This window comes from Bos taurus, chromosome 8 (genome assembly GCF_002263795.3).
Source record: "Bos taurus isolate L1 Dominette 01449 registration number 42190680 breed Hereford chromosome 8, ARS-UCD2.0, whole genome shotgun sequence".
Classification (NCBI taxonomy): Eukaryota; Metazoa; Chordata; class Mammalia; order Artiodactyla; family Bovidae; genus Bos; species Bos taurus.
Genome location: NC_037335.1, coordinates 75,736,983 through 75,981,342, shown reverse-complemented (window position 1 = coordinate 75,981,342; position 244,360 = coordinate 75,736,983). Strand labels below are relative to the sequence as shown.

The 244,360-nt window shown below is 50.1% G+C and overlaps 7 protein-coding genes and 2 pseudogenes across 22 annotated transcripts; 8 read left to right on the top strand and 1 right to left on the bottom strand.

Annotated features, from left to right (window-relative positions):
* Positions 1-1,202: 1,202 nt before the first annotated feature.
* On the top strand, positions 1,203-3,409 carry RPP25L (ribonuclease P/MRP subunit p25 like). 4 transcript variants are annotated; one of them, XM_005210317.5, is made up of 2 exons: positions 1,203-1,245; positions 2,008-3,409. In XM_005210317.5, exon 2 carries the CDS (start codon positions 2,038-2,040, stop codon positions 2,527-2,529), a length of 492 nt encoding a protein of 163 aa, XP_005210374.1. In that variant the 5' UTR covers positions 1,203-1,245; positions 2,008-2,037; the 3' UTR covers positions 2,530-3,409.
* Positions 3,410-22,781: 19,372 nt separating this feature from the next.
* CNTFR (ciliary neurotrophic factor receptor) lies at positions 22,782-60,731 on the top strand. Of its 6 annotated transcripts, none has more exons than XM_015472624.3 (10): positions 22,782-22,971; positions 30,909-30,982; positions 42,638-42,722; positions 46,914-47,147; positions 53,785-53,902; positions 54,069-54,235; positions 55,276-55,439; positions 59,279-59,459; positions 59,814-59,982; positions 60,078-60,731. In XM_015472624.3, coding segments are annotated over exons 3-10 (1,119 nt in total). In that variant the 5' UTR covers positions 22,782-22,971; positions 30,909-30,982; the 3' UTR covers positions 60,079-60,731. The 6 variants fall into 6 exon arrangements, with proteins under 6 accessions (XP_015328110.1, XP_024851662.1, XP_024851661.1 ...); XM_024995894.2 differs by having other exon boundaries at positions 42,635-42,722; XM_024995893.2 differs by having other exon boundaries at positions 30,869-30,982; positions 42,635-42,722.
* Positions 60,732-84,182: 23,451 nt separating this feature from the next.
* Positions 84,183-86,076, top strand: ENHO (energy homeostasis associated). Its single transcript, NM_001163653.1, has 2 exons — positions 84,183-84,372; positions 85,303-86,076. The coding sequence occupies exon 2, from the start codon at positions 85,433-85,435 to the stop codon at positions 85,661-85,663; it is 231 nt and encodes a 76-aa protein (NP_001157125.1). The 5' UTR covers positions 84,183-84,372; positions 85,303-85,432; the 3' UTR covers positions 85,664-86,076.
* A 57-nt stretch (positions 86,077-86,133) lies between these two features.
* Positions 86,134-154,714, bottom strand: DNAI1 (dynein axonemal intermediate chain 1). Of its 2 annotated transcripts, none has more exons than XM_005210327.5 (20): positions 154,315-154,714; positions 132,026-132,058; positions 130,177-130,275; positions 129,934-130,014; positions 124,106-124,232; positions 123,745-123,854; positions 123,244-123,363; positions 122,064-122,123; positions 119,611-119,745; positions 114,915-114,999; positions 111,533-111,650; positions 111,211-111,254; positions 101,210-101,457; positions 95,526-95,615; positions 95,310-95,397; positions 94,700-94,779; positions 93,019-93,167; positions 92,815-92,937; positions 89,457-89,642; positions 86,134-86,456 (listed from the first exon to the last, which is right to left on the bottom strand). In XM_005210327.5, exons 1-20 carry the CDS (start codon positions 154,369-154,371, stop codon positions 86,390-86,392), a joined length of 2,100 nt encoding a protein of 699 aa, XP_005210384.2. In that variant the 5' UTR covers positions 154,372-154,714; the 3' UTR covers positions 86,134-86,389.
* LOC783070 (60S ribosomal protein L5 pseudogene) lies at positions 119,900-120,874 on the top strand (annotated as a pseudogene).
* Positions 130,945-131,205, top strand: LOC132345981 (small ribosomal subunit protein eS27-like; annotated as a pseudogene).
* Positions 154,715-154,809: 95 nt separating the features above from the next.
* Positions 154,810-216,257, top strand: FAM219A (family with sequence similarity 219 member A). Of its 6 annotated transcripts, none has more exons than XM_059889499.1 (6): positions 154,810-155,130; positions 206,593-206,641; positions 210,021-210,123; positions 210,383-210,463; positions 211,080-211,134; positions 213,336-216,257. In XM_059889499.1, the coding sequence occupies exons 1-6, from the start codon at positions 155,104-155,106 to the stop codon at positions 213,492-213,494; spliced, it is 474 nt and encodes a 157-aa protein (XP_059745482.1). In that variant the 5' UTR covers positions 154,810-155,103; the 3' UTR covers positions 213,495-216,257. The 6 variants fall into 6 exon arrangements, with proteins under 6 accessions (XP_059745482.1, XP_059745481.1, XP_005210413.1 ...); XM_059889498.1 differs by having other exon boundaries at positions 206,593-206,692; XM_005210356.4 differs by having other exon boundaries at positions 154,810-155,163; positions 213,339-216,257.
* A 305-nt stretch (positions 216,258-216,562) lies between these two features.
* On the top strand, positions 216,563-230,968 carry SPMIP6 (sperm microtubule inner protein 6). The gene is made up of 7 exons (NM_001076240.2): positions 216,563-216,858; positions 224,787-224,931; positions 227,075-227,205; positions 228,190-228,265; positions 228,476-228,710; positions 229,880-229,966; positions 230,806-230,968. The coding sequence occupies exons 1-7, from the start codon at positions 216,724-216,726 to the stop codon at positions 230,909-230,911; spliced, it is 915 nt and encodes a 304-aa protein (NP_001069708.1). The 5' UTR covers positions 216,563-216,723; the 3' UTR covers positions 230,912-230,968.
* Positions 230,969-232,186: 1,218 nt separating this feature from the next.
* Positions 232,187-240,961, top strand: MYORG (myogenesis regulating glycosidase). 2 transcript variants are annotated; one of them, NM_001374519.1, is made up of 2 exons: positions 232,187-232,523; positions 236,047-240,961. In NM_001374519.1, exon 2 carries the CDS (start codon positions 236,114-236,116, stop codon positions 238,256-238,258), a length of 2,145 nt encoding a protein of 714 aa, NP_001361448.1. In that variant the 5' UTR covers positions 232,187-232,523; positions 236,047-236,113; the 3' UTR covers positions 238,259-240,961. The 2 variants fall into 2 exon arrangements, with proteins under 2 accessions (NP_001361448.1, NP_001361447.1); NM_001374518.1 differs by having other exon boundaries at positions 235,980-240,961.
* The last annotated feature ends 3,399 nt before the right edge of the window (positions 240,962-244,360 follow it).

The window sequence follows — 244,360 nt, the reverse complement described above, 5'->3', positions numbered from 1 at the left end:
AGGTAGGGTCCACCTGATCCCTGCCCTGTACAGGATAGCTGGGGAAACAGTCATGGAAAAGGGGAGGGAACCATGTGGCACAAGGGTTCTTTGGGGGCACAGAAGAAAAAGGGATGTGGCTGGTAGCCCTGGAGAGTGATATGCGGGGTCTTTGAGAACCAAGGGAGCAGCATGTGCAAAGTAGAGGGGAGCCTCTATGTTGCTCTCCTGGTGCTATGAGAAGAGAAGAGGAGCCTAAAAGAGGATGCAGGGGGCTTTGGGGCGGGGACGGGGCGGGGCGGTGCTGTGGCTGGAAAGGAGGGAGAGTTGGCGTATTAAAGAGCAAAGAAACCGATGGCACCTCACTCCACCAAGTGTTTGCTGTCCCCTTGCGGTCTCCGGGACTGCTGCGGCTCCAGGCCCCTTTACGTCGGCCTGCCCGCCACCGTACCGAGGCGGTCTCATTGGCATTTCAAATCCAACACGTCTGAAACTGAGCCATCCTAGACTCTTGCCTCCTCCATCCAAACAGTCGCCAAACCCACCTCGTAGTATCTTCCAACTTAATTTACTTTTCCCCCTTCCCACTGCTGTTTCTCTGGCTCATTCTTTCAACAAATGCTTTAACAAATATTCGAGCACTTATTATAGGCGGGGCAATTTGCTAAGCACCGCGGACAGGCCCCTGGGACATGCGGCCAGGAGTCACCAGAGGGAGGCCCGAGAGCTGCGCACACGAACAGGTTTGACTTGCGCCTTGATGAAAGCCCCCTGTGGTTCGCCAGTGCCCACAGGGTGAGGTTAAAGTTCAGAACTCGATGATCAAGGCTCTCGCCCCCACAGTAGCCGCACCACCCGGCACCTCTAGCTCCGGTCCAAAGAGAAACCCGCCACTCTGCCTCTACTACTGCGGTGTGCTCAGCAGATAACGCCCGCCGCGCATTGTCTAAGGGCCAACTCCTCCGCATCCTTCCGACGCGGACTTCGGACGCGGGACTCCTCTGCTGGCCGCTCCTCTCCCCCGCAGCGCTCTCTCCGCTTGCAAAGGAATGCTCCTTGCCCGGGGCATAACAGCGAAGACACCCCGCGTGCAGCGGATCCGCGTGTCCGGGGCTAGCTCACTCCCCGGCGTCCGGCACCTCTCAGTTTGCGAACCCGGACTCAGGCCCCGCCCCGTCCGGCGTGCGCGGCCCCGCGGCTTCGGCGCGCTCTCGGCCCGCGCCATCTTGGCTTCAGATCGAGCGTAGGGAGTGCGCGGCCGCGGCGGTGAGAGCCGGAGCCCTGCGGGGCGGGGGCGCCTGGAGGTGCGAGGAGGAGAGGGGAGGCCGGGTGCTGGGCCTCTGCGGTGGCCAGTGGCGGTGGGGACCGCGGAGCCCGGCCTCTCGCGGCCCCGACGCCAGGGGTGGCCCGAGCAGCCGTTGGCGTCAAGCCTCTGCTTCCCAGTGTCTGAGGGACCCTAGGTTGGGGGGGATCGACCCTAGAATCTCTGGATGAGAGAGCGGTGCCCGACCCTGTCTTCGGGGTCCAGGAGTTGGGGAGGGGATCGTTTCTGTCTTTGAGGAGCTTTTGGATGAGGGCTCTTGGCTCCGTTTGGTGGAGTATGGGGTGTGGGGGGCGGGGTGGGGGGTGCTTGGCCCTGATTTCTGGGAGCACGAAGTGAGGCGCCTTTGCCCTGTCGCCCCGTGGGGAGCCCAGGGTGAGGAGCACTCAGCCTTGTGCTTAGGGATTCTTGGGTGAGGGCCTGGATCCAGTCCCCAGGAACCCCAGATGAGGAAGGTTCATTCCCAGTGCCAGGGAGCTAGAGATGGAGGGGCTTGGCCGGTGTTCAGGGTCGGTGGAGGGTTATGGCCCCGTCCAGAGGACTGGGGTACATCCCCCGCTAGGGGGAGGCAGGCATGACCCCTTGTCCTGGGGATCAGGGGTTTAAGGTCCCATTTCTGGGAAATCTGGGCGGAGCAGCGCCCTAGGGAGGCAGGGTGGGGTGGCCTGGGACACAGTGCCCACCATCCTCTGACTTCCCTGCAGCAGGGCAGCGAGGCGGACACGACAGCAGGCTGGATGGAGCACTATCGGAAAGCTGGCTCTGTGGAACTCCCCGCACCTTCCCCGATGCCCCAGCTGCCTCCTGATACCCTGGAGATGCGGGTTCGAGCCGGCAGCAAGATCCGCAACCTCTTGGGCCTGGCGCTGGAGCGGCTGGAGGGCGGCAGCGCTCGCCACGTGGTATTCTCAGGCTCTGGCCGCGCTGCAGGCAAGGCTGTCAGCTGTGCTGAGATTGTTAAACGGCGGGTACCAGGCTTGTACCAGCTTACCAAGCTGCGCTTCCTGCAGACCGAGGACAGCTGGGTGCCTACCTCACCTGACACGGGTCTGGATCCCCTCACGGTCCGCAGCCATGTGCCTGCAGTGTGGGTGCTGCTGAGCCGAGACCCCCTGGACCCCAATGAGTATGGCTACCAGCCCCCTGGGGCACCCCCTGACCTCGGGCCCACACCTGCCTCCAGCTGTGGCCCTCAGCCTAGAAGAAGGGCTCGAGATACCCGGTTCTGAGGACCTGTGGGCAAGCTGTTGTCTAGACTGAGTGTCTAGGATGGCTGTACTTTTGAGAAGCCTCTAACTGCTCAAGGTCTCCAACAAAACTTGAGTTTACGAAAGTGGGCCTCCTTATCCTGCTTCCCCTTCCCTCTGGCTCCTGGAAAGGGACTTTTGTGAAGAGTGACAGGTGTGGAGTCTCTGCCGGGTTCTAGATTGCTTAAGAAGCAACATCCTAAGTCAGTGTGTAGGTCAACTTGCCACAGCATAAATAAAATACAATATTATGTAGAGAAAGAAGAAGGGTTACTTTGCCTTCTACATACAGTGCCTCTCATCTGTCTTCTGACAGAGATCCAAGGAGTGAGTTAGGAAATAAAGGCTCTGTCTGTTTGTCTGATGAACCTCTGCTTGGCCTGCTGTTGGAAGTGGGATTAAGGGAGTGGGAGTTCCTGCCCTTGACCCCCAGGAGCTCCCAGTCTAGAGACAAGAAAAGTAGGTTCAGATGGGTGCTGGGACTGAAGATGCAGCCTCAAACAGTAACCTGACTGTCTAGATCCCTGGGTAGCTGTCTGCTTCCTGTTTGGGGCTGGTTGAAGGACTCTGCATTTTTCTCCACCTGCAGCATAGAGACATACCTCATTTTGTTGCACGCAGATATTACATTTCTTACATAAGAAGTGAAGTTTTGTGGCAAGCCTGCATTGAACAAGTCTGGCAATGCCATTTTTCCAATAGTGTTCATTTCGTGTCTCTGTCACATTTTGGTAATTCTCAAATATCTCAAACTTTAATTATTATTATATTTGTTATAGTGATCTATGATGTTACTACTGTAACTTAGTGAAAGCTCAAATGATGGTTAGCATTTTTTAGCAATAAAATATTTTAAAATTAAGGTATGTATGTAGATTGTTTTTTAGCCACAATTCTGTCACACTCATAATAGACTACAGTATAGGGCTTCCCTGGTGGCTCAGAGGTTAAAGCCTCTGCCTCCAATGCGGGAGACCCGGGTTCGATCCCTGGGTCGGGAAGATCCCCTGGAGAAGGAAATGGTAACCCACTCCAGAATTCTTGCCTGGAGAATCCCATGGACGGAGAAACCTGGTAGGCTACAGTCCACGGGGTCACAAAGAGTCGGACACGACTGAGTGACTTCACTTCACTTCATAGGGTAAACATAACTTTTTTAAGCACTTGGAAACCAGTAAACTTCTGTGGCTCGCACTATAGAGATCTTCCTTTTATTGAGGTGGTCTGGAACTGAACCCAAAATGTCTCTGAGGTATGCGTGTATTACAGTATAGTGGTTGAGATCATGGCCTTGGTCACCAGACTGTCTGGATTTGAATCCTGGTTCTGCCACTTACTAGGAAGTTACTGCTCTGTGCTTTAGTGTTCTCATCCATAGAACAAGATGTCATACTTGCCTGTAGGATTGTTATGAGGATTAAATGTAGAAATATACATATGATTCTTAAATATCACCTGGGCCTGTATACCCTCAGCTCTCCATATCTGTGGATGTAGAACTCGTGGATACAAACGGCTGATTGTACTCCACCTTTTTATTTAAGGGACTTGAGTATTTTGGTAAAAAAAATCCATGGGGGATCCTAGAGCCAGTTCCCTGAGGATACCGAGGGATGACTGTAAATGTTCATTGCCCGCATTATGAATGAGTCAGCTTACAAACATGTTTTTTCCTTAAAAACATAAGCTCAATTCCACATTCCCCCTTCAGTTCTCATCCTTGTACCCCTAGCGGTTCCTCTTCTGTCTCACCTTGGCTGTAGGCTCAGGTTCACCAGGGACAGGTCAGAAGCATAAGGAAAGGTGAAGATTGCAGTGGTAGCCAGGAGGCTGAGGGGACCAGAGCAGGATCGTGGCAGTGGTGGACTCAGTAAGGAGCTGAGCAAATCGGGTGTTCCACTGGAGTTTATGTTCTCCATTGTGTCCACAGCTTGGGTGTCCAATCACTAGGAAAGCACAAAGGGTGGACTCTTCTGGGACCATGTAGCAGGATGGGCACAGCAGTTGGAGGGTGTTGAAGTGATGTCTGGCTGAGTCCAGGCAGGTGGGGTTGAAATATTGGGAGAGATGGAGTTAAGGGACTGGAGGCCTCAATAAGGGCTTAGAGCAGGCATGAGGGGACCACAGGACCAGCAGGCTGTGGTCAAAACTTGGAACACTGCATCTTTTTCTTGCCCAGAGTGGAGGGGTGAGAGATTCAGGGCATACTAGATAAGACAGAAAAACCCTCTGCAGCTTCCCAGCTGGGCCTCTCAACTGCAGAAGGTCATGAAGCATCTAATACCGTCCTAATGGCTGTGGTCCTGACTCAGTGTCTGGCTACCAGCAACTGCCTGATTTACTCTCTATGTCTAATTCACGTTTTTTGCTCCTGCTCAGCTTCTGCATATCACCATTTCTCTGAACATCTCTACTTGCATGTCCTTTACCATCAACAGTCCCCTGTGTATCATTGGTCCCCAGAGATTTGGGACCAGGCTTCTTGCAGACTATTGATCTTTGGCTCAGCATCCCATCTTGATCCAGTGTGTGGCGGCCAGGGTGGAAAGAGAATGTGAACTAAGCGTGGTGACTATGTTGAGGGAGTGATCCAGTTAGGCAGCATCATAGGCTCTGGGACTCGAAGGATGAACTCCCCACCGGGCAGCTCCTCATTAAGGCACTACCTGGGGTCTTGATGATGGCAGGGGGAATGTGGAGAGAAACTGAGCTGCAGTCAAAATCCCTTGAGAAGAACAGGATCTGCCACTACTTGGAGAGTCAGAAGATAGGACACAGGCTTGGGGAGCAACGGCTAGTGAATCTGGGGCCTTTTCCCTCCTTGGCCACTGCGGGGGCCCAAGTGAGTCCTACCAGAGGAATGGCAGGGAGGGAGCCAGAGAGAGGCCTTCAGAATCAAGGAGTCTCATTCTGAGTTAGCCACAATCCTGCATCTCCATGCCTTTCCCTACTGGCTTCCCCCATCAGCCTACAAACTAGTCTCTGCTAATTTATTAAAAATAAACAAATAAAACTCTCTGTATCCCAGAATCATCTCTTTCCTCCCATCACAATAGTTTGATTGTGAAAAGAAAAAGATGCAGCGTTCCAAGTTTTGACCACAGCCTGCTGGTCCTGTGGTCCCCTCATGCCTGCTCTAAGCCCTTATTGAGGCCTCCAGTCCCCTAACTCCATTCTCTGACCAAGCTTAGGAGGGAGGGAGCATAAGTACTACGTACATTTGCCAATTCAATTTCTTCTCACTTTCTCCTTCAGTTCAGTCGCTCAGTGCTCAGTCGTGTCCAACTCTTTGCAACCCCATGAATTGCAGCACGCCAGGCCTCCCTGTCCATCACCAACTCTGAGCGTCTTCCTCCATAATCTCTTAGAAAAGGTAATGCTATGCTATGCTATGCTAAGTCACTTCAGGCGTGTCCGACTCTGTGCAACCCCATAGGCGGCAGCCCACCAGGCTCCCCTGTCCCTGGGGTTCTCCAGGCAAGAACACTGGAGTGGGGTGCCATTTCCTTCTCCAGTGTATGAAAGTGAAAAGTGAAAGTGAAGTCGCTCAGTTGTGTCTGACGCTTAGCGACCCCATGGACTACAGCCTACCAGGCTCCTCCATCCATGGGATTTTCCAGGCAAGAGTACTGGAGTGGGGTGCCATTGCCTTCTCCGAGAAAAGGTAATACCTTGGCACAAAAGGTAGGGAAGTAGAGATAGCTTTTTCAACAAACTATTGTGATGGGAGGAGAGAGATGATTCTGGGATACAGAGAGTTTTACTTGTTTATTTTTAATAAATTAGCAGAGACTAGTTTGTAGGCTGATGGGGGAAGCCAGTAGGGAAAGGCATGGAGATGCAGGATTGTGGCTAACTCAGAATGAGACTCCTGGGGGCGATGAGAGGGAATGGGTCTTAGAGTGGGGAGGCACGGGCCTCGCAAAGGGCAGAGGAGAGATGTCTGCCTGTAGCAGGAGGGACAGAGTTGAGGATGGCTATGCATGCAGGTGGGTATAGAGGTAAAGGTGAGACACGGAGTTCAGAGTTCAGAGGCTTCTAATCTCAAAGCAGAAGTCCAGCTCTGCTGCTGAGAGTGGAGCAAGGAGGCTGGTAGAGAGTTGTTTCAACTGGGGAAGGCAGCTAATGAGGTATAGGAGGATGACCAGGCAGAGCCAGAAGCCCAGATGAGCTTGTACAAGCCCCATGAACTGGTAATATCATCAGTCAGAGTGCACTCCAGCAGCACCCACAGGCCAAGTGAAGACTCAGGGGAAGCAGGAATAGTGAGACTGGCAAGACAGTGTATGTGAAGAAGGTCCAAGGAATCCAACCTAGGTTGGGAAAGAAGTGAAGCTAGCAAGGGGCAGGGGTCAGTGGCCTAGAGGTCCTTATAAAAACGGGGTGGAGTGAGGTAGACTATGTGAGAGAAGTGGGACAGAGTATTGTATGCTTCCCTGGTGGCTCAGAGGGTAAAGCATCTGCCTGCAATGCAGGAGACCCAGGTTTGATACCTGGGTCAGGAAGATCCCCTGGAGAAGGAAATGGCAACCCACGCCAGTATTCTTGCCTGGAGAATCCCATGGACGGAGGAGCCTGGTGGGCTACAGACCACAGGGTTGAAAACAGTTGGACACAACTGAGCGACTTCACTTTCAGTTTCATCATAGTGGTACCAGTTTCTAGGGCACCCATAACAAAGGGCCACCAACTGGGTGGCTTAGAACAACAGAACTGTTCTGTCTCACAGTTTTGGAGACTAGAAGCCCCAAATCAAGGTGTCAGAGTTGTTTCCCTCTGAAACCTGCCTGGGAATCCTTCCTTAATGCTTCCTAGCTTCCAGTGTGCCAGCAGTCTTTGGTCCTGGCTTTTGGCTGCTTTACTCCAGTCATCCGTCTTCACATCCGTCTTCACATTTACTCTAGACACATCCGTCTTCCCTTTGTGTCTGTTTCTGTCTCCAAATTTCTCCTTTTTATAAGGACACCAGTCATATTTGACTAGGGCCCATCCCAATGGCCTCATTTTAACTTACCTCTGTAAAGGTCCTATTTTCAAATAAGGTCACATTGTGAGGTACTAAGGGTTAGGACTCCAACATAATGGAGGGATGCAATTCAACACTTCATAGTAGCCAAAGGATGAAATGAAATCAGTGAGTTTGAGAGTTTTAGGAACTGGCAGGATTTGATAGTAGGCATGAGAGTAGATACCTGGTGGTCTAGAGGGAAAGTCACTGAAGATGAGGTTGAGGAATTGAAGAGGCTGGGGAGGGCGATCATGGGTATGTTGAGGAGGTGGGACCATCCAGGATAGAATGTGCTGAGCATTCTCACTACCTGCCTGAGAGATGGCATGCACAGTGAGTACCCTTGAAGTGGGGACTTCAGAACAATATGACTGGAGGAGCTATCAGTTCAGTTCAGTTCAGTTCAGTCACTCAGTCGCGTCCGACTCTTTGCAACCCCATGAATCACAGCACGCCAGCCTCCCTGTCCATCACCAGCTCCCGGAGTTCACTCAGACTCATGTCCATCGAGTCAGTGATGCCATCCAGCCATCTCATCCTCTGTTGTCCCCTTCTCCTCCTGCCCCCAATCCCTCCCAGCATCAGAGTCTTTTCCAATGAGTCAACTCTTCGCATGAGGTGGCCAAAGTACTGGAGTTTCAGCTTTAGCATCATTCCTTCCAAAGAAATCCCAGGGTTGATCTCCTTCAGAATGGACTGGTTGGATCTCCTTGCAGTCCAAGGGACTCTCAAGAGTCTTCAGGGCTTCTCCAGTGGCTCAGTGGAAAAGAATCTGCCTGCAATGCAAGAGACACAGGAAGCACAGGTTTGATCCCTGGGTCAAGAAGGTCCCCTGGAGGAGGGCATGGCAACCCACTCCAGTAGTCTTGCCTGGAGAATCCCACGGACAGAGGAGCCTGGCGGGCTACAGTCCATGGGGTTGCAAAGAGTTGAACACAACTGAATACAACATGACTTAGCTTGCAGATGTGTTTTAATCCCAAGATCCTAATTTAGCCCTCCATCCAGGAGTCTTGGAAGTAAGATGGACTTTGACTCAGTCCCCTTGGACCCTGGGCTCTGGCCACACTAACTCCCTACTCTTCCCACTTGTCATGAGATTTTTCTGCTTCTGAGCCTTTGGTCTTGATTCTGAGCCTTTGGTGTTGCCATTCTTTCTGCTTAGAGCTCATCAAGATTTTTCAAAGGACACCAGTGTCACTCCCTGTTCAGAGCCTAGCTCCTCACTCCCCACCATTTGCCTGGAGCTCCAGGATCAGCCCCGGTTTGACAGAACATAACCACTCCCAACCAGCCCATTCTAAAGGAGATCAGTCCTGGGTGTTCTTTGGAAGGAATGATGCTAAAGCTGAAACTCCAGTACTTTGGCCACCTCATGTGAAGAGTTGACTCATTGGAAAAGACCCTGATGCTGGGACGGATTGGGGGCAGGAGGAGAAGGGGACGACAGAGGATGAGATGGCTGGATGGCATCACCAACTTGATGGACGTGAGTTTGAGTGAACTCCAGGAGTTGGTGATGGACACGGAGGCCTGGCGTGCTGTGATTCATGGGGTCGCAAAGAGTCGGACACGACTGAGCCACTGAACTGAACTGAACCACTCCCAGGTAATGTCTGGCTGCACTTTTGAGTGTGTCCACAAGATGGCATCATTTGCGAAGGAATAGTGCATTTCTTCCGTTTGCAGAATCTGTGCAGTTAGGACACAGAGAGGGTAGTCAAGGCCTGAAATTTGGCCTTCCATAGGATTAGTGACCTCTCAGGGCTTCCCAGGTGGCACTAGTGGTAAAGAATCCGCTTGCCAATGCAGAAGACATAAGAAACTTGGGTTTGATCCCTGAGTCAGAAAGATCTCCTGGAGGAGGGCATGGCAACTCACTCCAGTATTCTTGCCTGGAGAATCCCCATGGACATCCCCAGAGGAGTCTGGAGGGCTACAGTCCATAGGGACGCAAAGAGTCAGACACGACTGAAGCGACCTAGCACAGGCTTAGTGACTTCTCAGTTATTCAACAAATAGCTAATTATCACTCATAATGTGACAAATATAGTCACTGGGCTTGGAAGCTCCAGCCCCATAAGGGCTATAAGTCATATATATCAGTGATTTCATTATTGGTGTGATGAGTATAGAAATTAGGCAAGTTCATTAGACTTCAGGAGTTCAGAGTCCCTCATCCAGTCTTTAGGAATAGGCAAAGCTTCAAAGAGAAGGAGGTAGTGCATATGTAGGATCTCGAATAAGAGCTATGACTATCCTGAGAGTCCAGTGGTTAAGACTCCATGGTTCCAGTGCATGGGATGCAGGTTTGATCCCTGGTTGGGGAACTAAGATCCTATATGGCATGTAGCATGGCCCCCCAAAAAAGCTGGAAGAAGAGTGGAAAGGACGTTCTGTGTAAAGGGCAGGAATGAGCTAAGGCATAGAAGTGAGAAGAGCATAGAAATGATCACTGGACTGTGAAATTCAAAGCAGGGAGTATGAGGAATGAGGCTAGAGATGGGTGGGAGCCAGACTGGAAAGGCCCAAGTGCCTGGCTGAGGAGCTTGCACGCTTTCTTGAGAGTGATGGAGAGTCTCTGAAGGGTGAAGAGGAGGGAGTGGTGGGGGATACTTGACTGCTGTTTCAGAGAGACTTCTGGCTGCCGCAGGGTGGAAAGTGGACTCAGGGCACAGGGCAGAGTGAGCAGTGAGGAGGCTGCTGCAGGGATCCAGGGGAGATGGTGACACCAAAATTATGGCTGGAGAAGGCCCTGGAGAAGCCCTGCCCAGGTTGCAAGAACTTTCAAGGCTTGGCACTTTGAAAGGGTTCTTGTCCCTAGGCAGCCTCTCCCCCACCATTTGAGCCACCTCAGTCCTTCTGTTCTGGAGACTCCTTCAGGCTCTGTTCTAGCTCCTCGGGTTATTCTTGCCAGAACTGCAGGTCTCTGTCAGTTTCCACGTGGAGGCCACAATGTCCTCGGTCCCTCTTTGTTGGTGTATCTGTGGCCTTCAGCTCTGCTTAGACCTCAGCCTCTTGAAGGTGATCCCTTCATGCACTCTCTTCTCTGACTCCAGATGGGAGTGTGACTGAGGGGTCTCCTCCACCAGGGAACCAGGGTGAGCACTGCTCCCTTGCTGTCATGCCCCCTCCACCAGAGTTCATGTGTGCACACACAAGTGAGTGTGCGAAGTGCCTGTGTGCGTGTGTACTGTCGGCAGGACTGATGCTGAGAAAAGGACATCAGCGTCCCTGGAAAGCAGAGGGGCCTCACCTGAGGAAAGGTCGGGAGGTCGGGAAGTACAGGGGGAGTGTTTGGGGAGCAGGGTGAGAGGGAATGTTGTTAGCAGGGTCTGGCAGGGACAAGTCAGTGCCTGTGAGATTGGGCCCAGAGCCATTCCTGTGTACTGCAAGCCAGGGGGCGTCACAGCCAGGTTTTGAGCAGGGACTGGAAGAGTCACCTTCATTCATGGTCTCATGAATATGCACGGAAACCTGTTGAATTATGCAGATAGAAAGGATGTAGATGTATATGCAAATTCAGCGCTGCCCTCCCTGTTTCTATGGAAACCAGAGAATAGCAAGGGGATGGGGGGTCCAAACCCTGGAGAGACCAGGCTGGAGAGACTGGAGACCGGGAGACTCTCCTCTGTCACCTGCTTTCCACATGCCTGCTGCTGACCTCACTCTCTGCCTCATTCTCTCTTTGTCCCCCTTTGCGTTGCCCTCTCTCCATTGCTCTGCCTCTCTGGATCTTTCTGTCTGTCTCCCCATCATCTTCATTTCTACTTCTCCCTCCTGTTTTTCTTTTCCATCTCCCTAGTCTCTGAGTGTCTGTCTATGTCTGTATATTGTTGACACTGTGTCATGGTTCCTCTGAGACTCGAAGACAGTTTTTTCTGACTCTGTGTCTTGCCTAATCTTGGTCTCTGTGTCTTTAATTCCCTAGCTCTCCCTCCTTCTGCATCTCCCTATCTCTGTGTCTCTGACTCACATCTTATTTCTCCATATCTCTATTTTTGTGTCTGACTCTGATTGTGTCTATTTCTTGGTCTCTCTCCCAAGGTTCTCTCTCTCTTCTCTTGTGCTCTGCCTCTCGGAATCCCTTATCCCAGTGCTTGTCTCCATCTGATGGGAAAGACAGGAAACTGCACATCTGTCCTTGCCTGATGGGATGCTCTAGCCCTGGCCCAGCTGCCAACATGTTCAAGGATTCCTCGGCTCTCTCCCCACATAAATGCCTGTTTTTGGTCTGGCCCCTGTCACAGTGTTGGCACAGGATCCCCGTGACAGACCCAGGCTGGCTGCCAGGACATCAGGGCTCCCAGCCTGTGCCTGCTGTGTGACCCTGCCTGGTGTGTCTCCCTCTCTGGATCTGTAGCTCCAGCTCCCGCTCCACGAAGCTGGTGGGCACCTTGAGACAATGATGCACTGGGAATAGGGAATTGACCTCAACCCTGGCCCTCTTCCCAAGGGTTGACATGAGGGGCCTGGCGGGGACCCAGGTATGGGGGCATCTGGGACTAGTTGAGACCAATCCTGGCCCCCAGAGAAGATTCCTTGCTGAGCCACAGAATCAAACAGCAGCCTTTCCACAGCCTACTCATGGTTCTGCCTGCTGCAGCCTCAGCCATCCAGTTCCCTGTTTGGGGTCCTTTGTATCCCCCTCCTCCATTTGGTTTATGTTTCTAGAACACCTATTTCATGCATGCCTTCTGCCTTCACAGGTCCACAGTGATCAAAAGTGACATCTAGACTTTTTGTCTCCCCCAACCCTCCCAAGAAGGAACTCTTTGGTCCAAGTGAAGAACCTAGACTCTTCAACCCCCACAGTTTCCTATCCTTGGTAGCCTAAGTTTGGGGGTGCAGAAGTCACAGATCAAGGTTGAGACAGAGACATGCCTCTATACAGGATTCGGGATGGGCTATGGGAAGCTAAGAACAAGACTTGGGGGTGAGGGTGGACGAGAGTGTTTTGAGGGCAGGTAGACCAGTCCATGGGGAAGGAAGTGGCAACCCACTCCAGTATTCTTGTCTGGGAAATCTCATGGACAGAGGAGCCTGGCGGGCTACAGTCCATGGGGTTGCAAAGAGTCAGACACGACTTAGAGACTAAACCTGCACAAACCACCTCCACGTTGAAGTGGAGGGCTTCCCCTTTTGGTCCTGGGCTCTGGGGAGGTTGCCTTACCTCCACACAGGCCCTGAATACGGGGGATCTGGCTTGAGCCCAGGTGTGGGGGCGGCTAGCGCAGTCAGGGCAAGTCCCCTCTCCTCCAAGAGGCTGCCAGACTGAGCCCCCAATCCTGCCCCTCCAGAAAGGATACAGACATAATCGCTCTTCCCACCAACTGTGATTCACCCATGTTCAGGCCCAGGCGTGATCCTGCTGCTGGGAATTCCGTGTTTGAATTAAAAACCTCCCGGACACCCCACCTCCGTCGGCCTGGGCTGGTTGTATCAACATGGGTTGGAGCAGAGTCAACCAGGGCTGTCTGGACAGAGCTGGTTGTGGGGAGAGGACAAGAGAGAGAAAGGTGGACAAAGACTGAGAGAAACAGTGATATAGATGGCCAGATGGAGAGAAAGACCAACAGACAGAGGAGGAGACATGGATGGGGAGAAAGCCCAAGCCAGACGGGGCTCTAGTACCCACTAGGTTGGTGCCGGATCACTAGACTGGATTATCTCATTTCACTGAATCTCCACAACAGTCCTAGGTGTTAGGCGCGATTCTGATTCCATTTCACTCCTCGGGTAATTGAGACACCAAGACAGTAAGTCACTTGCCTGAGGCCACAAGGCCAGTAAGTGATGGAGTAGGTATTTGACGGGGCTTTCCTGATGGCTCAGCAGTAAAGAATCTACCGGCCAATGCAAGAGACTCAGGTTCGATCCCTGGGTTGAAAGACACCCGTGGGGAAGGAAATGGCTACCCACTCCAGTGTTCTTGCCTGGAGAATCCCATGGACAGAGGAACCTGGTGGGCATCAGTCCATGGGGTCGCAAAAGAGTTGGACACAACTCAGCGACTAAAACAAAAACAAGGTGTTTGATCCCTTTGGTCTCCCTGAAGAGCCAAGGAGTGAGGCAGACCTAGAGACCGAGGGGGAGACAGATTCCCACGGCAGCACTCCCAGGGAATTTGGGAATCCTGAAATCGCCAGACAGCTGTGTAGGAGGAGGGCCTTCCCATCAGACCAGCAAACATGTGGCTTCCTGACCTTGTTGTCAGAGACATGAGGGCAGGGAGAGGGGGGAAGGGGAACTCCATAGAACCGAGTGGACCTCCCTCCTTCCTGCCACCCTGGGGTGCAGCCTGTCCTGGCCCTGCTTCAGATTCGGCCCAGCCGACACCCGGCTTTGGTGGGGCCCAGGTTGGAAGACTCATTCTTTCTTTCCCACACCCTTGTGGAACACCTCTAGTTGAGAGGCACTTCTGCCCCACGTCTCCTCCTCTCTCCTTCCTTTCCCTATCAAGAAACCCTTCCCATGGTCTTCCTTCAGCACCCTAGGATAGCTTCTGCAATAAGGGACCCAGATTTGAAATGGGGGATGCTTTGATATGGGGATCAGCCTAGTATACACTGAGGTTGTCTGAGCACAGAAAGGAGGTCCCTGCAGGCTGGCTTTGGGGGCCTTCTGGTTAGAGGCCCCTGGTTTGTGGAGGAGGGTCATCAGCCCAGCTGGTGGGGTCCTAGAGAGCCGAGCTGTCAGCAGCAGAGAGGATCTGGCAAGAAGAAAACCAGGAGCCAGCCTGGGGGAGCCGGGGAGTCGGCGTTATGGTTTCTAATGTCTTAGCCCTGGTTTTAATTACCCTCGGGGTCCCCAAGGGTCCCAGACTGTTTCAGGCTCCCAAGCTCAAGGCGGGCTCAGGACCCTCCTGGGAAGTCCAGGGGCACAGGGATGGCAGTCTGGAGGTGGGGGAGCTTTTTCATCCTCTTCTTCCCCTGGCCCTGGCTGAGAGAGGTGCTGCCAGACCAAGCAGGGCTCTGGGGACAACGGGGAGGCTGGGGAAGGGGTCCCACCCTCTGCTCACAGGCCTCTGTATCAGCGAACTCCAGAGCACCAGCTTGGCCCCGCTGGCCTCCCCTGACTCCTGGCTGCTAAAGCCCAGGGCTCTTTCTTGGCTTCACCAGGCTCCTTTTTGGTCCTGTGACAACCCTGCCTCCTGGCTGTCCTTCTCCCTCTGGGGCTACCACCCTTTCTCTGCTCTCTCTGTCTTTTAATCATGCTTCCCAAGGTTTCAGCCTCAATTTTCTCCTCCCCTCCCCCTCATCACTGCCTTTCCCTGCTCCCTGGTCTACCCTGCCTGCTTCCAGCACCTTCATAGTGCCCAGGTCAGTCTGAGATGAATGTCCGTGCAGCCGACACGTGCTGGCATAGAGAGTAGGGGAGCTGTGGACAGGGACTGCACCCGCCAGCAACCCACCCTCTCTCAAGTTCTCTGCTCTCCCCATCCACACCCCTGCTGGCCACCATCCCACAGGCCCTTCCACGGGCCACATCAAGCCCCATCCCCTCTCCAGCCCTGTGGAAAGCACCATCATCTCCCAGCCACATACCAAAAACCTGGGAGTCCTCTGTGCTTCAGTAGACAAATGTTCCTCTGGGCTTAGCACACAATAGGTGCTAATAAATGACTGTTGAGGTGAATTTAATTCAGTTTTCTCTCTTGAACTCCCCTGCTGCCTCTGTCTGTTTCCCTGGGATTTGGTGTCTCTGGCATTCAGTCTCCAAATCTCTAATCCTGTTCTATCTTCTGAATCATCACAGTTGAGTTTCTGGGGGGAAAGTGGGGCCTCTTTTCTCCCCTTTCCCTCTGCCCCAGGGAATCACAGGCTGTCCAGGAATGGAGCTTCGGGAGATGAAGGGAGGGAGCTGGTCTTGGGGCCACATGGCCCTCTGGTTTGGAAATCCCAGCCCTCTTTCTTATCTTGGAGGCACCTCTACAGCAGCAGAGATCAAGGGCAGACTCTGGGCTGGCACTCCAGGGGGACAATCCTTAAAGACGTGTGCCTCCCCTGTGAAGAAGGGGAGGGGAGGGGGATCAGGGCCCATGGGGGTGGGTGTTTCTGAGCAGGGAATTAGTTTCATGCACATTTTTTGCAACACAAGAGGAAATCTGCATCTGTGATTGTGCAAGTCTGTTGCTCTTGCTCCCACCTTCCAACACACAGAGCGGCTAACCCCTAGTTGCCCTGTCCTCTTCTGTCCCTCTCTCCCCACCCGCTCTGGATCCTCTCCCCAATCCCTGACCATCTACTTCTCTTTCCAGATAGCCCAGAGCCTAGGATCACCTGGGCCTCGGGACCTCGGGAGAAGAGACCCTGGACACTAAGTGTCTGGGGATCCTGCTCTCTGTGTATAGGGCAACGGGTGGGGAGGGGGTGCGGTTCCCTCTAGTGGTAATGGGAGCAGCTGAAGAAGATGAATCTGAGTGCCCATGCTCCCTGCCTCCTCCAAAGCCCGGCATTCTCTCTTCTGCCCCATGGCCCTGCCCCTAATCAGGATGGAGGTTTCTCTCCCACTGGTCACTGCTAACACCTCCTCCCTAGCTGCCCCACCTCCAGTCTTAGACCTTCTTGCCATCCTCTTCCTGGCAGGCTCAACTTTCCCACTAGAAGGCAAATCTGGGTCTGTTCCTCACCTACTTTATGCCTTTTCAGGCCTGTGTGGCCTTGGCACCAGAGGTGCTTCAGGATGTGGTCTCTGAGCCACTCAGAAAACCTCATTCTGCCTTCGAGGTCTCTGCTCAACCCCCTACTGAATACCAAACCCTGTTTCCCATCCCTGGAGGTTGTGACCCATCCAGACAGGCTCTCTCTCCTGTGTCCTGGGACTCTACTTCCCCAGTTCCTGCTTGCATCAGTCATTCACTCACTCATTCGACATTTATTTAGCTCTGCTTCCCATGGTAGGAGCATCTGTTCTTCCCATGTAGGAGCTCTAGGTGCCTGGAGATGGCGGCCATAGGGCCACCCTCATGGAGCTCACAGGTGCCATCCAAGTAGATAGGTAGTGGAACATAGCGCTCACTACTCTAGGGGAAAAGAGTGTGGCCTTTTGGGGAAGGGCAGAGGGGCTTATCCAGGCTTCTTTTAGGTGACATGTAGGCTGTCGCTCCTTCCCCGAGGGGCCTATGGAGTCAGACTCAGCACTCTTACATGGACAGACTTAACACTTACCTATTTTATTTAGTATTCATCTTCCCCGACTAGAATGTGAATCTCATGAGGCCAGGAGATTTTTAAACATCTTTTTTATTTTTTAAAGGCAAAAAGTAAACAATAAAGTGCGCACATCTTAAGATCACAACTTAAATTCTGACATACGCATGTATGCTCTTGGAAACCTCCCTGCCCTCCCTAGCCCCCCTCAACTCCCAGCAAAGGTAACTGCAATTCTGGCTTCTCTCACTGTAAATCAGCTTTGCCTTGAGCTTTATAGAAGTGAAATCATTCAATACATACTCCTTCCTGTTTGGTTCTTGTTTCCCCGCCCCCTTGCTCAATGTTTTGGTTGTGAGCTTTATCCATTTTTGTTGTGTGTAGCTATAGTTGGTCCTTTTCCATTGTTGGAACTCTATCACAATCTATTCATTCACTTAGTGGTTTCCAGCTTGAGGCTATAATGAATAAACTGCAGAGAACATTCTTGGTAAATATGCACAATAATTTCCTTTGGCTATACATCTAGGAGTGGAATTGCTGGGTCATGGGATATACATATGTTTAGCTTAGAAGATCCCACCAAACAGTGTTCCAAAGTGGTTGAACCAACTTATATACCCACCAGCAGCGTGTGGAGTTTTAGTTGCTCCACAGCCTTGAGAGGGAAGAAATTTTCATCTGGTTGGTTCACTACTGTCTTCTCACTTAAGTCAATGCCTGGTATATACTAAGTGTTCAATACATATTTATTGACTGCCTTATGGATGGAGGAACCATCAGCACTGCTGGGGTCCTGTTCTGGCTCTGGTACTAACTTGCTGTGTGACTCTGGGCAGATGACTCTCCCTCTCTGAGCGGATTCCCTGTCTGTGCCATCAAGAGAGGGATACTGGGGGCTTTGCCTTCAGTACCAGCTGCATGTTGTGAAAGCTGGACACCTGTTCATTCGTTTACTCCGCTCGTATTGATTGACATCTTATTATCTCCTGGGGTGGCGGAGGTGTGATCTGTGACATGCTGCTGTCGACCTCTTTTAGGGCAGCCAAGACCAGGTCACTGCCCATCCTGTCCTAGAGACTGCTCCTCCTCCCTGTGTCCAGCCCTGACCCCAGGGGGAGGGGGTCTGGACCGAGCTTGCGGATGGAAAATGTGATTAATAATCAAAAAAACATCCAAGAGGAAGAGACCAGGAAAACAACTCAGGGAAGGCTTCTCGCCCAGGGGAGGGGGGCCATGTCCTGGGCCTCGGGACAGCGCCGGCCACTCTCCCGCCGCCCTTTCTGGGAAGCTGCCATAGGAGTGGATGATTTTAGCCAAAAGTGAAAAAAAAAAGTCACCCTAATTATTCATGAAAAAAGATGCCCCCTTCAATGTGAATGACACTTCCTCTGGGGGCTTCCCTCTACTCTGTTACTCCTCTCTTAGTGGTCCCCCTGCTTGGTCAGGCTGGGGGGTCCTGGAGACACTGGGCTGGGGGCAGAGAAGGAATTTCAACATGAAATGTTTTGTTCATTAAGAGAGAACATAGGGGGAAATTCCCTTTCTGCCTGGGCCTGGGCAGCCCAGGCAGATACTCAAAAGCTATTGTGAAAAATTGAGTCTGAGCTGCAGAATGGGTGGTGGTGGGGGCGGGGGGACACGGACAGTCTCTCCTCTCCTCTTAGACTCCTGACTGTCAGCAGTTTCCTAAGCCTTAATCCTTCCTCCTTTCGGGGATTTCATTCCCCAGTCCCAAGGTCTCAGGTTGCCCTCAAACTTCCTTCTTAGCAAAACAGGAGGAACTGGGGTTAGACTGGAGTTAGAACTTCCAACTAAGGAGGAAGGAAGGATACCAAAGGGGATGGGGGAGCCTTGGATCTATTTGAATAATTTAGAATTCTGATAGAATATGTTGGGAACTGTAGGCAGCGAATGTGAGGGGGCCTGGGGCAAGACCAAAAGCATCTCTTTCCCACAGCGGCTTTAGAGAACCCCAGTGAGGACGAAGAGGAGATGGCTCCAGAGAACTGGGGGCAATTCCCGGCTGAATACTTAAGTACTACCATTATGGCTTCAGCCCTAACCCCTTCTCTACCTTTAGGGAATTTGCTCTTTTTCGGTGCCAGAGAGTGAATGGATCAGGGTACACTCAGGTGGTGATCCAGATTCTAGAAGGGGGTGGTCTGCAGGGGGTGTTGTAAGTGGGCCCTAGGTGCTGTCCCAGGGTGTTGGGGAGTCATCTCTGGGGGGCTGAGCTGGACCCTGAGCATGCTGGGGGTGGTGCTCCAGGCCCCCCTCCCTGGCTCGGCCTGGGGCTATGTCGGATCGGGTTTCTCGGCGCCTGGAGCCTCCGCGAGGCCGAGCTGTTCCCGGGCCCCGGCCAAGCCGCCCCGGGCGCTGGCACTGTGTGAGGAAGCAGGAGGGGGGTGAGGGGGAGCAAGGGAGGGCTGCGAGGGCGTTTACGTAACTGCCTCTGGGAGCCCGCCCCGACCTGCCAAACCCCAGTGTGGGACTATGTGTGATTGAGAGCGTGTGTGACTCTGCGTGTGTGCCGCGTGGTGTGACTGAGTACATGGTTGTGTGGGTAACTGTGTCTGTGTGTGGTGCGGTGTGTAAGTGTGTGATTCCAGGAGTTCGGTCCTTAAGACCTCTAACTCCCAGCCCCAGGCAGGGGTCCCGGACTCCCAGTGTGCCATAGTGAGGTTCAATATACACATTTCACTCTTTGAGACTAGGTATGTAACACGATGGGCTTCCCAGGTGGCGCTAGTGGTAAAGAACCCATCAGCCAATGCAGGAGACATCAGAGACCTGGGTTCAATCCCTGGGTCAGGAAGATCTGCTGCAGAAGGGCATGCAACCCACTCCAGTATTCTTGTCTGGAGAATCCAATGGACAGAGGATCCTAATGGGCTACAGTCCTCGAGGTTGCAAAGAGTTGGACACGACTGAGTGACTTAGCACGCATGCACATGTGATTTTAAATAAGGTGTGTCCAGCATTTGGAGGTAAGACAGTCTGGGTGTGTATTTGTGATTTTGGGTATCCAGGAATGTGCCTCAAGGTGGACCTTTCTGATGTTTTAACAGGTTAGAAATAAGCACTATTTCCTGAAGGAGCACTGGAAAAGGTAGATGGGGTGGGGGCTCTCTTTCCCTGAGGACAAAGGAATGGGAAAGGATCCTTGTCACCCAAAGGTTTGGCATGGCACAGCTATCTCCTGGGAAAGGGGGGTGGGTGGGAGGTGGTCCAAGTGTAGGTCAGGATGGAGGAGGGTGGAGCCAAAAGTCTTTCATGGTAGCTATAAAACTCTGAGGAGTTTTACAGAGTCAGGGAGAACCCCCACCTCCAATTTCCCAAGGCCTTCCAGAATGCTCAAATCTGTAATCCCTGTCTCTTGCAGAGCACTAGGGCTTTGAACTGGGGACGTTATTTCCTGCTGACCCATAGGAGAGGCAGATGGTGAAGATGGCGTGGGGTTGGGGGAGGGGGTCAGCAAAGTGGGAGGTGGCTTAAGGATAAGTGGGCATGAAAGAGAAGGGAACTGATGCAGAGCTGGGGCTACCGGGGATAGGGACGCCTATTAAGGCCGGAGAGGAGACAGGGCCAGCTCCTGCAAGGGATTTGAAGAGCCACCGACGAGGCTCGGCTTTGCCGCCAGGGAGATGGGGTAAAGGAGGGCTCAACACGGAGGCTTAGAAAGCTCAGAAGCTCGTTTGCAGACAGGACACTGGAGCCAGCACGAGCAGAAAAGCACGAGTAATCTGTTGCCCCAGCTGAGACGCAAGGAGAATCTCTTCTGGACCAGGCGGCAGGGGCAGGAGGGAGAGAGGGGCCGCACCCTCGTTGCTCGGTTAGGAGGACGCTGCTGCCTCTTTGCGGGAGCTGCGGCTTGAGCGAGAACGCGCCTCCCGCACCGCCCGCCAGGTGTCGCTGCGGCCCTGGGGAAGCGGGCGCGGCCGCTGGGTACTGCGCCGCGAGAAGCTGCAGATAGACCGACGGTGGAATCCGTTCCGACGTGCGCCTCTGGTCCTCGCTAATCCTCGGAAACAGCGATTTACCCGGCTGCCGGACACCGGTTACCCCGCCCGGACCCTGCCCCGGCACCCGCGGGCTTGGGCACGACCTATGGCACCCCCAGTGCCCCTAGGTGGGGAGGGCACGTTGGTCCGGGGCGGATCTCCCCTCTGATCTCAACCTGGCAGACAGCTGCTGAGTCCAGGACACGGGAAGATCTGGAGGTCAAGTCAGCCCACCAAGAACCCCGCAGATCTCGACTCCAGACTGCGCCTCGAGGGGAGGGGCGCCCCCCGCCTCAGCACCCAACCTCTCCCAGGCCTAGTTTCGGAGCAGAAGGAGAGGCAATTCCTGACACCCCCAACCGCCGCCCCCCTCACCCCCAGATTCTGCCGCACCGTCTCCACTCCTTCCCGGTGCCCACCACCCTGTCTCCGCCTGTGGCCTGGGTACTTGTAGGCTCCTGACCCAGAGAGGCCAGATAGAAGACACCTACTGTGGGTGGGCGTGAGCTGATTTCGGCTGGAAGCCACTATTTCTCCGTGTGTCCCTAAGCCCCAGCTGGCCCTCTCTGAGCCCCAGCCCCGGCTGACCCCTGCTGGTTGCACTGATGGGATCCTGCGGCCACGGAAATAAAAGTGAAAGGCCCGGGCAGTGGCGGGAAGGTTTTTTCCTCTGCAATGGGAGTCCCTGAGGCATTTGTTGGGAAAAGGGCCCGGGCGCTCTGGGCAGCCTACTAGGGAAGGGTGTGAGGAAGTAGCGAGATACTTCCTTCCCCCTCTCCCCGCCCGCAAACCTCGCGCAGCTCCCCGGAGGGGCCAGGCAGCTGGGATTATGGGTCAAAGGTCAGGTGAAAAATCCAAGGGGTGGGGATGGGGGTGGGCCACTCGTTCTCCGCCCCCTGGCATTCACCCTTTCTGTTGCGCTCTCCTGTGGCCTCAGAAGTAGTCGGGTTGTCTAACTTGAATTCCTCCCTGTAATAGCCAGACCCCAGGCCCCGGGGCGCGTGAAGTGAGCACACCAGCTCGCGAGAGGCCCAGGCTGCGAAAGGGAAGCTCGAGGGGTGAACCTCCAGCGCCCAACTCTGGCACTCGCGCTCTGGCACTGCCGACCCGGGCAAAAAGGGCGCATTCTCCCTACATCCTGCATCCCAGTGGCGGTCACTCCCCAGGCCGCGTGTCCGGGGATGGGTTAAGTGAGGGTGAAGAAGGAGAGGGGAGAGGGGTAGTTGTGGTGTATCACCGGAGACTTGATGGGAGGCGAGGGCCTGGGTTTTCAGCCTGGTCTGCTTCGGGTCATGCGAGCAAATAGCCCCATTCCTTCGGTGTGAGGGGTGTAAGTGTCTAACACTGGGAGAGGGGGTGTCGTTGCTGGGGGCGGTAGGAGATCTGGGAGGGGCGGAGGCGGCTGGCCTCTCCGGCCCAAAGTAGGGCCTGCTCCAGCTCTTCTCAAAGAGATGCTGGCGGGAGAACCCTGAGAGTTGGCCCCGGCTGTGCCAGGGTGTCCGTCCGAGGCACTAAGGGCTCGAAGGTGCGGGAGTGTGAGCCGCGGAGACCTGGCCAAGGCTGAGTGAGCGAGGGAGTGTGAATGAGCGACCCTGGGGAATTGGATGCGCGCCCAGCGGCCCTGGGGGATCCGGCGGAGTGGGTGTGGGTGTGGGTGCGCGCGCGTTTCTCAGACCCGCGGTCCGGGCTGCGCGTGAAGCACGGGGGCTACAGCCGTCTGGAGGGCATTCCTGAGAGAGGGTGAAGGCGAGGGGGCCACGCGTGCCACTGCGGGCGAGTGTGCCCGCGGGGGGAGGGTGGGAGCCAGCCTGAGTGAGGGGGAGTGGGGGCTCACAGGCCTGCTGAGGATGACTGTGCCCGCGCGTGCCAGGAGAGGGAGCGTGCCACGGCGGGGGCGCGCGGGGGCCGTGGTCGGGAGGGGGTCGCGGCGCGCGGCCGCGGAGGCGCGGGGAGACAAGGAGGGAGGGGGAGGGGAGCGAGGGCGCGCGCGGCCGGGCGGGCGCCCGCGGTCACATGGGCGAGGGAAGGAGGGAGGGAGCGCGCGAGGGAGGGAGGAGGATGGGGGGGGTTAAAGCCGCCGAGCGCCGAGGAGCCGGTGCAGAGCGGGCGGCGGCGGCAGCGGAGGCAGCGGCTCCAGCCGGCGCAGCGCGGGGCTCGGCGGCGGGATCCGGCGGCGGTGCTAGCTCCGCGCTCCCTGCCTCTCTCCCTGCCGGGGGCGGTCGAAGAGCTAGGCGCGGAGCCCCGGCTGTCCGAGGGCGCGGTGAGTACCTCGCGCGGAGCGCGCGCGGCCGAACCCTCAAACATTCGGGTTGACCGACAGATCCGCGGCCCTCGTGCGCGCGGGAAGAGAGAGGGGACGTGCATGGGCCCGAGACTGGGGTGGGGGGGACAGGAAAGTTCACGGGAAACTTTGCCCGTAAACTCGGGGGCGGGGGCGCAGGAGAAACAGCCCCCCACGTCCGGGCGCGCCGGGGGTTGGGCGTGGTGGTGGGGCGGACAGTCGGCCGGCGGGAGGTGGCAGGGATCGATTGCCCTAGCACCGGGTTCTCCCTCACCTCTCAGCGTCGCGCGCAGGGTCTGGGAAAATTCCGGAGCTGGGGGGTCGTAGTGACCCCCGCGCGCCCAGAGGCGGCTTCCTTCTCCAGCAGAAATCTGGACTTGAAAGCGCCCAGGGGTGTGAACGGACGGTTGCGCGTCCGCCTGTATATGGGTGTCCATGTGAATCCGCTTGTGTGTGTGTGTGTGTGTGTGTGTGTGTGTGTGTGTGTGTGTGTGTGTGTGTGTGTCGGCGCGAGCCTGCCTGTGGTTTCCTCGTGAGTCCGCCTGGATGTATCTCCGTTTAGTGGGTCTCCTCCAGAATCTCTTTGTAAGTGCTCCCGTGTTGTGTGTCCTTGTGAGTCCGCCTGCGGTGTATCCCCGCCTCTTTGTGAGTCTGCCGGTGTGTGTCTTCCCCTAGTGTGGCTCTGCTGGAGCCGGCCTGGGTGTCCCTGTGCTGCTCGGAGTAGTGTAGCGCCCGGTGCGTGGGGGCTGGGCCGCGGGGAGGTCACCAGACGGACAGCTCTCCTCCTCGGCTCCGAGCCTCTCCTCTCCCGAGCCTCTCTTCCAGCGCTAGATCTCGCGCTCGTCCGCTCCCTTGGCCCCCTCCCCCCCGTCAGTAGCTTCAGGCGGGCAGGACTATTTCACGCCTTGTTGAAAATTCAGGATTTTCTGTCTCTTTCCGTCTAGTCTCTCTCTTTTGAGAAGCGTCTGTGTGGCTGGCAGTGTTGTGTCTGCAACACTGGGTGTGTGTGTGCATGCCGCTGGAGAAGTGTGTCTGCAACACTATTTGCTTTGCCTGTAGTACTTGATGTAATTGTGTCCGTGTCACTGGGGGTATTCCTGTGGTTGTAATCACGGAGGAGGTGGGTGTATGAAATGCCGGGTGTGTTTGTGCATCTGTAAATGCTGTTTGTCGGGGGGTCTGAAACACTGAGTGCATTTTTGTGTGTCTAACTCTGGGTATGATTGTGTACCAATGCATATGTGGGGATGATGGAGCTTGAACAATTAGATGTTTCTATGGCTGTATAGCTAGCCAGAGCTTGGTGGGTGGAGGGGACTGTGTCTCCATAAATTCTGCATACCTGCTCCACTGCCAAAATCCACATAGATCCTCTGGGCTGGTTCTTAGGGCTCCTGGTCGGGATTGGTGACATGCAGCCCAGGTTCACAGTCCATCACGGTTAATACTCCGACTGGGACCCTGAGCCTTATGTGAAAAGTAGGAGTTTAGAGTTCACATGCAAGACTTCTAGAGGCTCTGGAATTTATAGTCAGCTTCATACTGGGACACTTAAACTCATATGGACTCACACTCAGAATTACCATTTGGACAATGGACTTCCACTCAGATTCACTTATATTCTGGTCATATCCAGTGATACATTTCAGTCCTGGAGTTTACACTCAGACTCACATTGGGACTCTAGGCTCACACTTAGATTCACATTTCTGTCCTGAGGCTCATAGGCTAATACTGAGACCTAGTGCCCATGCTGAGAACTCCCTGAGGTCCTAGGGCTCACAATGGGACTCACACTGACACCCTGGAGCTTTCTCAGATTCACACATTCTGGGGCTCACACCCAGACTTACCTGGGGAACCAGGAGTTCATTTGAGCTCAAGGACTCACATAAGACATTGGGGTTTATACATGCATGCTCACATCTTGGAGTTCACACTCAGATTCACACTAGGACACGCAAGATACTCACTTCCATCCTGGGATCACTTAGGGACCCATACTTATAAAGGGACCCCAGTGCTCATACTCAGACTCACGTGGGGAACCTTAGCTAACACTCAGAAAGCCCCGAAGACCAGGGGCTCACATGAACACTAGGACTCTTGCCTGTACTGACTTGTTTGGGAATCCTGGGGCTCACAGTTAGACTCCCATTTCAGCCCTGGGGCTTATAGTCACATGCACAGTGAGACCAGCATTCACACTCAAACCTAAACTTCCATCTTGGTGTTCACACTCAGACTGACATCCCTGGTAGTTAATTAAACTTGCTTCCATCCTGGGGCTTAGATTCAGAGTCACACTAGGGCCCCAGTGCTCACACTCAGACTGGTGCTTGCACCTTGAGGCTTTCATATTCACATGGAAACCCTGGGATTCACACTTAGAATCACACCAAGTTAGCTTTCCATTCTGGGACACTCAAACCCACATTAGGATTATGTTCACACTCCCAGGGGAACTTAGAACTCACGGTTCAACTCACTCATGCTTTCACTGGTTTATGGTATGTCTCAGGGCAGCTGGGGACGGGAACAGAGACTATTACAAGATCTGTGTTCTCCAGAGGTGGGGAGTGGAAGAGATATGTGTTTGGTCACGTCCATTACTTGGGTTGTGGGCTGGTGGAGAGTGGTGGGAAACACCCAGTTAAACCTTTCTGCCTGTTCTTCCAGAGGAGACTAGGCTCTCAATCACTCTCAGGACAGCCGAGTGGCTTTTTGGTTCAGGGGTGACATGTACCCTTAGGGTTCCCTATGAACCATGTACGTGCACATCTTTGTTCAATAGTTTTGGGTACCCCTCCTTTGATAGAGAGGGTCAGGTATGGGGAAGTAAGACTTATGTCTTCCCAAGACATCTCCCCCATCCCACTTATCCTTCAGATGGGAGCAGCGTGAAGGTTGACTTGAGGGGGATAGACATCTGGCTTCTTTGACCTCTCCTAGATGGCGAATCTCTGATTCTGGAGATGGTAGCCCCAGATCTGTGGTGAGAAGGTGGCTGGAGGAGAAGACTGGAGTAGAACGCACCCTCTTCTCTCTCCTTTTCCCTGGCTGGAACGGGGTTGGGCCACATTTTGTTATATCTCCCAGTGTCTCCTGGAATGCCTGAGTCCTTATCCTGTCTCCAGCATCTGCCTGGGGTTCTCCCCTCTGTCTCCCAAAAGAGCAGTAGCTCTGCGGGGGTGGGATGGGGTGGCAATTGGGTCAGGTTGCAATCAGTCTTAGGACTCCACCTGCCTTGAAGACACTGCTCGGGGCTTTACACTCTTCTTTTTGTGGAGGCCAGTGCACCAGCACCCCACGAAGTAGGGATCTGGCTCTCAGGCTCAGATGGCTAGGCTGTAACTGCTCCTCGTCCCAGAGCGGGACACGTGCTCTCCAGCCCCCCTATGGGGGTGGAGGGCTTGAAGGCAAGGCGCCCTGCTCTGCCCCCCCATGGTGAGTTGAAGTGTAAATGAATCGGAAACAGATGGAGCCTATTTTCTTTGAAATGCAGATGGATTGGGGGGGGGGGACCATGTGTGCCCGGTTGGGAGGGGGGGTCCCAGAGAACTAGGAGGCTGAGAAGAGAGCTGACCCCTCCTCCAGACCCGCCAAGGGATTGGGGGTGTGTGTGGGGAATACCTCAGCTGTGTAAACTCCAGTGGCCCTGGGTGACCACACCCACCCCAGACCCTAGCTTCCTGTGGGGAGGGGCTGGGGAGGCTGTGGTCCCAGTGGGCTGAGGGCACTGAGGTCATCGCCCCTCTTTACCTCTGCAGAGGGCAAAGAGGGCCCCCAAAGCATAGAGCCATGCTGGGTTGGGGGTCACCAGAGCCAAGGAGGTGAGAGGAGGAGCTGGGCAAATGTGGGGAAGAGCTGGACCCTACAGCTGTGGGGAACCAGCTCCTCAAAGCTGGGGCTGGAACACCAGTCTATTAATAGACTAGGGTGGTGACTCCTGGGCGGTCCAAGGGCCCGTCCTGGGGTTCAGGAATGGACTGAAGCATCCTTAGTCCTGAGGGAGGTCAGAATGCCCCACTGTACACTGCCTCTACTTCTTTACAGTGCTCAGCAAGGCTGCAGAGTAACTAACTGCCTGTGAAATCTGGGACTTAGGGGCGGGGGGTCCACGAGTCTCAGCCCCCACCGACCCTGCCTCTGCTATAAACAAGGTACACAGTGGGAGGCCAGTGTTGAGTAAACAATCTTTCTCTCCAACCAGACTGAGTGGTGTTGGTGGGCAGGACCATGTCCCTAATTCCCTGGCCGTCAGGGATTAGATGCTCAAGAAATGTTGACGAATGAACACTGAGTGGGACAGACTGTGGGGAGAGGGGACTCTCCGGGGTTTGTGGCTTGAGACTGAACAGCCTCTGTGGCATAACCCTGTTTTTTGGTTTGAACCACCCCTAAGTGATTTGCAGGCAAGATTAAAGGAAGGACTTCCCTGTATTCAAGGAAGGAGTGCAAAGGATGGGCAGCTTTTTCCTTGAAAAGGTCTGTGGCAGAGGTCAGAGCTCACTTCTGTCCTCTCCCCAGCTTCAAGATTTTTCAGAAGATGGGAAAATCCTTTTCTCCCCCGTGTGGTGGTGAATATGTCCCTTGCTTTCTCTAAGTCTGGGTTTCTTGGACTCTAGCTAAAGCAGTGGACCCCAGGTCTGAGCCTTTGAGGCTGGGCTTCCCTGGTGGCTCAGCTGGTAAAGAATCTGCCTGCAATGCAGGAGAAGTGGGTTTGATCCCTGAGTTGGGACGATCCCCTGGAGAAGGGAACGGCTACCCAACTCCAGTATTCTGGCCTGGAAAATTCCATGGACGTTATAGTCCTTGGGGTCGCAAAGAGTCAGACACGACTGAGCAACTTTTACTTCACTTCTGAGGTTTAGCTGCTGTGGGCACCATAGACTGTCTGTATTGGTTATTAATGTCTGTCTGAGAACACAGAGTTCAGATCCTAAAAATACCCTGTGCAGCCAGAGCCTCAGAGGTGCTGGGGTAGCAGTGGCTGCATCTTGATGGGTTAGGCACAGAGGCAGGAGAGAGAGAGAGAATGCGGAGAAACTGAGGCAGGCAGCATGGGCCGGGAGTTGCACAGGAGACAGAGCCTTCCTTTGTAGGGAACAAAGGTTTCTAAAAGAGTGGTGCCAGTTAGTCACATGATGGCAACATTTAGGGTAATCTGTTATCTTGCACCACCAAGAATTTCCTTCTCAGAGAGCTTGGAGATACAACTGATAACAGACATAAAAATCAAGTAGTCAGTGGTAACCATTTCAAGTCCAGCTTCAGAATGTTCCAAAATGGTGTGTGACCAAGGAAAATGTCTTCCCCAGGTAGCCTTTTCTGAGCCGCTGCCTCTATCCCTTCTCCTAGAGCTCTTCCTTGCAGCCCAAGTGCCAGTGAGTTTCTTCCACACCCTGTGCTATACGTCCCCACCTCACTTCTGACCCCCAGGCCTCTGTGGAGCCCCTCTCCCCCAGGAGAAGGGGACTCACAGTGGTCCCCGAAAGGTAAGATGAGCCCAGCCTCTGAGGACAGATGTCATGTGACCTTGGCCCATGAGCTGACCTTTCTGGGCCCCTCCGTGAAATCGTGGGATGGGGGCTGGGCCCTGGCCCAGGCCCTGAGAGAACGCGGTTTTGGCACCCATCCAGGTCCCTGACGTCAATGACTCTCCAAATAATGGAATCAATATTGGGGGGGTGGGGTGGGCAAGCGTGAACCAGGCCCCAGCGATTAGAAACAGATCAGCACAAACCCGCAGCTGACTCTGATAGAGCTGCCTTGGAGAGCTAGGGTGGGGGGCCTGGGAGGAGGTGGACTTGAGGGGGCTCAGGAATGGAGGCAGGCACTGGGTGTCCAAAGCGTGGGAGTACACAAGTGGGCAGAGACTCTGGCGCTGCTGGGGTGGGAATGATGAGGTTGGGGGGGCTGTCCTGGTCCCTTCCTCCTTTGAGCCTGTGGGGTTCTGAGACTGAGGTAACTTGGTGAATGGAGACTTCTTTCAGCCAGTGAGTGATCAAGAGTTCATCTCTCTGCATCCCAGACCTGGGCCCCTCGGCCATATTAGGGCTCAGAGGTTATACCAGGGGAACAGAGGAGCTGGGGGAGGGTTCTGAGTGAGATCTAAACGGCATGACCTTTTTTTTAGAGGCATGGGGCATTAATCCAACATAGAGAAATGGGTATTCCCCTTCAGATTGGGAGTCTGGCCTCCTTGCCCAGCTCATGTCTCTCAGCCCTCTATAAGGCAGCAGGTGAGGATGGAGGGGGGCCCTGGGGTCTATAGGGGGCTGGCCTGGAGGCAGCTGACAAAAAAAACAGGAAGAAGGGCTGGGGGGAGTGGCTGTAATTATAGGGCATTTATTATTAATCAGATGAAACTGCTAGAAGCAGCTGGTGTAATGTGTGTAGTTATACAGACTCTGCATGCCCCCAACACAGGCACACTCGAATGCATACTCACCTACACATTCACTTATACATGAGTCCTGTTTTGCTTTCAGAGTTTTCTTTTCCTCAAGGTTGGATGACTCTCTATTAGTCTGCCTGTGTATGTCAGTGTGTACCTGTCTGCTTTTTCATGTCAGCCTGTATCCTCCTCTCCCTCTGTTGTCTCCTTTCCCCACCATCTCTGTCATCGCTCAGCCCCGTGTGTCTGTCTTCCTGTCTGTCTCCGTCTCTGTGGGCCTGTCGGTGTGTCTGTATCTCTTACCACCAGTCTGCTTGTCCCTAACACCTTGTTTGAGTTTCCAGCCATCTCTCCCTGGTTGGTGGTACCTCTGCCTCTCCAGGCAGAGTCAGATGACATGGAATTCCTTTCTCATGCGTATGTGTTTAGGCACCTTATCGTGCCTTTGGCAGACGCAGCTGGGACCTGTTGTGGTGGGAAATGGAGCAGTTGGACTCTGAGAATCTTCCAAGGTCTTGTAGAAGTCGAGGGCTCTGTTCAAGTAACTGGAGTCCTAGAAGCAACAATGACTTTCAGAATAGCTTTCTTCAGCACCAGTCATGTGACGTTGGGCAAGGAAAGGTGCTTTTGTTCTCTGAGCCTCAGTTTTCTCATCTGCAAAATGGGACCAGGATTGCCTTCAAAGGTTGTTTCGGTGATATGGTGCAAAACTGTATGTTAGGTCTTTATCATTGTGTTTGGCTTATCAAGGGCCCTGAGCAAGTGTTAGCTGCTCCCGTTATTATTGGGAAAGGCACTGTGCTGGCAGGGGAGAGATCTGCAGAGGCAAGTAGAAGGGCACTAGTAGAAGGGCTCCAGAATGAGATTTGCACTCAAATCTCTGCTTTGAGACTTGAGTTGATCGGCTGTGTGATCTTGGGCAAGTTAACCTCCCGGAATCTGTTTTTTCAGCTGTCAAATGGGAATAATAATAGAACCTACCTCATGGAGAAGTCATGAAGATTAAATGAGATCATGTATATAAAGTGCCTAACACAGTTCCTGGCACATAACAGATGCTCAATAAATCATAGTGGTGATGAGGAGAAGACAGTATGATAGTGTGTGTTTCTGCCTGCTGGGGGCCATGTGTCCCTGTGTGAGTGTGCATGGGAGGATGTGTGTGACATGGAGGTACTTGTGTCTGTGAACCGGTTGTGTGGGGATTTCAGATGGTCTGTGGGTCTGCATCTATGTGTGGTGTCAGGCCGCTGGTTTCTGGCCTCTCCTTGTCCCTGCGGTTCAGAACCTAAAGTCTGCAAAGGGTGCTTCAGGGAGTCTGGACCACTCCCAGCTCTTTCTCCTCTGGACACTGACCTGCTGCCTGCCTCAGTCTCCCCTTCTCACAGTGGGGCTGTGAGCGTGAAATGAGCTCTGAGTTTGACTAAGGTCTGCGGCTCCTCTGTGGCCTCTGATTTGTGCCCTTTGCCCTTCTAGAACCCAGCCTTGTCACATCATCCCGCCCCCTTGGTTTCAGAAGTCTCCGGAAGAGCCTGGTCTGGAGGAAGAGGAGGACATTGATGTGCTCGGTGTGCAGCGGTTGGTGAAGAGGTATGTGCTGGGGGCCTGGGGGAGGCAGGTCAGTTTCAGGGCATCTGGCAGGTGCCATGGGGGCCGTAGGTCTGGGGATGTGAGTGAAGGAGGGTCTGAGATCCCTTCCTGTTCTTCCCCCCTCCTTCCTCCTGAGGCTTTTCATGCCCCCATGACAGGCCTATAAAGGGGAGGAGACTTACCCACCATCACACAGGCAAGGGAAAGCCAGGTCAGAAAACTGAGTTCTGCACTGCTGGGACTGAATCCCGGATATGGGAGCATGTTTCTGTCTCATTGTCAGGCTTCTTCTCTGCCCAAAGCATCTTTCTGGTTTAATTGGTGGGGAGCCGCTGAGCTTGGAGGAGATGGGATGGAGGGTCAGAAAGTCCAAAATCTTCTGAGGCCAGCCTTGGGGGTTGGGCCTGACTCTCCCTGCCTTTCATTCAGGCCAGGCAAGGCCCCTGGATTGGCAGCCCCAGGGTGGGGGTGCTCAAGAAATCGAGGCACTGGAGCGGAACGGAAGGGCCTATTGTCGAAAACCCGCCAGAGGCCCACAAAGGCCTGCAGGGCTTTTCATCTCAGCTCCCAAACAGACTGGCCATTTTCCCGGCCTGGAAGTGGGGTGGGGGTGGGGGGCTGACCCTTCAGAACTAGCAGTGGGGTGTTGTTGAGGGTGGGGTCCAAGCCGAGTGTATCCCAGGCTGACAACATCATGGCCATAAAAGGGACTTAAAATGGAGCTGGGGTTCTGAAGAGTAGAAAAGGGACTTTAGAAGGCTGGAGAGGGTTATGCTTCAGTCTCCCGGTTCCCAGAGGACCTGAAGACTTGGAGTGGGGTGTCTATCAGAAGTTCAGATTGGCACAACAGTGAGGGGAACATCTGGGAGGAGCTTGGTGGCCGGTTGGGAAACTGAGCTGTTGAGCTGTGCTAATCACCCCCGACACACTGGGGACACCTTAGGGAGCCGGAACTGGGGTCGGAGAACAGAAGGCTAGCGGTCAGGCAAGAGAATGGGCTCCATGGAGCAGGAGGGACTGAGGCCAGACAGCAGGAAGGACTTTCTGCCAATGAACAGTAGCTCAGATGCCCTGACCCTGTCCCTGGGGATCCCTGAGGAGCACAGAGAGCAGGGGAGCTGGAGAACACCCCCGGTGGGGAAAGGCTGAGGTGGCTTCTGTGGGGGCAGAGGAGGAGGCTGTGAGGGAGGACTTGGCAGTTCTGTCCACCCTCCCCCAGCAGCACCTTCAGCACCGCTTTAAAAACAGCTTTTTAATTTAACAAAGTGGATGAAAAACTGTTTTTGGAAATAAAAGATATCTGCTGTCTCCCAGGCTAGCACTCAGCCCTTGCAGAGAACCTCTCTCTCGGTTTCTCCTTGCTGTTGGTGGCTCCTTTCCTCTCTCTGCGTCTGTCTCTCTCTCTTTTTTGTTTGTTTCTGCTCTGCAGCCCCCCAGCTTCCCCTTGGCCTCCCATCACCGTCCCCCACCCTCCCATTCAGCCTCTGCGGGAGTGTCATCCTCAGCCTCTTATTTCCGTGTCTGCATCTCCTTCTGTCTCTCTGCTCCCAGTCTCTCTGTTCCGGGCTTGTCTCTCTCTCTTCTGATTCGTCTCTGTCTCCCAGCCTGTCTCAATCTCTGTCTCCCTTCCCCCGCTCCTTTCTCCCCCAACCCCTGCTCTAAATGGGTCTATTTAAAACACCCGACGCTGCCAAGTCAGAAAAGCGTCTCCTGATAAAGCGCATTAGGCGGAGGGAGGGAGGAGGGGGAGGGAGGCGGCGGGCGGATGGATTGATCCGAGCCCGTAACCCCATTAATCAGGCATCGTGGATCCCCCTCCCTCCCCCAGCTTCGGCCCCTTCAGAGCTAAAAGCCCCTTAAATATTTATCACCCCTCCCCCATGGGGGCGATGGGAGAGCTGTGTGGCCGTCGGTGTGAGCATCCCCAGCCTCCTGGTCTCCCCCCACCATCCCGTGGGGGTGTGTGTGTGTGTGTGTGTGTATACACACGTGTGCATGTGCTCCTGTGTGCATGCATGGGTGTGCACACACCTGACAAGCCCAGGGCCCAACTGCCATCTTGTCCTCCCCAAACCACTGGAGTGGGCTGTTCCCTGAGCAGCTTCTGGGGACCTTAGGTGTCTGGCCTGGCTTCTGCCCCTCCTGAAGGGTTGGGCATACAGAGTAGGGGGACCCTGGGGTCCACTGGGGGTCCTCGTGCCCCTCAAAGTGCAGGACTGGAGGACTGGCTGGCATTGAACTGTCATCCTCAGGAGGGAGGGAGGTGAGCTGTGGTTCAATGTCCAGATTCCCCCAAATTTCCAACGCAGGTCACTCGGAGAGTTGGGGACTCCAGCTTCTAAGAGTGCACAAGGTCCCTAGGAAGGCTAGTGGAAGTTCCCTCTTTCTCCTCAGAGGGCAGAAGTAGACCTGGGGTGGAATGGGGGCTTTCCCTGACCTCAGACAGGCAGGAAGGCACACTGGACCGGGAGGGGGCTCCCCGTCCCCCCTAGAGACTAGACTCTCTGGGGGTGATGTGGGACGGAGAGCCCTTCGCAGCAGAGGTCAGCCCTGAGTGAGACCGGCCCGGGTTGGTCCCAGTTGGCCTGAGAAGACTCGGCCCGGGCGGGGGAGGGGAGGCCGCGGCAGCCCCCAGGGGTGAGGAGGGGCGGGGGTGGCGGTGGGCCGGAGCCGGGAGGGTCCCTTCCCCCTCCCCTCCCCCTGCCTCGAGTGCCACATCTCCTCCTGACTCAGACAATTAGATTCAAAGGATGACCTCACTGCCTGCCGTCCCTCACTCGCTCCCTCCGCTCGCTCGGCTCGCTCGCCCGCCGCGCGCTCCTTCCTCCCCGCCTCCCGGCCCGCTAGCCGCCCAGCTCGCTCGCAACGGCTCGGCCCCCCGCCCGCCGGGACGCTCGGGGGTGGGGGGGACACGCCTGCTCCCCGGGCCGCCCGGGCCCCAGCCCCGAACCCCCGGGGGGCCCGATGCCCGCGGGCGGACGGGCGGACCCACGGAGCGCCGGAGGCACCGACGGGGCGCCTGCGCGGGGACCCAGGTCAGTGGCCGCGCGGCCGCGGGGCCGGAGAACTTGTCACCCCCGCCCGCGCCGCCCGCCAGCCCGCCCCGGCTCTTCCCGCTCCTTTCTCGGCCCCCGCCCCCCGCGGCTGCTCGGCGCTCCCCCTGCCAAGCTGTCTCTCTCTCCTCTTCTTTTTCTCTCCCCCCAGCAGCCCCCCTCTGCCTCTGCAGCCGGTGGGAGGGACTGGGACTTCCTGAGGTCCCAGGGATGGGGCCGGGGCCCACTGGCTGCAGCCGGACCAGGCCTCCAGCAAGAGGAGGGGGTCTGGCCGTGTCCATTGGCCTGGGGGAGGGGACCACCACCGGGGTGGGAAGGGGGCTACTGAGAGAGAGGCCCCGGTTGTGGGGGTGACGTCCAGGCAGAGGGATGAGCTCCCAATATCTTTCTTTTCCTGCATCCTGTGGGCCTCTTGCTTGGCTTCGTTGGTCCCCACCTCTGAGCTAAATAACTTCGGTCCCTGCGGCCAGGTCTCCTTTGGCCCCCACAGCCTGTGTTCTTTGGAGCCTTGTCACCTAGTTTCCCTTAACCCGGCTGCCTGAATTCTTTTGTCACTTTCCTTAAGTCCCTGTCACCTGGCTTCCTGGGCTTTGCCTTGCTTGGTTTCCTTAGGCTCTGCCACCCGGTGTTCCCTCCCAGGCCTGGTCCGTGGGGCCCAAGCAGGCTCTCTTTAGGATGGGGCATCAGGGCTCACACTACACCTGGAGCAGCAAGTGGTGAGGACGTCAACAGCACTGACGATTGTTCCCAGGTTGGGGCCTGGCCAGCCCAGCCTGGATTCCTTTCTGCCTGGACAGCGACACAGCCTCTTCTCTTGTGATGGGGGGCGGGGCTGCAGGGTCCAAGGACGCTTTAGGATTCTTGTCCTGGTGGTTTGTTAAGGCAGCGCTGGCTTGGCTAGGGCTGTCCCCATTTCTCTTTGGGTCTGACAGTGATGACAGGGCCTTGGCAGGGGCTGGGGCTTGAGGTCAAGGTCTCATCTCCTTCCCCTTCCCCCACTTCCTGCAGCCAGGCCTGACATTCAGGTGCCCTGTAGACAGCTATAGGCACAGAGAGGTTTCCGGGAGGCCTGGGCTCACACAGCGGGTAGCTAGGCTGGAGAAGAAGTGGTGAGGAGGAGAGGCGGGAGGGTCCTGGGGAGCAGGCTGGCTTCTGGGGCTTGCTGGCTCCTGCTGCTACCAGTGCCACCATCTCTTCGCCTGGGGGCTTCCTCACCACTCTACTCTGGCCAGGATCTCTCCTCATTCCTGAATGCTGGTGAAAGGGTGAGCAGAGAAAGGTGCCAAGTAGGGAATGGTGTTCTGCTTTCTCGATTTTTAGAAACTTTCCCTTTCTGTGTTAGGCCACCCTGAGCTTTATCTTCCCTTCCCCTAAGCACGGGCCTGGCAACCCAAGGTCCCAGCAGGGAGTGACTATTCTGGGTGTGTATGTGTGTGTTTCTCACTGCCCGGTGTAGAGGTGTGAGGGCTGAGGGTGAAGGGGGTGGGGTCTTTGGTCTCGGAGTTTCTGGAGGTGCTAAGGTATCTGTGTGCAAGGGTGACTGTTCTGAGTGTGTGCTGGTATCCATATGTGAGGCCAGAACTGTTTTGATTGAGCATATGTGTGAGAGTCTGTGTGTGTGACTGTGACTGTGATTCTTGTGTGCAACGCACACCACTGTGTGCGAGGATGTGGTAGTGGATGTCCACGTGGGAGGCCGTGATGAGTGGCGGTAATGGGAGAATACGATGCCAGTGTCTGCGAGAGGGGTGCCTGGGTGTGTCTGTGAAGTTCTAGCTGTGTGGTGGAGATGGGGGGCTTTGGGGAGCTCTACGATGGTAGCGAGAGCCTGAGTGTGCATTCTGTCTTGGGGTGAAGCGAGCACCGGGTGTTGTCTGCCCCTGGATCGCGGGTGTGTGTGTGTGTGAGCGTGTGTGTGTGTGAGCATGTGTGCGCGCATACTCATGCCTGTGTTTACCCATCAGGAACAGATTGCTCTGGCTTCCCCACTGTGCGGAGGGGAGGAAGGGGGAGGAAGGATGGCTTGCTTTTGCCCAGCAGACCAGAAGCTTCCTCAGAAGTAGTGTGTGCAGTGTGCGTGTGTGGAGGGGGGTTGAGGAGAACAGCACACGTGGACAGTCGAAGTTTCTGTTCCCCCCACTCAACTCAGACTCTGTCCGAAAGACCATCTTCAGTTCTTTTTGTTACACATTGACGCTTCGCGCGCACTGCCCACCCCGCCTTGTGTGTGTGTGTGTGTGTGTGTGTGTGTGTGTGTGTGTGCGCACGCGCATGCACCCACATACACACAACGTTGCAAGCGTCAACCTCTGTGTATGTATTTGAGGTTGTGTCTGCACCGTAGTGGTGATGGGGCCCTGCGTGGGGGGTAGTGGGAGAGGCTGAGGCAAAGAGGTCTTTGTCCCAGCCCCCAAGCCTGGAGAGCGATTCTGTCCATCCTTCTGTCTCCACAGAGGGCTCTGCAGCCTCCTTCTGCCTCATCTGCTGTGAGTCTGCTGCAAGCCCCCTCCCCTGTCAGCTGAGGGAAGTCTTGGTCAGCCCCGTTGACCTGCCCATCCCCCGCCTTCCATGGAGGCCTTCCAGCTGTCTATAACCTCCTGCAGCGTCTGTTCCTCCATGAGGAGCCGCCTGGCTCCCCCTAGACCTAACCAGACTGGTGTGTGGCCCTCTTCTGCATGGAGAGATCCTCCTGATTCTCCTAGAAGCCAGGAGGGACTCTGGACTGGGGCTAGGGGGTGGGGGGTTAGCGCTTGCATCTTGGATGCTGTGAAGCTGTCCAGAGCCCATGTGCCCACGGGGAGGATATGAACTTCTCTGCCCCTTCCTGCTCCCCATTGGAGAGGCAGAGGGTTGGGTCAGATGACTTTTCAGGGAGCAAGCCTGGACGTTTCTAGAGGACTGCTCTTGTCCAGGCCTGCATACATGAGTGTGGACGAGCCAGCACCCAGGTCACCAGGCAGCACACAGGGCTCGCCTGGGGCTCCACGTGTGGGCCCGGCTGGTGTGATTTGGATGGGTATCTCTCTTGGACACCTCCCAGTGGCCCATCCAGACCCGGTACGGGAAGCGCGCAATACGCCAGCACACATGTGCAGCAGGGCACGCACATGCTGATCTCAGGGTCCCCACGGTGCAAGAGGTTGGGGGGTGGGGGGCGTGAGCACTCAAGAGTCCAAGCCGCTGCCAAAATCCATTGGAATCTTGTCCCCCCCCCCAGGCCCCCGTCTCCGGCTGTGGAGGTCACAATAGCAGGTGCGGATACCGCCCCCCCAATTCATTCATGTTGGGCTGCCTCCTTTTCCACAACCTCAGCCAGAGACTGGAGCTGGGGGACTGCTCCCACCCCCTGCCTCCCTCCTGGCCCCCTCCCACTGGTGCTCAGCTTCATCCTGCCCCCCTTCTATGAGGGAGGAGTGGCGCTACGTTTGGGCAGTGTCCTTCCCCCAGAGCATGGGGGGCTTGCCCCTGGAGTGTGTGGGGATGGGGTGGCATCGGAAGAGGAGATAAGGCTTGAACCCAGGCACAGCTTCTGGGTCCTGTGCCCCTTAAGGTGGGTGGGGGGCCGCTGAGAGGAGGGCCGGGTCTGGATTCAAAGAGAAAGAAAGAGACCAGAGACTCAGAGACAGGGAGAGACGCCATGGGGAGTGGGAGCCTGCCCCATGGCCAGCCAGCCCCAGCCCAGGAGCTGGCCCCTGACCTGGGCCCGCCCCCTCCCCCATGGGGGGCCTGCCGGGCCAGCTGCCAGGGGCCAGGCCTCCCTCCTTGGCCTCCCCCCCACCCCCGGCCTCTGGACTCCTCCGGCCTCTGCCCCCACCCTCACCGCCCACGCTGTCCAGGCTGCCTAGGCCTGGTGGGATCTGGGGGCCTTCTGGCCTCAGCCCCTCCTCCCGCTCCTGGAGCTTCCCGCCCGCCCAGACTGTCTCTCCTGGGCTCCCCCTCGGCCAGCCGGGGCCGAGCCTCCCTGCCCACCATGCCCTTGTCCCTATCTCTGCCCCTGCTCTGTCCCTCGTTTTCTCTCTCCGTCCCCAAGAGTAGGTGCCTCTCTTCCTCCCTTCACCCTAATTTCTCTGCAGGTCTGAGGCCTGTAGAGTTTCCCAGGCCTTTGAATCAGTGGGTTCTTTTGTCCCAGGTTCTTGCCTCATTCCCAGGATGTGTCCCCTAGGGCAACTGCAGGGCGAAGAGAAGGGGATGAGGCCCCAAGAGAGAGTGCCTTTCCCCTTTCCTGGAGGATTCCAGAGCCTGGGGTTGCTGAAGGGGACTGGAAGCCATGGAGATATCCCCATGGCCCCCGCTGTAGGCCAGATGCTCTCCATCAGAGAAACACTCCTGACCTCACCCCAGCCCCAGGCCAGTGACCTTCACTGGGTCTCAGTTTCTCAAAGGCACCACGTAGGCCCTCGCTGTTCATTCATTTTCCAGGCCAGACTGAGCCCACCTGACCCACACTAACCAACACCCTGAAGCCTAAAGCTCTGAACACACTATTACACATCAGCACACAGTCAGAGCTGGGCTCCAGGCATTGGTGCTCAGAACTCCCACCCTCACCCTGTATGTGGCAGGGATTCCTCAGGGTTGGGTTGATTAACTTAACCTGCCCTCTTTCTGCAGGATGAATAGGGGCTTTCTCAAATTCACACTTCCCTTTCTCAGGTTTTGCCTTCGGCTGGGCAGGGGGTGAGGGTCGGGGCTCAGGGTACCTGGGACCTTGCTGGGACCGGTGAGAGGGGTCTTGGGCCCTGGATCCTAAGCCAGAAACTTGGTAGTTGAGATCCCTGATCCGGAGCCTGTCACTCTGTCAGTGTAGTGGCTGGAGACTGTCAGCCTCCATGGTGTCAACATTTCTGCAGGCTGGTGTTAACTCTGCGTGACTGTCCATCTTACTGAGTCTGTCAGCCTCCCTGTATCACTGTGGATGTCACCGTCATTGTCAGCCTGAGTGAGTGGCAGTCTCGTTGCATCTTTGATACCAAGGTTACTGTCACTGTGACTGTGTCAGTGTCAACAGGTGTCGTCCCCCTGTTTGTTGGCGTCACTGGATGTGACTGTCACTCAGTGCATCGTTATCACTGTAGTGACTGTCTGTACCCGTGGGCATTGTCAGCTGTGCACCTGTGTCATTTTAGTGAATGTTGTTATTACTGTGTAGTGGTGTCCTTGTGTCATCGTGGGACATGATGGTAAGTTGGGGGCCAGGATGGTCTCTTGATGAGTCACCTGTGTGTGTGTATGTGGCGACACTGGGCTTCTGTGTTGGGAGAGGTGCTGGGCTTCTGCTCACAAGGGGTTTGGGCTGCTGGGCACTTGGTAGTGGGGTGCCTTCTGCTCTCTCCTCACTACTGGGTCTGGGGCTGGAGGCCAGGCTGGCCCTCTGGAAGGGTCTATGGAGCCTGGGCCAGTTCACATAGCCCTCATCTCGGGCTTTACAGCATTTATGCTCTAGATCTATCCCAGAGCCGTGGGTGTGGACTTGGAAAATTCCTGGGAAAGATGCTCTTTGCCCTGGGATGGGTGACCTGAGGTGAGCTAGGGCAGGGCAGAGGTGTAGCCTGGATGTCTCTGGCCTCAGCTTCCCTACCTGGGAATGGGTCCAGCTGGGACTCGGAGGGAAGAGGGAAGTCAAAGTGGCCTGGGACTTCCTGGGCCTGTAGGTGGGGTGGGGTTTCCAGCCACTCTTATCCCCTAGGGGCTAGGCTCTTGGCTTTATGGGCAGAAGCCCCCCAGCCCCCTGGAAGCCCTGCTTTTGTCTCAGATCCGCCAGTATGGCCGCACTGACAGCATCCTCCCCTTACACTGCCGGAGCTGAGTCGGCTTAGAGAGATGCTGTCAGTGGGCACAGAGACCCTGCTTGTGTCTTGTTTCTGTCGCTGTCTCCAGGTCATGTCTCTCCCGCTGCCCTTGGATCTCTGCTAGTATCGTGTGCTCCCTGTGTTTTGCTGTGTCTCTTCTTCCATTTCTCCCTGTGTTGGTCTTTTCTTGTCCCTCAGGGATTCGGCTCACAGCTTTCCCTCTCTGTTCCCCTCTCCCTGGGTGTCTCCCTTTTCCGGGTGCCCCCAACCGTGCAGCATCTGCTTGGTACCCCATCCCCCTGTCTCTGCAGCTCTCTCAGCAGCACCCGGCTCCCATGGCTGCAGCCTCTTTGGCCCAGGGCCCGGCCCTTACAGTAACTCATCGGGCTGATGGAGGCGACTTTGATGAAGAAGCCACCCCTCCCCCTGTGGGGACCCGCATGTGTGTGTGTGTGTGTTTGCTTGTATGCATTACACTCGTGCCAGGCCTTCTCCTCACCTACCACGCCCCTCCCAGCTGGGACCAGGAAGGAGCTGGAAGAAGAGGACCACCCTGTCTCTCTACTCCCATCCTGTCATCTAACCTCTGTCCCCTGTCTGCCCATCTGCCTCCCAGGCCCTGGGTCCTCTCCCATGTGCTGGGCAGCAGGTTGGCCCTGAGGTAGAGTTTCTTGCTGGCTGTGAGGAGAAAAGTGGATGGTGGAGATGTTAGGGGAGGGTCTGAGGGCTCCCTGCAAGGGTTGAAGGCGGAGGGAAGTTGTGGGGAGCGGGGGGAACCAGGTGGGCTTCCAGCCTCTTATATGATTCTCACACCAGCTCTGAATTTAGAGCTGGCTCATCCTGGGTTCCTTTCTTGGCCCCACCACTTGCTGACTGTGTCCTTGGCCATTGTCTTAACCTCCTAAGCCTGAGGAGTAGCTGGAGAGGGGGGAGTGGCTGAGGGTCAGGAGCCAGGCCAAGTGGTAGCAAAGGCCTCAGGAGTTGCAGATGTGGGAGGGGTTGCCGAGGCCAGTCGGGGCCTAGAGAGGCGAGCCATGCCAGGGAGGGGCAGCCAGGGCTCCAGCAGCCACGGCTAGAGGAGCACCAGGTGCAGCGGGGAAGACTGGCCTGGGCAGGGGCAAGGGCAGCCATGGGCAGGCAGGAGCCCTTCCCCAAAGGAGCCCCCAGAAGTCAGATTCTCTCCACTCCCCCACCCCCACACCGCTCCAGGCTGACACCCGCACTGCTCTAGCCCTCTCTGCAGTGTCTCTGGCTGTTTCTCTGGCAGCGTTTCTGACGGTGTCTCTGGCAGTGTGTCCGACTGTGTGTCTGAGTGTCCCTGGCAGTGTTCTGAGTGCTGTGGATACTTCCTGACTGAGCATCTGGCTGCGTCTCTGGCCCTCTCTCCGGCTGTTTTTCTGGGTGTATGCCTGTTTGCGTCTATCAGTTTCTCTGGTATTTCTCTGCTTGTGTGTCAGGCAGTTTCTCTGGCAGGGTTTCTGACAGTGTCCCTGGCCTGTGTCGCTGATGGCTGCTTCTCTGACTGGGCTTCTTGCTCTTTCTCTGATATATCTGCCTGCATCTGGCTGAGTGTGGTACGGTGTTTCTGGTGGGTCCTTTGATTGTGTGTTGGCTGTTCTCTGGCCATGTCCCTGGCTAGTTATCTGGTTGATCTACCTGTTTCTCTGGCTTGTGCCCCACACAGTCTCTCCAGCCTGTGTGTAGGCTCGCTCTTTGGGGCTCTGTCTCTTGTTGGGGGCAGAGTCTTTGCTGTGTGTCTGACTGTACCTCTGGTAGTGGCCCTGGTTGAGTGTCTGGGAGTGGTCTGTCTCTGGATCTCTGCTTCTGTCTTGTTGACAGAACTTTGTCTCTCTTCAAGACTGGAGTGAGAGAGATTTGGAACCTCTTGGGCAGGAGATGGTTGTTTCCCTCTCCTTAGGTGTAGGTGTGTGCTGGGGTGGAGCAGTGTGAGGGCAGCTGGACCCATCCTAGAAGCAGGACAACACACTGAGGGGCCACTGGATCCATCCTGGCTTCCGGAAACACGTCCTGACTGTGCTGTGTGTACCCATGTGGGAGTGTGCAGACACATGTACATCTGCTGGACTGGGGCTCTCAGGCTCCTGGGCTGGAGGGCGATAGGCTGGGGTCCCTGACTGGGACGTATATCTGAAAATCCTTCATCTTTCTCATGGTCACTGGTGTCCACTAAAGCAGAAACCACATCTGACCGGCTCACAACGTACCACTGCCCTGATACCCTGCTGCTCTGAACTTCCCAGAGCCCTGCCGGGCAAGGCTCACCTGGGGGTGGAGGGGGGGCAGGTAGGGGTAACATGGTAGGGCAGATCCCAGAGTCTCCCCAGGAGCATGGCAGGGGCCTTCCGTTCAAGGCAGCTTGGAGATGTATAGACCTCCAATCAAGTTTAAGCATTACCCTTTCAGTTTGCAGTGTTTATAGCTAATTAGCTAACCTCACCAGTAAAGTTATTTTTTTTCTAGAAAAATGGCCCTAGCATTACCAGTGTTCTATAACTCATCTGCGGTTGACTACATCCTGCAGCCAGCTTCCTTATTGAACAACAAACCACTGTAGGTTGCCTTCTACCATCTCAGCAAACCTTTGCCTACAGATGCCAATAAGGTTATTTTCTGTTACTTGAAGAGGGTCCTGAGCTCCATTAAGAAGGGCGCTTGGGGTCAAGGTGCCCTGGCCCTAGGCCTGGGATTTCCCAGTCTTCCCTGAGAATGGGGTGGCGGTGGGGGGCTCCCCAGGCAGCTGCTGCCTGGGTTGATGCTACCCCTTTCCCCGCCGTCCACTTTTTTCCCAGCAGATGGCTGCTCCTGTCCCGTGGGCCTGCTGTGCCGTGCTCGCTGCTGCTGCTGCCGTGGTCTACGCCCAGAGACACAGTCCGCAGGGTGAGTGCTGGGCGGGTGGGGGGCGAGGGGCGCTCCAGAGCTGAGCAGGACCCTCTCTGGCATAACTGTATGCACCCACTCAAGAGCCACATACTGCCATGTGCTGGCATCATCACACATGAACATGAGTTGTGTGACTCTGATACACGGGGTGACCCACTGACATTGTCCCAAAAGCACAACCCCCCAGTCACTGCTGGGTGGTTTCATGCTGATGGCATCTCTGGCTGAAGATTGTCCGATCCTCTTCCCACTAGGATACAGGGTACAGGTGGCTTAGATGGTAAAGAATCTGCCTCCCATGCAGGAGACCCGGGTTTGATCCCTGGGTCAGGAAGAGCCCCTGGAGAAAGGCATGGAAACCCATTCTGGTATTCTTACTTGGAGAATTCCATGGACGAGAGGAGCCTGGTGGGCTACAGTTCGTAGGGTCGCAAAGAGCTGGACACAACTGAGGAACTACATTGAGGGCAGCCAGGGGCAGGACCCTGTACAGTATCCGGTGAAGTGGGGTCCCTTCAGGTTTATGGGGGGTGCAGTGGGAGGCACTGGGAGAGACAGTGGGTAAGAATGCCCCTCGCTTATCCTAGAAGGAATACAGGGACAGGGATGGAGGCCCCAGAACATGCTGAGGGGATGGGCAGGATAAATGGGAGAAGGCTCGCCCACCAGTGAGCTGGGATGGCTGGAGGGGCGTGGGGTGCCCAAGCGGGGCCATTAGTCGCCTCCTCCCCTTCCTGGACCACTTGTCCAGTGCAAGGTGTGTCCTCCTCACAGGAACACAAACACGCAGAGCAGAGACGGGGGCACCCCTGCTGGGAAGGGTGACCACGTGACCCCTAGCCCGTCTGCATTTGAGGCAGCACTTCAGGTGGCCACATTAGCCCAAGTTCTGACCTCAAAACTCCTCGAATGAGGCTCCAAGTGTAGGGAGCTCCCCCCTTAGTTGTGTCCTGCCCCCTACCTCAGCTGGCCCAGGTAGAAGCAGAGAAGGCGGGGCCCAGGCACATAGCAAGCCCGGATGACTGAGCTCCATGACCCTCAAGGCTGTGGGTTCACAGAGTTCAGTAGGTCAAGGCTCCCGTGGCCTCTTCCTTGTGAACCCAATGCTGAGGCCCAGAGAGATCCTGGCCTACCTCAGGGCTGCTCCCCAGTGGGTAGGGACTGAAGGGACCACCAGGCCAGCCCATCGAGCCCCACCTGCAGTCAGCATGCCAGGGGCTCCTGTATTGACCTGACCAGCCCAGGCCTGCCGGTGGCCTCTCCCAGTGGCCTGGCCCCTGCCCTGTGGGGGACGTAGGCTGCATCTTTGGGTGTGAGACTGTCCTTGTGCACTGGACTGTGTTCTTGTGTGGGTGAGGCTGTGTCCCTGTTTGAGTGCATTTCTCTGTGGTTATATCCTTGTGGGCTGTGCCCTGTGTCCTGTGTCCAACGTGGCCAGTATGTGACTGTGGCCTGTGAGCAGTTGTGTCCTCGTGGCTGAGACTTTCCACCATGCATGACTGTCTCTCTTTGTGTCTGCTTTCTGTGTTTGTGTCTCTGTGTGTGAGACCACGTGTCTGTGTGTAACTGTGCCTCTCGCTGACAGTGCCATTCCTCTACACGTATGTCATCATCACGTCCCTGCATGGGACGGTGTCCCAGTGTGGCCTTGACCTGTGGATGGTTGTCCTGTGTGTGTGTGCTCTTCTCATGGTGACGGTCCTCATCCTATACGTGTGGTGATGTGAAGTTGCTTAGGACACCCTGGGGGGGACCGTTTCCGGCATGTGGTCCCCATGTGAGCCTGTGTGCACAGGTGTGAGGGAGCCGTCGGCTCTGTCCCTGTGCGTTCCCCGTGTCCATGACCTCATCCTGTCTCTGTCTCTTATCCTGGCTTCTAACAACCTTTTCACAGCTGATTCCTTCGGAGCATTTGTCACTGCGTCAGGGCCAAGAACCCCATCCTCCCCCTGCGGCTTGATTTAATTTCTGAAATGGACAGCACATCAGTAGGGGCACCCATGGGGCGGGGGGTGGGGGGAGCTGTCCAGAGACAAAGGGTTGAATCACGGCCATCTTTGGAGCTGTGGCGTGGCCATGTGTATGGCTGCTGTTGTGTCATTGTAGCAGTTGTGACGCCGTGAGGGTCGCCTCACGTTTTCCCCTGCCTCTGCCCTGTGGCCTGTGGTGGTCACCTGTCATTGCGTTGTCGTGTCTTTCCTCCTGCCCTGCCCTTCCATGGTTGGTTTGTCATTGTTGTCGGCTTGTGTGTTTCCATTTCCTTTGTGAGGCAGACAGGGTTGCCGCGTTCTGTGTTACCCCGCTGCCATCACATCTGTTGTGCCGTCGGTGGGTGTCCTTCTCTTGCTGCTGTTCCTGCCTGCCCCAATATTAGTGAGCCATGCTGGGGCCACATGAGTTCTGAGCCTCTGTTGGTCAGTGTTGCTGTAGCGCCCCGGGGACTGTAATGACCACGCCCCTCTCCCCCTGCTCTTCCTGACCCCTCGACGGTCAGTTTTCAGCCTCCTCCTAAGGCAGCTGGATGCAGAATCTCTGCTGGGGTGGGGGGCGGTGTGCAGAGAGAGGGGCTTGGCCTGCTTCCTGGAAGCTCCAGGTTTTTGGAAGGGAGGCTGGAGGGGGGCTTGGGGGCTAGGGCTGGTGGACTGGGGGGGGCTCAATGGCTTGAGCCCTGGACCCTGGGCCTCTGGTCAGAGGGAGGCCCCCAGTCAATCTCTGCTCTAGTCTCACAGCTGCGGCCTCCAAGGTCCCCCCCAGCCGCCGCCCTTCCGCCTGTTCATCCTCTGTTCGGCTGGTCCCAGGCCCCACGGACGAGTGGTCAGGGCTGGCGGGGTTTCCTGCTTCCCTCTCCTTTGACAGGGACAGAGAGGCTCAGAGAGGGGCAGGACGGGGCCCTGCAGACACACAGGGATTGGCCTGGGGAGGGCCACAGAGGCAGCAACTGGGGACAGATGTTCCAGCCCAGAGAAAAGCAGGGCTGGGGAGGGGGTGTGAGGCAGGGGAAGGGGGCCTGGCAGCGTAGGGGGATCCCTACCTCCTGCGGCCCCAGTGGTGTTAACAAGTCTAATTAAGAGGCCACTGGCCCAACTTAATTGGCTCGTTAACAGGAATTGCCTCTGAAAATCCCCCAACTCAGCAGGGTGGCTCTCTAGAGGGGAGACCCAGGGAGTGTTAACGAGGGATCCGGCAGCCCCCTCTCCCTCCACGCCCCCTTGCTCTGCCCCTCCCACCCTTACTGCACAGAACTTCAGGTCTGGAGAAGCATCTATCCTTCCAGGCTGAGGGGCGGGATGAGGAGGGCAGGCCCGTGTCTCACCATGTCTCCCCGTGCCCTGCTGCTCGGTGTCCAGGACTTTCTCTGTCCCACTGCCTCCCCCACCTTGCTCTCCTCTCTATAGTTGCCCCCTCCGCCCTTCCACTCCAGTCTCCTGGGCTCTGTCCATCATGCCTAGGCGGCTGAGGCCAGGGCTGGGCTTTGCTTTGGGCTCTGACAGGCCCCTCCTGGGGGCAGGAGAGTCAGGGTCAGAGCTCCTGCAGTCCCTGCGCTCCCCCACCCCCACCCGCACCCTATGCAGTTCCTGCCTCACCACCACGTTGACAGCTGCCAGGCGCTCCCTAGGGCTCCTGTGCCCACTCTTCCTCCTTCTGCTGCCCTGGACTGCTGGGGCACAGGGCCTTGTCGGGGGTTCAGAGTTGTCGGGGAGAGGGAGAAAGGCAGGACACAAAGACAAGGATGGAGAGGATGAAGAGAAGGGAAGAGAAAGAGGAAGGAGTTCAGGAGGGTGCCCCTTGGCTCAGCTTGCCTGGCTAGCAGATGTCAGTGACTGGGGCTGGGCCTCTTGGTGGCAGGAGGCTGGGGTTATGGGGGTCAGGAAAGCTTTCAAAAGGACCTGGTGACTGGAGGTGACCTAGGTCTTCTGTCCCAGCACTCTACACAAACTCTCTCTCTCATACACGCACACAGGATCACCCAGTCACACACAGAGTCCCCAGACACGCATGCACACGTCCAAGTTTGGAGACACTCACATACTTGTGCCCTTGCACGCCATGAAGGAATTTTGCAGATCCCTTGTCTCCTCAAGACACTCGCGCCCTGAGCCTCAGGGGGCCTGCTCTCGCTATCATCTGGGAGTGCTGGGCCAGGCTGTGACCTCTGACTTCTGCCTGTGCCTTCCCCACCCGCCACAGAGACTCCCCACGTGCAGTACGAGCGCCTGGGCTCAGACGTGACTCTGCCGTGTGGGACTGCCAGCTGGGACGCAGCGGTGACGTGGCGGGTGAATGGCACAGACCTGGCCCCCGACCTGCTCAACGGCTCTCAGCTCGTGCTCCGGAGCCTGGAGCTGGGCCACGGCGGCCTGTACGCCTGCTTCCACCGGGACTCCTGGCACCTGCGCCACCAGGTGCTTCTCCATGTGGGCTGTAAGTGTGACTCCCAGCCCCTCGCGTGACCCCCGCTGCATTCAGTGGGGGAGCCAGTGAGGCCCAGGCCCTCGGCCCCAATCACATCCCCTTCCTGGTGGTGTGGAGGTCCTGACCCCTGTCCGCTGACCTTGTCTAAGCCTACTGTTCTGACCTCTGAGCCCAGTGTCGCCCCCTGAGTCCAGACCCCTGGCATTTTGCACTGGTATCCACCCTCCACTGGAGGTCTTTGAGACTCAGAAATCCTGTCCCCTATGACAAGATGGGCTCAGGAGGGCTGGCAGGGCACGGCCCATGTGCAGCCTGGTGGGAGGAATCCTAGGTCACAGCTCCTAGCTGGGTTGGCCTCGTTCCAGTGCATGCTCTCCCAGGGGCTGGCTGCGAGGGCCTTGGGGGAGAAAATGGGATATCTGGTGATGCTGGCAGAGGTGTGGGCAGTCTAGGAGGCCCCGGGGAAGAAGGAAGGCTTCCTGGAGGCTGAAAGGGCCTGGGAAGGTCACTTGGGTTGGTGTAAATGGCAGAAGGGAGCTGAAGGAGGGGAGGGACATGATCAGGGTCACGTTGTTAAAAGATCTTTCTCATTGTCCTGCAGGGCTGGCAGGTGGGTGGGCAAAGCAAGGGGCAGGAAGGAGGCTGTTGCTGGGATGCAAGAGAGTGGAGGAGGACCTGGGACTGGAACATGGGGTTGGGAAGCTGAGAAGAGTGATTTCGCCTCCAGGAGTCGCTGATGGATCGGAGATAGGGAGAGTGGGAGAGTGGACAGTGGGAAGAGTCAAGACAGCTGGTAGGACCGATTGCTGCAACGGAGACAAGGTGCAGGGGTCAGCTGGAGGAGGAGACAGTGTGTTCTGTTCATGCGGTGTCTCAGTTTGGCTTTCCCTGGAATCAGAACCCAAGATGATAGTTCGCAGGCAAGTAGTTTATTTGGCAGGTGACAGAAACATCATTGGGGCATGGGAGAATGATAGAGAAAAGGAAGTGAAGTTAGCCAATAAAGAGGGAGTTACCTAGCCATTGCTTCTGGGCACCCTGCTGAGGGAGCTCTGGGAGCTGAGGAGGCAGAGCAAGTGCCTTGGAATTCTCCTGCCTGAGGGCTGAGGGAGCCCGGATGCTTACACACTGAGGAGTGGGGGCGGGGGAGGGGAGGCTTTCATTCCCCAGCACTTTTGGCCTGATGCCCCGGCAGGCAATGCAGGTTTTGGTGGCCAAAGAAAGCTCTTAGGCAAATAACTGCAGAGGCGGTCAGCGGGTACGGGTGAGGGATCTGCGGCACCATCTGCTATAGATGTTGGGTTTTGGTCCCTGGGGGACAACCAGGAGTAGATGGCTGGTAGCCAATGGATCTGAGGTTCTGGGACTCAGGGAGAGGCCTGTGCTGGAGATGGGAATTGAGAGGTGGGGGGGTTTGTCAGCATTAATTCTTTGGGAGACGATGAGATGGTCAAGGGTGAGGCTGTGGGATGAGGAGAGAAGAGGACCCAGGACCCGCTGTAAAAGGGGTTGATCGAAGGAAATGAGCCACAAAAAGAGATTGGAGATCAGAAGGAGCCCAGCAGGACGGGAGAAGGGGGAGCAAGTGAGTGCGATTCAGAAGAGGTGTTAGGAAGCTCAGGAGGAGGAGGTTATCAGTGTTGCTGAGGGTCAGCTGGGCAGGTCCTTGGTGGTCAGCCGGAGCCATCAACTGACAGAATAAATACTCTGAACATAGTTTCGTTTCTTCTCTGTTTGAGCCAAGGATTCAGGCTTCTCTGGCCTCATCCCATTTGGGCGATACACCCCACTCTACTTACTCCCTTGGAGCTGCTTTCTGTACTCCCTCTGAGCTGCCGAGGGGAAGAGATGCTTGAGGGGCCTGAGAGTGGGTCCTTGCCCCATTGTCAGGCGATAGGTGTGGACAGCCATGGGAAATGTTAGGCCGAAGGGTTGCTCAGCGTGCTCCACGAAAACACTGACCCATCAGTGGGGCCAGAGGAGGGGGGAAAGTATGTTTTGGTAGGGATGTTCCTTTCCCCACAGAAAAGCCTTTTTACATGTTTAAACTGGAGAGATGGCAGTCGTAACAAAACGTCTTAGTCGCAAGCCCAGGGTGGAGTGACTCCTGCCCACTGGAGTCTTCCTGGCCCACCACAGGGTACCCTAGAAGTGGACCACGCAGCCTAGCCCTGGGCCCTCACATGGGGAAAGAGGCCACATGCTGAGTGGCATGCAGGGAGGATGAGGCCAACTTGGCACCAGCCAGCCACACCCGTGTCTTATCAGCTTGAGCCCCAGAAGTCTTCTGATGGACAAAGCTGGCTGTGATGGCCAGGCCTGGGTGACTCCGGCCCTCGTTCCCAATTTCTTGAGTTTCTTTGAGAGGTCACTGAAGGGAGATTGGGTCTACAAGTAAGGCGGTAGCCACGCCCACAGGCCATGCCCACAGCTGCTGTTTGTGACCAGAGCCCAGACTTTTTCTGTATAGCGCTGACCACTCTTCAGGCCCTGCCTGTCAGAGGGGTGCTGGCCATGAATTGGCTGTAGCATTAGTAACAGGTACTTATCTCGCATTGCCTTGTTTCCTTCTAGGGTTGGTCAGAGGAACAGGGGACATTAATCATGATTGTTTCAGTCACTTTATATTAGTAACAAGAGACTGGGTTTGGCAACCTTCAATATCAAATTATCCTTCTCACCAGCGCTCAGAGAACAGGACAGAGTTACCCCTGATTTGTGGGCCATTCAGACTAAAAATTATTTAATATTTATCTTAAACATGTAAGATTTTCGTGTCTCTATTTCCAAGGGAACCTGATCATAAAAATATTCTGTTGTAAGTCCCCTTAACCAGGCTGATCCCTGAACTGCTTCCTTTTGACCCACCTTTCTGCCCTCAGGCAGATGTTCACACCCCCTTCTAAAGAGGCCCCTACCCAAGGTGATGAAAGGACACCCCCCGACACACACATCAGGAAGCAGGACCACAAGGTTCCTTTTAGTAGCATCCTTTTGTTTGCCTAGACAGTGCTAATTCCATGTCATTCTGATTTTGAGCTGAAATAAATCAGAGATTGACTAATTTTAAATAGACAGTTCCTTGTCCAGTTTTTAAATATTCGTATTTGATTGGTTAGGACAGGAACTCTAGTCCCCCTGGTTCAGCATTGCTTCCTCCTCAGCTCTGTTTGCTGGGAAGGAAAGAGAAGCCTGTGGTTGAGGAAGTTGGGGAGAGAAAAGATGGGTGGAAGGTGGGCATTTAGGAGTCCAGAAGAGATGTCACGAGATAAGGTTAGGACGGCCATGGGCCCTGAATGCCCAGGCAAGAGGAGGAGGAGTAGTGTGGGTGCGGCCTGGGAGGGCTGGAGCTGGAAGGGTCACCCCGCCCTGCCTGGCCTGATCTGGCCTGGCCAGGGGCGTGGGCAGCCTGCCCCTCCTCCTCTCTGAGCCGTTGGGCAGGCCTTATGCGTGCCGGGGGCTCCAGCCCAGGCGGGCTGGCGAGATGAGAGGAAAAACATGCGGTTTGGTGGGCTGGACATGGAAAAACAAGCCAATTAGGAGGAAAACAAACAAACCCTGGGCCAGCGAGGGTACATGCACGCAGGCACACGCACACACGGCCCCGCGTGGGGCGCTAGGATGCCCTGCTGCAGGCTGATGCTGTCATTTGGGCATCTCAGGAGCCCCCACAGGGGCGACTCAGCAAGTCTGGGCACCCCGGAGCGTGCATGTTTGTGATAACGTGACACGCATGTGCACGGGCTTTGGCTCACACACATGCTCTCACACGGCGTTCTGCTCATATGTGTGAACACACTGGGCACCTTCCCACACCCACGGTTTGAAAAACACCTTCAGGCTTAAGGTCTGTCTCACACACAGTATCGCAGGTCCGTGTCTTGCCATCACTGTCTCACACACAATAGCGCATTCACATGCCTCTGTACAGAGGACACCGCGGCCACGCGGCCTCAGACATGTGAACAGTCCCCACATCGTATGGCCTCACCCCGCATCCCACACAAACACAGTCATCTGGCCAATCCCAGTGACACAGCTGCCCGGACTCCCAGTCACACACAGGAAGCCCATCAGAGTTCCACACGCCGCCTCACAACTGCAGTCTCTCACAAACAGCTTCTCCCCTGACGTGCAGCACACTCACAACAGGCCTCCTAATTGCACACTGTCCCGCAACCTCACACTTGGTCTCTCACAGCACCCCCACCTCCACCCACCCAATCCCTCAGCTGGGCTCCAGCTGCAGCGAGTCACTCCTTTTCTTCCTTTTCTTTGTTTTTCTTTCCTCCTTTTCCCTCTGAGAAACCTGGTCCCTGTCAGGAAACCCAAGCCCTTCCCTACTCAGGGCCCAGGGCCAGGCAGGAGTAGCCAGATGACAGACAAAGCCCTGCCCCCCACCGCCCCCCACGACCTGCCCAGTCAGCCAGTCAGAGAGGGGAACTGGTTTGAGGGGAAGGTTTGAGGGGAGGCTCGTCTAAGGGGGGAGGATGGTCAGAGGGGAATGGAGGGAGCTGGTCAATGGGGAGGCGAGTCCGTCCCTCCTCTGCCCTCCAGAGTCCCAGGTGGCAGGGAGCTGACTCTGCAGGCTTCAGTCCTCACCCCCCCAGCGCCCTCTCCTTTGAAGCCTGGGCTAAGGGAGGGTGGGGCGGGGTGCGGGGGGAGTGGAGGCTTCTCAGCCGACCTCGGAATGTCCTTTCCTCCTGGGGTGACTGCCAGCTCTGGCCTGGCCCACAGGCCCCCACAAGGCACTTCCTGTGTCCTTGGCCGCCCCCCCCACCCCCATGCCTCTGTGCCCCTGGGCAGATAGGCAAGGGATATGTGAGGCTCACAGGATGAACACAGGACAGACACAAGATGAACTCAGCGCCAGGAAGGCTTCCCAGGGGAGGCAGACCGTGGCGGGCGGCAGGCAGGTTGCCCGTTGTGCAGGCTCCGCTGGCCCCCAACTCTCCCTGCAGGCCTGGGGCTGGAGACATCTCAGCCCACGCCGTCACCCACTCTGCCTGCTACACACAAGCTGCCCTCGTGCCCCTCTGACCCCCTCATCACTCCTATCTGCTCTCATGCCTATCTGTCCCCCTCATCACTCCTGAGCTGGCCTCGTGCCCCCTGACATCCCTAATTGCTCTTGAACTCCTCTAATGCCCTTCTGACCCCCTCACCACTCCTGAGCTCCCCTCATGCCCCTCTGGCCCCCTCATCACTCCTGAGCTCCCCTCACACCTCTCTGGCCCCCTCATCACTCCTGAGCTCCCCTCACACCTCTCTGGCCCCCTCATCACTCCTGAGCTCCCCTCATGCCCGTCTGACACCCTCATGACTCCTGCTGCAGAGCTGGATCGCTCCCTGGGGGTCTGAGCACATACATACCTCACACATACTGGGCATGAACACGAAATCACACAGAGTCACTCACAATCACGTGCACCCTGGATAAGAGCCCACAGTTCCCCGTGTATCACCACAGCCACTCAGCAGGCGTAGACATGCCCTCCCCTTCACCATCCCTGGCTTATTGAGCTGCCCCCTCCCACTTCCTGTCCACCTGTCAGGCAGGGGGCGGGGCGGGAGGGCACAGAAGGGAGGTGTCAGTATCCCCGGAGCTGTGGACGGACATTCCTTGCCTGGGTCAGATCACAGAAACTGCCTCCTTCCAGGAACCTGAGCCGGCTGTCCTCACGCCTTACCCAACACCCGAGGGTTGGGACAGCTGGGCTGAGTGCTCACAGCAGCAAAAAGTGGTTAGAACGCAGGGAGGACTTCCCAAGTACGTAGGTGTGGTCATGCCGGTGGGTATTCCCATCCTGGTGCTTGGCAGTGGCTCCGGCTTGCTGTGTGACCCCAGGCATGTCCCCAGCCCTCTCTGGCCCTCTGCGTTCCCCAGAGTAAGGCAGCTGCTGACTGTATAAAGGGCTTCTTAAAGGGTCTGATGGGGACTGGGGCTGGGGTGAGTACACGCCAACGGAACAACACACACACACACAGTCACACGCATAGGCATGTGGTGTGAGCTGCATATACGGACCCTCCTACATACATTCCCACATTCCATCGCACGTCATTCACTCACGTCACACACACACACGTAACACATACATGAACGTGAACAGTGCTGTCGTTTGTGTGGAGCCCCCAGGGCTGTCTTGTGTTCCTTGTTCTCTCCTGAGGGGAAGCCTGGAATGTGTCTTCGGCTGGGAGTGCACCCTGATCACCCCAGCAACCAGAGGACCCGGTGGAGCCCCCCACCCTTGACCTCTGTTGCAGTCTCCCTCTGGAGATGGACGCAAGGTGGCAGGAGACGTGGGGCTGGGGCCAGTTCCCCCAGACATCACCTCCGTCCCGTGATTGATGAGCTGAGGCCCGCAGCCCCCTGCTCCCCATGGTTCCCGCCTCCATTGAGCAGGTGGAGGGGGGGCTCCCTCTCCATACAGCCCTTGTTTTTCTTTAATTAAACATCTGGCTCTCTGTGGCCTGGGAAGCCTCAGACCCTCGCTGACAGCACTTCCCACCCCCACCTCTGGCATTGCTGTTGGGTTGAAGAGGGAGAGCTGGGGTTTTGGGGCCCACCTGTCCCCACACTTGCACCAGGGACTGGGGGCTCAGGAACGCCCTGACCGTGCTGTCCTCGACCCCCCCTCCCCAGTGCCGCCGCGGGAGCCCGTGCTCAGCTGCCGCTCCAACACTTATCCCAAGGGCTTCTACTGCAGCTGGCATCTGCCCACTCCCACCTACATCCCCAACACCTTCAATGTGACCGTGCTGTGAGTAGACACACCCAGGACCCGGTCCAACCCTGACCTCTCCCGGGCCCCCTCCGTGCCCTCCATCCATACCCTGTAGCCCAGCCTTGGGCTTGACCTTCTCCCAGCCTCCACCCTGCCCGATCCTTGAGGTTGGTGATGGTGCCTGGGCTTCACCCCTCCCCAGGCATGGCTCCAAAATGATGGTCTGTGAGAAGGACCCGGCCGTCAAGAACCGCTGCCACATCCGCTACATGCACCTGTTCTCCACCGTCAAGTACAAGGTCTCGATAAGTGTCAGCAACGCCCTGGGCCACAATGCCACAGCCATCACCTTTGATGAGTTCACCATCGGTGCGTGGGGATTGCGGGGAGGGAGGGGGGTCCCTGCTGCATCCTGCAGTGGGAGTGTGTAAGTGGATGTTTGCCAGAGGTGTGTATGAGCACGCGTGGGGATGTTCGCAAGTGTCTGCCCAGGTGTGTGTGGAATGTATAACATGTGCGTCCACGCATGGCATGTACACACCTGTGAACGTTTGAGTGGATGCCCTTTACCTGCTGGGGCCGAGAGGCCTCTCCAGCAGCTCTTCTCATCTCTCTGGCTCCCAGAGCATGCAGGAGGGGGAGGGGGGCAGGCCGGGCCAGAACCTTGTGCAGCTGCAGCCTCCAATCCACCCCCCCACAACCACGCTAATGGCTTCCTTACGGCCTGTGATGAATGAGGTGTCAGAATAGGAGACAGGACTGGGACAGAGACCGCCCTCCTCCCAGCCCCCATCCCAGCCAGACCCCCTGCCTGCCCCTGTCCCATCCCAGCCAGACCCTCTGCCTCCACCCACACCCCCGCCATGGCTGGGTCCTTGGCCAGACTCTACATGACCTCGGCCCTTAGCTGCTTCCATCAGATCCTCAGCCCACTTCCAACCCAGATCTGCAACACCTGTGAACTGTCTTTTAACCTTGACCCACAGAGCAGCTTCAAGCCCAGACTCTTCCAAGGGAGGCCGTGTCTCAGTAGGGAACTGGAAAAGTTGAGGTGGAAAGCCAGGCTTGGGGGGAGTATGTGATGCTGGTACAGGAGTGGGTGATCCAGGTGATGATGAGGGTCGTGATAGAGCATGACACAGGCTTAGTAATTGGGATGCTGGTCATCATGAGGATGGGGTTGGGGTGAAATTTATGATGTTGATATCATGAGCTGGTGACAATGACTGTGGTGACAGTCACTGGTGATGACAGGGATGTGAAAGGTGGAAGGAATGAAATGGTTGTTAACAGTAGTTGCCAAAGCTGACAACAGAGGAGACCAATGATTATCGATGTGTGCTGGTTGTCATGGTGGCTGGGGTTGTTCAAGAGATCAGTGTGGTACCAAAGCTGTGTTTCCTAAACAGTGAAGCCTGACCCTCCGGAAAATGTGGTAGCCCGGCCAGTGCCCAGCAACCCTCGCCGGCTAGAGGTGACGTGGCAGACCCCGTCGACCTGGCCCGACCCCGAGTCCTTTCCTCTCAAGTTCTTTCTGCGCTATCGACCCCTCATCCTGGACCAGTGGCAGCATGTGAGTGCCTTGCCCTGCCCTGCCTGGATCCTGAGAGCAGGAATCAGAGCCACCCAGCATGGGAGTCCTTGCTGCTGGCTGTTCCAGTGGGAACAGAGAGCAGTCGGAGAGGCTTTCTGTGGTGGAAGGTGGGCCTGGAAGGATGGATGGAGCTGAGGCGGGGCACCCTGATTGACCCCCATTAAGACAGGCAATGGCACCCCTCTCCAGTACCCCTGCCTGGAAAATCCCATGGATGGAGGAGCCTGGAAGGCTGCAGTCCGTGGGGTCGGTGAGGGTCGGACACGACTGAGCAACTTCACTTTCACTTTTCACTTTCATGCATTGGAGAAGGAAATGGCAACCCAATCCAGTGTTCTTGCCTGGAGAATCCCAGGGACGGGGGAGCCTGGTGGGCTGCCATCTATGGGGTCGCGCTTCACGACTAAGCGACTTAGTAGTAGTAGGACAGTCAAACACGCCTGTCTATGTGACTCCCCGGGATAGTGGAGAGAGATGCTGGAGGCAGATGGTGGCAGTGTTTCCCTTTTCCTGTCTCTGGCTTCAGTCCAGATCAGACATCTCTCTCCTACACTCTGGACCAGGCTCTGGGCCTGGACCCGAGGGACAGGATAGTCCCTGTCTTCACAGATGGGCTCCAGGGGTCAGAATCAGGCAATAGAGTCAAGCTCAACCCAAGGTGTGAGTTCAGGCCATGACTAGTGTCATGGCTCCAAAGTCAAGCCTCACTTAGGTGTCAGCTTAAAGTTATGGGTCAGAAGGTGATTTGGGCCAGGAAGCAAGCAGTGGACAGGGGCAGCACGGGGTCAGGCTGTTGTCTGGGATGCTGATCAAGCTATGAGAGAGAGCTCTGGGGATCTGCCAAGGGTTCGGGGCAGTCTGGAGTTTCTCTCTCCTTGAGAGCCTGGGGTTGTGGGTGCTGTCTGAGGGTGGGAGGTCTGAAGGCAAGGACTGGGGCTGGGAGGATGCTCCCCATGGCAACCCAGGCTGGCACTCAGGGTCACCCTGTACCCCCACCACATCTACCTGGTTCCAGCCCCATCTCCTCATGCCCCCGTCCCGGCTGGCCTTTAAAGTATGTAATTCAATTCCAGGGCGCCTGTCCTGGTTGCAGGCCTGGCCCCCACAAGGCTGCTCATATGCTCATATGTTCCCTGACAGAGTCCGGAGTCCCTCCTGCCTGGCCAGCTGCCCGCGACTAATGCATTGCTAATAACCAGGGTCTAGTTTCACAAGCCCCCCTCCCCTGCTAACGAGCTACAGGCAGCAGCCCTGCGCGTCGCGGCGCACACGCCTTGCCGTGGACCTGGCACACTGCCCACCACACACACACGGGAACGTGCACACACACATGTGGTCCCCAGCAGGAACCATGCTCCCACCATGCATGTGACTAACGTGCCAAGGGCACGCACTGGCCTGCACCGTGGGCAGAACTGACCCCCACGCTGACTTGGGCAGAGCAGAGTATGTGGGTTCCATGGCAAGGACACATGTGGCCTGTGGCCCACGTTAGCCCTGTTCCATGTCACGTCGGCTTGGTGGTTGGCTAGATGTATGGTTCTTTTGAACTTGAGTTTTGCTCTGAACAGCATTGACTGTCCCCGGTCCTTAGTCTTGGGGAGAGGCAGGTGTATGATGGGGAGGGGCAAGCAGAGAAAAATATCACTTGGCTTTTCAGGAGGATGTGAGAGATACAGGCCAGGAGTCGCACAAGAATGGGTGCCTTGAGGTCTGGCTGCTGCTGCTGCTGCTAAGTCGCTTCAGTCGTGTCCGACTCTGTGCGACCCCATAGACGGCAGCCCACCAGGCTCCCCCGTCCCTGGGATTCTCCAGGCAAGAACACTGGAGTGGGTTGCCATTGCCTTCTCCAATGCATGAAAGTGAAAAGTGAAAGTGAACTCGTTCAGGTCTGGCAGGGGCTCTCAAAATGGACCGGGGAGGCGAGCGTGGGTTCCCTGCATCTTTTTGCCCTGGGCATCACTCAGCAGGAAGGGAGAAGGGCATACAGCCACAGACTGGAGGGAGGCCTCCTAGTCAAGGCAGATGCCAGCAACTCGGGAATTCCTGCCACTTGTGGAGCCATTCTCTGAAGGGGGTGGATTAAGGGATCAGTGACCACCTGACTAGAAGGGCCCAGGCCTAGGAGACGTGGCTTCCTGGAGAGCCATGGGCTCCTAGGCCACATCACTAGAGGTGTGGTGGGTTGCCCACCCTAGGCCTGCCAATGAGGTGGTCATTTGAACTGCTCCCCATGGTTCTCTCCCTTTGGGGAAAGATCTGGGGGACAGAATCAAAGGAGGGGGCCTGAGGGTGGAATCCTGGCAAGGGGGAGAAGGAGCTGAATGAGCTGGGTCTACTTAGCAGAGGGAGTCTTTGCAGAGCCAGAGGGGACCAGAGTTGGAACTGGGCCCCAGCTCCAGGAAGTGAGGGTCTCTGAGGCCCACCCATCTTCTAGAGCTAGAGTAGGACTCACTGAGCCCAGGTCTGGGTCCAAAATGTCTTCCATATTGACTCTGGCTCTACCCACACCTCCTACCTGAGGCCCATGGACCCTGGAGGGGTTGGGAGGCCTTCCCCCCCCAACTTGGACCCAGCTGCACACACACATACACACACTTGTACTCACAGGCTCTCAGCCTTCCCCCCCCAACTTGGACCCAGCTGCACACACGCACGCGCGCGCGCACACACACACACACACACACACACACACACACACACACACACACTTGTACTCACAGGCTGTTAGGTCAGGTAGCCCAGACCCTGGTTTTCTGGGAGAAGACTGGAACGGGGACCAAGAAAGCCCTAAAGCCAGACGTGGCCCAGAGCGGCCCCTCCTCCGCCCCTGCCGGCTGCCCCTGTTTACGAGGCGGCTTAATGAGGCGGCGGGTGCCGCTGAGATGAACCAGAGCCCAGCCTGGGCCTGGGAGGGGCGCCGGACAGGCAGGCCAGCCTGGAGGGTGGGGGAGACCAGCACAATGGGGCTGGCCAGGCCGGGGGCGGGGTGGCGATGCCTCCAGGAGGAAATGGAGCAGCTGTCCTGCGGTCCCGCTGCCCCCGGAACTGCCCCCCATCCCTTTTCCGCCTCAGGCTGGAGGCCTCCCTGAGGGAGAGACCCAGCTGGGGCCAGGCTGGTGGGTGCGCTGGGCATCTGGGAACCCGGGCTCCGAGTTGGAACCCGTGATAATGACAGAGCTGGCTGAAGTCTGTTTGGCCCTCACCCTGTCCCTGCGTCCTTATTACAACCCTGTGAGGGAGATCGTTAACGCCATTTTACAGATGAGGACTGCAAGGCAAGTGGAAGTTAAGTCAGTCACCTAGCGAGGAGGGGATGGATGGAGCTGAAATCTGGACTCGGGCAGCCCAGCTCCAAGTCTGTGCGTGTGGCTTTCCCACAACAGCTTCTTCATGGGGGAGGAAGAGGGCAGCCCCGCACTAACCCTCTCTCACCCCAACCTCGTGTTGCCTCCAGCTGGGACCGAGGTCAGGGGCTTGTGAGAGCTGGGTGACAGCAGAGTGGAGATGTGAGCACAGTCCTGCTGACTCTCCCCTCGGGGTGCGGGGAGCTTTCTGTCTCCTTAAAGATCTCCCTCAGGACTGTCTTCGCTCCCTGGGGGCGGCGGGTCTCCTCCCTGACGTGTCTTTACTCTCCCCTAGAGGTGTTCTCAGTAGCCCCTCCCTCCCCCAGGGAAGTCCTTGTGCCCTCCAGGGGTATGTTCACTCCTCTCCCCTCCCCGAAGTGTTCTCCTGTCTCCTGGGGGTGCCTCACTCTCCTGACCTCCAGGGTCCATCATCCCTCTCCCCCCTCCTACTCCATGGTGGTCTGGCTGCAGGTGGAGCTGTCAGACGGCACGGCACACACCATCACAGATGCCTACGCTGGCAAGGAGTACATCATCCAGGTGGCGGCCAAGGACAACGAGATTGGGACGTGGAGCGACTGGAGCGTGGCTGCCCACGCCACGCCCTGGACGGAGGAGCCACGACACCTGACCACTGAGGCCCAGGCCCCCGGTGAGCCTCCCCTCACCCCGTGCTGCCTCCTGTCCTCCTGGGACTTGGAGCGTGTGCCCCAGGGCTCTCTGAACCCTGTGTGGCTGCCACACTCCCCTTGGTCTGTCCAACCCCTGCTGTTCCTTGTCCTTGCTGTTTGGACATTCTCAGCAGGGGCCACTGGATGGAGAGGTCATCTGTGCGCCTGGGGGAAGCAGCAAGGACCTGCCTGATGGGTGAGGCTGAGGCTGTCTCACCGGGGAGGCAGCACTGGTCTAACACAGGAGGCAGGAGCCATGTCTCGTGGACCCCCAGATCTGGGGGGATCCCCAGCCCTGGCCCAGCCCTTCCCTGAGTTTCCCCCATGTTCCCCAGAGACCACGACCAGCACCACCAGCTCACTGGCACCCCCGCCCACCACGAAGATCTGTGACCCCGGGGAGCTGGGCAGCGGCGGGGCAGCCTCGGCGCCCTCCTTCGTCAGTGTCCCTGTTACTCTGGCCCTGGCTGCCGCTGCTGCCACTGCCAGCCGTCTCCTGATCTGGTGAGTTGGGTGAGGCTGGGCGGCAAAGAGGAGCCTGAGGGGACCCCCGGGCCAGCCGCTTCTCTTATGGCCTCCTGCCCTGTTCACACCCCCAGAGCCCGGCATCCTGTGAGGACACGCCAGCGGACCTGCAGAGGAGCAGGAGGCCGGAGCTGAGCCCGAAGACCCCGGTTTCTATTTTGCACACGGGCAGGAGAGCCTTCTGCATTCTCTTCAGACACAATTTGTAGAGACCCCGGCAGGCCCGGGCCTGCCGTCCCTCCCCTGGCCCCGCCACCCCATGCCGGCCCACCTCCCTCCCTCACGGGAGGGGGCCATGCAGCTAACCCGCCCACCAAAGACCCTACCACTCGCCCCTGTCCTGCCCCCCTGGGGCTGGACCCTCCAACGCCAGCGACTCCCAGGAGCCCTTGGGGGGGCCTGAGGGGAGCCCCTCACATCCAGTCTCTCCTCCTGTCCCCGCCTCCTGTCTGTCCCAGGGTCTCTGTTGCCACCATCAGATTATAAGCTCCTGACGCTGGGGGGGCCCAGCCATCCCCTTCCCCCCAGCGCCCACACTTTTCAGTCCCCCACCTCTGTCCCTGTTTTTGTACGACCCTCCCCCTTTCCTGCTCCCACCCCACAGTATTTAATGCCCTGTCAGTCCCTTCTAGTCTGACTCAATGGTAACTTGCTGTATTTGAATTTTTTATAGATGTATATACAGGGGTGGGGGCGGGGGGTTCTCATTAAACGTCACCATTTCATGAGTCCTTGGAACAGACCCGCTTTGGAAAGGTAACCCTCACCCCAGGACCCCTCCCCTTCCAGGCCTGGAGGAGGGAAGGGGTGGGGAGGGGCAGTTCAGCTCCCAGGAGGTGTTTGGGGTCGGGGCTTTCTGCTTCTGGTGGGGAGGGAGCACTCCCTGGAGGCCACGGGCAGAGTTGTGGGGAATGAAAGGTCCCAGCCAGCGAGGCAGCTCTCACCTGGGGATGTCCTGACAGCCCATGCTTGCTTGCTTGTTTAGTTGCTCAGTCGTGTCCGACTCTCTGGAACCCCATGGACTGTAACCCACCAGGCTCCTCTGTCCATGGGATTCCCCAGGCAAGAATACTGGAGTGGGTTCTAGTCAGCCCTGCAGGCTGCTAAATCCTGGCAGGGCCGTGGCCTGTTAAGGGCTGTCTTCGGAGCTTCTGCACCCACAAGTGCCCAGGCCTGGCTTTACCCACAGGGCAGAGGAGCATGAAGGGGAGGAGATCAGGCTCCATCCTCTGGATGGAGGGCTTGTCATCCCTGCCAGCCAGGAGACACAGGCCAAGGTTCAGCCTGAACTCGGGGCTCAGTGCACAGAGGGGCCTGGGCCTGGGCGGGCAGGGAGGTTGCCCGGAGGAGGCCACCTGGCATGTGACCAGGGACTTGACTCAGGACGGGGAGTGTGGACTGCGTGGTTTACCCCGGGGTTAGGTTACAGCGAGGATTCTGTGTGAGTGGGAAAGGAGCAGGCTTTGGCTTCATAGGGTACTCAGTCTTTGGTGCAGCCCCACACCCTGCTCACACCCACACCCTCCCAGTCCCCAGACTGGGCCTCCAGGTTCCCTTTGATTGCTCCTCAGAGGAGGAGCCTCTGGCTGCCCCAGGCCTGCTCAGGTCCAGTCCCACTCTTGTCAGAGCCACCCCCTGCAGCTCCTTGGCTGAGAAGGCCCAAGGCTGGGGCCAAGTTGGAAGGTACCTTTGGCCTGGGGGTAGGGGCACAGGGTTAGGCCAGAGCCCCAGCCAGAGAGCCAGGCCTGGCTGTGCTCTGGGCAGCTGGAGCAAGGAGAGAAGTGGAGTCAAAGCCATGAACAATCAGACCTGTGCACACTTCCCCCACCTCCACCCCCAGCATGCACCAAGCCATACCACCACTGAGCCACTGACCCCTGGGTCACACATGCAGCCCAGGTTCAAGCCCTCCTCCTCCAGCCAGGGTCAGGAAATGGGTATTCCATTACTGGTCTCCCTGCCCACCTGGGATGATGTCCTGGGAGGATGGGTTCATGGTTCCAGGAGCACTGATGAGTCAGGCCTGGACAGGACTTCAGGTAGGTAAAGGGCTGAGAACAAAGGTGCCCGGCCCTCCTCCAGTCTGGGCGCTGGAGGACAGGGGGCGTTCCAGGCTGGAGATGCTGTGGAAGGCAGAGGCCAATGTCAGGCTAGAGACGCCTGTGGTTTTTCAAGCCAGATATCCCCAGCTGTATGAGCACACTGCTCCTCATCCACAGGAAGGGGCTCCCAGGAAGAACCTCCTGAGAAGCTGCCGTGGACCCATCTCTGTGTCCTGGATCCCCCGTGTCTGTCCTGGATCCACTGTGTCTGTCTGGTCTCTGTGAGGTGAAGCTTGGGCCTGAAACCTGCATTCCAGGCCCAGCGGGGGTGGAGGGCGAAGGAGGGTCACCAACTCTTGAGAAGGACATTGTCTTCTCAAGACAATGACAGTTGGTCTGAGCCTCCCTCTTCCCTGTCCTTGTGGTAGAAGGGCTATAGTAGGGGGTCTCAGGCGCATGCTCTTTCCTGCCTTGAGAGCCCTGGTCAGCCCTGACCCACCCACCGCCCACCCAAGGCTTGGGCATCATCAATCTGGCCTCCATTAGCAACATGGGAAAGCAATTATGTGGGGCCTGGGGAGGAGAAGGAGGGGAGGGGGCTTGCAGGAACCTCAGAGGCCGATGGAGAGGAGGATCAAGGCATCTCCCTGACCCCATTCCCAAGGGAGAGCCCCAGCCCCATCTCAAGCCCTTAGGGGGCTTCAGGGACAGTGTCCTCACCTCTGACCAGACTGGACCCGGGCCCAGCGGTGGTCATCCCTCTGGGGGTCCTGATCCCCGACCTCACAGAGGCTGCTCGCCTGGGGAGGGTCTTGGCTGCTGTCTGTGGCTGCCTCCTCAGGCTGGCTCTTCCACATCCGTTATATCTCGTCATGGTTCTGGGGAGCTGAGGACAGCCTTGGCATCAGTTTTTGGAGCTCAGTCAGAACCCGGAGAATTAAAATCCCGCTGGTGGGGGTTGGGGGGGGCCACTGCTGGGGGAGATTTGGATCCCACCCCATGGAGCAAGCAGCCCAGCCTTTCAGCTCACTAGTTCTTGCTCTCTCTAGGGGCATGGGAACCTTCCTCTGTGCCATTCCTGTAGCACTAACTTGTCCGCCCATCATCTCTCTGAACCTATTCCATGCCTATGTCTCCGTCCCATGCCTATCTCTGAACCTTTGTTCTGGTCCCTATCCTTGTGTTCCTCTCTGTATGTCTCCTGTGTCTGCTGCCCGCTTTGTCTTTCTAGCCATCTTTTTCTCTGTCTCCATCCCTGTCTTTGCCTCTGTCCCTTGTCTCTATCTCTCAGTCTTGTCTTTTCCTGCTTCCCTCCCTCTGTCGCTGTGGGTCTGTCCCCATTGCTCAGAGTCTCCGTGTCTCTCCCTGTGTGTCTGTCTCTGTGTATATATATCTCCAGGCCCAGCTGTGTGTCTCTCTTCCTTCTTCCAGACTCTGGCATCCCTTCCCTCTGTCTGCCTCTCTCTCCGTGTTCCTGTCCTGGTCCAGACCCCAGCCCCTGGCTGCCATGCCTCCCTGGCCTGAGCCAGGGGCTGTCCTGGCTTCTGCTGCCCCCTCTCGGCTGCCTGCCTGCCCTTCATCTTCCCGGGCAGGCAGTGATCAGTGCAGGCATCCCACGCCTGCCTCCCAGCAGCCAGCCAAGAGAGGGAGGTGGTCAGGAGACTGCAGGCAGGAATACCTCCATGCAACCCCCGGCATTGAGAACTCCCCAGAGCCAGTGAGCTCACTAATTCCTTAGGCTGGTGCTCTGAGAAAGCTTATCCTCACATGTAAAGAATAGGATACTGGCTCCAAAGCCAGCCCTGGGGCCGGCACCTGCGTGTCTTTGTGTCTTGAGGTCCATGTGTTCACTATGCCCAGAGCTACTGAACGTGGACAGGTAGAGACAGAACCTTCACAGGGTAGCACCTCCCTGGGGCTAAAGACTGGGGGGCAGGAAGGACTGGAGTGCAGTCCTCACCCCTTTTCTCAGAGGAGGGCAGAGAAGAGGGAGGTCTGAGCAGAGCAGTCTGATGGAGCTGGTCTGAGGAGGGAGGCTGGAAGGGACTTACCTGACAGTCACTCTGATGGGGAAGGCTAATCTGGAGGTGAGTGGGTCTGAGAGGGCCTGTGTGACAGGACTGGTCTGAGGGAGGCTGGCCCAGGACACTTGCTGCTGAAGAGATCTTGTTTGGAAGGGCCAATGTGAGGGCCTAGGCCAATCCAGAGATCTCCAAAGGGACCAGTCTGAGGAGGGTCTACTCTGAAGACACAAGGGTCTGAGAACAGGACCAGCTAGCCCTAGTTTGCCTGGGACTTTCCCAGTTTTAGCACTGAATACCCCCTCGTTCCCAGGAAAATAGAATAGTTGGTCACTCTATTTGAGAAGGTCTTGGCCAACAGCACTGGTCTAATGGGAGAGGCCTGTCTATGAGCAAGCAGATCCAAGGGGGCCTGGTCTGACAGTGCCTGAGGTTTGAGGGGAGAGGTTGCTCAAGGCTAGAAGCTTCTTTGAGCAGGAGGAGAAGGGGAGGACAGAGAAAGAGATGGTTGGATGGTATCACCAACTCAATGGACATGAGTTTGAGCAAGCTCTGGGAGATGTTGATGGACAGGGAAGCCTGACGTGCTGCAGTCCATGGGGTCGCAAAGAGTCGGACACAACTGAGCGACTGAATGACAACAAAGGCCCTGAAGGGAGTGGACGGTTTGGGTCCTTCCAAAGGGCAATGGCTTGGGGAGTGGCCACCAGGGGGCAGGGCAAGCTCTTAAGAGAATCAGAGCCAAAGGCTCCAGAGGGAGCCAGACAGTGTGGGGCTGTGTGTGAAGGGTGCCTGCAACATCGAGGACACGTCTGTGTGATGCTGTGCAGCTGTGCAGTCATGTTTCAGTGTGGCTGGGTGAGCAGGGGCACGTCTGTGATGTGGCAGCATGTGCCCAGTGCGGCTGCAGCTGAGGCCTTGTGCGTGACTATGGGGGAAGGAGCAGGAGTCTCGGGGCACCTGGACAGGGAGGCTGTGGGTGGGCCATCAGAGAAGTTTCCCTGGGAGGAGCTGAGATGGGGAGGAGAGATGGACCCAGGCCTCCCCATCTGTGCCCGCGCCTGCACACCAGAGGATCCTTGAGAGTGCAGACACTGAGTGCTTTGGTCACGCACAGGGGCAGTCCCCAGGCCAGTCTGCAAGCCTTGGCCCTGCCTGCCCCTCCTCTCCAGTGTCTCTTCTCCTGCTACCTTCACCTGGTGCTGCTCCAGCTGAACACCCCACGCCCCCCCCACTGCACCCCATTCCTCCATCACTGTTTCTAGTGCTCCTATCTCCATGTCTTGGTTCCTGCTGTTCCTTACCCGATATCTCCTCTCATGCTGCCTCCGTGAAACACTCCCTGCTCATCCCTCTTCATGGTGGGCTGGGTACCCACTCTGTGCAGAGGCTTAGTCCTGTGGACCCCAATCTCACCACTGGGACCTGAGAGTCACCGGGATGGGGCTGGTAGGATCTTGTCCAGAGTCGGAGGGTCCCTGAGGGGAGAGGCATGGACCAAGCAAGGCTGGGAAGCTCCGAGTTAGGACAGCAAAGAGACGTCACCATTACAGAATCACTCCACTTGGTCCTACCCCCCACTAACAAACCGAACAAAAGCCAAAACAAACCAAAACAAAAATGCTGTTACAAGCTCAAGTCCAACCAAACAAGGAAGTTCTTTTTATAAACCTTCAAATGCGATAGCCAAGGAAAGGAACAGAAGATTCTGAAGCAGTGTATGAGTGGTATGTCTCCTAACCCCATGGCCAAAAGTAGCACTGAGAAAAGGCAAGTCAACAGAACACCAAGAATTCTCACTAATACACTGTAATCTGAGAGAAGTGGACTGTTGAGTGAGTAGATAGCCTCAGGGAAAATCTGGGGAGGGGTGGGGAGAAAAAAATGCTTTGTAAATGTGCATGCGTGCTAAGTCACTTCAGTCAGTCTGCAACCCTATGGACCCGTCAGGCTCCTTTGTCCATGGGATTCTCCAGGCAAAAATATTGGAGTGGGTTTCTCTGCCCTCCTCCAGGGGATCTTCCTGCTGTATTCATCCATGAGACCTCAGGAGAGGCAGGAAGAGGTGCTATGGCTTGGCATCTTCCAGGGTACTGGTCTGAGGCTGGGGGCTCCAAAGCTACAGGATGAGGAATGCCCCACCCTCTAGCTGCAGCAGAATCTCTTAACACGGCCTCAAAGAGGCAGCGTTTAGGCCCCATCAAGGTCAGCAGGCAGCCCCACCCAAGCCACCCTTAGGCCATAGAGATGGGATGGGTGGACTTGAAAGCAATAGCCAGCTTTTAAACCATAGCTCCCAGGGGAAGATAAAATGGTCCAGACAAGATGGGCAGGCATTTGACTCCAGAGCAAGGAGAGGTCTGCTAAATGTGAGTGTGGCAGATGTAAGAGGAAAGGAAAGAGCATGGCCTCTAGGCGCATGGATCATAGCTACGAAAAAGGTGGGAAGGAAGGGAGGGAGGCAGGGAAAGAACGGAACAGGAGGACAGAAGGCAAAAACAAGATAAACAGCCCAATCTAGAAGAAAACACAACCAAAGGAATAAAAGCAGATTTCTGGCAAGTTCTTCCTGTTACGGAAGGCTGTAATAATAGTATGAAATCAATAAAACAGGAACTCAAAGACAGAATGATAAAACAACAATGAGATGCAAGAGAGATCACAGAACTAAGGAAAAATAATAAAGGACCAAAACAGTACCGTTACAGACGTAACAAATAAACCAGAGACAGCAAAGCACAGAATGGATATGACTGGACACCAAAGTAATGTGTAGGAAAGACTTGAAATACCAAGAGTAAATGTGATTGGAAAGGTAAAGACATTCAAGCAATTAGAGTGAAGGACAAAGACAAGCTACCATAGCATAATTAGCAGCCCTGAAGCTGAGGTTCCAAAAATGGAACAGCAAGAGTTATTAAGGTATGAAACACAGGAAGGCTTCCCCTGAAATGAAACAAGAACTGAATATTCAGATTGAAAGTGCACACCATATGCTAGAAGAATTGATACGGAATAGCATTGACATTAAGACACACTGATTTAGTAACCAAACTTAGAGGATAAAATAAGAATACTTGAGGAATCTAGGCAGAAAAAGCAAGTCATGTCAGTGGAGGGGAAAGTCAGTCTGAACTCAGATCTCTCCAAGGTAACATTCATCAAACGAAGATAATGAAACAAAATCTACAAAATTCTGAGGGTAAAAAAATGTCACCCCCCAAAACATAACGAACCAAGGGGTTGATCTCAATCATGAATTTAGGGATACAGAACTCAGGAGTCCTTCTGGAAAAACTAGGCAAGGACAAAATCCAACCAGCCGAGACTTGAACCAAAATAAGGAGCTGAGAAGGGCAAATTCATGGTAAAAGGACTGGAGCGTGCTCAGGTACTCAGTCGTGCCTGCCTCTTTGCGACTCCATGCTCCTCGTTGCAGCCTGCCAGGCTCCTCTGGTCATTATGTCTTCCTCCAGCGGGTTTTCCCAACCCAAGGATCACATCCATGTCTCCTGTGTCTCCTGCATTGGCAGCTGGGTTCTTCACTACTGAGCTACCTGGGAAGCCCCAAGAGGACTGGTGGTGAAGATTAATTCCTTTAGATTAAGATTTAACTGTTGGGAATTTTAGTTGCAGAATGGAATGTAAATATTATAAATCCTGATAAAATAAAAACAACATTGGCAACACAGTCTTGAATGGAGGAAAGGAGCGGGAAGGAGGGCAGAAAATCACATTTTCTTTCATAGTTCAGAGCAACTAATATGCAGATAAATCCAAAACATAATTGTAAAAATCCTACTCTAATCTCTTAGCTGAAATTGTTTGTCTTAACTTGAGAGGGTGCTTTTAAGAATGAATAGCTTTTTGAGGTGAGGAAATATTTAGTTGAAGTTTGTTTATTTCTTCATTTTCACTTTAGTTTCTTTCCCCTCTTAAATACAACAATGCACTTTGCCCTTTGGTTCTTAAAAAAAAAAAAACTTCTATAGTGTGTCTCATTCATTTTTGTGTCTGGCTCTATTTTTACCTCTCTCTCTCTCTCTCAATCTCCCTTAATGCTTTATGCATACAAATAATACTGACCATTTCTGTCTGGTGAAATCTTTGAATGACTGATTGAATTTTTCTCTGTATTCTTTTATATGACTTAAAAATCATTTAAAAAATAAATTTGCATCTTTTTTCTGTTTTTAAAAAACTATTATCTTTCTCTTTCTCTCTCCCTTTTGGTTTAAGGTAAATCACCTAATCTTGAGCCTAAGATTCCTCTTCAATCTGGGGATAAGATTTACATTAGAAGATGTTATGAAGATTGTGAGATAATCCACCACCCACCTGGTGGTAGGATGAATAATGGCCCCCAAATTAGTTTGCACCCTAATTCCCAGAAACTTTGAATGTTCATGTACGTGGTAAAAGGATTTTACAGCTGTGATTAAATTAAGGGTCTTAAAATGGGAAGATTATCCTGGATTAACAGGTGGTGTGGATGCAATCACAGCTATCCTAATAGAAAAGATGCAGGAGTCTTCAGAGGAGAAGGTGATGGGATGATGGAAGCAGAGGCTGGAAGATGTAGGAAAGGCCCTCAAGCTAGGGAACACAGGCAGCTGCTAGAAGCTGAAATGGTGGGGAAATCGATTCCCCTCCCAGGTCCACACCTTGACCTCAGCCTGGTGAAACTGATTTCAGTCCTCTGACCTTCAGACTGTAAGAGAATAATCTGTTGTTGGAAGCCATTAAGTTTGTGGTAATTTATTAAAACAGCAACAGGAAACTAACACCAGACATTCCTATGTGCTGTTCCTTTGGTCCAAGTTGACCTCCATAGCCATCTGTTTCATCCTCCCAACTCCTACTTGTTCAATGTTCAAGTTTCCCTGACATCGCCCAGAGGGGAGTGTGTATCCCCCATCACAACACTAACCACTGTTAGAGCTGCTCACGGATAGGTGTCTCTCCCTCCCAAGCTGTGCATGTGAGGTCAGGGCTGGAGACCAGGCTCCCTGCTTCCCAAGCCCAGCAGAAGACCCAGCTCAGTAACTGCTAAATGAACAGATGGGTAGGTGAGGGCAAGGTGAGCAGTTGGTGCCATGTAAATAATCATTACTCTCATTCCTTGGTGTCAGTGCCTCTCCCTTCCCGATTTCCACCTGGCTGTCTCCCAGGATCCTCTCCTCCTCATTACTCGCATGCTTCTAATCTCTAGAAAACCGATCTGTGTCTTTATCTCTGAGTTCTTTTCCTTGGTCATTGGTCCAAAACACATTTGGTGATACCTGTTGAGTCTATGGATAGGTTTACCTTTGGGTGTGCACGTGTGTGTGTGTCATGGAGACCCGTGAACCCCTTTAAGTGTATTTTCCTGGATATGCAGGACATGTGTAGTGAGCGTTAGACATATGTGTACTGTACGGATGTGTGTTTTCATGCGCATGCCTGTACCTGTGGGTAAGCTTGTTGTTTCTGCACACGTGTGCTTTTGCTTGTGTGCTGTGTGTCTCTGATTGTGGGTTATGTGTCTGTGTTAGTGTATGTCTGTACATGCAGGGAAAGACACCTTTTGATTTCTGCTCCCAAGCGATCTGGCTGCCTGAGGCAGACATTGGTGTGCCAGCTTAGCCATAGGGTTGCTGTCTTCCCTTTCCTGTCTCAGGCATACGGCTGGACCTTTTTCCTCCTTTTCTCCTGGGATGACAATCTCAGGTTCAAGGTTGGGCCAGCCACAGATATCTTCCCAACTCTGGCCTTCTGGAGGCCTAAGCTTCTTGAAGTGATTTTGCTAAGAAGAGAGGCAAAGTCACCCAGAGAGTCCCTCCAAATGAAGAGGGGGTTCTGCTTTTAAATGGGTAAGTGGGACCCACAAATACTCCCTAATGATGACCTAGGAGAGGGGTCAGGGCAGGCTTGGGAAGGAAGGATCCTGGACATTGAGCTCCAACCTAGGAATCTCAGTAGAGACCGTGTACACCACAGCATCAAATATCCAGTGTCTCTGCACAGTTGAAGAGGATGGAGTGGGGTGGTGCCCCTCATGACCTTCCTACTGCTTAGGACCTTGGAGAGGAGTTATATTTAATTTGGTTTGGTTTTACCACTTGAACCATTTTAGTGCATAAAGTGTAGAAGTGTTAGTCACTCAGTCGTGTTTGACTCTTTGTGATCCCATGGACTGTAGCCCGCCAGGCTTCTCTGTCCATGGGATTTGCCAGGCAAGAATACTGGAGTGGGTAGCCATTCCCTTCTCCAGGGGATCTTCCCAACCCAGGGATCAAACCCAGGTCTCCTGAATCACAGACAGATTCTTTACCATTTGAGCCACCAGGGAAGCATAGTTCTGTGCTTTTGAGTATATTCACACTGCTGTGCAACTATATATTTAATTTATATAATATTGTTATATAGGGCTTCCCTGGTGGCTCAGTGGTAAAGAATCTGTCTGGCAATGCAGGAGACATGGGTTCCAAGCCTGATCTGGGAAGATCCCACATGCTGTGGAGCAACTAAGCCTGTGTTCTGAAACAATTGAGCCTGTGCTCTACAGCCCACAAACCAACTCCTGAGACTGCACGCTGCAGCTACTGAAGCCCATGCACCCTAGAGCCCATGCTTTGCAACAGTAGAAGCCACCGTGACGAGAAACCTGCATACCATCACCAGAGAGTAGCCCCCGCTTGCTGTAGCTAGAGAAAAGCCTGTGCAGCAACGAAGACCCAGCACAACCAAAAAATAAATAATTAATATATTGTTATATATCTGGCTTATATATTTATATAAATATATATAAATTATGTATTTGTATATAAAACAGTTACTTGTGCTTCATTGACTACATGGAAACTTTTGACTCTGTGAGAGGGAAACTGTTAGTCATTCAGTCGTGTCCGACTCCATAGACTGAAGCCCGCCAGGCTCCTCTGTCCATGGAATTCTCCAGGCAAGAATATTGGAAGTGGGTTGCCATTCCTTTCTCCAAGGGATCTTCCCGATCCAGGGATCGAACGTGGGTCTCCCGCATTGCAGGCAGATTCTTTACCATCTGAGCCACCAGGGAAGACTGTGTGGATCAAAACGAACTGTGGAAAATTCTTAAAGCAATGGGAATACCAGACTACCCTACCTTTACTCTGAGAAACCTGTATGTGAGTCAAGAAGCAACAGTTAGAACTGGACTTGGAACAATGGAAAAGGAGTTCAACAAAGCTGTATGCTGTCACCCTGCTTGCTTAACTTCTATGCAAAGTACATCATGTGAAATGCCAGGCTGGATGAATCATAAGCTGGAATCAAGATTGCTAAGAGAAATACCAACAACCTCAGATATGCAAATGATACCACCCTAACGGCAGAACATTGTGTGTGTGTGTGTGTGTGTTAGTTGCTCAGTCGTATCCTACTCTTTGTGACCCCATGGACTGTAGCCCACCAGGCTCCTTTGTCCATGGGATTCTCCAGGCAAGAATACTGGAGTGGGTTGCCATTTACCTTCTCGAAAAAGGTGAAAGAGAAGAGTCAACATTCAAAAAACTAAGATCATGGCATCCATTCCCATCATTTCATGGGAAATAGAAGGAGAAAAAGTAGAGGAAGTAACAGATTTTCTTTTCTTGAGCTCCAAAATCACTGTGGACGATGACTGCAACTGTGAAATTAAAAAGCACTTGCTCCTTGGAAGGAAAGCTATGACAAACCTAGACAGCATATTAAAAAGCAGAGACATAACTTTGCCAACAAGGGTCCATATAGCCAAAGCTGTGGTTTTTCCAATACTCACATATGGATGTGAGCGTTGGACCATAAAGAAGGCTGAGTGCTAAAGAATTGATGCTTTTGAATAGTGGTGCTGGAGAAGACTCTCGAGAGTCCCTTGGACAGCAAGGATATTAAACCAGTCAATCCTAAAGGAAATCAACCCTGAATATTCACTGAAGGACTGGAAAAGACCCTGATGCTGGGAAAGACTAAAGGCAAAAGGAGAAGGGGACGACAGATGACAAGTTGGTTAGATAGCAAGTCCAACTCAATGGACATGAGTTTGAGAAAACTCTGGGTGGTAGTGAAGGACACAGGAGTCTGGCTTACTGCACTGCACGGGATCTCAAAGAGTCAGACACAACTTAGGACTCAACAACAACAATATAATTTATATAAAATACATTTCATTTATATAATTATTTGGTTTATAAAATAGAGAAACATTACCAATTTTGCCAGCCTGAGCACACTCAATCTCTGGACTCAGTGTTACCAGAAAAGCAAGCACATACCAGTTGTAGGAGAGACTGTGGAGAGGCAGAGAATGCCACCCTGCGGGGGAAGATGGGCACATGAGGCCCCTCCTGTGGGGAGGAGCGGACTGGGTGCAGAGTTGGAGCGGCAGAGAAGGTGGACGTGGGCAGGCTGGGCTCTGAAAGCCAGGCTGAGGTTCAGGAGCTTCTGCTGAGAGTCAGGGGGCCCTGGGAGCTGGGGAGGTTGTGTTGGGAAAGACTGAGCTGGGGCCCTGCAGAGGAGGCAAGGAGGAAGTGAATTCAGAACCCACGGTGGTGAGACTAGAAGCAGGACTGCGTGAGGTGCTTTGAGAGAACGGTGTGTGAGCACTAGGGCCGGGACAATGAGAACCGTGTCTTTTTTTTCGCCTTTAAAAAAATTTTTTTTAAAAAACTGAAGTACAGTAGCTGTACAATATTATATAAGTTCCAGGTGTACAATAGAGTGACTCACAATTTGTAAAGGTTATGCTGCATTTATAATTTTTATAAAATATTGGCTATAGTCCCTGTGTTGCACAGTACATCCTTGTAGCTTATTTTATACACGGTAGTTTGTACTCTTACCCCACTACCCGTGTGTTGCCCCTCCACGCTTTCCTGTCCCCACTGGTAAAAACCAGTTTGGAGAACTGTGCTTTTAGAGCACAGAACCACCACATCTTGAGCGTAGGGTGGAGGAGGAAGGGAGAAGAAAGAGACCTGAGCAAGCCCTGTTGACTGGAAGACTGGAGGGCTGTTTATTGAACTAGTGAGCGTAGGAGGAGGATAGGCTGTGGGGAAGTTGATAATAATTGTGGCTCAGACATTCAGTCACTTGCCTGTGGTTACATAGCATGTAAGAGGCAGCCGGGCTCAGATGCAGACACGTCAAGTATAAGTACGGAAGCATCCAGTCAGTAGTTACTAGAATGTGCTCAGGGGTCAGGTAACCTGGGCTCCTGTTGACCTGTGACAAGGTGATTAATCTCTCTAAGGCTCGGTTTCCTTAAGTGGAAAATGGGGAGACAACACTTATCTCATTAGGGTTGTAAGGATTTAATGAGATGATGTATATAAAGAAGTTAGTACAGTGCCTACTATGTTGTAAACACTCCATAAATCTTAGCTTCTAATAACCACAGCAGCAGCAGCAACAAATACTAGTCTGGGACTTGGGAGTGAAGGTCTGGGTTGGTGTTAAAGCACTGTTGGCACAACAGTGGGTGCTGAACTCATGATGCCAGGGAGGAGCTCACTGGAGAGGAGAAGAGGAAAGGAGGGTGGGTGCAGAGAGGATAACCTACCACAGAGGCTGCAGAGGGGCCAGAGAAGCAAGACAGCCATGCTGCATGGCGGAGTTGAGGGTAAGGCAGCAAATTCATTTTTTAGAAAAGTTAATTAGCTTACTTATTTTGGGCTGTGCTGGGCCTTTGTCACTGCATGCGGGCTTTCTCTAGTTGCAGTGAGCAGAGGCAACTGTAGTTGTGATGCTCAGGCGTTTCATTGCAGTGGCTTCTCTTGTTGCAGAGCACTGGCTCTAGGGCATGTGGGCTTCAGTAAGTAGTTGTAGCTCCCAGGCTCAAGAGCACAGGCTCAGTAGCTGTGACGTGCAGGCTTAGTTTCCCTGTGGCATGTGGGATCCCAGGCCAGGGATTAAACTCGTGTTCCCTGCATTGGCAGGCAGATTCTTAACCACTGGGCCACCAGGGAAGTCCCTCAAATTTGGGTTTTAATCCAGGCTGTCACTGCTGCTATGGGGCTTTAGAAGAGCCCCCCAATTGCCTTGATCCCCCATTCCTTCATCTGCTCCATTGACCTGGTCTGTGTGCAGGTGATGGAAATCTGTGATACCTGTACAGCTCTGGGTGCTTCATAAACAATAGCTGTTGTTAGGAGAAGGAATAAATGTTCCCAGAGACAGTGGCTTCGTGGAAGACAAAGAATGCTAGTGTCTTAAGAAGGGATCAACAGCCTCACCACTGCCAAGAAGTCAACAAAGATAAAGGCAGAAGTATATTCATTAGATGTGACAAGGAGATGAAAATGACCTTGGTGAGCCAGCTTGAGGGATGCTGAGCACAGAAGGTGGGGGCAGTGGCTGAGGAGTGATAGGAGGTAGGGAGTGGAGCTGAGCAAGCAGGTGACTGCTCGGCAGGGAGGAGGGAAGATGATCAAATGGGGAGTGGGTTGCGGCAGGCATGGTTCTGAGATGGGGAACCAGAGCACATGGCACGTTTGCCCATCCCAGAGTGTGACTGCTTTGTATCAACCCTGCCTCCACCTGAGGTGCTGGCTCCAGGCCTGGGACTCTCTGTTGTCTACACAAAGCCTCTCTGTCTGGGCACAGACCATGTTACGATCCCAGGGTGCTCTGGGCCCCAACCTGGGTCACCCAGCGTCAAGGCCAGGCACCTCCTCTCTCCACCCTACTTTCTGGTGTGGCCAAGGAAAAGTCAAAGTGGTTCACACCTTCTGCCAGGGCCTTGGCTTCCATTCCTCTCCCTTCATGACTGGATCTGTGCAGCCTGGGGAACACAGAGAGTAATAATAAAAATAGTTATCAATTATATCCTTTCTCCTGGTTCCTTCTCACCAGTATTTAAACAATCCTGTGTTAGAAACACATAAGATGTTTTTATTTTATTTCTACTTATTTAAAGAACCATCTTGCCTGAGTTAGAATTCAGGGTTATTTTTTAAAATTTATTTTTATTATTTGTTTATTTGGCTGTGCTGGTCTCAGTTGCGGCATGTGGGATCTAGTTCCCTGACCAGGGATTCAGGCTTTCCAGATGGTGCTAGTGATAAAGAACCCACCTGCCGATGCAGATAGAAAGACATAAGAGTCTTGGGTTCGATCCCGGGATTGGGAAGATCCTCTGGAGGAGGGCACGGCAAACCCCTCCAGTATTCTTGCCTGGAGAATCCCATGGACAGAGGAACCTGGTAGGCTGCAGTCCATAGGGTCACACAGAGTTGGACACGATTGAAGCAACTGAGCACAGTATCACGACCAGTGATTGAACCCAGATCTCTTGCATTAGGAGTATGGAGTCTTAACCACTGTACCACCAGGGGAATCCAAAAACATTTCAGAAAAAAAATTCCTCTAATTCCACATCCTTCTGTATCTATTCTCCTTCCACCCAATTTTTCCAGTCAGTAATCTATATTGCATGAGCTTCTTATTCCTGAAGTAAGAAAAAGCAAAAGAGTTCCAGAAAAAGCAAGAGTTCCAGAAGTAAGAAAAAGCAAGAGAGTTCCAGAAAAATATCTACTTCTGCTTTATTGACTATGCCAAAGCCTTTGACTGTGTGGATCACAACAAACTCTTGAAAATTCTTAAAGAGATGGGAATACCAGACCACCTGACCTGCCTCTTAAGAAATCTGTATGCAGGTCAGGAAGCAACAGTTAGAACTGGACATGGAACAACAGACTGGTTCCAAATAGGGAAAGGAGTATGTCAAGGCTGTATATTGTCACCCTGCTTATTTAAATTATATGCAGAGTACATCATGAGAAACGCTGGGCTGTATGAAGCCCAAGCTGGAATCAAGATTGCCGGGAGAAATATCAATAACCTTATATATGCAGATGACACCACCCTTATGGCAGAAAGTGAAGAGGAGCTAAAAAGCCTCTTGATGAAAGTGAAAGAGGAGAGTGAAAAAGTTGGCTTAAAGCTCAACATTCAGAAAACTAAGATCATGGCATCTGGTCCCATCACTTAATAGGAAATAGATGGGGAAACAATGGAAACAGTGATAGACTTTATTTTAGGGGGCTCCAAAATCATTGCAGATGGTGACTGCAGCCATGAAATTAAAAGACACTTGCTCCTTGGAAGAAAAGTTATGACCAACCTAGACAGCATATTAAAAAGCAGAAACATTACTTTCCCAACAAAGGTCTGTCTAGGCAAAGCTATGGTTTTTCCAGTAGTCATGTATGGATGTGAGAGTTGGACTATAAAGAAAGCTGAGTGCCAAAGAATTGATGCTTTTGAACTGTGGTGTTGGAGAAGACTCTTGAGAGTCCCTTGGACTGCAAGGAGATTCAACCAGTCCATCATAAAGGAAATCAGTCCTGAATATTCATTGGAAGGACTGGTGTTGAAGCTGAAACTCCAGTACTTTGGCCACCTGATGCGAAGAACTGGCTTATTTGAAAAGACCCTGATGCTGGGAAAGATTGAGGCAGGAAGAGAAGGGGACAATAGAGGATGAGATGGTTGGATGGCATCACCGACTCAATGGACATGAGTTTGAGTAAACTCCAGGAGTTGGCGAGGGACAGGGATGCCTGGCGTGCTGCAGTCCATGGGGTCACAAAGAGTTGGGCATTGTTGAGCAACTGAACTGAACTGAACTTACTCCTGAAACCACAATACCCCATCTCCACTGCCCACTGCAAATATAGAGTGAGCTGCTTTTTGCCAAGATAATAACCTCCTTGTTCTGACGTCCAATGGTCCCTTCCTATGAACTACCTGGCCCTCTCTTTGGCATTATGGATTGCTGATCTCTCCCTCCTTCTTGAATCTCTGTCCTTTCTTGGCTTCCTTAAAACTATGTTCCTTCCTGTAAATATAGTAGAACATAAAACTATGTTCTACCTCTTTGAGAGCTTCTTCCTTATTTACTTTGAACATGTATCCATGAACATCAGTATGGTATCCTCCTTCATGTTTCTTTTCCCTTCTGGTGGAACAGCCTTTTACTCATATGGTTTCATGGGAGTCACATCCTATGACCCCACCTCCCTTCCCTCTCCACAGGTCATTGGTGTTGTGGTCCAAGCGCAGGTTGGAAAACAATTTCCAGACATGAAGCAGAATGAATGGAGAATAGAGTTTATTAGAGCAGAAGATGCTGTTAGAACAGTGGGTTCATCTCCTGACAGACCAGGGAGAGCCAACACCTTTCATGGGCTAGTAGCCAATTTTTATAGCCTCAAGACAAAGAAAATTCCTGCTGGAAGGGTGGCATTAGGTGATTGGTTAGGGTGCTATGACAAATCTAGACAATGTATTAAAAAGCAGAGACATCACTTCGCTGACAAAGGTCCATATAGTTGAAGTTATGGTTTTTCCAGTAGTTATATATGGATGTGAGAGTTGGACCATAAAGAAGGCTGAGCGCTGAAGAATTGATGCTTTCAAATTGAGGTGCTGGAGAAGACTCTTGAGATGCCCTTGGACTGCAAGGAGATCAAACCAGTCAATCCTAAAGGAAATCAACCTTAAATATTCATTGAAAGGACTGATACTGAAGCTGAAGCTCCAATAACTTGGCCACCTGATGTGAAGAGCCGGCTCATTGGAAAAGATCCTGATGTGGAAAAAGACTGAAAGCAAAAGGAGAAGAGGGCAGCAGAGGCTGAGATGGTTAGATAGCATCACGGACTCAAAGACATGAATTTGAGCAAACTCCAGGAGATAGCAGAGGACAGAGGAGCCCGGAGTACGCAGTCTATGAGGCTGCAGATTTGGACATGACTTAGTGACTGAACAACAACAACAATAGGGTGTTCTAGGGTGGGTAATAGGGTGGCTATTTTTATCAAATACGGAGTCAGGGGGCTGGCTGGTTTAGATTGGGGGGCTCGTGGCAATGGTTGCTATGGGGTTCAGTCAGTTTCAGGGATGACCTTGGTGCAGGGCTCCACATCTGTGACCTTGGTGCAGGGCTCCATAATTGGGGCAAGGAATGGCACCTGACCAAAGCCAGGCTGATGAGAGCAAGTCCTTAGGAATTTTGGAGTTTGAACTGAGAAGCATAAACCTGAACTGGAACTGAAAGAGATGAATCAACATTTTGTTAGGTACCTGGATTTAAACTATCAATTTGAGCATTATCAGAAGCTGGGTTTGTTATTATTATTATTATTATTGTGGTGACTGAGGAAGTGTAAGATGCTTGTCTGGAAAGAAGAAAGGAGAGGGAGAAGGCAGGGTCGGGACAACAAGCAGGGCTTGTTCAGTTCCTCAGGCTCTTGCAATGTACTTCCATCTTGATTGCTGGGACCTGGGCCTCTCAGGTCCAGGGAATCAATATCAGAGAACAGCCGATAACTTAGCTTCTGCAGTTCAGCAAGGTGCATAAATGATCTAGCTCCTAGCAGTCTGAGGTCAAGACTGAAACATTCCCATATCTGAGTTAAATAAGTTAAAACTTGCTCTGTAGTCCTCTAATTGCTTTCAGACCACCATTTTGGATATCTCTACCCTGCCAGGTGTGGCTCCCCTGGTGACTTAGCAGTAAAAAAAAAAAAAAAAAATCCACCTATCAATGCAGGAGTCCCGGGTTCAATCCCTGGGTCGGGAAGATCCCCTGGAGAAAGAAATGGCAACCCACTCTAGTGTTCTTGCCTGGGAAACCCCATGGACAGACGAGCCTGGAAGGCTACAGTTTATGGGGTTGCAGTCAGACACGATTTAGCGACTAAACACCACCACCACCACCACCCCGCTGCCAGGCAAACGTGATGATGTCTCTCACCATAAAGTGACTTGAATAGGATGCAGGAAAGGCAAGGACATCATTCAAGGACAGGTTGAAGAAAGGTTTCCAGCCTTGTCACTCCAGCCTGTGATGCCCCAGGAAGCCAGAAACCATAGTCAGAGGGACTGAAAGTGCTCCCAGACAGAGTGCTAAAAAGGAGAAACTGCTCCAAGAGCTGGCACAAACCTTGCATCTTCTTGGCAAACCTGAAGATTCAGAAAGCGTGGTTCTACAAAATTCTAGCATTGATTATGGAAGTGGAAGTCTTGTGGTATTCATGGATGTTTTCAACTTTTAAATAGTGTTTCTATCTGGGCAAAGTTCTCATTTAAAAACCTAGCCTCCTCAATACAGAAGTCAGAACTAAAATTCCAGGCACCCCTTGCATTTTGTCTACAGGCATGCTACTTCCCCCACGTGAATCTTTGATTGGAAGTGAGCAATCTGAGCGAGGTAAATATCACTAAAGTTCAGCAGTATTTCTGGTTCTCCTCTCCTTCTAAGCACCAGGAGGACAGTGCTTGTGGTCATGAGATGTGTTCTGATCAGTGCAGTGTGAGCAGAAGCCAGTATACGCTTTCCAACCTCACTCTTCTGCCACAGCCAACTCTGAAGGTTCATATCAAGAAGGTAGCATCGGGACTTCCCTGGTGGTCCAGCAGAGAACTTGATTCCACATGCTGCAACGAAGAGGTCACATGCCACTACTGAAAGACCCTGTGTGCCTCAACTAAGATCCAGTGCAACCAAATAAATACTTAAAAAAAATTATTTTAAAAAGAAGAAGGTGTCATCGTAAGCTGGTGGAGCTTCCGATAGCTTAGATCCCTCAGTGACCACAGTGAGAAGACTCTTCCTCTCCCTTTCACCCATACTGGAACCGTAGCTGAACAACAAATACATCTTTGCTATTTTAAGCCAGTAAGATCTGGAGGTTGTTATCTAACGAATTCTGTGTTATCTAACAAATTCTGACCGATATAGAAAGGAGGCAGGTTGGACATAGGACTTGAATTTCCTATAGCACAAGTGTCTAGCTTTTGGGAGTGGTGGTGGCAACAGCAGTGGCTTCCTCGTGGTTACAATACTGAGTTCTTGATGCACATTGAGTACGGCAGAAACCATCACAATATTGTAATTATCCTCTAATTAAAAATAAAAAAAACAATACTGAGTTATTACCACCAAAGTGCCATAGGGCTTAGTGTTTGGAGCAGTGATGACTGCCACTTCCTCATCAGGTTGCACGGTGTGGTTTGGGTGTTGCTCCTAGAAACAGCCTCAGGCCCGTTCCCCTAACCCTCCTAACAACGCTGAGCTACACGATATCTTTGAACAAATCCCTTTTATGCTTCAACTATTCAGAAGTGGATTCCATTATTTGTGATCAAGAACTCTGACTGATAAAATTGCTATATTTAGTAAATCTCATGTTCTATCAATTATAAGAGGCAAGTTATTTGAATTACTAAATGAATAATATGAATCACTAAAAAAATAGAGGTTTGAAATAAAAAAATAGAGGCTGTTACATGCCATTAATGGTAAGATATATTCTGATTTTAGAGTTGTTTAAATTTGAAGAAAAATGGGCCTCAAGATCAATGAAATATGATATTAGCCAACGGAATTCTCCCTACCCCCACCCCAGATGTAATTGACAGATGGCTGATTTTCAAAGAATAGTTGTAAAAGAATAGTATCATCTGGGAGGAAAAATAAAACCATACCCAATCCTTATAAATGCAGAGATGTGTGATTGCTCAATTCCAGAAAAATCCCTAAGACACCACCAGAAAGTGGAGTGCTAATCAGTTCAGTGTCCCATAGAGAAACCCTCCCACAATGGTGCTCTCAGAGCACTGGGTAAGGAATCTCATTTTTGTGGGCAAAACCTGGGGCAACCAGATTGGCTGATGGAAGAACTCTGTATTCAAAGAAGTGAGTCAACCAATAGCTGCCAAGAGATTTTCTAGTCCCATCATTTTCATTGTTACTCATGGCCAAAATACATTCTATTATGGCCACTATATAATGGCCACTATATAATTAGTGGCTACCGTACAATGTTTTCTTTCTACTCCATTTTACTCTCTATATCTTCCATCTCTAAATATCAGGAGCTTTTTTGTGGGCAGGTGGGGAGGAGTGGTTTAAAGGATACGAAGAATATTGGTCCTGTGATTTACCCTCCAGAAGCAGCAGCTGGATGTGTCATTGAGCTGTCCTCCATTGAAAAGGAAGTTAATTTATTGGCATATATACAATGGGATAGTTGGATTATATAGGTGAGGGCATTTTTGGAATCATACATATAGGGAAACAATGAACTATAGTGAACAAATGCCATTCTGCTTTTTCAGAATCTCTCTTCTTCTGTTCTACTCATCCCAAAGTCCATGCAGTTATGATGGTAGGGCCATGTTAAGCAATCTGATTCTCATCCATTCCTTGGACCCAGTTAATTGGTCCAAGCCTCTAACTAAGCTGAGTCAATCAAAGTGCTTCCTGAGAAACATGCAAACTGCAGCCAAGAAAATGAAGCCAGTGTCTTTTTGGACGCCTAGACAGTACGATTTTAAGCTTTGGGGTTGTCTGAAGTTTTGTTTTTCAGCACATGGACCAGAAGCACCTTGGAAGCCAGTCTTGGGGTGGGGATGACAATGTTGAGGCAAGGCAGAGGATGGAAATGAAGGAGACAGGCAGAAAATAAGAGAGATGAAAAGTGGAGAGATGCTAATGGCTTTTGTACCTATTAGTTTCGGTTGTTCTTGAGGCATCCTTGTCTTTAGGTTTCAGGTATCTGATGATAAATGTATCTTTTTGTTTAAACCAGTTCCTATTTTTCCTGGATGAGTTCTTTCACTCTCCTGGTTTGACTACTGCCCCTCTGCTAAAACTCACAAAATGTTATCTTCAACCTGGACCTCTCTCCTGCACCTCAGACCTGTTTATCCAACCATCTAGTGAACATCTCAACTTGGATGTCCAATTAGTACCTGAAATTCAACATACCTGAAACAGAACTCATCACCTCCCCACCTCAAACCCCTGCTGAAACTTACTCCTTTTCCTGTGTTCTCTATCTTAGCAAATAGCATCACGGTACTACTATCACCGGGCTTCCTTGGTGGCTCAGTGGTAAAGAATATGTCTGTAATGCAGGAAACCCGGGTTCCATCCCAGGGTGGGGAAGATCCCCTGGAGGAGAGCATGGCAACCCACTCTAGTACTCTTGCCTGGAGAATCCCATGGACTGAGGAGCCTGGGGGACTTCAGTCCATAGGTCGCAAAGAGTCAGACACAACTGAAGCATCTGAACACGCACACATGCATCCCTATCACCAGCCAGGTGGTTATCCCAGACTTTTCCTCCCTCTTACTCCCCATATCCTATAGGTCTAGGGCTCCAAGTCCTGACAATTGTAACTTAGAGAGTTATATTCTCAATGCTTTCTTGATCTCCCCATTCCTATTTCCCTAAGTCATTTCAATCCCTCACCTACACTCTCAAATGCCTTCAATCCCTCCTTCTACCCAGCCGCCCAAATCATCCTTCTAATTTCTGAATATGATCACATTTACCCCTCTGTTCAAAATTTCTTCAGTGGCTCCCCACTGTCTTCTGGATAAAATCTAAACTCCTGCAGCTGGGTCACAAATTCACTCATATTACACTCAGATGTGCAATATTATTAGTCTTCTCTCTTTCCTAGAACTGATTTGATCTTGTTCACAGTGCCCCCACCCTGCTGGGTAACAGGAGCAGGGGAAACTAAAATTAATCCTCTCTGGTAAATTCAGTTGGGTCTGAAATTTTATTTTAGACATGTCTAAGTAACTCAATAGGTTTGGATGACTCAGACTTTCAGGTTGTTTTACCCTTCCTTGTCTCATTTTCAAGATAGCACTTGGATTTATAGAGATGTCATTGAAGGAAGGGGGTCCCTTACCCATGTGGTCCCTGGGGTTGTGTCATTTGGCATTTATTGAGATGCAGCATTTGCTGAGATGTGTCTGGTATAAATACCATCCTCAGAGGTAGCTATTACAGATGAGGAAGCTGAGGCTAAACTATTTTACACATGAGGAAGCCAAGGCTAAAAGAGGTTGAGTAACTTGCCCAAGATCACAAAGTTAGTTAAGTGGCAGAACCAGAAATCAACACCACCCTGATTCTGGCTGGGTTTGCATCTAGAAGTCCAGAGATAAGTTAACATTGGGATTTGGGAGCACTCAGAAGTCTTCACAGTATAGCTTCAGAGCTGTGCTTACCCATGGGAGAATATGTCTAGTGGAATGAGAAAAGGGTCCATTCAGAACACTGAGGAATCACTGGCATATGAAGTCGGGTGGGAAGCCCTACTTGATGGCTCCTGCCCAAGCAGACTTTTCTCTTAGGAGAGCTTCTAAATGGAGGAGTCAGGAGCTTCTAGGATGGACAGTCGTGCCTGATTATATTCCAGCCGGGGCTAAGCCATCCCTCAAAATACCCCATTCCCCTCTGTCCTAGGCTCCCCCATAGAAGGTCAGAATACGAAGCCCTGACCGATACTGGGTAGGAACTCAACATGTGTCAAAACAACTTATGTTGTCAGAGCTGCTCACACGTCCTGAGGCCAGGGAATGTGGAACCAACCACAGACCCTCTGAAGTGGGGATGCAGGGTTCACATTCAGGTGAGAGTGGACGTGCGGTGGTATAGGGGACTTCAACACCAGGAGGTTCGGTCTCCTCCCGGATGTGGTATCCCAGTGCCTTCCTGCAGATGAAGGGGACAGAGACCTCTCCCAGATATGAAGAGGTGGTCCCCTCAAGTGGATACAGAGGCTTTGGCCTTTTTCAGCTTTTGGGTGTGCAGATCTTCCTGGTGAGGTAGGTGTAAGAAATCCCCGCAGGTAGGCGGGTCCCGCTCCTGTACCCTTCCCCGGGGGAAGTATCCAGACTGAATAGCCCCTTCAGCCCTCTTCCCACCCCCGCCCCCGCCCGCACAAGGGGTGAGCCTGTCTTCTCCCCAGGGCACAACCAATGGCAAGGGAGCCTGGCACGGGCAGCCAATTAAATAGCGGCAGCGGCGAGGGATGGCTCTTCCTCCGGCAAGCCACCGGCCGCAGCCTCCCAGGAGGCGGGGCTCCTTCGCTGTTTTTGCGGCCGGCGGAGCCTGGCCGAGCCTAGCCGAGAGACCCGTCGAGCCCAGCCGAACGTAGCCGAACGCAGCCGAGCCTAGCCGAACCCCGCGCCCAGACTGCCGCCGCCGCCCGAGCGCCGCCGTGCGAGCAGGCGAGCGGCCGCGGCCGCGGAGGAGGCGCCGCCCCAGGGGGAGGAGGTGGCCGCTCGCCGCAGACCGCCCGCGGCAGAGGCCGCCCCGGTCGCGCCGCGGCGGGAGCGGCCGGCGGAGGCTGCGCTGCCGAGGGGGAGGGCCGGGGGAGGGGAAGTCACCCGTGCCCACCTCCCGCTGCCCCCCGCCCGCAGACTCCCGAGCATCATTCGGCGCCCAGCATCCCGCTACCCCGGATTCTCCCGCGGGCGCGCACCGGGCTTAACTCAGGTAAGAGGGGCCCACCCACCACGGGCATGGGGGTTGAGAACCAGAGACGGAGATAAAGAAGCTTAAGACAGAAACACAGCCGGGGAGAAAGAGAGTCAGACAAAAAGACAGACACGCGAGAGACGCACAGAACTACAGAGCCCTTACAGAGAGGGGAGTGAGACACGTCCACGGGGACAGATGGACACACAGCGGGGAAGAAAAAGAGACGAGAGACACAAGAGACCTAGGCATACAGAGACTGATCCAGAGATACTCAAAAAAATAGACTAGGAGAGAAAGGAGACACAAGAGAGACACTCAGGACTCAGAGATGGGGACACAAAAGAGAGACAGATATAAAGAGAGCTACAGATGGGTACACACCGGAGGTGGGTATACAGAGGCTGAGGTGCACATCCAGGCAAGAACCAAGGGACAGAGTAAGAGCCAGACACAGAGACACACGCACCTGACCTGGTGAAACAGTCTCTCTGAGAGGCGCACCTAGGTACACAGTTTTGGATACACAGACCCACACACGCCTGCCAGGCCTCCACAAAGTTCCCTCTGTGTGAGCTGGCACCTCTGGAGGTCTCTTGGGCTGGTTGGCTGAAGTCCTGAGAGCAGGGAAGTGTCCAGGCCACACCAAAGCTGGTCACAGTGCCCATCCTTCAAGGCCTTGGGCTTCCTCAATCCCACCCACTCTTACAGTTCTTCTGAGGGCTGGACGTTCAGTGGGTAGGGCCAGGCCATGCCCACTCCGGCTTCCCCACTGGTGCCACACCCCCATCCAGGTGCCCAGAGCCAGGTCCTGGCTCTGTGGGGTGTTTAGACCTGTTGGGAGGCCGGAGGTATGGGAGGGGGCTCTCTTCTCCACCCTCTCCTCCTCAGCCTCACCCTCCCCTTTCCTCCTCACCATGCTTTGCCTCTGCTCTGTACCCCCGACAGGCTCAGACATCTCCACTGCCCAGGGATCGCTGAGTGTGTGGAAGGCCGGCTATCCCAGCGCCCCGCTTCGGCATGGGTCCTGCCATTGAGGCAGCTTCTCAGCCTGTGCTCATCTGAGGGTGCACCCGTCATGGGGGCAGCCCTCTCCCAGGGGGCCCTCATCGCCATCATCTGCAACGGCCTCGTCGGCTTCTTGCTGCTGCTGCTGTGGGTCATTCTCTGCTGGGCCTGCCACTCGCGCTCTGCCAACATCGACTCCCTCTCTGAATCCAGTCCCAACTCCAGCCCTGGCCCCTGTCCTGAGAAGGCACCCCCGCCCCAGAAGCCCAGCCATGAAGGCAGCTACCTGCTGCAGCCCTGAAGGCCCCTGGCCTAGCCCGGAGTCTGGGACTTAAGTCCACCCCACCTGGCACCTGGAATCGGGATCCCAGGGTCCAGCAGGCCTGGGGTCCAGAACTCAGAGTCCAGCCTGTGTGGAACTGGACCTAGCCGCCCAGTGTCTGGTCGGCCTGGCTCCAAGAGGGGCCCTGCCCCTAGGTAGACAGTCTTGGGGCAGGGGTTCATGAGTTGGTGCTAGGGCAAGGGCCATCTGGACTCTGCTCCATCCCAGCGGACGGGGGTGGGGTCCACCCTCCCCCTAGGCCAAGCGCCTCTCGGCCCTCAAGGTTGGGGAAGCAAACTAGAATCCATGGCAATAATGGGAGGGTGTCCAGGCTGGGCCCCTCCTCTGGTCCTCCTACTGTTTGCTGGATAATAAATGGATCTAAGACTCTACCCTGAGATTCTCTCCTCTTCCTGGGTGCCCTGCTGTAGCAAAATTCAAGATGTGGGTGGACTTCCAGACACAGGTTTATTTGTGCAAAGTAGGAGAGGGTAACAGGGGTTGAGGACCAAGTCCTGGGGTGAGGTGATGGGACCAGGGCCAGAGCAGGGCGCTGGAACCTGATCAGGGGTAGTGTCAGACACATACTGGGTACAAGGCTGGACTGGGGTACCAGGGTCAGGGGCTACAAGTACTAGGTTCAAGACATGGGCCAGGTTCGGAGGCCAGGCCCTCAGGTCTTGGTTTTCACTTCCCTCACCAGGTTCAGCAGTTTGTCCAATTTTGCGATCTCCACAGCTGGCCCCTTCTGTACTTCCTGGCCCTTCTTCTCCTGGGGAGAAGAGAAGCACACACCAGGGAGGACTGGTGAGGGACGGGCAACCTCTCGTTGCCTCAGCCTAGCTTACCCCAGCGCTGCCGCGCCCTCTCCTGCCCAGTTAGCTTCTGGACCCTGATGGTGGGGGCGGGGAGGGGTGGGGCAATCCAGGAAGAGCTGTAGTCTCAGACCTCTACTACAGGAAGGTCTCTGGCTGAGTCCTAACAAGGAGCTAAGAGGTGTGTGTTTGTGGAGGGAAAGTGTGGACAAAGCCACAGGTGCCCTCACCTAGTACTCTTACCCAGTACTTCCAGCTCAGGCAGGGAGTGGGGTACCACCTGGGGCCAGGCCTGCTGTCTCAGTTATCCCCAGGTGGGGGAGGATGTCAGGAGGGCAGATGGCATGTCCCATGTGGTTCCAGATGTCCTCAGCTGGGACTGTCCCCGAGAACAGCGGGTCTTGAATTAATGACCCCACCCCCCACCCCTGGCCACGGGGTTTCGCATGTGGTGCAGTGGTAAAGAACCTGCCTGACGATGTAGGAGATGCAAGAGACATGGGTTCGACCCCTGGGTCAGGAAGATCCACTGGAGTAGAAAATGGCAACTTACTGCCTGGGAAATCCCATAGACAGAGGAGCCTGGCGCACTATTCCGTGGGGTCACAAAAGAGATGTGACTGAGCGCGCACACGCACACACTCACACACACACTTGCCTATAGGGCACTCTAATCCTTTCGCTGGGAAGCTGGACCCTGTGAAAAAGTGTTGGGCCACTGGGTGTGTGCAACTCCCAGGCCTGTGAGCTCCTTGGCAGACCAGCACCAGTGCCACCCTCCCTTCTGTCCAGGCAGTGGGGTGCAGGCTGGGCTGGGGGAGCTGCCATTTCTCGCCTTCCCTCTGTACCCAAGCCCCCTGCCCTCTCAGCCACCTGTGCCCAGGGCTCACTGGCACCTGCCCCAGCCTTGCCTGCTGGAGACCCAGCCTGGATCTGGCCATGGCTGTGAGGTGGGGGGAGAGGCGGGGCCTGTAGGCCCTTTTCTGGCCCTTCTTGGCTGCTGACACCCAGTGGAGCTCAGATTTCCTCCTGGCATGAGTCCTGCACCTGTTCCCAAATCTGTCTCCCCCTCCCCTCAAGGCTCAGCGCCTTTGCCCCTGCCCCACTGACTCCGACACTCGTGAGGCAGAAGACAAAGATGTCTCTCTCCCTTCCCTCTCTCTCTCCCAGATTAACCTCATGTTCTCTTCTCACCCTCACCTCATCTGGGAGTCAGGAAGCCTGGCTTTTCGTTGCTAACTCCCTACGTGACTCTGGGCAAGTTCCTTGCCTTTCCGAGCTACAGTTGCCATCTAGACAGTAGCTGGGGAAAGTAGGCCTTGACTTTTGGTGGGCTCTGACACCAGTCATGGGACGATCCTCGGGCTGGGCAGTCAGGCCTCTGTGGCCCAGCCCTCTTGGGGAGATCAGGGAGACTGCCGCCTGCAGAGCGGGGCAGCCCATAGGACTTCCTCTGGCCTGAGTCAGTTGGCTGCTGATAGAGTCAGGTGGCAGTTTCACAGGAACTGCCAGTCCATGCAAGAACCAGCCCCCAGCTGTCACCTGCTCAGGTTCTCTGACTCCCAGGTACCCATGTCCTCAGGTCCTCAGAGATATTGATGCTGACCCTTGCTCTGAGGAGTTGAGACTGTGGGAGATCCTTGCCTCCCTGGGTCAGAGTGGGCAAGGCAGGCCTCCCACCACATCTACTGCCTTCAACGTGTGATGGCTGGCCCCCAGCCCCGAGGGTCACCACCATCCCACCCACGGGGCTATCCAACTCTACCAGCCTAAGCCTGGGTCATGCTCCTCACTAAATCAAGAACAGATTATATCTGTTCCACAAATTGTACTGCCTTCCTCTGGCTGCTGAAGGCCAACTAGCAGGGCTTAGCAGAGTTTCAGACCACGCCCACCCCCAACCCCCACCCCACCCCACCCCCAGCCCACCACAGCCTCTGGGCCACAGCTGCAGGCACTCAGCAGCCTTCTGAGTATTTATAGCCAAGTCCACCCCTCCCCCAGCTGGCTACAATTACAGGCCCAGCCAAAATCCCAGCCCTTGCCTCCCTGGCCATGGTGGGGAATAGGCCAGGCTGGCATGAGAGGGTTAGTGCAGTGGCGCCTGCCTTGGTGGTGGCACATGGGGGCAGGTGTCAGCAGTTGAAAGAGGCCCCTGCTGTTTCCTCAAACTGCAAGTAAAGGCATCAAATGGCAACCCAGGGGGTACAGTCATCAGGGCAACGTGGCTCAGCCCCAGCTCAGCTCTGACCTTGGTCCAGAACCTAGCAGAGAGCAAATTTCCTCCTAGCACCCAAATGGACAGGACTGCGATCTAGGGTTTTGGATTTTTAAGTTGGACCCTTGGGCTCTGGATTCTAAAGTCTGGGTTCTTAAGTCTGAATCGGGACTCTGAGATCTAGACTTTGAGGTTATGGCTCTAGGCTCTGTGGCCTGTATTCAGAGCCCTTGGGCTCTGGTCAGGATCTCTGGATCATTCTAGATCCCAGAAAAGAACCAGAGCTCAAAAGGAGGACTGCCTAGCTACTGACCTAGTTACCCTTCTCATGGCTCATTTCCTGCTTTCTGTGAGGACCCACAGCTCCCAGTTCAGGGACCATTGGAGTTGAAGCTCTGTGCAAGCCCAGCGAATGACCGGAAACTAAGCCTTGAGCCCCTGCCTGGATAACACCAAGCAAGCCAATGATGCCCATGTACTACCCCCAGACTTGGGACTCCAGTCACCTGCTTACCGGTTGTCTCCACCTGGGGCTCAGATTCAGCATGTCAGAACCCATCTGTCCCCCTACAAACCTACTTCTATGCTTCTCACTTGGACAACAACATCACCCTGCTCTGGGCCTCCAAAGCCAGAAACCTGGGGCTATCCCCTGGCTCCTCCCCTTTCTCTCACCAACCACCCCCCTCCCCACCTGGAGACTTTCTTTCTTGGCAGCCCAAATTCCCCAAGACTGTACCTTCGGCATCTTGCGCAAGTTGGGTGAGAGCTTAAGGCAGGTGACGTGCCCTCGGTCATCGCCCACAATGATGATGGGGTGGATGGGGTTGAACTGCACGTGGGTGAGCTTGTTCTTCTTTTTGGCCACCACGGGCTGGTTGCAGATGGCCTCGTACTTATTGATGGACAAGTCAAACACGTGGGTCTGTGAAGAGGTAGGTGTCAGCACAATCAGGGAAATGGGGTCCCTGTCCCCGCTCCCCCCAACCAGAGGAACTGCCCCTGGACTTTCTTGGGTAACACGACAGAAGCCTAGCACACTGGAGCTGGAGGCAATAGGAGAGGCGATTTGCGTCTCTTTGTTTTTCCTATGGTTGAGGGAATGACAATAAAATGTTTAGGAGAAAATTTAAGTCTCTACAGAATTAACAGTAATAGCAGCTGCCATTTATGGAGCACTTACAGCTTTCCTGGTGGCTCAGATGGTAAAGAATCTGCCTGCAGTGCAGGAGACCCGGGTTCAATCCCTAGGTTGGAAAGATCCCCTGGAGAAGGGAATGGCAACCCACTCCAGTATTCTTGGCTGTAGAATTCCATGGACAGAGGAGCCTGGTGGTCTACAGTCCATGGGGTTGCAAAGTGTCGGACACAACTGAGCAACTTCTACAGTATGATGTACTAGACTCTGGGCAAGCATGTTACCTGGTTGCATCATCTAATTACAGTAGTCACAGCCACTCTATCAGGTAGGTTCTGTTATTTTCCACATTTTATAAATGAGGAGATGGAGGCTCTTAAGCCTAACTTGTCAGTAAGTAGCAGAGCCAGGGTTTCTACCAAATGAATATATGTCGGGTGCTTGGGCAGTGCTTGTTATATAGGTGCTGAACAAATGTTGGATCTTATTTTTACGGCATTGTAAGTCCAAACCATTAGCAAGTTTTGCCTAGACTGTGCAGACTCCTAACTGGTCTTCCCGCTTCATCTCCCCTCCTTCTCTTATCCATCCTCTGTGTAGCAGCTAGATTTACCTTTAAAAAATCTGGAATCCTCCAATAGTCTCCCTGGGCATGCTACATAAAAATTCTGATTTCTTTCTCTCGATTCTGCACCATTTGCTCTCATCTCAGGCTCTCAGCCCTTTGCCTACAAGATCCTGGCCACCCTAACTTCCTGTTCCTTAAACCTTTCCAGCTTGTTCTCCCCTCAGGGCATTTGCACTAGCAGTTCCTTTGGAAGGCCTCACTCATCTTCACCTGACCCTTTTGTGTGACCCAGCTCTCTACTTGAATGTCACCTCTTTAAATAAGATTTCCCTGACCACTTTATCTAAAGGACCACCCAGTCCTTTCTTTTTGCATCACTCTATTTTTAAAGATATAACAGCTTTGAAAATGAAAGTGTTAGTCACTTAGTCATGTCCGACTCTTTGCAACCCCATGGACTGTAGCCCGCCAGACTCTTCTGTCTATGGGATTTTCCTGGCACAAATGGGTAGCCATTCCCCTCTCCAGGGGATCTTTCTGACCCAGGGATGTAACCCAGGTCTCCTGCATTGCAGGTGGATTCTTTACCATCTGAGCTATCAGGGAAGCCCCATAACAGCTTTGTGGAGATATAATTCATATACTATAAAATTTACCCATTTAAAGTATACAATTCCCATTTTTTTGTATGTTCACAGTTATGTAACCATCACCACAACCAAGTATAGAACATTTTCATCACCCCAGAAAGAACCCTTATACGTATCTATTACCAGTCATACCCACTTTTTCCTAACCCCTGTCTCCCTAGGTAACCACAAATCTACTTTATTTCTATAAATTTGCCTATTCTAGACCAGCATAAATGGAATCAGAAAATGTTTGGTCTTTTGTGACTGGCTTCTTAATTTTTTTAAAGATTTTTTTTGATGTGGACTATGTTTTTATTGAAGATGTTAACAATATTCCTTCTGTTTTCTGTTTTGTATTTTTTGGCCAGGAGGCATGTGGGATCTCAGCTCCCCAACCAGGGATCAAATCTATACCTCCTGCATTGGAAGGCGAAGTCTTAAACACTGGACAGCCAGGGAAGTCTCTGAGACTGGCTTCTTAAACTAAGCATGCTTTCAGTGTTCATCCATGATGTAGCATGTATCAGTAGTACATTCCTTGTTAGTGCTGAGTAACACTTCTTATGGACAGAGTACTTATTGTTTACTCATTCATCAATTACAGACATTTGGGTTGCTTCCACTTTTTTGGCTGTTATGAATAATGCGGCTGTGAACACTGGTGTACACATGTCATCCCTCTTTTGATCTCTGCCTAGCACTTAACTCTATTGGAGTTTGGTTGTTGTTTTCTATTGCTTTCCCTTCACTGGAACATAAGCTCTGTGAATCAACTGAACCACCAGGCCCTGGCCTGGAGTTGGGAGCCATAGTTAGCCCTTGGTTAGACATTTGTTCAAGCAAATAAATGACTGACTTAAGGGTGATGCCTTAATACACTCTATTCTTTCCTGGTAGGTGCCTCTCAGCTTACATCAAAGTCCATAAGTAAATTATGTTGCACAAAAACTTTCCCACAAAAAAATTTCCCCACAAGCTGTTTTTGAGCTTTCACCAATTCTTATTGTTGCACAGACCCCTCCCATCTCCCCACTCAGACTCAGCTTGCACACTCCCAGGGATGGGGACCTCACTACCTTTTAGATGCTATTTCGACCGCAGGTTGACTCTGGTTTATAAGTTTCTCTTTACATCAAGCTGGCACCTGCCACCCTGTAGCTCCCTCCCCATGGCACTCAGAGAAGTTAGCTCCTCCTCATGGGATCTTATCTCCCATCTTGCTGTCTCCTTCAAGGTGAACAGCTCCACTCTCTCCTCCAGGCCTCATGGGATGACAGATCCCTCTTTTATTTATTTACTTTTGGCTGTGCTGGTCTTCTACCTGCACGCAGGTTTCCTCTAGTTGCAGCAAGATGGGGCTACTCTCTAGTGTGGTGTGTGGGCTTCTCATTGCAATGGCTTCTCTTGTTGAGGCTCACAGGCTCTAGGCATGTGGGCTTCGGTAGTTGCAGCAGGTGGGTTCAACAGTTGTGGCCCACGGACTTAGCTGCCTCATGGCATGTGGAATCTTCCAGGACCAGGGATCAAACCTGTATCCCCCTGTGTTGGATTTTTAACCACTGGACCACCAGGGAAGTCCCTGAATGACCCCTCTTTTGACAGGTCCCCGAGTGGCCTGGGCCCTTGAGGATACACAGAGTCCTATGTTCTGCCTTCCCCCAGCTGCCCTTGGCCTGGGGTGGGACTCCAGGAGGGACAGCTGAGATGGCTCATCTTGTCTTCAGTAGGGGATCAGCAGGGTCAGGAAAGGGGCACTTACCTTCCCGTTGGTGGTGACTGCTGCGAACACAGTGGATGAGTACGGTGCCCAGGCCACATCTCCCACAGCTGAATTGAGGTCATAGATGAACATCGGGGTCCTGCAGTGGGGATGGGCGGAAAGCTGAGAGAACAGAGGGCTCATGGTGCCAGACCCTACTGGTCCCCGCCCAGGGCGCAGCCTGAGGGAGGGCAGACCCCTCACTTGATGGTGTGGTCCCATATCTTCACTGTCCAGTCGGAGCTGCAGGACATGAAGACCTTGGTATGGTAGGGATTCCAGGACACGGCATCCACGGCCATGTTGTGGGCATCGTAGGTGTCGAGGAACTGGCTGGAGTAGGATTTGGAGCACTGGGGTGGGGGTAGGGAAGCATGAGTGAGTGCGGTCAGCCACCACTTCCCCAGGGGGCTCTGGAGGGTCAGACCCTGAGATTCCTCTTCTGTCCCCGCCCCGCCTCACTGTCCCAGCTGAGCTGGGGCCAAGCTCTTGGCTGTTCTTCTCACCCTCAAAGCAACCAGAGAGAAAGGAGGGGCTTAAGGAACTGGGGTTTGGTTGGGCAGGGGAGCCTTCCTAGAGGGTGAAGGAAGTCTGCCCAGAGGATCCCAGGCCAGGCAGAAACAGCCTTTCCTCCCTGAGGCTTCCCTGGTAGCTCAGCTGATAAAGAACCTGCCTGCAATGCAGGAAACCCTGGTTCAATTCCTGGATCCGGAAGATCCCCTGGAGAAGGGATAGGCCAACCACTCCAGTATTTTGGGGCTTCCCTGGTGTCTCACATGGTAAAGAAACCACTTGCAATGTGGGAGACCTGGGTTCAACCCTGTGTTGGGAAGATCCCCTGGAGAAAGGCATGGCAACCCACTCCAGTATTCTTGTCTGGAGAATCCCATGAACAGAGGAGCCTGGTGGGCTACAATCCATGGGGTTGGTCGCAAAGAGTCAGACATGACTGAGTGACTAACACTTTCACTTTCATTTGCTCCCAGAAAAGCAAGTGCAGAGCCAGGAACAAGTCCCAGTCTCCAGATTTCTCATTTGGTTTCCTGCCCTGGCCACTGTGCCCTTCACTTCCTCCCTCTAGGAGACTGAGTGACTGACTGGTCTCTTCCTGTCTCCAGCAGCCGCAAGCAGGGGTGGAGAAGGGGGGTGGGGACGTCTTTTGCATTCAGATCGCTCTGCCTGGGCCTCAGGGGCTCCCGGGAGGCTGCCTGTAATTAACATTCTGAGTTTCTGAGCCTAAGAAAAGCTTGCAGCGGAGTTATTTCTAGATGGATGAAGGTTCAGAAGGATGTTCACCTACTAACTCTGAGACCTGGCAGAAGCAGGCCACGAAGTTCCATCCCGCCACCAGCTGGGATGAACCCGGTGTTCAGAGATAGGTTTTCTTGTTACCCAGCCTTCAAAGCGCAGCTCAGCTTCAGATCTCCTCTAGGAAGTCTTTTCAGGATGTTCCAAGCCCCGCCTCTTCCCCTGCAACCCCCGTGCCCAGCTGTACCTCCTTCACCCCCAGGCAGGGAGCAGGACGCGAGGGAAAGATGCAAGGCTGGGCTAAAGTCACCCTCTAGGTTCTTCATCTCCTGTCCTGCAGTCAGCCCCTCTTCCTGACACCCAAGCAGGTCAACAAATGCATTCTGGGAGGGGACATATGTATGTATACCTATGGCTGATTCATGTTGATGTTTGGCAGAAACCAACACAATACTGTAAAGCAATTATCCTTCAATTAAAAATGAATACATTTTTTAAAAAAGAAAGCAATGCATTCTCTTTCCCCAGAAAGCCTTCTGGTACTGATGAGCCCCCAGATCCATCCGAATATGGTCTGTTGAGAATGACAGGTCTAGTGGCCCTGTAAGAAGCTGGCATCGGCACAGCGCTACCTCACCTTGTAGATTTTTCCCTCCTCTGTGCCCACCAGAAACAGGTAGTCGATCTCTCTGTGGAAGTCAAAGGCAGTGCCGCAGCCTTCGGGAGAAGAGGGAACCGCTTTAGGCCAGTTCTGGAAGGGAAGGAGGCCCCCAGCATCCACCTCTATCCAGTAGGCCCTCCCCTGGGACAGCCTGAGTCTGGGTACTATGAGGGCCGGAGCCAGCCAGGCGAACAGAAACTGGGTCCCTGGGCTGCTGCTAGAGCCCGGCAGTTGGGACTCTGCAAACGGGCCAGGGCTTCTGCAGACAGGAATGGGGCCTGGATAAACAAGGTGGGGATTGAGTTAAACAGGGTCGGGGTCAGGGTAAACAGGGAAAGGGTCTGCAAACAGGGATACAGTCTGCATAAACAGGGGAGGAATTGAGTAAACAGGGATGGGATCTGGGTAAACAGGGGCCTGATCTGCATAAACAGGGAGGGTCTGCAGACTGCTCAGGACCAGGCTTTCTCCTTACCTCCTCCTACCCGGCAGGAGGGGAAGTGGGGTGTGCAGAAAGAGGGAGGACCAGACCTCCTGGGTCCAGGGGGATGTGGCCGGGCTGGAGATGAGGTATAGGGACTCTTACCCACTGTGTGTATCTGCAGGCCCTCGAGACCTTCTGTGGTGCTGCCCTCCACCTTCAGCTTGATGACGTCAGTGTGAACCAGCTCGCTCTGCGGTCACACAGGGAGGGGGAGGCGCACCGGTGGGGCTGGACAGGCAGGGTTGGAGTCCCCCTGCCATTTGGCTCCCACCACTCCCCATCTTCACCCCTGCATGACCCTTCCTGGGAAATACGCACCTTCACGAGCGTCCAAGACACGATCCTGCCGTCAGATGACACAGAGAAGAAGTTGAGGTTATGGTCCATGTCATCCTTCTGCCACCTGACCTGCAACATCCCACACTGTGAGCTCTGGGGCCCTGCGAGGGTGTCGGGTTAGGGCTGCGAGCTGAGCAGGGCTCACTCAAGGACCCTTCTGAGGCCCAGAAGCCAGTTCTGGGAGCCCATTTCCTAGGGTCCCATGATGGGCCTGCCCTCCCTCCTCACTCACCGCTCCCCCACCCCGAGCATCCTGAGGCAACGTGCCAGTGGGGCACTGCCCCGGTCCCCGGGCTCAGCAGTGGAGGTACCTGGTTCCTCTCTGCGTTGGCTGCTAGGAGCCCTGTTTTTTGTTTGTTTGTTTAGAGAAACTTGTTATTAAATTTTATTTTCTTTAAATATGTACCTTTTTCCCACCCTCACCCACATAGGGGGAGGAACAGAAAACCCCCATTTGTGGGATTCCATGTATAAAACCTGAGATGGTGAGGATGAAGTATAAAAATACTGTTTACAAAGGGAAAGAGGGTGTCCATTGTGACCTTAACTTTCAGACACCCCCATCTGCAGGCCCCTTTTTGCTCCTTTAGAAAAACTCCTGGGAATCTGTTTGGATGTAGAACAGCCCTTCTGGTGGGGTATGGGGGGTGGGGCGTATGTGGTGTGAGTTGATCAGTTGTGTCTGACTCTTTCAACCCCATGGTCTGTAGCCCACCAGGCTCCTCTGTCCATGTGGATTCTCCATGCAAGAATACTGGGGTGGGTTGCCATTCCCTTCTCCAGGGGATCTTCCCGATGCAGGGATCGAACCCAGGTCTCCTGCATTGCAGGCAGAATCTTTACTGTCTGAGCCACTGGTGGAGGGGAGTAAGGGGATGGGATGGGAAAGGGGGTGGGGAGCTCCCAAACCCCAACACAGAATAGGAAGCTATTTTCGTAACAAGTTGTTAGAAAGCAGTGGCTCTGCATTCGACCTCCTTACGTCGAGAGCCCATCAACCAGCTTCCTCATTTCTAAAACAGAAACCATAATAGCATGAGTTTGTTGTAAGAAATAAATGAAATAATGAATTTGAAGCTCTTAGGTCAGAACACTGCAGATATTAAGTGTTCAATACGTAATAGCCATCATCCTAGGAATCAAGGTCCCAAGGTTCTTGGGGGGCTTTTTCCTGCTTGCTTCCCTCCCCATCCAGGCTTGGTTTTTCTCCAGGTAGCCTTTCTTCTGCTCCAACCTTCACTTCACCACTAGCTCCTGCTTCTAAAATCTTGCTCCTAGCATCTCAGATATGAGCTGCATTTCTCCAGCTGCAAATTGGGGTTAATAATCCTTCCCCACCCATCTTCTCCGGGCTGGAAGCAAACATATGGGAAAGTGTTTTGGAGACAGAGCTGTTGTCTTATGAAGATGACACGCTTGAGGCTCAAGTTTCTGTTGCCAGATGTGGAGGCCCAGCAGAGCTGTGTCTGGGAGGGCTGGGGCGGGGCTGGGTGCCCAGAGCTTTCCAGCCTCCAGGCCTCCTGCACTGGGACCACCATCTTTCCCCTGTCACAAGGAGAGGCCCAGTGAGGGTGGACGGGAACCCAGGGGTGCTGTCTGGAACCACAGTTGTAACCTGGCTCTTGAGCAGTGTACGTGGGGTGGGGGTGTGGAGGGGATTTCTTCTCCGGGGGACCCCCCACCCCCCCACCAGGCCTGGCTGTCAGAGCTGCAGGAGGGCGGACCTTGTCCTGCCTGGGCCTGTCTGGGCAGGCTGCTCTTTTGTGTTTTTGCCAAGAGGCCTAGAACACCACACAGCCTGTGAGGCACAAGTCAGAGCAGTCCTGATGCCGAGACAGCTCCCTCTTCTGCGTAAAGGTAGTCCCTTTAAAGGGGGGAGCGGATGGGGGTGTCAAAGGCCAGACAATAAGAGGCACAGGGGAGCTGCAAAGGGAAGTGTTTAATGAGTGGCCGCTGGCGCACATGGAGATTGTATTTCACACCCCACTTAGCAGCCTGATGCCCAGTTGGGGGTGGTGCATGTATTTGCAGGTGTGTGTGTATGTGTGTGTGTGTGCAAGTTGCACACATGCTCCTGGAGTGGAGGTGGGAGGGTAGGAATAAAGAGGGCATAGAGGGGGCAGGTGGAAGTGGGACTGAGAGAATGAACGAATGCCCAAGAAGCAGGAGGTAGGGAGGAAACAGAGGCCTGCATCACTGATTGCTTCTCTTCTGCGTTCTCTCATCAGGGCAGGCGTGTTTGACCCCAGGGTCTGCTCATATCCTTCCTGCCTCCTACCCCAGTGTAGCAGAGGATACACAGACACACACAGACACACACAGACACACACAGACACACACACACACACACACACACACATCCTGCAGAGTGCTGCTGGTTGGGGCTTCCCAGCCAGGCCTGAACAGGGCTACGCTACCCAGATGGGAGGCGGCCTGTGCCGTGGGACCAGAACCATGTCCCCTTTGGAGTCCCTGGCTCCAAAACTTTCCATGGCTCCCTGTTACCAACAGAACAAAGTCCTTTGGCCCCCAGCCTGGCTTTTGAGATTGAAAACAATCTCTCTGATTTCTCCCAGGACATAGTCCCTTGAAGAAGGACCTAAGACTTTGATGTCTCTGACACCTCCTTCACAAGCCCCAGCTCTTTTTCAAGCTCCCGGATATACAACCACTGCCTGTAAGACGCCTCTTCTGGCTTCTTGTAGTAACTTCTGGCCAGAATTCTGTGGCATCCTAAAGGTTGTCCCAAACCAGAGTTTCAGGTGCCATCACCAACTTTCCCTCCCCCCATAGCCAGCCAGTCACTTCCTTCTCTTGATTTTACTCCTCAACAGCCCTCAACCCTATTTTCTCACTTTCATCTCCACTGCCCTGTTGTGGCTCAGTCTTAAGCTCTCTCATGCTGCGGCTGGAAGATATCTCCAGGACATTGCATGACTGTGGGATTTCTTTGCTCCCAAATCCTCTGATGGTTGGACAGTGATTTTCAAATTATGCTGGGAGGAGCTCTTGGAGCCTTGGGAAAGTAGCTCAGGGGACATGGGGAGTGATGACAGGGGACCCTCAAGCAATCAGGACCCTGATCTTATCAGAGCAGCCCCACTCTCATCTTTCTAATACATTGAGCTTCTGTACTTCACTAACACTAGGCTTCCCAGATGGCACTAGTGGTAAAGAACTCTCCTGCCAATGCAGGAGATGTAGGGACGTGGGTTCGATCCCTGGGTCAAGGAGATCCCCTGGAGGGGGAAATGGCAACCCACTCTAGTATTCTTGCATGGAGAATCCCATGAACAGAGGGGCATGGCAGGCTTTACAGTCCATGGGGTTACGAAGAGTCGGACACGACTGAAGCAACTTAGCACACATGCACTAACACTTCATTTGAGACCACTGACATGTAGAATCCAAGCTTCCTCCTTGCTGGAGAAGCACACTCAGGACTGGGCAGTTAGGCTCTTCTCAGGTCCCGCTGCTCCTCCCTGTCCTGCATACTGTGCTCCCCGCGCTGCGTCATTTCCCAGCAGGCCCCTCTGCTTGGGCCCGTGTCTTTCTGGTGCATGTGACCCCTTTGCAGCCTTCTTCATCAGTGCATGCTTCCTCATGCTTCACAATTCTGCTCAGGTGCTTCTTCCTTTAGGAAGACCTCCTTGGCCTTCCGGTCCCTGCTTCTCATCCCCCAGCACTTTGGACAATCCTCAGCCCTCCTCGGCACTTAGTGCATGCCCTATCTGCTCAACCTTGGCTGCTGTGTGTCCCCACCAGGAACTCCAGAGACCAAATCCTTGAGCATCGTCAGCCTCCAGAGGAGTGAACAGGCAGGAGTTGCTGAATGAATGGATGAATGAAGAGACGAATGAGGAAGCGGGGAGGGAATGAGAGCAAGCAAAGGAAGAGAACAAAGGAAGTCGTTAAAAGAGACAGAGACAGGCAGGCCCCTCCCACGTCACAAGCCCTGATTGCAGCCAAGAACTCGGAGTCTTCGGTTTTGCAAAGGCAGCAGCCCTGTTCTCCTGAAAGGATGGTGGGAGAACAGAAGGCCACCCTATCCAGTCTCCCTGGCACCCGTCCAGGGAAGGGGGAACGGTCTCCTGTGAGCCCCACTTCTCTCTCCAACTTGCTATTTGATTCTGAGAACAGAGCAGAGAGGGAGTAGGCTGGTTGGCCTCGGCCTCTCGCCCTCTTCTGGGCTTGTGGAGAGTCATGCCACCCTGAGATGCTCTGCGCTTGGCCCTGGGCTGTGTGTTTGAGCTGGCAAAGCAAGGGCAGGTCTGATGCTGGTTTAGTTTGATCAAAGCAAGTCTTTTCTCTCCCTGGGCTTTAATGTCTCTGCAGACATCCTCCCCATGTCTGGAGCCCCGTGTGCCTGGACGCGATGACTCAGGAGGTAGGCTTTCCAGAGGAGAGAACCCCTGAAGCTGCAATTCTGACTCCGGCCTTAGTTGAGGGGAGGGTATTTGGTGGGAGGAGGTGCCTCCTTCCTGTGCCCCAGATCCGGGTAAAGGATGAAGCTGAGAGGCCCCCACTTCCCCTGTGCCTGGACAACCCTCCTTCTGCTCAGGCCTGTCTGGGGGCCAAAAGCCAGGGCCTGGGCATCCATGTGACTCAGGAATTTCAGGGCCAGACAGGCAGGGGTGCAGAGCCCGCCGGCAGACCCTGTCAGGGCAGGGGGCAGAGGACAATGAGAAGACAGACCCCAGCACTGTCTGAGCCCCCAGAGGCCTTGGGTAACTTGAGACAGAAATGTGTGCTTAGATTCTCCCAGGCCAGACCACGGGGCGAGGGTGCCCAGGCTCAGAAGGAGGGACACCTTTGGAACACAGTGATGAAGGGCTGTGAAGCCAGAGCTAAGAGGCTCTGAGAACGAAACTGTGAAACCTACTTCCAGCGCAGTAAGGTGGAGATGCAAAGTCAGGGTGAAATCCAGCCCCAGCAACCACAATGGTCCCATTCCATGCCTAGCTGGAGAAGCTGGGTACTCACAGGCCCCACCTGCCAGGTCTTACAGCCCCACCTGGAAGGCAGAGAACCAGCAGCACCTACCCTTCTCTAGGAGATCCCTCAAATCTAGCTGATGGCAGAACAGAGTCCCTGTGGGCAGTTGAGGAAGACCATAGACCCCTGGCTTCCTGGGTAGCTCAGAGGGTAAAGAATCTGCTTGCAATGCTGGAGAATTGGGTTTGATCCCTGGGTCAGGAAGATCCCCTGGAGAAGGGCATGGCCATTGCCTGGAGAATCCCATGAACAGAGTAGCCTGGCGGGCTATAGTCCATGGGGTCACAAAGAATCAGACATAACTGAGCGACTAACACTTTCACTTTTCGTAGACCCCTGGAGCCCTTAACATACTCAGCGGAGGGCCATCAGGCCCAGAGCCGTCCAGCCACCGAATCTGAGTCATTGAGCAGCACTCCTCAGAGATCCGAGGTCCTTAGCAGATGGATGGGCAGGAGACCACCACCTTTACAGCAGACCCTCTTGCCTCCTGATACTCGCCTCTGCTCTTCTCACACCCAGTTCCTTGGCCTCTAAGCCGGTAGCTGTCGTCCCCAACCCCTGGTCTGTGGCCCTCTCCTCCCCAAGGTCTCTTCCTCCCATGGCTCCCAGGCCCACCCGCTGCCGCTCAGCCACACCCACTCCTCCCACCCGGTCCCGAGGCTGACCTGCCACACGGGGTCCGTGTGCTTGCCAGACTTGGCTGAGCTGCGGAAGGAGGGCTGGGAGTGGGGCTTCTTGAGGTTGTAAATGGCCACGTTGCCATCGTAGTGGCCCACCACCACCAGGTAGGGGTGGTCCACGTGCATGTCCAGGCACATGATGCCGCTCTCGCTGCTGAAGATGTATTCGGGGAAGCTGGGGTTCTTCATGCTGTATAAGAGCAGCATGCCACGGCTCTGCTTCATGAAGTCATCTGTCCCGGGGAAGAGGTGGCGGTGGTTGGAGGGTCCAAGTCCCAGCCCCTCCCCGACAGGGCCAACAAGCCCTGCCCCCCTCTGTCTCCCACAGAGAGTGTGGGGAGGTGAGGGGGGGTCCTCTCTGGTCTTCATCTTCTCCGTCTGCGAAACGGAACCATGAGGCTTGGCCCACCCCCTCCTTGGGGTTCAGCACTGGGTGCAACAGACAAGGTGACCAGGTGTACTTGAGGGATGGACAGTCATTCTCCTTAGTCTCCCTGGGGGTATAGGAAAGGGGGTTGCCAGCTCAAAGAGTTGTTATGTGAAGGATGTGGGTGGGCTTGGGATGGAGCAGTATCCCTAGATGCCCAGCCCATCTGTTGTGCTTAGGTGCTGGGATAATGGCTGTGTACCCCTCATCCCCAGCCAAGGACAGGGGTTCCATCTGGACTAACATGGAATTGTCTGTGTGGTCCCACACTAGCCACCTATGGGCATCTTCCCATACCCTCCGGCCCCACAGTCCCCAGTTGCAGCCGAGCCCTAGCTCTAAAGTGAAAGTGTCAGTTGCTCAGTCGTGTCTGACTCTGTGCGACCTCATGGACTGTAGCCTTTAGCCCTGCCAGGGTCCTCTGTCCATAGGATTCTCCAGGCAAGAATACTGGAATGGGTTGCCATGCCCTTTTCCAGGGGATCTTCCTGACCGAGGTCTCCTGCATTGTGGGTGGTTTCTTTACTGTTTGAGCTACCCGGGAAGCCTAGCTCTACACTTACTCCCAGATTCGAGAAGTCCCAGGTCAGCCAGTGGGGCTTTGGTAGGCCACCATGTTATCTGTCCCTCTGGCCTGGGCACAGTGTTTGGTGGTCGACAGTGGGCCGCTCAGCAGACGTCCTTCTCCCTGCCCACCCCCGGCGAGGGGGTGATACCAGTCTTTCATTCTCTGCTGACCCAGTGCCCATCATGATCATGCAGTCATTGAACAGAACACAGCCCCTGCCCTCAGTTCTGGCTCTCCCGCCACCAGCCCAGGACCCTTCCCAAGCTCAGAGGAGCCAGAGCTGGCGAGGCGGATGTCTAGAACAACCCCCTGCCCCCGTCTTGGGGGCCCTACGCTAAGGCAGCCTTTTAGCTGACACAAAGGCTCTCCCTTGGGCCTCCAGGGCTAGCTCCTCTGACCCCTGCAACTACAGACCGGGCCCTCCCAACAAAACGGCCAGTCCTGAGGTGTGGAGCCCGTGGGTGAGAAAGAAAGGGAGGCAGCCCCAACTTGGTAAGTTTTGCTGAGTCATTCTTATTCCTAAGGCTGCCCCTTTTTGGGGGGAGCAAGTGACTGGGCTGGGCTCCCCAGGCTGTGGGCATGAGCTAACTACCACCGTCCCAGGTACCCTCACCCTGGGCCTGCTGCAGACAGAGCTGACGCTTCCTGGGAGCCAGGGTGGCCTGCAATGAGCAAGCTGGCACACCCACCAGCGCAGCTGCCTGCAGGGAAGCCCATCTTCCCTTGCTGAGGCTACTTGTCAACAGAAGCCCTCCCCGGTCACGGGCACGGGCGGCTTCCTATGTAAGGAGTGGCTGCCCTGGAGTGGAAGGTACCAGGGACCAGCCTGAACCACACCGTGGTTCAGGAAGGAAAAGGCTTCTGCTCCGGGGAAAGTGAGGAGGCCGGGCTGGTCACCCTGCACCTGGCATGTCGCCGAGCCAGTAGGGGATGGGAGCTGGCAGTACCTCACCTCGCAGGGTCCAGGGTAAGCCCCAAGAGCTGACTGTTCAATTTCAGGAGAGTTCTACAGCTGGCTGAGGGGAGTGTCTTTCCCAATCAGACCATGAAGGAAAGTGAGCTGAGCAGTGGAACAGTCCCTTGTAGCTCCTTTTGTTCATTTACCCAAATCCTGATCGGGGCCTGGCAGGGACAGACACAGCCCTCTGGAGACATGGGCCTGCCCTCGGCAGCTCCTGGTGTGGTGACAGGGAGCCAGACCCCTGAGGCTGAATGGGCAAGCCCTGACCAGGTAATCAAACTATTAACTGCCAGGCCGGAGGTGAGTTGTTGATGCCCTGGACGCCCTGTGGCCTGGATGCCAAGCAAGACTGATGGGAGGAGTGGGTGGGCAGGAGGGTGAATGAAAAGGTGGGCAGTTGGGTGACAGATGCTCAGGCTAAGGATTTGGATGCTCTCCTTGCTGCCCCAAGGGTCAAAGGTGGGCGTGATCCCCACACTTGCTCTCACTATGCCCCAGGGATCTGGTCTCTTGAGGGACAGCAGTGATGACTTGATTTTTCTAGACACACTTCCAGCAGCCCCTGCCCTGCCACAAATGTGCACAGAACCTTCATGACCAGTGGAACCAGGAAAGGAGGGTTGGAAACCCTAGGTTGGCTCAGTAACTCTGCAGTGTGAACATCTCTGACCTGCTCCCAGAACCACCAGATGCTGAACTATGGCCCCCAGATTATATAGGTGGATAAACTGAAGCCATGGTGGCTCAGAGAGTAAAGAAGAATCTGCCTACAATGCAGGAGACCTGGGTTCCATCCCTGGGTCAGGAAGATCCCCTGGAGAAGGGAATGGCTACCCACTCCAGTATTCTTGTCTGGGAAATCCCATGGACAGAGGAGCCTGGCGGGTTACAGTCCATGGGTTTGCAGAGTCAGACACGACTGAGCAACTAACACTTTCACTTCAAACTGAGGCCCAGGGGGTAGAAATGATGTGCCCAAGTACATGAGACCTATCACTTGATGCTTGTCACACCCAATATCCTGTTTAGTTACCCTGCTCAGGGTAACAGCACGAATCCAAACTTTACATGAAGGTAGAGAAAGAAGGGCAAGGGGGCACCGGACATTTGGGGGCAATGGGGTGTCTGGCAAAGCAAATAATCCCTCCAGAATCTGGACAAGGGGATGCGTAAAGGCCAGGGCAGCCACTTGTGATGAGAGGAAAGTTCTGGCAGAGATAAGCATGGATTTCATAAGACAGGGACACAGAGAGCAAGCAACCGGCCACACTAAAGCCTTAGATCCTGCCAGCGCTCCCAGGCCACACACATCCTGACAGTAAGCCTCCCGTTCTTAACCTGGCTCAAGTGATCTCTGTTACCTTCAACCAAACAAGCTGTCCTGACATAAAGATCACAGCTTCTAATCATGGTTAGACCATGTGTTTCCTGAATTCCAATTCAGGGCTTTGTCTGCCAAACCACACCAGGAAAATAGAGAAAAACTCTAATTCAGCTAGGGCTTCCTCTCCATCTTATTCTATGATGTTCTCGTCCCTGACTCTGGACCCCTATGAACCCTCACTATTCTATCCTATAAGTGTACCCAGGGTGACGTCAGGGCCCCAACCTGCAACCGTGCTACAGGAGAGCATCATCCTGTCTTCCAAAAGTCCTAAAATGACATCACCACTCAGACCACCAGTGGTCTCCATGTGACATCATCGCTGAGGCTACCAGCAGTCCTGGTGACATCACTGCCCAGCCTGCCATCATTCCCAGAATGATGCCACCGACCAGGTCATCAGAAGTCCCAGTAAGACATTGACATCAACATCACACCCAGTGCCTCAGTTCCCAGTGAGTGGTAGAATCCCATCACGTTAAAGGCTCACAGAGCCCTGGGCCCTGGGGTACTTGATCCTGAATCCCACAAACTACCTGGCTCCCCAGCACAGGACGGAAGGTCCAGCCACACAGAAGTGTGGACCCAGTTCCACACTCCATTATATAAAGAGGCAGGAGCCATGATGTCTGGGGCCAGTGAAGGAATTTCAGGTTCCTCTGGGCCATGGGATTTCAGTGAATCTATGTTGGCTGGGTGGCAGGGAAAGAGGAACAGAGGAAGGGGGAAAGGGAGAGAGCGAGGAAGGGAGAAGGGAGAGGTGATAAACCATCTGGCCTGTGACTCCAAGACAGGGGGAGAGGGAGGGCCACTGGTCTGGCCTTAGCTTCACTTTGTAATTTTGCCTTCTCCAAGAAGCCTTCTAGACCATTCGGCTTCTCCACTATGAGTGCCCACCTACCCCCTGGAATTCCTCTACCTGTACTCTATTATTACAGGTGTATCACTATTGAGAGTAGATTTTTCCTTAGCCTGCCACCAAAGGATGGAGCATGGCATGGCATGGCCCAGAAGGCTTCCTCTCTCAGAAGGAGAGCTGCCTCCTGCTAACCCTGCCTTGCTGGATAATCTCTACGGCCTCTCTGACTCTGGCCTTCAGTGATTCAGGAGATTTGGGGGAGGAGAGTCAACTTCCTAATAGAGTGTGATCTGGCCATTCTCAGAAAGCCACTGTCTCAGGGGAAGGGTGGCTTCATTCCACAATCGACTGAAGCTCTCACTGCCCTCAGCACCCTCTCCTGGGGCCCAGGCAGCGCCACTACCCCACCCCTGCCCAGAGCTCTAGATGGTAAGGGGCCGCTCTGGAGAGTCCTGACTGTCAGGAGAAGCCTGGGATTCTGCTTAGGATTTAGGGAGTGCAGAGCAGGCAGAGGGCATGTTGGGGCATCCGGCTTAAGCCAGGCCAGCAGTCAGAGAGAAGTAGGTGCCAAGCTGCAGAGACAAGGGTGCCAAGCCAGCGACAGCCAGCAGGCCTCCTCCTCTCTTCCTGCAAGCTCCCTGATGAATCCGGCCCAGGGCTTGAGCCCAAGGCAGCAGCTGTTTGATGATTCCCTTATTAAGTCATGTAAGAGGCACTCAGAGGGGCTGTGGTGGGCAGAATAATGCCCTCCCCCCATGTCCGTGTCCTAATCCCCAGAGCCCATAAATATGTTACTTTGCACAGCAAAAGGGATTTTGTAGATGTGATTAAGTTAAGGCCTTGAGATGGGGAGATTATCCTGGATTATCTGGGTAGAACCAGTGTAATCACAGGGGTCCTTATAAGGGAAGGAGGGAGGCAGGCAGGTCAGAGCACTGACACCAGAAGCCGACGTCAGAATGAGACACTTGCTAGCTGGAAAGAGGCCACAAGCCATGGAAATCGGGCAGCCTTGAAGCTAAGAAAGACAAGGAAATGGATGGCCCTCCAAACCTCCAAAAGGAACAAAGCCCTGCTGACATCTGATTTTTGCTCAGCAAAACCCATTTTAGACGCTGACCTCCAGAACTGTAAGACAATAGATTTGTGTTGTTTTGAGCCGTTATGTTCAAATCAGTCAATCCTGAAGGAATTAACCCTGAATAGTCATGAAGCTCCAATACTTTGGTCACCTGATGCAAAGAGCTGACTCATAGGAACAGACCCTGATGCTGGGAAAGATTGATGACAGGAGGAGAATGAGACAACAGACGATGAGGTGGTTGGATGGCATCACTGGCTCAATGGACATGAGTTTGAGCAAACTCTGGGAGACAGTGAAGGACAGGGAAGCCTGGTGTGCTGCAGTCCACGGGGTCACAAAGAGTTGGGCGTGACATAGCGACTGAACAACAACAAAGTCAAAGTAACTGGGTCACAGCTAAGTGTGACCCAAATTCTACTTTTAGGAATCAGAGGAAGAGGTCACTCAAGATGGTTGCTCTCTTGCTCCCTGCACATCCCCCAGTCAACCAGCCTCTGCTTCACCTCCACCTGCTCACATGACTTTCCAATCCTCTTAATCACAGGACTTACTCAACAGCTACCTAAGTGCTTGCCCCCCACCCAGCTGCTGGTTTCCCTGGAGACTGATGAGCCAACCCGATGTCAATTCCCCTATAAATGGTAGGCTCCTCCTCCCCCAGCAGTGAAGGTTTTTGCCATGTCCTATCTGCGACCTGACATATGTGGTAGGGACCTTTTGCTTCTGACTTACAAGACTCCCTATCCAGTTACGTTTAAGTTGTGGGTTTCTCTATCACTTTCTCCTTCTCTGGTCTCACAGTGGGGCGATGTGGGGCTAGCAGGTCTGTGGTGGGGGGCAGCCCAACAGGCCATAGGTGATACATTTTCTAGGGTGATTTGGAAGCAGTCCCTCTAGAAATCAGGGGGATGGAAGCTAATGACCCCCAGCTCTCCTGATGACCATAAGGAAACCCTTCTCAGTTTCCCACATCCCAGTCCTGCCCTCTTGGACTCTAGGCACAGACTGTCCCTTGGGTTAGGATTTTCAGTCTCCAAAGGCAGGGGATGAGCCCAGGGCTGCCCCCAAGAAGGGACATCAGTGTTACAGGGTTCCAAACTGCCAGTGTGACCCTGAGACTGTGCTGCCAGGCTGGATCCAGCCTTCCAGGCATCTGGGCTTTTCCTAGAGCTCTCACCCAATTAGAAGTTGGGATATTTAAACAGTGTGGGAAATAAGAGCAAGGCCTTGGAGACAGAATACATCAAGCGGGACATTTAATTTGATTTAGGGAAAATGAGGCAAACATTTGAGAACCTAAATAACTAACCAGTAATTAAACTAACAACAGGAATGCCCTTGCACTACAACCCGGCGAGCACAGTGGCCTTTATGGACTGTATTTACAAAGAGACCTGACAACATAATTAGTCCTGTAAATTTTACGCAGCCTGCAGCTGAGGAGTGATGGATTTTGTGTGTGGAGGATGAACGGGGAGAAATGAGGTGGATGAATTTCCATTTTCAGTAAATGAAATTAACACTGCTTAATTAGTGAAGCTGACAAATAAATGACCAGGGAAGATTTAAATCCCTTACAAGTGGATCCCTGACCTGGGCAGGCTGAGGGACCGACCAGGAGGCGGTGGGACAGAGTGGGAATGGGTGTAATATGGCCCTGGGGCTCAGGGCCTGACTTTGGCCACTTTTGAGGGTGCTGTCCCTCCGAGGCTGGGCAGAAGGTCAGCTGGCTCGTCCGCCCTTCTAAGACATGACCTGCTGGGAGGTTTCCTCCCTGTCTCCTGTGTGAGAGCCAGTCAGGACACACACAGGGTCTAGGATCTGATCCACCATCCCTGCCTGACAGATCACGAGGAGTCCCCACTTCCCTGCTGTGAATGGCCTAATGGGCTGGAAAGCACCCCCTCAGTTTAGCAGGCTGACACAACTGCACCCCAGCTTTGCCCCGTGGGTCATCTCTTCCTAGACCACCTTCCTCTGCCCTCCAGTGTTCCTCCATCTGCTCTTACCTGCTGACAGCCTTTCTCCACTCAGCTGAGACACGAAGCCTGGCCCCAGGGGGAACCCCAGTCTCAGCCCTGTATGCAGCCTGACATGCCCACCACCTGGTGCCCAGCAGCCACGAGGGAAGGCAGGTGTGACTGCTCTGTGTTGTTGCAGGCAATTGCCTAAGCTCTGTTCCCCACCTGCTTGCTCCCAGTCTGGCTCCAGCCAGCCGGCCTTGTGCCCAAACGTGGGCTTGGCCCCAGTCCTTCCTAGGTGCCTGCCTTCCCCTGCCCGAGTCTTATTTGACCAGGTTAGAGAGTCAACATTGGGGTATCCCAGGCAAAAAGAGTCCTGGGCTGAACTCATCGGGGTCAAGCCCAACAACAAACCCAAACTCTCACTTCAGAGTTTGTCCACATGAGGCAAAATCTGATGATGGGAGGCGGGCATCTGGGAATTTTCAAAGATAGGGTGATGGAGGCTGGTGAGCAGCTGCTCCTCACGGCAACCCATCCGGACATTAGGGTGCCTTTTTCCCGGCCTTGGCTTTGCTCACTTTCTTCCAAGGAGACACCTGGGTATCTGCAGCATGGGGCTCCCTGGGGGAACCTCAGGAGTGAATGCAGGAGCCCTTTGAGTCCCAGTCCAGCCTGGCTCTGCTCAGGCCTCTGCAGGGTGGTACTGAGATGTGCAAGGCTCTGAGGAATAGATGCCCAGTGGAAAGCTGGTCAACAGCTCCCGTGCCAGTGAGAGTAATACCACCGCCTCTGCTGGGCCCAGCTGTCTAAGAGAAGAGGTGGGGCCTCGTCTGACTCCTCCCTGTCCCCAACAGGCCCCTCTTTCTGCAGCCCTGCTGGAAAGCTAGGAAACAGAAAGACAGACAAATCAGCAACATTCGTCCTTTCTGTGCATATGGTTCCTACAGCTCAAGGGGCACATTTGCTGCTTTTCTTCCACGTGTGTCTAATGACAGAGGGTACCAGGCATCAGCGTCTCCAGGTCACCAGGGGAAAAACCAAGGCTCAGAGCAGCTTTCAGCTCCAGGTCACGTCACTGGGAAGTGACCCTCCAGCCAGAAGGTCTGCAGCTGATAGTGGTGCTACCCAGACATGTGGGTGTGGCCAACAAAGGACAAAGAGACCCTTCGAGGGCGCACGCCTGCTCAAAAGAGGCCACTGGGCCCGTTGGAATTGGGGCCATCAATTCCTGGTGGGGGCGTCACTCTGCACCACTGCCTCTGGCTAACACTGCCCCCAAGGACAACCTCTATATGACCCCAGCCAGCTGACATTCCACTCTGGCCCTTGGTGAAAGGAGGAGACAGGAGAGCTGAAGCAGTTTCTCCTCCCACCTGCTGGGGAGCCTCCCCACTCTCCCCACCTCTGTCCTGGGCAAAGAGCCTGGGCTGAGAGCAGCCCCAGAGAGGGGTCCACACCCACTCCTAGGAGGCCCGCTCAGCACCCGGCCCACGTCCAGGCCCAGTAGCTGCAGCAGAGGGAGGAATGTGCTAGCTCCCTGCCAGAGGGGGTGGGTGCCTCCTGCTTGGCAGCAGCCCACCCTCAGGAGTGGGGACACAAAGCGGGCATTTAGGGCATCCTCGGAGGCGGCCCAGACCATGAGACTGGGAGCAGCTCCAAGGGTTTCCTCGCTGAGAGGAATGACAAACACCCACTCCTCTTGGCCCTCGCCTCCCTCCCCCAACCCCGGGCAAAGAATGGGCTGGGCGGACAGGCGGTCTGAGGGGCAGAGACCGGGAGCTTGTACGCCTGCCAGCCAGCAGCAGCTTGGAGAATGGGAAGGTTTTTCTGTTTGCAGAAGCTCATTCTCTCAGCCAGAAAGCACGCTGTCAGCCTGGGGAGCTGCAGCTTGCACGAAGTCTGGGGCCCTCTCCTGTTAGGAAGGGGGAATGTCCAGTCCAGAGGGGAGGCAGGGGCTTCTGCAGGGCCCAGGAATCACGAAGGAAAGCCACACAGTTCCCACAGTGCTGCCTCCCGCTGAAGGGTCAGGGAAGCTGGCGGGGAGAGAACATCCCATAAGGCAGTGGTCTCCGAGGGGACAGGGGCCAGCGATGAACATCAAACCCTTGTCCTCCACCTGCTCCAGGGGCTGCTCTGGAAACTCTCTTCATGCAGACCCCACCATCCAGGCCCTCCCAGGTCTGGTCCAGTCCACCTTCTCATGCTTCTCAAGCCCACTTCTCCAGCTTCACTCCACGCTGGTGGTTCCGAGCCTGCCCTCTCTTTGGAATGCCTTCCCTAGTCTCCCAACTGTCTCTAGCCTCCAGTCTCCTGCCTGCAATTCCTCCCTGTAGTGGTTGTGTCCCTGCCTTTCTCAAATTCCTTCAGTGGTTTCCCTTTGAGAGAAGGTCCAAGCTTCCTGGGATGGCTTACCAAGCCCTTTGGGGCTACCCTGCCCCCTTCTACAGCCTCATTTCCTCCCGTATCTCTCCTGCCTCCCGACCTTTGCTGCTGCCTCAGACGGAAGTCCTCTGCCCCTCTTTCTTCACCGTAATAACTCCTTCGAGGCTCATTTTGGCATATTCCTTCACGCAGCACTAATTGCCAGTGTGACAGTGGGGCTTCTCCCCTAGACTGGGCAGTGTGACTAGATCTTAGTCATCTCTGTATCTTTCACACCTGGCAAAGAGTTCTGCACTGAGTAGGTACTTAGTGTTTGTTGGTTGAGTAAGCAGATGAACAAATAGCCAGATGACTTACAGGAGCCATGTCCCACTGCAAACAGATCGTTGTACTTTGGATTCCTGCAAAAGAAATAAGAACCCATCAGCCTAGGAAATGGACATGGTTTGCCCATGGACACAAGCCCTCCCATGTACCCTGGTGCCTTAACTGCACTGCAGACAGACACTGTTCACCTTAGAGACCTAGGGAGGTTCCATAAGAATCCCAGTCTCACTTTTTCCCATAATGCTACGGGTCACCTTCAAGGTGGTTGAGCTTGGGTAGGAGCTGCTTGCTTGTGGCTTGGTACCCAGCAGGTGCTCAGGCACTCCAGGTTTTCTGCAATGCCTCTACTCACCAGCAGAGGGCGGTGACGGCCAGGCGCTTCGCTTTGTCATTTTGGAACTTCCAAAGAGGCAGCAGGGTACCCTCCTGGTCCCGATACTCGTCAGCAGCATCCTCATAGTACTTAAAATCTTAAACACACACAGACTGAGTCAGCCCTGGACTACCGTTTTCTGTCTGTACCTCTTTGGCCAAAACAATTAACCTCTTTGTGTGTCCGAGTGGGAATAGTAAGAATACCTACCTCAAAGGACTACTATGAGGATTCATTGCTAATACATGTAAAGTACTTAGAAAAATACCTGGCACAGAGTAAGCTCTCTGTAATGTTGTTGTTACTGTTATCGTTGTTTTTGGAGGTAAATGACACTAAAGTGGCTATGTCCCTGAGGATAAAATTCCAGGTTTCCCCATCTTCATATTCACTGCCAAGCTCACCACAGTGAAGCTGCCTGGCTCCCTCATGGGTGCTCTGAACTCAAGTTCATCTCCTGCCCTAAACTCTCTCTACCTCTTGTTTCCTTTAACTTAGGCAGAAGCCGCATCCATCTTTCTACTTGTCTATACCAGAAATTTTGGTAATCCTTCACTGATCTCTTTTCATCACCCCTCATATTTTCCTTCTGATAATCTTTTTAATCCATTCACTTCTCTCCAGCTCCATAGCCACAGTCTAGGCTCAGTCCCCAACAGCCATCACCCAGACTACTACACCAGCCTCCCAGCTGGTCTCCCTACCTCCAGACATTCCTCCTCCAGTCCACGTTCCACAGAGCCATGAGGGGGAGAACAAATAAACCAGCTCCCCACTGCCCTGAAAACCCCCTGGTGACTCCCCTGGCACAGGAGCTTCCTGATTGAACCAGGGCTCCAACCCACTACCACGTCACCTCCAGCCAGCTGTTCACATACTCTCTACACCAAAGTGTCGAAAATGCTCTGCTCCTCCTGGAAACTCCCACTCACTCTAGATCCAGATCAAGCTCCTCTGTGAGGCCTTCACTTTGTTGCTGAGCAGAGTTCACCTCCTCCTCCGCCCCACCCCTGCCTCTGGTCTGCTGAAAATGGGCCACACACTGTTGCCTCTCTGTGTCCTTTTGCCTGTCTCCCCCAGCCCACAGCTCTAGGGGAACAGGAAGCACAGTGTTATCATCTCTGGACCCATAGTGCCTAGCACAGGGCCAGCCACAGAGCGGGCACCCAGTGATTGTTCAAAGAAGGCAACAAAATACATCAACAAAAGGGAACTAGTTCTCAGTCTTCTTTCCAACCAAGGGTGCCCCAGTAGAAAATGACCCTCTCAACCACCACGGTCAAGGACAAGCCCGGGCACAGCCCCAGCCTCTCTCCCAATGTCCCACACTTTGATGTTTGGGGACTTACACCAAATCCTCAAAAATGGCTCAGAACAAAAAAGGATTAGAGTGGTCAGAGGCGTGAGCCTTGATCACATCAGAAATCCCTGAGCTCAGACTGTCTTTGAAAAGACTTCATTTCAGAGAGATTAATTGGTAACACTTCTGTTTTCACTTCTCCTTCACAAATACACTTTCCCAAAGGGAAAAGTGTATGCAATTAAAAAAAAATCAAAGTTCAATGCATTTTTATGTGCCTGTGTTCTTATAAATGAAAAAGGTTCACCAAGGCCAATTTCTCCATGGATATTAATCATGTTTGCAGCCCTTCAGTGGGCTGCTTGCAGAGGCTGGGTTTCAGGAAGCCAAGCTGTGTGAGTGACAAATTCATTCACAGCTGCCGTGTACTTTTGACAGCTCTGAAAAGCACTCAAGGTCGTTTTCCAGCCTGAATGATAACAAGGGGGCTTGTTTAGGCGGCTGGTCTTGGCAGCCCTGGTTTCTCTGTCCCATGGGTGAGCAATGAGCATCAAGTCACGGAGAAGAGCCCTGGGCTGTCAGCAGAGGAGATCAGCCAGCAGTGGGGAACTGCCAACTCCGGGGAGGCAGCCGCTCCAAATAAATGCACAACCTCTCAGGGAAATACAAGCCACTTGGGAATGTGCTGTTCATGCCATGGGAAGGATTCCGTTTCCCTGGCTCTGTCAAAGACGCCAGAATTTCCCAGGCCCCCAGGATTTAAGCATTTCTGAATCAATCTCTTGCTTCACCACATCACTAATTAATGACTCGCATAGACCTATTGAGTGTTTATTTGAAATGTCTCTTCCAGATCAGTTACTCTGTGGTCTCGCGCTGAAGTGCTTAGGCTCTGGGTCCGGGGGACCTGTCTTCGAGTCCCGACTGTGTCCCTCACACCTCAGGCTAGCTGTGGTTTGGAACAAGTGGCAACCTTTCAGCCTGAATGTCTCATCCTTAAAATGGAGGTCGTAGTGGTATTCACCTGACAGGGTGGCTGTCAGGATGAAATAAAATAATGCGTGTAAATGGCACAGCCCAACACCTGGTAGAGAGGCTATTCTCAGGGAGGGCTGCTGCTTGTTTTTCACTATTATAACTGCTCCTTTTTCTCCACTGCTGAAGATGCATTCTCAGTAAGGTGTAGAAAGGCCCACTCGACCCACACCTGAACCTCATCCTCGCCTCTGCCCCATCTTCCGCCTCATCATACCCTCCCACCTCCTCAGCCCTGCTGTCCTCAGGCTCTGTTCCTGACTAGCGGAAGCTTTGAACTCTGCAGAGAAAGCTCTGGTTCCCTGTGCAATATTCAAGGCCCTTTCTTAACTGGCTCCAACCATCTCTCCAGCCTGAATTCTCCCCGCTTTCCAAGAGAGCCCCCGTCAGGGACAATGAGCCTGCTGTCCCTCGTCTCCAGAGTCCTTTCCATTCATTTTCACTACTGAGTGAGTCACTGCTTGTGCTGTCCCCTGCCCAAACATCTGCCCTCCGCTAATCTCCCACTCAGATGCCGCTTATCCCTTGGCATCCAGCTCAGCCCTCCCTAAAGCCTTCCATGACCGTGGCCACTGCTCACTTCCTCCTCCTCTGTTCTCGAGGAGACCAGAGCAGTCTCTGTCTGCAGTCTAGCACTTAGATTGTCCCTAAGCTGGGCAGAGCAGAGAACAGAACACGGAATTAGGAGGCTTAAGACCCAGGTTTGGGTGCCCTTGGCCTTGGCTTCCTCGTGTGTGGAGAAGGGATAAAATCTCTGCTCCACTGCCTCCCACGATTGCGGGGAAGATGACATTAAATAACTAGCGTGCTGGTGTCTTTATGCACCATTGTCAGATCACATCACCACACCCATTTTTTCTTATGCCATGGTTCCTGTTTGAACTGTGTAAGTCTTATTTCCCTTGTGACATACAGAGGAGGTCCTCTTGCCCCTGTAGGACCCAGCATGGGACACTCAAATACTCACTTTGTATGAGCGATTTTTAATAAAGTAATAATAGCAGTTGCTGGCACTTTAAATCTTACCCTGAGCAACATCATCATATGTGTTTTGGTTGACCATCCGCTCCACGATTTTAGCTGCTTGGGTCACTTTGGTGATGTCATCACTCTGTGGAGATACAGGGGCCACCGGTCCTCATAAGCCACCATTCTGGAAGGTCTCGCCCTGAGCTATAGCCCTGACTTGCAATCGGTTCAGCAAAGCCTCTCTGACCCCGCCCACCCCAGATAGCTCTGTAAAGGTTTTCCTCACCACCCTCTTCCAGGAATGCCCAGCTCACAAGTGGCATGAGGAGTCTGCACTGCCATAGTTGGCCCCTAGGTAAAGCTTGCCTCCTGCTCTTTCATCCTGAGTTTATTCTGGAGATGGCTCATCTCTAAACACAAGACAGGGCCCTGAGGAGAGCCCAGAAGGGGTACTGGAGGGGAGAGCAGACAGGGCCGGGAGGAGGCGTCTCTGGTGGGGACAGAGGTTTCAGCAGCCTCAGCAACAACAAGGACTCCCGTTAAAGGTCCCAGAAATCTTGTGGTCCAACTTATTCAGTCAAAAGTTGAGGGGTATATAAAATAGATAGCCAATGGAAATTCGCTGTATGACTCAGGGAATTGGAACTGGGGCTCTGTAACAATCTAGAGGGGTAGGAAAGGGTGGAAAGTGGGAGGGAGGTTCAAGAGGGAGGGGCGTGTATACACCTATGGCTAATTCATGTTGATTTATGGCAGAAATCAAACCAATATTGTAAAGTAATTATCCTTCAATTAAAAACAAATTTTAAAAAAAAGTTGAGGGGAAGGTCCAGGGAGGGGAAAGAGACATGCCTCTACTATAAGGAGTATGAGACAGAACTGACTTCTAACTCAAGGCCCTGCCCATGGCCAAAGACAAAGCAGGAAGTTTCATATCAGGGAAAAATGACTCAATTTGAACAAAAAACACGTTCATTATCATGTGAAATTCCATAAATCCTCAATGGAACACCACTACAGCAGGTTGAGAGAGGAGCGAAGAGTTTGGGGCTGGCAAGACAGGTCTAACATGTCTAGGGCAGGTGGCAGGAATGAACCATGGAGTGGACAGCCCTCCAAGGGGGCCCAGAGGGCCACGGCTCTCTGGGACACGCTTTTCCAGGACTGCCAGCATTGCACAGAGGTTAAGAGAATGGGTTCTTGGGCCACCCAGGTCTGCATTCCCCACCCCCACCCCCGCACAGATTAGGAGCCCAATGGCAACCTTAGGTACCTGAAGGTCTCTGTGACTTAGAGTACTCCTGCCATAGAGGGATGGATGATGCCTTCTGAGTCATAGGGTCATTGTAGGACCCTAATACTTGTAGGACGTGTAATAATCGCCATGGTGTTATTCACCCAGGACCCAGTGGTAACAGTGATGGTGGTGTCAGAGGGAACATGCAGCCTGGTGTGGTGGGGACTGACAAAGTCACACATGGGGGCTGCCCTTTGAGACTCTTTCATCAGTTTTCAAAACTGACTCCAGAACACTCACCAAGGACATTCACTGGAGTCTTATAATCATAAGCCTCAGAGCTCACCTGGAACCAGCTACTCCCCCTACCCTCTGACCCAAAGCAAGAATCTGTCCCCCTCAGCAGCTTCCTGGCAAGTGTTTCTCCCCATGCCAGGTGGTATTTTGTGTGGTCAGATAGCCTGTTAACTGAAACCTACTTCCCTGAGTTCTATGGTCCCCATGGTTATCCCCATGGTCCTAACTCTGTCCTCCAGCCACAGAAAGGTGTGTGTGCCGGGGGACAGCTCCTCTGATGTGGGAGGACAGTACCTCTTTCCTCAAGTCAGTACTCCTTCAGGTGGCCCCGCCCAGCTCCATCAGCTTTGGTGGCCTCTTAACAATCAACACCTATCAACCAGGATCAAGCAAGGACTATCTTGGGGGCTGTGCATACATCATCTTGGGTTCTCAAGACAAGCTTGCAAATCAGGTATCATTAGGCTGTTTCCTTGGGTTGGTAAAGAATCCACCTGCCAATGCAGGAGATACAGTTTTGACCCCTGGGTCAAGAAGATGCCCTGGAGAAGGAAATCGCGACCGTCTCCAGTACTCTTGCCTGAAAAATCCCATGGACAGAGGAGCCTGGTGGGCTACAATCCATGAAGTTGCAAAGAGTCAGACACGACTTAGCAACTAAACCACCACCACAGATGAGAGAACAAGTTTTTAAAATTTTCAGCTCGGTGACAAAGTCAGGATGTAAACTCAAATCTATGGACTCCAGGGCCCATGCTCTGAGCCCCACACAAAGAGCCATCCCTCCCTAGATGACCAGTCTGGTCCTGGGAGACTCAGGGCTCCAGATGTGCTCTGAGGAGAGAGTGTGGTTTGGGAAACTATGCTACTGGAGCAGATGTGCCTTTTTATTGGTTCTGACTGAACTTGTGGCCTCCGAGCCCTTTCCCCCATTCCTGTCCTAATTGTTCAGATCAGAAAAGCTTGCATTCATTTCTGTACATTCACCCAAATCATTAATGAGACAGAAACCTGAGATCTAAAACTGCAGACCCTATCATGAAGTTACTCTGCTTTCTCCTCTCCCATACTTTTGAGTTTTATACCAACCTAATCAGATCCAGGTCTCAGAGAAAGGGGTATGACTTTGTTCACATGCTGAGCCTCAGCAAAGGGGAAGGCAACTCTTACCTCCACTCTGGTCTACAGAGAGCCTGTCCTAGTACTTAGGATCCACAGTTAGAAATCAGTTCCCTTGGGGGAAGGCTGAATAGAATACTAAAGTATTATTTTTAATTTATTTATTTTTATTTGCAGGATAATTGCTTTATAATAATGTGTCGGTTTCTGCCATACATCAACATGAATCAGCCATAGGTGTATATATGTCCCCTCCTTGAACCTCCCTCCCACTCATGGAAGCATATACACTACATATATTAAATAGATAGCCAGTGGGAATTTGCTGTATGACTCAGGAAACTCAAACTTGTGCTCTGCGACAACCTGGAATACTAAAGTGTTAACTGGCTATGTTATACCCCCAGTATCCTGCTTTACTGCATTTCTTGGTCCAGAGGGCTGGAATCTGCCTACATCACAGCTTTTCGTGTTAACCAAGCTAGAAGAACCTGGTGTGGTCCTGCATCCCTGAGGGTGTTAGACACCAATTTTGGTAGGGTTGAGACCTAAGGACAATTTTCAGCCTTAGTCAAAGGGATCTTTCTTTTACTTCATGGGTCCTGGTGACTGCAGTTAAGGTTTCTTTAACCAAACTCCCGGTAGAGAGCCAAACCCTGATGAATCTTCAAGTGAATCTTGATCCAGGCCAGTAGCCCCCCTGAAGCCCCTAAACTCTAGAGAACAGTGCAGGGCAAGTTAAGGGTCTGGACAAGACAAATGCAGGGCCAGGACTTAGCTTTCACCTCAGGGTTCCAATACCAGCACAGTCATGATCACCAAGTGCTTGCTCTGATTACATGAAACTCAACTGTACAGCTCCTATTTAGTCAGGGCCTGGAACCCTCAAACCTCCCCTAAAATGTGACTTTATCCTGGGCGTGGAATTGAGCGGAAGTGGGCATACTTCAGAGAAAGGGAGAGTGTGATCTGGTTTAGATTCCAGGGTGGAGCAGAACTACTTCCCTGAGAGCTGTTGGGAGCTCTCCAAGGTGCTGAACATGACCTTAGCTTTCTGTGGAACTTGTCCTTCCTGCCCAATTGCAGATCAGACTCATCCTGATCTCCATACTGGGACCCTGGCTCCTGACCCAGCTCTCTCTCTATTGAAGGGATACACATGGCCCCTCAGCATCTCCCTGTGGTGACCATCCCTGCAGTGACTTTTCACTGTAACTTCCATGATGAACCCCAACCTATGCTGGCTACACACACAGTGAGCTCCCAACCATGACCTCTACTATGACTCCTGCATAGCTCTTCATTGCAAATTCAACCCAGGGTGGTCACTCATTGGCCTGGGCTCTCTGGTACCTGTGATTAGCTCTGACTTGCCTCCTGGACCTGAAGAATTGAGTGCAAGTAAACCCAAGGACTGAAGCCCAAAAAGCAAATCTCCCTCTCAAACCTCATGAGCTTTTGCCCAAGGAGGTGGAGCCTTATCCTCACATGCCACTCTGTCCTGGGAAGCCTCCCCAGCTCTCCCAAGGTGCATATCAGGCAGTGGCACCCCACTCCAGTACTTTTGCCTGGAGAATCCCATGGATGGAGGAGCCTGGTAGGCTGCAGTCCATGGGGTCGCTAAGAGTTGGACATGACTGAGCAACTTCGCTTTCACTTTTCACTTTCATGCATTGGAGAAGGAAATGGCAACCCACTCCAGTGTTCTTGCCTGGGGAATCCCAGGGACGGGGGAGCCTGGTGGCTGCTGTCTATGGGGTCACACAGAGTCGGACATGACTGAAGTGACTTAGCATAGCATAGCATAGCATGTCTCCCGCTGTCCCCTAGCCCGACAATTCTGAATTCCTGCTAGCCTCCAGACCTATAAGAAATTGTTGGGGGGGGGGGGAGGGGGAGGAATGTGTGGAATGCCAGAAGCAGTTATAGCTCTCCTCACACTTTCCTACAAGGAAAGGGCTGTTCATAAGTATCACTAGCATGCCCCCTGCCCTTAAGTGTCTGTGAAGTCCTACCAGACAGCCAGGCTTCTTTCTACCCAGGAGCCAAGAGCCCACTTAGTCATTCTCTGTGACAGACCCATGGGAGCCCTCACCAAACCTGGGACTCCATAGATGTCATCTTCCTCATGGCCATTTTCCCCATCTTTTTAGCCACTGGCGTCTTTGTCTTCTCCTTCTCTTTAGTCTTTTCCTGCTTCTCGAGCTCTTCCATGTAGGCATCATAGATCTCCCACTAGGCAAAGGCAAGATGAGAAGGATCATCTCAGGGCACAATCTTCACCTGGCCAGCTCTTCAGCCTTTAGGGCTTGAGGAGGTGATCCTAAACCCAGTCACGCTTTCCCCCCCCCGGAGCTGTGCTGGTTCTGCAGCTCTGTGGCAAGCTGCAGAGTCTGGGTTCTGATCCACAGGATGGGGTTTGTTAAAGTTGTCAAGAACAAGGCCTACTTCAAGAGATACCAAGTGAAATTCAGAAGAAGGCAAGAGGGGAAAACTGACTACTATGCTCGGAAACGATTGGTAATCCAAGATAAAAATAAGTACAACACACCTAAATACAGAATGATTATTTGTGTAACGAACAGAGATATCATTTGTCAGATTGCTTATGCCCGTATAGAAGGAGATATGATAGTTTGTGCAGCTTATGCTCACGAACTCCCAAAATATGGTGTGAAGGTTGGCCTGACAAATTATGCTGTGGCATATTGTACTGGCCTGCTGCTGGCCTGCAGGCTTCTTAATAGGTTTGGTATGGACAAAATTTATGAAGGGCAAGTCGAGGTGACTGGAGATGAATACAATGTGGAAAGCATCGATGGTCAACCTGGTGCCCTCACCTGTTACCTGGATGCAGGACTTGCCAGAACTACTACTGGGAATAAATTTTTTGGGGCCCTAAAGGGAGCTGTCGATGGAGGCTTGTCTATCCCTCACAGTACCAAACAGTTCCCTGGTTATGATTCAGAAAGCAAAGAATTCAGTGCTGAGGTACACCGAAAGCACATCATGGGGCAAAACGTTGCAGATTACATGCGCTACCTGACTGAAGATGAAGATGCTTACAAGAAACAATTCTCTCAGTACATAAAGAACAACGTAACTCCAGACATGGAGGAGATGTATAAGAAAGCTCATGCTGCAATAAGAGAGAATCCAGTGTATGAGAAGAAGCCTAAGAAAGAAGTTAAAAAGAAGAGGTGGAACCGTCCCAAAATGTCACTTGGCCAGGAGAATGATCGGGTAGCTCAGAAGAAGGCAAGCTTCCTTAGAGCTCAGGAACGAGCTGCTGAGAGTTAAACCAAACCACAATTTTCTATCAAGATTTTTCAGATAAGACAATAATAAACTTATTGAACAAGAAAAAAAAATAAAAAATAAACCCAGTCACATGCCTTCATAGCAACCTCTACTTGGCCCACTGCAATTATGCATTTAGTGACACTCACTGCTAATGGTCAGCTCTAGGACAGGAATGAAGGGACTCTCAGGGCACCCCTGAAAGCTGGTCTTTCCACCCTGCAATCCAGGGGCTTGGTTATCAGCTGGAGATCAGTATCGTTCCAGCCTACCACCTCCGCCTGGCAGAACAAATGGGCAGTGATCAGCTAGATTACCTTTTTCTTAGTGATTTATGAGACTCTGAACTAGGTAATTTAAAAAATGACCCCCTACTATAGAGATGGGATAAACAGGCTGTCTACAGCCCTGATCATACCTTCTCAGCATAAAGAGATAAACAAAAGTAAGGGAATTCCTGCTAACTGGATCTGACAGCAAGAGAAGCCCAAGGATAGTAGCAGAGGAAGCCGCATGGATCAGGGGCTGGGCAAATGCCCCAGGTAGCTCTGTGTGCTCCCCAGAGCTGAGTAGTCACTGCCACCTGCAGGCCAGAGAGGCAATCCGCCCTTTAATAATTCCCCCAGGGGCCGGTCCTGCACACTGCACTGTACTTCTGTTATCTCACTCAGAGCCCTCCAGCAACCCTGTGAAGCTGCTTGTCATCCTCATTTGATAAATAAAGAAACTGAGGCATGAAGAGTGACATGGTTTGCCTAGGATCTTACAGTGTGAGCAGCAGAGTTGGGGACTGAGCTCAGGTTATCTAGCACCATATCCTGCCCAAATCAGTGTGGTTATCCCATGGGACTTGAGGGGGAAGGAGGGTCTGCAGGAACACTGAAGGCTGCTGGAAGGGCAGGGTCAGACTGCTAACACTGCGGAGTCAGCTGTGAGGTGCCACGGGCTGCAGAGAGTCCTGGGGAATGTACATTCTCCCCAGTCTTGGAGGAACTTCTAGAAACCACACCTGTGCCCACCTTGGACAGTCTTATCCTGGGCTGTTTCTAAGCCCTCTGAGTAGAGACCTACTGTCTCATGCGCCTGGAGTTCAGAGACTGGACAAGGAGCCAGGAAGTGGGTGGATGAGGAGGGCAGACTTGCAGAGGAATCTATGACCACACCAGTCTCCCTTGTTGTTGAGGGAGCAAAACAAGGATATGGATGGGGGTGGGGTGGGGAGTGATGGCTTTTAGACTGGCCCAGGGTCTCACCTGGTTGGCTGTGGCTGAAAAGTTTGTCCTAGGAGGAGGCTCCATCTGACATTCTCGGTCCTAGAGAACAATGACAACAGGTGACCCACAGAAAGCCCTTAACTCCTCTTTCCCCAGTGGTATAGCCACATGAGAAGCATTTGCTTGGAGCTGAGGGAGGGGTGGGACACAGCACTGGGGAAGTAAAGGGTGGCCTGGGCAAAGGACAAACTGATGCAGTGAAAGCCTAGACTTTTTATGCAAGCCTCCTTCAGAAGAAGCCTAAACTAGAAAGTAGGGCCACTGAAGCCCGACTGTGACAGTTTTAATCAAGAAGAACTCCAAGTGGGGGATGGACAGATCTACAAGAAGTCAGGCCTTGGCCAGCCTCCAGATGCTCCGGTCAACCTCTGGCAAGCCATTGGGCCAACCTTCCTCACCTCAAGATGATTTCTTCCATATGCTGGGGTCTCTAGCTTCACCAGGTGAGTGCACCTCCCCCCGCCCCCCGGCCCCATCACCCAGATTACTCAGTGTCAGCACAGGGACTACAGAGGGTGGTTAGGAGCTGCCAAAAACCCACCCTGCAAATATTTTCTCCCATCCAGTAGGTTGTCTTTTCGTTTCATCAATGGCTTTCTTTGCTGTGCAAAAACTTTTAAGTTTACCTAGGTCCCATTTGTTTCTTTTTGCTTTTATTTCTTTTGTAAATATCTGCCCTCCTCCCAGATTGACTTGTGTAGAACGCTGCCTTACATATGTGAGTCTCTCACCTGAAACCCTGACAGGTGCTTTCAGCCCATACTCAGGTTCCTCCATATTTATGAGCCAGGGAAATACCAGCCAGTCTATCAAAGAGACCATCAGCTTCAGTCAAACTGGCTCCTAGTCTTATCTCCCCGGCACACTCTCATCTCCTCTACCTTCCCCAAACTCTGACCTCAGCTTTGAGGCCCAATTCATGTTTCAGTCTCTTGATAGAGGAATCCAGCTTCCTTGTTACTCCCTCTGAACTCCTGCCTGGATGACTCACAAGGACATGAACACATGCTCCCAGCTCTCCTTGGAGAGCGAAACGGTTCCATCTGCCCCATCACCTGCCAGGCTGAGGGCTGCAGGGGTTGGGGTCAGGCCTGCTTCTTCCCCACTATGGACAGTGTGGAGCTTAGAGGCAAAGGGGCTGGGTGGGGGGTTGCTTTACCCGGAGAGGGTTATTGAAGGTTTGTGAGGCCCTCTCACTGAAGTTGAACTTGTTGGTGAGCTTTCGCTCCTTGGGCTGCTTAGGAGTCATCAGTTCTTCTTCAGCCATTTTCTCAGATGCCTGGGAGGAAAAGAACAGGCCCACAGGACCAGGACTGAGCTGTGAGAAGAAGGTGGTGTGGGGTGGGGAGTGGGGAGAAGTCATGTCCTGGGGTAGGATGGGAATGTGAGGGAAGGATGATGCCAGAGGTCTTGGCACTGTGGCCTCTCCACTTCTCACCTTCAGTCCCCACCCCCCGAGTGTCCTTAAAGCCTCCTGCCAAAGCTGGAGCCGTAAGGGGTGGGCGAGTGCATGCTCAGTCGTGTCTGACTCTTTGTGACCCCATGGACCGAAGCCTGCCAGGCTCCTCTGTCCATGGGATTTTCCAGGCAAAATACTGGAGTAGGTTGCCATTTCCTCCTCCAGGGAAGGGGTAGGATGGACAGCAATATTATACTGAACCTCAACTATAGGCACATCTGTTTGACTCCCAGCTTCAACTTCCTTGGGCTCTTCTTCTTCTTCCAGGATTTCTGTTTCTGAAATCACCACCTTGGCGGACTCCTGAGAACCTTGGTGGGATACTGCTGTTGAGCCCAAAGTCCCACACACTCCCCTATCCCCTGGCAGGGCAAGGCCTTCTTGGTTTCTGTCTTTCAGACCTCGCCTGCCCCAGGGTTCTCCCAGACCTCTCCAGGAGAGCCAGCTGTTCGACTTTATGAAAGGAGAGGCTCTGCAGTGTTCTGGCTTAGCCACCTCCTCCCTACAGTGACCAGAGAAAGGGGACTGGGCTTTGCAGCCTCAGGTTGACCCGGGGGCTTACTGGCTGCTAACTCATCACGGTAGTGCTGCCGCCGCCCTTCATCCGAGTCTTTGGGGATCAGGTTCCCGACCTGGGTGAAGTGAACTGCCAGCTGGTCCACAAAGCCAATGAGCTTGTATGTGCCTTCCTGGGAAGAAAGGGGCTGCATCAGACCAGGGATCCCCAAAGGGCTGGCATCTAAATACAGTCTGCCTTCACTCGAAAGGCCTGAGACGGTCCATCTGTTAACAGAATTATCACTTACTAAATCCTCAATTAACCTGAAGTTTTCACTGCATTCCAGTTTCAAGAAGAGAAAACAAATGAAGTTGTGGTTGTTTTTAAGTTCTCGTTAAGACTTTTTTTACTTTTCTTTTTAAATTTTATTGAAGTATAGCTGTTGTATTGGGTTGGCCAATAAGTTTGCTTGGATTTTTCATAACACCTCACAGAAAAATCCTAACAAACTTTTGGCCAACCCATACAATATTATATAAGTTGCTCCTGCTGCTGCTAAGTTGCTTCAGTCGTTTCTGACTCTGTGCGACCCCATAGATGGCAGCCCACCAGGCTCCCCTGTCTCTGGGATTCTCCAGGCAAGAACACTGGAGTGGATTGCCATTGCCTTCTCCAATGCGTGAAAGTGAAAAGTGAAAGTGAAGTCACTCAGTTGTGTCCGACTCTTCTCGACCCCATAGACTGCAGCCCACCAGTCTCCTCAGTCCATGGGATTTTCCAGGCAAGAGTACTACAGGTGTGCAATATAATGATTCACAATTTTAAAGGTTATATTCTAATTTTTGTTGTTGTCTGATAATAGTTATTATAAAATACTTGCTATATTCCTGTGTTGTACAGCATATCCTTGTAGCTTATTTTATATTTAGTACCTAATAGTTTGTACCTCTTGGAGAAGGCAATGGCAACCCACTCCAGTACTCTTGCCTGGAAAATCCCATGGACGGAGGAGCCTGGTGGGCTGCAGTCCATGGGGTCGCTAAGAGTTGGACACAACTGAGCGACTTCACTTTCACTTTTCACTTTCATGCATTGGAGAAGGATATGGCAACCCACTCCAGTGTTCTTGCCTGGAGAATCCTAGGGATGGGGGAGCCTGGTGGGCTGCTGTCTATGGGGTTGCACAGAGTCAGACACGACTGAAACGACTTAGCAGCAGCAGCAGCAGTTTGTACCTCTTATACCCCTGCTCCTATACTACCCTCCCGCCTTCCCTCTCCCCACTAGACACTACTAGATTTGTTCTCTATATCTGTGAGTTCGCTTCTTTTTGTTAATTTGTTAGTTCATCGTGTTTTTTAGATTCCACATATAAGTGATATCATACAGTATTTGTCTTTCTCTGAGTTATTTCACTTAGCATAATACCCTCCAAATCCATCCATGTTGCTGCTAATGGCAAAATTTTACTTTTATGAGTAGTTCTCCATTGTGTATATATATACACCACATCTTTATCCATTCATCTGTTGTTGGATGCATAGATTACTTTCATATCTTGGTAATTATAAATAGTGCTGCTATGAACATTGGGGTGTATGTATCTTTTTGAAGTAGTGTTTTTGTTTTTCCCAGAGTGGAACTGCAGGGTCGCATAGTAGTTCTATTTTTAATTTTTTTCAGAAACCTCTGTGTTGTTTTCCACAGTGTCTGCATCAATTTACATTCCCATCAACCATGTACGCATCCTCACCGGCATTTGTTATCTGTGGTCTTTTGATGATAGCCTTTCTGACAGGTGTGAGGTGATACCTCACTGTGGTATAGATCTGCATTGCCCTGAAGATGAGTGATGGTGAGTACCCTTTCATGTGCATGCTGGCCATCTGTATGTCCTCTTTGGAAAGATGTCTAATCAGGTCTTCTGCCCATCAGTTTGGGTTTTTTTTTTTTTTTTATGTTGAGTTATATGAACTGTTTGTATATTTTGAATGTTAACTCCTTATCATTTGCAAATATTTTCTCCCATTTAGTAGGTTGTCTTTTTGTTTTATCAACAGTTATCTTTGCTGTGCAAAGGTAATCATTTAATTAGGTAACCGTTTAATTAGGTCCCATTTGTTTCTTTTTGCTTTTATTTCCTTTGCTTTAAGAAATAGATCCAAAACATGTTGCTACAGTTTATGTCAGAGTGTTCTGCCTATGCTTTCCTCTAGGAGTTTTATAGTTTCCAATCTTACATTTAGGTCTTTAATCCGTTTTAAGTTTATTTTTGTATATGGTGTTTGAGAATGGTCTAATTTCATTATTTTACATGTGCTGTCAAAGACATATTTTAAAATACATTCTTCCAACTCTGAGTGGCTCTGAATTGACCTGTCACTGACTCCTTCATCCATGTCAAGAGATTCTATCTTGCCTGCCTTACCAGAACTCAGAGAGGTCACACATAGTCATCAAACACACCTGACCTGGCCTTTTCTCCACTCTATTTAGTGGATGCCAGGGCTGGATAGATCCTCAGAGATACCAAGTCCCCCATCCCTTAAGAGGATCACAAAAATCTAGAAAAGATTGGGGCTTGCTTGGCACTCGTCAAGTCACATGGCAAATGAGAAACATGGCTACTATTAAAGCACAAGAAACCTTGTTCATTCCTTCACCAACAAATAATTTTTGAATAGACACAATGTGCCAAGTATTTTCTAGGTTCTAGAGATACAAAGCTTAGCAAAAGCAGATATGATCCCTGCTTTTATAAAGCTTATAGTCTGGTTCCTCTAGGCTACCTCCTTAGTGATCAGCATCCTAGCCCTAAAGTTTGAGAGCAGGGGTTCATTCCTTTTTTTATTTTATTTTATTCATTTTTGGCTGTGCTGGGTCTTCGTTCCTGCGTGGGGGCTTTCTCTAGTTGTGGCAAGCAGGGGCTATTCTCTAGTTCATGGGTTTCTCGTGTGGTGCATGGATGTCTTCTCTTACTGTGGAGCAGGGGTTGTAGGATCATGGGCTTCGGTAGTTGTGGCTCGTGGGCTCTAGAGCATGGGCTCAGTACTTATGTCACATGGGCTTAGTTACTCTGAGGTACATGCGATCGTCCCGGAATTGAATTTGTGTCTCCTGCATTGGCAGGCAGATTCTTAACCACTGGACCATGAGGGAAGTCCCCAGCCCTTTTCAAGTCATACAGAAAAGTATTACCTTTGTATGGCACACTGAGATAAACTCACCACAGAGGAAACCAGCCCATGGGCTAGTACCAGGCCCACCTGTCCCTGGAGAACAGAAAGAATCACTATTTCTGCACACAGAATGGGACACTCTGCCTTTAAAAGTCACCATAAAGCTCTTCCTCTCTCAGTAACACAGATGGATGGGGAGATGGGACAGTGTAGTACTTAAGAGCATGGTCTGTGGATGTGGGCAGAATTGGATCCAAATCTTGATTCTGCTCCCTATTACCTGCATGATCTTAGGCTTAGCCACTCTAAGCCTTAATTTCTTCATCTGTAAAATGAGAATGAGTAGTTTGCAGGCTAGTTAAGTACTGAAAATAATGAAAGCAATCTATCAGGCACTCAAAACAGAGAGCCTGACGCATAATAAGTGCTCAGTAAAAATACTAGCTATTATTTTGACAATGGAAATGTCCATGAGAATAAATTATCCATATAGTTGTCATTTGAGATGTCACCTTCATCCTGTCCCCAGTAGTGACTAGGACCTTCCTCTTCAATTAGGGATGGAATTCAGATTCCATTGCTTCTGTGCAAGGAGGAGAGGCATGCTTAGATCTGAACACTCTGCCTCTCCAGGCCAGCACTTCAAGGGAAAGTAATAGCTTTGGAGACCTAAAGCTCTTAGATCTCAGGGAAGGACTTGGAGGCCAGCTCTGTGGGAGGAATGCCAGGCAGGCCTGGGAGGCTGTTGAAGGTTGGAGGAGGTGAGCCTGCTTGGGAGCCCACGGCTACCCAGCTGGCAGCTGACTCACGGGAATCTTTTCTAATAACTGGGCTTCCAAGAGGGCAAGAGAGGTACATTGACACCAATCCTCTGCCTGTAGCATGCCTCCCACTGAGTCCCAAAGAGATCCTCTTTCAGAGGTCAAAAGAACAGGAGCTCATAGAGTGCGCTGCACTCCAGCATAAGCTCAGGGACGTGAGGCAGCTTCTCTCTGCCACCTACCCCCTGCCCCTTAACGGGCTGCCTGAGGGACACCATGAGCACAACTCATGAGTGGGACCTCTCAAGAAATACACCTGAATTTGTCCCAACCTCTTTGTGGAGGCAGTGCCTACTCAATTTTGAATAAAAAGCAGTGTGCTCACAAAAAGATTCACAAAAACTGGTACATGAATGTTCATAGCAGCATTGTTCATAATAGCTAAGAAGCAGAAACAATCCAAATGTCCATCAGTTGATGAATATTATTTGGCAATAAAAAGAAATAAAGCACCGGGACATATTACAGCATGGATGAACCTTGAAAACAGTAAGCTAAGTAAAAGAAGTCAGTCGCAAAAGATGACATATTTATTTGATTTCTCTTGTATGAAATGCCCAGAAGAGGCAAATCTCTAAAGCTGAAAAAGGGATTAGTGGTTGCCTAAGGCTGGAAGAAATGGAAAACTAGGGAGTGGCAACTAAGAGGTATGGGGTTTCTTTGGGGGAAAATGAAAACGTTCTAGAATTGCTTGTGGTGATGGTTGCGTAATCTGTAAATATACAAAAAGCCATTGTATTGTACACTTTTAAATAGGTTATTCTATAGTATGTAAAAATTATATCTCAATAAAACTGTTTTTAAAAAAGAGAAAGAAACTGCTCATAGTGTGCTGTCTCCAAGGAAAAGGACAGGAGAAGGAGGTTTAGTTTCCATTGTATATTCATTGCTCTTTCCAATCTTTTGAAGCAAACAACAACAACAACAAATCTTTGGAAGCTAGTACCATGGGTTTCTAGAATTCTTTTATATATTCAAAACTCTGTATCTGTGCGTGTGTATGTATACACACCATTTTTTTAAAGAAGCGGTGTGATGTTGCTTTAGAGCCAATCAAACGAGTTCAAATTTTGCCTTGAATCCTGGCTATGTAACCTTTGTAATTTGTTTTCTCTATTTACCCTTTGTTTCCATAAAATGAAGACAAAAATTGTTCCTATAGCCAAAAAACCCTGAGGATTAATGAGCTATCCTCTGTAAAAGTTCTAATATAGGACCTGACACTGCCGCACTGGCTTCTGGAGACCCGGTGATTGATGTTAGTGACTAACACATCACATACATTGGAAGAGCACTTTTCCTACCAAATTATTCACTTCAGGATTCTTGAAAAGAGTGGCTCTGCAGGGCACTTAAGACGATGTAATTAGTGAGACTGAAGGAAGATTTGTAAAGAAATTTCAAAAATCTCTAGAAAACTCCATGTAAAATCTCAGGGTTTCAGCCAGCGAACTCACTTTAAAGGTGATTTCTGCAAGAACTGAGAGCCAGGACTTCCCTGGTGGTCTAATGGTTAAGAATGTGCCTGCCAATGCAGGGGACATAGGTTTGACCCCTTGTCCAGGAAGATCCCACATGCCCCACATGCTGTGGAGCAACTAAGGCAGTGAGCCACAACTACTGAGCCCGTGCGCCATAATTACTGAAGCCTTTGCCCTAGATCCTGTGCTCTGCAACAAAAGAAGCCACTGCAATGAGAAGCCCGCACACCACAACTAAAGAGTAGTTCTCCTTTGCTGCAACTAGAGAAAGCTTGCACGCAGCAACAAAGACCCGGCACAGCCAAAAATAAATTAAATTTTTTTAAAAAGAGCTGAGGGGCTTTTGCAACACAGCAAGTTACCAAGCCCAGGAGCACCCAGAGGCCTCTACCCCAGAGAGGATGACTTACTTTGAAGCTATACCTGACGATGTTCTGGGGTGCATGTGGATTGTTGGCCGTCAGAATCCGGGTGAACTCCTCCTTCAGCTCCTGAGGGAGAGAAACACCAAGAGGGTCAAATGTAGAGGCCCCCACCCCCTCTGAAGATACCCTGCGATGTAAGCAGACATCTGGCAACCTAGGTTCTGCACAGAGTCCATCTCCAAGGCTGGAGGCGGTGGAAGGGGTGGGAGGAAGATGCTGCTCACTTACCGCATCAGTCAAGTCCAGTTGGTCAGGGGGTTTAACTGTGGCTTTGGACTGCACCCATTCATCTGTCCCTTCCCCTACTTCAGTCCCTGAGTCTTCATCCTGGACAAAAACCTCACATGAGAAACAAGAGCCTTACCTGCTTAGAGAAGCAAGCAGCCCTGTAAGAAGCCCTTTCATTCACCATCCTCCCAGAAGCCAAGCGCTGCCCCAAGACATAGAACACAAAGCACACAACAGAGCACTCACGCGAGGGTCCAAAGGAACTGCTCAGACCGGAGTTCTCATTGCCTGGAAGATCATGGCCCCCTCAGACCTGGGGGGCTGGGTTTAGCTGGAATACTGTGCTGGGTCTTTGGCCCCAGGAGCGAGACCAGAACCGGCTCCTTCTTACTGCTTCCCATGCAGCCTGGAAGCTAATAGCCAGGACCAGCTGTGCAAAGGCCTCCAGCCATTCTTTAAGCTACTTCAACTCTCATTCACATTTTACCTTCTAGTTTGCCACCTTAAGGTTATTGTTACAGTAAAACTCCCTGTACTTTGTAACTTGAAGCCTCATAGTCCTATCACAGCCTTGAAGCAAAAAAAATAATAATAATAATAATAATAATAACTAGAAGTTTTCCCCTTCCCTGATAGACAGTTAAATACCTTGCCACAGTGGCCCATGACATATTAAAAAATATTCACCCTCACTAGCAATCAAAGACATGGAAAATAAAACAATGCAATTTTTTCATTATTAAACTGGTGAAGGGCGGTGACCGCTTTCCCATGAGAAAACACAGAGGCTCTCCTTCATCCCTGTCCAGAAGAGGAGACACGAGAAGAAGCACCTGGTGCAGAGCACCAGTTCCTACTTCATGGATGTGAAATGCCCAGGAATCTATAAAATCACCTCTGTCTTTAGCCAACACTCACAAACAATAGTTTCGTGTGTTGCTCTACTGTCCTCAGCCAGCCTACAGGAGGAACTGCAAAGCTTACAGAAGGATGCTCCTTCAGACAGAGACAGCCCTAGAAGCACCCTGAATCCAGAGGGATGGGAAACCATCCTAACCAGTACATTTTGAACACAAAAAACAAGCAAGCAAGCAAAACAAAATGAAACCAAAAAAACCGTTTAAAACTGAAACCAAAGAAAACCAAACAGACAAAACCAATATCCAGTGTTGGTGAGGCTGTGGGAAAATGGGCACTTGTAAATTAGTACAACCTTTCTAAAGAGCAATTTGGAAGTATTGATCAAAAGCCTAATAAGTATTGAGTTGGCCAAAATATTTGTTTGGGCTTTTCCATAAGATGTTAAGGAAAAACTTGAACTATCTTTTTGGCCAACATATTATTTGTACTCCTTGATCCAAATTTCTATGTATAGGAATTTATATTAAGAAAAAAAAATAAGGATAGGCCCAAAGATTTAAATGCATGAATGTTTGTTGGAGGGTTGATCATAATAGTGAAAAAGAGGAAATATTTAAATGTCAAACAAAGGGGCATGGTTGAACAAAATGATGGAGTGGCCTTAATGAACGTAAGGTAAAAGAGTGTGCATTAATTGAAAATGATTCTGTGAAAGTATATTTACTGACAGTGGAAAGTACTCTAAATAGTACGTAAAAAGCAGATTGTAAAAGAACATACAGTTGGACTCCATTTAAAAATAAATACATGTAATTTTTATATGTGCATAGAAATATCTGGGAAGATATAGCATCACATGTTAACTAAGCGGTTTCCCAGAGTGATAGGTTTAAGGGTGATTTTAACGTTCTTTTTGCTTTTCTTTAAAAAGTTACAACTAATATTTCAACAGCTTTTTGCTGAAAAACTGCATGGTCTCAGCACTTACTCTCTTCCTGGCTCCTCTGCCCATGCTGATGCTCTGAAAAAAGAACAGAAACAGAAGATTAGTCGTAAGTGACTCTCCATAGGAATATCAGAAAGAGAATTAGAGGGGGGCTTCTGCCCAAGGACCTCAAAGACAAGCGACAGTGAGCTTCCTCAAATCTCACAGTCAGTCTTCTCACTGGCAACAGGTGCCCAGCCAAGGAGGCCCTATATCTGAGGCAACCTGATTCCAGCATCAGTGAGACTGATCCCTGAAGAGCAACTGGGTAACTTACTCCCTGGCATTTCTTATCTGCAATTAGCTCAACAAACATTTTAAAAAATCATATACTAAGTGCTCATCTGTGCCAAGCGTTAAGGGGATTCTGAGGGCATATTATATTTATAAACAGTTGTTTATGATGAAGGTTTGGGTACTCTGCTTTGTACACTGCTGTCTCAGAATATAGCAGGTGTTCAAAACACTTACTGAATATATGAATGAATGCCATCAAACCCCTTAGTAATCATGACCCCGGGAAAATGTTTCTCCTCTTGAAGCCTGTTTTCTCATCTACTGTGAGATGCATAAGATTGGATATGATGACTTTCCAGTTCTAGCATGCTAAAATTTTATGTTCCCAAAAGTAGCATGCTTTTTTAAAAAATTATCTATTTATTTATTTTTGGCTGTGCTGGGTCTTCGTTGCTGCATGTGGGCTTTTTCTAGTTGGAGAGCATGTGATTTGGTGCACACAGGCTTCAGTAGTTGTGGCACACAGGCTCAGTAATCAGGGCACACAGGTTTAGTTGCCATGTGGCATGTGGGATCTTCCCAGACCAGGAATCAAATTCGTGTCCTCTGCACTGGCAGGCAGATTCTTAACCACTGAACCACCAGGGAAGTCCCAAGAGTAGCATGCTAGATTCAACTAGATAAACATTTGTTGAGCATCTACTCATGTGTCAAGGACTAACCTAAGCAGTGAGACAAAGATGAAGAGAGATGAGGTCCCTATCCCTGTTTGCTCAGGGTCCATGGAAGACAGAAGCATGTGATTAGTGCTCATTATTTACTCACTGATTCACTCAGCATGTTCTCTTGAAAGTCTGCTCTATGCCAGCAGTAGAGACACGTGCCCAGGGTGCTCATGCATGGAAACACCTACCCAGCTTGGGTGCAAAAGAAAGCTTCACTGAGGTGGCTATTTCTCAGCTCAATATCAAAAGACAAGTATGGGTTATCCAAGTGGAGAAAATGTTTTTCAGAAAGGCTGTCCAGAAGAGGAAAACAGCATGTGAAATGGCAAGAGCAGAACAATAACAGAAACTATAAAATGCTCCACCAAAGAAATAAAACAAACCCTGCAGTATAGACACTGAACGAATAGTTGTTTCAGGTGATGGAGCAAGAAGGAGATCAGTGGGGACTGGAGATGTGTGTGGGGTGGGGGAGTGTTAAGCTTGGAAGAAGCAGGTCTAGGCCTTGAAGGAGGGGGCAAGGCAGTCAAGAAACCAAAGGGCACATGTTGGTGAAGGCCTGGCACACCAGGCAGAGACCTCGGCTCCCAGCTCTCACTGACCACCTGAGTGATCTTAGAGGAGGTCTCTGGGTCCTGGTTTCCCAAATGCAAAGTGAGGGGGTTAGACCAGAAGGACTCTCACAACTCTTCCATGGCAGGGGCTGTGGAGAGGCTTTGATGGTGGATGGGGAGGGGATTCCAGAGGGTGAGAAGGGCATGTCCTGGCTTAGGCAGGGATTGTTGCTAGGAGGGCAGCAGCCGGATTCAGATTTCTGCCAGGCCGCCTAGGTTTCCAGGGATGGGAACCCTCCTCTGAGGCTAAGCCGCATGAGCCAGAAAGCGGCTTTCCTTTGAAGAGCCTCTGATCCCTAAGGTAATGAGATGGAAGCGTCACAGTGTCCAGCAGTTTTCTGGCCCACAACAGAGCACTGGAGGGCCAGCCCCACCCCAGGCTGCCAGCCCTAAATAGGAAACGAGATCCAGTTACCATTGCCCCCCGTAAATATGTCTGTAAAACATTTATCTGGCAATAAAAGAACTGACAAGGCAATTTGAGTGTAATTGTTTTTGGCAGTTGGAAATATTTCAATTAACACACTGTAAAAGCCACACTATAATAAATGCAAAACAGGCCAATGAAATCAGCTACAGCCCTGACTTCCCAACCATGACAAAAGAGATTGAATGTCAGGCTGCCACCTTGGGCTGTTGGTCTTCCAGAAGGAGAAGTCTGAGGCAGACAAGCCTGAATTCCTGAAAGGTTTCTGAGGGTTCCTCCCAGAAGTTGTCAAACCGCAGAAGAAGACAGCCCAAAGTCCCTCGTTTGGCCCTCGGAACTCTATCATGCAACCCCGCATCTCTGGTCCAGCCTGCTCTCCCACTACTCTGAGATGCAAACAGCAAGGTACTCACATTTCCTGAGCTTGGCCTCTGCTTTCCCACTTCTACACCTTTGCTTTTACCATTCCTCCTGCCAAGAATGCCATCTTCTCCTTCTCCCTCCCTCCCACTCTGTGCATGCATGCTAAGTTGTGACAGACTCTGCAACGCCATGGACTGTAGCCTGCCAGGCTCCTTTGTCCACAGGATTTCCCAGGCAAGAATACTGGAATGGGTTGCCATTTCCTTCTTCAGGGGATCTTCCCAACCCAGGGATCAAACCTGCGTCCGTTACATCTCTGGCATTGACAGGCAGGTTCTTTACCACTAGCACCACCCAGGAAGCCCTATCTCAGCTCCCACTATCTTGGCCTAACAAAACCCTACCCAGCTAGCCTCTGCTAGTTCCATCATCTAATCCTGACCTTTCTCCTACCTCCCTCTATTCTTTCTGTCTGCACTCTGAGCAAGGATATGCCCTGCCTCACATTACCATCATTAGCATTGGCTGTGGAGAGATGAAGGACGAACTGTAACTTCAAATAGATACTCTGTTGTCTCCAGGTTTTGTTCTGCAAAAGGGGACAGAATTACAGAAAGAAACATATAGTGCAGTGCACATCAGAGGCAGCTAAGAGATTCCAGCAAGGGAGATCCCCCATTCTAAAACACTGACCAAAGAAGACCCTCTACTCTTGGATGCAGCATTTCAGTCATTCTGTGAAGTCAAGGGAGGAGCCCAGGAAGGAGTGGTGCCCCCCCAGGCCACCAGGGCAATCACAGTAACCCTGAAGATCAATGGGATAACAGCTGTCCCAGCGAATTCCTTCATAGTAAAGCACTTTTCTATTTTCACTGTAAAGAGATTTTAGTGTGAGCATCCTGAGGGCAGGAACTGGTAATGACTCCACTGCCTGGTTCTCACTTCTCTTACAGGACCTGACATTGCTGAGGGCTCCCTTGTTCCGTCTAGAAACTTCTCCACCTCCAATAGTTCTTTCTCAATATCCTTGACCCCTCCGGGAATGGGTGCTTGACCCCCTAGTCTTCTGTTTCTACACATTCTCCTGGGTGCTCTTATGCCCACCCACAGATTCATCTTCTTCTTTGTCCTGAAGCACAAATGACAAAGCTTAGATTTTCAAATTTGTGACAGAGTACTCATACTCATTTTCTTAAAAAATCAACCTCATTGTGTTCTTTTTACACCCTAACCATCATCTTTTTTTTCCCACTCCAAACTTCCATCTCCTCTAGTATTTCCTATCTCACTCAAGTGTACGACCATTCAAGCACCTAGGTTGGAAACTGGGAGTCTTCAGTTACCTGTCTTTCCCTCATCCTTTTACTAGCGTCATATTTCTAAGTCTAACAATTCTATCACTTTAATATCTTTTATAACTATCCTCTCCATTCATATCCCCCTTTAATTCAAGTCCTAACTCCCTCTAGCCAAACTGCATTTGATTACCCTAACTCCATTTTCTCTCCACTCTCATAATTATATCTATCACCATTTTCAGCTATTGAGCACTGACCCTGAGCCAATCATTTACTAAGCAATTTATGCACATGATCTCGTTTAATCTTCATAACCATCCTATGGGGAAGGATTATAACATCATTAAAATCTGTAAAACAGGAGTTTTACAGATGAGGACCCTGAGGCATAGCAAGATGAAGCAGCTGACCCAGAGCTGAACATGAACATGTTCCCAAATTCTTATTCACTATAAGTAATCTTCTTAAAATGTAAGCTTGATCACTCTCCTACTTTAAAGCCTCTAAGGGCTCCCCGTCACCCACGAGTGGAATCCCCAAATCCCTAACATGGCATCCACCACATTCCCAACTCTTTTCCTGCCACAGCCATGGAAGCGTGCTTTGAAAAAGAAAATTCAATGTAACAGATGATTATTATTGCCACCTACTGGGCATTTGGGGCTTCCCAGGTGGCACTAGTGGTAACTTGCCTGCCAATGCAGGAGATGTAAGAGACGGGTTCTTCTCCTGGGTAGGGAAGATCTCCTGGAGGACGGCATGGCAACCACTCCAGTATTCTTGCCTGGAGAATCCCATGGACAGAGGAGCATGGCAGGCTACAGTCCATGGTATTGCAAAGAGTCAGACATGACTGAAGCCACTTAGCACACACTGGGCATTTATCTGCACTTAGACTTGTTTTGGGGCTTCTCAGGTGGCATCAGTGGTAAAAAAAAAAAAAACCCTGCCAATGCAGGAGGCATAAGAGGTGTTCTAGCTCTGGGTCAGGAAGATCCCCTGGAGAAGGGCATGGCAACCCACTCCAGTACTCTTGCCTGGAGAATCCTATGGACAGAGGTCACAAAGAATTGGACATTACTGAAGCAAGTTAGCATGCATGCAGACTTGTTTTGATACATGACATACTACACAATGTAAGCAATCCAGCTGTCCCTGAATATATTTTAGGGGTAAGTCAGGAGATCAAAACTTCTTAAATTGCTCCCTATTATGAAGATATTATTTTAAAAACAAGTATGTGATCAGATGTATCCATGGGGCTCAAATATGGGCTTTGAAGTCAACCATACCTGGTTCGAATCCCTTCTCTACCATCTGCTAGGCAAGTTACTTGTCTTCGCAGTGTCCTTATCTCTTAAATGGGCATCATACCAATGCCCTCTGAAGGCAACTATAGCCCATAGTTATGAGGATTCAATGAGTCAATACACATAAAATGCAAACTGCAGTGCCTGGCCAGAGTCTGTGCCCAATAAAGGACTGTTGGTAGTATTATTATTCCCACTTATACACCCTGCTCTGCCTAGCCATGCAGGATCTGTCTGTCCCTTTGCTTACTAGGAAGCACTTGCCCTAGGGATGACTACAAGTCTTCAGCAGCTCACATGTCCACCCAAGAGTTTCTTGGTGAAATGTGTTCTTTTCTGGAAAGAGTGGCTCTTTGAAGCGTGCAAACCCACAGACATTGCATCCTCCTTCCTGGGGCCCCAGGAGATTTTGTTCACCATTTCAGTTGTCTTGGTCCTTATTTTAAAACTCCCTAACAGGTTTCCATTAAGCTAAATTGAAACTAAATACCTCACCAGCTTGCAGTTTCCGTTTCTAAAAGGGTAAAAGCTCTTAGTCCCAAAGGAAGAGTAATTTACCAACAAATCTTCCTCCAGCTTCACTGACTGCATTTCAAATCCCTGAGCCTAGCGCAGTCTCTAAAGCACCCAGAAGGTGCTCAATAAGTATGGTTGAAGGAGATCTCAAAATTTTGAAACACTAGGTGAGAGTTCCTTGCATAGCAAGGAGATCAAATCAGTCAATCCTAAAAGAAATCGACCCTGAATATTCATCAGAAGTCCTGATGCTGAAGCTCCAATACTTTGACCACCTGATGCGGAAAGCTGACCCACTGGAAAAAGAGCCTGATGCTGGGAAAGATCGAGGGCAGGAGGAGAAGGAGGCAACAGAGGATGAGATGGTTGGATGGCATCACCGACTCAATGGGCGAGTTTGAGCAAACTCCAGGAGATGGTGAAGGACAGGGAAGCCTGGTGTGCTTCCACTGGGGTCACAAAGAAAACGACACGACTTAGCAACTAAACAACGACAAAGATAAAGGCTAACAGGTGCTATCATACACTATTGTGGGCACGCCACCTCATGCAGGGTTAACTGGCAATACCTGCCAAAATTTCAAATGCGTGTACCTCGCAACTCAGCAACTATGCTTTTTTGAATTTTTCCTATATAAATACTATAGTATTTATATATATACTGTATATATATGCATACTATATGCATAAGTATACTTATGCATACTATAATACATATGCAAAAGATGTATGTACAAAATTGCTCACTGCAGCCTTTTGGTAATATTTCAAAAATGGGGAAAAAAATCTAAATATTCATCCATAGGGGCCTAGTGAAATACGTTATGGTATAGCCATTCAATGGGATATTATGTATATTTTTAAAAGAATGAGGTAACTTTTATGTATTGTTATGTAAAGCCTCCAAGCTTTTTTTATTGTTAAATAAACAAGCAAGTTACATAAACAGATGACCCATCATTTTACTTTAAGAATGTGTGCACACACGAAATTTCTGGAAGAATAATGTAGATTCTGTTGAGAGTGGTTTGGTCCAGGGAATGTGACTGGGGAGTTGCAGGGAAGGGAAAAAACTGCGGTTTACCTTATACTCATCCTCATGGTTTTAATATTTTAAATGTAAATGTGCATTACTTTTATAATTTAAAATGCTAATTAAGAATTTTAAAAGTTAATACAGTTAAAGAGGGTAGTTTTTTTTCCCCCCTATTAATGCAGTGTTAGCATAATGCTCAGAATGCAGAAAAAGGAACATGAGACCAAACTCATGCTTCCCTGGAAGACCAAGAGGGAAGAAGCCAAAGCTATGGGCCTCTTCCCAAATAAGGGTAGAGACAGCAAGGCAGGGTAGGGTTTAAAACCTGAAGCTCTAGTGTAAGCCTGGCTTGATTCCTGATTCTGTCACCACCTACATGTGCGGCCTTGAGTAAGGTATTTATGTCCTAATCCTCATTCTCTCATTTATAAAGCAGAGAAAAATATTAGTACTTTCCTTAGATTTGCTGTGAGGATAAAATACAATACATGATGAGAACCTTACTCATAGCCCAGCACTCAGTAAGCCATCAAGTACCAGAGGCAGTGTTATTACTTTATTATTCTATCATGGTCTGCTGTGCATGCCGACTGACTCTCATTCTGAGGGCATTTATTGAATAGTTGAAAAGTGTGTTGTCCAGGTCCCATGAAATCCTTGTCAGAAAGGAAGCTATAAGTCTCAGGGTGTACAGCAGAGGGATGAAACTAAAAAAACTTTCCCTTTATACAGCATCTTTCAGTTTACTGAACACTTTGGAGTGCATCATCTTATTTGGCCCTTATTCTCATCTTTTGTGGGTGGATGTTGAATCTTGTCAAGAAAATTAGAGATACCAAGGGAACATTTCATGCAAAGATGGGCACAATTAAGAGCAGAAATGGTATGCACCTAACAGAAGCATAAGATATTAAGAGGTGGCAAGAATACACAGAAGAACTGTACAAAAAAGGTCTTCATGACTCAGATAATCACGATGGTGTGATCACTTACCTAGAGCCAGACATCCTGGAATGTGAAGTCAAGTGGGCCTTAGGAAGCATCACTACGAACAAAGCTAGTGGAGGTGATGGAATTCCAGTGGAGCTATTTCAAATCCTAAAAGATGATGCTGTTTAAGTGCTGCACTCAATATGTCAGCAAATTTGGAAAACTCAGCAGTAGTCACAGGACTGGAAAAGGTCAGTCTTCATTCCAATCCCAAAGAAAGGCAATGCCAAAGAATGCTCAAACTACCGCACAATTGCACTCATCTCACATGCTAGCAAAGTAATGTTCAAAATTCTCCAAGCTGAGCTTCAACAATACATGGACCGTGAACTTCCAGATGTTCAACCTGGTTTTAGAAAAGGCAGAGGAAACAGAGATCAAATTGCCAACATCCGCTGGATCATCAGAAAAGCAAGAGAGTTCCAGAAAAACATCTATTTCTGCTTTATTGACTATGCCAAGGCCTTTGACTGTGTGGATCACAATAAACTGTGGAAAATTCTGAAAGAGATGGGAATACCAGAGCACCTGACCTGCCTCTTGAGAAACATGTATGCATGTCAGGAAGCAACAGTTAGAACTGGACATGGAACAACAGACTTGTTCCAAATAGGAAAAGGAATACTTCAAGGCTATATATTGTCACCCTGCTTATTTAACTTATATGCAGAGTACATCATGAGAAACGCGGGGCTGGAAGAAGCCCAAGCTGGACTCAAGATTGCCGGGAGAAATATCAATAACCTCAGATATGCAGATGACACCACCCTTATGGCAGAAAGTGAATAAGAACTAAAGAGCCTCTTGATGAAAGTTAAAGTGGAGAGTGAAAAAGTTGGCTTAAAGCTCAACATTCAGAAAACGAAGATCATGGCATCTGGTCCCATCACTTCATGGCATATAGATGGAGAAACAGTGGTAACAGTGACAGACTTTATTTTGGGGGCTCCGAAATCACTGTAGATGGTGACTGCAGCCATGAAATTAAAAGACACTTACTCCTTAGAAGGAAAGTTATGACCAACCTAGACAGCATTTTAAAAAGCAGAGACATTACTTTGCCAACAAAGGTCCATCTAGTCAAGGCTATGTTTTTTCCAGTAGTCAGGTATGGACGTGAGAGTTAGACTATAAAGAAAGCTGAACACCGAGTAATTGATGCTTTTGAACTGTGGTGCTGGAGAAGACTCTTGAGAGTCCCTTGGACTGCAAGGAGATCTAACCAGTCCATCCTAAAGGAAATCAGTCCTGGGTGTTCATTGGAAGGACTGATGTTGAAGCTGAAACTCTAATACTTTGGCCACCTGATGCGAAGAGAAGACCCAAAGAAAAATATGGACTCATTTGAAAAGACCCTGATGCTGGGAAAGATTGAGGGCAGGAGGAGAAGGGGACGACAGAGGATGAGATGGTTGGATGGCATCACCGACTCAATGGACATGAGTTTGAGTAAACTCTGGGGCTTGGTAATGGACAGGGAGGCCTCGTGCGCTGCAGTCCATGGGGTCGCAAAGAGCTGGACACGACTGAGCGACAAAGAGAAGAGTTGAATCTTGTCAACTTCTTTTCTGAATCTATTATGATGTTGTCATATGGTTTTCCCCCTTTTTTCTGTTAATGTGAAAAAATATATTGATTGGGTTTTTAATGTTGAGCTAACTTTGTCTTATTGAAATAAACCTCACTTGGTCTGATATATTATTTTTTTAATGTATTGCTGGAACAGATTTGCTAATATTTTGTCAGATTTTTTTTTGCATTTATATTCATGAAGGATGTTGGCCTATCCTCTTTTCTTATAATAGTTTTGATTTTAATATCAGAATTATACTGATATCAAGTAAATTGGAACTTGTACCCTCCTGTTTGCTCTAAGACTTTGTATAAGATTGGTGTTATATTTATTCCTGACATATCTATTCATCAGTGAACCCATTTGGCCTAGAGTTTCTTTGTGGGAAGGTTTTAAATTATGAATTCAATTTCTTTAAGTAGATGTGGTCTTCATATTTTCCATTTCTTTTTGTGTTAAGGCAAACTGTTTTTTTCAATAAATTTGTCCATTCCATTTACATTGTTGAATTTATTGCCATAAAGTTGTTGATAATATCCATTTATTACCCTTTTTAATGTCTGTACAATCTGTAGTGATATCACATTTTTCATTTCTGTTATTGGCTATTGTGTTTTCTTTTTTTCTTGATGAGCCAAGCTTGCTAAGTTTTATCAATTTTATCAATCTTTTCAATGAACCAACTTCTGACTTCGTTAATTTTCTCTATCGTTTTTCTCATTATTTCTATGAAACAATAAGATAAATGAATAAATTAATAAAAGAAAGGGAATTGATGAAATAGATTTTGCTTCTGTTATTCTGGATTTAATTTCCTCATCTTTTTCTATTTTCTTAAGGTAGAAACTTAGAACATTGATTTTAAATCTTTTTTCTTTTCTGAAATAGGCATTTAAAACTACATGTTTTTAGTAAGTCCAACTTCAGCATGACCCCACAGTTTGTGATGTTTTATTTTCAGTGTTGTTGTTTAGTCGCTATGTCATGCGCAACGCTTTTGCAACCCCATGGTTGCAGCCTGCCAGGCTCCTCTGTCCATGGGATTTCCCAGGCAAGAATACTGGAGTGGGGTGCCATTTCCTTCTCCAGGGGATCTTCCCAACCCAGGGATCAAACCCACGTCTACTGCATTGGCAGGAGGATTCTTTACCAATGAGCCATCTGGGAAGCCCATCCAATTAAAAGGTTTTTTTAAATTTCCTTTGTATATTTTTTTTAATTTAGAAGTGCATTCGTCAATACCTAAATATTTGGGGATTTGCTATTTATGATTAATTTAATTTCATTTTGGTCAAACTATTCCTAGTATCCTGAGATTTTTTTCTGTCATGGATTGATGTTGAGTTTGAATTGAATGAAAACCTGTAAGGTATTAACATTTTGAAATGTATTGAGACTCACTGCATGTCCCAGTGTATGGTCTATTTTTTTTTTTTTTAACATTCTGCCATTCTTAGGTTCTATAAATGTTAATTAAGTCAAGTTGGTTAACAGATCTACATATTTCAGCTGAGCAAAAAGTGTTAAAATCTCCAGCTATCATTGTATCCTTTTATATTTCTCCATTTAACTCTGGTCAGTTTTTGGTTGATGTATTTTGAAGTGCTATTAGTAGGTACATACACATTTGAGATTTCATTTCACTTCTTGAATTGATCTTTTATCATTATGAAATGTCCATATTTTTCTTTGGGAATACTCTTTGTCTTGGAGCCTACTTAGCTCTGATAATACTATATAGTTATGCAGCTTTTTTATGCTTGCTACTTGCATGGTATGTTTCACCACACTTTTATTTTTCAAACTTTCTATGTCTTTACACTTAAACTATACTTCTTACAAGGAGCATAAAGTTGGGTCTTGCTTATTCTCCCCCCTGCCCCCCCCAGCTTGATAATCTCTGCCTTTTAATTGAAAGTATTGGTGCGGTTGTCTTTACCATACTCTGCTTTGTTTTCTATTTTTCATCTACTTTTTCCTCTGTTCATCTTCTCCCGTCTTTTATGTTAGTTGAGGTTTTTAGTATTTCATTTTATTTTCTCTGTTGGATTTTTGGCTGTGCCTTTTTGTATTACTTTCTAGTGGTTGATCTAACGTTTATAGTATATACCTCAAATCGATCATAGTCTATTAAGAATAAATAACACACCACTTCATATTTAACAAAGTAATAACCTTCAGTTAGTTCAGTTCAGTCGCTCAGTCGTGTCCGACTCTTTGCGACCCCATGAATCGCAGCACGCCAGGCCTCCCTGTCTATCACCAACTCCCGGAGTTCACTCAGACTCACGTCCATCGAGTCAGTGATGCCATCCAGCCATCTCATCCTCTGTCGTCCCCTTCTCCTCCTGCCCCCAATCCCTCCCAGCATCAGAGTCTTTTCCAATGAGTCAACTCTTCACATGAGGTGGCCAAAGTACTGGAGTTTCAGCTTTAGCATCATTCCTTCCAAAGAAATCCCAGGGCTGATCTCCTTCAGAATGGACTGGTTGGATCTCCTGGCAGTCCAAGGGACTCTCAAGAGTCTTCTCCAACACCACAGTTCAAAAGCATCAATTCTTCGGCGCTCAGCCTTCTTCACAGTCCAACTCTCACATCCATACGTGACCACAGTAAAAATCATAGCCTTGACTAGATGGACCTTTTTTGGCAAACTAACATCTCTGCTTTTGAATATGCTATCTAGGTTGGACATAACTTTCCTTCCAAGGAGTAAGCATCTTTTAATTTCATGGCTGCAGTCACCACCTGCAGTGATTTTGGAGCCCAAAAAAATAAAGTCGGACACCGTTTCCACTGTTTCCCCATCTATTTCCCATGAAGTGATGGGACCGGATGCCATGATCTTCGTTTTCTGAATGTTGAGCTTTAAGCCAACTTTTTCACTCTCCACTTTCACTCTCATCAAGAGGCTTTTTAGTTCCTCTTCACTTTCTGCCATAAGGGTGGTGTCATCTGCATATCTGAGGTTATTGATATTATCACACCTTAATTCCATTTACCACCACAACCTCATCTTTGAGGTTGTTGCCACGTATTTTATTTCTATATACATTATAAGCTTTAGCTTACAGCGGTGTTATTTTTGTTTTAAACAGTCATATGCCTCTTAAGAAAATTAATAGAAGCCAAAAATATCTAGTATTTTATCTTTAGGCCCGTATTTACTATTACTAGTACTTTGGGGCCTTCCCACAGGCAGAGCTTCCATCAGGAGTCATTTTCCCTATGCTGAAAGAGCTTCTTTTTTTTTTCTTGAAGATTTATTTGGTTGTGTCAGGTCTTAGTAGTTTCCATGCAGAGGTGGGAGAAGAGGGGATTCTTCCCCAACCAGAGATCAGACCCATGTCCCTTCCACTGCAAGGCAAAGTCTTAACCTCTGGACCACCAGGGAAGTCCTGCTTTCTGCACTTCTTGTAGTGAAGGTCTGCTGAAGACAAATTTTGTCAGTTTTAGTTTCTCTGAAAATGTATTTATAGAAAACTCTTCCTTTTGAGGGATATTTCTGTTGGACATAGAATTCTGGCTTGATGGTAATTTTCTTTCAGTGCATTAGCTATGATATTCCATTGTCTTCTGATTGCTTTTGTTTACAGTGGGAAGTCAGTCATGATCCTATTATTCCATTCTGTGCATTGTGTCATTTGTCTCTGGTTGCTTTCAAGATTTTATTTTTATCCTTGGCATTCAGTTTTTTGATTGTGAGCGACCTACCTTTGGTTTTCCTTGATTTATCCTGCTTTGGGCTCATTGAACCTCTGCTAATAATATGTTTTCCACCAAATTTAAGAGATTTTTGACAATTATTTTTTTTTAACTACTTTCCTTCTCCTTGTCTTCCTTCTGGGATTCCAGCTACTTGCAAGTTACAGATACAAATATGACATATTCCCACAGGTCACTAAGGCTCTTTATAGTTTCTAATCTTGTTTTTCTCTGTGTTTTGGATTGGATAATTTCAATTTTCCATCTTCACATTTACTATTAGGACTAGCCAATAAATTTTTCATTTCTGATATTTATTTTTCTATTGTTTCCATTTTGGAGGCTTAGATTCCCCATCCTTTAAGTCAATACTTTTTTTAGTTCATAAATGTATTTTAGCAACAGCTTTCAAGCCATTGCCTACTAATTCCAACATTGGATATCACTGGTATCACGGTACTCTCCTTTGGATCTCTCTCCCTGAGCCATGATCAAGAAATTGACCCAAGAACTTCCCTGGTAGTCCAGTGGCTAAGACTCCATGCTCCCAGTGCAGGAGGCCCAGGTTCCATCCCTGGTCAGGCACAAGGCAACTAAGAGTTCATGTGCCACAACTAAAGATCCTGCATGCCACAACCAAAAGAGGGCATATGCTGCAACTAAGGCCGAGTTCAGCCAAAAAACTGAATAAGTATTACTTAATTAATTATACATGTGAAAAAAGAGTTTAAAAAGAGAAGAAACTGACCCAAGGCAGAAAGCAAAGATAAACATGTAACTCATGTTTTGGTGTTCTCCTTCCCTTAGGATTGGGCGAGTACCGAAACCAGCTGCTTCACATATTGTGTCCAGGATTACGGGCTGTTCATAGTGGGATGGTGAGTCCAGTATGAAATGCTCCATCATGGCCACAATTTATTTCCTATGTCAAGGTCTTTAAAAGTTATGCATAGAGTGTGATGCATTTAAAAATTCATTGTAGAAATGTGCTATTAAAAAAAAAAAAACCTCTTAAAGTAAAAGGCTTTTGTAAAGGACAGAACCTTTTGTAATGTAAATATCGGCCCTGAATGGAAGCAACCAGTTGGAAAATATCTGAGGCCCTCTCCGATCAACGTTTGAGAAAGACTTACCAGAGCAATGTAGAAGTTACTTTCAATAAAGCAGATTATATCCTGCACAGGAGGAGCTAAGGAAAGACCATACCACCTTCTAAGGGAAATTGCCCTGCTTCACAGCTTTGGCTCCTTAGAAAGCCATAGGACCTTATCCTCCTTGATATAGCCTAGCATGAACAGGTAAGCTGGAGACAATCAGGTTTCTTCTCCAAGGGTTTGAATTGGGACCACAGAGAGAACTGGTGGAGGGATGTAGATACTGATGGAGACATTTTATGAGACAGAAGAGGCCAGAGTAGTCATGATGAGCTGAAAATACAGTAAGTAATGAGGGAGCTGAAACCGTAGAAAAGTTGACTGCTTGGGAAATGAAAATAGGGAATGAAATATAGTTGCTAAGAAAAGTAGAGAGGGGACTTCCCTGGTGGTCCAGTGGTTAAGAACCTGCTTTGCAATGCAGGGGATGCGGGTTCAATCCCTGGGCAGGGAACTAAGATCCCACATGTTTCACAGCAACTAAAGCCCATGTGCCCCAACTACGGAGACCTTGAGTGACAACGAAAGCTTCTGTGTGATACAACGAGGATTCCACATGCCTCAACTAAGACCCAGTGCAGGCAAATAAATAAATATTAAAAAGAAGAAGAAAAGTAGAGAAGCTATGAGAGACGTGGAGAAAGAAATTAGTACCAATATCTGTTTCAGAACAAAGAGGTTTCTGAGTCTAATTCTAGGCTATCTATGTATTTATAATATCTACCCACAAACCCCTAAATATACACCTTCCTCTTCACCCATCCCACCTTGTATTTGAGGTAACATAAGTGAGCCTCTATTCTTCGCCACTTACAGAGCTTAGCTAAAGGCACATGTATTGTGCCTTACAGTTTTCCAGGCTCATAAAGGGCAGAAGTTGGATAGGCTCAGGCTTTCCAGGCAGAGGGAACAGAATCGTTAACAAAGATGCAGGGACCTGGATCCAAGTGTCTGTCCAGGGATTAGCAGATTTGTCTTATCCATTTGTATTCCAATTTGTTCCAAAGCAATATTTGAGGCTGAATGTATGACACAAGGAAAAAATAAGTAACTGAGAAAATGGATGTCTGATAGGAATTGGAATAGGAAAAGAAGGTTAATATCAGGAGTAGAGTCCCTAAAAAAATTAACAGAATTGGGTGCTTTGACTAAAACAAAGGAGTCATGAGTTGCTTCTTCTGCAGGCCTACAAGGAAAAGTTAGCGTTCAGAGTATTGCAGTACACACCTTTCCATCAGACTTCCAGGGTGGCGCTAGTGATGAAGAACCTCCCTGCCAATGCAGGAGAGGTAAGAGATGTGGGTTCAATCCCTGGGTTACGAAGATCCCCTGGAAGAGGGCTTGGCAACTCACTCCAGTATTCTTGCCTGGAGAATCCCACAAGAAACCTGGCAGGCTACAGTCCATAGGGTCACAAAGAGTTGGACATAACTGAAGCGACTTAGCATGTATGCACATACCTTTCCCTCAGTCATTATTTACTCACCCACTAATTCATTCAGTCATTATTTATTCATCCAGTATTTATTAAGCATCTACTATGTACCAGATGCTAGGATGGCAGCTAAAGAAGAATGAAAGTTGAGTTGGTCCCACTCCAGGGGTTCTCAAATCTAGGAACTGAGCTAAATGGAAGACATAAACACACTACATAAACCAGAATCCAGAGACGCTTTAAACAGGACAAAGTATTGTGAGACACAAAGCAGTGAAACCAGTTTGATCAACAGCCGTGTTCTTTGCTCACTTCTTCCATACCACTCAGTCTCAGCAATTGGGAAAATTGAATACTCCACACCGATTTCTAGCTGGCAGAAAACAATTTCATATGGCTTGTTCACAGCTGGAGCCAGAGAACCAAAATTATTCTTCAGCATCTGCTTGCTGGCTGCAAAGCCTAGGGATAAGCACAAGACACCTCTGCTATTATTATTCGACTACCTGGCAAGTACTGAGTTCGGTAAATGAGGTGAGGGGTGGGGGATGGGGGTGGAGACCAAGCTCTGGCCTCAAATGCTCCCAGCTGTTCTGTAATCTGATAATTGTGCATGAAAAACCTCAGACCATAACTCCGAAAATGGCATGACTATAATCATAACAAAATGGAATAACCACTGGCAAAATTTATTTTCTAGTTATCACTTCCAGAAGGAATTCTGTAACACTACTAGGGAAAGCGAAGAGAAAATTCTTTCAACTTCCTGTCACTAAGCCTCTGAATTATCCTCATCTACATCCATCCCTTCCTCCTTTCTCCTTTTCTGTTACAAAGTGGTCCACCTCTTGGCCACAACTGACCCACTTCCATCTCCTCAGACACTTGGTTCTAGTCTTCATTTTATCTCTTTCATCTTCAACTTCTCTCTGTTTCTGCCAGGCAAATGCCTTACCTTAGCATTTAACATATTCAAGCCTTAACTTCATCTGAAAAAAAAGAAATCCTGTCTACATGGTCTTTATGCCTTCTTCGCTCAATTCAGTCTGCTTTTTATCTCTAAAATTGTTTCCAAGATCTTCACTGACTTCCTAATTATCAAATCCAATGCTGTGTCTAGTTCTTCTCTTCATTAGCAGATGCATCATGACTGACCACATAACCAATAAACACTCTCCTCCCCAGAAGAACATTATTCTTCCTTATTCTCTGGTCAGTTCTTATCCTACATGTTGGACCTTTGTCCAAACCTTGAATCATGGTGTTCCTTCTAGAAATCTTCCCTGATTCTCCCAGAATCAGTGTTAGGATCGCCAACCACAGGCTTCCACTGTACCCAACGCTACTTCCTCAACTGCACCCCATAGTTCATTTAACAATCATTCGTCAAGAGCTTCTAATGCAATGGCCACTGTGTTAGGAGCTGAGAATACATCTGTGAGGAAAAACATCCACAGGCCTTGCTCTCAAGGCCTCACAGTCTAATGGGAGAGACATACACTAATAAAATAATTACACAAACAAGTGAATAATTACACCCTGGGATGCATGCTTTAGAAGAGAAGATCACGGACAATGAAACTATAAACATAGAGAAAACTTCATTCTCTTCATTAACAAGGTACAGGCCGTTAAAGTGGTTGTGGGGGCTGCTGTTTGGACCGGAGTCTTGTGAGTGAGTGCAGCGGTGAGGGAGAGAGGGCACGGAGAATGTTCCACAAAGAAGGGACAACAAAGAACCGAAATACAGCAATGACTGGGGCACAGTGGTACAAGTGAAGGCTTCGACACCCAAGCAGGCCTCAGCCCATATAGGCACCTGAGGGTTTTTGTTTGTTTGTTTGTTTGTTTTACCTGATGGGTTTTTAAAAAATTGGTCCCTCTTTGGGACTTCCCTCATGGTCCAGTGGCTAAGACTCCAAGCTCCCAATGCAGGGGGCCAGGGTTCAATCCCTGGTCAAGGAACTAGATCCCACATGCTGCAACTAAGACCCAGAGCAGCAAAATAAATAATAATAATAATAAATAAGATAAACAATTGGTTCCTCTCCTAAAAGAAGTAGGAAGTCACTGAAGGGTTTTGAGTGTGGGATGACATAATCAGGTTGACAGTTCAAAAAGATCCCTTGGTATGGCACAGAGAATGGATTGGAAGGGACCTGGGTGGATGAGGGGAGTACCCGTGACAAAGCCTGACAAAGCTTTTACAGCTGTCGAGGTGAGAGATGACGGTAGACAGGGCTAACGGGGTGGCTGTGAAGAGGAACAAAGTGATCTGATTCAAGAGATTTAGGAAGTAAAGGGGCAAAATCTCAGATCGAGAGCTTGAAGAAGAGATGAGGATGAGAGTGTAAGGATGTGAGGAAGCAAGGATGACACTGAGAAGGGTCACAAGAGGGAGGAGCTTACTTAGGACAAAGAGAAATGTATCAACTTGCCTTCGATTCTGCTCACCTCCTCCTGTCCTTTCTTCTGTGGATCCCAGGCCTAGTCATCAGACTCAAAATCTCTGAATCATCTAAGACTGTCTTCTGGCCTTGCAACTCTTGCCCACTTACCCCTACCCTCATTACACCTCATCAAGATCAGTATTTCTAAAAGTATTGTCCCAGAGGGGCTTTTGAAGAGATCACACGAAGTGATCCAAAACGGCAAGACTTTTCTTTGGTTGCTACAGGGAAATGATGCAAAATTCCAGACTTTTGATTTTTTTTTTTTTATGGTAACTGAGTTATAAAAGAGTACTAAAACTTGTTAGTCATAAACTAAAATTAGCCTTTAACTGGAGTTCACAGAAGACTCTAATTCAGTTCTCTGCTGAGGAGTCTGGCTGCCAGGCAATGTTTGGCAACGATGCAAAATTCCTCTTGCATATACACATGCAGCCAGTTGGAATTCTCGAAATTTTCAGGAAGGACACTCTGTTATTGGGGTATTACCAGTGATGTTTTGAGCTGGTCCTGGTTTATGGTGCCTGACGTTCATGAATTTTAATTACAAATTATGATTCATGGAGCTTCATCATGATCAATTTAATATGCCATGGTTATTTGATTAACCCTCTGGAATAGAGGGGAACATGTCTCTGACCGTATTTCCTGCCACTTTCCTCCTCCCTTCCTTGCTGATCCAGAACATGTGTGAGCAAGCTCCCATCTCAGGAACTTTAAACTTACTATGCCCTCTGTCAGGAATGCCTTCCCCCCAGAATATCACACAGTTAATTCCTTCACTGCCTTCAGGTCTTTCTCAAATGTCACCTCTATAAGCCACTGCTTCCCCCTGTCTCCCTCGCCAAACCACTATGTTGAAACCATAATATCCTGGTTCCCTGAACTTCCTATTCCTTTCCCTGCCTTATTTTTCTTTAGGACACCCATCATCATCTGACAAACAATATACTTTACTTATTTGTTTATAGACAATTTGTCTCCAACTAAAAGATAAGCTCCCTGAGAGCAGGGATTTGTGTTTGTTTTTTTTGTTGCTATATCACCAATGGGCTTCCCTGGTGGCTCAGTGGTAAAGAACCCGCCTGCCAATGCAGGAGACACAGGTTCAATCCCTGGGTTGGGAAGATCCCCTGAAAAAGGAACCCCCTGAAATGGCAACCCATTCCAGTATTCTTGCCTGGGAAATCCATGCACAGAGAAGCCTGATAGACTATAGTCCATGGGGTTCCAAAAGAACCCGACACAATTTAGTGACTAAACAACAACAAATATCATCAATACCTAGAACATTACCTGGCATAGAGTGGGTGCTCAATAAATAATTGTTGAATGAGAATATTTATATCATCAGCATTTTTGTCCTCAATTTCCAACACCCAGCTCTTAAAGCATGGGTATATATATTTCAAATCTGAACCATTCACAGCCTTACTACCAAAGCAGATATAAATATAAACCCAGAAAATTGTGCTTCTACAGTCACAGTTCCTTGTTATCACTCCCCACCAGTCTCCTCATCCAAGGCTCACCCTTTTCTATCCTTCAAACTCACCCAGATCAAAATTTCCAAACAACAATTGGAAGCATTCAGAATTCATATTCCACCCATTTTCAGGATTTAATATATGCCAGGGATTGTGCTAGGTTCAGGGGAATCAACAATGAATGAGACAGACATGATCCTTGACATCAGAGTTTACAGTATAGTGGGGATATCACATCCTGCCTCCAGAAAGGGACCTTAACCCTTGATAGGAGAATATGCTGGGCAAACTGAGATGTGATGTATGAACAGGAGATTAAGGAGAGATTTGGGGCAGGTTGGCTTGGGGCAGGTGGCAGAAGACAGAAAAGACTGTACCAAGCAATCAGAGGAAATAGCAGTGTCAAAGGCTTAGAGGAGAACAACAGCGTGGATGTCATTTTCCAGGAAGTAAGGGCAGTTCAGGTGTGGTGGAACTGAGGAATCTTCACAGAGCAACGATGAGATCTGAAGTCAGGTGGGTAGCAAAGGTTAGACCTGCCAAGGCCTTCTAGGCCATACAAAGACATTGGACTTTGGGGACTTTATTCTGAGAGCAAGAGGGAGTCAATAGAAGACTTGATCACTGACACAAACAAAGGAGTTTAAATTCTTCTCCGTCCCCTGACAAATCCAATCCTGACCTTCCCTCTCCACTGCAGGCCTCCAAGTCATAGCTACCTCCTTCCTGAAGCATCTCTGCTGCTCCAACCTGCATACCTCTCTTCCTTTCAACCCCAGGGATTGCATCCTCCCTTATCTTTATATGCCTTTGTTCTGTCTCCCCCACAGGCCTGAGTTTCCAGAGGACAGGGACTTCTCAAGTTTCTCTAGGTTGTCCCACACCCAATTCACAACTGACCTAGGCTATAAGCCTCATGGGGACAAAAGAGTGATGAATATAACCTAGCACAACCCAGCTCTGCTCACATCCCACACAAGTATATTTATCCTGTTCTAAAACAACCCTTCCTTCCAAAGCAGCAGCACTGATGTGTGCAAGGCCGGTTGACCCACGTTTCTGTCTCCTGTTTGCTGTCACCTCTCTCCACTCTCAGTTTACCTAAAACCTCTAATATCTCCCCTAATGGACTGGAGAAACTGATTCCCAAGCTTGTTCAAACCCCTAGAAAAATCCAATCTGTAGTTGACAGAAGCAGATTAGTAATTACTTGGGGCTAGGAAGTTGGGGAGAATGGACTGGGATGAGGTACAAGGAAACTTTAGAGAGTAGAGGAAGTGTGTTATATCTTTATTGTGGTAGTGGTTCACAACTGTATAGCTTTGTAAAATCTGTCAACATATACAACTAAAATGGTCCATTTTGTTGTATGTGAACCAGTCCTCAGCAATGCCAAATTTAAAATAAACTGCATGTAAATTAAGAGTCAGTAGCCCCAAGGACAGTATGAGCTTCAAAACACAGTTCAACCCTGACATAAAACTAGGGCAAGGCCATACAGGAAAAGCAGCCTTTCCATGGTTGCAGAGATATAAGAATGGTGAGCACACCTGCTATGGAAGTCCAAGTGAAAGAAGCAAAGGAGACCAGGCAAGTAATATGGAAGGGTGCGTGCTCAGTCGCTTAGACATGTCTGACTCTTTGCCGCTCCATGGACTGTAGCCTGCCAGGCTCCTCCATCCATGGAATTATCTGGGCAAGAATACTGGAACAGGTTGCCATTTCCTACTCCAGGGGATATTCCCGACCCAGCAATCAAACCTGAGTTTCCTGCATCTCCTGCATTTGCAGGCAGATTCTTTACCACTATGCCACCTGGGAAACCCAATATAGAGGAAGCCAGACCCAAATATGTAAAGTCATAAACAGCATGCACACAGATACGGTCTCCAAATCTCAAAATACCTAGGCCTGAGATATTATTTAAGAATAAATAAATAGGAGCCCTGCCTCACAAAGCAAGAAACTGCATATTAATTGTAAGATGATAATTCGTAAAGTGAAAGTGAAGTGAAAGTCGCTCAGTCCTGTCTGACTCTTTGCAACTCCATGGACTATGTATAGAGTCCATTAAATTCTCCAGGCCAGAATACTGCAGTGAGTAGCCTTTCCCTTCTCCAGGGGATCTTCCCAACCTAGGGTCAAACCCAGGTCTCCTGCATTGCAGGTGGATTCTTTACTGACTGAGCTATCAGGAAAGCCCGATAATTCGTAAAGAGTTTGGAAAAGAGTGATCCTTGAAGAACTGAGTGGCTTTGTCACAGAGAGCTCCTCAAGAAGCTGGGCCTTACTTCTCCACCCAGGGTGAGCTGGGTGAGTTAAGAAGGGTGACTCTTAGGTTTCCTGTGAGAAGAGATGACATCTGTCCAGGTGGCAACAAGGGCAGTCTGGATGGGCCAGTTTGGAGTGTGCAGTGTGTGAAAGGAGATAGGAAAAGAGCTTCTTTCCTCTTTGTCTGAGTGCTCTCTCCTCACAAGTCTCCCAACACAGAAGACCTGAAGCATACCACCCCATATAATCTGTGTCTCCTGTACAGGTCTCCTGCACTTCTGTGAGCTCCCAAAGGCCTGTGTCTCCACCTAGCCCAGCACTGGGCACTCAGCAAAGGATGGGAAAAACAAATTCTTTGGGACAAGACTGTGAGGACAATGAACATATTGGTAAGAGAGAGGGTGGGGGCTTAAGGAGGATGGGCTGGTCAGGATGGGTCATGGAGTGAGGGAATGGAATGGTGAAAGGAGGACAAGTGAAAGAGTGGTAGGAAACAGCAGTTCGGGGCAGTGTGGGAGAGGACGCTAGGATTAGAGGGAGAGAGCAGGACGGGGTCAGAGGTCACTGGGAACACAGGCCAGGAGTCAGGGAGAAAGTCAACAGGGAAAGGAAGATGAAGCGTCAGTAGCAGAGGTATGATCGGTGGTCACTGGCAGCGAAGGTCAGAGGTCATCAAGACAGAGCAGGTCGAGGTGTGTTACCTGCTTACGAGGAGGCGGCGGTTGTTTGTGGGGCATCTTTGAAGAAGCGGGAAGCATCTCAACACTTGGAGCACCTACAAAACGCTCCTCTGCCTGAGGACAAGAAGTTTGTCCGTCCCCTCAATAATGCACAGAAAATCCAGATTCTCTTTCACTTCAATTTCCAGTCTCAGGGGTTCTTTGGGGACAGCCGACGTTGTGGGTCCTCCGCGCCCTTGCAGAAGGGAATCGTCTCCTCCCTCGACGCGGTTACCCAGCAACTAACCAGCAGCCAAGGCGCAGGCGCCTCTGATGCCCCCTCCCGGCTCGAGGGGAAGGCGGGGCTGGGCGCTCGGGGAACCACCGGCTCCATTAGGCCCCGCCCCCTCAGGCAAGACGACCAGCGGCCGCGCCACTAGAACTCCTGCATGCGGGAGGGGCTCGGTCTCCAGACACCGCCTCCTCATGAATAATGCAGGATTCAGGCGGTGTCCCGGACCCGGAAGTGGAGTTGCCGAGTCACCGCAGTGGCTGAGCTGCTGACAGGAGGCGGCGGCGGAGGAGGAGGCGAGGCAAGACCTGCGGCTTTGCCCGGCCACTGACGCTGTAGCGCTAGGCAAGCCGACCGAGCCACGCCGGCCTCAGCCCGCTTGCAGATCTCCTGCCCTGCGCCTAACCCTCCATCTGCCCGACTGGTCCGGGGAGGCCTAGTCTGCACCACCCACCCGGCACCTGGGGCCGCCGCCCCGCGCGGTCCCCGTCGGCGTCCCCGGCCGCGCCCGGCCCCCGGCCCGCTCGCCCGCCGGCACCATGATGGAGGAGATCGACCGGTTCCAGGTGCCCACCGCGCACTCGGAGATGCAGCCGCTGGTGAGGGGGCGGGCGGCGGGCTGGCCAGGGCCGGGAGGGGGCGCTGCCGGAGGGGGAGGGAGGGAGTCAAGCCTTGGGGACTGTGCGGACGCCTCGGATGGGGTAGAGAGCCAAGAAAACACATCGCTGGGGGAGGGGGACTTGTAGGACGAGAAAACCGTGGGAGAACATGTGGGATGACAGCAAAGGGGCCTGTAAGGGCGGAGAGCACTGTCAGCGGAGGCAGGCCGAGGGAGCTACGCGGAGCGCCGTCGGATGGAACCGAGCAGGGGCACAGTGGTGCACGTTAGTGGAGGCCCATAGCGGGGAAAGGAAGGGAACTGTCACGGGGCACCGCCGGCGGCAGGCTCAGGGGGCGAGGATGGGAGGTAGGGAGGCGTTTAGACCTAGAGGCCTGTGATGCTCAGAGCGGGGGAGGGGGCCAGGAGCAGTCAGCCTGAGGGACGCGAATAGGTTTGTAGAGGAGGAGGGGCCTGCCCGACAGTTCACTGGCAATGGGTGGGAACGCGGGGCCCGGGCCGAGGACCGGTAGGGGGACGGTGTCCATGCAGGCCCCGGGAATTTGGTTCTTCTCCGGACGACAGTGCACGCAATCTAGGCTGGGGATGCAGGAGCCGGGAAGAAGAGAGCACGGCGGCGAGATGGAGAATCCGGGGCTCAGATGAGAGAGCTCGGAACCTGCGGGAGAGGGGGCGGGGCCGCACAGGAGCCGCCTGTGCCCACCGGTTCGGAAGAGCCCGGAGCATCCTAGGCCTACGTGCTGGGAGTCCTTGCTGGGCTCCGATCCTGCCCGCGGTCTGGGAGTCAGGGAAGAATGATGTCATCGCTGCCGGCGCGGAGGGGATGGAAGGGGGAGGGCCGTGCACGGAGGCTGGCCTGGGAGAGACCATTCCCACTGGCGTCGGCTCCCGGTGTATACCTGCCTGGCTTGTACATTTGCCCGGGGAGACACGCTGAGGCCTAGAGGCGGCGAGGGAGAGGGAGGCGGAGAGGGAGAAGGAGGGGAGTGCCTCGGCTCTGTTCGCTTTGCTTTTCCTTCTTTCCCACTTGGAGTCCGGGTGGGAGCTGGAAGGAGGCAAGGCAGGCCGATAATCTGAAGGTGTGGGTGCGGTATTCTCTGAGCTCAGTTGGAGCTGAACAGAGCTCTCCAAGTCTTGAAGCTCTGGGGTTCCTAACCCTCTCCCCTCTGTGTTAAGTGAAGGCGAGGAACAGATTCTGCCTTTGCCCCCCACCCCGACCCCCCTACCCCGGCCCTGGCTGACAGATGTGCTTTGTGGCATTCTGAGCAAGTAATGTGTCCATTACAGCAGCCAAGACAGACCTTGACAGGGACCCATGACCTACTCTAAGCCACACCTTTTGGAGATGGTAGAGAGAATCATTAGAGGCCACCTGGCAGGAGATGTGTCGTTTTGTCCTCCTTTCCTGATGACTTAGTTCTAGGAGCCCAAACAGAGAAGTTCTACAGAAGTGTACAATATTAAACAGGGGAAAGAGATGCTGATGGACTTTTTCCCTAGCCTGATGCCATTATTGGATTGTTTGAGGGCTAGAAAATCCTGGTAAGAAGTCTGTCCCATAAACCTGAAGAACTTCAGGCTGGGCTAAGAGAATGTTCCTTTCTGGATTATCCTTCCAGCCAACCTAGCTTGTCAAGCTAGACTGCCCTTCCAGTTCTTATCTAAGCAAAAATCAAAAGGAGGGCAGATGAAGGAGCAGAGGAAGAGATCTAAGGCATCAGAAGAGAGCAATGAATTGGTTCTTGCCTCCTATCTGGGGTTCCTAAGATGGGAGGCAATAGCTGTTATCCAGGAAGCGGGGAGAAGGAAGGGGTCCCCAGGCTCCCCAGTTGTCCCTGATGCCTCTGTTATTGAATGAACTTATCAACGATGGTTTGTTTGAGTGAGTAGTGGCCTCAAAAGACTTCTGAACTACTTCTGGTCTTTGTGGCTCCAGAGTAGAAGTGCTTCTGGCAAGGAGGCAGTTATCAGAAAAGCTCTGACTGACTTCAGACTCTTTTCTTTAAGGCTAAAGGAGCACTTCTCCGCAAGAGGATACTTTGTTGAGGCTGAATCTTATGGAAACAGCAATATAGTCATCCCCCATTTAGGGGTCATAGCCATTGCCCTGCATGTCTCTACCTCCCCATCTCTGTTCCCACGTCAAAGTTGAGGATTCCTAGAACTCCTTGAGCTTCCCAGGTGGCACTAGTGGTATAGAACCTGTCTGCCAATCCAGACGTGGGTTTGATCCCTGGAGAAGGGCATGGCAACCCACTTCAGTGTTCTTACCTGAAGAACCTCCATGAACAGAGGAGCCTGATGGGCTACAGTCCATGCGGTTGCAAAGAGTCAGACACAACTGAAGCGACTTAGTACGCATGCACACACTCACAGAACTCCTTAAGTGCTCTTTGTGCTATTGAGACCAATAGAATCTTGTGTGGAGTTTCCCCAAGAGTCTTCATTTCAGGGCGTAAGGAATAAAGGTGGCATACTGCAGAAGAGCAGAGCAGAGTAGCTCTTTAGGGGTGTTTGGGTAGACCATGAAAACCAGGGTCTAAGACGCAGCTGTGACCTAGTTCATTTTTTGCCATTATTTATTGAGACCTCTAGGAAATCTGTCTTCTCTGGACTCAGTTTTCCTATTTATGAAGTGAAGACAAACTATTTCTTTGAATAATACTTCCTTGTTCTTCCAAAGAATATCATAGTGTCCTGATGTCATTGTTCCAGCAAATTTATTCACCAAATACTTGGTGAGCACCAGCTCTATTCCAGGTACTGCGCTAAGTACTAGGGACACAGTGGTTAGCAATACAGAATATAGCCCTGACTTCTGGAGTTCACAGTTCCACAGAAGTTACTGTTCATGCTCACCCCCGTCAGGGTGAGGCCCTCTGAAGGCAGAGTGGGGGCTATCTCCTTAAATCCTGAGGGAAACAGGGCAATACTGGTGTCAGTATCATTGCCCCTTCAGGACCAAGCTGTATTTACTGATAGTAGCCTGTCACATAGGGTTGATCAACAAATAACCCTATCCCACCCTAGAGTGGCTGGAAGAATCCAGGGGCCATTCCTTACTTGGAAAGATGAACTCTAGATGGAAAACATCTTTTTTAGTTTACTTGAAAGAGAAAATTTCACTTGAATAGGAGACCTAGGGGAGTGGCAAGAGCTGGGAGAAAAAGCACAGCCCGCAGATCTGGATGTTTCCAAGGTGCTAATTTAAGCATTTGTTCTCTGTGGGAGGAAGAGGAAGAGGTCCCTGTTCTGTTGTTGGTGCTGCTGTTGCCACAGCTGCAGGAGCCTCCTGTCCCGGGTGGGAATTTGCCTGAAGGGAGTCCCCTCCCTCCTTTCCTCATCACACCAGTTGTTTAATTGGCATGGCTGGGTCTCTGCAGCTGAACCAGGGCTGGGCCCAGCCCTGAGAGCTCTGCAAGCTCTCTTTCTGTCTCTTTATGAAAGGAAGGAGAGCTCCTCTTGGAGACTTAGTCCCTGGGTTCCTCTCCTGCTATGTCTATCTCCTAGATACTCCTGAGTGTTTCTGAGTACAGTTTTTCCCCAAGAAACTGACAGGGACAGGCACACCCTGTATGTCAGTTCTGTGGCCAAGCCACACGCTGCAGTGATCTAGAGAGGCCCCAGCTATCCACAGTTCACTGTTGAGCAGGTGGGTTGAATTTTGGCTATTGTTTGTATCAGCAGCAGGGATAGGCTCTCTGGCCCTATTGTCTGTCTGCTGGGCTGGTTGGTACAACCTCACAGTTTATATGTCTTCTCTTTGACTGTAATTGGAAAGGAAGAGATTTAGTGCAAAAAAAAAAAGAAAAGGGGGGGGGGTGGGTGGCATATGACACCAGGTGGGGTCTCTGTGCACTTGAGAGAAATATTAGTCTAGCCTCATTGAAACCCAGGTTATCCATGAACACATTTGTTTAGTTCATGAGCATATGCTCAGTTCCAGGTACTTTACAGATAAAGACAAGTAAGATCTCTCTAGCGGGTGCCCAGGAGAAGGCTGGGCTCAAATGGCTACAGGAAGGTTTTAGCTACTTGTTAGGAAAGGGTGGAGATCAATGGAGGGCATTCCTGGGAAAGAGGGATACCTCCCAGGGGGAATGCTGAGGTTCTGACCCTTTGACCACATGAGATTGGAAAAGAGTTTCAAACTCCTCCTGACTCCTGGCACTCAGGGGTGGGGATAGTCAGGACATTAATTTAATGGGTGGGCCACAGCAGCTCCTGAAAGTGGCAGAGGGAACATTGTAAAGCTAGCAAGAAGCCACTATGGAAAATCGACATACATATATTCTGTGGTTGGAGCACCTTAGGTCACCTCCTTATATCCATAGGAAGATGACTCTTCACTTTAAGGGTGGATTCTCCTGGTGGTCCATGTAGCTCATGACCCAGTACATTTCTCAGTCTCTGAAAGAGGCATACCCTTCTCTCTCTTCCTATATTGCTAAGTGAGGATCAGGTTTGCTCAGACCTCCAGCTCCTCCCTTATTGCTCATCTCCTCAGTCAACAAACACTGCTGCTGCTGCTGCTAAGTTGCTTCAGTCGTGTCTGACTCGGTGCAGCCCCATAGACGGAAGCCCACAAGGCTCCCCTATCCCTGGGATTCTCCAGGCAAGAACACTAGAGTGGGTTGCCATTTCCTTCTCCAATGCATGAAAATGAAAAGTGAAAGTGAAGGCACTCAGTCGTGTCCCACTCTTAGCGACCCCATGAACTGCAGCCTACCAGGCTCCTCCATCCATGGGATTTTCCAGGCAAGAGTACTGGAGTGGGTTGCCATTGCCTTCTCTGCAACAAACACTAACAACCTGCTTTCTGCTAAATGTTGTGCTGGGCTCAGTAGCACACCCTTTTGCTCCAGAGATGGATATACACAGTCAAGACAGATCGAGGCACTCGGGGTAATGAGCCCTGTAAGAAGTAAGAACCAGGTCCACCAAGGCCTCTCGTCTAGTGGTCAGAGAAGGCTTCACAGAGGAGACACTGCTGAATGGGCTCTTAGAAGAGGACAAGAAACTTGTCAATGTTGGCATATTTGTCAATATGAGGAGGTAAGGACAAGAGTTCCAGGTAAAGAGCATAAAGGAAGGATCAAAAGGATGCATTTGAATAATTGAAGGCTTATAGTTAAGGAAATAACATGACCAAATTTGAATTTAGGACTGTCACTCCAGCAGTGGTTGAGAGACTGGAAAAGGTGATATTGGAGGTTGGGAAACTGATATTGAAGGTGGGTACAATAATAATCTGGGCTTCCCTGGTGGCTCAGACAGTAAAGAATCTACCTGCAATGCAGGAGATCGAGGTTCAATCCCTGGATTGGGAGGATCCCCTGGAGAAGGGAATGGCTACCCACTCCAGTATTCTCACCAGGATAATTCCATGGACAGAGGAGCCTGGTGGGCTGCAGTCCATAGGGTTGCAAAGAGTCAGATACAACTGAGTGACTAACACACACAATAATAATCTAGGCAAGAAATGATTAATGCCTGCACTAAAGCAGGAGAGGAAGGAACATATATACAGATACAGTACCTATTTGCAGGTAGCGTGGAGAGGTGGCGAGTCAAGGATGACTCCCAAGTTTCTGGCATGGATATCTGGATGGCAAAGAGGTACCATCACCGCCCAGGGAAATTTGAAGGGTCTGTGTACCTCTTGGCTTCAGGAACTGCTTGTATGGGGGAAGACTGCTTTGTTTTTCCCTCTGCTTTGCTGCTGAAGCTGCAGTCTTGGGGTGATGGGGGGACCCAGGAGTCCTGAAAAACTGAAGAGCAGAGTGACACTGGCCCCACAGCCTCAAAAGGATATGGAGAAATGCACTCATCTGCCAGTGAATGCTTTCCCTCTGTAACCTGCTTTGATAGATCCAAGTGAATTGGTGGCAGTGAGGAGCCATGGTAGATTTTTTTCTTCCCAGCAGCACTTTGATAAAGGAAAAATAAAATTCTCTGTTGGTTGTGAGAGTGTTTGATGTTGCAGTTTCTGGCCTTGCCTTGCCTTCTACCATCATTCTGGTCAAACCTCTGGTTTTCTGACTGATTGGTTCACTGATTTCTTCTAGAATAGTTGTATGAGTTATTGCTTCACTTGCAAGAGTCAAAATGGAAAGGAACATATATACAGATGTTCCTTGGCTGTCACAACCTTCCTTCTCTGAGACCAGCCTGGAAAGCTGTGCCTGGTTGTAGGAGCAGCGCCCAGGCTGCTGTCTTCCAGGCAGGGTAGCAGGCTTCTGGGTTCAGATCAGTCCAGGGTGAGCTGGCTTCTCAAAACATCCTACTGTAGCCTCTGCAGATGGGCATGTGGCACCAGGAGGTTACCTGGCTCCATGGTGGCTGGGAGACAAGCTGAGTCATTTCCAACCCCCAGCTGCCTGCTGCCATCAACTGACTGTGGCTCAGAGTGAGCAGAGCCTCACTTGAACATGATCAGCTTCAGGGACCCTCCACCCTCTTTGAGAGGCCAGATGGAGCCTTTTGTCTGGAAAGGGGACATGGGAGACTCAGCTGCCTCTTCTTTTTTAAAATATTTATTTTTTTAGGCTGTGCTGGGTCTTTAGATGCAGCACATGGGATCTTTAGTTATGGTGTGGGAACTCTTAGTTGTGGTATGTGGGATCTAGATCCCTGACCAAGGGTAGAACCTGGGATCCCTGCATTGGGAGCACAGAGTCTCAGCCACTGGACCACCAGGGAAGTCCTGAGACTCAGCATCTTGGCTTAGCTGCTTCCTGTCTTCCAGCAGAACCCAGAAGAACTGGTACAGGAAGCCCCAGAGGAGGCAGGAAACAGAGAATCAGGCTTAGGGCTAATACCCAGAGGTGCTGGTTGAAGGAAGCAAGAGGCGTGGCTCAGCAGACTCTCAAGTCATTGTTTCCTAAGGAGACTCTGGTGGGAATCTGGCCGTCTGGGCGGGAGAAAGGAAGGAAGGAAGGAGGCAGAGCTGGGAGCAGCTCTGGATCTGGCTTGGTTTTGCAGTTCAGAAACTGGCACATGACCCAGAGGCCTCACCCTGGAGCAGCAGAGTGAGCTCCTGGCTTTTGGGAGGGACTCTGGAGTGGGGAAGTTGTCTAGGAAGAAGGTCCAGAGGGTCTGGCCTGAGGAATGGGTAGGTGGGGGCCATAGAAGATCCCTCTACACTTTACATTCTTAGGAACCAGTTCAAGCAAATATATACTAGTGTTTGTTGTTATTCAGAAATGTCAAATTGAGGATCAGATGGCTGTGTCTCTTGAGGGTGAATTTTAAGTTTCTATAATGATAATAATGTATGTGAGTGTCTATACAAGTAAGAGGGGACTAATGGCCATAAAGGGGACTTCCCAGGTGGTTTAGTGGTAAAGAATCCTCTTGCCAATGAAGGAGACCTGGGTTCCAGCCCTGGGTCAGGAAGATCCCCTAGAGGAGGAAATGGCAACCCACTCCAGCATTCTTGCCTGGAAAATTCCATGGACAGAAGAGTCTGGTGGGCTGCAGTCCCTGGGGCCACAAAGAGTCAGACACGACTGAGCGACTACACACACACACACAGTGGGTATAAAGAGTGCTCTCTGGATGACCTTTCTAGCCCTGAGAATATTAAGTATGACAAGAGGCTACACCCAGGCACAAATGAGCCCAGCTACTGTGGTTCCTGGCCTGGTTTTCCCTGTTTTCATCACCAGACTCTTGGCTGTCATAACCAGAGTCCACCCCATCTATCTATTTGGAACAGTACCTGAAGGGGTACTTTAACTAAGATTGATTGAATTAATTGCACCCAAACTGTGGTGTGAGAACCATATATATTTTATAATGTAGTTAACTTAAACATAATTATGTATAAACTATAAATGATTTATAGTTCCCATATTAATTTCCAGTTTTATCCTTACAAAGGAATTAGTGAAGCTCTCAGGCAAGCCTGGCTTAGACCAGCATTTCCTATAGTACATTCTTAGGAATATTGGTCCTTTGAGGTACTTTATGGGGGGATAAAAGAGTCTATAGACAAATTCCTTTGGGAACCTATACACTCTATCCTATCACAATGTTTGCTAGCATTTTAAAGACTCTGAGAAGCCCTGCAATAAAGAACCCTTTCCAGCTTTGTTTAACCCAGTGTTTCTCAAGCTTATGTAACTATGGAACTTTTTCCTTGTTATATCTATTAACATCTTACAGAACCGTTGTGTTTTGTGGAATATTCTTAGGGAAACTCTGACTTAGAAATTAGTCTTGTGACTTCCCTAGCAGTCCAGTGGCTAAGACTCTGTGCTCTCAACGCAGGGGACCCAGGTTCAATCCCTGCAGGGAACTAGATCCCACATACCACAGCTAAGACCTGGCACAGAACAAATAAATAAATTAAATAAATAATTTTTTAAAAAAGAAATTAGTTTCTGTTTTGATCGAGTCTAGGCTTCTATTCTTCCAGGCTCTTCTGAGCCTGTTTTATAAGCCACACCATTCTGCCTCCTGCTAGTTTCTAATAGGATGTTGCTGCTTTATGTGAGGATCTGAATTTGTTGCAATCGGTAGGAAGTTCTTAGTGAACTTTGGTCAGGTATGGAAGCAAATATCAAATGCCTAGTTTTTTCTTAAGATAATGCTAAGGCGAGGGGGTGGGTGGGTTGCTTTCCTTCAAGTCCCTCTACTAAATGCTGCTTTGGTGAAACCAGCAAATTTTCACCATTAACTTTTCTTTTTCTGACAGCTTCACTGAGATATAATTCATATACTGTACACTTTACCCATTTAATATTTTACTTTTAACTGTGGTGTGACTGCCACATGCCTCAGTTCTGTTCACCCCTTATTCCAGTGCCCGCTGATTAGTCCCAGCTGCCTGGAGCATGTGTTAAGGTGAATTCTGAGACTAAGTCCTGGTTCAAAGAGAAACAGTGACCTGGTTGAGCTTTCACGTCTGCCATAGTCTTCAGTGGGGGACATCAGTTCTAGTGCTCTGCTTGCCATAACTTTGCATCGTCATAGCCATCCTAGGCAAGCAATGCAGGAAAGGAATTCTCCTAGAGGTGGTAGCCGGCTTAGCAATCTGTTTCACTGAGGGCTGGAGTCTTAGGATGTGGCTCCTTAAGAAATGAATGGAGAAAACTGATCTTTCCTACCCTGATCTTCAGCATGGGTTTTTGCAGTATGGACTTGATGTAAAGGTAACAATCCTTTGGAAATAGGCCATGTAAGATGGAATAACCTTGACTCTGCTGAGCAGATAAGAGGGAAAGAGAGGCAGATTCAGAGAGAGATCTCATAAATATCTCATAAGCGGTTGGCCACACTAAAGATGAAACTATAAGCCCACGGCCAAAGGAGCAAGAAGAAGAAGTAGGCTCCGAGAGGAAATCCTTAAGCCAGCAGTTATGGGTGGGGAGAGGCCCTACGGTGGGCTATACAGCCTTAGCATTCTTTTTCCCAAGCTAAGCAGGCTTTGTTTCTTCTTTCTACCATTTTCCTGGACTCTAGTTTCCAAATCTCTAGTCATCCTAGCTGCTCCAGTGGGCACTTTTAAGTTTCCCACTCCTGGCCATAGACACAGACCTCTTCATGTGATCTGACCAGTATAGATAACTGTGGGGTGCCACCATTCAAAACACTGGTACTGTACTTCTCTTTATTGTCAATGGAAGTTTTATGATCATATTTAATGGCTGTACCTGTTTTTTTGTTTTGGCCCCACCACATGACATGTGGGATCTTATTTCCCTGACCAGGGATCGAACCTGCTCCCCTTGCAGTGGAAGTGCAGCATCTTAACCACTGGACTGCCAGGGAAGTCCCTGTACCTGTTGTTATATTGAACTTAGGACACATCTGAAATAGGGTAACCCTTTGCCTAGTAATGTAGAACCAAGGCAAGAACCTGCAATGAAGTCTTAGGCCAGGCTGGCTGCTAATATAGATAAAAGTCCACGGGGGCTAGTGAGGTAGTGGTTTCATACTTAGTAGAAACTATGCTGCCTGTGTGTAACATGACTCTTATGCTCAGAGATGGAGCTGGCTGAATTCAGCACCTTGGAATTTACGTGTGGAATTTAAATAGGAACCTAGGTGAGGGTGTGTGAGTGGGTAGACTAGGGTAGACCTTCAAAGAGAGCTAGTGACACAGCCACCAGACAAGCTAATGTGCTATTAGGCTATGTTTATAGAACTGTGGAGTTCAGGTCCTAGGAGACGAGAGTCCTACTCTGCACTGGTCAGCGCCGTCCAAATGCTGCATCTGCAGCTGATGTTATCCTTCAAAAGAAGAAAGGACTGGAAATGAAAGGAGTCAAAACCGTGTCCTGTGGGAATAGTTGGAAGAACTGAGGCTGTTCAGCCGGTAAAAACAAAGCAGGAAAAGCAACAGTCTCAGAAAAAGCATTAAAGCATTTTAAGGTTTTCAAATGCCTAAAGGACTAGAGTTAAGGAAGGAAAGATGGATAGACTTCATATTACCTGTGGGTTCACAGGGAGGAACCAGGGCCTTTGGGTGAGAGTGTGGACATTCTTCTGCCTCTGGACTCCATTGCCTCGTGTTTCCTATGGCAGCAGTTCCTAAATGGGGCCAGAAGCCAGGCACCTAGAAGACACATTGATCTTTGCAAAATGCCACACTCTCTGTAGAGCAGGAGCTAGGAACAACCTTCCAGCATTAAACATGACTCTATTAAGTGTGTGTGATATAAACATGCCCCCCAAAATTCACGGTGGAGCTTAGTATGAGCAGCACTTTCCTAATTGTCATTATTACGTGTTTCTAATCTTTCCTGTCTTTCAAGTTCAATCAAAAACGTCATGTTTTTCATGTATTCTTTCCTCTCCTTCAATAAGATGTGAATTCTCCATTCTACCTATCCCGTGGCCTTAATCCATTGTCTTTGTGTGAAGTTTATGGATACAGTTATCTTATCCTTATCTTGGATTCCTTGTTAAGGTAGATGCAAAGATGTTTCCAAAACACCTGAAGCCCACCTTGTACAATAGATTGGGAAAATAATTTGTGCCTATGTTACAGATGTGCCAGCAGAATTCCACAAAGATAAATAGACTTGGCCATTGCCCAGCTGGAGGTTGGCATGGCCGAGACCAGAATTTAGGCATCCTGACTGTCAGGCCCATGTTATTTCCCTCACAATGTGGAGCTTAAGTTCTTCTGTATCAACTTAAATTTCTCTGCTGGTTTTTAAGGCATCTATACTATTTTTTCCTTCCAGCTGGCCATACTTTCTACCATTCATGCCAACTTTCTTCCCAGTAGGTCCAGCAAGGCCCTCCCTTTACCTCCTCTCATCTATTGGCATCTTAAGGCCTCCTCTCCTATTAAATATTCTCTCTCTTCTCCTTCTAGGCCTATTCCATTCTTTCCCATGCTTCAGAAATCCATATAAACTCTTCTTCCCCAGGAAGCCTTCCCTGACTGTTGTACTGAGCTTTCAACCAATCCCCAAAGCCTCTAGCATGTAACTTGATACATATGACATCCTGGTTTGCAGTGTCCACTTATGATGCATTGTTAGTCTCATCACCCAACCGCCCCCCCACCCACCATTTTTAACTCCTGGATGGATAGCTTCTGCTCCCAAAGCTCACAGTTTGGCAAAGAAGAAACTTGCTCTCATGAAACAAAACTATAGAAGACTATAGCTGCATCCTTTAAAAATGACTAAGAGTGGGGAGGCTGCGAGGTGATTCTAAAGAAGGGAGCAGGAGAGACCCAGAGGGGGATGACTAAGTGGGACTTCATTAGCAGAGTATATGGAACATGTAGGGAGTTATGAGAGATTCAAGGGGATACATGAATTGGGACACTCATTTGTGATTCAAAAAATAGCTTTTGAGCACCTCAAAACACTATACCAGACCCAAGGAATGATATGGTAAATAAAGCAAACATGGGCCCTGCCTTTATGAACTGGCAATCCAGTGGGAAAGAGAGATGTCAAACAGATAAGATGCACAAACAAAATTACAGTGACAAACTATGACGAGAGAGAACAGATAGGAACAAGGTAGCATGAGAGAGTAATAAAGCTTCCCACCTTAGGTTGGGGGTGTCAGGAGAGGCTCCCGTGAGAAAGTGATGTTTGAGCTCAGACCGCAGGATGAGAAGGAGCTTGAGTGCTCTGACAGAAAGTGACTTACTAGGACTTCCCTGGTGGTCCAGTGGTTAAGAAACTGCCTTGCAGTACAGGAGCCGCAGGTTTGATTTGTGGTCCAGGAACTTAAGATCCCACATGCCACGGGGCTCTGCTACTCAGCTATTGAGCCCATTTGAGCCCATGCAGCTTCACAGCTAGAGAGAAGCCCACATGCCACGACTAAGACCCACCACAGCCAAATAAGTGAATTAATAAAAAAAAAAAAAAGATTTAGGGGCTTCCTTGGTGACTCAGTGGTAAAGAATCTGCCTGCCAATGAAGGGGACATGGGATGATCCCTGGTCCGAGAAGATCCCACATGCCATGGAGCAATTAGCCCATGCACCACAACTATTGAGTCCATGCTCTAGAACTCGTGAGCAATAGCTACTGAAGCCGGAGCACCTGGAGCCCATGCTGTGCAACAAGAGAAGCCACCACAGTGAGAAGCCCAAGCACTGCAACTGGAGAGTAGCCCCTGCTCACCTCAACTAGAGAAAAAATGCCCACACAGCGACAAAGACCCAGCACAGCCAAAGACAAATTAATTAAATCTTTAAAAAAAAAAAAAAAAAAAGATTTAAAGGGCACTTATTTGAAAAAAGTGAAATGTGGAGGAGTCAATCCAGCCACTCCCATGTTGGTGGCACAGCTGATGATCATGCTGCCCACTTTGTTGTGAGGCTGGAAAAGCTATGAATAGAGTTGTGATGTGTAATATTTAGTGAGCACAAAAACGTAGTTCTGCTGATGAAGAACTCCTGCCTGGGTCTTCCACCATTGGATGACTTGCATGCATCCTCTTTGAGATGAAAAAGTATATATCAGGAGCTATCAGAGGAAGGGAAGAGTGTCAACCTCGATGTCCAGTTCTTTGTCTGTCAGGCATGGGGTTCACATTCTCCTTAGCACAAAAACCAAATCCTGCAAGCTGTTCTGTCCAGGGGCAGGCCTGCGTCTGGTGGGAAAGCCAGCAGTCACATTGACATGTTAATTGCAGCAGCTGGTGAGAAGGACCTGCACTGGGCCTCCTGCAAATCTCAAAGGAGTTCCCTGAGGATTTCAGCTTCCAGAAAGTCCTCTCTGCTCTCAGCAGGTCTGCTGCTTCCAGCCCTGGCTCAAAGGAGGTCATAAACTTAGAGGATAATGGGGATCATGATGTAGGAAGGTGGTGGTGGCTGGTAAGTAGTTTGGAGAAGAGGAGGGAACATTATTACATGGAGTCAGGGAGGGAGACCAGGCTGGGGGATGATATTCAAGATAGAAAACATTGGCACCAAAGAGAACCCGTCAGCAACCAAGATTTGCTCAGCTATCAGCCTCTCCATCAACTTCCTGATGGAACTTCATGTTTCAGAGCCTTCATTTGCCAGGGGCAGAGCTACAGCAACCTCCAGGAGAGGAATTGGTCTGAGTATCCTTGAGCAGTGTGTGTGTGTGTGTGTGTGTGTGTGTGTAGAGATCAGGGAGAGCTAGTGAGGGGCATGGGCCTCAGGGCAGGAGCTGTGCACAGCCCTGGTAGGTAGTTGTCTGGGCATATTCCAGCTCTAGCCCTTTTGTTATGACCTTTGGCCAAGCTCCTAATCTTTTAAACTATTTATAAAATAAACATAAGATCATGTATATGAAAATGAACTGCAAATTACTATATCATTTCTGATCTAAAGGTTGATGGTGATTAAAAGGCTGGTGATTTCCATTTTTTGCCAGTGCTTCCCAAGAGAATTTTTATAGGAGAGGGTGAGGAGATGGTTTATTATTCTTATCACCAAATGAGGAGAGTCCTTGGCCTCCTTGGTAGGGCCCTGATTAGACCAGGCTAGAGATGGAACACTCGATGGACATGAGTTTGAATAAGCTTCGGGAGTTGGTGATGGACAGGGAAGCCTGGCGTGCTGTAGTCCATGGGGTCACAAAGAGTTGGACACGAATGAGTGACTGAACTGAACTAAACTGAGAGATGGAAGTGCTCAGTGCTCCCATTGGTTCCCAGAGCAGGGTCTATTGAGTGGGCTTGGGCTGGAGGAGGCTCTGCCCCTGGCCTTCCAAGCCCTGGCTGTTTTATAGTCCTGTTGGTGGAGGGGGCCTTCCTGGAGAACCCCACTACTGACGCTAGTGGATGACGTCCTGCTTTCATTTCAGCTCTCAAAGGCCAACTCTCAGGGTTCAGGAAACGTTTGAAAAAGTCCACGTTGCAACTACTCTCTCCACAGGTCAGTGGGCTGGAGAAGGAGGCAGTTTCCAGTCTGCAGACTTTCTCAAAAATGTTAAAACATTTTGTCATGGAAAATTTAAAACACATATAAAGTGGAGAAAAGGTAAAGTGAAGCACTCAAGTTAAATTATTATCGACCTAGGGCTAGTCTTGTTTCATCTGTACCCACCCACTAGATTACCTTCAATAATTATTTCATCTGTAGTCCTCTGTCTCCGGTATTTCTGCAGAGTGGTAATTAAACCTCAAGGTCTGATCAGATTCTATTCAACTTTTCTGTGAAGGATACTTCCAAGGTGGTGTTCCATATTTCCCATTGCATCGGATCAGGAGGCACGGAACACATGGCTGTCCCACATTTTGTGTTGTTCGGACTCATTAGTGGTGTAGTTAGCCTGATATCTCCATCACAAAGGTTCCTCTTCAGCCTTTCACCTAATGTTTTTAGCAGCCATTGATGGCTATCACCTCAGTCCATTCTTTCCTTTTTTAAAAAAATTTATTGTAATTCAAGAATAGTTGATTTCACCTGTGCCTCAGATGGTAAAGAATCTGCCTGCAATGCAGAGGACCCTGGTTCGATCCCTGGGTTGGGAAGATTCCCCTGGAGAAGGGCATGGCCACCCACTCCAATATTCTTGCCTGGAGAATCCCATGGACAGAGAGCTATAGTCCAAAGGGTCTCAATAAGCAGCTAAGCACAGATAGTTGATTTACAATGTTGTGTTAAGGTCTGCTGCACAGCTAAGTGATTCAGTCATATATATATATATATATTCTTTTTCATATTCCTTTCCATTATGGTTTATCATAGGATAACGAATGTAGTTTCCTGTGCTATGCAGTAGGATCTTACTGTTTATCCATCCTATATATCATAGTTTGCATCTGCTAGTCCTGAACTCCCAATCCATCCCTCCCCCACCCTTCCCCCACCTTGGCCACCACAAATCTGTTGTCTGTGTGTGACTCAGTCCATTATTTCATCAGGTGCTTTCTTCACATTTGAACAACAGAGAACCCCTGTCAATTCTCTGCCTTTGTCCCAAGACATATCACAGTTTTTCCTAGCCCTTTCTTCTTTAGGTCCTTTTTCTACCACTGCCCTTATCCTGTACCATCATGTCTTTCCTTATCAACCCAAGATGGCCCCAGGATGTCTTTAGACCACATGTGCCTAGCCCACTTCATTGTGGGCTGGGTTCTGCAGGAGGGTCCTTCCTTGGAGTCTGTCCTCTCTGAGAGAGCACTGTCTCTCCTCACGAAGCCCCTAGGTGTGCCCTCTGTGAATCCTGTGAGGGCCACACTTGACCGTGCTGGTGAGTAGCAGCAGCTCCAGTCCCTCCTCCTCTGGGAGACTGATCAGCAGGGGCTGGGTTTATTTTACCTTCCCAAGCATTTCTGAGCAGCCTTCTTTTATGCTAAAGAGGGTCTTTCTCACTGGTTTCCTGAGTTTCCTGCCCCAGCCTGGGCCCTGGCAGGGACCCAAGCCTGGTTTCCTGTTTAGCTGGACTGTGGGCCGGGAGAGTCCGTGAGAGGCAGGAGGAGGGGATGGATAGGCAGGCCCCTTTGTCTTTCCAACCAAGTTCAAAAGCCTCTGAGGGCTAGAACATAGCCACCACCTTCTGGGATTTTAGCATTCCTGCACGGCCCAGGATCTTCACTCCCCGGTGCCCATCTTCACAGAGAGACTGTAAAGATATGCACTTCCAAGTGTGCATGTGCCCCAAACAAGCCGTGAAAGCACCATGGGTACTGCGAGCCGGCTAACCAGGAGGGCACACAGAGCTTGAGAGCCAATTCCTGCAGACTGAACCCACCCAGGGCCCTGCTCCCACCCACAGGACTGCTGCACTTCCACCACCCAAGCCTAACAGCTACTAGTCCCTTAGTCGTTTTGTCCAATGCAAAGGAACATCTGATAGGGACTTCCCTGGTGGTCCAGTGGTTAAGACTCTTCACTTCCAACACATGGGGCCTAGGCTGATCCCTGGTCTGGGAGCTAAGATCCCACATGCCACATGGTGTAGCCAAAAAAAAAAATTAAACAAACAAAGGAGCATCGAATAGTGCAAGAAAGCTGAGAAGTGGAGGCTGGCTACACAGTAGCCAGAAAACATTAGCTTTGTAGTGACAGCTCATCTACCAAGTACAGAATTTCTGATGAGTCTCACAGCCTTGGATGCCCCTATTCACATTCTTCCTATGTCTAGTTTCTTCCCTGGGCAGTGAGGATCTAGATGCAGTCACTCTCTTGACAAGAGACCTGTTGCAGATTACTTTGTCCCTTTCTCTTGGACAGCTGCAGCAAGAATTGTGGGGAGCCCTATCCTTTCCCCATGAAAGGAGGTATCAGAGGAAAGCATTGCCAGGTAGCAAGGATGCCCAGTACAGCACCTTACAGCTCAACGGCTTCCCCCTTGTGCTTGCTATAAATACCCAAACCCTTAACGTGGCCTACAGGCCCTCGTGTGGTCTGGTCTCTGTGGTGACCCAAAGGACAAAAGAGCAGATAAAACCAAGGAGGGTCTTGGAATGCAGGAACGGAAAAACCAGACCCTTATCATCCTTCCCTCCCCCATGTTGTAAGTACTTTTTCACTTTTTACGTTTGGATTTCAGGTCCTCCTGAGCAGTGTAACCTCTTTCCCCTCCTACTCCACACAGGGAGAAGGTATTTGCTTTACTCTTCCCCGGCTCAGTATACGTGCCTCATCCAATCAGCAAATGACCCACAAGACCCCTATCCCTCTCCTTGTACCCTGGGTATAAAGGTGGACTAAGGACCCCTGTTCAACACCGGTTCTCCCTTGAGCTGGCCTGCTGTTCTAACAGCGTCTCCCATTCTAGTAAACTTTATTCTCTTCTCATTCTGCCTCATGTCTGGAAATTCTTTTCCAAACCGCACACAGACTATGACAGTCTCCAGCTAATCTCATACCACATTAGCCCCATCACCACACCCAGCCTCACTGGCTTTTCCTCCATTTCCCTGGCGTCCGAGGCTCCCTTCTGCTGTCGGACCTTTGTTCCTGTTGTTCCTTCTGGCTGAAATGCCTTCTGTGCACCTTCTACCTTGTTTTAGTTACTCTGACACATCCTTCAGATCTCAGCTTGGCTATAATTTCATCACAGGGAGCTCCTCTTGAACTTCTAGAGTTGGTCAGTGGCCTTCTCCTTTCTTCACTTTAAAAATTTTATTTTTAAAAAATTTTATTTTTTTAAAAATTTATTTATTTTTAAAATCTTGGCTGCCCTGGGTCTTGCTGCGTGCAGGCTTTTTCTGGTTGCGAGGAGCGGAGGCTACTCTCTAGTTGCGGTACAGGGGCTTCTCGCTGTGGTGACTTCTCTTCTTGCAGAACACAGGCTCTAGAGTGCACAGGCTTCAGTGGTTGTGGCACATGGACTTAGTTGCCCCACGACATGTGGAATCTTCCGGACCAGGGATCAAACCCATGTCCCTTGCATTGGCAGGCAGATTCTTAACCACTGTACCATGAGGGAAGAACTTTTTCACTTTTTATATGTGTAATTTTACATATATTTGTATGATTATTGTATTCTCATGGATCCTTCTGAAAACCAGATTATGTGAAGGCAGAGACCATATCTGTTTTTATTTCCCATTTCGTCTCCTGTGCCTCACAAGTTTTCTTACACATAGTAAACACTCACTAGATACCTGTTGAATGAAAGAATGAACGAACGAATGAATAAATAAACTAAATGGATTCAATCTTCTTGTCTCTTTTACTTGGTAACCCCATGTCCTATCTATCATATTCAACCATACACCCTACAGATGTGTGTCCTGCTTTTTATGGCTACTGTGTGTCTGCCACCAGAGAGAACTTTAATTTCATCCTTTCAGCAGTATGAAGAAGGTACACCCTTACTCTTCAGAGGAGGCAAATGAGACCAAGGTCACACAGTAATGAGTGGCAAAGCCCTGTTTCAAGCCCAGGTGTGTAGTCAAAGCTCATGCTCCTAACCATAACACTACACTGCCCCCTCTTGGGAGTTTGGAGCGTTGTCACTGAGCACCTTCTGTCACAGGGTAACTAATTTCAACCCTAAACCCATACTTTTGGAACTTAAAACCCCCAAGAAACTATAATCCAGTTCCAGACCTGCTGCTTTGGGGTCAGACTATGGACGGACACAGGGAAGGGGATTCAAGCTGGACTCCCCAGTGTCCCAGAGTGCATGTGTCTTAAGGTCTGTCTCTTATCTGTTTTTCATGAGCCCTTTGTAGCCTCCAGGGCTTAATGTAGTGGCCTGTTTTGAAGAGCTGAGGGGCCAGCTGTGGAAATGGCCTGATCACAGTGTCCTAGGGAGCAAGCGTGACCTGATTAAGATCCTAGGAAAGATCATTGGGAGGTGGAGAGTTTGTCTTTTTGTGATTTAGTCACTAAAGATAGAGCTCTGCAAATTGGCTGCAAAGCTTTCCTGGGAAATTCAGACTCAGTGAGAGGGCAATATCTCTTGCTGTTGATTAGAAAAACTCAAGTTAGTTAATATCCCAAGCTCCTTTCTGTGGCCAAGGAAATTGGGACTGATGAATCCTTTAGACCAGATGGAAACAAAGTAAATGAAGACAGAGCAACAAAGAGCTACCATTTGCTATAGGTGTCAGGCATGCTGCAAAGCATTTTATATACATTATTTCATTTAATTCTAACACTGGCCCTGGAAGGTAAAGGGATATTAAGAAAGATAATTTGCCAAAGGTCACACAACCGGCTGGCCTTAGAACCATATAATCCAGGTCTTCTGATTTCAAAACCTGAGTATCCCCCCAAACCCCTTTTGATGAGGACATACATTATCACAGCCTCTCTGAAAAGAAACTGGCAATAGAACTGGCAAAAGAAACTGCCCATAAGAAACTGGGCAATGTGTGCAAGCCCACTGACCCCCTCAGCAGTCCTACTTCTAAGAATGTATTAAACTGAAGAAATAGACAAGTGTATAAAGATATTATAATAGTCATAAATACATATAATATTATGTAATATTATAACATTATAATAGTTATAAATAGCTGCAACATTATAATAGTAAGGGGGGAAAGAAAAGAAAGCAAACAACATAAATCTTTATCAGTGGGGGTTGATTAAATAAATCATGGTACATCATCCCACAGCATACATGCAGGCCAGCCTTTTAAAAGAAGGGAAGATCTAATCCATTTGAATGCAGAGTTCCAAAGAATAGCAAGGAGAGAAAAGAAAGCCTTCCTCAGCTATCAGTGCAAAGAAATAGAGGAAAACAACAGAATGGGAAAGACTAGAGATCTCTTCAAGAAAATTAGAGATACCAAGGGAACATTTCATGCAAAGATGGGCTCAATGAAAGACAGAAATGGTATGGACCTAACAGAAGCAGAAGATATTAAGAAGAGCTGGCAAGAATACACAGAACTATACAAAAAAGATCTTCACAACCCAGATAATCACAATGGTGTGATCACTCACCTAGAGCCAGATATCTTGGAATGTGAAGTCAAGTAAGTCTTAGGAAGCATCTCTATGAACAAAGCTAGTGGAGGTGATGGAATTCCAGTTGAGTTATTTCAAATCCTAAAAGATGATGCTGTGAAAGTGCTGCACTCAATATGTCAGCAAGTTTGGAAAACTCAGCAGTGCCTACAGGACTGGAAAAGGTCAGTTTTCATTCCAATCCCAAAGAAACGCAATGCCAAAGAATGTTCAAACTACCACACAATTGTACTCATCTTACACGCTAGTAAAGTAATACTCAAAATTCTCCAAGCCAGGCTTCAGCAATATGTGAACCGTGAACTTCCGGATGTTCAAGCTGGTTTTAGAAAAGGCAGAGGAACCAGAGATCAAATTGCCAACATCCACTGGATCATAGAAAAAGCAAGAGAGTTCCAAAAAAACATCTATTTATACTTTATTGACTATACCAAAGCCTCTGACTGTGTGGATCACAATAAACTGTGGAAAAATATGCAGAGTACATCATGAGAAACAATGGGCTGGAGGAAGCCCAAGCTGGACTCAGAATTGCTGGGAGAAATATCAATAACCTCAGATATGCAGATGACACCACCCTTATGGCAGAAAGTGAAGAGGAACTAAAGAGCCTCTTGATGAAAGTGAAAGAGAAGAGTGAAAAAGTTGGCTTAAAGCTCAACATTCAGAACACTAAGATCACGGTATCTGGTCCCATCACTTCATGGGAAATAGATGGGGAAACAGTGAAAACAGTGGCTGACTTTATTTTGGGGGCTCCACATCACTGCAGATGGTGACTGCAGCCATGAAATTAAAAGACGCTTACTCCTTGGAAGGAAAGTTATCACCAACATAGATAGCATATTAAAAAGCAGAGACATTACTTTGTCAACAAAGGTCCATCTAGTCAAGGCTACGGTTTTTCCAGTAGTCATGTATGGATGTGAGAGTTGGACTGTGAAGAAAGCTGAGCGCCGAAGAATTGATGCTTTTGAACTGTGGTGTTGGAGAAGACTCTTGAGAGTCCCTTGGACTTCAAGGAGATCCAACCAGTACATCCTAAAGGAAATCACTCCTGGGTGTTCGTTGGAAGGACTGATGTTGAAGCTGAAACTCCAATATTTTGGCCACCTCATGCGAAGTGCTGACTCATTTGAAAAGACCTTGATGTTGGGAAATATTGAGGGCAGAAGGAGAAGGGGACGACAGAGGACGAGATGGTTGGATGGCATCACTGACTCAATGGACATGAGTTTGGGTAAACTCTAGGAGTTGGTGATGGACAGGGAGGCCTAGCGTGCTGTGGTTCATGGGGTTGCAAAGAGTTGGACACGACTGAATGACTAAACTGAAGATCTAATACAGATTAGCATGGGAAGATGTTCAAGATATATGTTTCTTATTTTGGTAAAATACATATAACATAAAAGTTAACATTCTCCCATACATTTGGAATATGGATGATCTGATTAATCTATGTTTAAATTTATATATACATTTTAAAAGTGTAAAAATATGTAACAAACTGGTAACAGTTCTGACTTACAAGGGAACTTTCACATTCTTCTATGTATTTGAATTTGTTGTAACCAATTGATGGAAAACCAGTGTTAGGTTTTCTCTAAATCATTTTACCCCATTTTAGGAAACAAGTGGCGAAAATAATTTTCTTTCTACTGTGTCATTGCCTACCCAGAGATTAGCTCTTGCCTCATAATTCCCACATTTTCCAAGCAGACATGCAACAAATCGGTGAGATGAATTGGCTATGGAAATGCTGCCAGACACTTGTATGCCACTTGTCTGGCCAATCTAGCCCCTGCTGGGCATGCCCAGCTTTCATTTGGCTACATTTGACCCAATTCTTCTTACTTCCTTCTCAAGTTTTGCAGAACCCTGAAGATTTCAGGAGGCAGAGCATTTCTTTGAGAATGGAAAGCATCCACATTGATCAGATACATTCCTCTTATCTCCTGCTTAGATGTGTGCATTCTCACTTCACCATAAAAGAAAAACATGGGGACAAAATTATTCTCACATTCCCCAAGGTAAAGATATGATCACTGATGTGTCAGTTTTCTGAGTGGTTTTCTTTGGCTCCTGGCCTTTCTCCCCTTAGTGCCACTGCTCATTGTGTTGTGGTTCTCAGTGTGGCCCTTTTACATGGTAAAGTAGGAAAGGGGTCAGGAGACTGAGGACCAAACCCTAGCTAGAGGACTTCAGGGAAGCTGCTTAGCTTTACAGGGTGTCAGCTTTTTTCTCTATCAAATTGGGATAAACAAAAGATGCTGGATTTTTAGGGCAGCGTAAATATTGTGTGTGATACCGTAGTGATGGATACATGTCATTTTACATTTGTTCAAACCCACAGAGTGTACAACACCAAGAATGAGCCCTAATGTGAACAGTGGATTTGGGGTGATTATGATAAGTCAGTATAGTCCATTAATTTTAACAAATGTACAGACATACCTCAGAGACATTGTGGGTTTGGTTCCAGACCACTGCAATAAAGCAGATGTTGTGATAAAGGGAGTTACACACATTTTTTTTTGATTCCCAGTGCATGTAAAAATTATATTTACCCTACTTCTGTAGTCTATTAGGGCTTCCTAGGTGGCTCAGTGGCAAAGAATCTGCCTGGCAATGCAGGAGACGCTGGTTCAATCCCTGGGTTGGGAAGATCCCCTGGAGAAGGAAATGGCAACCCACTCCAGTATTCTTGCCTGGAGAATCCCATGGACAGAGGAGCCTGACAGACTACAGTCCATGGGGTCGCAAAGAGTCAGATACAACTGAGCAACTGAGCACATGCATCTGGTCTATCAAGTGTGCAATAGCATTATGTCTAAAAAAAGACAATACATATACCTTAATTTAAAAATGTGTGCATTGAGGGGGGTGGTCGTGGAAGATTCTCAAAACAAGACAACAAAGAATTTGCCGCATTGTTTGGCTCTTCCTTTCGTGAACAGTTTTTCTGTAGCATTCAATGCTATTTGATAACATTTTACCCACAGTAGAACCTCTTTGAAAATTGGAGTCGGTCTTCTCAAGTCCTGCCACTGCTTTATCAACTAAGTTTATGCAGTATTCTAAGTCCTTTGTTATCATGTCAACAATCTTCACAGCATCTTCACCAGGAGTAGATTTCATCTCAAGAAACCACTTTTCTTTGCTCATCCATAAGACGCAACTCCTCATCCATTAAAGCTTTATGATGAGATTGCAGCAATTCAGTCCCATCTTCAAGTCCCACTTCTAATTTTATTTCTCTTATTTCCTCCACATCTACAGTTATTCTTCACTGAAATCTTGAACCCCTGAAAGCCATCTGTGAGAGCTGGAATCAGCTTCTTCCAAACTCCTGTTAATATTGATATTTTTACCACTTCCCTTGAATCACAAATGTTCTTAATGGTATCTAGAATGAAAATCCTTTCTAAAAGATTTTCAACTAATGTTGTCCAGATTCATCAGTGGAATCACTCTCTATGTCAGCAATAGCCTTACAAAATGTATTTAAGTAGTAAAACTTGAAAGTCAGAATTACTCCTTGATCCATAGACTGCAGAATGGATATTGTGTTAGCAGGCATGAAAACAACATTAATCTCATTGTACATCTCCATCAGAGCTATTGGATGCCCAGGCACAATGTCAATGAACGTGAATATTTTGAAAGGAATCTTTTTTCCTAAGTAGTAGGTCTCAACAGTGGGCCGTAACAGTTGTGCTGTCATCCAGGCTTTGTTGTTCCGTTTATAGAGCACAGGCAGAGTAGATTTAGCATAATTCTTAAGGACCCTAGGATTTTTAGAATGGTAAGTGATCATTGGCTTCAACTTAAAGTCACTGGATGCAGTACCCCATAACAAGAGAGTCAGCCTGTCCTCTATCAAGTTTTGAAGCCAAGCATTGATTTCTCCTCTTTAGCTGTCCTAGATGGCATCTTCTTCCAATATAAGACTGTTACATCTACTCCATTGAACATCTGTTTTTTAGTGTAGCCACCTTCATTCATTGTCTTAGCTGTATCTTCTGGGTGACTTGCTGCAGCTTCTACGTTAGCACTTGCTGCTTCAGCTTGCACTTCTATGTTCTGGAGACAGCTTCTCTTAAACTTCATGAACCAAAAACTCTGCTAGCTTCAAACGTTTCTTCTGCAGCTTCCTTACCTTTCTCAGCCTTCATAGAATTGAAGAGTTAGGGCCTTGCTCTGGCCTAGGATTTGGCTTAAGGGAATGTTGTGGTTGGTTTAATCTTTTATCCACACCACTACCACTAAAGCTTTCTCTTTATTATCAATAAGGTTGTTTCATTTTCTTATCATTCCTGTGTTCACTAGTACTTTTGACTTCCTTCAACAACTTTGTCTTTGCATTCACTTGCCTAACTGTTTGGGGCAAGAGGCTGTTTTCAGCCTATCTCAGCTTTTGACAGCCTTCTTCACTAAGCTTAACCTTTTCCAGCTTTTCACTGAAACTGAGAGAGATCTGATCCCTCCTTCTACTTGAACCCTTAGAGGCTGTTGTAGGGCTATTAACTGGCCTAATTTAAATATCGTGTTTCAGAGAGTAGGGAGGCCCAAGGAAAGAGAGACAGGGGAATGGCCAGTTGGTAGAGCAGTCAGAGTACACACTACATTTATTAAGTTCATCATCTTACATGGGTATAGTTTTTGGTGCCCCCAAACAATCAGTGATCAAAGATCACTAATCACAGATCACCATAATAAATATAATAATAATGAAAATGTTTGAAATACTGCGAGAACTACTAAAATGTGACCCAGAGACATGAAGTGAGCAAATGCTGTTGGAAAAATGGTTCCAATAGTCTTGCTTGATGCAGGTTCACCACAAACCTTCAACTTGTAAAAAATGCAGTATCTGTGAAGCACAATAAAAGTGGTAAGCCTGTATCACCCTGGTGGGAGTGTTGACAATGGGGGAGGCTATACATATGCGGAAGTAGGAGGTATATAGAAAATCTCTGTGCCTTTCCCTCAATTTTACTGTGAACCTAAAAAAATTAATAATAACAATATAAAGATGCTGTTTCTATCTGTTAGGACTATCAGAGATTAAGTGAGATAATATTAAGCGGAAAGGCTTTGAAAGCATAAGTGCAATATACATATCAAGATATGTGTTTTTTTCTGAATTTAACCTTTTCTGATTTGTATTATAAACTCTGAAATCATAAGTATGTCTCTACATCTGTTTGCTGTGATAGAAAGATAAAGGAAAAAGAAGTGTGATAGGGAGATGTAGGAGAGATACTGAACAATCTCAAAAGGTCACTTCATTCTTAACCAGCCTGAGGAAGGGGGAGAGCAGAGGAGAGTAGAGGCTCATTTTCTATCTTAACCTCTTCTGTATTGTTTTAATTTCCCCCATCAACGTGTATTACTTTTGTAAGTTAAAGAAACCAATAAAGTTTTTTTTTAATGGCTTAAAATTATACACTAGTTAGGACCAGAAGCAGAAATAGGAGTCTTCTGCATATAAGGCTGACAGCTGGAACAAAGAGAACAAAGGATTTGGAAAGATGAGCAATTGGAGAAGCAGCCAGATTGGTAAAACGTTGTTACAGCTATTGAATATCAGGTCAAGGAGTTTTTAAGTGGTGGGAGCCATTGAAGGGTCTTGCACAAGGAAATGCTGTAATCAGAGCAGTGTTTAATTCCCAGAAGAGTAATTTAAGAGGAATGCACAGGGTAAGTTGGAAGAAGAAGAGACACATTGGGGTGATGAGTGGGTCACCAGTGTAGTGGGCCTGGAATAAGATGATAAGGACCTGAAGCAATATGTTGGCTGAGAGAATGCTTTAAAAAAAAAAAAAAAAATAAGTGTTAGATATTTTGAAGAAAGTGCTACCATAGGTTCATGATTAACTTGCCAGAAAGATAAAGGAAAAAGAAGTGGGTCAAAATGACCCCATAGACAGGTCAAAAAGACAGGAGCCAACTTGAAAGAGCTCCCAGTGGCCAAAACTGGAACAATTTGAGCAACAAAATAAATAACAACTTCATTGGATTATAACCAGCCCCAGGGATATTAATGTACATAAATCCATACTGAAAAAAATAAATGACTTAATACATAAATAAATAAACTGAAAAGGGACAAGTCTTCCTTTCAGAAGAATTTCAATTTTTTATGTTAAAAAAAATGCTTATTTAAAATTTAAAGTTTACATTTATTTATAGAAAGAATGAGGGAAATTTTAAAATAGCTATTAGAACATCATAATACATATTGCTGCTGGCAAGATCCACTGATTGCTAAAAACTAGTGGGTGAAACTTTAAGGAGAAACAAGATATTTGCATAGTCTATCAGAATCTCTCCCAAAATTTGTATTGTTTACTGTGGTAGTTTTAACATATGTTGATAAATTCTTTGGTCCTCCTTCCTCTAGAAAGTAAAACTTAATTCCCCTGCCCTTGAGTGTGGCCTGGAGTTAGTAACTTGTTTTTAACTAATAGAATATAGTCAGAATAAGAGAAAAACTGTAACTTGATAGGGGAGAAACCTGGCAAACACCACCCTAAGTGATTAGTTAACATCACCAGCTTTAAGTCATGTTCCCCTGATCACCTATATAGTATTCTTCCAAGAAACCCCATAGCCTCAGTCTAATCATGAGAGAATGACAGATAAATAGAAATTAAGAGAACATTCTAGAAAGTGCCTGACCTTTTCAGTCATTTCTACTCCTGAAAGTCAAGAAATGCCTGAGAAACTCAGGTGACCATGGAGACATGTCAATGAAATGGCAACATGGATCCTGGGACAGAAAAGGGAATATCAATGGAAAAACTGGAGAGATTGCACAGAGTCTGCAGTTTAGTGAAGAGTATTGATTTAATCAGTATGCCATGGTTCTGCAAGACATTAACATTAGGAAAACCTGGGTGAAAAGTATATGGACTTTCTTGGCACTGTCTTCATAACTTTCTGTAAACAAAATGATTTCAAAGCTAAAAGATTTTTTGAGCTTATTTAACTGGGAAAGTGGTTGTGCTATTAACAAAATAAGGGTAGTTAAAAGCAAGAACTAGCCTGGGGAGAGGGCCATGACATCACTGAATCTAGTAGGCAGTTGGAAATGTGGGTCTGGAGCTTAAGAGAGCAGTCAGAGATATAAATTTGAGAGTAAAACCCATAGAGAGATTGCTTGAAATAATAAGTTTATGTTACTATTGTATTTCTACAGGCCAGGAGAGGCCATGTGGAAAGAGAGACAGTGGCCTTACTGAGAAAGTCATCTATATCTGGAGCATGAGAGGAGGAGCCATGGGGAGGATGGTCAAAACAAATAGGGATAGAATGTTTTTATACAAGCCAAGAGAAAACAGAATGTCTAGAAAGATCTGGTCAGCACTGCCCAAGATCACCTGAGAAAAGATGATTGGATTTTAACTGGGAAGTCAGTATCAGAACAGGAGAGGTGGGGGGAACTCAGCCAGGACTCAGGCATCAAGGGAGCAGGCCCAACTGGGCAAATAGTCTTGTGTAGGTGCCAAGAGGAAGGGGCCCCTAGAGGAGAGTGGGACACTCCAGGGCAGAGAGGTAGAAAGTGCTGGCCAGAGCAAGTGGGCCAGCAAGCTGCGGCCTAAAGCTCAATAAGAGGAGAGGACCTTGACCTCTGATGGCAGGAAGCCCCTGCTATCTCCTGGCTGCCGGACTCAGGCTGAAAGCTAGATGGCCTGGATCAAGGACTGCTATTTACCTCCCTGAACCTGAAGGCCATTCTCTTTCCCAGGACCCAGCTTATCCCTACGGGGGCCTAGAAAGTTGGGCCAGGCAGGAAACGAAGAAAACTGAACTTACTCATCTTCTCTTCAGCTTTTATCTGAGATGGAAAAGAATCTATGTTTTAAAACTGGGCATTAAATAGTATTACAGAATGATTTCTATGAGGGTGTATGTATGTATGATAAGAGCTACCCTTTATTGACTGCTTACCATATGTCAGGGCCTGTGCTAAGCACTTTATCCCATTTAATTCTTCCAACAACCCTGTGAGATGGGTACTATTACTTTCCCCATGTTGAAGATGAAAAACAGACCCAGAGATATAAGAAATTGGATTAAGACCACACAGATAAGTAAATGGCAGAGCTAGGGATTACTCATGCTTTTAACTACTGCACTCTACTGCCTCTTACTGACACTCACATGGGTATGCACACATACAGGCACATACACACACACACACACACACAAGGATCCAGGCTGTGTTCACATTGGTTTACACTGGATATAGCTCCAGATGATTGGATTAAGGGTGATTTTTTTTCTTCTTCTTTTCTGCTTATCTGGACTTTGTACAATGCCTACAAATTCCTCTTGAATTCAGAAAAAGAAAGAAAGAGTTTATTTATTTAACTTTTGATGTTCTTTGCCAAATTTCTGTAACGTCCAGGATGGGAACAAAGCAGGTGCACTCTGCTCAAGCGCAGACAAAGGAGACTACCTTTGCTGCAGCATACAGGCTCTGCAGTGACAGTACAGAGAATCTGGCATTTGTGTATATGCGTGTGTATGTCAGCATGTGTGTGCAGCAGCCACTGAGGCGGAGGGAGGAGCCGCCAAGCTGTCTAGGGATGTGTCACGTGGAGAACTTTCTCCGTTCCCTCTGGCCACCTTGTCTCTGAGCCAGGCTCGTTTGGTCCTGAGCTTCCGCAGGGACTGGGAGGTATTTTCTCACACACACACCAGTATCCTCAAACTCACCCCTTGTTGCAAAGCTGGCCAGGGAGTCAGGCTGCTGGCGTGAAGCCCAGTCTGCAGCCATACAGAGTGATTAGAGTCATGCTGGAACTACTTCAGGCTGTGTGGGCCTTGGGTCTAAGCAGGCAGTTGGTATCAGGGATAAGCAGAGAGCAGCCAGAGGCATTTAAGGTTTGCATTAACTGACAGGCAGGGCTCTTGTTCAAAGTTACCAAGGTCTTCAGGCGAAGGCAGTTCAGCACCCTGGACAGCTCCTAAAAGAGCCTGGTCCCTGCCAGGTCTGAAAAGTCTAGGTGCCTGAGTCCTTCAGGCACTTACTTATTTGATGCTGAGCAGCTTTTCTGCACATATCTCTAGCTGTGAAAGGGGTCTGGCCTCTTCTCTTTCCAATATTAGTCCTATGGATCCAGGGACTCCCCCTTAATTCCTCCAGACCCTGCCCCACCCCACATCACCCCCATACACATCTAGCCAGACTGAGCTCTCTGTTGAGATCTCCATCACTGTGAAAGTGATGTCACATCACTTTCAAGACAAGCATGTCATATCCTGAGCTGTCCTTGATCAGGATATATTACCCTGTTACCTCTGGGCTGTAGGACACTGAGTGAGTGGGGGTGTGGGAGTGGTAAGAGTCTAGTAGAACAAGAAATGTTAAAAGAGCCTTTGTCTCTAATAGTCCTGTGCTCCCCTCTTCAGTCTGAGAGTAAGAGGGTATGCGGCGGGGGAAACGGGAAGCACTGAGCAGGTGAACCTTTCATGAGCTCTCACTGCATCTTCACCCTGGCAGTGGGAAGACACTGGATTTAAAGACATCTTTTTTAGGGGAAGGGCATTGACATAAGGTGGAGGGGGGCAGGTGTAGCAAGTAGAAGCAGAAACAAAACAGCCTGTCACCCCAACTCTAGTCACGCACATGGCTTCTAGGTAAAGGAGAGTTAAATCAGCCCTATAGGAAGGTCTCCTCCCTTATGCCTCAAGTCATTTAAAGGAGGGACGTGTGTGAGGTGTCTGGAAGGGCAGAGAAATCATAATCATCTACTAGGGGCTGGACTTCCTAGTTGAAATTCCTCCTCTACCTCCAGGCCTCTTCTATGGGTAAATGAATCAGATACCAGCAAATGAGGTTACTGTGCTCTTTAATTGCCTGGGCGGGTCAGGAGGGAAAGTCAGTCTGCCTGCACTGAGCCTGAGTGAAAACACTCGGGATCCAAACCCTTCCACCAGCCCTGCTCTGGGCCTCGTGCAAGGCTGTCCTCCATTGCTCCCTCTATATCTCATAGGCCCCCGGGTCCCTGACTGAAGGCAGTGTCTGAGACCAAAGACCATTACATGCCTTATCCTCAGAGAACTTGCTGGTCATGGAAGCAGGTACTATAGCAATAGTAAAACCACTAGAGAACTGCAGGGAGCTCCAGGCTCCCTCTCTTAGCACCAGGTAGTCATAATGGACCAGGGAGAGGACAGGATGGGGAAGGAACATCCAGTGTTCGCTGAGGCCTGGGTGGACCCAGCAGAGTTTGGGCTGGTAGGACTAGGGCTAGTCCTCCTGGAGATGGGAACATTAACAATGAAGCAACTGATTTATGAATAAAAAGAGGATCCAGATCCAGACCGTCCCCGAGCCTGGCCCCTCTCTTGTTCTGGGAAACCGTGTATTCTGCTTCCAGGAGAGACCCTTACTATGGAGCTAAACACAGGCCTTTGACACACAAGGAAGCCTGGAGAAGAAATGAGAGCAGACGAGGACTCTGCCAGATCCCAAGAGAGTTGTTTGTGTTGGGTTTTGTTCAAGTAGAGCAGGCCTAACCTCAGCCAGGGCTTGCTTTTGGCTGTTCTCTCAGGGGCAAAGGCGCCCCATGTTTGCCTTCCTTACGTTTGATGCTCTGTAGTCCTTGTTTTCCTTAGGAGCAGCGATTATGTGACCACAAACCTTACTAAATTGAATACAATCCTGAGTATTCAGAAGAAGAAACAGTTCAGGACTCAGGGGAGGGAGCAGCTGGCTGGAAAGAAGGGCTCATGAATTCTGATCCCAGGGCTGCCATCTGGCATCGACCTGGGACAGCTCATTTACTCTCTGCCCTGGAGGCTCTTCCTAGAATCTCAGGGCCTGAATAAAAACAGACCTGTCTAGACTCTCAAAGTCAGTGCAATCCACAGGCCCCACTCTGCAGCCAGAGGCTGTGTTTATGTTCAGGGAGATTTCTCATGTTTTTCTTTGCTGTCTCCTTGCCCTTATGTCTGACTCCCAAGAGCTCCCCTGCCTTGGGTGGTTCATGCCTGGTACACATGACTGCAAGCCCCAGGTTGTCAGAAAGCACTCTGAACAGACGGAGGAGCAGAGCAGCACCCCCGACCTCCCTCCAAAGGGCTTTCTGGTGGTTGGGATGCCAGGCCAGCTCCCTCCCACTCCTCTGACACTTGACAGTAAGAGTTGGGCCTTACTCATATGGTGACAGGTGTGCTTGTCTGCAAGCAGAATCTGAGCCTGGCCTTTGAGTCATGTAGAAAGCTGTGTCTGTTCAGCTAGGAGTGATCAGTCTCCATGAGAAGGTGACTGAGAGTTGAGCTGCTGCTTCGACCATGAACCTTAAGTGAGTTTTTAACAAGGTCAAGCCTTCAAGTGAGCAAATGAGAGAAGGTTTGGGGGATTCCTACTTTGGCTGTTCTCCAAAATAACTTCCTGAAGGGCAGTCTTTCACCTACATAGATGAAGTGGTCCTACAAAAAGCACAGAATGCCTCCTCTGTCTGGGGCACTATTAGACAAGGCCCTGGCACCACCTGGCAGGCCACCAGCCTTTTGCCACCTTTCTGTTACAGAAATATCCTTGCTGCAGCTTCAAACCAAATAGAGGCAACCTGTTTGTCTGCTATCAGATAATGTCTGTTCCTTCTGCATGCTAGGCACTGGGAGGACGTGGTGGAGGCTGGCATGATCCCTGCTTTCCTGAATATTTGTTAAGCAAATAAATTATACAAATAATCATTAGAGTAAAATCTGACAACTGCATGAAAGAAATGTATGAGGGGAGGGACTAGGAGAGTATGTTGTAGAGGAACCTGGTGTTCATGGGAAGCTACTTTAAAAAAAATTATTTTTAGTTGCACTGGGTCTTCCTTGCTATGCATAAGCTATCTCTAGTTGCAGCAAGTGGAGGCTACTCTCTAGTTGCGGTGTCTGGGCTTCTCACTGCAGTGGCTTCTCTTGTTGTGGACGCAGGCTCTAGGGCATTCAGCCTTCAGGAACTGCAGGTCCCAGGCTCTAGAGCACAGCCTCGATAGTTGTTGCACACAGATTTAATTGCTCCATGGCTTGTGGGATCTTCCCAGACCAGGGATCAAACCTGTGTCCCCTGCATTGGCAGGGAGATTCTTAACCACTGGACCACCAAGGAAGTCCCAGGGAGCTATTTTAAGGGGTGATGTGTCAGCTGAGCCATGAAGGACAAGATCTAGCCAGAAGGGGAGCAGGAGCAGGGTGGGATGGGGTGAGGGGAGGGGATCTTGGAGCTCCATTAGAAACCAAGAAGACCCGTGATGCAAAGCGTAGTAAGCCTGGGGAAAAGTGCCTGAGATGAGGTTGGGGAAACAGAAGGGAAGGCAAGTAACTGCTTCTTTGCCTTCATCCTGGTCTGAATAACTCCTTTCTGAAAAAGCAGGGAAGGGTAGTTGAGATCCACTCAAACTGCTATGGCATGCCCCCACGAGAGGCTGGTTCCATCTCCCTAGCTCAGGGCGCACTCACAAGAACACTCAGGAGAGGCTCTCGCCTGGGGTTCACACAAATAGAGTGATCCTCACAGCCCAGAGGAGGTGGGAGAGAGGAAGCAAGAACGACTCAACACCTGCTTTCCGTACAAATCCTCTCTGTGTGTTTCTGCATGGCTTTGAACTATTTATTACTATATGACAGAAGCCATTTCCCTATTTAGATGGTTCTGCTGGGAATTCCACACCATCACCCCCACTCCTGAGGACGGAGATTTAAAAAAAAGTCATCTTCCAAGCTTTTATACTTGGATTTCAGAAACTAAATTACATTACTACGTCCGGTGAGACGGCGCCATTGCCTGTTCCTATCTGCGTGCTCCAGGCACTGTGAGGCCGATAACATCAGTGAGTCGAAGCAGCTCAATCCAGACAATTTGCAGCTGGCTGGAACTGGGCCAGAGGTGGGTGGGTGGCAAAATTATCTCAGAATCCAGAGCAGCCCAGGGTCGACTGTACTCTGCCACCCAGGAGTTTCCAATTCTTCCCACAGACCATCAGTTTTCCTACCTATACAGAAAGAACTTGTCCTAGTCCCAGCTACATGTAACAAGGAGTGGAGAATTACTCTCTTAAACATCGCAATAGGATAAAATCACCAGGGAGCCAATGCTTTGGTTTTCACTGGAGTGAAAGATAGAAGGGAGTAGGGGAAAGAGTAGAGGCCATAATATGACAAGGCAGATTCCTACTGCCTGTGAAAGTATGTGTCCATATAGAAGCCCTGGTAGCTCAGTTGGTAAAGAATAGGCCTGCAATGCAGGAGACCCAGGTTTGATCCCTCTGTTGGGAAGATTCCCTGGAGAAGGAAATGACAACCCACTCCAGTATTCTTGCCTGGGAAATCCTATGGACAGAGAAGCCTGGCGGGCTACAGTCCATGGGGACACGACTTAGTCACTAAACCACCACCACCATAGAAGCCAAAGGGCTTCCCAGGTGGCACTAGTGGTAAAGAACCTGCCTGCCAGTGCAGGAGATGTAAGAGATATGGGTTCTATCCCTGGGTCAGGAAGATCCCCTGGAGGAGGGCATGGCAACCCCTCCAGTATTCTTGCCTGGATAATCCCATGGACACAGGAGCCTGGTGGGCTACAGTCAGGGGGTTGCAAATAGTCAGAGGAGACTGAAACAACTTAGCACACAGACATGGCACACACGGAAGCCAAAATGCTCCTGAAAAATGGTTATTCTGGGCTGCTTAGAAGCGGAGATGAGACTAACTTTGTAACTAACTTTCTGACTGCTATAAGGTTGTAGAGTGAAGAAAAAAGCATTATTCCCCTGACAGGGAATATAGGAACATTTGGAGCTTCCTTTATTATTGTAACCAAAATTTAGCCCTACAGAACAAATATTCCTTTCACAGCAAAAAATTTTCAGCTTGTTGGGTTGTTTCAAATGTATCAAATAGCATAAAACATTCCTTCAACTCTAGTAGCATTCACAGATCTATTTTTATAAATAGCCAAACACAGTCTCTTCATTTTCCAGACTTTTTTTTTTCTTTTTTCAAAATACAGTAGGCCTCCAAAGTCAAGGTTCAGGGAGAAGTCAGTCCAACTTCATTGGATTTGCCAGTCCTCTGCCCTAGCACAAGCATGGCTCTCCTATACTTCAGTGCCCTGGGCACTCTCACAGGTTCTGGCATTTGGTTGCAGAAGACACAGAAAGTAGGGTCTATTACATCCACTCTGTACTATGCCCTAACTTTTCTCACAGTTCAGTTCAGTCAGTGGCTCAGTTGTGTCCAACTCTTTGCAACCCCATGGATGGCAGCATGCCCGGCTTTCCTGTCCTTCACCATCTCCCGGAGCTTGCCCAAACTCCTGTCCATTGAGCTGGTGATGCCATCCAACCGTCTCATCGTCTGTCATCCCCTTCTCCTCCTGCCTTCAATCTTTCCTGGCATCAGGGTCTTTGCTAGAGTCAGCTGTTTGCATCAGGTGGTCAAAGTATTGGAGCTTCGGTTTCAGCTCCATCCTTCTAATAAATATTCAGGATTGATTTCCTTTAGGATTGACTGGTTTGATCTCCTTGCAGTCAAGGGACTCTCAAGAGTCTTCTCCAACACCACAGTTCAAAAGCATCAATTCTTCAGTGTTCAGCCTTGTTTATGGTCCAACTCTCACATCTATACATGACTACTGGAAAAATCATAACTGATTAGACGGACCTTTGTAGGCAAAGTAATGTTTCTGCTTTTTAATATACTGTCTAGGTTTGTCATAGCTTTTCTTCCAAGGAGCAAGTGTCTTTTAATTTCATGACTGCAGTCACCATCTGCAGTGATTCTGGAGCTCAAGAAAATAAAGTCTGTCACTGTTTCCATTGTTTCCCCATCTGTTTGTCATGAAGTGATGGGACTGGATGCCATTTTCTTAGTTTTCTGAATGTTGAGCTTTAAGCCAACTTTTTCACTCTCCTCTTTCACTTTCATCAAGAGGCTCTTTAGTTCTTCTTTGCTTTCTGCCATAAGGGTGATGTCATCTGCGTAAGAAGGGTGTCTGATTAGCAATTATTAATAAGTCAAGGAGTTCCCTGGTGGTCCAGTGGTTGGGACTGGGTGCTTTCACTGCCATGACCCGGATTCAATCCCTTGTTGGGGAACTAAAATCCTGCAAGCCACATAGTGTGGCAAAAAAAAAAAAAAGAAAATTTTTTTAAGAAATAAAAAGAAGCTATAGTATGTTAGTGGAGAAGGCAAGGGCACCCCACTCCAGTACTCTTGCCTGGAAAATCCCATGGACGGAGGAGCCTGGTGGGCTGCTGTCTATGGAATCGCACAGAGTCAGACACGACTGAAGTGACTTAGCAGCAGCAGCAGCATCAGTTCAGTTCAGTTCAGTTGCTCAGTCGTGTCCGACTCCTTGCGACCCCATGTTAGAAATAAAACTATTAAAAAAATAAAGTCAAGCAGTTCTTTAGTTTTACCTTACTTTTGCCGAAACGTGTTATTGAAGGTATTCAGAATATGAAATCCTGATCACTAAATAATCATGGTCACTCAGAGTATAGGTTCTGAGACTGAGCTTCCGCTGGATGTTCATAGTTGATGGAGCAGGTATTCAGGTTCTAGAAAAATCTCAATGCAAGCTGTCCCCCTTGAATCCCTCTGCCCCAGATTCCTAGGCTGCTCTTATGAGGTCTGTGCAGGCTTCCTGCTGAAGGACTAGGAACCCAAGGATCTTTGCTGTTTTTGCCATCTCATGGGGGGGCATCCCAGGACTTGGGGCAACTACACACCCCTCTGCTTGCTGTTATTTTGAGGTTGGTCAGACCCCAGTCAGAACACCTTGCCTTCAGCTCACTCTTGCCCACACTTCCAAGAAACAGCAAATCTGCCCTGATCTCCGGACCATGGCTGGACTTCTCTACTGAAGGGTTTCTCTCTGTGGGGAGTCTCAAGCTTCCCAAAGATCAGACCCATAATTGTTGAGAACAAAGTTAAGTTTTTGCCAAAGTGTCAGCAAACCAAAGAACAAGCACTATGTCTTAAGTTCTTTTTCTGGATGTCCTTGAATAGCTCACCCTTCTCTGTTGGCTCTTTCCCCCAGTCTTAACCATCCCCTAGTCTCATTGTCCTTGTCAAGACCTCATCCTTCCCTGACACCCATGACATCAGCCTCCCCTTGGTCCCCTGTCTGTCTGACCACAGCTGTCAGTCTTCTACCCACCCCCTTTAGCTTTGGTGTTGGCCAAGTTCTTTCTTCCCACTTTCATATTTATAGTCACACATACACACACCCCTGCACAAAACAAAATCATTAAACTTACTCTTATTTCTGTTTCTCTGTTATCTGGTGGTATCACAATTCACTCAGGCACCTGAGTCAGGAAAAAACTTGGGAGTCATCCTAGCCAAGGTCTTTCCCTCAAACTCAGATGCAATCAGCCACTGAGTCCTGACAGTTTGACCTCGACGTGTTTTTCTTCTGCATCCCCTTTGCTCCAACCCCACTGACTGCCTTTTGCCACCTTTTATCACCTCTTGCAATGCCTCTGCCTCTGCCCTGCCTTTAGTTTGCGCATTCCTTCCTATTCTCCCACACCGCTCCCAGAGTGATCTACTTCTATAAATCTGACAATGGGCTTAAAGTCTTTCAATTGCTCCCCATTATTTCCAGTTAAAGTCCAAAGCCCTGAACAGGACGTACAAAGCCCTTCATGATTTTAAGCCTTCGTCCCATTCTAGTCCCATCATCTCCCACTTCACCCCTACTTGTAATATCCCAGCAAGATTGAGCCGTTCCTTCTGCCTGCCATATAGTCATGCGTGTCTTCTTCCCACTCCCTTTTCTTTTTTGTTATCTATTCCTTTCTTTTTTAAATTAATTTTTATTGGGATATTGTTGGTTTACAATATTGTATTAGTTTCTGCTATACAGCAAAGCAAATCAGTCATGTGTGTCCATATATCCCCTTTTTTGGATTTCCGTCCCATTTAGGTCACCACAGAGCACTGAATAGTTTCCTGTTCTCATTAGTGATCTATTAGTTATTTGTACATAGTAATGTATGTATGTCAATCCCAATCTCCTAATTCATCCCACTCCCCTCCTTTCCTGTTCCTTTCTTTGTCTGGTTCACATCTACCTCCTACTCATCCTTCATGCCTCAGCTTTCTTTGAAGAAGTCTTCCCTAATTCCCAAGAGTGGGATAGATACTTCTGTCTTATGTCCCTAAAACACTCACCACAAACTTCTTTCTGTTCTAGCCCTTCTCATATTATTAATATTAAAATTATCTGCGTATTCATTTACCTTACTTACTGGCCTATGAGCTCTTCATGGGCAAAGGCCATATCGTCTTTGTATCAGCAGCACCCAGAACAGTGCCTAGAATGTAATATAAAGTGCGGGACCTGAAATGAATGAGCAGCTGAGACCTTTTTGTCTCCCTTTCTTGTACTGCCCTCTGCATTCCTCTCATGGGTTCAGCACTCAGCTCTCAGGGATTTTTTCCTGCATGCTGCTTCCTGCCAGTCTCTCTCTCTCCATCTTGAGTTATTGACAGCTTCATGGCTCTAATACTTTCTTCTATGGAGAACTCATTGAGCAGGAGGCCGGTGATCAGAAAGCATGCATACCATTTTCTCAAGAGGAGCTCTGAAAGTGTGCAGAGCACTAGAGATGTGATTAAACTAGTGCCAGCCTTTGAAGTGCCTGCTTTACAAGACATCAGTCCTTCAGCTAAGTTCTAATGTATTGTTAATCTCATGACTTCATCTGATGTCTCTGAGGAGGAGCTGGGATATTTTAAAATGAGCAAATTAGATTCCAATCCTAGTGCTTCCACCTTCTAAGTGTGACTTTGAACATATTGCTTTATACAACCTGGTTCTTCATTTCTGAAATGGGAATATTTACCTTACTTGGTCTTTTCGGAGGATTAAATGAGACAACATACATAAAACACCTAGCACCATAACTATTCATAGAGCAGATGTTCAAGAGATAGTAGCTAAAAAATTTGATAAATTCCAGAAGAACCACACCTGGGCTAAGCTGTTCTGAGCAGCTCCCGGCCTGGCCCCAGCTAGAGGTCTTATCAGAGCTGCCTCCAACAGCAGCAGCTCTGCTGCTGTAGGTCCCTAATCTCCTCCCCCACCAAATCATCATCCTCTCTTCACACTAAGAATTAACCAGATTAAGGCTGGGGCAGAGAGCACTCTAAGGGGCTGCCCAGGCATGGTCTCAGTGTAGAGGGGCTGGCCTGCTCTTCAAAGTGTGGACCCTGGACTAAGAACACTGGTATCACCTTGGAGCTTCTGTGAAATGTGGATACTCATATTCATGTCCACTCCTGACCTACTGAGACCCTCCTGGGTAGCTCAAATGGTAAAGAATCCACCTGCAATGCTGGAGACCTGGGTTCAGTCCCTGGGTTGGGAAGATCCCCTGGAAGAGGGCACAGCAACCCACTCCAATATTCTTGCCTGGAGAATCCCATGGACAGAGGAACCTGGCGGGCCACAGTCCATAGGATTGCAAAGAGTTGGACACAACTGAGACTCTGACACTTTCACTTTCCAGACCTACTGAATCAGAATCTACATTTAAACAATATTCTCAGATGATTTATATGCACTTTACTGTTTAAAAAGTACCACTCTAAAGGTACATAGATATGCTCAGTGGTGTGGAAGGATATAAGCTGTACAGGTGTGTCAGAATGGTCTAGAAGAGATGAAGCCTGCTCAGATGTAATCAGAGCAAAGAAGGCATTCCTCAGAGAGATGGGCTGCAGAGCTCTAGGGAGCTCTTTGAGTAAGTGTTGATTATTTGTTGTTTCAGGGTCCCTACCTGTGGATGCCTCAGGATTGAGGTGGTAGCCTTGAGTTATCCATTCAGCATTACTGCACCAGCCAGGGAGTGACAGGTGGGCAGGGAAAGACTCCCTCCCACCGTGAGCCCGGGAAGTCCCTCTAGCAGGGACTCCACGATCATCTAGCTTTGCAGAGGAGTATTGTTTCCCTCTGCTAAGTCACTTCAGTCGTGTCTGACTATGTGTGACCCCATAGACGGCAACCCACCAGGCTCCCCCATCCCTGGGATTCTCCAGGCAAGAACACTGGAGTGGGTTGCCATTTCCTTCTCCAATGCATGAAAGTGAAAAGTGAAAGTGAAGTTGCTCAGTCGTGTCCGACTCTTAGCGACCCCATGGACTGCAGCCTACCAGGCTCCTCCACCCATGGGATTTTCCAGGCAAGAGTACTGGAGTGGGGTGCCATTGCCTTCTCCATATTTCCCTCTAGAGATGCATAACCAGCAAATGGCTGTCTTCACAGCTGAGAACTTGCCTTGAGCTTGGGCTAGTGTAGAACCTCCCCTCTCCCTACTCTTCCACCACCATCTGACTTCTCTAGGGAGACTCAGATAGGGTTCACAAGTCTCTCCCTCCCTTCTCTGACCTCCTCCTCTCCTGGGCTAGGCCCTGAGCCCCCAAGTCACCTTAGCATCAACCTCCCTGCTGCACAAAACAGGCCTGGTGAAAGTGACTGCTGGGGCCAGTAAGGGTTTGTTTCACCAGAGCTACCGTATCCCTATCTTAGGACCGTGAATTCATGTTTGCCTTCCCAATGAAAACACTTTCCAGCCATCTACCTACAGCCTTTTACCCCTTCCTTATGGGAGAGTTGTCTGTGCATCTTGTGGTAAAGGAAAAGCCCCTGATGTACTGAGCCCCTTGCATCTCTGTACTTGACCCACAGAAACAGGGTGGACTGGGTGCCCTGTGACAGAGTAGGGGTTGTACTAGCAGCAGCATTAAAAAGTAGTGAGAATAGAGTCCTAGCCCTAGGGCTAAACCTCACCAATCATTGCTTTGAGTCCTCTTGCCAAAGTACCTGTTGACCTAAGAGCTGATCCTCTGCTTTGATCAAAGTAAAAGTGCAAATTGCTGTCATGTCTGACTCTTTGCCACCCCCTGGACTATACAGTCCATGGAATGCTCTAGGCCAAACTACTGGCATGGGTAGCCTTTCCCTTCCCCAGAGGATCTTGCCAACCTAGGGATCGAACCCAGGTCCCCTGCATTTCAGGCAGATTCTTTACCAGCTGAGTCACAAGGGAAGCCCCCTGATCAGAGAAGAGCCTGACCCTCTTTGTCTGGGAGGATAAACAACATCCACTGCCATCACCTTCTCTGTGCTCCCCCCGCCCTTCATGCATTCCTGCCTCTCATGCTCCTCTCTCTGCCTTGAACAGGCTAATTTGTGTGCCTGTCAATTCCCCACCTTTAGACTAAAGTCTTCTTGGCAAGAACCAGGTCTTGGTGTTTTTCTCTCCTCAAAATGCATTTTGTCCTGCCTGCCCCCTTGTTGGTCTTCAGTGAACATCAAATTGCCTTTTTTTTTTTTTTTTTGAACAAGTTGCAAGCATTAAGCTTCCCTGGTGGCTCAGACAGTAAAGAATCTGCCTACAATGTAAATTTGATCCCTAGGTCTGCAAGATCCCCTGGAGAAGGAAATGGCTACCCACTCCAGTATTCTTGCCTAGAGAATCCCAGGGACAGAAGAGCCTGGCGGGCTACAGTCCATGGGGTCTCAAAGAGTTGGACATTACAGAGTGACTAACACTTCACTTTCAAGCTCACCAGTGCTTAATTATTGGGATGACCAAAAAAAGGAAAGAACAGGGGACTGCTCTGGCCAGAGAGATGCAAGGCATCTTTATGAGCAAAAAGTGGTGCTTGCCAGGCATAATGGAGGCTGGAGAGTTAAGAGTCTGTAAGGCAGAGAAAAGGCAGAGGCAGGAAATGCCACAGAGGGGAGAAGCTACTTCATACCAGCCCTCCAAGTCCATTGTCTACCACACACATGAAGCTCTTTACTCTTCCAAGACCAGAGGAAAGGGGTCAGAGATGGCAGCCCTGGGAAGACATCCCAAAGACTTTCAGATGACTGCTTTCTTGGGAAATACAGGAGTCCAGAAGAGTTATGAGCCAGTGCAGGCTTGGCTCAGTCTCTTGAGTAATGGAAGCTTATCAAACATCCTCAAGTGAGATTTGGAGCCAAGATCCAGATGAAGATCCATCCACAAGTAGTCTGGCGCAGACCAAATGTCAATGTTTGTTGACATTTCTCTTGTTTCAGCTCCCTACCATGTGCAGGGATAAGGGACCAGTCTCAAGGACTCTCCAACCAAATGCCCTCTATCAATTCCTTGGCAGCATCTCTCCTTTGTGTTCCGTGCCTCCTTCCTTACATTGGGGAACTAGAATCCACATCCTGGAAAGAAACCAAAGGGTCCTCTGGACCACACTCCTTAAAGCCCTATTACCCCTGAATATCCATCCCCTTCTTTGCCTCCTTTGGACCCTGTCCAAGTAGAAGGCCCTTAGAACCGCAGATCCCTTGGCCCCTTTAACTCCCTTGATTTTGATCGATTTTGGAATCATTTCTATGCAAAGTCTCATCTCCAAAGTCTGTGTTGGCTGAAACTGAATTAAATAAGAGACGGGACTGCCTCCTTCTCCACTGCCTACCCTCATACCATCTTCTTCTGCCTCAGGCCCTACCAGTTAATCTCTTTTTTCCCTCATTTTTTCCTATTGTGGTAAAACAAATATAACATAAAATTTATCACTTCAACCATTGTTGATCTACTTTTTAAAAGAATTTTACACCTTCACCCCTTTCTCCATTAAGTGAGATGGCCTCTCCCTAAAGAGGTTGAAATAGGAGCGGTGACGGGGGAGCAGGAAGTGGGACTCAAAAACATTTTGGTTCACCAGACTGTAGAGGCTAAGACCTGTGTCTCTGCCCAGTCCAAGGTAAGACAGGAGCCTGCTTAATATCTGGCTCAGAGGATGAGCTTGGGGATAGGGATGAAGTTCAAGGACTAGGCCAAGTCAAGCCTCCCGGAGGAACCAAGGTTTCTCAATTTCTGGCCCTGCCCCTATCTCCTGGGTCAGGAGGCTCATCCCTTAGGCCTTTTTGCAGAGGCTTCCCCCAAGCCACTGTTTCTATCTAATTGTCCCTGAGTTAGGCATTTGCCCTATCTCCCAGACAAAGGCTTTTTGTTCATAGGATTTCCAGGTGCATAGGAACAACAGAGCATCAATCTAGGATGAGCAGCCCTAACCACAGAGAAGGCAAAGCAGGATTCTAAATCATTTTAAAAATTCACAGGTCCCTTGTCTCCCCCAAATGAATCTGGGGCTTCCCTGGTGGCTCAGTGGTAAAGAATCCACCTGCCAATTCAGGAGACACAGTTTAATCCCTGGTCCAGGGAGACCCCACCTGCCTCAGAGCAACTAAGCCCATGCACCACAACTACTGAGCCCTCTCGTGATTACTGAAGCCCAAATGCCATGGAACCATGTGCTCAGCAACAAGAGAAGTCATTGTAATAAGAAGCCTGCACACTGCAACTAGAGAGTAGCCCCTGCTCGCCATAACTAGAGAAAAGCCTACGCAGCAACAAAGACCCAGCATAGCCAAGATAAATAAATGTAATTTTCTTTTTATATGAATCCAATTCTTTGCCATCCCAGTGCTAGCTTTGTATCTTTCACCATGCTTTTCTCTCCTGTTTCTGAGTAGCTATTTTTGAAAACTAAATAATAGGTAAGGGAGTGGGAGCTGCCTATCTTTCTGAAATAACTCCAGAGCCATTTTGGTTCATTGTCTCACCCCAAATCTGAAAGCAAGAGAGACCTCCTCGGTGAGGTTTGCCTCCTGGACCTGCAGCTTCAGTCCCAGTGCCTGCAGCTGATGTGCACGGGCCAGGGACCAGCTGAAGCATGGCAGCCAGCTACCTGACAGTACAGTGCTCCATGTAGAGCCTTGGCCAAGCTGCAGTGTAATAGTCTTCTCTCCTTTTGTTCTTAATCAGTAGCTTCAAGTCAGGAATATTTTGTCTGGCAGGTGATGCCCAGAGGAAATTCTATTCTTTGAAAGAAGATTCCCCAGAGGGAACCAGGCAAATAGGACTAGAGAAGAGCTCTCTTGGAAAACAGTTAGATAGATGTGATGACCTGAAATACCCTGGTACACAGTGAAAAATAAAATACTAAAAAACCAGCTATAGCTATTGGTTGTGACTAGAAGCTTTGTAAATTGGAACAATCCTCTGGGAAAGCAGTTTGGCAGTATGTATCAAGAATCTTAAAAGCATTCACACTTTTTGGTTTATAATAGTGCAATATTGCAAACCCTAAATGTCCAAAATAAGTGAAGGGTTAAAAAGTTATTGTATGTCCCCTTTATGGATATCATGTAGCCATTAAGCTGATGGTTAAGAAAACTATGTAAAAATATGGAGAGTTGAATATGCCCTAATACTAATTTTTTAAAATATAGAATATAAGATACAGTATGTTTTTCTTGAGAGTCCCTTGGACTGCAAGGAGATCCAACCAGTCCATTCTGAAGGAGATCAGCCCTGGGATTTCTTTGGAAGGAATGATGCTAAAGCTGAAACTCCAGTACTTTGGCCATCTCATGCGAAGAGTTGCCTCAACATTGGAAAGACTCTGATGCTGGGAGGGATTGGGGGCAAGAGGAGAAGGGGACGACAGAGGATGAGATGGCTGGATGGCATCACTGACTCGATGGACGTGAGTCTGAGTGAACTCCGGGAGTTGGTGATGGACAGGGAGGCCTGGTGTGCTGCGATTCATGGGGTCGCAAAGTGTCGGACATGACTGAGCGACTGAACTGAACTGAACTGATGTTTTTCTTTAAATGTTGTTCTATGAATAATTATTAGCAGATACTTTCTGATTATAGTAACAAAATCCAACTCAAGCTAGTTTAAGCTAAAAAGGTAACTAGACTGTAAGGACACTAGATTTTCTCCTAATACAAGAGGACAGGCATGTAATCAAACCTTAGAGGGACAGGACAAGTTCTAGAACCAGAACCTGAAACCTAGGGAAGACTTTCTAGCTCTTGTGTTTCTTCTTTCTGAACATCAGCTTTATTCTTGTCTCCCTGCCAGTGACCTTCTCTGCTACCTAATCTATAGTCTTAAGCTTCACGTCTCCTCATAGAAGCCCCACTTCCCAATTCTGGGGGATGCTCTGATGGGCTCCACCTGGTGTAAGCAAGGACGGGACCCCACAGACCCAACAATGTACCTACCTAGAGGCCCACACCTGTAACCATGAGGACAGGCAAAACACCAGCTCCTAGAGAGGGAAACCCCTTAGTGTTGCTACTGTAGTATACATAAAAGACTCAGATACACTAGAATGTTAACAAAGATTGCCTCAAAGTGGTAAAACTAAATGTGATTTTTTAATTTTAGCATGTGTCTCTTTATAATAGAAAAATCTATTAAACTCGCCATGGCTAAAGTTGTTTCTAGCCATGGGTCTCTGCATTTTGGTTCTCCCAATGACAGTCACCACAAAGCTACTAAAGCTTGGTGGGTGGTGCTTCTTTTGGGGAATGAATTCCATCCTAGGAGCTGTTTAAGGAAACAGAAAATCTTCAGCTATACACAAGACCCCCTTGAGTTATTGAACTCTAGCCCAGCCACAAGAATCCTTTCAGCTTCCTTCTAGGGAGCTTTGCTTCATCCCATAATGCTCTGCAGAAGTGTGGTGTATGTGGAGAAGGTGTGTTTTCTTCCCTACTACCAGCACCCAGTCCAGAGCTGGAAAGGAGTGGCCACTCAGTATTGACTTTGTTTGAACTGAGTCTTCTTATAGAGAAAAACCTTGAAGAGTGAAGAGATTTAGACTGATAAGAGAGGCCTCCTTGAACTAGGCAGGGTCCTCTGACCCCTTTCTCAAATTCAGGCTTCATAGACTTCCCTAGCTTTTCTGTTCTTCACCCCCGCCCTTGTAAGAGCTACAAACAATATTTGGAGAGACTGTCTCCGTTATGTTTCCCTGACCGCCTTCCAGATATCCCCCAAAAGACCTTACTCCTAACAGAGGTCTTTGTCCTTCCCTATAAATGGGGCCCCTAAGGGTCTTAATATGTCCTGAAAGGATAGGAGTCCTGGCCAGTTGCCTGGCAGAAATGCTAGCAAAGAGGGAGACAGGGGATAAAAGTGGGAGCTCCCCAACCATGGTACTCACAGGACCTCAGATCCTTCTCTGGAGTAGGAACTGTCATTGGCCAAATTATTCTCATGTTGAGCCAGAGAGGGATGGGAATGCCTTAGAGGCTGAATGGACAGCCATCTGCAGGGAAGCTGAGAGGTTTAACCAATGCCTAAACTGCTACTGAATATTCTTGGACTGGACGTTAGGTTTCTGCCAAGCCATGGGCATTGGACAGAAAGGCATAGAGTTGCATTCTTTTGGATCTCCCTCTATAATATTGAGACTAAACATGCTTATTACCACATACTGCCAAGGGATGTTTTGGGGGAATGGCATAACTCTTCAGGGAGCCACAGCCTCAGGAAGTTTCTGAGCGGAACCACTTGTGACAGAAACAGAGTTGGTCTTTGATACCCTATCTTGCAGTCTCTGCCCATCAGAGAGTGGCCTGAGCTCCAGATCACCCCATTTTCCTTTCCTTCTCAGTACTACCTGTCCTCCTGGCCCTGTTCCTTTTCCTGCTCTAAGTCTGTTCTACTTTCTCCCAGGGGAACTGAACAGAGTACAGACATGACTATTCCAGAGGTAGCCTTTCAGCATTTAATAACTCAGAACTGCTTCCACCAGCTCCCTCCTAAAACTAGAGAAAAATTCATGTGCGTTAGGCAAAGAGAGGTTAGATAATGTTGATACAAGCACTTTGCCTCTTCATACCTCATTCTAAATCCATTTCATTTTCCATCTTCCTGAAAATTAGTGCTTGAAGGTGAGGACAGAGGTTACCTTTCCTGTGGGAAAGTGAAAATTGAATCATGTTGTTACCTTGAATCATCTGTGTTCAGTCCATAAGACAAAGGCAAAATTGTTCAGCACCACGGAGAGTGCCTTTCATCCTGAAGGCAAGATCAAGAGCTGGTGAAAGTTGAGGATTTGTAGCTGAAACCCCTGCCAGTCTGGTCTGCTTCCACTCCTATCCAGCCACCAAGAGTCCCTCTTTTCCTAAACCCCTTAGCATTTTCCCCCTTCTTTTACTTAACTAGGCTTTTAGAAATGAACTCCCTTAACTTTCCCCCCACCTTTCTGTCTCCATGTTATCTGCATCCTCCACCTATTTTCACCTCCCTTCCATTTCAGCAAGGAGTGTTCCTCCTCTTATCTGATTCTGGTTCTATCTTCTCTTGACTCCTCAAAGACCATAGTCCATCAAACATCTCCCTTTCTACTCAATTTTCTTCCCCTCAATGTGAAACAGTGGTCATGTGTTCCCTCCCTTCAAAGAATCCTTCAACTCCAAAACTCTCTGACTGGCATTCATTCTCACTCTGTCTTCTCAGTTTAGCTCCTTGAGAGAACAGCCTGTGTTCACTGTTTCTACTTCCTCATCTCCTATTCCCTCCTACATCCCTTGTATTCTGGGCTCTGTTCTTACCATTCAACCAAAACTCTGTTTGCTGAGGTCACCTATGACTTCCTCACTTCTAAATATTATCTTTATCTTATGGAATCATGTATTAGTTTTGACACTGTTGATTTGTTTCACCTGAAAACTGCTTGAATATCTTCCTGGATCTTTTTCTACATCTTGTCTTTCTGCTCCTACTCAGTCTTCTTCTTCCACTCATTTCCTAAGGTTGGATGCTCTCCAGGACTCTATTCTTGGTTCCTGTCTGCTTCACTGTGCTTGTTCTCCCTGAGGTTATTCTCCTCTGTGGGCTTCAATTACCATCAGTCCACAGCTCTTCCTTGAGATCCTGAACCTCAATTCCTACTGACTAATGATGTCATCTAGTGTCCAAAAGACACTTCAAAGCTCAACCTGTCCCAAACTGAGCTCATCTGGTTTTCCCTGACCATAGTTATGCCTTCTCCTGCATTGTCTGTTTTAATAATTACTACAAGCATCCCTTTCCCAGTTACCCCACACAGAAAACTAGGAGTGTCTGGACTCCTTCTACATTTTATCTCTGAGATCTGCCACTCTACTCTCTTTAACATCCTCCTTTATGGCTTTTTATCTTCTGCTTAGTTCAGGTCTCTGTCATCTCTTGCTGGCACTGTTGCAATAGTTCCCTAAATCCCAGTCTCATTTCCTTCCCACAAATCTTGTACATGACTTTTAGAGTGTCCTTCTCCATCTCAAATCTCATCATGTTACTCCCCTACTCAAGGCTTCACTGGCTCCTCTGCCACCATCTTCTGAGTAAAGAACAAAATCAAGGCCCATCTTCCACCATCATCTGAGCCCTGCTGGCCCTGCAACTTTATTTCCTGTCACTGTTCATCATCATACCTTCTAGGTTTCCACTGTAGCAAAATATTGACTGTTTCTTGAATGTGCAATGCTAGTTTCAGGCTTCTGAGCCTTTGCAGATGTTCCCTGAACATCCTTCCTCTTAAGATAACTGGGAAACTGATGTTTGGAGATCTTTTCAAAAGTCCTCCTCTGGGAAGTTTTCTCTGACCACCCTCCCTTTGTCCCTTTCCCTCTACATTTATGGCTCTTGTTACATTTACTGATAATTACCGGGAGCTCCTTAAGAATGGGTCTATTTCTATATATCTTGATGAGCCCCAGGCTGACCGCTGATAACTGAGGGAAATGCAGCGTAAGGAAGTGAGGAGAGAGAGGAGACAGAATGCTCCCTGATCAGGCCCCTCTTCACCCTGTTGAGTGAGCATCTCTTCCACAGATATCTCCCCACATAAGCCAGGCCCCAACCTGGGTGGTGACAGGCCTGCTGCTGTGGATTGGTCACTGCCAGAGTACACTGTTCATGGCTGTGTGTCCCACAGAGCCTGTACTAATAAAAGCCTCATAGCTATACCACACATAGAGTGTGCTGGATGTAGTATATATACTAAAGTGGAAGTGAAGTCATTCAGTCATGTCCGACTCTTTGTGACCCCATGGGCGGTAGCCTGCACCAGGCTCCTCCGTCCATGGGATTTTCTAGGCAAGAGTACTGGAGTGGGTTGCTATTTCCTTCTCCAGGGAATCTTCCTGACCCAGGGATCGAACCCAGGTCTCCCGCATTGTAGACAGACGCTTTATCATCTGAGCCACCAGGGAAGTCCTATATATATACTAAATACTACTCTAAATGCTTGCATATTAAGCACTAGATTACATAGTCTCACTTTATCCTCACAGAAACCTTTGACATAGGTATTAGTATAAGCCCCACTTTACAGATGTAGAAACTAAAGCCCAGATCACATAGCTAGTGTTATAAATGGAGGAGCCAAGATTTTTTTTTTAAAGAGTAGTCTAAGTGGTAATTTGTTGAAGCTAGTAATTTGTTTGATAAGTACCCAGGATCTCACTATACTGTTTTCTCTGTTTTCATGTAAATTTAATAAGTTCTATAGTAAAGCATTTTTAAAAGATTGGGCTAAATCAATGTGTTTTAAACTCCCTCCCCCACCTTTCTTTTAAAGCAATAAAACCTTTTCTTCAACCAAAATCTTGCAGAAAGACTCCTATGTAAGTGAAATCAAAATGGATCTATTCTGGGGATTTCCCTGATGGTCCAGTGGTTGGGAATCACCTTGCAATGCAGGGGATGCGGGTTTGATACCTGGTCCGGGAACTAGGATCCCCTGTGTTGCAGAGTAGCTAAGCCCTGTGTGCCGCAACATGCCTATGCACCACAACCAGAGAGCCCACGCACCGCAATGCAAGATCCCACATGACACAGTGGAATCCCGTGTGCCACAGCTAAGACCTGATAAAGCCAAATAAATATGTAAAAACGGATCTATTCTAGTTTTAGGGAAGCCAGACCCCCTCCTGTTGCTCTCCTTTCGCACTCAGCCCTGCCCAAGGCCCAGGGTTCAGGAAACACAGTTGAATAAAAATCACTGGACCAGACTAACTCTGAAGATTCTTCTGGTACTTCTGCCTTCCTCTAGTTATATTGGTTTTGCGCTGGTCATTAGCTGATTTATTCCATCCCAGAAACAGTGAGATTGAGCTATTAATCATCTCCATAGTCTTTGGAGAATTTGCGTGCAGGGTTGTAGAAACATGCGCTGCTGTTAGAGATGCATTTCAATGTCTGTCTCTGCTGAGTGTTTATTAATAACCTTGCTAATCACCACTCTAGTTTCTGGATCTAGCTAACTCCTGTCAGATGTCCTTGGGGGGCATTTTAAATTTTCCCTGATTTCTTCGAGCCAGATGCTTCCTTCTGCCTGGATTCCTCTCTGATACTTGTATTCATGAATATTTCACATCTAATCTCCCTGATTATATTTCCATGTGGTGGTCATGGTGCATTGGCTGCACTTCCCAGGAAAGACATACAGGAAGCCCACAGTGAAGGCTTGAGTTTGCAGGCACAGTGCCAGAATCTTTGTTCCTGCCTCAAAGTTGGCCTTCCATCAAGGACAGTGATGGGGAAACGCTGAATGGGACCTCATAGTCTAGGGCTTTACATGCTGGCTCTTGACCTAAAGGGATTGGCAGTGTCACTCAGGAATCCCAGTGGCCTTAGGGAACACATGTGGGTCCCTGTGACCAGAGTCACTCAACAGCTTCCCACTCAGGCCCCATCCTTCCTGCACTGGCCCCCTCCAGTGTTGCCACCCAGGACCTCCAGCCTGAGAAAAGACACTCTGATGGACTCATCTGCATCAAGGAGAGAAAAGTTAGCCACAAACGCCCAAGCACTTGAGTTCTTGAAGTTAACTGTGGGAGAAAGCAGAGGTGATGGTCAAAGAGGCAAGATGAGCCAGGGGGCATAGTGTCCTGGAAGCCAGGGGAGGAACCCTTTCCAAATGGACATAGTGTGTGTGACATGTGACAAACACTACAGAAAGAGGAAAGGAAATTAGAAATCTGCCAGTGCATCCCTGGGAGGGCCCCACAGGCACGTTTGTGGGTTCTACCTTTGAGAAGCCCTCGCTCAGGCGGCCTTGGGAGTGAGCGTCCCTGCAGCCTAGTGCTCACCGGCTGGTCTCCATGTCCCCTGCAGGCAGCACTGTTTTGACCACAGAGAGACATGGATGGGTCACTAGAGGCCTCCTTCTCCAGGGCAGCAGGGGACAGGTGCTGCCAGAGATCAGTCTCCCAAGGAGGAGACGAGCCAGGGAGGCAGAGGATGAAGGACGTGGAAAGACCAGTGGCTTGGGAGGTTGCCTGGGATGCATGCACTGAGCCCCCAGTCCCCCAAACCTGTTCTACCCTTCTGTCCCATTCCCTGACAGCTAAGGCTGGGAATCAGAGAAGAGGACACAGGCCCGGGTTCTGCCCTCAGGAACTCACAAACCACTGTGGCAACACAGCCCACCCAGGCCTTGCACTCTGGATGGCCTAAAGAAACACAGACAAGGCCAGGATTTCCCTCTAAAACATTCTAGACTTTTCCCTTTTCCTTTAGTGGCAAGCATGTTTTCATCCCCCCCTGCTTCATTCTAAAGGGAAACTAAACCACCATAATGGCTGCATAGCCTTCCTTTAACAGTCACCAGAAGCCACTCAGATCCCTGGGCCTGGCCCCACAGGGCCCATCCTCCAGCATTCTCCCTGCCTCTCTGTCTGCTCTCCGTGTCCCCAGAGGCAGAATAGGCACAGCCCTGGAGCCTCTCTGCGATCCTCTGACCTTAAGCTTACCACTCTGTGACCCTAGGTGGATGGTTAGGATGGCAGCATCCTATGTCCATGGCTGGTTATCAGTTCCTCAGGGAGAGGGTGAATGACTCCAGCACCTTCCAACTGACTGAGGCAGAGTAGGACAAGGCCCTGGATCTTGTAGCAGAGATTTAGGGGTGTTCTGGAGAGAATAGTGAGGCTAAAGTAGGACTTGGAGCAGCATAACACCCATAGCAATGGGAAGAAGTCGGTAAAGAGGGCAGTGAGGGAGACCAAAATGGTTCCAGACCCTGGACAATGCACAGAATGCATGCTGTCTTGTCATCTGTAGTGTCCAGCCCTGTCTGGGCAACACAGGATGAGCTGGCCACCGGCTGACTTGCCATTGTTTGTCTTCTCACCTGCCATTCCAAGCCAACCATTCAGGTTCTCTCGGGAGACACTCTTTAGGATCCATCTGTGAAATGGAGACGTTCTCACCAGAACTGCATGGCTACAGCCTGGAAGTCTAGCCTGGCTCAGCCAGTTAGTTCTCTGGATCCTGGGAAGGGATCAGCCAGAGCTGGGGAAACAGAGGAAGAAGGCCCGTCTCAGGGAGCACCTGCTCAGACCTTAATCCAGACTTAAACTCACAGGAACCTAGAAAGATCTTTCTAAACAAGGCAGGGCCCTAAGGAGCATGGCGACTAGTATGGGAGGCAAGAGAAGGTCCTGTGGGTTTAAAGAATCACAGTAGGCTTCCTGGGGGTGGCAGATGACATGGGACTTAAAGGACAGACACCCAGATGGGTGTAAATGGGGCCGAGATCCTGGGCTCTTCCACCCAGCTCCCGATCTTCCTTCCGTGGTAGACGGGTCTATCCCTCCCTTCCTGAACGCCACCTGCTGCCAGGGAGAAATACCCACAGAGGACAGGTGAGAACAGCCCCCTGTGTTCACCTCCTAACAGCTCCCTGTCCCCCTGCTTTCTCCCCCAGGACCCAGCCGCCGCCTCCATCTCAGACGGAGACTGTGACGCCCGGGAGGGTGAGTCAGTAGCCATGAATTACAAACCATCCCCGCTCCAAGTGAAGCTGGGTGAGTGTGTCTGGGGGGTGAGGGAGATGTTGGGCGTGGACAGGCAAGGTGCGCTGGGCTGGGTCTGCAAAGAGGTACAGCTCAGGCTAGATAATTCTAAGACTCTAGCCACGAAGTCACTGGCACCACCAGGTACCTTCTCTCCTGCAAGGCCAAGAGGGAGGTGATAATTCTCTACAGACGCCCAGAGCTCTAGAGGCATCTCTAGGGCCCAGAAGGTTCCAGGTGTTCTGGAGCATAGCTGCAGGAACCCCAGAGAGAGGGTCGGAAGCCCCATCAGACACTGGACCAGGTTGAGAGGAAGCTGCCTTAGAAGTGGGCATCAGTTCCTGTGTCTGAGGGCAGAAAGGAGTGAGGCTCCCGAAGCCTGGAACCTGGCTCCTCTCCCCTAGAAGCTGAGCCCCTCTCTCCCTTCCTAGTCAGCCTATCTGGATATCTCCGGATCTTGTTGGCTCCTGTTTGGAGGAACTTTCCCTTAGTTTCTTAATAAACCCAAAGCTCTCCTGGCTTCCCAGGGTCACCTTGGGGGTTTATCTCACGTCCACTCCAAAGTCAGTTTATGCTGCCGCCCGATCCTTTGAGCCACCTCTCTCCCAGTCACTGCCCAGAGCTCCTTCAGCTGCTGCACTTGCTTTACCTCCCCCCAAACACCACCTCTCTCCCTCAGGGACCATCTCACTCACCCAAGGCTGCCATACATAACAGACTTCTAATTTTTAAAAAATGGTTTCACTAATTTTGAGCGTATACAAATTTTCTTCTCTGATTTCTCTTCTCTTTCAAAAAAATGATTTGTTAAAAGCACTTTCTTCCTTCTAGACTTTTTGAATGGCTTTAAAATTTAATATACTTTTTAAAAAGTGCAATGGATTAGATTATGCTATTAGTATAAAAGCATGTTTCTGTTTCTTAGTTTTAAGGTCATTTAATGGAATAAAGATCACAGCACCGTGAAAAAACAAAAAACAAACAAAAAAAATGGTTTCAGGAATTCCTGGCAGTCCAGTGGTTAGGACACTTCATTTCCACTGCTGAGGGCCTGGATTCAGTCCCTGGTCAGGGTACTAAGATCCCACAGGCCATGAGGTGCAGCCGTCAATAAATAAATAAACAATTTGTTTTCATGAGTGAAAATATAGCTCACACAGTACATCCAGGAAAGAGTTAACAATTAAATGCAGGCCATGACCATCCTTCAGAACTTCTCTGCCATCCCGGCTGCACTCCTGCTCATCTTTCTCCCCAGGCTCCAACTGCCCATCAAATACTGGGCCCTCTCCTTAGTCCTGAGAAATCTGTTTCAAACCTTGCTCTGCAGCTGCCAGGACACCTTTTCAGAGTCCTGTTATATTATTCAGCTTTTCTTTTTTCCTTTTAACTTGCTTTTCTCCTTCCAGACCAAATCCAGGGAGCCCCTCAGGCTGTTTTTCTAAACAAGAGAACAGTCCTCTCTGTGGAATTTATTCGTCTTCCCAGGACAGGACACCAGACTCAAACTGCAGCCAGTTTATTTGCTTATTATTGTTTAATTTAACAACACAAGTATTTAACAAGTATAACTTCTTTACTCTTTCCCGTCATTTTCTCCTCAGAGATCATCATTCCAAGCGTTTTGTTTTTGGTTTTTAGTTTTTTCTAGTTTTATTTTATATTTAAACACAAGTGGTATCATACTGTCCACATTTTCTGAAATTTTTTTCTTTTTTGTTTTCTGATTAACGTCTTAGAGCCCCTTCTAAAATATCAATATATAGAGAATGACTTCTTTTAATAGTTGCATTGTAGTCTGTAGTTTGCTTTTGCAGTTTATTAGCATTTTTTCACTGTTTCAAACAATTCCAGCATGCTTTTAAAAACAACGTTTTCCCCGCTGACCATTGTATTACCACCACAGCTCCTCTAGAAAAATTCACAGCCTTATCCCAGTTGCACTGAGGAGAGTCCCCACCAGGAACTTATAAGGCAAATTGCACCCCCTAGAGGCTTGGGGTGGTAATGGCAGCTGCCTGCGGGGAAAGGAGGTGGAGGTGGGTTTGAGGGCGTGAGACAGATGAGCAGGGCAAAGAAAGAGGGTTAGAGAGTGGGAGATGAGAGACATGGAGGTCGAGAAAATTCCAGAGTACAGTAGCTATAAATGCCCATCCCATCCTTCCTCTCTGGAACTTGTTGTTTTGTGAGAGCTTTCCCCTGGCAGTCCTTTTGCCGGTATCGGAGCTGCTGTGAGGAGGAGGAATGGGTAGACAGGCCTCCTGTAGGGCCCAGGCAGAAACTGACATCTGGTAGCAGAGCCACACACCAGGCACTGGGTCCCTTGGTTGCCAGTCCCATGAATCTGGTAGGTTCTAGAGCCTCGGAGAATCCACAGGCTGACCGAGGAGTCAGAAGTAGTCTCGGCAGAGGGCTCCCCCAGCCTGCTGCCCTTACCCTGCCTGCCCCATGCTGCCCCTCCCGCTCCACAACCTTCAGCGGCTTCTCTTCCTTTTCCATTGAGCCCAGACTCCTCTGCTTGGCATTCAGGCCTTCATGCTCCAAGTCTGTAATCAGAGGGGCCCCCAGTCCCTTGTGCACAGGATCTCATACGTGACTGGTGACACAGATGTCTGCTGAATAAATAAATGACTGAATAAATGTGTCCAACTTTTCTAACCTGACCTTCCTCCATCTTCATCCTTCCATCCGGTCCAGATCCACACTTATTACACTCACTTCTAAATGCACTTTTCTATACACTACCCTTCCTTCCTCAAATGCCCTCCTCTCTCTACCTCAAGTGGGCTTCCCTGGTGGTTCAGAAGGTAGAACATCTGCCTGCAGTGCAGGAGACCCAGGTTCAATCCCTAGGTTGGGAAGACCCCCTGGAGAAAGGAATGGCTACCCACTCCAGTGTTCTTGCCTAGCGGAAGCTAGCAGACAAAGAAGCCTGGTGGGCTACAGTCTATGGGGTCACACACAGTTGGACACAACTGAGCGACTAACATTTTCACACTCCACCTCAAGGTGTCACCTGCAGGAAGCCCTGCCACCCTTCTATTCCATCTCTCCCTCTCCAGCTTTTCTCTGGATCAAACACATGCTAGCTAGCCCACTTGGGAGTACAGTTCCTGGAAGATGGGGGTCAGCCTCCTCCTGTCGCCCTTCACTATCTTCCTCAGGTTGGGCAGAGCAAAGCACTGTCTCTTTCAAGATGCAGGGCCTAGAGTTGGATCCTTGCCTCAGTTCTTAGAGAAGCAAGGGGTTTCACCATGGAGGCCAGCCCAGGCTGTCCTGAGTGGTAAGGCAGGTTGGCCCTGGTGGCAGGACACAGCTTCTTTCCCATGTTCCCCTGCAGAGAAGCAGCGGGAGCTGGCCCGGAAGGGCTCCCTGAAGAATGGCAGCATGGGTAGCCCTGTCAACCAGCAACCCAAGAAGAACAATGTCATGGCCCGGACAAGGTAGGGCCCCGCCCCACCCCACCAGGACCCTGCCAGCCGGCTCCTGTCTCTGCTGGTTCTGAGCCTCCCCTCTTCCCTCCCTCCTCAGGCCCAGCTCCTCTCTGAGAGGAGAGAATCTCATCGGATCAAGGTGGTGGGGTGGGATGGGGTAGGGTGGGGTGGGGGTGGAGAGGGAGGTTGTAGGGTGTGGCCCAACCCAGTTCCTTGCCATGCTGGTGTGCTTCAGTTGCCAATCCAGTCCCTCAAATTCTCCACCCAGGCTGGTTGTCCCAAATAAAGGCTACTCCTCGCTTGACCAGAGCCCGGATGAGAAACCACTGGTAGCCCTTGACACGGACAGGTGTGTATGGAGACATCGGGGCAGCCAGGCAAGCCAGAGCAGTGTGGGAATGGGAATAAACAAGTGGGCTGAACAGGCCACACCTGCTTTACTGTCAGAATGAGGGTGTCCCTCAGCCAGGAGCTCTCCAAGGGTGAATCCCCAAAGAATGGAGATGGGGGGAGCAGAGACAGAAAAGGGGATCAGTGCAATCTGCTGCTGTTCCAGGACAGCTGACCTGGCAGCTGCCCCTAGAATGGGCCCTGATGCCGTGGTACCCTGCCCACTCTGAGGGAGGAGCCCTACTGCAGGGCACAGACCTACCTAGATCTAGACTTTGGGAAAACCCAACAAACCCAGGTGATTTGAACCTAGGAAAAAGAGGGGCAAGGCTGTGGGGTAGTAGCAGCTTGATTTAGAAAGAGGTTAAGGGTAGTAACTATTTAGAAGGGTGGGGCTAAGGAACCTGGCTTAAAACTGCATTCCCACAGCAAGCATGGTTTCTGCTAAGATTGTGCGTTTATTTGGAAGTGTGGGGGGAGGGGGCAGTATTGACTGATGTGGGGGAGGGTAAAGAGAGTTTTCTATTTAATGTCTGGAAATAACTTCCTCTTTGCCTTCTCTCCTCTGCCGCCAGTGATGATGACTTTGACATGTCCAGATACTCCTCCTCTGGCTACTCCTCTGCTGAGGTGAGGCCCCACTGCTTCCTGCCCTAAACGCACCTTAGTAGGACCACCTATAGGGGAAGGGGTGGGGCTAACACCAAAACACCCTGAGCAGAGCAGTGGGCAATAGAATGGGAAAGACTAGAGATCTCTTCAAGAAAATTAGAGATACCAAGGGAACATTTCATGCAAAGATGGACACAATAAAGGACAAAAATGGTATGGACCTAACAGAGGCAGAAGATATTAAGAAGTGGTGGCAAGAATACACAGAAGAACTATACAAAAAAGATCTTTATGATCCAGATAACCACGATGATGTGATCACTCACCTTGAGTGCTGGAATGCAAAGTCAAGTGGGCCTTAGGAAGCATCACTATGAACAAAGCTAGTGGAGGTGATGGAATTCCAGTTGAGTTATTTCAAATCCTAAAAGATGACATTGTGAAAGGGCTGCACTCAATATGCCAGCAAGTTTGGAAAACTCAGTAGTGGCCATAGGACTGGAAAAGGTCAGTGTTCATTCCAATCTCAAAGAAAGGCAATGCCAAAGAATGTTCAAACAACTGCACAATTGCACTCATTTCACACACTAGTGAAGTAATGTTCAAAATTCTCCAAGCCAGGCTTCAGCAATACGTGAACCATGAACTTCCAGATGTTCAAGCTGGATTTAGAAAAGGTAGAGGAACCAGAGATCAAATTGCCAACATCTGCTGGATCGTAGAAAAAGCAAGAGAGTTCCAGAAAAACATGTACTTCTGCTTTATTGACTATGCCAAAGCCTTTTACTGTGTGGATCACAATAAACTGTGGAAAATTCTTCAAGAGATGGAAATACCAGACCACCTTTCCTGCCTCCAGAGAAATCTGTATGCAAGTCGAGAAGCAACAGTTAGAACTGGACATGGAACAACAGACTGGTACCAATCGGAAAGGAGTACGTCAAGGCTGTATATTGTCACCCTGCTTATTTAGCTTATATGCAGTGTACATCATGCAAAATGCCAGGCTGGATGAAGCACAAGCCGGAATCAAGATTGCTGGGAGAAATATCAATAACCTCAGATATGCAGATGACACCACCCTTATGGCAGAAAGTGAAGAAGAACTAAAGAGCCTCTTGATGAAAGTGAAAGAGGAGAGTGAAAAAGTTGGCTTAAAGCTCAACATTCAGAAAACTAAGATCACGGTATCTGGTCCCATCACTTCATGGCAAATAGATGGGGAAACAATGGAAATAGTGACAGACTTTATTTGGGGGGGCTCCAAAATCACTGCAGATGGTGATTGCAGCCATGAGATTAAAACACACTTGCTCCTTGGAAGAAAAGCAATGACCAACCTAGACAGCATATTAAAATGCAGAGACTTTACTTTGCCAACAAAGGTCTGTCTAGTCAAAGCTATGGTTTTTCCAGTAGTCATGTATGGATGTGAGAGTTGGACCATAAAGAAGGCTGAACACCAAAGAATTGATGCTTTTGAACTGTGGTGTTGGAGAAGACTCTTGAGAGTCCCTTGACTGCAAGGAGATCAAACCAGTCAATCCTGAAGGAAATCAGTCCTGAATGTTCATTGTAAGGATTGAAGCTGAAGCTGAAACTCCAATACTTTGGCCACCTGATGTGAAGAACTGACTCATTGGAAAAGACTCTGATGCTGGGAAAGGCTGAAGGCAGGAGGAGAAGGATGAGATGTTTGGATGGCATCACTGACTCGATGGACATGAGATTGAGCGAACTCAGGGAGTTGGTGATGGACAGAGAAGCCCAGTGTGTTGCAGTCCATGGGTCGCAAAGAGTCAGACGCGCCTGAACTGAGGTGGAGCCGGTGCTGGGTGGGGCTAAGATCTGACTCCACCTCCAGTGGCGGGCGCACAGGGTTAGGGGCAGGGTTCGGACCCAGGTTGGGACAGGGCCCTGAACTACAACGGGGTGTGATATAGAGACGACAGCTTATGGGCGAGGGCCTGAAAGGGACGGGGCGAACAGAAGCAGGACCTGAGGTGGGAAGTTGCCCTTAGAAAGGGGTGGGGTGAGTAGCAGGGCCAGGTGGAGCCCCAGGAGGATGTGCCTGTAAGGGAAGCCAGAAATGAGGCTGGGCCTAAAAGGAGGTGCAAAGCCTGGGGTTTCTGGAGAGCCAGGGATGGGACAGGGCTGGGTGTGAACGGCTGGTGCCTGCGGATGGCCCCGAGCCTGACCTCCCTCCCCTTTGTCTACAGCAGATCAACCAAGATTTGAACATCCAGCTGCTGAAGGATGGCTACCGGTTAGATGAAATCCCCGACGACGAGGACCTGGACCTCATTCCCCCCAAGTCCGTGAACCCCACCTGCATGTGCTGCCAGGCCACGTCCTCCACCGCCTGCCACATCCAGTAGCGGGCGGGGCCGCTGCGGCCGCCGGGGTGGGGCCGCCAGGGGCGAGCTTGGACCCTGCAGGGGCCAACCCCTCCCCTGCTCGTCCACTTGCCCCCCGGGGCCCCGCGCCCCCTACAGCCGCCAACCTCGTAACAGTCATTGCTTCCTCCTATGGTAGGACGTGTACCTCTGTGTGTTCATGGAGCCGGAGAAACCAAAACCGGGTCTCTCTCCACCCAGGGGGGCTGAGGAGGGGAGGGCTGTTTGTTCAGTTACTTGGGGGACCTTGCCCAGCATCCTGCCCCCTCCCTGAAGCCTGTCTAGTGGAGGAAAGGGGTGACTGGACTTCGTGGAGGCTAACGGTAATGAGTAAGGGGCAGGATCACGAAGCCAGGGGTTTGGCTCCACCGCAGTGAAGCCAGGAACCCCCAGCACCAGCCAAGGAAAGGGGCTGGGAGGGAGAAAGGTCCAGGCCAACAGGGTCAGGGCCCAGCCCCACAGAGCCGCCTCCACATGCTCCCTTGCTGGCCCATGTACCATTTGTGTTTCTCCCCTCATCTCCAGATGGGAAGTCTGGCAAAGCTGCCCAGTGGGATATTGTCCCCCATCCATCGGATCACTGCCATCTTCCTCATCTTTGCCCCATTCACCTCCTTCCTTGCTGTCTGGATTGTGTGGCGGGTGAGGTGGGCCTTAGAGACAGCCAGAGTTTAGGTGGTGTGATCCGTCCTCAGCTGCCCCTAACTAACACATCTATCTCTCTGCACCCCTTCCCATGCCCCCCACATTTCTGTTCTGTTCATCTGTCCTGGGCTGGAAGCAGGAGGTAAGGCTGGCCTCAAAAGCCCCATTGTGGTCTTACTCTAGCACAAGATCCTAGAGGCTGTTCCCCAGGAAGAATCTTCAAGAAAGCAAGCCTGGGAGAATACAGTGGCAGCAGGTGTATGGTGGGGATGGCTTGGCAGAATGTGTGTGCACCTGGAGCTGTCAGAGCGTGTGTCTGCATCTCTGGGCTGGGCCTGTCTCTCTAGATGACTGTGGTGACCATGGTGGGGAAATGACTGTGTGACCTGTTAACAGTGTGAGAGGCTGCTCAGCAGTTCAGTGGACCAACAGCCCTGGGCTGGGGGGTCAGAAGTCTGAGTTCTGGTCCTCGCTCCAGCATGCTTCCTCTTACCTCCAACAAGTCAGTTATGTTCTGGGCCTTCTGTTTCCTCCATGGTATAGTGAGCAGCATCTGAAATTATTTTGAAGGTTATTTCAAACCTGAAGAAATTTCTTCACAGGAATTTCCTTGGAGGTGGATAGGGAGGTCTCTGGGTGTCTTCAGGTATACCTGGGGTCTTCCTGAGCTGCATGTCTGTGTGGAGAAAAGAGGGGCAAGTTCCTGTGGGACCTGTGTATGTCTGAATACATGTGGATCTTTGGGGGAATGTGAGTGTGTGTGTCTGTGAATGTATATGTATATGTGGGTATCTATTGTGTGTGTAGCTGTACCTGTGTGTGTAACTGTACCTACGTGTGTAGCTGCATACAGTGTATAGCTATATCTATGGGGTGTGTGAGAGTCAGCATGTATGTACCTACTGCTGCTTCTGCCACTGTTACTCATTGGTGGAGGGGCGGAGGTGGTGGCCAGAAAAGCTGAGGATGAAAATCAAGAGGGAGGAGGGGACCAAGGCCCTGTCCTGGGCCTGGGCAATACAGACCTGCCCCAGGTGAAGAAAAACGAAAGCTCAGATGGCCTACACCCGCTCAGGTCTCTGCTCCTTGAACCTCATATCCCAGGGCCAGTCCTCAGGCTGACCCCATCCCGCACACGCTGGCCAGTCCACTCTAATACATACCACTCACATGCTGCAAGTGTGCGCAGGCCACACCCACAGCCCAGTCCCTGGCTGCCATCCTGGGAGGCTGGAAAGGGGAGAGGGCAGAGAGAAGAGAGAGCAAGGCTGCTGGCTTAGGAAGGGTATCACCTCTCCCTGCACCACACCCAGGGGCTGCCAGCTCCCTTCAACTTCTCCAACCCAACCCCACCCCCTCTTAGTTCAGGGACCCTGGTTAGATGATGAGGAAATGCCAAAGGGAGGCAAAGGACAGAGAAGTCAGCTGCAGGACTCACATGGCCCAGACTGGCCCCCATCTGAGCCCATTGCTCCCACCCTGATCAGCAGACCCACCCCCTGTCATCTGGGCACCAGAGCCATGCTTCCTACTACCACCACCCCAGGCTCCTTGACTCACCCTTCAAGAACACGGGTACCTCCTCTTTTCCAGGCAGGGCCCCCACCAGGGCTCATTTAGACTGCTGCCTTTGCTGCTGACATGCTGTGTGACTCTGGCCCACTGCTCAACCTCTCTGGCCCTGAGGAACAAGGGAAAGGCTCCCTCCCCACAAGATATACCTAATCCCCTGGCAGACAGGGGCTTCTCGCTGAGGCCATGTGGTGGAGAGAAGTAGGAAGCTGGTGGCTAGTACCCTCTGGGTGTAGGGAGAGTGCGCAGTTCCCACCTTCCTACCCAGGAGGTTGGAGGGGAGAACGGAGGCCTTGGTTTGCCCCTGTCGCCCTCCCCCTTGTAGATACTGCCTTAACACTCCCTGCCCTCAGCACTGGCTGCCACCCAGCCAGGTTTCTCCGTGCTCACTAATTTATTTCCAGGAAGGTGTGTGGAAGACATGAGCCGTGTATAATATTTTTTTTAACATTTCCATCGCAGTATTGACCATCATCCTTGGTTGTGTATCGTGTAACACAAATAATGATATTAAAAGCATCAAACAAAGCTAGCCTCAGCTCCCTACCTGGGGTCGGGGCCAGGGGCAGATGGGCCGGGAACGGCAGAGAACTGACCCTCTGAGCTTCACCCCTAAGAATCTCCATTCCTCTTCACCACAGTGAGAAGCTTGGCCTAGAAGGTCTCTGGGGACCTTGTGAACTCTTGGAAATTGGGCCCTTTTGAGAGGCTGAAGGCAGGAAGAGACTGGGGTGGGGAGTCAATGTTCACCTCCCCCGGAGATGGGGCTGAGCCAGATGATATCATAATGGGCAGTGCCCATCGTAGAGAGGGAATCAGGGTGGGGTAGGGGCAAGAAGGCTGAGAGGGAGGGAAGCTGAAAGACCCTCCATAGGAGGGGGTCACAGCAGCTAGGGGTACCTGCTGGGCTGTCTGGAAAAGAAGGGGTGGTCACTGATGTCTTGCAGGAGCCCTTGGTAGGTAGAGCCCACCACGGCGTCCCCCAGACCCCACTATGTTCCTCTTTTCCCGAAAGACCAAGACCCCCATCAGCACCTACAGTGACTCCTACAGGGCCCCTACCTCTATCAAGGAGGTCTACAAGGACCCACCTCTGTGGGCCTGGGAAGCCAACAAGTTTGTGACCCCGGTAAGTGGCAAGCTGGTGTGGGAGGTTTGGGGGAGTGCAGTCCAGAATGTATGGCTGTGGGTGTCTGGAAGACTGATGGTGTGGCTGTCATTGTGTGTTTGTAATTATTTGTAGTTTTGTGTGTATGTGATTCATTTGCTTAGGCATAGAACTTCTAATAATATATATAAAGTAGTACAAGATCCTGCCCTCATGGTACCTTACTACTCCACCAGGATAGGGGATGGAGAGATACAGATGATAAGAAATAAACAAGATTGTCCAAAATTCTGTAAAGGAAATAAACATGGCACTGGAAATGAAAAGTCAGAGAGAGCTACTTCTATTGAGAGTGATGGAAGAGCTCTCTCTCTCTTTCAAGGTGACGTTGAGTTGAGCCTGGAAAAGTGAGCAACAACTAGTTCACCTTTGAGCTATGTGAGGAACTGAAAGAACAGGATTCCAGGCAGAGTGATCAAAAGTGCAAAGGCCCTGAGGCTGCCTGTGGGCTGTGCCTACAGGCATGTTTTTATGCATGCATGTCACAGTCTCCTGTAGTGGAAGACAGGTGGCCAAGTTGGGGTGTGCAGCTTCACAAAATGGAGAGGAGATGTGTGAGTCTAATTGTGACTCTGCCCAAGGAAGATTATCTGTGTGTACCATCCAACACAACTTTGCTGAGTACTTACGTGTGCCAGGTACAGTACGGTTACAACCATGTAGGGCCAGGCCCTGCCTCTGGGGAGCTCTCAGTAAGAAATGAACAAAGTGCCCAATGTGAAACATGCAACAGCAGAGGCTTGTGGTGGTAGAAGAATCAGAAAGAAGAGCTCACTCCAGGGACCTGAAGGGTGGGTCTACTAAGAGATCCAGGAGGGACTTCCCTGGTGGGCTAGTCATTAAGAACGAACCTGCCAATGCAGGAGACACAGGTTAAATCCCTGGTCCAGGAAGATTCCACATGCTACAGAGAAATTAAGCCCATGCTCTGCAACTACTGAGCCTGCAACTAGAGAAAGCTTATGCATAGCAACAAAGACAGTGCAGTCAAAAAATAAATTAATTGATTTTTAAAAAGAGAGCCAGGAGGAGGACGCTTTGAGCAGAAGAGATATAAAAACAGGCAACACTGGGGTGGCGACCCACCAGCTACTAAGGACTAGAGCAGAGAGAGAAACCAGCCCTACGGTAAGAGAGGAGCCTGCAGACCATGAAGAGCCACAGGTTGTGTTGCGAAATGTGGTCATAATGCTCCAGGTTTTTGATCCTGGGAGTGTCATGTTTGAATTGTAAGCAACTCTGGCCACAGTGGCAGGAGATTGAAGGGACTGGGACTGAGGGCAGGAAGCCCCATGAGATGAAGGATAAGGGGAGAGGATGTAGGTGGGAGATAAGGAGAGTCTGTAGCAGTGAAAAGGGGAATTGTTGAATAGGAGGACATTTTAAAAATTATTTTTGTAATTACAAAATAAATATATGCCCAATGCAGAAAATTGGGATAACTAAGAGAAGCACAAAGAAAAAGGCCTATAATTCTCGCTACCCAGAATAACCACTGGTAATTTACTACCCTGTGCCCTTTTAGGAAGCAAAAAAATTTGATGAAGGTGGTGTCATGTTGTAGACCATGTTTTGAATCTTGCTTTTTCTGCGAAACCATCTATCAAGTACGTTTTCCTGTGTCAAAAATATTCAATAATGTAATTTTAATAACTATGGTGTTTTACTTTATGAATGTACCAAAATATAGTTCAGGAATTTTATATTATTGGAAACTTAGATTGCTTATAAAAGTTTGCTAGTATAGTCATTCTTGTACATTCTTTGTGTACATCAACTATTCTCTTAGGATAAATTCATAGATATGAAACTGTTGGGAGAAAGGCCACATCCAAAAAACTTTGGATATATTCTTCAAATTGCTGTGATGAGGTCATAATAATCTACATTCCCACCAGCAAGATATGAAAATGCCTGCCTGCTTTTCCAAACTCAATAGGAGAGAATTTTTAGGAAGTAGGTCAGCACATCTTGGTCACCATCTGTATGTGAAGATGAGAGAGATTAGGATGATTCCTGGGTTTAGGGCTCTGGAAAACTAGAGGAATGGCAGTGCCACCAACTGAGATTTGGAATGCACAGTAGAGAGAGGTTTGGGGTTCTTCTGGGGGCAAAAATATTCAAGGACTTCCAGGTAAAGATGTCTGATAGGTAGCTGGATATACTTATCCGAAGCAAAGAAAAGAGGTCCGGGCTGCAGACATAGATTTTGAAATCAACATATAGGTGGTAGCTGAAATCATAGGAGTAATTCAGATTGCCAAAAAAGAGTAAGAAAATGGCCAAAGACAGAACTTTGGAGAACATCAATATTCAGGGGGTAGGTAAAGGAAGAAGAGCCATGAAAGGAGACAGTGATAGGAGGAAAAATCCAAGAGAAACCAACAAAGGCAATATTATTAGACAAAGCTCAGTATCGAATGTTGTCAGCACAGAAAGGGATCTCTTGGCTGTAGTAACCCTTAGCCACCTGACTATACAGCTTCGTTGAGTGGAAAGGAATGAAAGTTAGATAGTAGTAGGATTAATAATGAAAGAAAAGGCTTTTGCTTCTGACAGTATGGTGGTCTAAAACCCTGAAGGACGCTCCTGCTTCCAAACAACTAGGTCTTGCATAAAAGTTAATTTTTATTTGGTTTTGGATGTCAGTGGAGATGAGTGGTAAGTATACTAAGACGACAGGATTGCCCTGAGAACAAATGCCACTATTAGTACTACAAGCAGGAGTTTAAGCCTTAAACTAGCTGCAAGATGGAGCAACCTAAACCTGTAATTCCCAAACTGAACCAGGAAATCCAATGATCCCTGGCTCCCTGCCCCCCACCCCAGCCCCCACACACACATGTATATATATTCTGTGTTGGAAAATATCTTCAATGTAGGTGTCTAGATACCCTTCAAAGTACAGTCATTCAAATCTGAGCTCATAATAAGAGATATAAGGAAACACACCACCATATAACAGAGGCAGTAGAAACAATAAACAACAGCCTTAAACCTCCGAGGACATAAGATATTGGAATTAACAAAGAATACAAAATAATTATGAGTCTTTAAAAATAAAGTGTGAAATCATCAAGAAGAGCAAGAAATAAGAGATTATGTTCTTAAAAGGACAGACAAATTTTTAAATGAATAGAAATTTTAGAAATAAAAGATACATTTGTTAAAACCAAAAACTCAACGGATGGGTTAAAGAGCTAATTAGTCACAGCTTAAGAGTGTCAGTGAGGGTCTTCCCTGGTGGTTCAGTGGTTAAGAATCTGCCTTCCAATGCAGGGGACTCAGGTTCGATCCCTGGTCAGGGAACTAAGATCTCACATGCCAGTAGAGCAGCTAAGTCCACACACAGCAGCTAGAGAGGAGCCCACGTGCCACAACAAAGACCAGGCACAGCCAAAATTTAAAAAAAGAAAAAATTGAGTGTCAGTAAAGTGAAAGAATGAAATAAAATTTTCCAGAATGCAGTACAGAGAGACAGAGAGAAAATATGGAAGAAACATTAAGCAACATGAAAGAAGGGGAAGATCTCACACAACTACTCAGAGTCCTAGTATGAAAGAGCAGAAAGGAGAATAGGCATTATTCAGAAGAAAAGGCTCTGAATTTTCCACAACTAACGAGAAACGAATCCAAGGATTCTTAGGTAACTCGTTCAAAACTGCATACCACCAGCTTAAGAGATGACCTTAAAAACATGCAGAGAGAAATTATTTTCAATGTGTCTTCCTTTCAACACCAATAAACAAATAAGATAAAGACACAGGCAAATAAAAATTAAAACATTTACTACCATAAGATCTACTATAAAAGAATTTCTAAAGGATATACTTTGAGGAAAGGGATATACTAATCACAAAAGGAAAATGTGAGATACAAGAAGGAATGATGAGCTAAGAAATTGGTAAATGAGATCAATTTAAGCAAAACTGTCCACAGAAAATCATTATAATGATTTTAGCTTGTAAAATTTAAAGAAAGAACCAAAATATTGGAAAACAATACCGTGTAAATTGTATATTGGAAAACAATATCATGTAAGATACAAGGATAGGAAAGGAATTTTTATAAAAACTGTCATTATTCAATTATTCACAGATGATACAGTTGTACATATAGAATCTGAAAATTATTCAAATAAGAATTTAGAAAGTCAGATGAATATAAGATAAGTCAACCACATTTCTTTACATCAAAAACAAGTATTTAGGAAGCATAATCTTAAAGTATATATCATCTGAGCATCAAAGAGTAAAAGTAGAAATAAATAACAGTCTATGCAAAACTGTATGGATAATATTATAAAACTTTGAATACTTTAAGAAAATATTTAAATGAAGAGTCATAGCATTCTCTTGGAGAGGAAAAGTCACTAACATAGAGATTCAATACAATTCTGATTAAAATCTGAATAAGATTCTTTGAAGAATTTGTCAACCTGTTTCTAAAATTTATAGAGAACAGCCAAGGCCCAAGACTAGCTAAAACACACCTGAAGAAAACGAGGACTTGCTTTATCAGATAATAATATTTATTACCAATGTATAGAAATTCATAAAGCATAGTATTACTGAAGGGTTACACAAACTGATTAATGGAATAAAATAGACCAGAAATGGAGCCACACATAAATGGAAACAATATGCAACAGAGATGATTGAAAATAAAGCTATGGGAAAAGATGTATCAGGATGGGGTAGCTTTGCAAATATGTGGGAGGGACTTCCCTGGTGGCCCAGTGGTTAAGAATCTACCTTCCAATGCAGGGAATGCAGGTTCAATCCCTGGTTGAGGAGCTAAGATCCCACATGCTGCAGAGCAACTAAGCCTGCACACAGCAACTACCCAGCTGGTGCCATCTGGAGCCTACATGCTGCAACTAGAGAAGCCCCCACCCCACAACAAAAGGTCCCGTGTGCCGCAACTAAAACCCAACACACCCAAGTAAATAAATACTTTAAAAATTTGTGGGAGAAAGTAGATTACTCAATGAGACAACTCATTACCCATGTGGATTAAAAATAAAATTGATCCCTAATTAACCCCAAGCACAAGAAGCAGTTCCTGACTAAGACTTAAATATAGCAAGTAAAACTGTATAGCTTTAGAAGAAGTTATATATTATCTCCATTATTTTAGATTATGGGTAGATTTCCTAAGTCACAAAAGCACTACCTAAGAGATTAATAAATTCAATTATATTAAAATTAAGAACATACATTCATCAAAAGACACCAAAAAGAAAATGAAGATATAAGCCATAAACTGAGAGATGATATTTGCAACCTGTAACTGACAAAAGAATATGTAGAATGTATAAAGGATTATAATTCTCTGGGTTAAGATTGAGCACATGTTTTGACTCCTTCCTAAAACTCCTCTAAAACGACAATAAGTGGACATTTAAGACATCAGTTCACAAAAATAGTGAAAAAGTGGGACAATGACAACAAAATTTCAGAAGCTGGAAAGTGTGATAGTTAAGTAACTGACAACAGTTCTGAGAAAGCTGAACCCAAAGCTAACAGTGGGAAACACAAGGCATAATTCAATTTAAAACCGCGGAATTTTCAAAAGGTTCAGAAATTAGTAATATTAGGCTTCCTGAAACTGAATATGGGACAGGACCAAGGCTGAAACAATGATTTGAACGCTGTTAAAAAGCAATTAAAGGGACTCCTCTGGTGGTCCAGGGTTAAGACTCCATGCTGCAAATGCAGAGTGTACAGGTTTGATCCCTGGCTGGCGGAATTTGGGAACTAGGATCCTGCATAATGCTTGGCTTGAACAAAATAAAAAGAAACAATTAAAACCACTAACTCCCTCCTCTACTCCATGCCATAGGGTGACTACTTGCCCATCTCTGCAAAAGTCAGAAGGCTTATTTTCTGGCAAGGATCTCAGGACTGGGAATTCCAGGCCCAGCTAAGGTCAGGGTACCATACTGAAAACAGGTGAACCTCCATATGCTGAATGCTAAAACCCCCAGCAGCCCTATTTTCCACTAGGTTCTCAAAACACTGGCAGCCAGGTACAACTCTCAAGCCAAAGACTGAAAGAGTTCAGAGAGATCTGATCAACCCAAAAGAAAAGACTTATAGATACTGACAGAGTTTACAACAAATAGTCTAGCCAGACCAGCCTACAGTGATGCCCACCCACAGCTCAAAGCCTTCAGTAAGTCTTTATAGTCTCCTATTCATGAACAGACAATCAAAGATTATAAATATCTGAGGAAAGCCTCAAAGGGAAACACTGAAGATATCTGTGGGTTCTTTTAAATGACTACGTGTGTATGTGCGCGCGCAGACGTCTGTGGGTTTGTGAGCATGTCTGAGTGTCTATGGATCCATGAGGATGTCTGACTGTGTTTGCATAGATGTACATCTGTACGTGTGTCTATGAGTGTATCTGGGTGCACAGATCTATGTGTCTGGATGTGCATGTGTTTGTGTGTGTGTGTAAAACTCAGGGGAGTGCTAAGTCTTGGGGCCCCTTCACCCATATGGAGTATGACTGTGCAGTATCTGCCCACAGAACAAAACCTCAGTTGGCATGCAGGATCCAAGAGGCCCTTCAGCTGAGGGATTTTCAGGGGCCTAGGAGCCCCTGCCTTCTTTCCCTAGGGGAGAAGGCAATGGCACCCCACTCCAGTACTCTTGCCTGGAAAATCCCATGGACAGAGGAGCCTGGTAGGCTACAGTCCATGGGGTCGTGAAGAGTCAGACATGATTGAGCGGCTTCACTTTCACTTTTCACTTTCATGGATTGGAGAAGGAAATGGCAACCCACTCCAGTGTTCTTGCCTGGAGAATCCCAGGGACGGCAGGGCCTGGTGGGCTGCCATCTATGGGGTCACACAGAGTCAGACACGACTGAAGAGACAGCAGCAGCAGCAGCAGCAGGAGCGCTAGGAGCAGCAAGGTCTCACCCCTGGCCAAGAGAAGCCTCTGCTTTTTAGATCACACAGGGGAAGTGTGGTAGCATCACCACCCCAGCACCTTGCTGCCCACCATGACGAGGAAGTCCTTTCCAGTATTTGACTTTGCTAGGTGTCCCACCTCTGTAACCCAGCTGCCTTTCATCCTGAATGCCTGCAGAGACATGGGCCCACAACTAACCTGGCAATCTACATTTAGCTGAGGAGAAGGGAGCCTCCAAAGGGAGACCTTGATCTGGAATTCGGGGTGAGAGGATAAGATGAGGTGAACCCCAAGATGCAGAGGGACCTAGAGTCTGAACCAAGATCAGGGGAAAAGTCAGGCTAGGAGGAAGAATAGCACAACGTGGATGTCAGGGTCAACCATAATACTGGTGTCAAGATGAGAGCCACAGCAGAATTCACCTCAGGCTGGAGTCAGAGAATGCGATTTTTTTTTTTTTTGAGAATTCGATTTTTAAAGTAGGTGCCCCTCTGGCCCCATTCTTCTTCTCCTTTAGGGTGCCAGATTCTTCGAGAGTCCTCCCTATCCTAAACACCTGCCTAAGGCAGCCAGCTCCCAGGGCAGCCAACCTGTTCTGAGGCTCCAGGTTCTACCACAGGTCTACTGCTCTGTCGGGGGAGACCCAGATCCTGAGCCCAGGCAGCACACAGTCTGAAAGAAAGAAGACAGAACACCCAGCTCTGCCCTTTAGAAGTCCTAGTCAAGGAAAGGACAGGAATGAGAACATCAGGAAATCACTCTGACTGAGGGCAAATGTCAGGTTCTGAGTCCTTAGATGGAAGAAAGGGTGACTCAAGCAAAGCTGGCCTGGACATCCCTCCAGCATAGGGAAAGGGGTGGAACACCCACCTGGGCTGACCTCAAGAGCTAAATCTAGGTCCAGCAGGATACCAAGACTGGGGTCTCCATGCACCTAGCCATCTCTTCCCCTCTCCCCTTGCCCAGGGCCTGACTCACACTGCACAGCGCCATGTGGATCCTGACGCCCTGCAGAAGATGCTCAAGTGTGCTGTGCAGGACTACAGCTACAAGGGTTCCATACCAAGCCACCCCTACTTCCCTGAGAAATACTGGCTCTGTCCAGAGGAAGGTAGGGCCTCACCACTCATCCATTCAGTGACCCCAACAAAGACCCTACACCTGAACCCAACTTGAATCCTGACCTCCACCCTGGTCCTATCCCCATCCACAACCTGGCTTTCTATTCTTACCTCCCCCATTCTAACTTGAGTCCCAACCATCTGGCCTGACCCTGACCCTGACCCCTGATCCTGGAGGAGGAAATCCAGGCTCTACCTTTTGGGAGTTCCCAGTCTGTGCCAAAGAACTGGAAGAGGCCTTGGTCTTATCCCTAGAGCAAGGGAGGGAGCATTAACCTCCTCCAAACAAATTCCTCCATGTGTATTCTGGGTGCCATCTTTTCCCATCTTCTTGGTGGCCCTGTTCCATCAGTTTCCCCTTCTCTCCTGCATCCTCCTGCCCCCCCCACACCTCTCTCCCCTCAATCTGGAAGACTTTTCTAATTTTCCTCTGCCTAAAAATGATCTCTTGCTCCTCCCACTAACAGCCAAGATTCTTGAAAATAAGAGTCACTCCTATGCCTTATGAGAAATCATCTTTCTCATTTGGTTAGGTGTTTATTATTTGTCTCCCTATACATTCCAAAAGAGCAGAAAGTCTTGTTTTATTTAGAACTGGGCCCCCTCCATCCAGAATAGCATCAGGCTTCCTAAGTATTTGTTGAATGAATTGATTAATGTTCAATTGAAATTGGGAATCTGCATCTCCGACACTTATATTTAATGTTATTAAAATTGATCTTGTATGGTTCCAGTTAGCTCATCCATGGGACTCTTCAGTCTTTTCCTTATGAGACCTACCCTGTGCATTTCACTCTGACAACTCTCTACTTTGTGAAACTCCTTCCCTCCATCTGTGAAAGGAAGATGTGAAACCCCACGAGCTTCTCTGATGCCTCAATTTCCTGGGTCTCTTGTCTAATCATTCTGGAAACATAGGGTTTCTCGGGGTGCTGATCTGAGCCTTCTTTCATTTCTCTCCTGAGACCATTTAATTTAACCCACAACTTTAATTACTGACAACTCCAAGTCTTTATTTCCAGCCTTGACCTCTCACCAGAATTCCACTCTCCTTTAGCTGATTATGATCAGATTTACCTAAATGGCCCCAAACACTTCAAACTCAGTGTGTCCAACCCTCCACCCGGACCCCTCAGTCCCAACACACTGCCCCACATGCACACACACCTGCTCTTCCTCTATGGCCCCTAGACCTGTGCTCCTAATCTCTCAGGTATGTTCTTTCACTGTTAGTGGGGTGGATCACAGAGGAACTTACAGGACAGACTTAGGTGACTGGGTGGGTGCAGCTTTGGAGGGTTTTTACATGGGGATTTTCATTTATGATAAGTGCCAAAATTTCTATGTAGAGATTGGATTGTAGGATTTCAAAATGAGGTAGGAAGATCAATAGACTAATAGCAATAATAATCACAATAATAATGATGATGATAGTATTCTGTGTGCCAGGCATTGTTCTGTGTTTTACATATAATAACTTATTTAAATCTCACAATAACCCTATGGGGTAGATAGTATTATTAGTCCCATATTAAAAGTAAGGAAACAGAGACAAGATGAAATTAACTAGATCAAGGTCACACATAGTTAATATCTGGCAGAGCTGAAATTAGAACCACAGGAGTCTTTCTGCAGAGTCCATTCTATTAACCATGACATTATTGTCTCCTGGCTTAGGCACTGTGGAAATACAGGAGTAAGATCATGGGGGATTGGAGGAAAGAATAGACTCAAGTGATTTTAAGGAGGCAGAGTAAGCAGACTTTGAGCCTGCATGTGGAAGATGAGAGGGAAGATTTGGAAGGAGGCCCATTTCCAGGGTTTCCACGTTGGCTGATTCAGAGAGGTTGGTGCTAGAATGAAAAGTAACCAGCTCAAAGGACACAGACCCCACTCAGAAGCTTGCTTTAGATGGGATTCAGGCTGCATCTCAGTATCTAAGACAAATGTGGGGCCAGGATGGGCTTTTCTGACCTAAGGGAGATTAGTGGGAGTCCAGCTTTGTGGTAGGGATCAGAGGAGAGACATTTAGGGGCTCCCCAGATCCTAGGATAGGATAAGGAGTAATCCTAGGGAAAAAAAAAAAGAATAAGGAGTAATCCTATCTTATATATCTCCACCCCTGTGATCAAGCAGACAGATGCAACCCAAACTACCTGTGTGGCAACCCAAACTACCTGTGCAGTAACCAGTATAACACATGGAGGATGGGACCTTACAACTGCTGGAACAAATGTACCACATACCTTCCCCGGCTGCCTAAGGTACCAACTGTGCCCAGCAAAGATGCCTGGGGTCTGGGATGGCACCCCCACCATCTGCCTCCCAAATCACAGGGTCTGACATTTCACCATTAGTTTCTCATCCCTTTCCCACCAAGGTTCCACGGCCTTTTCCCACTTGTGAGACTAGCTAGGTTTATATTCTCTAGGAAACAAGGGAGCTCAGGAGTGAAGCTGTGCCAGGCCCTTGCATCCCAATCTCTAGGAACTGGGTCTCCAGGGTCCCAATCTCTGGGTAGGCTGTGTGGAGACAGGGGCTGGTGCAAACTCCTTGATGTGCTACCTTCCTGAAGCTTGCCACCTGGCCCCTCTCTAGTGGTCTGGCCAAGGAGTCAGTGATAGGCTGAGTCTACTTGCTCCTCTCTCCCCTCCTTTGTGATGATAACAAGGACAAAAGGAGGCAAAATAAGGCTATCCAGAGACAGACCAGATAGATTCAGGACAGTCTTCCAAGGAGATAGGAAAGAGTCCGGACATGACCTCAGGCATCAAGAAAGAAGGAATATGAGAGGATTGCAGGCTAGAATAGGGGCTCTTAGCTATAGGTTGATGGTTGACCTCAGGTTAACTGAACCCTTCTGAATTAGAACTTCCTCAAGAATCAGAATTTTTCACAAGGTCCCCAAATGATTCTGATGGACAGGCAACAATGCAATATTTAAAAACTCCTTTTAGAGAGACACGGAGACACAGAGACGGCTAGATAAGGAGGGGTCAAATCAAAGGCAAACGCTGAGACAGGGATGGCAGGGACCCAGGTCCAGACCGGGTCCACCTACAGCTCCACTTCCCCCACCTTTCCCAGGGAGGCGGAGTGAACTGCGTTGCCTGGCGACAACCCCAAACACTCAGAGCTTTGGAGAGTAGAAGGCGCGGCCTGGGACTAGTCGGGGTGTTCTGGGAGAACCCACCAAGGGAGGAATTCTTCCGGGTCAGAACTTGAGGTAGCGTTTGTGCCACTTACAGGAGGCCGGGATGGAGACAGTGGTTCGAGGAATGCCCTTGGTGTATCCTCCTAAGCCGGAGCGACTCAATGCCTACGGTAACAGAGGGAGGGAAAGTGGAGGGAGAAGGGTAGACCAGAAGGCCGGAGGGATGGAGACTCGAGATATGGAACAAATGTTGAGGACCCTGAAGAGGTTGTAACCTTATCTCGGCTTGTGTCTCCATCTCTTCCTGTCTCTGACCTCCTCTCTGGCCGTTCCTGTGACTCTGTGTCTGGGTCTCCCGGGCTCGGGGCTCGCGGGCGCAGAGCGCGAGGTAGTGGTGAACATGCTGAACTCGCTGTCACGAAACCAGCCGCTGCCGCAGATCACGCCCCGCTGCGGGTGTGTGGACCCGCTGCCGGGCCGCCTGCCCTTTCAGGGATATGAGAGCGCTTGCTCGGGCCGCCACTATTGTCTGCGTGGGATGGACTACTGTGTCTCCGGGCCACCCTGCACTGAACGCCGCCTGCGGCCTTTATGCACAGAGCTACCTACTGTAAGGTTCGCAGGGCCGCGCTGTCGGCGGGCCCCGCCCCCAAACAAGCCCCGCCCCCAGAGCCCAGCCCTACCACGCCACCTCCCCTGCGGGCTCAGCATCCCGCGCCACTTCTAGCTCTGCTCGGCCTCTGTGCCAGACCCCACTCCGCCTCCAACCCGCGCGGTCCCCTTACTGGGCGCCTCCCTGTCCCTTCCTCGGGCCTCATGGCCTGAGCAGACTGCTGAGGCGAGAGACCTGCACAAACTGGGCTCAAGGTCCACCTGACTCTTGTTTGTCTTCTGGAGGCTCCGCCGGAGAGCTTCTTGGAGGAACAAACCCCGCGCACCAATTTCATCCCGTTCCCTCGCTCGCAGGCCCTGCCCCCTACCTGGCCACCAGGCCGTGGAGACGCAGGTTCTAGCTTGCGGAGAGCCACGTGTCCTCAGAATAGTGTCCCCTATTCCTGGGCCTCGTGGTTGGTACATCGGCAGGGTTATCGTTGGGTTCTAAGAGGGCGAGGAAATGGTGACTGCGTGGGTAACAGAAGGGTCCTGGCCTCCTCGGAGCCCAGCACCACCTCCGGAGATAGACAGCCTCGCGTGTTATTGTGGAGGAAACTGAGGCTCGGGCACTCAGCAAAAGCTCAGATTGCCATCTATCTCCCTGCACTTGGCTTTAGATAAGGCGGGCTGAGCCTGGGAGAACTCCAACATCCGCGTCTGCCTAGAGAGCTGCGAAAGGGGGAGAGGGTCCTGAACTCTGTCCCTAACACTGTGGGGATACCCCGTCCCTCCCCAGGCTGGGAGAGCCTGATATATTGAGCGAAACTGGGTTTTATCACTCACAAGGGTGTGGAAGAAGGAGAAAGTGCTTAAGCCTTTCTCGACAAGCTTATCGCCTTGTCGATAAGCGAGGATCCAGGATCCTCAATGACTGGACCTCCAACCCTCCCCAGAGTACAGCCTTCTCCGTGGCCCAGCCTGGGCGGCAGAAACCAGGCCTTGTGGGGAGAGGGACTTCCAGGTGTCTTCCCGGAGGCAATACTTCGAGGAGATCTTGAAGGGCCAGGAGGCTGGAGGGGAGGATCTCCTAGCCGGAGGACAGACACCTGAAACGCGGCTCAGGGTCTTGGTCTGGGCTGGGGTGTGGAGAGAAATCAAAAGGCCTTCCTGCCCACCGTTTCTTCCTTCAGGAGTGTGTCTCCCTGCGAGCACCGATCCGGAATGCAATGTGCTGTTATAACTCCCCAGCCGTCGTACTACCCCTGTCCGAACCTTAGGTAAGTCTTGCGCACACACATGCAAATTCGCACCCACAAAAGAAGCTGTAACCTTGAGTGGCGGGGCACCCAGGGACTAGCTGGGATAAGAACTGTTCGCTGTAATGCACCGACGGGACGATGACACAAGGGGGCGCTAGTGCCATGGGGAAGTCAAACTGGCAACTAAACGAGAGCCCCAGGAGAGGGCATGGAGATTGGCATTGAAGAGTTACAGGTTGGCAGTGGGGCTTAGAGTCAAGAGATCAGGGTGTTAGGTTCAGGGCTTGAATTAAAGGGTTCAGTTCAGTCGCTCAGTTGTGTCCGACTCTTTGCGACCCCATGGACTGTAGCATGCCAGGCTTCCCTGTCCATCACCAACTTCCAGAGTTTGCTCAAACTCATGTCCATCAATCCGGTGATGCCAGCCAACCATCTCATCCTCTGTCATTCCCCTCTCCTGCCTTCAATCTCGCCCAGCATCAGGGTCTTTTCCAATGAGTCAGTTCTTCCCAAAGTATTGGAGTTTCAGCTTCAGCATCAGTCCTTCCAGTGAATATTCAGGACTGATTTCCTTTAGGATTGGCTGTTTGATCTCCTTGCAGTCAAGGGACTCTCAAGAGTCTTCTCCAACACCACAGTTCAAAAACATCAATTGATGTTTTTGAATTAAAGGGTAGGAAGTCAATGTTAGGGAGTGGGTATTGGGAATCAAAAATTTAACAGTAGTACCTGAGGTCAAGAGGTCAATGTTGGAGCCTAGGGTCAGTATTAGGGCAAAATGTTGGGATAAGATTAACATTGAGAATTGGAGTCAGATATATGAGGGTCCAAAAGGGCTGACCCATCTCTCCCCACAGATGGGACACAAGTCACTTCAAGAAGACCGGTGGTTCCCAGAGAAACAACTATGTTGTCCACCCTGAATTTGTGTCTGAGACCTATCCTGACTACCACTGCTGGTAGAAGCCGGGGCTGGCCAGGCCAAGGGGGCTGAACAATAAATAAATTCTTCACCCTAAAGGCTGCCTGCAGTGTCCTCACCCAGCAGGGCTGGCATGAGGAGTCAGTCACTCAGGCCTCTGCCACGCCTCGTCAGCGGAGATGCAGTTTCTCAAAGTCATCCTGCACTGAGCCCTCCCCACCCCATCATCTCAGTAGTTTCCATGGGTGGCACTGAGTGCCCTCCTGACACATAACAGTAGCTTATGAGGGGCATGTCCTCCTCCTTTCCATTCCAGAGCCCAAACTAATGGGCCCACCTAGCCACTCAGGAGGTCCCATTCACCTCCCATCCCAGGAGGGCACAACTGACATTTCCCCAATATCCTCCAACCTAGATGTCCCATCACCCCCATATCTCAGTGGACCAGAATCCTCCATCCTGCAGTCAGAGCCATGTCCCTTACTCAATCTCTTAATCTCTGTCCCCAGAGTCTCCATCACAGCCACCCTAAAGTCTATACAGAACCCCTTACTGCCCTCCCCGACCCAAGTCCAAGGGGTGGGTTCCAGAACAATTTTGGAAGATTTCGTGACCAAGAAATCTTGGCCCAACAAGGCCCTGTTTCTCTGTCCCTCAAGAAGCAAGGTTTGGGGTGTTCTGGAGTCTCTAGGGTCTTTGGTATTTTTTCACCCCATTCCTCCTGGGTGCAGGTGTATGCTGGGGCACACCCACCTCCTCACAGCACAGGCACTTATAATGGCTGTCACCAAGGGAAGTGATTGGGGGAAGACTTTGCAAAATACCGAGCAGAATCTGGTCTTCTCAGTCCCTAACCTCAGACATTGCTGGTCTGATCCGGTGGGAACTGATAGGTCAGGCCTCCCGGATGATGGAACAAGGCTACATTCCGTGGGGTCCTTGATTGGATCCAACCTGTATTGAACCGCTGGGATCTTCCCAGAATCCCCCTACCCTTTTTACACATGGGAAAAGAGCTGATGAGAGCGTTATACCAAGACGGCCTCAACCTGCCCAAACTGGAGGAAAAAGAATCCCGAGAGCCAGCTCTGCCCCATTACCCTGAGGCTCGCGCCTTCTCTTACACATCCCAAATTTAGCCTTGGAGGTGTGACAATCCTAACATTCGGCAGCTGCACTTTCCTCCAGAACTACACTTCCCAGCAGGCCCGGGGCAGAGCCCCCCCGCCCCAGCGTGTGGCTGAGCAACAGTTCACCAGGGGCGGGCCTGCAGGCGAGTGGGGCGGGGACTAGGGGGGGCGGGGAAGTGGGTGGTGAGCCGGGAAGCACCAGGCAGGCTGGCCTGAGCTGCCCCGAGCTGCCCCGAGCTGGGCAAAGAGCAGAGAGGGGAAGGTAGGGTCTAAGGGGCGTGGCCTCTAGTCCGCGTGACAATGTGGGAGGATGGTCCGACGCCAGCGGTGGAGCTGGACTTCGAGACTAGGCGAGTCCGAATGACCGGGGCGTGGCCGAGCAGCCAGGGGGCGGGGCCTGAGGACGGCCTCAGCAGTCCCCAGCGAGGCAGCGCCCCGAGTCGCACCGTAGCAGCTCAACTTCTGCGAGCTTGGAGGGGATCTGCGGTAGCCTCCCTTCACCCCCACTTCTGGGGTCACTGCCGTGAGTGAGCCCCGCGGGAAGACCTTGGGTGGAGGGTGCTGGGGGAGAGTATTTCCTGCACTTTCTCTCCTACAGATGAGTAGGTGGGGTGAACCTGGACACCTGAGCTCCTTTTGGGGCCGCGGTCACCAGCTGGCGACCTCAGTCTGTCCCTTCGGACATTATAGCTGCAGCATTGGCAGTGGGTGTAGGGTATTCCAGGCTGTAGGCTCAGTCACTCGATACCCCCGGATCCCTTCGCTGCGCAGGACGGGTAGACGGGCCCGGATCGAGTTGCCTTTGACATTTCCACCCCCACCCTACCCCTGGGAATTGTGTTGGACAAACAACTCAACGTGGAATGGCCTCCCCTCAGTTGGGTTGGGCCTGACCCTCCCCGTTAGAGCCAGCTAGAGGCCGGAAGCCAAGACTGAGGTTGACCATCAAGTGGGGAGAGGCTTGGCTAAGGCAAACCCCCACCTACCAGTCTTAGCCTGTGGTTGGCCAGATGGCGGAGGCGGCAGATTACAGGGGTCTCCAGAGCCACCGTTAACACCGGAACCACAGTCCCTGTACCAGATGCCGTTAAAATTGCCACTTCCCACCCCCAAGAAGCCTTTCTGGAGCCAGCAGCAGCACCAGCCCTTGGGAGGACAGGCCTCATCATGCCCACATCCACCCAATGGAAGCCTGTCCCACCCCTTTGGCCACAAAGCTCCTTTCCTCTACTGCATTCAGATAGCCAGTCGTTATCTCCCATTCCTAAAACTTACCCTGTAGGGGTTAAACTGGAATTTTGGACTCAGGAAATCTTGCTACCTGCGTGACTTCAAACAAGTTCCTTTTTCTGTTTGGGCCACTATTTCCTCATCTGTAAAGTGGCACTGCTGCTGTGCCCCCCTGTTCAGCATTATTGTTAGGGTTGGATGCCATGGTGGCATTAAGGAGACCAGCACAGGGCCTGTGGGTTTTTGTCCTTCACCAAAGAACCTCAGAACTGTAGTAAGTAAAGATTCTTAGAACCTAAGTGTTTGAAAAGGCTTTTGAGGACACCTTGGTGGCCTCTCCATGCCTCCAGGGGTCAGTAGATGGGTTGGCTTAATATGAACGTTTTGAGGATGAGCTATCTCTCTTATATTAGATACAGACTCTTTCTCCCTAAATGCCCAGAAGGCACCTTGGTTGTCTTGAATGAATTTTGGCAGCCTGGTCCCCCAAAGCCTGCTTTGGGTCTTGCTTAGCTTAAGGGCTTAAGGGTGTCCATGGTGGCTCAGATGGTAAAGAATCTGCCTGCAATGAACCCAGGGTTCGATCCCTGGGTTGGAAAGATCACCTGGAGGCGGGCATGGCAACCCACTCCAGTATTCTTGCCTGGAGAATTCTATGGACAGAGGAGCCTGGTGGGCTACAGTCCATGGGGTCACAAAGAGTCAGACATGACTGAGCGACTAACACTAGCTTAAGGGCATCAGCTAAAGGCTACTGCCTACACTTTCCAGGACTTTTCTAACCTATGCCTACAGGAAGGGAATCCATAGTCAGGTGGGGGAATTTTGAAGGCTTAATCGTGTAGGATGAGAGGAGGGGAGTAAGAGGCTGTTCTAGACCAGCTGGAACTAACCAATTTCGAGAGTTAGGGAAAGGAGCTCAGAGAATAAGGCCCCGAGATAGAACCTCACTGGTAGGGGGTGGGGGAGGATATTGTTGGGAGCTGTATATTGACATCTGGGATCAAACTTCTGATTTGCACCTGGCATTCTTGATAATGTCTTTGGGGGAGGGGGGGAGGTGAGAACCCTGAGCAGTTCTGGAAAGTCTTTGGAAGTCTCTGGGGACTTGGAAACAGACACTGGCATCTGGGAGGAGTCTAATTACTGTTTGTCAGTCTCCTCTTTCCTCCCCACCGCCCCCCTAACCTCCAGCTGGAGCAGGTGGGCAGCTGGCGGGCTGGCAGTGTATATATCTGTGTATGCACCTGGTTGGTGCCATTTCTTTGTTGGACTCTGCCCTGAGGGCTGGGACAAGGGTCAGTAGCCTTGAACAGCAGGTTGGGACACACCTCCACCCAAGTTTGTGTTTCTCTGCAGTCATATCTGAGTTTTTAGCATACAGTATGCATAAGTGTATGTGTGCAGTAGTGGGTGTTTGACTGCCAGAGAGCTGGGGGTGGGGAAAAGAAATTGACCCAAGATGGGTGGGTGAAATTTCCTAAAGCAGGTGGCCTGAAGGATTTAGGTTAAGGAAGGAATGAGATTGGTAGTCATAGGATAGACCTGGGTGGAAATGGAATCAGAAGGACAGGTGAGACCGTGTATGCCTTGAGCCTCAATTTGCAAAGCTTAGTCTTCTGAACATCATGGGGGTCTTGAGCAGCTCCCTGAACTAGGGAGAGATGTAATCTGATAAGTGCTTTAGAAAGATCAGGTTAGTATCTGGGAGCAGAAGGCCTTGGGGGAAAAAGAAGTTGAAATCAGGGAGGCCTATTGAGGAAGTGTTGCAATGGTACAGGAGAGAAATAACAGTGCTCTCACTAGGATAGGAGCAAACAGGACAGTGGGACAGTGCTGGAGACAAAGCCAGGAGGTAACCGGCCCACAGATGTGGGTGCTGGGAGCAAAGCAGGAAGGTGGGCAGGCACAGGGACTCGGTGGTCCTGATGGCTGAGAGCAGAGGGGAGTTTGAGAGCAAAGAGAGGGAGATGTGAGAAGCCACCAAGCCCTCATACTAGGCTCCTGACCCTTTCCTAATGTCCAAAACCCACCCTGCCCCCCGCCCCCAAACCAGGCCCTAGGACTGAGTCTGGCTTCAAGTATCTTGTCTAATCTCCAGATTTAACATGGCTTCTGACTCAAGATTAAATTCCATGTCTGAGCTGTTCCCCTTCCTTTGTCCTCTCCCCCTCCTGCATAGGGAAACCAGCCTACCACTGTGTTAAAGGTCTCAAGGACCTCACAGGCTGGGAAACTAGGCCTTCTCCAGATCCTTCCCTTTCTCATCATCCTGAGCAGCCCCCATGTGTGATCCAGGGAGGCCTGAGTAATTCTGTGATCCTGGACAGCTCCCTGACTCTGTCTGGGTTTGTTCCTCCACCAGGAAAATGGAGATGCATGTCATCTGCCCCTCCCCTTTCAGAAAGTGAAAGTGTTAGTCACTCAGTCATGTCCCACTCTTTGAGACCCCATGGACTGTAGCCAGCCAGGCTCTTCTGTCCATGGAATTTTCCAGGCAAGAATACTGGAGTGGGTTGCCATTCCCTTCTCCAGGGGACTTTCCCAACCTAGGGATCAAGCCCCAGTCTCCTGCGTTGCAGGCAGATTCTTTACCTTCTGAGCTACCTCCCCTTTCAGAGTCCTGACTAATTTTGGCAAGCAGGGTGCCCATGAGAAGGGGTAGGTAAGGTGCAGACAGAACATCCTGGTAAGAGTAAATCCTGACGTCCCAGTATACAACTGCCCAAAATACACACTTGTCTTACAGAACCAAATGTAAATACTATGGAATGAGAAGGCTCAGTTCCACCTCTCTCTTCCCCTTCCTGAATCAGGCCGGCCAGGTTCAGATTGGCTTTGTCGGGTGGCCCCCCTGCCCGCTCCTTCCTTAACTGGGGGCTGATGCCCCAGAATTCTCAGGAGAATTCCCAGGCCTACCCCCGCCGCCGCTCTGGGAGCCACACAGGTCGTAAGACTCCTGAGACCCTCGCAGCCGCAACCATGTACACCTTCTTGCCTGACAACTTTTCCCCTACCAAGCCCAAGCCGTCCAAAGAGCTGAAGCCGCTGCTGGGCTCCGCAGTGCTGGGGCTGCTGCTGGTGTTGGCCGCGGTGGTGGCCTGGTGCTACTACAGCGCCTCTCTACGAAAGGCGGAACGCCTGCGCGCGGAGCTGCTGGACCTCAACCGTGGTGGCTTCTCGATTCGCAACCAGAAGGGCGAGCAGGTGTTCCGCCTGGCCTTCCGCTCGGGCGTCCTGGACCTGGATTCCTGCAGCCGCGACGGCGCCCTGCTTGGCTGCTCTCGCACAGCGGATGGGCGCCCGCTGCACTTCTTCATCCAGACCGTGCGACCCAAGGACACAGTCATGTGCTACCGCGTGCGCTGGGAGGAGGCGGCTCCAGGGCGCGCGGTGGAGCACGCCATGTTCCTGGGCGATGCTGGGGCGCACTGGTACGGCGGCGCCGAGATGAAGACCCAGCACTGGCCCATCCGCCTGGACGGCCAGCAGGAGCCGCAGCCCTTCGTCACCAGCGACGTCTACTCCTCCGATGCCGCCTTTGGCGGCATCCTCGAGCGCTACTGGCTGTCGTCGCGCGCGGCAGCCATCAAGGTCAACGACTCGGTGCCCTTCCACCTGGGCTGGAACAGCACGGAGCGCTCTCTGCGACTGCAGGCGCGCTACCACGACACGCCCTACAAGCCGCCAGCCGGCCGAGCCGCTGCACCCGAGCTCAGTTACCGCGTGTGCGTCGGCTCGGACGTCACCTCCATCCACAAGTACATGGTGCGGCGCTATTTCAACAAGCCGTCGAGGGTCCCAGCACCCGAGGCCTTCCGGGACCCCATCTGGTCCACATGGGTGCTGTACGGGCGCGCGGTGGACCAGGACAAGGTGCAGCGTTTCGCCCAACAGATCCGCCAGCACCGCTTCAACAGCAGCCACCTGGAAATCGACGACATGTACACTCCTGCCTACGGCGACTTCGACTTCGACGAGGCCAAGTTTCCTAACGCTAGCGACATGTTCCGCCGCCTGCGCGACGCCGGCTTTCGCGTCACGCTTTGGGTGCACCCGTTTGTCAACTACAATTCTTCCCGCTTTGGCGAGGGCGTGGAGCGGGAGCTGTTTGTGCGCGAACCCACCGGCCGGCTGCCGGCTCTCGTGCGCTGGTGGAATGGCATCGGCGCAGTGCTCGACTTCACGCGCCCCGAGGCCCGCGACTGGTTCCAAGGACACCTAAGGCGACTGCGCTCACGCTACTCCGTGGCCTCCTTCAAGTTTGACGCTGGCGAAGTCAGCTATTTGCCCCGGGACTTCAGCACCTACAGGCCGCTGTCTGATCCCAACATCTGGAGCCGGCGCTACACGGAGATGGCGCTGCCCTTCTTCTCGCTGGCCGAAGTCCGCGTGGGCTACCAGTCCCAGAACATATCGTGCTTTTTCCGCCTGGTGGACCGTGACTCGGTGTGGGGCTACGATCTGGGGCTGCGCTCGCTCATCCCCGCGGTGCTCACGGTCAGCATGCTGGGCTACCCCTTCATCCTGCCCGATATGGTGGGTGGCAACGCTGTATCTGAGCGCTCAACCAGCGGCGGCGACGTGCCCGAGCGCGAGCTGTACGTGCGCTGGCTGGAAGTGGCCGCCTTCATGCCAGCTATGCAGTTCTCCGTTCCGCCCTGGCGGTACGACGCTGAAGTGGTGGCCATTGCGCACAAGTTCACGGCGCTGAGGGCCTCGCTCGTGGCGCCACTGTTGTTGGAACTGGCGGGTGAGGTCACTGACACGGGCGACCCCATCGTGCGCCCCCTCTGGTGGATCGCGCCCGGCGATGAGACGGCGCACCGCATCGACTCACAGTTTCTTATCGGAGACACGCTGCTCGTGGCACCCGTACTGGAGCCGGGCAAGCAGGAGCGGGACGTCTACCTGCCTGCAGGCAAGTGGCGCAGCTATAAAGGTGAGCTTTTTGACAAGACACCAGTGCTGCTCACGGATTACCCCGTTGACCTGGACGAGATCGCTTACTTCATCTGGGTATCCTGACCCAGCCCAGGGCCCAGAAACCTGGCAGCCCTAACCCTAGTCTTCATGTAGGCCTTTAACCCTCAAAATCACAACCGCACCGTCTATCCCACAGGAAGTCCCCAACTTTATACTACCCACTAAGTGGGTAATTGACCTAAATGTGCTGGAACCGGCTCCTGTAGGGCGGGGGAGAAGACACTGAAGCACCACCCGCCCCCCAACTCCAGTGCACAATGGTTACAGCCCTCCTCTCCACAGGCACTCCAGTCTACAGAAACTCCTTCCCTTGGGTGGGGGCAAGAGAGCTCAGAGGAAAAAAATCAGTTTTCTTCCTGTAAAACACAGTTGGGTTTTAAACGCACAGAGAAGGGGACTTCCTGAGGTGGTCCGGTGGTTAGGACTCCATCTTTCCACTGCAGGGGGCTGGAGTTCAGTCCCTAATAGGGGAACTAAGATCCTGCATACCACAGTGGCATGGCCAAAACAAAAAGAGAAAAGCACAGAAAGAAGCCTCACCTTCCATCTTTGTCCTTCTGAAGTGGTGACTTGGTCCTCTTGTGGTGACTTGGTCCTCTTGAAGGTCCCAAAATAGCCTCCTGCCACACTTAGAAAGGGCACATTCTTGGTGTTGGAAAGTGCCAGGCCCTGAGTTCTCAGCACTTGCCTGACCTGTGGCTGACCTGGTCCCACCCAGCTGGCGACAAGGGATGGAGGTACTTGGCCAACTGACAAGGAGGCAAGTGGTCCCCTCCCAAAGGCCGGGAGGACAGAGCCATCGTCATTGTCCCTCATTTGTGAAGAGACTCCTGACCCCATCCTTAGGCATCTGTGTACACACGTGGTTCAGCCCTGGGCCAGGGCCACTCCCTGATGGGCAAAGACTCGCAAGGCCATGCAGGCCAGACTTGGTGCCTTAACTCAAGAACCTGTGTGTGTGTGTTCTGTGTGTATGTGTGTGTGTGTGTGTGAGAGAGAGGCACCACGGGTCCCTGGATCTATGGAATTAACACAATACCTCTGAGGCTGCATAAGCCTGGAGGGAGGGGGCAGGGAGCAAACTTGAGGTTTTGACTTTCAACCTGGTCCCTTCCTAGGTGATGTCCCTGGGACTCTAGTAGAAAATAAACAGCCCTGTCTAGATTTCTCAGCTGCCTCACTCCCTATACACATGGCAGAGGTGTGGCTTAAAAGGGAGGCACGTTAGGGAATTCCCTGGTGGTCCAGTGGTTAGGACTGCATGCTTCCACCACAGTGAGTGCAGGTTTGATCCCCAGGCCAGTAATCCCACAAGCTGAGTGGGAAAATAGGGGGGGAAAGACTCCCCCCCCAAAAAAAAACAAAACAAAAAACCAGGGAAGTGGGGAAAGGATGTTTTTATTTTGGTGGTGGTGTGCTTCAGCACACAAACTACCGCACACAGCGACACCCACAAATATACACACAGGGTAAGATTTTTCATTCTAGTTATTTTTCTTTGCTAAGAAGAGCAGCCAGAGAGTTTTTTCTGCTTTTGCAGCTGAGTCTGGGCAAGGAGTGGCTTGCCAGCAGTGGGGAGGTGGGAAATAGGGCAGGGTTCAGCTTCCCTTAACAACTCTGACAGCAGAATCAGCCCCTCACCCCCTAGAGAATGTATCTCTTTGCCCACTCCACTACCCCCTCAATTTTCTTTGTGAAGAATGCTAGTGAAACTTTAGGAGCATTCACCCCTGATTCCACCACTCATCTAGAAACTGCGTGGCCTTGAGTAAGCTGCTTAACCTCTCTGAGCCTCAGTTCTTCATCTATAAAATGGTGATAATAATGCCTACCTCCCAGGTTGTTGTGGGAATTATAAGCACAGATGTATGTAAAGTGCCTGGCACAAGTAGGTGCTCAATAAAAGCTATTATAATTTTTTTTTTTTCTTGCTTAAAAACAACATGGACTTTTTTCCAGGCTCAAGGTCCCAGCCCAGCTGGCTCGCTCTAAGCCTGCATGTGATACCCTCTTTCCAAACCCCTACACACAGCACTCAGCTGAGCTCTGAGTTTGTGACCTGGGGGACACTGTGGTCCAGGAGAAAGGCGAGAAAAGAGACATCTGAAGTGGAATGTCAGGAGCCAGGAGTCCCCAGGAGATGGGGAGTGCATGGAATTAGCTTCCCTCTCTTTTTGGTCAAGAGCATTTACCAGTCAGTATTCAGTGATGAGCCTTCCTAGGTCCTGGTGCCCAGCGATGGGATATGTGTGGAGTGACTGTAGAAGGAAGACAACTAAGCTGGGTCCTGGGAAGTTCCCTGAATGGCTGGAGAGCATGACTCACATTTAAATGGCCCTCCACTTCAGACTATGCAGTCTGAAGCAGTTGACCTAACCTCTCAAGCATCAGTCTTTTTATCTTTAAAATAGAATTTCTAGGACTCATTGAGATGTGTCTGTAAAGTACTTATGCAAAAATTGGCAAGAAGTAAGTGTTTAGTAAATGGTAACTCCTATTAATTCTTAATTGTAGACAAGGACTGAAGAAAACTGCCTAAAACTTGTGCTGTATCCTACTGGGTAGCCTTTAGTCACATATCACTTCTTAAATTTAATTTTTAAATAAATGTAATTAAAAATCCAGTTCTTCAGGCACGCTAGCCACATTTCAAGTATTCAAAAGCCATGTGTGACTAGTGGCTCACATGTTGGACAGTTCAGATTACAGAACATATTAGAATAAAGTTCTACAGCCCAGGACCAAGCAAGTGTGTGCTGAGGTGGCATGGGAAGGTGGGGGTGGGTAAAGTAATCTGGAGGGCCCAAGTCATCTGGCCTGGAGGAGGAGTATCCTTTAGAAGAGCACTGAGGGAGTTCCCTGACCGTCCAGCAGTTAGGACTCCACGCTTCCACTGCAGGGGGCCAGGGTTCAATCCCTGGTCATCAGGGAGCTAAGATCCCACAAGCCATGTGGTGTGGCCAATTGAAAAAAAAAAAAAAAATGAAGTCAAATGTTAAGAATTTTAAGAGGGCATTGAGGGCAGGCAGCTCAGCTGGAGGAGGGGACGCACCAGGCCCACTGAGCACTCACTGTGTGCTAAGGCAGGGCCAGAGGGCAGAGTGCCCTTGGCTGGCCACATCCCAGCCAAATGGGCCTTGACTTGTGGTCTGGTTTCTAGTCTGGCCTATGCCATTGACTTCATTAATCACAAAAGCACAGATGAACAAACTAAAACACTGCGAGAGGGAAGAGGGCATTGACTTGAGTCACACAGATTAGTCCCCAAGGCTGGACTGGAACCTGATGTTCTGTATTGAGTTACCTAGAATCTGCCACCCAGGCTTCACCCATCTTTCAACAGCTTGGCCCAGCTCCTGTCTGTACACATCCAAGGTTGTGAAATCACGGAAATGTATGTCTTTGAAGCAGCCACCCAATGGGTCCTATTCTAGACCAAGAAGTGTTTCCCTTTCCTCCACTGACAACAAAAAAGAGAGGTTCAAAAGTTTGGGGTGGTGGCTGGAATGGTAGGAACCATGAGAAAGAGCTGGTCTTGGGATGGGGGGAGGGGAGGGACCAGGACTAAAAGCTCCCTCTCCCATTTGCTAGGATGCCAGAAACTCTGTCCCCTTGGAACCTTGTCCCGCCCACCATCCCTGCCAGCACCTCTTGTACATTCCATGTTTATCTCTCTGCACATCTGGGTGGGAGGGAGGGCTAGCCCCCCTCCATGGAGCTTCCAGCAGCCTTGTCATGGCCAGTTCCCCACTGGTCTGTACCACTGAGGGTGGGGGTGGGGAGGCTGGCATGCAGGAATGGAGAGCTCTCTTCTCCAGGAGTAATGGCAGGGAGCTTGAGTGGACACCGCAAAATATCCGGGACTGGGGACTAACACCCCCATTCTGTGACCGTGTGCAGCCTTCGAGTCTGCCCCAGTTTCCTTTCTAGCACTGTATGAGTCGGCTGAACTCTGGCCAAGTCCTCTCTCAAGACCAAGATTTGAATTTTCTGGGAGGATCTTTGCTCTGTTCTCCCAGATTTGGGCAAAGGATCCCTCACCCTGGTTGATTACAGAGCAAGTAAGTCTTCTTTTGTTGGTTCCCCTCACCAGGACTTCTGGTCCCTTTTCTCAAATCCAAGGCAGTATTGACTTCTCCATCTCCTGGCCACTACCCCATGTCAGATCTTATCAGTTCTAGCCTGGACCACTGCAGTGGATTCCTAATTCTGTCCACTCAAATCCTTCAATTCAATCAGTATAGCAGGCAGCCAAGGAAATCTTTCTGAAATTCAATCAGGTCATTTAGGAAAAAATTCAAGCTCTGATGTTCAAGACCTCTAAGATCTAAATTCTTCTCACACTTCTGTTTTGCTCACACACACATGCTTATGAGCATATTTTGAAAATCATTTGAAGAGATACTCCCTTCTGTTCTGGGAACAGCTGCACAGCCCATCCCTATGAGAGGAGGCCTGCCCAGACCAGCCTTGAAGAAGACTGCAGCGGCAACTGGGTGATTTCCTTTCCTGCCATTGTGCGACTCAGTGGGACTTCTGCTGACGCCCTCCCCTCTTTGGTACACACCCCAGCTCCCAAGGAACAACGTGGTTTTTATCTTCAGACTAGCTATTTTATTTCATCATGCCCAAGGATCTTTCCAGCAGCTTGAGGGGAGGAGAGAATTTCTTTTTTTCAAAGTACTTTACCATTTTAATGGACTATAGGGGAAAAGAGAAACTGAAATTTTTGTTAAATTGAGGCATCAGTAACATTATATTAACATAAGGTATTCAGTGTAATGATTCGTTATTTGTATATATTGCTAAATGAGCACCACAGTAAGTCCAGTTAACAGCTGTCATCAGTTACAAAAAATTTTTTTTCTTGTAATGAGACCATTCAAGATCCACTCTCCTACCTACATTCAAATACACAATACAGTATTAACTATAGTCACGACCATGCTGTTCATTACAGCCCAATGACTGTATTTATTTATTTTATAACTGAAAAATTGTACCTTCTCGCCCCCTCACCCATTAGGAGAGGGAGAATTCTTGGCCTTATGAGGTTAAGCCCTGAGTCTGAGGGTGGGGTTGGGGGAGTGGGGAAATCTAAAGAGGAAGAGGCTCAGTCCCTGGGCGGGGAAGAGGGGGTCCCAGTCTGAAGAACAGGAAGAAATTGTGCCTCAGTACTCAATATCCAGTGCTGTCTTTCCCCTCCATAGCCCTTTTCCCCTCCTCAGGGGGTCCTGTTGAGAGCTTCCTATTACATAATCTGAGGTGGAGGCAGGGTAGGAGGGGAAGGAAGTGAAGGGGGAGGGTTAGAAGGAAGGTGGAGAGCAAGTTTCGCTGGACTCTGTAGCACAGCCTCTAGGGGGCAGCAGTGGGGTTGGCACCGCCCTCCTCTAGAGCTTAAGGGACCCACTGGATCGCTCAGGGAGCAGTCAGCCTCTGCTTCTCACGTCCCACACCAGCACCAGTATTTCAATTTAAATTCTACAATTAAAATCACCCCTATAGCTTCATGCCTTTAGGTCTTCAATTCAGCAAACAACTGCTTACTGTGGGGGTGTAAGATACTGCTTCTGAGAGTCAAGAGGGCATTTTGGTTTTCCCAGAGCCTCTATCAAAGGCCCCCAAGAGGGGGCAACTTAGGACCATCCTCGTGGGGATTAATTTACTAGACGCTTCTTCACCCCGGGATGGGCTTCCCTGGTGGCTCAGAGGGTAAAGAATCTGCCTTCGATGCAGGAGACCTGGGTTCAATCCCTGGGTCAGGAACCCCTGGAGAAGGGAATAGTAAACGACTCCAATATTCTTGCTTGGAGAATTCCATGGACAGAGAAGCCTAGTGGGCTATAACCCATGGGGTTGCAAAGAGTCAGACACGAATGAGGACTAACATTTCACCCTGGGGTGGCGCAGGTGGTAGTGGGGAAAACAAGTGCAACTCCAAGAAAAGCCTCTTTGGGTGTAGGTGGGGACAGAACCGTGTTTACAGAACGAGTGGTTGTCAGGGAAAGCTCCCAGGAGGAGATGCTCTGGAACCTGGTTGGAGGGCCTGAGATTGAAGGGGAAATTGCAGTCTTAGCCCCATGACCCTTGAACAAGCCCAGGCAGCCAAAAGCAAAGTGGTGATGACAACAAAGCCCACTCACC

Bases quoted from the DNA above. Each gene is read 5' to 3' on its own strand.
- RPP25L (XM_005210317.5), top strand. From the start codon at position 2,038: ATGGAGCACTATCGGAAAGCTGGCTCTGTGGAACTCCCCGCACCTTCC.
- CNTFR (XM_015472624.3), top strand. From the start codon at position 42,638: ATGGCTGCTCCTGTCCCGTGGGCCTGCTGTGCCGTGCTCGCTGCTGCT. The intron at 47,148-53,784 runs GTAAGTGTGACT...CCCCCTCCCCAG, and splicing joins GGTGCTTCTCCATGTGGGCT to TGCCGCCGCGGGAGCCCGTG. The intron at 55,440-59,278 runs GTGAGTGCCTTG...GTCTGGCTGCAG, and splicing joins TCCTGGACCAGTGGCAGCAT to GTGGAGCTGTCAGACGGCAC.
- ENHO (NM_001163653.1), top strand. From the start codon at position 85,433: ATGGGGGCAGCCCTCTCCCAGGGGGCCCTCATCGCCATCATCTGCAAC.
- DNAI1 (XM_005210327.5), bottom strand. From the start codon at position 154,371: ATGCTTCCCGCTTCTTCAAAGATGCCCCACAAACAACCGCCGCCTCCT. The intron at 130,015-130,176 runs GTAAGTGAGCAG...TCTCTCCCTCAG, and splicing joins AACTGGACTTGACTGATGCG to GAGCTGAAGGAGGAGTTCAC. The intron at 101,458-111,210 runs GTAAGTCATCTG...TCCCCGGGACAG, and splicing joins TGCAGTGGGACATGGCTCCT to ATGACTTCATGAAGCAGAGC.
- FAM219A (XM_003586417.5), top strand. From the start codon at position 155,104: ATGATGGAGGAGATCGACCGGTTCCAGGTGCCCACCGCGCACTCGGAG. The intron at 210,124-210,382 runs GTAGGGCCCCGC...TTCTCCACCCAG, and splicing joins AATGTCATGGCCCGGACAAG to GCTGGTTGTCCCAAATAAAG. The intron at 210,464-211,079 runs GTGTGTATGGAG...CTCTGCCGCCAG, and splicing joins GTAGCCCTTGACACGGACAG to TGATGATGACTTTGACATGT.
- SPMIP6 (NM_001076240.2), top strand. From the start codon at position 216,724: ATGTTCCTCTTTTCCCGAAAGACCAAGACCCCCATCAGCACCTACAGT. The intron at 216,859-224,786 runs GTAAGTGGCAAG...CCCCTTGCCCAG, and splicing joins CCAACAAGTTTGTGACCCCG to GGCCTGACTCACACTGCACA. The intron at 227,206-228,189 runs GTACCAACTGTG...TGCCACTTACAG, and splicing joins ACCTTCCCCGGCTGCCTAAG to GAGGCCGGGATGGAGACAGT.
- MYORG (NM_001374519.1), top strand. From the start codon at position 236,114: ATGCCCCAGAATTCTCAGGAGAATTCCCAGGCCTACCCCCGCCGCCGC.